Raw genomic sequence first — 288,358 nt, 5'->3', positions numbered from 1 at the left:
TACAAACTTATGAACTTTTGTGTTTGCATTTTGTTTACATCCCTCCACCAGTGCCCATTCTCCTCCACCAATGTTCCCAGTATACCTCCCACCCCATCCCCCCACCCCACACCACCTCTGTGGCAGGGCATACTCTTTTCTTCTCTCTCTCCTTTTGGGTGTTGTGGCTTGAAATAGAGGCAATGAGTGGTTGTGTTTGGTCTATAATCTATTTTCAGCATGCATCTCCTCTACATACCATATTTTTTCTAAAAGAAGTCACTGTGTACAGCCTTTATTTCAGAGACAGGAATTTATGACCTTCCTCCTTAGAGGTAAGGCATTAGTATAAGTTTAAAGGGCTGCCCATATATTAAAAAAAGTGTATTAAATTCATGTATATACAGATTTATTGTGTCACTCATATCAATATGGACTGATGAGCAGTAGTACAGATTTTTAAATAAAATCTAATGTTGCTTATATTTCTCAAGTTTTTTCATCTTTGACCAGACTTCTTTCAGTTGACTAATGTTCCTTTGATAACATATTATGACATGCAAAGAAGCATAGAGACAAGCAAACAAGATTCCTGTTCAAGGGAGAACACAGCCTTGAAGAGCAAGTCTAAATTCCTCCTTTGCAGAGAGGTTGAAACTGTAATTAAGTTAGTCATTAAGCTGGTGTGGAATGGAGCAATAGCACAGCGGGAAGGGCATTTGCCTTGCACACAGCCAACCCAGGTTCGATTCCTCCATCTCTCTCGAAGAGCCTGGCAAGCTACCGAGAGTATCTCACCCGCATGCATGGCAGAGCCTGGCAAGCTACCCATGTCATATTTGATATGCCAAAAACAGTAACAACAAGTCTCACAATGGAGATGTTACTGGTGCCTGCTCGAGCAAATCGATGAGCAACAGGATGACAGTGACAGTGATTAAGATGGTGGGTCTAGCATAAATAACTCTATCTTGGAACTTCTTGTTTTTTAAAAACTATACGTAACCATTTATATCTATATAGCCATCAATATCTACATTAATTTAAGAATGAAGTTACTCACTATACCACAAATTATTCCAGTCTCTCTTCTTATTTACAGTAACATCCACTGCAATAATGAGAGCACTATCTATCACCCACTTATTGAAAAGCTTAACATCTGTACATATGCATTGCATTGTCAAAATTGTTCATGCATAACTCCTGGGAAACACCTTTATCAACTGAAAACAGTGCTTATGTGCAGTTTCTTTTGCATGATCATAGATTACATTTATTTCTGAAGTTACTATATCAGTACCTGCTTTACTCTGAATCTGGCTTTATTTTGAGAGTGAAAGAACACAGGAAACAATATTATTCTTTATTTTAAAACAAAAATTAGGTAGATTCAGGAGCAAACACTTCCTGGTTCTTCAAAGAGAAATTTATAACATAGAGGTTTAAGGTACTTGTTTTATTGACATTTAACTACCTAGCCCATTGTCACTGAAACATAGTCAAGAGCAAAGAATAAGGCAACTTATAAGCATGCTCATGATAGAAATACTTCAAAAGACTCTTTCAAACTCATTTCAGAATAGAGTAAAACTGCAGTCTCATATTGAAATAGATTCCTTTCGTTATTAGTAAGTAGTAGGACTGGGAAATAATATATTTTAGCCCCTTAGACTACCAGATTTTAAGGATGCATTTTCTTCATATATTCAACCTTTAGAAAAACTCAAACATTTGAGTAATGTTGATTAAAAGTTGTTTTTTTTTTGGGGGGGGCGGTGGGGGTGGAGCACCAGCACAGCGGGTAGGGCGTTTGCTTGCACGTGGCTGACCTGGGTTCGATTCCCAGCATCCCATATGGTCCCCTGAGCACCGCCAGGAGTGATTCCTGAGTGCAGAGCCAGGAGCAACCCCTGTGCATTGCCAGGTGTGACTCAAAAAGAAAAAAAAAGTTTCTTATTTTTGAGAAACGAAAACAGACAGAACTGGACTATTTAGTTCTCTTCAATTACTGGCACTTGGTTAACTCTGTCTCCTAATTAATTGCCTCTCTTTCTTCATTGTAGTATATCAAATAAGCTGAGAGCCAATTTTTGAATACAGATAAGTGCATTAGTCATTTTAGAAGCTGAAAATATTTTACTAATTATGAAGGCATAATTATATTTAACAAATATTATTTAATATAATGTATATATTGCCCTAGCTCTAGATAAACTGACCAAACACAACTATAAAATTTTAAATGCTAAGAGGTCATATTTTCCCTGTTGAAGTTTATGCAAGAAATATAAAATATTCTAACCATTTTGGCCTAAAAAATTGTTGAACCTTAAAAAAATGTCTAAGCTATTTTATTCATTTGGATTTCATTTTCAGTATACGCTAAAATTGAGAATAAAAATCTCTTGCCTTTTCTTTACATCTATATCATCAGTTTTATATTTATATACAGAAGGAACAATAAGAATTAATTATTGTATACTTAAATATTTTTCTCTAATTTACTGATTTCTGTTGAAATAATACTCTTTTTAAGGAATATTACAACAATTGACTGAGAAGTAATCAATTCAGTTCTTTTTAACCATAACTTTGATAGATAATGAGTAAGTGTGTGAATATGGATTGTATCCTGAGCTCTAGCGTATGGACAGATGCTATTTGACTCCTGAGTTGTGAAGGATTCTGAAAATACACCATGATCACAGAAGGAAGCTCAGAGGGATAAGCAATGCCAATCATTAGTGAGCAAATGAAAACTATGTTAATTTTTACAGTTCCCTTCCCACTTATAATAGTATTTGTAGTGTGGTAGCTCATATCTTAGAACCCAAATAAGATCATTACTGTTACTTTAGCTAATAAAAATTTTACTACTTTCCCCTTAATACCAAAAAAATATCATTTTTGTACTTTCTTTGGTTGTATCAATTTTTGCTCTACCATGAAACAAAGACAATTAAATATGCTACATAAAATAATACAAGATGCAATGTTCTAAAACACTTCTTAAATCCACATTACTGTATTATCATCTCTTAGTTATTGTCATAATTCAAAATATAAAGTAAGAGTTGCATAAACTTGGTTGCCATGCCATTTATAAGAAAAATCCCTTATAAGGTCTGTCATTATCTCTTTGTTCCTATGTGATCCGGCCTCCTTCATTGACTTTCTCCCTTGGTATCATTTAAATTTGATCCCTCTGCAGGGTGTTTTAGAGATTAAGTCTGTTTACCCTAAAGTTATGAACTTATTGATTCTGTAGGTCATAAAAGTGGTCCCTTGGGTAGAGAAACCCTCTCCAGCCCAAAGAGGTCATAGATAGCTAGAAATGCAAAGACCACAAGCTCTACTATCTCGGTTGAATTGCTAACTCAAGGCAGAACTGAAATATAAAATGAAACTAAAGGTCCCAGTGTCTCTTATCAGACTCATATTAGTGCCAAACCAGAGAACCTGTAACTGAACTGATAGCCCCAATTGTTCCTCTTTTTTATAAAACTGTTAACCCTCAGCAAACTGTTAGCTTCCAATTCACTTATCCTAAGCAGAATCATTCAACCCACAATATAAGTGGTACCCTGCAGTAAAAATTAAAACCCCAACTCCCCAACTCCCCAAATCTTTAGGTTGGAACTCTGATCATCTGTGCAGCCCTCAACATTCCCACTACAGTTTTATAAAAGTGTGGTGAGGACGTGGTGACCCAATTCCAGTTAAAAGGGTTGAGCTTTCCAGAAAAAAAAACTTCCACCAACATATCTCTTGCCTTAGTTTGTCATTCATGACCTTCATGACCAAAGGAGGTTAATACAACACCCAATGTCCTCTTGGGACAAAATACTTTCCACCTGCCTCAATTAAGTTTCACGGAGATACTTTCTTTCTTCTGTGAAATTACTCACTCTTAGAATAACTAATGCCCAAAGGCAATAGAAGCAAAGAGGATCACAGTCCTAAGGAGGAAGCTTGTCATGGGGAGGAGGGTGATTAGATGGGGGATGGGATCACAATGGCAATGATAGAGGGAAGTGGTCACTCTGCACAAGGAGAGGGTGTTGATAGGAGATAAAGTAATGTGGATTGTACCTTATCAGCAGCAGTATTGTTGGGGTTGGAGTCATAGTACAGCAGGTAGGGAGCTTGCCTTGCATGCACCCGATGCAGGTTCATCTATATGGTCCCCAAGCCTGTCAGGAGTCATTCCTGAGCACAAAGCCAGAAGTAAATCCTGAGCACTACCTGGTATGGTCCCAAAATCTAAACAAAAACAAAAAACAAAGAAAAGAAAACAGTATCAGTATTATAAACCACAGTAGAAGGAAAGGAAGGAAGGAAGGAAGGAAGGAAGGAAGGAAGGAAGGAAGGAAGGAAGGAAGGAAGGAAGGAAGGAAGGAAGGAAGGAAGGAAGGAAGGAAGGAAGGAAGGAAGGAAGGAAGGAAGGAAGGAAGGAAGGAAGGAAAAGGAAGGAAGGAGTGCCTCTTAGAGGTGCAGGCTAGGGAATGGAAGGAAACTGGGTGATGGAAGGAAATCAGGATCATTGGTGGAGGGAAGTGGACAATGGTGAAGGAATTGGGGCTGTACACCTGAAACTCATTCATGAATAACTTTGTTACACATGGTAATTCAATTAAGTTTTTAAAAAATTATTTTTAGAGATCCCTGACATGTTGAAAACTGCATTTCATATCAAGAAACTTTTCCTGTCCCCAAAATAGTTCTGACTCTAACTTCCTATTCCAAGTCTTCATCAGAGCCTATTTCTCTTTCACTTTCTATCGTGAGATCTGATGGAATGTCATCTCTTAGGAGGAAGATGTTGAAACAGTGACCCCTATTTCTCTGCTTTCTACTGTGTTTTCCTCCAGCACATAACATTCTTTCATATCATGTTATCTAAAGTCAAGAGCTGCTTAATAACATTTATGTCAAGGGCAACCCATATAGACCACCATTGTCCCAATAGATGATATTGTCTAGTTAAAATCTGCTGTAAGCTATACCATTTAGGTTTGTGTAATGACTCTATGATTCCACTAACAGTGAAAGCACCAGAAACACATTTCTCAGAGCATATCCCCATTGATACATGCCTCTATTCATGTTTATTTTATTTACATCCCATTGAAAAATAAACTACCATCAATGTTTCATTCACTGACAAGAGTTCCAGAACCTACAACACTATATAACTCAAGATAGGTGCTTAATATATGGATTAATACATGATCGAATGCTACTATAGAACTTCTTCTCCTAGAGCTCAAACATCAAAACAGAATCTTCATCTAGACACCACAAAACTTACTAACAGAAAAAAACCTACCATTGGGAACCTATATTAAAATAGATTTAATTTCAGTTATATTTTCACAATGCAACTATCCTTACACACACTCTCTCTCTAATCCTAAATACATATAAAACATTTTTTTTAGGTTGCATTGATCCCATCGAGGGTGGAGGACCTAAAATAATAATTTTTCTCCCTAAAGATAGCCCACTAAGGAACTTCCCCAAGACTTACCGGCTCTTGAAATCTCCACTGTCCTCTTCAGTGGCTTCTTGCTACGCCTGGTCTCTGCACATCCTGTTCTTGGATGTGTGAACAACCTGCTATTCACACCAGCAACTCAGGCAGTATATAATCTCTGGTTCTCAAGCCATGAATCACAGAGCAGATGACTTGGAGGACATAGCTAGATTTTACAGGGACATTTTATACTCTGCTAATCTCAAGAGCAGCACAGTTAAAAGTGCCCTATCTCAAGCGAGTATTAAAGAGAATACATATATTTTAATAAGAATATAATTATTTTTTCCCAAAACTATGCATATCCTAGACCTATTTGCAATTGAAATAGGAATTCTTTAATTGTATCTCGAGTTCTTAATATTTATTAAGTCACGTAGACTTCTAAAAATATTATCATTCTGCTTGCTATTTGCACAGCTTAAAATAAACTGATAATCATTTCTACCTTTTGAGAATGCACCTAATAGGGAAACTGCAAAGTCCAACTGTGTTTAATTGAGAGCTATGAAAATATTGAAAAAGTAATAATAAATGTCCAGTAGTAGAAAATTTACAGGATTAAATGGGCTATAATTATAACGGTTTCAGAAGTTTAAACTTGTATCAGATAGATTTATGATGTGTGTGGGATGGAAAATGTAATCAATAATGAGAAGAAAGTAATAACTTTGCTTATTTTAACATTTATAACTGATATTACTTTATGTGCTTAAGAACTTGATTCAGCCAATTTTAAAATAATGCTTTGTTTTGATCTCCTATTTTATTATGGAAACAATAAAGGTAAAGAAATTAACAGCTTTGTTGCACACTTCTCCAAAATTTTCTCAGTTTGCAACTTCAATTTATGACATAGAAACTGGGAACTTTTAACTTAATTGTTTATGTTCTGTCCTTCACCAATACAGAAAGAAGCTTTAAAATCTCCCATAGGTACAGTCACCTAATAAGAGACTATTGCAAATCTGCTACAGTCTCAGGTGAACAATTCTATTCTATCTCTTATCTTTCTTGGCTATATGTAGTTTTCACTCAAGAGATTTTCTGTTCCTTTAACTGGCAGCTGAGGTGGAGCTGGGCAGATTCCACAAAAACAGAGTCCAATTTAGATATAGGTCATATACTTAACAAGCTAATAAATTAAGGGAACAACTTGGACCTGCAAAATATTTCTCTACAGAACAAGCATTACATATGGTAGGAAGGTTTTAAGGCAAGACAATCGAATCTACATCAAGACAAAATGAATGGCACAGTTTCAGATAGTGAAAGTTATTTTCAACATTTTATCTATAAAAACATGCACTCGCTGATCCAAATAGATTTCTCGGGAAGGACTGGACCGATAGCACAGCGAGTAGGGCGTTTGCCTTGCATGAGGCCGACCTGGGTTTGATTCCTCTGCCCCTCTCGGAGAGCCCGGCAAGCTAGCAAGAGTATCCCGTCCTCACGGCAGAGCCTGGTAAGCTACCCGTGGCATACTTGATATGCCAAAAACAGTAACAATAAGTCTCACAATGAAGATGTTACTGGTGCCTGCTGGAGCAAATCGATGAACAATGGGATAACAGTGCTATGACAGTGCACAACAATTCATTTTCTGAAGAGGTAACATTGGGAACACAATCTTCATGTTGGATATAAGACAAATCCTATAGTCATTAGTAATGTTCAGATTTCTTTGCCACTTTCTAAGGAAAGGCAGCTAAGTCAATCAGACGCCAAATGTTCAAACTCCAATAACAAGGGCAGTTAATACTGGTGCGCAGACTGATCTATGTCAGGACTCACCTCCAAACTTTTGTGTTTTGACGTCTTGGTGCATCAGGCGATTATATGTGTGCAAATTGAATTGTTCATTCATGAAGCCAGCCTTACTCATAGTCTTTGCAGGTAATTTTTAAAGCAAAGTGTGCTGTAAGGGTCTCTGATGAGCTAGATTCCCAAAAGTATTTTTCCTGAACTAGCTTGTTGACTTCTCTTGCATAACACTTTTCTCCCGAGAACCACTGAGAGACTGACAATTTGTGTAGCACCAAGTATGAAGTGACATCCATGAAACCATACATTGAAAATAATACTATGAGACTGTTATGCCTTGTTCCCACTTAAAACAACAAATAGCAATAAAGAGAGGAGAAACAAAGTAGTGAATGTCACCACTGGGGGGATAAGGGAACTGCTGTAGAAAATTCCCACAGGTTTCTCTGGCAATAAGGAGCCACGAGGCAGGCACCATCTCTTCACTCTGCTTGCGGTAGCCAGTCCCACTGTTGCCATCCTTGATAAGACAGGGAGACAGAAATGCTAAAACCCTTTCTAGAAGAAAGCCAGCATTGTACTGGTCTCCACAAGATATTACACTTCACAGAAGCTAGCCAGCAATAGCTAGCTTTTGCATCAAAGGCAGTGATACTGGACTCGATGCAGGAAAATAAGACCCAGAAATTAAATAGTTCATCATAGAAAATATTGGTCAAATGCAAATGCAAGAAATTCTGCAAAATAATGGATCTCTATTATTTAAAAGTTCCTGGGCTAAGATACACTGATACATAAAGTGGGTAACTGTGAAGAAGAAAAAGAAAAAAAAAATTGAGACTCTGGGTATAAGCTAAGAACAAAAAAAAACCATATTTATACATACACATATATAAATATACATATTCTGGATCAGGAGTATAGCACTGGACGTATTGTTACTTTGTTCTTACTCCAGATTCTGTGTGGTGTGATCCCAAGAGAATAGAACTTTTCAACTCAGTTTTCTGCTTGCAGGAGAGGGTGTATACTCTTCCCTGCTAAATTGAAATTTTAGTTGTTGCTTTATTGGTACTGTTGAAGTATGCGTTGGACAGAGCATAGCATTCCTGGCTGTCTTCAACACACCGGGTAATCACACCATTGCTCAGTAGGCTAAATTAGTTTAAACCTTTCAAAAAAATAGCTTCTCTCCTTTCTGCAGATTTTCCTAGGAACAATAAAAAAAAAAAACAACATTTTTTTAATTATATACTTGAATGATATTTAAATGCAGCTATTAAAATGTGGGAGCAGTAGTCAAACAGGAGACAAAATGGAAACATAGCAATAAGACTGTGCATTAAAGTAAGAAATAACTTACTGATAATACTAAAAAGAGATCCAAAGAAGAGTTTCTAAATAATTATAAGTATTATAAGGAGTACAGTAAAAATATCACTGTATCACTGTCATCCTGTTGTTCATCGATTGGCTCAAGTAGGCGCCAGTAATGTCTCCATTGTCCCTGTCACGTGGTGGTTGGCTGACAGCTCCCCACAGTGGATGAGCCACTGCACACACTGCTGCCAGGGTTCTATATCCGATAGCGCTGTGACTCGGACTGGCCGGGACAGGCGGCGATGCTGCGGCCACCACTGTGGTTTCTCTGTGCCCCTCCGATGCCATTCTGTCTGAATCTTGCAAAACAGCTGGTGATGTCCACCAGGGATCACGTGTAGAGTTCCAGCAGGGATCACGTGTAGAGTTCCATGCCTAGCGTGCTGAGCTGCGTGTTGTCTAAGCCAAAATGATGAGCTGGGTTCGGGAGAGCGCGAGGGATTTGGGCGGCAGCAGTGCCATCTTGCCTCCAATCAAATGTGGTGTGGTAATTATGGAAAATGAGTAGGGAGTGTCTTATGAAGTGTCGCTTCTCACGGCTTAGGAATATGTTCACTCATACGTGAAGCTTGGCTCGAGTGTGTGGAGAGCAGCCTGGAGCATGGCGGTGGTTGAGTTGTATTTTTTTTATTATAAATGAAAATAGGAAAAATTAAAATATAAGAAGGAATTTAAATAAGATAGTTGCACTCATTTACAGCACCTTTTTACTACAGTTAAAGATTAAACAAAAAAAGGTTTATCAGTTGGAGGTTGGTTACATCAAATATATGATAAGCATCACTATCACTGTCACTGTTATCCTGTTGCACATCAATTTGCTTGAGAGACCAGTAATGTCTCCATTGTGAGATTTGTTGTTACTGTTTTTGGCATATCAAATATGCCACAGGTAGCTTGCCAAGCTCTGCCATGCGGGCGGGATACTCTCGGTATTTCGCCGGGCTCTCCGAGAGGGGCGGAGGAGTCGAACCCGGGGTTGGCCGCATGCAGGGTGAACTCCCTAACCGCTGTGCTATTGCTCCAGCCCATGATAAACATATCTATTAAAATAATAGGAAGAAGCACTCTCTCTATATATACATATATATTCATAAGCTCCAGGAAGAACAAAAAGTTTAGTGTAGTTTATGTAGCAATAAAAATAATTTAAATCCTCTATGTATGCATGTGCTGCCATTTTATGTACTTGTATCTTAGAAACTCAAGAAAATATAATACTGATATTCCTCTAGAGAATGAAATGAATTATAGGACATGAATGTAAAGATTTTCATTTCATTTTAAATAATTTTTGTGCCTTAAATTTTTGCATTATGTTAAAAGATAACTTATTTAAGAGCAGTAGGTAGATGGCTAGATAAAGAGAGTAGCAAAACTAATCACTAAGAAAATGATTAGAATGAAATACAAGGAAATGTTTATTGCCAGTGTTTAAATATTACCTACAATGATTAAGTATTTTAAGTTAGGTCTGTGTCTATAGCACAACCAACTAAATTTAGATGATCATTAATCAGTAAAACCTATAAGTTTATATCTAAGAAACAAGCTCCCGCGGGGAGATATATGTCCTAACACAGTTGTGCCTGGCTTTAATTTCAGCACTAAAAAAAGATAAAATTGAAAATAATTATTCAGGCTAGGATGAAAGTACCAGATGGAAGAGAATAAAAAGTAAAAGGAATCCCAAATGTTGGAATGAGCCAAGGACAAGGAGATCTGAAGGAAGGTAAGGAGAATAAGCAGAGCTGTGAGAACCGCTACTCCATCAAGCCAAGGGGAAGAAGGAAAGATGCAGGTTCATCAGAGAAAGAGCTTCTTCTCCTGCACGGAAGGTTACCAGTGCAGGGAAAAGTTCTGAGCACAAATACAATGGCTTCTCTTTCCTCGTTGAAACAAAAAGCAGTTCATCTTTTAAAATTGAGGGATACAGAAGTAATGTTAGAAAATAAACTTTTCAAAAGTAGGTAAGTTATCCTTATAGTTTCTTTGTAAGAAATAAGAAACTTTCAATTTTGCAGGGTAAGAGAAAAAGAAAAGGGGAGGGGGGGCGGGGCTTGCCACTCTGGAGAAGCCGCTTTCTCTGTCTCTACCCTTCCCTCCCCCACCATCTCTAAATTTCTGTCAATAAAAACTCATTTGCCTTGCTAAAAAAAAAAAAGAAAGAAAAGATAAAAAGATTGGTGGAAGTTGGAACGCATGGAGGCAGAAATTAGCTATTCATATAAAGTTTGTTATTGTTTTTACCTTTTTTTTCAGCTTCACTTAGCAGATCAGAGGCAGATAAAAATAAAAATAAAAAGGGAGAGTTTTATCCGTTTGACCCAGAGTGGAAAGGGATGTAGGCAAAGGAGTTGGATAGCATGAGAAAATGATTGAAATAACAGATAACTGGCTGAACACCAGACAGAAAAGAAACAGAAAATAGAAGGAAGCTGGTAACTGGGAGCAAAAGGTCCAAAAATTTTGGAAGCCACTGTCAGGCAGAGAGATGGGTAGAGAATAAGAAAAAAGGTTGGTTGGTTGGTGGCTGAAGAAAAGTTGTGATTTTAAAATTAAAAATTAGTAAAACTAGAATGCTGCCAAAGCATATTTTGAAATACAAGTCAAAACATTTTCACCTTTAATAACAGTGAAAAAATATAATGAACTACACATTGTGGTGTGTAGATAGGGGGAAATCACCCTCCTACATTGTTAGCTGGAACACGAATGAACAAAAATAGTCAAAAATAATAATTTGGTCATATCTACCAAATGACAAGTGACTCTCCTTCCTGATGGGGCAGTTCTCTACAAAAAATTTAGGACAAACTTAGCTGAGTTTTTCAAAATGCATGTAAGGTACTTCTCTCTGCTTTATACATTTATTTAAACATTCAACAATTATTTAGTGGGTACTTGTAAGTTCAAGATAATGACTGCCAAAATGTTATTCTCAAATATAAAACATGACTTACATACATACAGACTAAGCATATGTCATATATTGCATTTAATTTATTATTCATTGAGGGGAGCAATAATATAATAATGCCCAATCAAAAGAACCAGTGAATTTTCAAAGGAAAGACTTATGTACTCCTTTAAAAAGAGAAATCAGAATAAAAATATTAGTGTGTATGCAAACTAGCACATTTAAACATGGAAATTAATGATAAACATTGGAGTTATCTATTTTACTGCACAGAAATGTTTGTGTCTTGACAGGACATAAATCAACCAGCTAACTGGTATTTTCAGGTTCTTAAACAAGAGTAAACAAAGGTTCGTGTTCTTGGAAATTGGTTTCCAGGTGAACTATTAAAAGATTTGCCAATATGACATTGAAAGAATATGATACACAATATTTAACATTAATTTACCAAATGGACTGGAGTGGGTAGGGCATTTGCCTTGCATGCGGCGGACCCGGGTTTGAATCCTCCGTCCCTCTGGAGAGCCTGGCAAGCTACTGAGAGTATTCCACCCACATGGCAGAGCCTGGCAAGCTACCTGTGGCATATTCAATATGCCAAAAACAGTAACAATCTCACAATGGAGATATTATTGGTGCCTGCTCAAGCAAATCGATGAACACAAAGATGACATTGCTACAGTGCTACATAGAATTTTCCAAATGTCCATCATTCTGTTTGCATGACTATATCAGAAGTACAAAAATGAACAAAGCAATTTAGTTCCCTGCCTTTCTTGACCTAACAATGCAGGGGATCACACAATGTACAGAATGGTTGCATAAAATACTATATGTGCTTTCAATCAAATTAATGTGAATTTTTGTTACCTCTTAAAATTAGTTGATTCATCACTGTTTATAGCCAGAAGCAAGGAAGAAAGATCTTTGTTCTTTTTGTTGTTGTTGTTTTGTTTTTTTACGTAAGAACAGAGGATCTTTGGGCCAGAAAGATCATACAGAAGGTTCTTGCCTTGCATGTGACTAACACAGGTTCCATCTCAATCATTCGTATGGTCCCCTGAGCACTAACTGGAGTTATTACTGAGTGCATAACCAGAAGTTATCCCTGAGCACTGCCAGATGTGGTCCCCAAACAAAAATGGAATGGAGGAATTTGGACTAGAGCAATAGTACAATGAGCAGGGCTCTTGTTTTGCAGGCTACCGACCTGGGTTTGATCTTTGACGTCCCATCTGGCCCCCTGAGCACCTCCAGGAGTAATTCCTGAGCGTGGAGCCAGGAATAACTCTTGAACATTTCCATGTGCGGCCCAAAACAAAACAAACAAATAAACAAACAAGTGGAGGACTTTGTGTATAGAACTGAAAGCAATACTCAGACATTGACATTGACATGGTGGGAAAGATCAAGAATAATAGTGCTGGATGAAATGATTTGACTCTACTTCTCAAAATAATTAGTCAGCTCCTAGTTTCAGCTTCAACCTGCTCAGAACCTGGAAGCTCTCAAAAGCAACCGTCTTTCTTCATAACAAAGAAAAAGCTGGACAATTGTAAACTAGTGACATCTCAAAAGCCTATCAGAGAATTGAAATTTGGGGCAGACATTCTGGAATTCTGAGAGTCAGAACAGTCTAGGGTGGTAAAGAAACCAAGGATTACCTACTAGAAGTAGAAGACATACATTTGCAAGGGAGAGCTCAGCAGTAATGTTGAGGGGATGCTGGGGCCTAACTCAGAATGAAAAACTCCTAGAGGAACATTCTTGGAGAACCTCTCTTTATTTCATGGGTTTTCCCTCCAAATATCTCTTCAGCTACTCAGAGATCCCCAATCCCCAATGATTCCTCTGTGACTGGCAAAGGGTGGGAAAGAAGTATGACCAGAACTATTCACCAGATGAATTTATTTGCAGACCTCAATTCCGAAACCTTAAATTAGCTATTAGAGGATAATCCCTCATACCATCTGAGCACTCTTCTCTCTCTTTATCTCTCTCTGTGTCTCTCTGTCTTTGTCTGTCTGTCTATCTGTCTGTGTCTGTTTGTCTGTCTGTCTCTCTCGCTCTCTCTCTCTCACACACACACACTCTCTCTCTCTCTCTCTCACACACACACACTGTTTAGGTTTAATAGGAAGCCAGGAGAGGTGACAGATACCACTGGTAGATAAAAGATAAGTATCACTACATAAGCACCTAAAAAGTTCAAGAAAAAGTGAACCTTGTCTCGAAGTCTTGGAAAGAGAGAAGGCTTAACAAAAAGGCAGTCATTGTGACTTGATGGCAATTGACAAACCTAAATTTTGTAGATGCCAGTAAAGGGTTTGTAAAATGACCTATTGCATATTTTTCCTCTATTTCCAAGAATTTTTGCATGGTACTAACCAAATGTGGCCCAGCAATGGCTTTTACTGAACCAAGTACAATTCAACTAGCAGAGGATGTGACTTCATTTTTCACCACTCCCTGCCTACACTTAATGTTTCCAGACTTTTTAATATACAGCATCTCCCTAGCATGAGATATTGCCACACTATCTTTTTGATTTGCATTTCTCTATAAATCAGTGATGATTACTGCTTTCTTTATATGTCTGTTGGCCTCTTTGTGTCATCTTTGAGAATGATCTCACTTACTTGGTGAGTACAAAGGAACAAAGCAAAGGATTAAAACCATCGTCAGCGGAAACATCCCTGAAATAAGGTTACCAGAATTGAGAATTTTTGTCTGAGAGTATGGGTGTGTGAAGAAATAACTGTGGGATAATTGGAGAGGAATCTTGGTACTTTGATGTGGTAGCAGCACTTGTAAAAATGAAGTAGCAATATTGTACAGTTGTTTTTCATTTAAAAAGTGTGTAAAACAAAAGTTATGCAGCATTTGTTTCTGGAATGATAGAACATTGGGTAGTGTGCTTGAACCCTAGTCAACCTGGGTTCAATCCTTGATTTCTTATGGTCCCTTAAGAACAACCAGGTGTAATCACTGAGTGCAGGGTCAGGAGTAATCCCTGAGTAGTGCCAAGTTTTGCCCACTGCCACCCACAAAAAATAAATAAATACACTAACAAAACACAAAAAAAGAAGCATTCTTTAAAATGACTAGCAAATCACATGTAACCCCTCTCCCACAGAAAATTAAAGAAAGAAAATAAAATGACTGGTGAATAACTTCAACCTCATTGTAATCTAGGATCTTCTGAGTTTTCACCATTTTCCAACACATAAAGATGTGTTTCTTAGCATGGTTGAAACCAGACATGGTTGCAGAAACAGTTTCCATCACACTGACAAGCTGGATCTCATCAATCAGCAGTCTGCCTTCCTTACAGGTAGATTCCTAACCTTCATATAAATACTATTCAGATACAAAGATTGGAGATGTGATACCTTGAATCACAAGTTTCACTGTTTCCATTATGTATCAAAAGGAATACATTTAATTTTATTTAACTAAGCTAAGTCGTGTCTATTGGATTGTCACTCACCAAGAGACAAAACCCCAAATTCAGGTAATAATCACAGACCAGAGACAGTCATTCAAAAATGCTGATTTATCAGAAGATTATAGGATGCTCTCTTGCTCCTGGCAACTTATCATCACACTAAACAAGGCTCTACTATAATAACAGAGGATTATAGTTGAAATCAGTCAAATACAGACTTTCTAAAGAAGAGGACTTAGGTAAGTTCAAAATAATAACATAAATAAAGAGAGTAAAGGGACATACTGACTCTGCACCCGATTAGCTACAATAGGAGAGTAACATAGTCAAATATCTAATAAGCTTAATATTTCCCCACAGTGTTCTTCAATTTTATAAATATTTTAACACCTTCTAATAAGAAACACACACACAGACACACACACACACACACACACACACACACACACACCTAGTTTGAAGTCATACGCAATCATACAGACCTGATGAAACAGATATGAGGATGCTCAGATGAGCAACTTAAAATTGCAGTTTAATATATTAAAAACACTAATTGAAAAACACTAGATAACCTGCAAAAACAAATTACTAATATAATGAAATGCAAGAAGGGTGAGAAAGACTGCAGGAAAAATTATAAAGCCAGGAGACTAAAAATCCCAAAATAGAGAAAAAAAGATGCCTTAATAAGTTAATCAACAGTCTGGATACAACCTAAGAAAAAATTAGTGATATTCAAATTAGGCCCATTAGAAGTTCTTCAATACAAAATGGAGATCTATTTTTTAATGATCTAAAAATAAAAGAGAATCTAAGTAATATGAGCAATTTCCAGAGGTATAACATATGCATAGTTGGAAACCTAGTGAAGAACAAAAAGGAAATAAAACAATTATTTAAAGTTACCATGGTTGAGAATTTTTCTAAATTAATGATAGATTTAAAATCACAGATACAGTTCCCCCCACAAACAAATGATTAACAATGAAAGTTTTGATGATATTTGTCATTAGAACAAGATGTTGATAAATGTGAATTTATCTTTAAGAATATCCCCATCAAATTTTAAAATGTTAATACCTAAAAGATAATTTTTAATTTAATGTTATTATATATAGAATTTAGTTTTAGCCCCAAACTCAGAATGTCAATCTAATTATAATCACTTGAATACTCTCTGGACTGTTTCCATGGAGAATTACATGCTTCTAATCTAGCCTTTCTAACTTTTCTCAAACCTTTTCCAAAGTACCAAGCACTAACATTATGGCAACCCAGAGTAAAGGCCCTGAATTTTGGTGGGATGGAGCAGGAAGTAATCTCATCCTTGCCTATTACTTGAAGCAGGTGTCCAAAGAACACTAAGACATGAGGTCACAACTATTCCACTTTCTTAATGCAGAGATTCTAGTCTTGAAATTCCCCTTTGAGCCTGTATTCTGTGGGGAAAACTGCATTTAGATACAATTAATTTCCTTTGTAATTAAACAAATGTTATGTCATTTTTTAAAAGGTCTTCCTGAGAAGTCCTTGTCATGAAAAGCCTATTAACTGCTGAAAGCTTCAGTACCACAGGATTTTATTTCAGGAATATAGGAATCCCCCTGAAATAAAACACAAATTTTACGACCTATGTGTTTTCTGAGAACAAAGGCTTTGGTAGTAACAAAAGATACGTAGGACACCAAAATTCTAAGATGATCCTTTTTCTTTTACAACTTTTTAAGTGACTATAGTATAACTCTGAACAATTTCCAAATCAAATACTTTTTCTCTTTAATGTCTAGCATTTTAATAAAAAGAGTGATTGATAAGTGATCCACTCACTGTGTCTTTTATCAACTACTAGGCTCAAGCTATGGCATAAATTCCCAACTCAGTGCTTTAAGCTGCCCATTCTGTCACCTACTTGCCCTGGGGATAGAACTAATCACTTTTCTGGGAAATTTTACTATTTATGAATCTTTCCACAAATGCTATGCTATTTTAGTTTTACAGTTTACCTATAAGTACCTAGATCAAGAGTTTTAATTTTTTTCAACTCATTACCCTACTTTCCCTAGAACATGCTAGAAGAGTGGGTGCTGTTAGGAACAACTCAGACTCATTACGTAATTTTGAATTAAATTTTCATCACTGTGCATTCAGAAACCTATTACTATTGCTAATTTTTTTTTGCAATCCCACTTTAAGTTATGTGATTTGGAGGTCATTATCTATAGGTTAAGAAGTTTAAGGCATAGATTAGAAAATAAATATCACCAGCCATAGTATGATTTCTAGCAAAGTCTTAAGCTTAGTCTGATTCAGCAGGAGAGATTTCAAGGGCAGACCTTTTTTTTATATATGTATCTGTTGATTGCTGTGATCTTTTATCTTTATTGATTTAGGTAGTTATTGATAAATTTATGCGTACATAATTCTAACACCATAGCCACCAGCAGAGTACCTGCCACCCTCCTGCAAGGAACTCTACTATCTCTCCCTTTCATTGACCAACCCTCAACTCAGTTCTGTGGATCAAGTCTTTCATTTTTTTGTCTTTGACTTTTTGTTGCTATCTCACTGTGAATCTTATTTCCAAGTATAATAGATATTTTATATACCTTTCATCCTGACTTCACTCAGCATGATATCCTTTAGTTCTATCCCTAATGCATGACTTTTCCTTTATTAGAGCTGCATGGTATTCTATTATGTGCATATATCACAATTCCTGATTCATCCATCCAACAGTTGGGCATTTGTGCTATTTACATAGTGTGGCTACTGTACTAAGTGCTGTGATGGGCACAGGTCAGACTATATAATTTCAAATTAACCTTTTTGTGTTTGGGGACACATGCCAAAAAATGGTATCACTCTGTCTTTTCCTATTTATATTAAATATATCCATATTCTTTTCCTTAGAGTTTGAAGCAGACAACACTCTTAGGAGAGTTCTATTTTTCTAACATCCCTGTCCATAGAGGCTCTTGCCAAACTCTCTGATATATACCATTCTCACCAAAATGAGATGGTATCTCATTGTTTTTATTAGAATTTCTATAACCATAAGTGATGATGAGCATTTTTTCACAAGCTTATTGGCCATCTATATATTTTCTTTAGGAAAGTGCCTGTTCATCTCCTCTTCCTATTTTTGGATAGATTTATAGCATTTTTGTTGAGTTCTGTGAGTGTTTTATAAATCTGAGATATTTATTACATAAATATCTGATGAATTATTTATCTTATTGGAGATACTTCTGAAGTCTATTTCTTGGAAAGTTCTACTTATGTTTCTTAAATGCAGTTTGTGGATTTTTGGTCTACTCTCTAGGTATTTAATTCACTTTGGGTTTATTATTGTGAAGAGTGTGATATGTTTTCATTTTATCTTCTTTACATGTGGCTATTCAGTTTTCCCATTACCATTTGTTGAACAGACTCTCCACTTCAAGAACTCAGCTCCTTTATCATGGGTTAACTGCTCAAGAGACAGATTTTTATAACTTCCTCTCTTTCATCTCCAGCACCCAGTGTCCCCATCATTAGTCCCTGGCAATGGAGGGATGGAGACAGAATGCTCCCACATACCTTCTGTTCTCTGACATGGTGAAAATTGGGTCTGGAGCCTGAGAACAGTTCACCAAAAAAATCCAGGGTCCCAACCATTTGAAGTTGGTTCAAAGCACTCAAAAGCTAGGATTTGAGAGCAAAGATCTGGTGCAAGGGAACACAGGGTAATAGAGTAGAACAGTGAGTGTCTGCTACAAAGAGACTGGCTTTCACTAGTAAATCTAGTAAATCACTGTCAACCCATTGCTCATCGATTTGCTCAAGCAGGCACCAGTAACATCTCTGTTGTGTGACTTGCTGTTACTGTTTTTGGCATATGCCGCAGGTAGCTTGCCAGGCTCAGCCGTGCAGGCAGGATACTCTCAGCAGCTTGCCGGGCTCCTTGAGAGGAACAAAGGAATCAAACCCGGGTTGGCCGCGTGCAAGGCAAACGCCCTACCCGCTGTGCTATTTAGATATTCAAACTTAAAATATCACCATTGCATTGAATATTTCATTGTTCAGAGACCACACTTTTCTGGAACTATTATCTCTATTCAACTATATGCCTGAAATCTACAAATTCACTCATTCTGCGAAGACTCTATTACAAAGATAAGCTAGACTACTTACTAAGTTCAAAAAGTTAAAAAAAAGCATGTCTTCCTAAATTGATTGTTAATATAAATTAAAAATAAATGCTTTGTCAAGTCCTGATAATGACTGTGACTTCCCTCACCACAACACAGGCTGAGGCAGCAGCATAAAGGACCCAAGACTGCTAGAGAACGGCTTGCACAGGCTATCTGAAGTAAGATGAATTCACAGGAAATGAGGCTTCATTAGCTCAGATGCCTCCATATGGAACTACTTGTTGGGTCAAGAGCTTTCCAGAAAACCATATGAAACCCTGGGAAATGTCTGTTTTGGATGCAAGAAAACACAAGGGATTTTATGGATTCAGATCTCTGTTATGGAAAATGGATCTGAGCTTATCCTGGGAAGTTTGCTTTCTGGGAGACAGGCCAAAGGCAAGTTGACGTGATTTGCAATAACCTAGTTAATCAACCATAAAAATCAAGGTTTTATCATTTTTTAAAGAGATAATCACACGCTGCAATTTTGAATAGTAAAACTCATTGTGAGAAAGTCATGTGCTTTAGCTAGAGTATATATTTGCTTAAGATACTTCTAAATGTAAAAATGTCAGGCAAAAGTTTGCCTTCTGCATAAACATACAATAAAATGTCTTCAGATATCATTGTCCTTATTTTTAAAACACAGTGACTTTACAGATCTTTCTTGACTTGCTTAAATAATGTTTTGCAATTATCAAAAAAGATTTAGTTATTAGAAAAATATTTTTAAATTAACTTCCATTGACAAAAGAGAAAAATTTGCTCATCACTTTTTGTACTGTAAGACTGAATTTTATTTTATTTATTTTTATTTATTTATTTTTTGTTTTTCAGGTCACACCCAGCAATGCACAGGGTTTACTCCTGGCTCTACATTCAGGAACTACTCCAGGTGGTACTGGGGGACCATATGAGAATCAAACCTGGGACAGCTGCATGCAAGGCAAATGCCCTACCCGATGTGCTATCACTCCAGCCCCAGACTGAATTTTAATTAGATAAATTCGAATTTGAAAATTAGATAACAGGTAAATTCTTACTAGCTTCACTCCATTTGAGACCATTATTTCTGTTAACTAATCAGAATTTTTATATACTTTTAATAGTTCGTTATATAAAAAATTTTGGTTATATGCTCTTACATAATTAGAATTTTCTTTTGAATAGTTAATGTTTTAAAGTACATCAGAACCCTATAATGGAGTCAAAGAAGAGCAATAGAATACTCAATATAATTTTTAATTATTTCTAAGACTAAAAGTAAAAAAATTGGGGGATCTGAAATTAAGCAGATTAAAGATCTTGCAAGGGTTGATATTGGTGGGAATGAGAAAGAATAATTGTACTTAGTGATATGATCTGACTCCACTTCTCAGAAAAATATCATCAACTTCCAATTTCAGCTTCAAAATACCAGCATCCAGAAAATTGTCGATTGTAGGATTACATAGCTTCAGGTAGTTTAGGTTTATTGGGTTACTCTTGTCACAGTGCTCCCATTCCTCTGTGTTTATTTGTAGCTTCTTTGTGTTCTGTTGACTTGTAAATAATGTCTTTCTCTTCTCCTTGAGTCCTTTGCATAGCTTATTCAGAGCAAGTTCTTTTTGTATGGACAAAGAAAGACATTTATTAATATGCCTTTGCAATTGGGATTTAATTGGCTTTGAATATTATTAATTCCCGGGCATCTGCTTTCTTGACTGTAGTCTTGGTTGCCCTCAGTTCCTAGCCCTCTAAAAGGCAGGGTCGCAACAGGGGACGAGATGGACCCAGGGCAAGCGGTAAGTTATGTGCTACCCTGGCATTGAGATGGGCCTGGCCAAAGTGCCTCATTCTTAACTATAAGTTAAGAGTCTGACCATGGACAAGTGCTGTCATGATCTTAAAAGTAATGACGAGATTAGGACCCTGCCAGGGATAGGAAAGACTAATCTGGCCTGAGCACTGTAGTCTGAGATTGAGATGATCCCAGGAGAGCAATTCTAAAAGTTTAGTGCATCTCTTGCTATGCCCATACAAAATGATTAATATTATGAATGCTCATATGTTTGTTGGACAAGGAGAGGAGAAACACAACCATGGGATTTCATCATTGATGGGTCCTGCTGAAAGAGCATCTGTCCTAGAGGATAGGTGTTCTGCTATTGTTATTGAACCTTTTGTGCCTAGCATTTTATTTTCGTAAACACCTGTTTCTTGTTAATTGCACCGTGCTTCGGAAAACAACGGAAAACAACTCCTAATAAGGAAACAGGATGTCCTGTCACACCCACAAGGTATAACTAGCCTATCAGCTGTAGACACTTGGGCATAAACAAGCAGCCAGAGGGATAAAAGGAGGGAAGTCACCTAGCTAGAGGCCCCTCCTCATTTGTCCCTAGGTCCTCCTCCTTGTTTCTCCTCTTTCCACATTTCCCCTCCTTCCCAATGCATGAGAAGGTCTCAGAATAAATTGCTGTAAGAAGAATGTCCAGTGGTCAAGGAAAAACGAAGGAAGAACGAGGACCCAGCTGGTTGCTGGCTTATTACTGTTTACTCAATCTTTAAACTTCCATCTCCTGCACTCCCAGCTCCAGCCTTTCTCTAGATCTACTCAGTTCCTTCCCTAGTCTCCCCCATGTCTCTCTCTCGGAACCCCTTTTTGCTCATGGTGCAATACATTGACAGTCACCAAAGGCACCAAAAGATCTTACAGGAAGAACATTGAGGCAACATTATTCTCTTGTATCTGCAGGCCAGTAATCTAGGCCTCCGGAAAGAAGATATAAAACCAAAACCAAAGTGTTCCTTGGGCTGAAAAGCACTCAGATTTACATACCAAAGACTGGGCTGGGCTGCCACATGAAATATACATTGTCAATTACAAACCAGGCAGCACCTGAAATCTACATGCCAAAGACTAGGCTGGGCCAGAGCCTGGAATCTACAATGTAACAACTCAAGCTTAAAAGGTTCAATAACAATAGCAGAATGCCTATTCTCTCTTTCAGCAGGACCCATCAATGATGAAATCCCATGGTTGTGTTTCTCTTCTCCTTGTCCAACAAACATATGAGTTTTGCATGGGCATAGCAAGAGGCGCATTAAACTTTTAGAATTGCTCTCCTGGGGTCATCTCAATCTCAGACTACAGTGCCCGGGCCAGATTAGTCTTTCCTATCCCTAGCAGGGTCCTAGTCTCGTCATTACTTTAAGATCATGACAGCACTTGTCCATGATCAGACTCTTAATTTATAGTTAAGAATGAGGCACTTTGGCCAGACCCATCTCGATGCCAGGGTAGCACATAACTTACCGCTTGCCCTGGGTCCATCTCGTCCCCCGTTGGGACCCTGCCTTTTAGAGGGCTAGGAACTGAGGGCAACCAAGGCTACAGTGAAGAAAGCAGATGCCTGGGAATTAATAATATTCAAACCCAATGAAATCCCAATTGCAAAGTCATATTAATAAATGTCTTTCTTTGTCCATACAAAAAGGACTTGCTCTGAATAAGCTATGCAAAGGACTTAAGGAGAAGAGAAAGACATTATTTACAAGTGAACAGAACACTAAGAAAGAAGCTACAAATAAACACAGAGGAATGGGAGCACTGTGACAGGAGTAACCCAATAAACCTAAACTACCTGAAGCTATGTAATCCTACAATAAGAAAATTTACATTAGCATATTTATTAAAAGCTCTAAAGTAGTTTAAAATATTTTGAATAAATGATTGATAGCTACTTCAACTGTTTAGAAAAAGTTCTCAATAAGTAGAGTACTTGCTCTGCATGCAACCATCCCATGTTTATCCCCGGTACTTCATATGATTCTCTACGCCCACCCAAGTGATCCCTGAGTATAGATCCAGGAGTAAGTCCTGAGCACTGCTGGGTGTGACCCCAAATGAAAACAAGGCAAACAAACTTGTCAACTAGTAGTTTTCAGGTGCTATTTCATGAACTGGTACGAGTTCACTGTTTTAAAAATAAATAAATAAATAAAACCACTGTTGTGATTATATCTAAACCATAGAATCAACAACACTGAAAACATAAGGTTAAATACAACAAAAAAACTCTAAAATGTGCCTGTCAAGTGGAAGGCTTGGCAGCAATAGTGAAAAAACCTGGGAACACAGGTGGAAGGAAGTCGACATTGGTTGTTAGGATTGGTGCTAGAATACTGTCTGTTTGCACTGTCATCCCATTGTTCATCAATTTGCTCTAGTGGGCACCAGTAACGTCTCCATTGTGAGATTTGTTGTTACTGTTTTTAGCATATCGAATACACCATGAGTAGCTTGCCATGCGGGCAGGATATTCTTGGTAGCTTGCTGGGCTCTCCGAAAGGGATGGAGGAATGGAACCCGGGTTGGCTGCATGCAAGTCAAATGCCTTACCCACTGTGCTATCACCACTACCAATAACTTTGTAAATCTCAGTTAAAATTTTTGAAAGAAAATTTGCACAACTTAAAATTTTGAAAAATAAAACCACTGTCTAAACAATTCAACAATCAAAGAAAAATTCACATTATAAAATATTTATAAATGAGCAGTCACTAAAATGCTATCTAATAAAATTTGTGAATATGGCAAAAACATTACTTAGTGACATATTTATAGTCTTGTGAAAAAAATTTTCATTGAAAGATAAAACCATGACTCACATATAAAACTCTCACATATAAAACTTAACATGTGTTAAAAATTTTATTTCACCTAAAACCATAAAAGATTCTACCCTATTTATTCATCAAAAGGGAATCAAGCAGATGTTACAACCATTCAAAAGAGAACCTAAAGAACAGATGCACTTACATATCAGCAATATTAAAAATAATGTTCAAGTGTAGAAAAAAATCAACATTTCCACAGGGTAGAAAAGAAGTCAGATGAAACTCTACCAGGAGGCATTGAATCTGCAAGTCTATAAAATACTCACTTTGCACACCATCAGTTATCTGCAAGTTGAAGTGTTATAAAATAGCTCCAAGATAGTAACAACAGTAGAATCAGATAACCCAGAAGAGTGTGTTGTAGATAATGTATACTTTCCCAAGGAAGCTTGAGCAGCCTTCTTATCATCAAATATATTTTTAAAGAAGATTACTCATAATCACAAAAGCATAGTTGATCTCATTAGCTTTGACTTATTTATAGAAGCAGAGCAAGTTGCTATTTACCATACATAGCTCTGTGTGTTGCATTGAACCAAGCGTACAACTTATTAAATATAACAGGAGGGTGTGACACCAACAAAATAAGGCCAAAGAATAAAGAACAAAGTTTATAAAAACAAGAGCAAAAAAGATCCTAGCTGAAAAGCAGATGGTTCCTTTTATCTCTCCCTGAGCACAGATAACTGGACAAACCCAGTAACAAAATTAGTCATAGTTCAAATTTATGAGAGGTTTTGAAGAATGTTGGAGAACCAAAGTCACAGAGCAACCACTGGTTCACAATTTAAGGAAAGCTGCCACATGCAGAGTGAGAGAGAGAGAGAGTAGATGCAACATTTAGCAGAGATACTAAATGGGTCAGATATAACCAGACATTATTGAAAAGTCCTAAACCAGAATAGCTCAAAAGTTGGTGATGGCCATGTGTGAACTGGTTCTCCATATTTGGTAGTGTAAGTCCTCAGAGTCTGCAAAATAGAACCTGTAGCCACTCACAGAATTTTTTTTTTTTACTACTAGTTCATTGATTTCTCACTTGAAGGTCAGAAAGAATTTAAAAGAACATCAGCACCTCCTGCATAAGTGAATTCAGGAACAAAAGTGCAAGAGAGATTAACTACATGGCCCTCAGGGCACCTCTGGCCATCAGACAGAAGGAAGGAGTCAGTAAGGAGTGCTGTGGGAAGCTGAATTATGCTCCTACCTCAACTACAGCTGGCTGCAGAGGTGAGGGAGTGGTCACACCTCAAGAATCTGACAAATCATGTCTACCTACAAGGAAAGACAAACCAAAGCAACAAAGACCAATGCCTCAACTTAAAACTAATAAGTTTCTAAACTGAGGAAAGAGCAGAACAGAAAAGCAAAGAACAAAGATCCAACAAGAGTATTCAAAGTCCCGAGAACAGATGATTGGTTAAAGAAACTGGTATATCTACACAATGAAATACTATGCAGCTGTTAGAAGAGATGAAATCATGAAATTCACTTATAACTGGATGGACATGGAAAGTATCATGCTAAGTGAAATTAGTCAGAGAGAGGAACAGACATAGAATAACTGCACTCATGTGTGGAATATAAAGTAGCATAATATGAGACTAACACCTAACAACAGTAGAGATAAGAGCCAGGAGGATCGTGCCATGGTTTGGAAGCCATCCCCACATGCTGGGGGAAAAGGCAATTGGGATGGACAAGGAACCACTATGTGAATAATGATTGGAGGGATTGCCCAGGATGGGAGATGTGTGTTCAAAGTAGACCAAGGACCAAACACGATAACCTCTTAGTACCTGTATTGCAAATCATAGTGCCTAAAATTAAAGAGAGTAAGAAGGATTGTGCCTGTCATAGAGACAGGGAGTAGGGTGGGGCAGGATAGCGGGTGGGACACTGGGAACAATGGTGGTGGAAAATGTGTACTTGGTGGAGGGATGGGTGCTCAAGCATCGTGTGACTGAAATGTAATCATGCAAGCTTGCATCTTTCACAGTGATCCAATAAAACTTATTTAAAAAAGCTTATTAAAAGAGTACTCAAAATCATCTCTTTTTGGGAAACAAAGCAAAAACCTTAAGCTCGAACAGAAAAGACAGAGTTCCAAAGGACAGATATCTATAGATCATTTTCAAACTGTGGCATACCATATCAACAACAAATAGTGTTACCACATAACAACAAATCTCAAACACTGACTACAACACCAGTCTTGATGTCAAGAATGCTAATTGCCACCTAAACAGAGAAAGGTTTCACTTTACACCTTCAGTAAACTTCATGTAATTACAATGTAATTTTATAGGGTTGTGGCTCATATGACAATATAAGTGTACAATTCAATTAGCAGTAAAGAGTAGAGGGAAGTGTATGAGCCGCTTAAGATAACAACAGGCTGGCTGTGGGACAACAGTGGTGGTCCAGCAGCTGTCCGCTCCCAGGGAGAGAGACGCTCATTTCCTAAGTGAAGTTTCCCAGTGGTCCTCACTGGACAAGTTTCAAGATAATGAGGAAATCCAGAAGTTGCTTCAAATCTGGCCAAATTCAGTGCCCAAGTTTACACCATACTTCAGAGCTGTAGTATGAAGACGGCTTTAATCTTGTTGGAACCTCTCCCACAGAGAGATGTTTATTCATTCTGTCTTTCACATGTCTCTATTTATGAATAAAGTCATTCTTTCTACTGATGCATCTGTGTAGTAGTGGAGTGTCCTATATCAACAGCCTTCACATTTTCATCAGCTTGTGTGCTGATCTATCTTAATGGTCCCTCTCTGTTCAACTGCTAAGTCATTACAAAGTCACAACACATAAAAATTTGATCTGCCAGATTTATTGTAATATCAGCATATAGTACTTTGGTGATCTTATACTCTTATACTCATTTAAAAAAATTAACCACAGGCCAGAGATACACTTTAATGGGTACACTTGCCTGCATGTACTTGGTTATCCTGGGTTCAATCTTTGGTGTCTTATAGAATCTCCCACATGCTTCCAGGAGTGATCTCTGTGTTCAGCTGGGTATGGCCCTATCACTCAACCCCTGAAATTAATCACAACTTTTTGAAAAATAGAAGAATGTAATTTTTCAAGGGCAAAGTTGAAGACTTCTCAATGAAACAGGAACTATTGCAGAGAGTTCTGATTATCCAATTCCTCCCTCCTACTCAAAGAACAATTTTCATTTATAAACACATTGAGCAGTTGGACTATTTTAATAGTAGGAAAAATTATTTAAATTACTCAAACTGACATTTTTTGATGGACAAGTGATAATTCTTATTTAAAGTGATGTCTTTAACATACTGGCAAAACAAGAAAATGCATATTTTAAATTCAATACATTGATATCTATTGGTAGACATATTGATTTTATCAAAGGACTAAGATTCATGCTAAGCAAGAGAGAGCACTGAGTTCAATCAGCAGCACCAACTTCCCTTCGTCACCAAGTCCCCTAGCATTATAATTTGACTCAAAACAAGAATAATCAGTATCTTGGGGACAGAAAACATTCTAAGTGTAGGAAATGCAAATGAAGAGCATATTTTTATATGAATCTTTGTCCATGATGTTTACAGCTATTGTGAATAACTTCTATAGTAGCTATAGTAGCAAATGACTCATATGGGACACATATGAGCAGGGAGACACAGTATTCTTCATAGCTAAAATAGTAAAGAATTAATTTTAATTTCCATGTCTGTGTTAAACTGCAAATTCACACTTGGCCCCCAGTTGCAAACTTTCGATGACAAACCAAAGTAAAAAAATATTTAAAAATAGAATTCAAACAAATTAGTGGCTCTCAAAACAATAGCAGAAAAAATTAAAAGCAGTAACAGAATACCTAGGTATATCAAAATGATTAGATATTAAAATGATTAGATAATAAGAGTTCATTCTAAATAATCCATAGGCAAAAAAGGAAATCTTAAGAAAATTAAGAAATATTTTGAACTAAATTCAAATGGAATTAAAACATGAACAAAATCTATAGTATGCAGACAAGGCAGTGCTTAGAGAAAAATGTACAGCATTAAATGTTTAGAGGGGCTTAAGCCATTGTACAGTGGGTAGGACATTTGCCTCATATATGGCAGACCTAGATTTCATTCCCAGCACCGCATATGGTCCTCTGAGTTGGCCAGGAATGATCCCTGAGCACAGAACCAGGAGTAAGCCCTGAGGATCACAGGGTGTGGCTCAAATACAAAAAAAAAATGAAGGGAGAGAGAGAGAGAGAGTTTAGGAAAGAAAAACATCACAAATGAATAATCTTTACCTTAGAAATTAAAAGAATAAACTAAATTCAAAGATAAGAATAAGGTATAAAACATACAAACTTGTTAGATAAAGCTAAAAGTCACTAGAGAAAAAATAAAAAGCAACCAATAGTATTGATTAAAACTTTAAACCCATTTGGAATGCTAAGAAATATTAGGAAAATTCAGGGGCGGGAGAGAAACCTCACCATGTTAACCATGATAAAAAAAAATGATATTTGGATTCAGGTCTGATGTTGAGGTCTTTGATCCATTTTAATTTGACTTTTGTGCTGACTGTTAGATCTGAGGTCTGAATTTATTTAGTTATTTTTTTTACATGTCACTACCCAGGTTTTCCAGCACCTCTTGTTGATGAAACTTTTCTTGCTCCACTTCATATGTCTTGCTACATTATCAACGATTAAATGATCATATATTTGAGTGTCTGTGTCGGGGTAGTCTAATGATGTGCAGGTCAAATATATGAGACTAATATCTAAAGCCAGGTAAAACAGGGACCAGGAGGATTGGTCAATGTTTGAAAGCTTGCCACAAGTGTGTATCGGGAACAGAGGGCAGTTAGGATAGAGGGGGAGACAAAACGGTAATAATAGTTAACAATAACCATTCTGGACAAGAACTGAGTGTTGAAAGTAGGTAAAGAGATATACATGATGACCTTCCAGTACTTGTATTGAAAACCATAATGTTCAATGGAACAAGAAGAAGAGGAAGGAGAAGAAAGAGGAGGAGGAGGAGAAGGAAGAGGAAGGAAGGATGTAGAAGGAGGAAGAAGGAGGAAGAAGGGGGAAGAAGAAAAGAAAGTTCAAACAAAAATGAAAAATGTATTTTTTCAAGGAGTTTATTTTATTCCAACAACAAGATAGCATCATATAAAAAAAAGGTACTGGGCAGGGGAGAGAAACTGGGAATATTGGTAGAGGGAAATGAACTTGGTGAAAGAATGGTGCTGAAACATTACATAACTGGCACCATACCATGAACAGCCTTGTAATTGTGTATCTCACTGTGATTCGATATTTTTAAAAAGTAACTACAATAGGACTGGAGCGATAGCACAGCTGGTAGGGTTTGCCTCTTGCATGCATCTGACCCGGATTTGATTTCTCTGTCCCTCTCAGAGAGCCCGGCAAGCTACCGAGAGTATCCCGCCCACACAGCAGAGACTGGCAAACTCCCCATGGCATGTTTGATATCCAAAACCAGTAACAACGAGTCTCACAACGGAGATGTTACTGGTGCCCGTTCGAGCAAATCGATGAGCAACAGGATGGTAGTGATACAGTGAACTACAATAACAAAAACACAAAGAAGTAAGCAGAGAGCTCTTTATAGTGGAAATAATAGAAGCAAGTTCTGAAAAACTGAGCCAAGAGAAAATGAACATCTCTACTCATGTGTCATTTGTGAGTTTATGGACAGAAATACAATGATACCAATAACACAGAGACAGTATTTTAGAGCTATTAATTAATATTTTTAATTTATAGGTGACCTCCCAGCACCTCCAAAGTACTCAGAGCATACCTGGAGATACTTAACCTGCTCTGAGGGCCTAATAGTTGAGAGCTCAGGCCCACTGGGTGCTACTGCTCAGCCTGCATTTTGCTGAGGATGCCAGGTGGTACTAACAACGGAACTCAGGACCCCTTGCATGCAAGGCATGAGTGCCAGCCTTTTGAGCTCTCTCCCCTACTGCCCATGAGACCACTTGAGATGTGGGAAAAGGAGTAAATCCTGAGCCTTGTTTTATTTTTTATATAAATTTTATTGAATCACCATGTGGAGGGTTACATAGTTCTCAGGATTATGTCAGTTATACAATATTCAAACACCCTTCCCTTCACCCGTGCCCATATTCCATCACCAACCATCCCATTATACCTCCCGCCCCCTCCCGCCTCCCCAATCCCCACCCTTGAAAGTGATAAATTTCACTTCATTTACGCTTTATCTTGGTTACAGTCCATGTTTCAACACATAACTCACTATTGTTGCTAGGGTTTCCCCCCAAAAAAGAAAAGACAGTCCTACTGTCAAGGAAGCATTTGATAGCTCTCCATTGCTGAGAATGTAGAGATATTAAGTCCCGCTGTTTGTTACATAACTTTTCTACTTCCCACCCCCCTCGTCCCGCACCACTGAGTTCACGCCTGTTTAGTAATCACCATGCTGCCTGACAAAGGGAAAAAAAAATGAAAAAGATGGTTATTTCCCGTCATCAGCCGGCGTGGGGCTCTGGCTTAGTTGATAGTCTGGTAGAATGTCTGCCAGCAGTTTCTGGAACCAAAAGTAATACGCTGGTATCGGCCCCAGCTTGAGATTCCACCCGCGTCCCGCTGTTCCAAGTACATAATAATTTATTCCCTTGTATCCCATTCCCACGCCACCAGGTCCGTGTCAGCTTAATGGACATCATACTATGGTTAACGCCATGCCACGTTTCTTCCCGAGAAAGAAGGATATTTCTTCTCAGCCGGCATGGGGATATGGCTTAGTTCAGTCTATAGAGATGGCTACCACTTTGGTAGCCTTCAATATTTCAGCAAAAGACTTACTATTCTTGTTAGGATTTCCCACCAAAGTCCGACCAGTTAAAAAGGAACCATTTCATATTGGTGATGATTAAATGACATTAGGTCGCGCGGCCATGGCAGCGGCCTCGCGGCTTTGAATTTCTGTATAAAGTCCAGGGAAAGTACAGCCAGAAATTACATGTCACTACAAACTTTAACCCTATTATGGTCCCCCCAAAGTCCAACCCGTTACAAAGGAACCATTTCATGTTGTGGATGCTTAGGTGACATTAGGCTGCCGCGGCCGCGCGGTTTTGGGTTTCTATATAAAGTCCAGGGAAAATTCAGCCTAAAATTCTATCGCTACAATCTTTTACCCTTCAACCAAAACTCAGTACTATTGTTTGGAGTTTCCCCCTACGGTTAGCCCTACTAAAAAGGAACATTTACACGTTGCTGACAATCAAGAGATATTATCTTGATTGTCATTATCTTGATCGCAGCCTTGCAGTTTTGGATTTCTATATGAAGTCCAGGGAAAATTCTTTTGGTAATTGCATCACTCGCTGGCGGCGCCTGGGCCAGTAGCTTCGAGCACACAGTTTGGAGGCATTTTGGGGGCGCCTCTCGTGTCCAAAGTGGTTCAGTTGCCTCCAGGGTCGATTTCACGTGGTGGCACCTGAACCTTGTTTTTGACAAAGTTTGGTTAATATTTAAAAAAATGATAAACATTACCAGTATCCAGAAGAAAAGTGCAATCTTAGAGATCAATATCAGCACAACCTTAGTATTGTTGCACCTTAGAGATGTCTGAAAAGAACTATGGGAGAGGACAGAGACAGTAGAGGAGGTAAGCCTTGGCCTTGCACTCTGTCAATCTGTGTTTGATCCCCAGCATCTCATGTGATTCCTCGAGGCCTCCAGAAGCCAGGAGTAAGCTCTGAGCATTGCTGGGCCTAGAAAAAAAAAAGAAAATAGAAAAAAATATATGGGAATATAACAAAACTCTTAATTTCAAAAAATATTTTCAATATTAATATATATATGTATTACAAAATATTATGTAGCCACAGCCACGCTCAAGGCCCCTCTCCATATGTTCGGATGATAAACATAGTTATGTCTTAAAAACTTCCAAGAAGAAATAAGGTCTAGAGAGATTATATATTGGTCAGGTACTTGCCTTGCATGCGACTGACCTCAGTTTGATTCCTGGGACCCCAGAGGGCTTTCTGTGCACCACCAAGAGTAGTAATCCTTGACTATACAGCCAGGAGCAAGCTCTGCACACAGCTGAGTGTAGCCCAAACTGGTCTTTCCCCAAAAAGAAAACTATATTTCCAGACAATTTTATTACTGAATTACCGCAAGTACTTAAAGTTGAAAATTACCAATACTGTATAGCCTCTCCACCAGGAAATAGAAGGACAATATCCCAACTCATCTTATAATACTTTAATGAGCAAAATAGTGAAAGATGTAAGAAAAACACACGTAATTTAAAAATAAGAACTTTGTAAGGACTAGCAGTCTAAAGAAGAAGACAGAGGGCAAATTCACTCACAGGCGTGGGTCTCGGCTATTTCCCGTGGGAAAACAGGCAAGGAAGATGGTGAGTGGGATAGAAATCCAGACAAGTTACCAAAGGAAGAACCTATGCCTTCTCTTTTAAGAAACCTCACTTCAGTATTAAGGTCTTCCAATGTGTTGAATTAGATTAACCCAGATCGTGCATGATAATATTTAAAATGCTTATGTCTAGTAGTTAGTTGAGCTGGAGCAATAGTGTAGCGGGCCTTCACCTTGCACGTGGCCGACCAGGGTTCGATTCCTCTGCCCTCCTTGGAGAGCCATACAAGCTACTGAGAGTATTTCACCAGCACGGCAGAGCCTGGCAAGCTCCCAGTGGCGTATTCAATATGCCAAAAACAGTAACAACAAGTCTCACAATGGAGATGGTACTGGTGCCTGCTCAAGCAAATCGAAGAGCAACGGGATGACAGTGACAGTGATAGTAGTCAAAAATGAAATACACCCGCTATCATTCAGTTGGTTACTGTAGCACTGTCGTCCTGTTGTTCATCGATTTGCTTGAGCAGGCACCAGTAACGTTTCCATTGTGAGACTTGTTGTTACTGATTTGGGCATATTGAATACACCACAGGTAGTTGGCCAGGCTCTGCCGTGAGGGTAGGATACTCTCGGTAGCTTGCTGGGCTCTCTGAGAGGGATAGAGGACTCAAATCTGGGTTGGCCATGTGGAAGGCTAACACCCTACCTGCTGTGCTGTTGCTCCAGTCCAGACATAAAAGAGAATGCTATGCAGCAGTAGCAGATATGTATAAAACTGTGGGAGAATCTGAAACGTTTTTTTGCTAAGTAAAAGAACTCAGACTTGAACTGCTACATATGTTATTCCATTTATCACATATATCAGATATGCTTCAAAACAGCAACACATGTAGGGAGAAAAGCAAGTGAAATATGTAGGAACTAGTTGATGGGAAGATTACCCGCAAAGAAACCCCATAGGGAAAAGAGATGATTGCCTTGTTCTGTAGTAGCACACAATGACTATTTACCTAAGTCAATCACACATAAATACACACCACAAAAATGTGCAATTATCGTTACATGTTAATAGAAAATTAATCAAGCAATATGGAAAGCAGATTTTGACAAATAATTCTCACTTTACTGTGAATAAATCACTCACCCATTCTAAAGATGATAAAGAAGAAAGAAGCTAACCTAAATAACTTTAGGAACTGAAGAGATAGTACAGCAAGTATGGTGTTTGTCTTGCATGCATGTGGCCAACCTGGGTTTGATGTGTGGTATGCTATATGGTCCCCTGAGCACAACCAGGAGTGAAAGCTGAGCACAAATCCAGAAGTAGTTTTTGAGCACAGCCAGGTGTGACCTCCCCCCACCCCCCAACAAAGTCAAAAAGTGGGGAGGGAAGAGTATTTTGTCTCAATACTGTAGACAAACACAGCAGTCTAATTGGTAAAATGTATTTCACAAATGTTGGTTAGGAAATATAACACCTTTTTTTGTGTGTCTTAAGGTAGGACAGATAAATACATCGAAGGTAAGGAAATCTAGATTTCCCATTGCTAGGAAAGAAGTCACAAAGAAGAAAAAGTCTAGGAACAACACTGTGACACCATATTGGAGTTAGGCAAATGATGAGGAATCAGTTTACTATCTTTACACAGTTCAACAACGTATTCAAAAATAAAGGTAGCTGTGTATTTGTGTGTATTCATATTCACATATTTACTTCTTAGCTCTGTTCACTGATAAGGGGATGAAACAAGGACAACCCAGCTTCAATGAGGACATTTGTTCAGATCTTGGTTTCTAATGAAATAAACCAAAGATTATTAAACAACTGGGGATTCCCAAGATAAGAATTGGAAAATATAATTTGAGCCTGAGAATTTTATGGTTCTAGAAAGTAAGAAGAGGTTAAATAGAGAGAAATAGAAAAAGGAAAAGAAGGAAGGAAGGAAGGAAGGAAGGAAGGAAGGAAGGAAGGAAGGAAGGAAGGAAGGAAGGAAGGAAGGAAGGAAAACACATAAAGTTCAATCTGAAAAAAATCCCACTGATCAACATTAGAACAACTGCAGCAATAAATAAATAATGTATTAATAATAAAAGACTAAAATAAATATTCAAGAATTTATATTGATTTTTAACTCAGTGCTCTATAATTTAAAATTATCAACATTTATTTTTTGCTGAACTGTTAGTTACATTTTTAACACTTCTAAAGGTCTGCACTTAGCTCAAAATTAAAAACAGAAACCAAGATACAACTTATAAAAAAGATTCAGGGAGCACCATGGACAGGAATATTTTCCCTTAGCAAATATATGTGTAAATCCCACAGTTGAAGAATAAAGACCCCTCCTCGAAAACATATGCCTAAACATATAAATGATGAATACAACATTCAGTGAGCACCAGAGCCAAATATATGAGTCCAATAATTGTGTTTATGTGTATATGCATATGTGTGTCCAGGGCTTTATAATATGAAATTCTACTTTGCTTTTAATAATTCTACTATAATCATATATTAGTTAATAAGATGTTTCATCTTACAGTTTACAGTCAGGTAGGTAAAGTGATTTTTCCTCATTTTACTTGCTCTAAAGCTGACTTCCCATTCTTTATTTATCATGACATGACAAGTCTTTTATCATTAAAACTAAAGAATGAATTCTATAGAATTCATATAGAATTCCTCCTATAGAACTCTCTCTCCACAAAAGGAATCTTGTAAATCCTCTCCTGATTAAGTCATCCGAAAGCAGTTCAGAGTAGAAAGAGAGGCTTTCCACATAACTGACCCACCCAACACTGTTTGGCTTGAATCTTGGCAGCAATTCTTTCTTTTCAAAGTATCAATGTACCTTGAATTCATTTCGCAATGCAAGGTTTTCTACCCTAAGCTTGACTGATGAATTATGTCCCCAATGGGGTTTTTTCCTAAATAATGTTGAATTAGATTTAATCTGAGAACTTCTCAAACCAGCTTATTTTCTTACATCTAGTATTGAGCTAAATCTTTCTCCCAACTCCCTTCATTTTCTCAGATGAGAATAGCCCATCTAATCAGTTCTCCATCATTTTGCATTTGAACAGCGCCCTTATAACCTGTGTGACTTAGCGTATAATAAGTACTTCAATTGCTGAAAGAAACTAAGGAAGAAAGAGCTGCCAGTGTTTAAAGCAAGATGGGAGGAATAGATAGATACTCCTTGTGATTAATTGCAAACTAATTTTCTCTGACAGGAAAGGAGAATTCTTCCTAATTCAAAATTGCCTCTGGATCTTAACAAAAGGCTGTGTAACATTTGTTGATAGTGTTGCTGTTGTCTTGATCTATATTCATAGGAAACTGATATAGGAAAGTATTATTCCAGATTTAATGTGATAGCAACTGAACCCAGGGCCACGTACACGCACTCTAGCAGCATGCACTCTATCATTGAGCTACATCCGGGCCCCAGAGTCACTTTCTCTTTGCATCATTATTCATCACCCCAAACTCACCATATCTTTACATTCTAAATCAAAACCTGCCAGCTTCCTTCTTTTCCCTTTTCCTTCAAGGTATTTTCTACCTTGCCTTACTTCTCCAAGGGAATGCACCCACCCCCTCTATACCTCCAAAGCCTCGCCCCGCCCCCGGCTTCATTCCCATTCCCATATTGGACATTAAATCATCCAAATAATTTATGGCCTTTAACAGAAAAATAAATATTTCTAATGTAATGGGCTTCAATATTCACCCTGACTCCACTTTTTATGTGCCATCGATTAAGTTATTTTAACCAATTTCAGCCTCCGTTTAATCATTTTTAATTCAGGAATCATAAATTGACCTTGCTGCATTATAAAGAGGATTAAATGAACTATGGTGCACAGAACATCTGTTTCAGGGCCTGGTAGTTTATTAAGAGTTCAAAGTATTTAAGATATTGTTAAAAACAAGTGGGAGCGCCACATCACATGGTCTTCATAATCAGCAATGAAAACCCAAATTATCTAATGATGCCTTTTCAGCAGGTCTGGTGGTTGGGAAAAAATTCCAAATAATAATGGTAGGTCTTTTGTCGAAATATTAAACGTTGTCAAAGTAGAGAGAGTAAAGTGGAAATCATCTGCCACACAGGCAGGGAGAAGGTTGGGAGGTTGGGACACTGGGTTTCTTTGTGGTAGAAAATGTGCACTGGTGAAGGGATGAGGTTTGATCATGGTATGACTGAGACTTAAACCCGGAAGCTTTGTAACTGTTCTCACACTGATTCAGTAGATTAAAAAAAATAAATTAAATTAAAAAATAAAAACAAGGGGAAAAAGGTAGGGCCAGACGAAACCCTCCACGATATTGAAGATAAAGGTATCTTCAAAGGTGGCACGGAACTAAGCAATCTAGTAAAAACAGAGATCAACAAATGGGACTACACTAAACTAAAAAGCTTCTGCACCGCAAGAAATACATTGACCAGAATCCAAAGACTATCCACAGAATGGGAAAGGATATTTACACAATACCCATCAGATAAGGGGTTGATATCAATGGTATATAAAGCACTGGTTGAACTCTACAAGAAGAAAACATCCAACCCCATCAAAAAATGGGGCGAAGAAATGAACAGAAACTTTACCAAGGAAGAAATACGAATGGCCAAAAGGCACATGAAAAAGTGCTCTGCATCACTAATCATCAGAGAGATGCAGATCAAAACAACCATGAGATACCACCTCACACCACAGAGACTAGCACACATCCAAAAGAACAAAAGCAACCGCTGTTGGAGAGGATGTGGGGAGAAAGGGACCCTTCTTCACTGCTGGTGGGAATGCCGACTGGTTCAGCCCTTCTGGAAAACAATTTGGACGATTCTCAAAAAATTAGATATTGAATTCCCATTTGACCCAGCAATACCACTGCTGGGAATATATCCCAGAGAGGCAAAAAAGTACAATCGAAACAACATCTGCACATGTATGTTCATCGCAGCACTGTTTACAATAGCCAGAATCTGGAAAAAACCCGAATGCCCCAGAACGGATGACTGGTTGAGGAAACTTTGGTACATCTATACAATGGAATACTATGCAGCTGTTAGAAAAAAGGAGGTCAAGAATTTTGTAGTTAAGTGGATGGGCATGAAAAGTTTCATGCTGAGTGAAATGAGTCAGAAAGAGAGAGACAGACATAGAAAGATTGCACTCATCTATGGTATATAGAATAACAGAGTGGGAGACTATCACCCAAGAACTGTAGAAATAAGTACCAGGAGGTTGACTCCATGGCTTCGAGGCTGGCCTCACGTTCCGGGGAAAGGTCAACTCAGAGAAGCGATCACCAACTACATTGTAGTCGAAGGCCATGTGGGGGAAGGGAGTTGCGGGCTGAATGAGGGCTAGAGACTGAGCACAGCGGCCACTCAACACCTTTATTGCAAACCACAACAGCTAATTAGAGAGAGAGAACAGAAGGGAATGCCTTGCCACAGTGGCAGGGTGGGGTGGGGGGGAGATGGGATTGGGGAGGGTGGGAGGGACGCTGGGTTTACGGGTGGTGGAGAATGGGCACTGGTGAAGGGATGGGTTCCCGAACTTTGTATGAGGGAAGTATAAGCACAAAAGTGTATAAATCTGTAACTGTACCCTCACGGTGATTCTCTAATTAAAAATAAATAAAATTTAAAAAAAAAAAGAGTAAGTTATGAGAAAAATATATCCATCCCATGCCTGAACTTAATGTTTTTCATTTATACGAGTGACTGTGAACTTTTAGTATGTGTTTGTTTGCATCTGTGGTAGGTCCAATAGGAGTCTGTTTTGAAAACAAACTCAGAGAGAGTTGAACAAAAAGTATATAGTCAGGTTTTCTTTTCTGAATAAAAGCAAAAAATTATTTTCTAAGAAAAAAAAAAAAAAGGTAGGGCCAGAGATATAGTACAGTGGGCAGCGCACTTGCCTGGCACACAGCCAATCCAGCTTCCATCCTTGGCATTCCATATGTCCCCCAAGTAAGCCAGAAGTGGTTCCTGAGTGCAGAGTCAGGAGTAAACCCTGAGCCCTGGGAGGTGTGGCCCCAAGACTAAAACAAAGTAATAAATAAGTAAGTAAATAAATAAATACAGAGGGATAAAAGGAGCTACAGAATAAATGTATCTGATTTTAGATCAAGGTGTGGAACCAGTAAATCAATGTGAAATTGCACAAATAATCTGCCACAGAATAATGCAACATACCACAGAATTTCAAAGAAAGGATCTCATGAAAATACTTGAAATCTCAGGGATGCACAATCTTCACTGATAGCCCCAGTAGTTTTAATTTCATATTCAGCTAATGATTATAGTTTATTAGTAAGCTACCATATGGGGTTTGAAAGAGTACTATTTTATATTTGTAAATTGAGCATATTGATCTAATAGTGATTGTACTTGAATATTTTACAAAAAAAAAACACAACCCGCCATTTGCACATGATAAACTTTTGGTGCCACACAAGCCTGCTGTGTCACATGGGTCTCCAGCCCTGTGTGCTATCTCACCAGACCAAGAAACTTACCTTGAACTGGGGGAATGATTTATATATCTTGCTTCAAGTAAGGGATATTTCTTTTAAGTAATATCTCTCTCATAGCAAGGACTAATAAGCAGTAATTATTCCTGTCAGAAATGATAGCACAGCAGATAGGGCATTTGCCTTGCACACCTCGGACTGGGTTTGATTTCTCCGCCCCTCTCGGAGAGCCCTGCAAGCTACCGAGTGTACTCACCCGCACAGCAGAGCCTGGCAAGCTACCCGTGGGGTATTCGATATGGCAAAAACTGTAACAACAAGTCTCACAATGGAGACGTTACTGGTGCCCGCTCGAGCAAATCAATGAGCAATGCGATAACAGTGACAGTGATTTGATTCCACCTAATCATTCTGAGGCTATTGTGGCAAAGGTTTTCTGTCAAGGCCAATTGTCCTATAGGTCTGACTATTGTCCGTTGTTATATTTGATCTCTCACATTTAACTCTAAAGCACCTCTTATCATAATTTAAATTTTGCAGGTATTTGAAAGGCTGCTTTTATTTGTCATTATAAAGAAATCCTTTCTGGCTTATTTTCAAAGAATGAACTTTTGTAACCTAATGGTCTTAGTAGAAAATGCAATTTTCTATAGAGGATCCTCATTTTTTAAATTATGCTTTTCCACAAAAAAAGTATGAAGAAGCATTTAATCAAATGATGATACTAATTTCGGGTTTTCCCTACATATTTAAGTACTAATAAAGAACACTATTTTGGAAACCATAAATTACAAACATACACATCAAAGTGGTTTCTGAGATGCTCTCCCATAACCATATTTGCACTATCTTCAGTCCAAAGGGAACCCAAACACACTTTGTATTCAAGATCTGATGTTGTCAAGGATTACAGTCCTCAACACCCGCAAAGCACCAAGATCACAGTCCAAGTAGTGGGTAGAAAGAAAAAGATATCAAATGCTAGAAGAAAAAATCAGATACTTGAGTGTCATGGGGGTATGGGGAGGTGGTTTCTTGAACTGGCAGAAACATTTGTGCCAATAATAATAGTGTATTTTAAATAAATTCTATAGATCATAGAGGGGCATGCAATTCACCCAAACATTTTATCCTGACTTTATATTCCAAGTTGTAAAGTTTTTCACTATCAATCTATAAGTTTAATTCAGTCTCTAAATGAGCTATTAGAACTTTGCAGAATTCATCAACCAAACTGCCAATTAGAAGACTGTGCTTTCAAAAAAAAATAAAAACAGCCCTTTATATCCTGCTGCTATAAAAGATTTAAAAAATAAGAAGTTCTTGCATGCCTGGTGTGAGAAAAGCTAAAAATAAATTAAGCAACTTTACACATATATTCTTTCATACCCATCTTAGCTCATGGAAAGATATTTGCTTCTTAACTCATTTCATTCGATTACCCATCGAGATTAGATATATCTTAAAATTGTATCTCAGTCTACTTTTTCTAGTTATTATTATCTTCTAACTCAGACACTTAAGGTCAGCTGTTGGGAAGAAGGAAAAAAGCTATATGTCCCCCAGGTGTCTCTTTCTGGCGAAGGAGAAATGCTTTCTGGTCTTAATCCCATTGCTATCATCTGTTTACTTCTCTGACTTTCCCAGGCTAGACTGTAAACTTCCCCAGAGCAGGGCCAGAATTTCTCACTGGGACCTGAGATCTCTGCAGGGACTATCAGCCTACCTGTATTACTTTCTTATCCTTGGCAAGATCAAATCTTCTGCTATAAAGCATTTGGAGTTTGGGTTTCATGGAAGTTGTAAGGGAAATGCTTACATTTGGCGATTGCTGCACCTGTTTCACTTCTGGAAGTAACATAGAAGCTCCAACCGTCTCCTTGTGGTTTGGGGCTATGTTTACTAAGCATGGTGTAGTTAGTATGTGCTTCTCAAATCCACACTGAATCTCACATTTCCAGTTTACAAGCATTTGGGGAATAAGATAAGGACTTCTGACAGTTGCATTTAAACTGAATGTTGAGGATAAAATAGACCCCAATGAAATTGCCTTTAGGGTAGGGCTGTGTTTATGGTTGATTCAACCATCTGTTTAAGATTGATTCTAAATAACTGATAATGAATGGCCAGACTGAAGTCAGGCTCTGATAACAAGACTGTTTGTAATAGCAAACACAACTTTAAAAAAAAATAGTGATAAATGGTATCTCCTTGAATGCCTGGTCTGGAAGTTAAGAGCTAGTTTATGTTTTTCCAATTAAAGTGATTCATTATTAGTTGTATTAAAGACAAGGGGAGGAACGGAATGTTTGGGAATGAAAAGCAAATCATTAGTTGTAATGATATCTTAAGTCTAAACAAATGATTTTAGGAGCAATTGTAAATGTTTAATCCTTTCTCTTAAACTTTAATATCAAAATACTGGTGATCATAAAATATAGTCACAGAATGAATGAAAAGGTAGGATGGAAGTAAAATTTGAAAGAAGGACAGATGAAGGGAGGAAAGATAAAAGAAAGATTTTGCACTCATTCATGCTTACCTGACAGTTTTGTTCTTTCCATAGCTATGGCTGTATTAGGATTAAAGAATAAAACCCTATCTGAATTAAGACATACTCCTTATTCCCAGAGCAGCCCAGAATACGGGAGAATGAGTAATAAAGATTAAATCTAACATGGAAATCAAAAGAGGGTTAGAAATCTGAAATTTTCCAGTACTAGCTGATAGTTTTGCCAACCTTATAAACTTGAAAGAAAAATAGTCCAAAATAAACTAAATCATTCCTTAAGATAAATGTTTAATATCTTTTTTATTGATGTGGCAGTAGTTAAATCTGTATTTCAAAGACACAAAGGAACTTCTAGCACACAATTTTTAAAACAGTGGTGCTGCCTCCCAGTATCCCTAAAATCTGTGATTTTGAACCTAGTTCCACATTGTTAATTCACCTTTTCACATTTTAATCAAGGAAAAATGGAAATCTTGCCTCTAAACTCCATCCTAGTATTTTCTAGCAGTGTGCTTGATTCTGTGTTTTCTTCATTTGTCTTCACTTTTAGAAATCTCTTAAAAGCTTTGAAGAGGGCGGAAGGATAGTACAGTGGAGATAGGACACTTGCCTTACATATGGCTTAGAGGAGTTCGGTCCCTGGCATTCCATATGGCTCCCTGACTCCTGCCGGAGCACAGAGCCAGGAGTAACCCCTGAGTATTGCTGGGTGTGGCCCAAAAAACAAAAGAGAAAAAAAAGACTTTGAAGTAGGATTATCAATGCAATATATGATAGCATTCTTCACTTAATCATAAAAAGTAAATTTTTTGACCCAGAATTACCAATAGACAAGGGTATTCAAATATTTCTTGACTATAGGACCCAACTTAAGGACATTTGTGTTTAATAGATATCCCCAGATATATTCTGTTAGAAATATTAATATCTATTTCACTATTATAATTTGACATATTTATCACTAATTTTATATGAATACTAAAGACTAAAAATTCAACTATTACTCACTGTGAGACATTGTCAGCAGATTCTAGGTTAAAATGAAATATGATTTTAGGCTTTTAAGAGAGCATGTATAATGAAAAATAAATCAGTCATTAAGGCATTTAAGATTTATGGGTGAGAAAAAAATGCTTCAGCCAATAATCCTGATAAAATAGGAAATAAATAATGATACAATCTGTGGCACAGTGAAGCAGAGAATTACATCAATGTCCTACCACCCAGAGCTATCACACTGAGTAGGAATAACTGCGAGAGGAAATAATGCATTTAGGTCATTCATAGCAGCTTTCCTACATATATTTTCAAATTTTTTCCTCTAGCACAGAAGAGTATACCAAAATTTTTGTTTGCTTCTCAAAATTATATGCATCATTAAATTTTTCTTCAGAAATGGGAAAATGTACTAAAAGCTAAAAGTAAACTTGCCTATTGAACAGGTGCAAATGATTCCCTGACTAATAAAATTGGTGAGCTGTAAAATAATGTCTGAGAGCATTAAATGATCTCTTAAAGTTCTAACATTGTCATCACAAGTCAAAATTAGGATTGCTGAACTGATGTAACTGACTGGGAAAGCCTGCTTTTTGGTTAATTGATTGCTTCAAAGTTAGAAAACTGAGTATTTGTGAGGTTTTGTCCAGATTCTAGAGGACCAAAAGGTCTGTGATGGCCCTTCTCATTTAGACACTCCAGTTTCTGTGAGAGAATCTTACCTAGATGAAACAGCAGCTAAAATGCCATTTCCTGGGCTGAAGAGATAGTGCAGGAGTTAAGGCACTTACCTTGGACACTGCTAATCTGAATCCAATTTCCTGCGTGGCATATGGCCCTCTGAGCCGTGCCAGAAGTGATCCCCAAGCACAGAGCCTGGAGTAACCAGGTATGGGCCCCGAACCAAAATGAAATGAAATGAAATGAAAAAAAAAAAAAAGATTCTAAGATTCTACTTCCCCCAGAAAACTTTGCTGTGGCATAATGTTGGTTTTCCCTTCCTTCCTGACTGCTGGGAGCTTCTGTTTGTTGATTGCCTCCCAACCTGTCAATTACCTTTGTCTCCTGATCAGACTCAGACTTGTAAATATTATCTTTCTCTTCTCCTTAAATGTCCTTTGCATGATTAGTTATTTCAAAGCAATTGCTTTTTGTATGGATACGGGAAGACAGTTAAAAAGACAAGCCTGTCTTGGAGTTGATTGACTCCAGATAATATAACCTTCTGGACATATGCTCTCTCGACTTAAGCCTCAGTTGCCCTTACCTCCTAGATCCCCAAAAGCAGGGTCCCGACGAGAGACTGGATGGACCCACGGAAAGCTGTGAGCTATGAGCTACCCTGGCATCGCAAAGGGCCTGGTCATAGTGCCCTAATGCTTAACTATAAGCTAAGAGCTTGGTCATGGACAAATTCTCTCATGATCCAAAAAGTAATAACTAGATTTGGACCCTGCTGGGCTTAGGGATGATTGATCTGGTCTGAGCATTGTAGTCTGAGTCTGTAGTGAGATGTCCCCAAGAGAGTCACCCCATAAACCTAAAAATGCCTACTACTGTGTCCATACAGAATGGTAAATATTAGGATGTAGAATTAAAGATGTTAATTAAGTTGTTGGGCTAAGGAGAGGAGAAACACAGTTTAAGGACCGTTTTGCCCTTGTGTGTTGCAGGTGGTCGGGAAGACTGGAAAAACATTTTTGATCACCCTTCCTGTAGGGAGGCATGGTGGGGGAGACATGGTCAAAACCTGAAAAAGAGCGGCTGCAGGGAGAAAGGGATTGATTGATCAAAAAAGGGGGGATTGAAGGAGAAGGAAAGAAGAGAAGGAGAGACTGCAGAGAGAGATAGAGGAGACTGATACAGCAGGAAGAAAGAATTGCGTGGTTAGAGACAGATACAGACACAGAGACAGAGAAAGGGTTGGAGAGAGCTAGGAGAGACAAGAGATTGAATAAACGACAAATAATCAGCAACCAGCTTGGCTCTTGTTCTTCCTTCCTCTGTCCAAGGCAACAGCTGTCCTGGGTGTGGAAGGGTCTGGAGAGCACCGAACACGTGCGGAGAGAGAGTTCCCTGGAGAGCCCGAGAACATCCTACAAGCACGCGTGAGGGGCTTCACACTTTCCCTGGGCTTTCTCCACTCTGAAAATTCACCTTTCCTCTCTGTATTTTGAAGTACACATTCCTGGTTGCCTAACTCCAGAGCAAAGTCAGACTCTTCCTTAAGCTTGAACTCCCCTATAAGCTTCAGTAAGTTAAAAATCAAAGTAGCTGGGGCTGGAGCTTTAGCACACTGGGTAGGGCGTTTGCCTTGCACGCGGCCAACCCAAGTTCAATTCCCAGCATCCCATACGGTCTCCCATATGGTGAACTGAGCACCGACAGGAGTAATTCTTGAGTGCAGAGCCAGGAGTAACCCCTGTGCATTGTGTGACCCCCAAAAAATAAAAACCAAAGCAACTAATGAATACATAAAGCTTACCTTGTTCCAAGCATTGTTCAAGGCATGGTACATCTATCAGTTCACTTCTTTCTCATAACCTATCTTCTAGTTATTTTTATTTCCATTTTTCATGTTAGTAATGTGATGTACATTTGGGTTAATTAAACTGTTCCAGGACATGGCATCCTTGCTTGGTAAGCTATGTCTTCTCCAACTCAAAGTAGACAATCAAGTCCATAAATGGTCAACCAACCAAAATTAACTATAAAATACTTAATGAACAGAACATTTTCATGTTGTATAACTATGTAGATATGCAAACAGAAAAAAAATCTCTTACTTTCTTAACTGTGTTTAAAATTTTTCTTTCAGTAACTGGTTCTTTTACTTACATGATAGCAACGTAGTTATATTTTGTAGTTAACATGCCAGAACAAATCCCCACAAACTGAGTAAGAGTTTGATATTAGACAGTGTGTGACTCAGAAGTTTGAGTGGACTTCAGGCTTCAGAAAGCAAACTCCCAGTTTCAGAGGAGGAGGCCCCAAACAAGAGTAGCCGGTAGGGCACTTGCCTTGCACACAGATGACCAGTATTCAATCCTAGTTTCTGAGCTCAGAGCCAGAAATGGTCCCAAAACAAAACCAGCAAACAAATGAACAAAACCCAGTAAAACATCAGAGGGAATATATTAATTTTTGAAGGTTCCAGGGATAAATCGGTGTCCAGGTTATACAGTATTTGATCAATTTCCGTTTCTTGCAGCTACAGTACTTAAGTTCCTGTTTTCTTGATGGCTATTGGTCCTTGGTGTTTCTTCACTTCTAGAAAGTCTGACTCAGCTTCCAAAAGTACTTCATAGTTTATGGCTACCTCCACCCATCTTAATTGGGGGTTAGGTCCTTCTCATCTTTAAATCTCTTTGCCCTCTCCTTTTACAGGGTCACGCTGACACTTATTCTTTCCTTTTAAAAACTCTTTTATACTCCCTGAGGATTACACAAAGCACATCTTGTTAATTCAGGGAAATCACCCTATGTTATAGTTAGCTGATCAGTAACTTTAATTGTATCTGAAAAGTCCCTTCCCTGAAGAAACCAGTTTGGCATTCAATTGAATTACCAAAAGGCAAGAATTTTTAGAATTCTATGGACCACACATGTCAAATCTAAATTATTTTTTAAACCAAAAGTTAAGAACTTGTGAGTGTTTGAGTTTATAACTCCACGTTCTATATTTTGACACTTTATTGACAACAAATACTTTAAAGTTATAATATAGTTATAATTATAATAAAAGGCTACCCTAAACAGTGAATGGGTTGTTTTATGTAATATCCCATTAAGCTTGCAAATGCACTCATTGGATAAAGAGCATTTTTTTCTATATAATCTGTCTCATTCTAGTAGATTATGATAATATTTCCAGGGCCTGGAGTCTATGGGAAGTGGAACAATAGTTTATATCAATTTTTTAGGATATGAGCCTTGAGGCTTAAAAAATGAAAGTTGATACATTGATCTCATATTGAAATACAGATGAGTTGAATGGAAACTCGTCTGTAGCTCAGTTGAGAAAGACTAGTGTCAATCTTTCAAAATTTTTACATTAAAATCTGCAGCAATTATTCTACTGCGTCAAACTCTCAGTATCATGTTTCCTCTCCTCTGACATTTCCATAGCTACAACCAAAGGCCATTTCCTTTTAGTCTGTCAACAGAGGAAATTAGAAACAGCTGCTCAGCAAGCCTTCGGATAAAAGATGCCCTGTACATCTTATGCTATCAGACCTTTAAGTCTACCTTCAAATACCTGAAGAGGTCATGGAGGAGAAGAATTTTGAAGTTGAAAGGGGCCTCAGTAATCCAGCTTCCACCCAACACATGAGTACTGTCTATAACCTCACCCTTGCTCCATCCTTTGGTCTCTGCATACATTTGACAGATCAGAAGACTGGTGACCCCAAAGCAGCACAGTTCTGGTTTGAATCACCTTAATTGCTACAAACATAACCTTCTACTTAACTAAAACTTGACTATAGTTTCTAAAAAACTTAGACTTACCCTGTTTTTCTAGAACCAGAGAGAATGGCTTCATAAATTTTCCTTATAGGAATAAATCACCTATATAAAGAGAAGCCCCTATTTCTCAAATCGTTTGTTCTGGTTTAAATTTTATCATTTCTTCATATGTAATTATTTATATTTACCTTAATATGTTTTGGGTAGTTTCTGTATGATTTGTCTTTTGTGAATACCACTCTATAAATATTTAAACATAATATTTGACAGTTCAATAGAATAATTAAATGATTTGAAATCATAGATAAAAACATGGCTACAATGCACAAACAAAATATTTGTTAAAGTAAGAAGAAGCAAAAGGATAAAATCTTAATCGTTTGGCATTGCATTATATAGGTAATATTAGTATTTAAAAAAATTAACAGTTATCGGGGCCAGAGTGATAGCACAGCGGGTAGGGTGTTTGCCTCTCACGCGGCTGACCTGGGTTCGATCCCCGGGATCCCATATGGTCCCCCAAGCACTGCCAGGAGTAATTCCTGAGTGCAAAGCCAGGAGTAACCCCTGAGCATCGCTGTGTGTGACCCAAAAAGCAAAAAAAAAAAAATTGACAGTTATCATGAGGCCATCATGCTTACCTTTTCTGAAAGAATATAGATGTGATGAGGGACAGGCACGGTTTGGTTTTCAGAATTGTTTTGGTTTAGGTTAGGTTTGAGAGTATCCCAATGTGATGATATTTGCACAGTGCTGATTTTGTTGAATTGCTGCTCAGTCTCATTAACTGTGTGGCATTTGCCTTTCTCATTGACAGTATATTTCATACTTGTGTCCACCCAACATTGTGCTCTCAAATGCACTTACACCTCTGCCTAAACAATTCATGTTCAAAATTGACCCAAGCAACATTTAAATACTTATATAATTTGTTTCAATATATGCTTAATGCAATAATGTCTAAAGCAAAGTACCAAATCAGAAGCAAAACTAAGTTATTCATGGAATATGCAAATATATTCATTGCAATGGGCTGCATATTTGATGATAAAATAAGATAGAAATATGTATCTCTACATTATTTTTTTCAGAAAAAAATAAAATAATATTTTTCAAGAAATATTAAAAGACAGTGAGATTTAACAGGAAATGTTTTTTTTAAATATATTTAAAGACAGTGAGATATTAAGTCTTTCCCAGAGGTTTATTATAATTTATTTTTATTTTCTTCCTTTCATATATATGCTTTTAGATCTCTCTATAATTGTATGTGCATATTATTTTGTAATGGAAGTGTAATCAAAATAGAAATGAAAAATAATGTGCCTAGTGGGCAGAGAACTAAAAGTGTCAGGGAATTGTGACTGATTGCCTCCTACACAGAGCCTTTACTTTAGTGAAGTATAAGTTCTGCACATCCATTGTAGAAGAAATCACAGGATATATGAAGAAAAAGAAAATTACAAATATCAAGTTGAATAGAAAATCAGCTTAATCTAATTCAATTTTTAATTCAGTATTTTTAAATCCAAAGTTTTTCAAATAGCAAAATCACCAGTACTTTATCAGTACTTTATACTTGCTAGAAATAACTGTTTTATGTTCCTCCCTTCTCTCTTTGTGCCTCCCAAAGGCAACAATTTTAGTTCTTTCATCATTTTTCAAGTACATGCCTCCTGTTCTAAACAATATTTTTTATTGTTTTAATTGGTAATTTTAACCAGTCACTTGACTTCAATAATAAAAGCTGAAGATGTATATATCTCTTTCACTAATACTTTCCTGTACACAGGACATTTTTGTCCTCACAGACCAAAATAATTTAAAAAATAAATTAAAAAATTGTAAAAATTTAGGGCATGCAACTTATAAGAAGTGGAATAACAACAGCTGATCAGCTGATTCTGTTTGTATGCACAGTTCCTATAAATCCTTTTGGGTTTTTTTCCCCCTGAAATTAACAATTGCTTTTGCTCGACTTCCAATGCTCTTATTTTTAAAATCTATATAAAACCACAAATACCTCCCCAGTTATACAAGCCTCTTTTGAATTAATCCAATACTTTCAGAATTTATCATTTATAAAATTTTCAAGTAAATCTTCCCTGGAAATTCTGATTGTCTTTAGTCAGGTCTGGGTCCTTCAAAAAGGATTTATTCCTAAATCATCCTAGATACTCTTTTCATCTCCTCTTCTGTTTTTTTAATTTTTCTATCCCATGGATCCATGATATCCTCCTTCTTGCTTTATTCTGTATTTTAGTGGAACAGACTCCTTTTCCCCAGGAGAATATATATTTGAGATAATTTTTAATCTTTGCTGAGAGTGAAGAAGTTACTGTCACAGGTCAACTTGGGAAAGATGACTGGAGGTGGTGATAAGAAACCTCAATACTTAACTGCACACTACCATATAATCTCCCTGTGCTCAATAGAGAATACCAACTTTTGCTCCAGCAGAAAATCTCCATAAGCTGAAAATCTACTATTTTTCTCTCAGCCCAGATAAAAGAATCTAGTCTTCTACCATAACAAGAAAGGAATTGGGCCTGGAGCGATAGCACAGCGGGTAGGGCGTTTGCCTTGCATGCGGCTGACCCAGGTTTGATTCCCAGCATCCCATATGGTCCCCTGAGCACCACCAGGAGTGATTCCTGAGTGCAGAGCCAGGAGTAATCCCTGTGCCTTGCGAGGTGTGACCCAAAAAGAAAAAAAAAGGCAATCTTGGAGATACCAATCTCAAAAATGTTTTCATAAAGTCTTCCAAGTTCTAGTTCCACTTACAGACGTTTTGCAGAGGATCCTGGCACTGCCAATTTTTGACTTTGATTTGATTGTTGATTGTAAATTAGTGAAGTATTTTTTCAGTATAAAGTTTGTGTATTTATTTAGTGAAAGTGTGTTCGTGATGTTTTTGTTCAGTGTTTGTTCACTTAACTGCTTACTGACTGCTATATAAGATTCACTTTTCTTATTTGTTCTAAGTCAGAAATCATGAGTTTATCTGCTTAATGGATTTCCAGTAATCTCCTATTCATTTTCCCTTGCAGAGATTAATAATACAAGTTATTGGGGATTTGGCAAGGATACATAGGTGAACAAGTGAACCTAATTGTTCTCTTCATTGGAAACTATATATATATTTTGTTACATGAAATTTTATTTTATTTTATTTTATTATTATTTTTTTTTTTTTGCTTTTTGGGTCACACCCGGCGATGCACAGGGGTTACTCCTGGTTCTACACTCAGGAATTACTCCTGGCGGTGCTCAGGGGACCATATGGGATGCTGGGATTCGAACCCGGGTCGGCCGCGTGCAAGGCAAACGCCCTACCCACTGTGCTATCGCTCCAGCCCCATATGAAATTTTATCATGATAAAGCTTTTTATGTCTTAAAATTCCAATCTGCTTCAGGGGGTGAAATTAACCACATATAATTTTTAATTACAGCTTTCATTTTGCCCACTTTTTACACTCTTAATTTACAATGTCCATCATGTGGTAGATATTCAATAATAATAAAGGGGAATACTACTTCCGGTCTATCTTCACTACACTAGATCAAAGTAATATGTCTCCTAGTTTGTATTAAAGTCACGGGTGAGTAAACTACAGCTCAGGGGCCAAACCTAATATGCTGCCTATTTCTGTAAATAGTCTCCTTGGAGTGTAGCCATACCCATTTGTCTCTATATTGTCCATGGCTGCTTTTACAGAGATGAGTAGTTATAACAGGCACCATACGATCTGCAAAGACTAAAATATTTATGCTTTGACCCTTTACAGACAAAGTTTGTCAACCTGTGTTTTAAGTTCTAGATAAAACAAATTAATTATAGCCAGGCTAGAAGTAATCCCTCCAGGGAAACACTAATCTTCCTTAAGGTTGACATTGATTCATTAACCAGTACAATCAGACAGCCAGCGATAAATCTACTAAATTACTTGATATTTTAACAATTATATATATCAAGCCACATAAGGTAATATATATAATATAGATTTATATACATATCTTTGTGTATATATTAAAAGATATATATTTACATATAATATAATATATATTTTGATATACATATCAAAATCCATGCTGACTTTAAATGAATGATTGTATGAGATGAGAAATCTCTGGTCACTTGGTACTTAAACAATGATAATATTCAACATGAAAGAGTCGCCATAGAAGATATTTGTGTGTAAGATTACTGAGTCCCTACATTTGATTCTAAGAATCAGGGATTTCTAAGGGATTTCATGAATTCCCAAAATCAAATCTCAGGGAAAGAAGGATAAAAGCTACAGTTGTGAAATGTTGTTTACTAGGTTCTCTCTCTTGGAAATGTACAATATGTTAGCACTTGGAAGATTATTAAAATTCCAGCAGAAGCAAAATCTGGATATCACTACTGTAAATGATATCACTGGTAACTATCCCTTTCAATTCTCACTTTGTGATTCCTTCTTATCTATCTTTATATCATAGGAAACTTTACTAATATCACTGTCACTAAATGATCACCATTTTTTGTGGTTTTCCAAAATTCTGTCAACTTTTTTGGTTCTCAATTATAGTGCTGTTTTACCTGGAAATTTCTCCAAAAGAAGCTGACAGTTAACCAAATCACAGGAGAGGCTCAAAGTTCAGCAGTTAATCATTCATTGCTTTTACTCCCTTATTCTAAGCCAAAATTCTGCTCTGTGAGAGAAGGTCACAACCCCTAGAGAGTCATAGTCACACCAAGTACGAAGACAACCTCCACAACTTTCCAGCAACTTGTCTCCTTCGCCATGTTGTGCCTGCAAACACGCTTCCTAGGAAGCCTCATCCGAGGCAGTGTGAGGTTCTGACGTGTCTTTCATCTATTCCCTTCTTCGACTTGGAATGTTTTTTTGTCTCTTTTGATTTGTTTCTGCATTGCTTTTTTTCATTCTGTTTTGTTTTGTTTTACTCCTTGGGTACGTTCTTTTAGAATTTGGAAACTGGCATGATATAGAAATGACTGCTCTCATTTCCTTCTTCTCTGGCTGAGAGAATGAGAGTTTAGCATTTGCACCAGGGTCTCTAAGTGACTCCTCAAAAAAAAAAATAATAAAGCAAGTATCTACTTCTCCCTGTACTGCACAGGAGGTTACTCCAGGCCTGGGAGACAAGCCTGATAAATTGTATCTGAAGCAATAGGACAAATCCGGGACACACCAGGAAGAAGAGATGCAGGAAGCAAGGAGACAGAAAAGGGTGTGTGCCTTAGCATATAACTTCATCATGACTTCCCCAGTCTTAGACTTTTTGAAAAATTCTTTTTAACTTTGGAATTCCATATGAGACTCTGCAGGGGCTACTCCAATCTCAGTGCTGGGAGTTGCTTCTGGTAGTGCTGGGAAGCATGAGGTACTAGGCACTAAATCTGAACCTCCTCTATGCAAAGCATATGCTTAACCAATTACGCTCTTGCTTTGGCCCCTTTATTTTTTAAATTGAGGTAACATACTCATATCATATGAAGTTCAGGTGAGCAGCACTGTAATGTGACATCTGTATAAACATACACATGCAGACATACACAGACACACAGAAATAGACACAGACACACACACACAGACACACACACACACAGACACACTGCAATGCCATTACTGCATTGGACTCCTTTCTGCCCAACACAGTACAATTGATCCCCTTTACCCTTTCACTCTCCACACTCCTTCCCTTCAAGGTAAGAATCTTTATAATGGTTTTGGTTTTGACTTGTTATGTTGTTTTCATATTGCACGTGAGTGAATTATCTGGTATTTGTCTTTTTAATTTATTTCACTTAGCCTAATACCCTCATGTACAATTAAGCACTGCTCAGTTATTTAAAACACTGTCACTGTCACTGTCATCCCATTGCTCATCGATTTGCTCGAGCGGGCACCAGTAACATCTTCATTGTGAGACTTGTTACTGTTTTTGGCATATCAAATACACAATGGGTAGCTTGCCAGGCTCTGCCATGCGGGCGAGATACTCCTGGTAGCTTGCCAGGCTGTCCGAGAGAAGTGGAGGAATTGAACCAGGGCAAACACCCTACTGCTGTGTTATCGCTCCAGCCCAATAAAAATCAACAAATATTTCCATTTGTTATAGCATGAATAAAACTTGAGACATCATAGAGTTTTTACCTTCATGTCAACAAATTCCCTCAAAATTATAGGTTGATAGTTACAGTTTCAGAGAATATAGTGAGGAGACTGCTTGCAGGGCAGCCACACTGTCCTGGGATGAGGTTAGCAGCACTTCAGAGAGCAAAGGCTGGCTGACACAGGCTGCTGGTGTCGTAAGCCTTTTGAAAAGGTCACAACTCCACTACAAACAACTCCAAAGTTTCTCAGACATGAATTCCCCTGCAGGGTAAGATTATATTGGTTTTGCATAGTCTCCTTTAGTAAACACTAACTCCTTGACCTGAAGTATGTGCTTGTGTATAAATGGTAGACACAAAAATAAGGTCATCCTTAAAGAATTTATATTGATGCCTATATAAAATCTGATAAGCAATTTTAATCAACTTAACTTTTTACCTGAAAGAATAAGACTGAATTTGAATTCTAAATGGAAAAATCTGTATTTAAAATACTGGAGTCCTTCCATGGCCGCTTTTATATTCATATTTGAGAAGAGCGTCTGTAACAGCGACATGATGGGTTCAGTCCTGCACTGGCGACTTTCCAGGGACGAGTGAACAATGGAAGATAAATGAGAGCATAATCAGCCATATTGTTCAAATCTGAATGCAAAGGCTTGGAGAGTAAAAGATTATCTTTTTTTCCCCTTCCCTTATTACATTGAAAGGAAAGGGCTTTTTGTTTGTTTTGGATTTGGATTTTTAGGGTTGGGACCCACTGTGCTCAGGACTTACTCTTGTCTCAGGGCTCAGGAATCCCTCCTGGTGGTCCTTAGAGGACTACTTGTGCTGCTAAGGTACGAATCTGTGTCTGGTGCATGCAAGGTAAGCACTTTACTTACCCCCTGTACTGTCTCTCCAATCCTGTAGAAAGACTATTTAAAAAAAAAAAATCCTAACGGAAATACAACACAGAGGAGAATTTACAGTAAATGTTTGAGTATACTTAGAGACTTGATTGTGTAAGTTCTTTCCTCTTCAGTTCAAATCTCTTTAGTAGCACGAGAGAAAACCAAAGGAATGCTATTAAGTATGATCAATGAGATAACCTGTAGTAAGTTCCTACTGGGGTAAAAGACTAAAGAATATATTAATTCATATAAAAACTGCTATTTTGTCTCAATATAGTACATTAATACTTCATGCGCAAGGGTCATCTCCACATGTTTGGACAAGCCTCACACATGAAAGAACCGGCAGAGGAACCCAGGTTTGTGGGACCTGGGGCTGAGATCTTCAAGCCTGCTCAGATCAGGACTGAGCCTGCTCCACCCAGACCCTCCCCATTATCCAGTAGCTAGGCAGCCACACCCACAAACTACCCTCCCTACCCCCCAAATCCGTGTAATCCCATCAGTGGCCAAGATCCAGAGACTATAAAACAACAGTCCCGGAAGCGCGCTCGGCCAAAAATAGCCTAGTTCTCCCTCTCAGAGAACTTGGCAACCTCCAAGAGCATCCTGCCCGAAAAGCAGAGCCTGGCAAGCTCTCCATGACATATTCGATATGACAAATACAGTAACAATGATGGGTCTCATTCTCCTTACCCTGAAAGAGCCTCCAATGTGGCACCAGTAAGAAGAACGAGTAAAGAGAGGCTGCTAACATCTCAGGGCTAGGACAAACGGAGATGTTACTGGCACCCAATCAAGCACATCGATGATGAATGGGATGACAGTAATACAGTGATAACACTTTTATATTGAATGAAATATTTTGGCAGTATGACCTTCTATTACAAGGAAACAGGACATTCAACAGGAGGGACGTACAGAACAAAATATATTTTTAGATTCATAAATGTAAATGAACTTATTTTTACAGTATGGTTTTCTTTGCACTTTAGATCAGGATCATTAGTAGAGTTTAGTCTAAAGATTTATTTAAATAACATTTTATTAACATAAAATCAATATACATATATATGTATCTTATCAACTTTCTATTTCAGTGTGAACCTACTTATTTACAAGGCTAAACATAAATGTGGCTATCATTTATATTCCTAAGAAATAAAAATAAAGCCTTTTAAATATTATAATTCATGTATTTAAAATTACCAAAGAATATTTGAATTTGTTTATTAAACTAATGAGAGAAATAGCTTTGATATGTTGACAACTTAAATGTGTCATTTTCATCAAAGTTATGAGTCCTCGTTCTGACTGCATAATAAGAATCTATTCTGGGATTGATTGGCACTTATTATTGGGAAGAATCAGGATATGGCTAAAGTTTAGTGTTATATGACAATATGGTATCTATGCCCAGAGAAATGTCTCATTCAGGACTCTGAACCCTGTAACTGTATTTTGTTCAGAAACTACCTAGAAAACCTGTCCTGTTTCAAAACCCTATGATCTTACAATTCAATTAGGTTTAATAGTAATAGAACTGAACAGTTAGCTTGAACTGTATTATTTTCTCTTCTGCCTTCTATTATGTTTAAGATGGTATAATAATAAGTACCATTAGGATCTTGAAATTCTAAACAATTGATATAATCTTTCTTGGAGATTTCCCTGCATCTCAACCTGAGCCGAGCACTCACAGCTTTTCTTATTTATTTATTTCTTTGCCTTGGAAGGCCTTTTGTCTCTTGAATATGGCACTTTTTCTCTTTCTTCTCTCTTACTTTGTCTCTTTTTCTCCCCTGTTTTTACTTCACTAAACACATATAGCGAATCTGAAAATAAGATAATTAGATAAAACATATCAAGAACTGGATATAATTGGAGAATATAGATAGTATCTTCAAATAAATGGAATTCTGGGGGGACTGCGTCTGACTTAGTTCTCAGGAGCCACTCTCAGTGGTGGTAGTTTGAGCTCTCTCTAACCCCAGTGGAAACTAAATCTAAAATCTCATTAAAGTAATTAACAGCTTGGGATAAGAATGTGTCCTTCCTCATCTCTTCTTTGTCTCACAAGTTGACTGTTCAAGAGGTAGCTGAAGCAAATGTGTATGCCTTATAGGCAACAAATCCCCTTTGAAAATAATTATGTGAACTTGATCAACTTCTTCTTTTCAAATCCCCATATAGTTTACTCTGCCTCCCTATGCCTCCCTAGGGATAGGCTTATTAAGAGACAGAGAAAAAATGATTCTCCTTATAGATTTATAAAGAGGTATTAAAAGTCTAATTATAGTTATTCAGAAAAAAATTGCTTAGGGTATCCTACATCAATATTCTCTAATATTTTATTATATAATCCAAAGAAGGCAATCAGATTTCATTCTTCACAATAAATCCATTTGAGGAGTTTTTTGGGGGGGGGCACATTTAGATATTTTCAGGGTCTGCTCTTAGCCTTCTGCTCAGGGACCACTTCTGGCAGTGCCAAGCATCTGAATGAAGCATACTTCATACAAGGCAATTGCCGAACCTGCTATACCATTTCTCTGAACCTAAATTAAAAAAAAATTTACAGTCCTTTTTTTTTTTTTTTGCTTTTTGGGTCACATCTGGCTATTCACAGGGGTTACTCCTGGCTCTACACTCAGGAATTACTCCTGGCGGTGCTCGGGGGACCATATGGGATGCTGGGAATCGAACTCGGGTCAGCCGCGTGCAAGGCAAACACCCTACCCGCTGTGCTATTGCTCCAGCCCCTACAGTCTTCTTAAGGATCATAAATATATATCTTTAAAAAAAGGATATATGTGTCCTCCATGATAAAGACTATCACAGTGATTTAGCAATATGTATATAATATAGATAGGAATTGAAACTTTAAATGATTAAATACATGACACCAATTTCTACCATAACTCATAGAGTCTACAAATGGGATTCTGTGGAATCAGGAACCTTCTAAGGAGATTGGGAAAAGTGAAATAATCTGTACTCCAAACTACTCTTGTGATTGATCCCCATAAATGATTTCTTATTGACTCTACATTTAACAGCAAATGTGCAAAGGCATTTCTATTACCTCTAAGATCCACTTCTGCACGGACTACTATGCCAGCCTTTGTTCCCATGTTTCTCTCACAAATATTTAATGTCAATCAACATAGGCTCTATTCCATATTTTTCCAAATGGATTTATTAAGCTTAAATTTTAGAACTTGCTATATCTGGCAAAAAAATTAAGTAATCTATGTGTTATAGGTCTGAAGATTTGTTGGCCACCCCCTTGCAACCAGAATAAGTTGAAATTTAAACTCCCCCTTTGATGGTAATTAGGTAGAATAATGGAATCTTCATTAATATGATCATTGTTTTAGGGGCATTTTATTTTCTTGTCAGAGGGCAGGCAGGACTTGGACCACATCCATCAGTCATCAGTCTTACTCCAGGTACTGTGGTCAGGGATCAATCCTGGTTGTGATCAGGAGACCAAATATGCCACAGACTGAACCATGATTGGCCACAAACAAAATAAGCACCTTAACTTCTGTACTTATTTCTCCAGCTAAGGATTATTGATTTTATATATGAGATCCATGAAGCATTCCTGAAAACCTCTACCACTTGAGGACTCAAGGAAGAAGGCATCAGCAATGGAAGAGGAAGAGAAACTGCTTTTACCAGAACTAAAACCTACTATATTTTGATCTTGAACTTTTAGCCTCAAGAATCATAACAAATAAATTTCTGCCCCTATAAGCCATCTAGTCTATTGTATTCTGGTTAAAATTGCTGAGATGGATTAAGCCATTGTGAATTATCTAAATTGAATGCAAGTACACCTTTCATCAAAGGAACCTCATGACTTGTATTAGATTTCACAAAGGATCAGGGTTCCTAAAGGTAAATACTCCTCATCATAGTCCTCACACAGAAAACTGATTGCTTAAAGTTCCAGAACTACATGACTTTCCAAAATACCCTTCTGTTAATAAATTTCTTCCCAGGACCATTTTTTTCACCCAAGACGATGTCAAAAACATCATGTCACAGGAGGAAGTAGGTAATAGTCTGCCAATTCTGGTAACAAGAAATGCCTTTGCTCACCTCGCATCACATGACATTTTCTTGCATCACATGACATTTTCTATCATGGCTATGACAAGACCAAACCTGCTAAGATTTCTACAGACACCACCAATATCAATGCCGAACTTTTACAAATATCCAGAAGCCTTCTCACAAATAATTTATTAATCTTATTTGGTACTAACCTAGTTGAAATACGTTTCCCAGTAGTTTTTCTGTGTAAATTATACAGTGCAGAATTTTCTCTATAGCCATATGTGCTGAACCCGAAATAGACATACATGGAAACCCTGGCTGATAGGGTTCTACTTCCAGTTTATAATTCCTTATAATAGATTAGAAATGCATTTTTTGGTTACTATCTGCCTCTGATCATGAGTGCAGACTTTAACACAAGAAAGAAGTAAATCACCGTTCTTCAGGTCATCCCCTTATTTTGAAACTATGGAAAATACTAGTCCTTTTACTGGACTATCCTCCAAACCTCTTCTCAAAGTATGATTTCTAAAAGCAGTAACTAAATTATCAAGGACAACTTAAACTTGCCACCCCTAACCCCAACATATAACTTCCTATTTTCCGCTGAGATAGAAGATTACTGGAAAAACTCTTATGTAACATTTTCACTTCTTTGTATAATTCAAGCTCAAAAAATTAAAGAGAGTTGTTTGTGGAATCTTAAAACCAAGAGAAAAACAAGTAGAAGAATGGCTTCCTTAGAACCTCAGTTGCTAAAGTCCAGAACTTAGCAACACTTTTTTGATATAGCATTTTAAAAGTACTTAATACTAAAAGAAATAATTGGGGTGGAAATGTTCCATTTCAGTTGACTCTAAGAAAAATGTTGGTTTATATTTTTGTTTATTTTTGTTTGGGGGCACAAGCACCATGGATTTACTCCAGGTTCTGTGCTCAGGGATCAGTCCAGCTGGGGCTTGGGGGAACATATGAAGTGCAGGAAATCAAAGGCAGGTTGGCTGTGAGCAACGTAATTCTCTTTGGTCACTGAAAGTGAGAAATCTTATTTCAGATTTTGTGATTCAGTCCCTTTTCTCTTCATTTTTACTCGAGAGAGTTTGTGTTTGAGAGTGAAAAATTAGTTTTTAAAAGTCAGGTGCAAAAGCAGTCATTCATGGTTTTCTTCTCCATTTTTCTTTGCTCTACCCTTTTCATCTTCTTGCCCTGCAGTTTTCCCATTGAACACTTGTTCCACTCCTGTCTCAATTATTCACTCCTGTTATATTTCCTTTAGTGCCCAGGAGTCAATTTCATACTAGTGCTCTGCAGATATTCACCAAGTCGAGTCAGGTCTTGACCAAGAGAGAAAGACATTGGGTTTCTTATTCTTCCTCTCCTAGTCACCTCATAAACTCTGAGACAATTGCTCTCATTCAGTCTTCAGTAAAACAAAAGTCTGCTTATTAGGTTCATTCTGATAAAAAGTACAGGAAACTTGTTTAAGTGAATTTGATACAAGCACACTTAGTCAACAATCTGAACAGGTATCTTCTGCAGAAGCTCTCTGCATCCGTAATCATCTACATATACATCCCCCAAATACATACATCCATAATCCTTTCCAAACTCCCAGCCCCACTTGAACTTATAATTTAAGATTTAAAAGGTTCTAAGGGAGTATCATCTACCCTACACCCTCAGGAATGCATCTAGTAATAGCTTCCTCATAGTGGAACTTGGAAAGCTTTCAAATCAGAAATTTCTTACTTTTATCTGAGGTCTTGAAAAATCATACTGAATCAAATTCATGAATTCTTCACTAATAAAAATGACCTATCATGTCAAATTATGCAAACAAAACATGAAGTTTGCAATTAATTATAATTCATAATAATGTGTTGGCTTAGAAAGTTTAGATCAGTTTATATAATTAAGCTCAAAATTGTCACTCACTAGCAATATCAGTTGTTTCAACGTGAAAAAATGCTGCTTATGTTTTTATTTCAGTGGTTTAGTAGAAAAGAAACATCAGTTGAGAGAGCTAGAGTTACAAACAGTAACAAAAAGCTATTTTAAGGGATATTTTAGTGCAATGGTTAAACTGGCTTTTAGCTGAGAGGAATCCACTTAAAATATTTTTAGTGGTATATGAAATATTTTTCATTTAAATAGTATAATCTTGGGTGATATTATAATATACTTTTGCAATTATTATTAGTACTGAACTAATGTATAAAACAATATTTAAACATAAAGAAAAAAGGTTTCCATGTTTAAAACATGCTTAGTTCATAATGTTTATTTTCACATTTTAAAGTCATTATGAATTTACTTAAAGTAGATAACAGAGTAAATCATGAGACTTTCTCCTTCAAACTGTTAAGCTATAATGTTATATGAGGTTAAATTTTTAAATTCCCCTCCAGATATACTTTGTACAAATCTTGAATTTAATGCATTTAAAGATTACATAATTTTTAAATGTCAACAATAAAGTGTGAATAATATTTAGTCAAATAATATTTTCAACCTAGAAAGTTATTTATAGAACCTGGTAAAAATTTGAAATTAAATTACAGTTTATATTCTATGTCAAATCATATATGAAGTATATTGTAAACTTTGCAGATGACAATTGCATTTAAAAACTTGTAAAAGGGCAGGAGAGATAGTATAGCAGGTAAGGCTTTTAAAAGTCTTGCACACAGCTGACCTGGGTCCAATTCCTGTCACCTCACATGGCCCTCCAAGAATGAAACCTGAGCACAAAGCCAGGAGTAAGTCCTGAGCACAGCCAAGTGTGCCTTCAAGCAAACAAACAAAAAGAAAAGAAAATTTTGGTTGCCTCAGTATAATTCTGGATCTTCTGTTGCTCCCTGGTATATGGTCCATGTGTAGCTCAGGAATAGCCCTTTATGAGCTTTATTACATGGGTGAAGGCCCTTGCTTTGGATGCTGCCGACCCAGGTTTGATTCTTTTCACCTCATAAGCCCCCTTGAGCAGAATCAGGAGCAAGTCCCCAATCCCCTCCTCAAAAACAGAACAAAACAAAACAAAAACAAAAGCCAGTTCCACTTCAACTATAGTTCACATGGACGCATTAGTGGAGGGTTATAGAACTTTTGTGATGGTGAAGTGCCATGCTTTATACACCAGTATCATAAACTTTTACGTTCTTGGAGTCATGCTACTTAAACTACAATGACTTGAGTGTGTGTGTGTGTATGTGTGTATCTTTTCAGAACTGTCTTCATAAAATAGGGTCATGAGGAGCAACATCTATGAATTTAACTATAAATTTTTCTAAATTGATTATTCTGTCTTCAACACCATACAGCCTCAATATTTCTAGGTTATATGAAATAATAATAACAGTAAATACAAGCATATAATAATAAATGCACATATATGTTTATCTGTTCTCATTGAAAAATTTTAAAATTCCTAGTTAATTTTATTGGTCATTACCTCCTGACTAAATATATTTTGGTGATATTTATTTTAATTCCATGCTCAGTGGTTCCATAGTATTTTGATAAAGCTACTTCACTTAGAGGTAAGAATGTTCAAGCACTTGTGTAAATCTATCCTGCTTCTCTGACCAAAGCTCCATAAGGATAAGCATTAGAACTTGTCCTGTTCAGTCTTATCAACAAGGACATGGCACTGAATGGGCTTATTCTTTGAAACCATAGGTCTTGGGAACTTTGTGTTTAAAACTGTATCAGGGACAAGGAAAGTAGTTAAACAAACGGCATACTGTGATAGGTGAAATTGCTGAGTTTGGTCACTAAGTTCTTTTTAGTCCGAGAGCAAGGGAATTCTAGTAGAGTCTGTCATAATCTCAATTCCTATGAGCTGTACACAAAACAATATTAACTCTCCTTGCCTGTTCTACATAAGTTCTGCTCAGACTGTTGAGTCTATGTTTGTATATTCAGGTTTTTTTTTTTTGTGCAGAAAATGTGACAAAGTCAGTTTTGCTTTTTAGTTGTTTTTTTTTTTTATTGCTAATAACATTTGTTCTCTAAAATATGCTTGTCTGACTGGACACGAATGTACTTGTATCCACATGACTTTCATGAAGACATCTCAATGATGCTATTTTATATCATTTTTGGGGTTTTTTGTGTGTTTACAGTTTTTAGTACTTCAGAATAATTTTCCAATGTGATATTCATGATTCGTTTGTTGTAACTACAGTTACAACATGAGAGATTTAGAAATATGTTATAAACTAAAAATTCGTATGGATGTTAGTTAATATTCTTACATCATATACATACATTTATGGTATTTTTCTTCATCATCATCATCATCATCATCCTGTTGATCATTGAATTTCTCAAGTGGTCTCAGAAACGTCTCCATTCATCCTAGTCCTGAGATTTTATAAGTTTGTCTTTACTTGTGTTTCCCAATGATGTCACATTGGAGGCTCTTTCAGGGTCAGGGGAATGAGACCCAGCATTGTTACTGGTTTTGGCATATGAATACACTATGGGGAGTTTGTGATGCTCTCCCACATGGTCAGGAAACTCTCGGTAGCTTGCCAGTTTCTCCCAGAGGGAGAAGTAGGCTATAAGATGTTGCTCATCTGAGAATCAGCCCCGCACTTCCGGGAGCTTGGATGTTGGCCCTTGGTGGGATTACACGGCATCGGGGGCAGTCCCTGGGCGTGACTGCCTAGCTACTGGAAAATGGGAAATTTGGGCAGAAGAGGCCCAGTCCCAATCAAGCAGGCTTGGAGGTGTCAGCCCTGGGTCCCACACACCTGAGTTCCTCTGCTGGTACCTTCATGCGTGAGGCTCATCCGAATGTGTGATGCTTTGAGCATGGCTGTGGCTAGGTTCTGGAGGTCTTCGGCCGAGAGAGCTCTGCTCAGGTCAGGGAGGGAAGGTATTTTTCTTAGATTCTACAATAGAAAAAAACAATATTTGAGTTATAGACATATAAAAGAACTTAAATATCTGATAGTGCTTATATTTTACATTTGAATTATTTTTAGTGATCCTGAAATTCATTGCTGGCAAAAATGATGTAGGGAACAGAGAGATAGTACAAATGGAGGTTTGTCTTCATACAGGGAACATACCCGGAAATGATCCCAGGTACCACAGAAGGTTCCCTGAGCATGCCTAGGAGTGATCTCTTAGTGCAGAGCCAAGATAAATGCTGAGTGCTGCCTGATATAGCACAATAAAGAAGGGGGTGGAGGATGAGGACAGGGAAGGGGAGGGGAGGGGAAAGGAGGGGAGGAGAAGAGAGGGGAGAAAGATTATTCTGTTTAAGGCTTGGATAAGATAAGCACATTGTAGAAAGTATCCTTAAACAGAATTGGATAAAGGAAAATAAAAAAAAGATAAACTACCCTATAGTATTTAAAGTTATTGAAGCAGTATGATCAGACTTCAATTTTTCCACATGTCAAGGAAAATCTCCATATATCAAGATCTTTGATGCAACCACAACTGTGAAGTTTCTTTTCCCCTTTTTGTATCTGAAGGTTCCTGAGAGTAGAACTGAGGGTCTTTGAGCAGCTCACTAAAGAGAGCGACTCAATAATCAGAAGAGCAGCTGGACATCTTGACCAGAAGCACACTCTGTGCCCTATCACAGCTGAAGTGGCTTGTCCTAGAGAGCTTTCTCTAACTGATACAAACATTAGGTTCTTTCTTTGCAGACCAAACAATTGTGCCTATGACTGCTATCATGGATATGCTCACCTAACTTCAGATGTGCAATTACTGCTGGGATGTTATAAAACGTTTTGCTTAATTCAGTAGTACATTGGTATGTCCAAAATTAAGAGACACATGCCCCCTGAACGGTACAGAACCTGATAAATGATTGAGATTTATTAAATAAGTGCCTCGCTCAATCAAAAAATTCATAAAGATATTTGACAAAGAAAATTAAATTTGAAATTAAAATGTTTCAACTTTATTGTAATAAAAAATATAAATGTAATTTATACATGACTGTGTTTCAGTAGTGGGGCTTGGTTACAAAAAAAAATTCAAGAAAAGAGATTCTGATGCACTATTTTAAGAAAGCAATCCCTGTTTACCAGTGAGATCTAAAGAAATTCATCTCCATCTTTCTCTCAGACCCACTCGTCTGCCTCTACTCCTATGTCATACTGTGCTTTTCTCCAAAGACTCCCACTTCTTAACTTCTGTTTGAATGGAGCACATGATAGATGCTTCATTCAAATGCACTCTAAATTGCTATTTGCAGTTTGTTTCTAAGTGGCTAACTTAAAAAGACAAAAATTGTAATTGTTCTCATTTATCGTTTTCAATCAGAGCTATAGTCAGAGGTTTTAGAATGGCTAACTTTGGGGGACTGGACAATTTCAATTCAAAGGAATAGACAGTAGGATTAAGACTGGGTCTGCAGTAACACATAAACAAAACATATCAGAACTTAACTCCTGGGGTCACATGCATTGTGTATAGAACCCAGCAGCATACATGAATGACCAGGTGACCAAACCCTTAACAACTACAGTCTTCTTTTGAAAATCTGAGTCATTAAAATTCAAATGACTCTAAAGAAAACAGTAAAAATTTAAAGGTTAAAAATCTTAAAAAGCAAAATTTACCATCTGCTTGTTATATTATAAGCAGTCACTGAGGAATGGATTTTTTAAGCATAATTATGCTCAAAATTTAATGTCACATTCACAGTATATCACTGCTCTCTCTCTCTCTCTTTTTTTTTTTTTGCAAACATGAAATGTGTTTACTAAAATGCACCTTTACATTTATACTTATCTGCCAACTTCTCTTTCTCTATCCCCTTTTCTACCTATTTGCTTTGACCTCTGGGGCTTAAAAGAAAGATAAGTTTTATGGGCTTTGAGTCCAAAGAAGGGTCACATTCCTTACCCCCTATACAGTTTAAAATGCTTTTCAGTTTTACAAAAAGACCAGATGCTTCCCTGTCTGCCTCATTGGAAGCATTCTTATAGTACAGAACAAGTGCAAAAGAAGATAAACTACCATGACATTAAAAAAATAAAAGAGAGCAGTGCCAGAGAATTTTAGAGCTAGTTCCTGAAAAATATAACTATAATTGTAGTGAAGATGTACTTTGTTTTCATTCTTTATGAAATGAGAATGACACTGAATTGGAATTATCCCTAGTCTTGAATTACTTTCTCTATCAACTGAAACAGACATGAAGAAAATTATTGCAATATAATACCAAAGCATAAAAAAGGGGTTTGTATAAAGGGCAGTGGCCATTTGAAAGATCTAGAAGCTATAATCTTGGGTATTTGGAAAATTAGATATGAGGTATGGATTATGTGGGAGACTGAGCAATCATTCAAAGATAACTTTGTAAAAATGTGCTCTTTTATATAGAAACATTGACTTGTTTATGAAGAACTGACAGGAAATTTTGTTTATTTATATATAAAGTAATTATATATGATATAATTAAATATATAATATATAATATATTAATATATAGGATAAATATAAACATAATATATAAATATATAATATATAAATTAATTTATATTTATTTAATAATATATTTAAATATATTTTAATTATATCATATAAAGTAATTTTATATGATAAATAATCTTAGTAAAGCATGAATAAATTTTTGCACACGTATATGTGCTTTCTTTAATTTTATTTTTATTTTTCTTGTATGTGCTATTCTTTTAGATATTATATATAATTTTACTTCTAATTCTGAGAACAAAAGTATTAATGTTTTCCTTCTTTGTGTAATTTTTGTGATTTTTATTTTACAAAAAGCATAACATATGTACTTAATATTGTGAAATGCATAAAGAAGAGATTGAGAAAACTCAATACACAAGCAATTTCCAAACACTATTAATTTTATCTTCTCATTTTTTTTTGCAGGAATACATAAATCTTCATAGAATTCTGCTGCCTTTAAGTAAATAAATAAATAAGTAAGTAATTGGAAAATCTTGGCCTCCATGCTATTTTTAAAAATAAAAATCACTATAAGAAAACGCACAGAATAGATGAGTGGATAAAGAACTGGCATATGTACAAATGGAATACTACTCAGCTCTAAAAATGATATCTTATGGTTAAAATTAGAAGGTATTATGTTGAGTGAAGTGAGTCAAGACAGGGATATAATCAAAATGATTTCTGCCATCTGAGGACTATAAAGAAACATAGCAGAGAAATAACAAATGGCCAAAGGCAACAGAACTTGGGAATTAGCCTACAGAACTGAGTTTTCTAAGGGCTGGGGTGGTATGGAGGGATCTTGAGGCATTAGTGAATGAACATTGATGCTCTGGTGGTGAATGTTCTTTTGGAACACGGTCTGCCTGAAACTTTATCATTAACAGTATTATAAATCATGGTGCCTAGATGAAAATTGGAAGGGAACAAAAGGTAAGCACATCTATGCACAAACATTTTAATAATAACTTCTATTTCTGGGTTTAAGGAATATCTATTTCACTTTGGGACAAATAATCTTAGGAAAATGGATTGGCTAAGTCCCAAGAAGATAAAATACAGTGCAAAGTATATATTGAATTATTAGAAATGTGTTTTTATTACCAACGGTAAGATTTATGACTCAGTCGTAAGTTTTAAAAGTTCTGTTTTCTTTTTCATTTTTTCTAGTGAATATATTATAGTAATAACTATAAAATATCAGGAAAGTTAAGTATAACTAAGTTATAATAAATAGTAATGAGAAACATTACAAAATCAATTAAATTTATATTTCATAATTCCCTGTTAATTTTACCAACAATTATTTTAAAGGTCTATAAAGATTTACATCTTGAAGAAACATTTCACTCACCTGAATTTAATTACTGTTAAATATGTTTATATGCTCATTTTATAAAGTCTTACATAGATTATTGATCATCGCATTATATTCTCCTACCCCTGTCAAAAGGTTTATGAAAATGAGAAGAACAAAAGTTGAGCATTTTTTATGCTAACTTTGGTATTGATTTTAGCAGAGTGTGTCTGTTGCTCATTTAGAAAGCCATTCTTCAATGATAATTTCTCTGAGCATAAATAAAAGATATTCATAGTAGTATAGAGACAAAGCTAGCTATCCAGCAGGAGGCTAATTAACTAAGAGTCCATTATGGAAAGCAGATTTTATGGCAGAATAAAAATGGAGGAAATATTTCAGGATTTATAACAAGCATTCTGACGTCAAATTTTTATGTTGGCATTACCTTCTTGATGAGCTTTGAGAATATGGGTGGAATTCTAGTGTCATTCTTGGAACCCAGCTATACTGCTGCCAGCAAGCAACATTTACAGAGCCGAGTTTTCTCCAGCATTCTTCCCAGCTGAGCTCTGGAAACACCATCTGTAGGCTCCTTTACTTCTAAATCAGTCCATTTGCTCCTTTTGGAGAGTGTATAATATAAGACATTTACAGAAATAAAGGGCAACTCTTAGGGTCCCTCCAATGGTTCAAATTCAGACAATGAAGTTTAAATTAAAAAGCCAAGATTGTCTGGGGAAAGTTGTGTTTGACCCCAAATATCCCAGGAGTAAGTACCCCTTCCCAGACTCTCCTCCCCACCTTTCAGCCTCTGCACTGCTATCACTGGCCTCCGTGATCAGCATATTTCAGGGATGTTGCTAACTAGGAAAGAGCATTTGAGAAACAAATGTTGTTGTTGTTTGTTGTTGTTGTTGTTGTTGCTGTTGTTGGGGAGGGTTGTTTGGGGTTGGTTTTCCTCAGGAGACCAACTTGGGGTTACTCCTGACCCTGTGCTCAGGAATCAGTCTTGGTGATGCTAGGGAGCTAGAAATTGAACCCCAGTCAGCCAGGCAATAGCCCTGCTCGCTGTCTTCTCTCCAACTCCTGAGAAACACATGGAAGGAACTTTTGACACTAGTTTGGGGGGATGTCCTCAGACCTTCTGTTGCCCATATGTGTGCTTCTCACTCTAGAGACTCCATCAGATGTTACTTTTCCTCTACAGCCTGACCTTTTAGAAGATGGGCCAACTTTGTAGGGTTAGGAAACTGAGTATACACTCCGTGTTTACTACTGAATATCCACCCCTTGGAATATTGGTCTGATTCTGTAACAAGATCCTTAAGGTTACTGACATCAGATAAAAATCTACAACAGAAATACCACTGGCAGGCTATAAATATTTTCAGACATATATCTGATTCACATCGGGACATATATATTAAAAAGATGAGACCTTACAAGTTACTAGGATTTCTATTTTGCAGCGTAGAGTTCAGTGATCCTCTTGGTTCACTTTTTCTCAATTTCCATTAATATCTTGAAACAATACAGCAGTGTATTCATAGTAGAGCTTTAGTTTATTTGTAACTGAGAGATGACAGAAAATGACATGTTAAGAATCTAGAAAAAATATTCCTTTCTGCTTTATAAATAGGGATTAGTTGAGAGAAGAAGAAACATAGGTTACCATTATCCACACTTAAGCTATGGATTGGAAGAAATAATTAGAAAAACTCTTTTATTTGTACTCCCTCACTCATTTTTGGTTGAGCAGAGGTTTCCCCAAGTTATACTCAGGAATACAGGGGTACTTCCCTGTAAACTGGCTGGAGGTTCAGGCTGTTCAGACCTTGTGGCATAGAGGACCTCCAGGACCATACTTGGAGGCACCAAGGAGGCCATGTGATGCCAGGGAATGAACATGCTTTCAGGTTTGGCAAGTGTCTTACTTGCTGTACTCTCACAGTCTCCTGCCTCATTCACTTTATTTATTTATTTTTTACTTTTTGGGCCACACCCAGTGATGCACAAGGGTTACTCCTGGCTCTGTAATCAGGAATTATTCCTGGCGGTGCTCAGGGGACCATATGGGATGCTGGGAATAGAACCTGGATTGGCTGTGTGCAAGGCAAACACCCTACTCCAGCCCCTCACTTTTAAAGTTTATCCGAATCACCCACTAAAGACTAAAATTGCCAGTAAAAAATATATATCTGACATTTTAGGATTCAAAGAAATGTTTAACAAATAAATGCAAGTGAAGAGAATATTCCAAGAAAACTAAGGGATTTTGTCTTTCATGTATGTAACCTGTACCAAGAAAAACTGCTTTCTAAGCAATGAGGAGACAGCAGCAAAAGAGAACACAAATCTCACTCTCACCTAAGTCTAAGTGCCATTAAAAATATTACCTATGTCAAAAGTCTTTTGGAAATAACAAAACTTAAGTTATCTAAAGAAGGATGTTTAGGATCAGGTATAGAAAGGTCAGAGTGCAACTATTCATGTAGCTCTCCCTTCTCCTCCCCTCCATTTCTCCTCCCATTCTCCCTTGTTACCTCCTTCACTATTTTTATTTCCTCTTTCCCTCTTACTTTCTTTCTCCTTTTATCTCAAACTTCTTCCCCATCCCTTCCTTTTTCTTTCCTTTCTGTAGTCAACTTAATTCTCTGAATACAGACAGACATTCTCCAATAGTAGAATAGGATTGCCGATGCCCAGAACTCATATCTTAATGGCCCTCACAGAAGAAAGAAAGAGATCTCTTCTTTGTAACTCCAGTTTAATCTTGAAGGACATGGAGAGCCTTGTCTTGGATTACAGGGTCATCTCAGTGGCAAGAGACAGAGAGAAAGTAACATGAGCAGCAAGACCTGGATCACATAGCCATGTCACCATCATTGGAGTTGAGGGAAAGAAATAACTCAAGGAAGAGAGAAATGCAGTAGAAGAAACACTGTAAAATTATACCTGTGTTTAGACTTGCTGCCTGCTTGATATCTAATGCTTGCTGGATCAGAATTAACTTCATTCCAGGTATAGATTTAACAACAATTGTATTGTGAATGCAGAGAGTCTCTTGCCCGCATGCCTAGCTGTCTTCCCCAGGGGCCCCTTGGAGGGGATGGGCTCCAGCTTCCCTCCCTGCCCCGAGCAGAGCTCCCGGCGGCCGAAGACCACTGGAATCTAGCTACAGCCATGCTCGAGGCCCATCTCCACAGGTTTGGACAGGCTTCACGCATGAAGGTACCGGCAGAAGAACTCAGGTGTGTGTAATCCCATCAATGGCCAACATCCAGATACATAAAAGCAAGCGCCCAGAAGCGCGCAGCCACTAACCTACTTTTCCCTCTGGGAGAAACTCGCAAGCTACGGAGAGCTTCCTGCCCACATGAGACAGCATCCCAAGCTTCCCATGGTGTATCTATATGCCAAAGCCAGTAACCAGCTGAATCTCATTCTCCTGACCCTGAAGTCTTTAGAGGTTTCTAAAATCTCAGAGATAGGACGAATGTAGAGGTTACTGAGACCACTCGAGCCACTCAACGATCAACGGGATTTCGTGATTGTGATCGTGATGTATTGTGATATTGTTAAGAACACATTCAATGTCACATAATAAAATGTGCAATGTTTTAAATAGATGTCCTTCCCATATATAAACACACTCTCTTTAGGGTCAGGCAGTGTGGCTTCATAAATCTGGTCTGATGCTGGGCCTGATACTGATGCAGTGCTTAGCCTGGTGGTGCTCGGGAAGCTGGTGGTGAAATGGGAGGCAGGTATGACACATCAGAGATTGAACTCAGGTCTGTCATATGCTACAAATGTGCTCTACCAGCTGAACTGTCTCTGGCTCAATATCATTCATTTTGACATGTATGTGCCTTCAAAATAATTACCATCATAAAAATAATGAACACTTCAATCCCAAGCTTCGGTGATGTTTCTATGGACATTTGTATGACAAGTTTTGTCATGCTTCTTTGCAGATCATTCTTCACTAGACCTCTTGCCTAGCTAACTACTGATCCATATCTTATAAACACAAGTCAGTGGCATGTTGTGGACTTTTGTGAGAAATTAGGGTTCTTCTTTAGCCTCTTACTCAGAAGAATGTGTTTAAGAACCATCAATGTTACTGTATATATCAATGCAGTTTCTTCCTTTGGTCACTGATATGCATTCTGTTGTATCTATGTGTTTATTCCTTCAATTGTCAATAGGCACTTGGATTGTGTTCAATTAGAGGTTATTTAAAAAAATGCAAGCATCCTGTTCATTGTACTATCACTCCAGTCCCTATATCCAGATATTTTAAACAGGATGCTATTATTCTTATTTGTGAGAGTTCTTTCACGGTCTGACTATAAGTGTTTTGTCTAATATATATATATATATATATATATATGGTATATATACATAGTACATATATAAAGATAGATATGTTGGAATTTTTCTGAAGTTCAGTCAGTTGCATATTGTGTATAATAAAAGATAAAATTTGATGTCTGTAGCTTGTTTCTAGTAGAGAAAATGTAAAATCCTTGTAATTTTCTGAATGATAGAAATGTCGTTTGTTGTTCATGACAAGGCACTCAATAACCACTAAATTTATACTAAGGAGAAGACTTTGGACAAAACCTCTATGAACCTTCAGGATGGGGTTGTTCACCAGATGGGAACCAAGTGGCTCCAGGATTGAAACTTTCAGTTGCATCTGGACACTGAGCCCTTTAAAACTTCTTGAACAAGGGTCATCGAAATAGCTGAGTGCATTCACAAGCTGGGAGAGTGGCAGACCCCCAAATTGCATAGAGACAGCTGCTCCTTCTGAAGAATCCTTATGGACCTGTCTTAGGTCCCTCTTTAAGGGATTGTTCATTTGTTTATGTATTTAAAATAAATACATAAACAAGGTTCAGAGAGATAACTCAAATTTAGAGAATATGCTTAGCATAGTCAAAACTCTGATTTTATTTCTAGCATCACAGGTCTCTCTGTAAACCACTGAGCTGAACATCACAGGAGCTGACCTAGCTCCATGACAACTAATGGTGATACATATTAAAAGTATCAACAAAATAATATATGAGTGCATAAACAAATTAATAAATAGATAAACATAAGCAAAATGTTTTCCTCATGTTCTGCAAGCTGTTCTAGCAAAGTATCAAACTGTCGAAGTAGTACTGTAGCACTGTCCCGTTGTTCATCGGTTTGCTCGAGCAGGCACCAGTAACATCTCTATTATGAAACTTGTTGTTACTGTTTTGGGCATATTGAATACGCCACAGGTAGCTTGCTAGGCTCTGCTGTGTGGGTGGGATACTCTCAGTAGCTTGCCAGACTCTCCAAGAGGGGCGGAGGAACTGAACCCGGGTCAGCCTCATGCAAGGCAAACACCGTACCCGCTGTGCTATCAGGTGTCAAGTCAGAAGTTTAGGAGTCTGAACCTTGTAGCTTATATATGAAGCAAGAGCATTCTTGTGGGACTAAGATCTTTAACTGTCAGCTATGCCTAATTGTAGGATAACATGGGGTTTGTCCTTCTAGCCTTGCTTCTTTACCTTAAAGAAATGTCCTTTCTATATGGACACAGGAAGACAGTTAATGTTATGCTTTGTAACTTGGGAGCTGATTGACTCCAATAATATTTACTCCTGGGTATCTGCTTTCTCCACTCAGTTGCCCTTAGTTCCTAGCACCCCAAAAGCAGGATCCCAACGAGGGACGGAATGGACTCACGGCAAGCTGTAAGCAACCCTGGCATCGAAATGGGCCAGACCAAAGCGCCACAATATTCAACTATAAGTTGAGAGCATGGTCATAGAAAAATGCTGTCATGATCCAAAAGTAATGATGAGACCTTGCTGGGGTTAGGAATATTAACCTGGCCTGAGGACTGTGATCTGGAATATATAGTGAATGTCCTCGAGAAGAACCAAACTTTTAGTTTGATATATCTCTTACTATGCTCATACAGAATGACATTGCTAGAAATATTAGAAGTAAATTTACAGTAACTATTTAAGTGGATTACTAGCTGAGGAAGGAAAAAAGGGACACACCCTGACACACCCTTGTTTGTACCCCACCCTTGAACGGATCTTCTAGTAATCTCCTTAGATGAGATTTTGTTAATATCCTTGAGAAATCATCTTACCCTTCTTTGTTGATTTGTTAATGTTCAACCCACCCTTGTGTCACCACCCTATGCAATTTGCTGTATAAACTAAGACTGTGGGGGAAGATGAGGGAGACAGAAGAAGAAGACAGAAGAAGGAGACAAGAGAGACAGAAGAAGACAAGGGAGACAGAAGAAGACAGAAGAGACAGAGAAGGAGGCACACGAGAGGACAAGAGAGATGACACAAGAGAAGACACAGAAGACACATGGGAAGACACAGAAGCGAAGGAGACAACACAGGCAGAAGAAAACAAAACACAGAAGCAGAGACAGAGAGAGGTCGGAAGAGACCAGAGGAGAGGCTACAGAGACAGAGACAGAGAGGGACAGAAGAGAGCACAGCGGCACACACAGAAGCAGAGCACAAGGGGGAGCCGTCCAGATCTGGTCCATACACAGCGGCTCGAGAGCACCGAACTCGAGAGGCGCGTGGGATAGAGAGAGCTGCCCCGAGTGCCCTCGGACAACAGAACAACAGGACACATCATTGCGTCTCCCCCTCCTGGGCTCATCGCCTTTGTAATTTTTTACACCTAATGTTGTGTATTTAGTGTCAGAATTGAATTAAATGACTTGACACCCATTGATATTGAAAACCACCCCAAATTTGCCTTTCGGTTTTCTTTATAAACTCCTTCAGAGATATGGTTTATACATTTTGTGTTTGATGCTGGAGTTCCATGAAGGCACAGGACAGGTGATCCTGAAGGAAAGATAGAAGTAAAGTTGAAAAAAAAAAAGGGAGCAAAGACAAAAATGTAACCCAAGTGCACAAGCTAAAGCTTATGAGTATCAGTTTCCTAAAAAAAAATCACAAAAATATTTTCATTACCATCACAATGACAAGTATGTGTTGTGTAGTTGAAGCTGACACCATGAATCATGAGAATAAAAACACACCTGATTTTATAATAGGAGATGAAGGAGGATTCAAGAAAAAGTGCATTAGTCTTAGATATGGGCAGTCTTTGCTCCCAGCAAAGTGAGACAGCAAATGAGCAATAGCATAAATTATAAAAGTGGTACCCACATCTTTCCTGAAAATATAATTCCAAATTCCAAATCTTGCATGAATGTGTATCTCTGTGGCCCACTCAAATGACTACTTTAATTAATTATCCTAATTGACTATCACAAAACTGGAACAATTTACTTTAGGCAATTTACCACCCATGTATATTTCTTAAACCGTAATTAATTTCTACAGAAATAGTAACTAAATCCTATTTACCCCCCTAACATGAAAGATACAACAAAACCAGGTAGTCATTTCCCCAAAAAATATATGCAAATTCCTTCTTCATCTTAGCAACACTTGATGTTAATTCTTTCAGAGGATTTACACTCCTCATTTGATAACTTATAATTTAAATATTTAAATACCATGACATAAAGTAAGCAGCTATTAACAACAGTTAGGTGATGAGAATATCTGGAACAGAGAATAAAACAAAATATTAGTTGAGATTTCATTCATGTAAATATGAAGAGTAAAATTTACTATAAAATCACTCAATTCTCCAAAAGGTCACATGGTCATTGTTGGTATTTATAACTAAATTCTTCCACTAACTAGTCAAAATTCCTTCTGCCTACAGGAAGTACCTTAGCTGGTGACGACTGGACATTTTGGGGTGACCCAAATCTTCATTCCTAAATGGTCTGGTCACTAGCAGTTCAGCCTGAATTGGATTTTTGTAGTTTCTTTGACTAATCACAGAACATGAAAGTACTAAAAAGCGCCCGAGGGAATTTCTTGCATTCCACACATACTGCTCCCTACCCCCACTGTGAAGTAACTGCCCAATTGCTCCTTAATGGTCATAATCAATCATCCCAGCCAATATTGTAACTACCTTCTTGGTTTCTTGGTTCACTGGCTTGAAGATTCCAAAGTGGCTAAATGTCTGTCTCAACTTCCAGTTTACTGCAATTATTGTTCAAATAATTATCTACAGGAATTTTTGCTCTTGATGGGAACTATCCTCCCTGTAGAATTGAGATCTCCAGATAAGTAGAGTCTTAAAATGCAAAAAAGGAAGCACACGTTTTTCTCATGGGTCACCAGGAGTCAAAAGAAGCTATTTTCAACCCCTGAGATTCCTAGATGCTTGAACCCTGGGTAGGGAGAAGTACACACACACACACACACACACACACACACACACACACACACTTAATTTATAACACATAATTCATCCTGGAGTGAATTTTTCAACTTTCCAAGGATTTGCCACATAATGTATCAAGTGAGTCTTCAAAGGACCTCTCTACTAGTTTTAGGATGCTAGGGAACATGGTGTGACAGGTGTAATCCATGAGGAAGGACCAACTGACATGGAGGCTTCCAATATAACATCAAAGTATTAATTTCAAGTTGAGATAAATGTAATGATTAAAATCTTGTTTTGAAAGTATCTGGCACTAACATGGATCAGAGTGAATAATGGTGATAGGTGGTTGATTATAGTTAATGATGGTTAGAGGTTACATAGCCATCAGAGTGTTAGATAGACCAGGGTAGAACTATCTGGGGAAACAGCAGCCCTTAAGCAAAAAAGCAATTTCTTTTTCTGGGAAATTCTAGCACATGCTATTATATATATATATAACATATATATTATACATATACATACATATATGATATATATTCTATTTCCTAATGTAGTCTTCAAGAAATTAATTAATTTAAACTTTCTCAGATTTAGATTCTTCTTATGCACAATGCTTTGAAGTTTACTTACTTAGAAGATTATGTAAAATTCAGTTTCCTTCGTTCATATGTTAGATACTCATAGAGGTAGATATTATTTTTGTAAAAATTATTAATAATGACAAATTGAGTACCTATTTATGTAGCACTATAGCACTGTCATCTCATTGTTCATCAATTTGTTTGAGCAGGCACCTGTAACGTCTCCACTGTGAGACTTGTTGTTACTGTTTTTGGCATATCAAATACGCCCCGGGTAGCTTGCCAGGCTCTGCCATGCAGGCGGGATACTCTCGGTAACTTGCCGGACTCTCTGAAAGGGATGGAGGAATCTAGTTATATATGGGTATATATGTGTGTGTATATATATATATGTACATATATATATACATACAGAGAGAGAAATCTAGAATTCCACCTCCAAACTAACAAATAGTGGATGTTACTTGAAATAAGATCTTGAATTGATTGGGGTTCTCCTTGATTTGCTTCTATATAATATATTAACAAAGATAAAATGAGTCATAGAATATAGGATTAATAACTTTAAATGGTGACCAAGCTTGGAAAATAAGTTTATCTGATAGCAAATTAGAATTCAAAAGGAAAGCAAAATTATAGCAACTTAAATCATTAGGAACAATGAGAAGGGTATTTGTTTAATAAACGTACATTAACCTTTCTCTTTCTCAAACACTCTTCCTTTGTTAACTTTACATTACCCTTTATATTCTCTTGCCAGAATGTTTTATTTTTAACTGGTTCCATTGTGCCATTCAAATCTCAGTCTGAGATTTTCTGTGACTTCCTTGAGCACCCAATTTTATTTTCTTTTTTCTTTTCTTTTTATTGAATCACCATGAGATAGAGCATGCCAAAGCTGTTTATGGTTGCATTTCAGTCAGACAATGTTCCAACATCCATCACTCCACCAGTGTAATTTCCCAGCACTGGTGTCCCCAGCATCTTTCCAATCAAGCCACCCCCATCTCGCCTGCCTCTATGGCAGTCACCTCTCCTCTCTCTCCCTTGAGCACCCAATTTTAAAAAGAGCACCCATTCCCTACCCACTGATGAGTTATCCTGTTACTTTATATTAGCCCTCATTGCGTTCACCAAAGTCTAAGTTTCCATTTTGAGTCCCAACAAAATATAGGTCTATGCCTATTTCTCTAATAAGATTCTTTAACAGCACTGATAAATCCAAGGCTCAACATATACTATAACCTTCACTCTATACATCTAGACTCTGCCTAAACCCCACTGGTCCTATATTAAACTTCCTCCTTTTTGCATTTCAGGAACTTTCAGTATCCGTACAAAAAGAAAAAGTATTGGTGAAAGTGGGAGGTACAAATGACCAAATGAAGAGAGTGGAGGAAGGGCTTGTCTGATCTCTAAATTGGATAGTCCCTTGTTTTCTCCTTTGACTGGCAGGAAGTGAGAGAGAAATTGCTGGATCCGAACTTTAATTCTTGCCAGGAGCTTCAGTTCCTTTCATCTGTCCAAATAGCTTTAGGCTAGCAATGTTAATACTTTATGGAAAATTGCCCCAGAAGATGGCCTAATTTTTGCAATAGGTTGACTAATGGTTTTGGTCTTTTCATTCTTCTTTCAAGATCTTTATTGGTAATTGAAATAATTGTTAATAGGAGTCACTGAATAGTACTAAATAACATTTTAGCCACTTCACCCTCTCCACTCATTCCTCTTGAATTTTTCTTGTGTGTACAGTTTACTACATAATGATAGGTTATTTTCTTTTTAAACACATAAGATGACTTTATGCTTGTATCTATTAAACTTTACCTTGTAGATTTGGTTGATTCTCCCAATCTGTAGGAATTTCTTTAAAATCTCTGTCATACACAACTTTGTATTAATTGAGATATTATAGGTTATATTTGTGGTTAGAAATATTTTACAGTGTTAAATTTTAAGTCATGTTTTGTAAATTTAAGTATAATGATTTTAATTAAAATATAACATGCAATGATAGTTATATTTTAATTAAATATGACAATATAGTTGACATACCTATACATAATGTACAAATGTTGATTAAAAATTTGCTGAATTATCAGAGTGAATCTCCATGCAGTCACCACCCATTAAAGAAACATCAAATTTTTAGTATTCCTAAATAGTCCCTTGACTTGCTCCCAATTATTTATAAATATCTTTCCTCAAAATAACAACTATCCTGACTTCTGAAAGCATAGATCAGTAGATTAGTTTTTCTAATATTAATCATTTAAAAAGTAGAATTAGATGGTACACGTATTTTAACATCTTATTCTTCTATTCAGTTAGGAATTTCTAAGTTTCACCTTTGATTTTGCATGTGTTAATAGTCAATTAATTTTCATGAGATATGGTACTTTATAGCACAGAGCTGGAGTAATAGCACAGACATAGTGCATTTGCCTTGCATGCAGCTGACTCAGGTTCAATTCCTCCATCCCTCTCAGAGAGCCTGGCAAGCTACCAAGAGTATCCTGTCCGCAGAGCAGAGCCTGGCAAGCTCCCCATGGCGTATTTGATATGCCAAAACCAGTAACAAGTCTCACAATGAAGACATTACTGGTGCCCGCTCGAGCAAATCAATGAGCAATTGGATGACAGTGGCTGTGACAGAGACCTGGTGTTGCTCAGGGCTTACTCCTGTTTCTGCACTCAGGAATAACTTCTGGCAGTGCTCAGGGGACCACATGGGATGCCGGGGATCAAATCCAGGTCGGTGTGTACAAGGCAGACACCCTACCTGCTGTACGATTGCTTTGTCCCACTTTGCAGAATTTTTTTTGTTGTTGTTGTTGTTGTTTTTAATTTTAATTTTAATAGTATCTTATTATATGAATGTTATGACAGTTTATTTACTGATTATACCATTTTTTCCCTAGCGTTTGCCTCGTGTACGACTACTGCTATGAATATTCTTGCTCTTATCTTGCTCTTATCTAAATATATATACATACGCATATATATTTCTCTGTTTCTTTCATATGTGCTGCACCTGATGGTGCTTGGAGTACAGTGGCTCCAGAAGTGCTCACTCTGGTTAGGTAAGTGTTCTACCACATGAATGCTTTCCTAGACCCCTGAACCTGTATCCTTGGGGTATCTATCTATTCCTGGGTCTTAGAATGGGGATATTCTTAACGTTAGCTTTGGGAGGCATTTACAAACTTACCCCTGGCAACTATGTCTCTGAGCTTTATTCTAGTTCCTATCACTGTTTTTGTTTGCATGCTTTTAATTATATCCATTCTGGCAGTTACATAGTGGTAACTTATTAAGTTTTTAATTTGTATACTTTTAATTATTAATGAGGCCACACAAATGTTTTATATGCTTAAATCGCCACTTATGTGTCCGTGTCCTAGTTTGTGAATACTCTTCAAGTCTCTTGGCCATTTTTCTTTACTGTGTGTGCATTACATATACTGCATATGATCCTCTCTTAGTTTTTCTGTACTATATAAATATCTTCTCTCATATAACTGTCTTCCCACTTTTTGTGGTTTACCTTTTAATCTTTTAGTTAATGACACTTCTTGATTTTAAAATGGCTCATTTTATTTATGTTATATTTATGTATTTATTTTCATTGTTGGTATTTTGACATGCCAGGGATGAACCCAAGTCCTCACATATGCAAGGCATGTGCTCTATCTCTTGGCCCCAATCTTATATTTTGCTATAATTACTACACCTCTCTAATAAGTGCTGGATAATAAAATTCCTCCAGTTTTGTTCTTTTTCAAAATATTCTTAATTGCAATTGTTGAAAAGTTATTTGTTTCCTTTGTAAAATTTTAAATCCATTGGCTATAAGTTAGTAGAAGGTAAGATCATGTTTTATTTATTGAGAAAATTTATGATCAAATCATGAAAGTTTTTCCTTTGTGTGATAAAATTTACCTACCTTTCTTCTAGTAACTAGTCTAAACATTTTATTGATTCCAAAATGGATTCAGTAAAATTTTTGTTACACTTTGTCATGTACTCAATCAGATCAGGCAACTAGGAACATTTTAATTCACTTAGTAGACATATAATCCTGTCTTAACATTAAAGAATTATATGGCCCATTGCTTTTAATAGATGATCTTAATTACCCAGAACTAATTGTTTTGACTTAGCCTTACAGAGACACAATACCCAAAAGAATTTTGAGTATTTTGTTCTTTGATCTGAAAAATTCTTCTTAGTAAAAGGATATTTTCTTTTATAAATTTATTTCATTTTCCCATAGCTACTCCTTTACAGAAATACAGAACAATTGATTATTTACCCCATTACCCAATTCTTGTCTGCCGTCCTATGACCCTTTTACAATTCTTTTTAAATATCTTAGCTCTCATCAAAATGTAAGGAGAAAATTTGACAAAATAAAGTATGTGAAAGGCTATTCTCATATTTTTAAATGACCAACCCCTCCTTCCCATATACCTTTTCAGCCTATTGATTTTTGTAAACAAAAGATCTCCAAATTTTTCTCATATTCAACTTATTTTCAGTCTCATGTGGTGGGGCACAACTAATAAAATTTGTATTTCCAATGGTGCTGTCATCTCAGGTATGTTGAAGCGAAAATCACCTGCCTCCATTCAAGACGCTATTAGCATTCCACTGTGATACTGGACTAAATATTCCCTAAGATATCCGACAACAGTTATTCCATCCCAAGACTTCCTTCTAGAACTTTCTTAGCTTGCATCATTTTCTTTTCTTGGTCAGTGTTTGTAAGTAAGGGTTATCATTTTTCTTTATTCTGCATTAACTTCTTTTATTATATAATCCATCTTCAAATTCAATATGCTCTGTTCAAAAAACACAATCCAAATTCATTAAATGTTCCTCCAGATTTATTATCAATGCTAACTAGATCACTGCAAAATTTCCAACCTGTTTTCCCAGATTCATCCTCACTTCTTCCTGCTGGCTACATCTCAGCTTGAAGGTTCTTGCTGTAACATAAAGTTGATTTTGCAGCATACTCCGTTTCTCAGCACATGCAAAAGGAAATATAAATTCTTTCTCAAATCTTTGCCTCCTCTCCAGCTTCACCAACTACCTTTCTGGCTCACAAACTTGTTACACTTACCTTCCTTAGTTCAAAATGTACCCAGCCTATTTCATTTAGGGCATTTGCAGTAGCTTTCCTGCTGCTGTTACACACTTTCCCTTCATGTTTCCATGGTTGATTCTTTCTGCATTTTCAGTTTTGGGCTCAAATGCCATATTCCCAATGAGATGGTCTGTTATACTTTAGCTTTATAATTCCACACTTTCTTGCTTTTTGTAGCATCATACTATTTGACACAAATTCATTAACATCTGAAATTTTCTTATACACTTGATATTATTTAGTTGCTTAAGGTCTCCCATCATAAGATCTGTGCAGTTCCTGGAGCATAGGAACTTTTCTTACTTGCTGCTATTACTCTCCACAGACAAATGTTAACAGGATCAATGACTGAATTAATGAATAAATGAGGAAGTACACTCTTTCTATGATAAATCCACTTTTCTGTATATCTGTGTATTGTTTTCCTAATTCTGACCTGTTATCATAAAACCATGATGGGAGTTTCGTATTTGTTTGAACAGTTTATTAAGTATATCACTGCTAAGATTTCATCTTGTTTTCTGAATCTATTAGTCTATATGCAATGATACAAACATTATCTTCAGCATGTGTATGACTTAAGTCTTTAAACATTGGTCACATTGTTGCAAATAAATAGAAAATTTTTATCTTAAATTGGTGAAAATCCAACCATAGCTCACACTATTCCTATCAACCATCTTTATAAATACATAAAATTTATCTTATATAAATATTTAGATTCTCTTAAGAGTTTTGAAATGCTTCTTATTGCAAAAGAAAGGAATTCTAGAAAATTATAAGGAAAAGAAACTGGAAATATTTAGGCATATTTGTGGCTAGAGTTATTCCACTAGTTTTATATTATGTGGTTTACCTCAAGGTGTGTGTGTGTGGAAAATTATAGTAAGTCCTTCAATGGTATAGTTACAGCATTGTGAAACTTAGATGATTTATTTCTTGCAAATAATTTATGATAACATATAGCACTGTCCTTTTGTTTTTCATCGATTTGCTCAAGTGGGCACCAATAATGTCTCCATTGTGAGACTTGTTACTGTTTTTGGCATATCAAATACACCACAGATAGCTTGCCAGGCTCTGCTGTGTGGGCGGGATACTCTCAGTAGCTTGCCAGACTCTCCGAGAGGGATGGAGGTATAGAACCCAGGTCGGCCGTGTGCAAGACAAATGCTCTACCCACTTTGCTATTGGTCCACCCGATAACATATAGTGTACCAAAATACTTTTTAATTCAAATCCATTTGCTAAATTTTTTCAATCTGTACAAACTCATTTTAAAATGTATGCTTCTGCTTGCTTTTTACATTAACTAAGAAGTTCTTACCTTTCAGATATGAAAAAAATGTTTCTAAGTTTATCAAAGTCATGTATTTATGGGGGGTTGGAGCGATAGCACAGCGGTTGGGCGTTCGCCATTCACGCAGCCAACCCATGTTCGATTTCTCTGCACCCCTCGGAGAGCCCGGCAACTACCGAGAGTATGGAGCCCACATGGCAGAGCCTGGCCAGCTACCCGTGGGTATTGGATATGCCAAAAACAGTAACAATAAGTCTCTCAATGAGAGATGTTACTGGTGCCCACTCAAACAAATTGATGAGCAAATGGGATGTATTTATGGGAGTATGGAATAAGTCAAACCTGGCCATCACAAAAAAAAAATAAAGACTTGAATATTACTATACCAGATTTGCTTACAACAAGAAATAGACTACTTATGTACTTTAATCATATAATTTTCCTATTACTATTGAGCAGGATTATTTAATTAATTTACACTGTATTTCTAAAGCAGTACCCCACATATCACATTCTTCTAAGAAAAATATTTTTATTCGCAGAAATCACCAACATATTAAATTTAGATTATGATAGTTTGAATGGGCTTATTAATTTCACTAATAAATAAACGATATACTTCCTTTTGTAGTCTTGAACATTAAGAGTCTGCTAAATATAGCTTTACTTTTCTCTGAAATATTGTGAATTTATAGGAACTAAATATTTGTGTGCTATTACCTGTGAAACTTATTTAAACCTACAAATATGAATATAATTAAGATTATTTCAAAATAATTTTACTCAAGTATCAGTCTTATGTATAATTTAAAACATCTCTCTCATGACAAGATTATTAAACATATAAATCACATAACTAATTCATATTACTGCCTACTTTAATTAATTCTGTCTTTATTTTTAAATTAAAATGTCTTATTTACCATTTTATCAAGTGTTCAATTGAGGTCAAATACTAAACAATACTATTAAATGTTAGAATGATTAATTTTATTGGGAATTGGGGGTCAACAGTGCTCGGGTAAGGGCGTTTGGGGGAAATATTCAGTGCCAGAGAATAACCTTGGTAGGTGATATGCAAGGTAAGTGCCCTAACCTTTGTATTATGTCCTGACTCAAGAGATTATTTTATAATCTATAATATCTTTAAAACAATATTAAGATGCAATCACACAACTTGCTTGTATGTTATTTGTCAATTCACTGATGATTCTTGTTTTGTTTTATTTACTTATTTTTTTGTGGTACCAGGGATTAAAGTCCGGTCTCTGGCATGCAAAGCATGTACTTTACCTCCAAACACAACCCTGGTCATCATTGATGATTTGTATATTTGAAGTTTCTAAACTTATTTTTCCTTTCTATCTCTAACAGGGACTTTTTAGAACGGCAACCTGTAATTTTTTCTCACTTATGCCTTATTTTCTTTACAATTATAATCTCTATCATAAAAAAAATCAATGTTTCTATTTATAATCTTGCCATTACATAAGATCCCATTAAAACTTTATTTCCTCTAGGAAACTTTCATAATCACCATCTGACTTCAATATTTAACATCTGTTTGGCACTTCTTTAAAATTGATCTTGCATTATATTTATTTGACTTTGTTCATCTGTTCAGGTTTTTTAATAGATTTTTTTTTAATTTAAAGGAATAGAAAACTGCTTATGTATAGAAATCACATCTTATGATTTACTTATGACCACTTCTAATCCTTTCTCATCATATCCACAACGGATATTCTACAATGTAGTGTGTGTATCATTGAAAAATTCCCCATTATGGCAGAATGCAATTATAAATGGGGTGTATTCCTACAAATTATACAATCACTTTATTCTGGTGTGACAGGGCAGAAAATTACAACCTACATGTACCAATCTATTCCTCAAGCAATAGTTTATTAAAGTGTCCTTTCAAAATATAAAAAGATGTATTTAAACATATTTTTTCTTGTTTTAAAAATTCACATGTTAAGATAGAAAATGTCTTCCTGCTGAAATTATTAATATTATTAATATATGTCCATTACAGATAGGCTGGTAAAAATGCTAAAATACAATTATCTTATGACAAGATGGTTATTTACTAGTGCTACTGTAAGTCATGAAGCATTTTGTAGAGTGAATCAAATGTACTTACAGTTACAACATTGAGTCTACTATACCGGAGAGGAAATTGGAATCTCTGTGATAAAGGAAGGAAAATTCACAAAATCAAGCTTTCTAGTTCCAGAGTGTTTATGCACATTCCAGCAGGGGTGCCACCCATGGTATAGGCTCTGGATTTGGGATTGCCAACCTTCAGTATCATGTGTTAGCACTGTAGCACTGTCATCCCGTTGCTCATCGATTTGCTTGAGCTGGAAGCAGTAACATCTCCATTGTGAGACTTGTTGTTACTGTTTTTGGCATATCGAATATGCCACAGGGAGCTTGCCAGGCTCTGCCATGCAGGCTGGTTACTACTTTCGGCAGCTTGCTGGGCTCTCTGAGAGGGACAGAGGAATTGAACCTGGCTCGCCGTGCTATCGCTCCAGTCTATCATGTGGTAGCCCTACAGATATCAGCCTAATGACAGATGCTATAGAAATGTGATCTTCATGGTGAGAGAGTTACTATAGGGGGTAAGGTGCACCTTATATCAGTTCCAAGGCGCTGGAAGTCAAAGAATATCAAGTGACATAACAATTATGCCACTTTTTATCATACCACTATCAGAGCATGTATTGATCCAAATATCTGATGCAATTTTATTTTTTGTTTTTTGTTTTTCCTTTGGTTGATTTTGGATCATACCCAGCCATGCTTAGGACTTACTCCTGACTGTGAACTCAGGAATTACTCCTGGAATTTCTTGGGGGATTATCTGGGATGCTGAGGTAGGACCTGGGTGGGCTACATGCAAAGCAAGTGCCCTACCCACTGTCCTGTTTCTCTGCCTTACCCACTGTACTTTCTCTAACATTTCCCCTACCAGCTCCAGTGCAATTTTGTCAGCTTCTATGACTTAACTTAAGTAGTGTGAGAAATTTCATAGTAAGTATCACCTACCCGATCCTTATATAAAACTTATGGAATGGTGAGGTGAATGAGAGATCATCCAAATGCCACTCACTGTGAAGGATAATTAGTGCACAGTGTGTTTGAGATCTGAGAACTTTGTGCTATAAGAAACTGTAGCTTAGGAAGACTTTCTAAGAACATTTTTAAAAAATGTTCTTACTAAGAGTTTAGGAACCCAGCCAACCCAAAATTCTTAAAGAGACAATTACTTTATGATTATGAGAAAAGTGTTATTAAATTTTATACTTAACTGCATTGCCTAAACTCTTAACAACTGAGTAAGAAATAGACAGTGCCAGAAAAAGTAGAACGTTCATTGTAGCACTGTCATCCTGTTGTTCATTGATTTGCTCGAGGGAGCACCAGTAATGTTTCTATTGTGAGACTTGTTACTGTTTTTAGCATATTGAATATGCCACGGGTAGCTTGCCAGGCTCTCCAGTCCATCAGAAAAAGTATATTTTGATAATCTTCATACTGACATTTTTGTCGCTATAGTGTGTATTCATAACTCTATCAGAGATAATCAAACATTCTGGCTTCTCACCCCCCCAAAAAAATTTAGCATAGTTAGATTTAGTTTTTCTGTACTTTAGCAGAGTTCATACTAAATTTTATGGGTAGAATGCTAAGCTGAGGAGTAGCCATTCTTGCTCTTTTCCTTAACTTCTTATCTATATTCTACTATCTTCCTTCTCCAGAAAATGGTACAAGAGGAATTTGTAAATTGTGGGGTTTGTTAGAATTTGAGAATGTGAACATTCAAAGAATATATCTGGCTTGAAGTTTTAGCTATTAGTAGTCAAAAAATCTCAGAAAAGTAAGGATATGTGTTAATTCATGAGAAAATAAGCTGAGAGTACTGAGATTTGACTTAGAAGATTAATATTTAAGAGTGGGGGATAGAATAATACTCACAGAAGAGCAATAAAAATGTTTGGCAATGAATTGTTAGAGCTACATCATTTACTAAGATAAGGCACGATGTGAATGATTAGAAGCATAAGTGAAACAAAATTGAGAGATTTTGTGACAGCATGAGGGAGGACTGAGTGGGTGAATGAGATAAAAGTCCCAATAATATAAAAAAGTTATGAAATTTCACTGAAATTTCCCGATAATTTGTGGATAGTTTCTACAAATGATAGAAATATCTGCATCCTTTAGATTAATATACCAGTTGATGAAAAAAATTGACTTGAACCCTAAGACTCAAAACTCTTCTTACTTTGTGTTTTAAATAGAAAAAAATAATACTCTGTGTAAATTTCATCTGTGAGTGAGATATATTATTCACTACTTGTCTTAGTATTCCCCTAGCATCTTGCTGTTTCTTACCTATTTTGCTCTTTAGTATTAGCTCTAATATATTACAGTAGAAAGGAGAAAAGTTCAAATTAATTTTTTATAGATACTGATGAACTAGTTTAAGCTTTGATTAGGAAGAACTCATGCAATTATAAATTTCAGTAACTTAATGCTACCTTAGGTTTTTTTAATTTCAGGAAAAATGAGAAATAGATTTTATTTCTATTAAGTAAATGGCTTAATATTCAAATCATCCTGTTACAAATAATGCTTAAAGGCTTTATATTTTGGTGCATTACTCCATGCTTTCAATGTGTATACAGATAGCTTTTGTTTGGGGAGCACCTGGCAGTGCTCCTGGCTCTGTGCTTGGGGATTGCTTCCTGAGATGTTCAGGGTGCCCTGCAGTGTGGGGATCAACCCTGAGCCTCACAAATGTGCTCATCCTGTTTGCTTACCTATCTGACTCCACATGGAACATTGTAAGTTCTATGTAAGCAAGTTCTGACAGCTTGATTCATTTGTAATAGTACTTCACACTCCTGAAAATTCTTAGTTGAATAAAATGAAGACCCCCAGCATATATTTTGCAGAAGTGTGTAAATTTTGAAGCAAAGGTCTAGCTCTGGGGGAAACCGCTTGGGGCACTGTGCTTTGGGTTGCTCCTGACGGTTCTTGGACTGGGGTTGGGGGTGGGAGGTCCATGATCACACATGAAGGGGATTGAACTGGTGTTGTTGAAAGTGAGGCACATGTTCCAGCATAGCAAATCATCTCCTTGCCCATTGTGACACACTGATTTTGCTTATTTTCAGTTGTTGGGGACCATTTCTGATGCCTGGGCCCATGGGTGTTCCAGTGGGCTACGGGGCAAATGCAATGCTTGTGCACACCACTTAGCTACATTTGAGTACCAGTCCACAAAGACTTGATTTATAGTGAAAAGGCTCGGAGCATTCTCAGGCCCCTCTGCATAATTTACTTGGTCTAGACAATATTTGGCAATCTAGAGTTCCTCAGAAAAATTCTCATTGTACTTTGTGCCAATAATAGAACAGAGAAATCAATTCAGTTTCGTTCAGCTCTGCTCTAGGGCAAGATGAGTTTATGGAGTGGAAGTTGTTGTTTAGAAACTTGAAATTTGACATTTCTGTAACCTTCTTTCAATGTATAGTGTGTATGTAAATAATAAACTGCAATGGACTGAAATTAATAGCATCTGAGTACCCATCATGGTCTCATCTTATTATTGATCTGTTTCCTGACACACCCTCAGTGGCTATCTAGTTGCTAAAATCTAAATTGACATACTTTCCCTTGTTTGGTCTCCCTGCTCCTCAGTACATTGTTTTTTAAAAATACTTTTATTGCATTGCTGTCAACTACAAAGTTACAAAGTTACTCAAGATTGGGCTTCAGGCATACAATGTTCCAGCACCAATCTCTTCACTGGTATCCACTTCTCTCCTCCAGTGTCCCTGGTTCTGCCCCTCCCCCCCACTCTGCCTCTATTTTCTTTTTCTTTCCTCCACCATTTTAGACACTGTGGTTTTAAATACTGTTACTGATAGTGTGTCTTGCATGTCACTTTACCTAATCTCAGCACCTAATCCTAGTTCAGAGTGACCATTTTTCTCTCTCATTGCTGCTCCTCTGTATTTTTGTAACTGTTGTGAATATTCTGCTTAGTTCATTAACTTGACTCTGACCATTGCATGGAGATATGTAATAGTTTCAGTTATTTAGTTAGCAACTCAAGAAAGAGCCAGGTGGAGCCTAAGCACAGCATTAATTATGTTTTTAATATCCACTCCATTGCAGGCTGTTACTTACATAAATTCTATACTACCCAACATCACAGATTTGATCTCATAATCACTGCACTGTTTTCCCAGTAATTTGGCACAATTAATTTTTTCACATTATGATCACACCCCACCTTTTCTGCAAAACGAGTTGGCATAAAATCTATGATAATCATGCCCCGAAATATCATACTGCCATAGCAATAACAAATTGATCTAAAACATTCTAAACAAAGTTTTTTTTACCTTCTAAATTCATCTTATCCTAGGGCAGTAACCAATAATTCACAGAGTACTGCTGGTCCACTGACAGCATATTGAAAAAAAAAGCAGTCTACTAGGTAGCTATAAAGAAAAAAACAAAACCAAAACCCAGAAATAGTCTCCAAAGATCACAAAATGAGCTGGGAATTATTAGAAATAAATCAAAAGTTTGGACTCACTGGTAGTTGGAGATGTGGAACTGGGGCAAGTCCATAGGAAGAATGCATGATGTAATAAAACAGGTGGACAGCACAGCACAAGAAAGTACCGTGATGTGTCTAATATCAAGTAGATTATCTACATAAAACAAAAAAAAATGAAAGTGGAAAAATAAAGACACTAAGAGACAGAGAAGCTTAGGCTTCAAAGCCTCCATCTGGAACCACTGATTTTGGCACCTTGTCCTATAGGCCTGAAAGAGACATTGAGTTCTTGTGTTCTCTGATGAGTTAAGTCTGGTTACAATTGACAATGGAATGCTTGTGTCCCTGAAGTTTATACAGTGAAATCTTAACCCCCTGAAATGAGACCATTGCAGGTGGTTCACCTTCTCATGAGGGTGAAGTTCATGTAAATGGGATTAGTGCTCTTTAAAAATGAGATTAGATGGGACCAGAGGTAATGCAATAGGAAAGGGACTTGGCTTGCACACAGCTGATCTGGGTTCAAGCCCTGGCACCCTATTTTGTCTGTTGGTCCCCACCAGTAATGGTACTTGAGCACTGAGTAGGAGTAAGCTTGAACAACCTGTCCACTTCCATTTTCCATCATGTAAGAGAACACAGTGAGGTATCGCTGAACTAGAAAGGGGCCTCTCACCAGATACTGAATCTGAGGTACTTACCCTTGGTCTTCCCACCATCCAAAACTTTGACAAAATAAATTGCTGTTTTTGATAAGCCACATATCAAAAAGTATCACAGTATTCTTGTGATTGCAGCCCCAGACAGTCTAACAGTGAATAAAATTAGTCTTTAGAAAGAATTCCATCAAAACAGATTCCATGAAAGGAACCAAGTTATTAATTTGGCAAATTCTGTCACAGATAACACATTGATTATATAATTGATTATATAAGCAAATATGTATAACCTCAGTGCTATCTAACAGAACTTTCTGTGATGACGGTAAAAAGAAAAAGTGTTTTATCTGTACCACCTAATAGATTAGTTACATGTGCCTGTGGAGCATTTAAAAAGTGGTTACCATGACTAAGAAATTGAAACCTTAAACCAATTTAATCTTTAGTTCATTTAAATTGAATAGCTATTTATGGCAGGGATGGTCTTTTTAGATGGACATTTCCTATAACTCATAGGTTAAATGTGGGTCACCTGTATCAGCTTTTAATTTCTCTAACTCTGACACCTTGGATATGTCACTTTCCCTGAGAATAAGCTTCCAGTTCATAAACAATGGTTGCATTATGTCAGTTATACAACAAAATATGTAACATGAATAATGCATGATGCATGGCGTGCATATTTAAGGCAATGTTATAACTAAAGGTGAGATATTTAATAACTCAGTACAGTTCTGTAAATGAAAACCATGACTGGTATTTGCTATTGGAAAATATTCACAAATATAATTTATGAATAATATAAAACAATTCTGTTATTTAGGATACTTGAACCATCAGCATGAACATGCCATAAATAGTGAAATACACAGTGAGAGATAAACCCCTAAGAGGTAAAGCCTTGGAGAAGTAGCCTTTTTTAAAAAAATTAATTATTTTCTTTTTATTAGTGAATCACCATGAGGTACAGTTACAGACTTACAATTTTTCGTGCTGTGTTTCAGTCATACATACAATGCTCAAGTACCCATCCCTCCACCAGTGTTCATTCTCCGCCACCGATGATCCCAGTATCCCTTCCACCTCCCCATCCCATCCCCCCACCCCACCTCTGTGGCAGGGCATTTCCTTTTGTTCTCTCTCTCCTTTTGGGTGTTGTGGTTTGCAATAGATGTATTGAGTGGCCATCATGTTTGATCTATAGTCTACTTTCAGTGCATATCTCCCATCCTCAGCAGGTCCTTGATCCACACTTCACCTGGTGTTCCCTTCTCTATCTGAGCTGCCTTTTTCTACAGCATGTGAGGCCAGTTTCCAAGCTGAGGAGCCAACCTCCTGGTACTTATATCTACTATTCATGGGTGCTATTCTCCCATTCTGCTATTTTATATTCCACAGATGAGTGTGATCTTTCTATGTCTGTCCCTCTCTTTTTGACTCATTTCACCTAGCGTGATACTTTACAAGTTGATCCACTTATATGCAAAGGTCATGACTTCATCTTATCTAACAGCTGCATAGTATTCCATTGTGTAGATGTACCAGAGTTTCTTTAACCAGTCATCTGTCCTCAGGCACTCAGGTTTTTTCCAGATTCTGGGTATTGTAAACAGTGTTGCAATGAACATTCAAGTGCAGATGTCATTTTGACTATACTTTTTTTGCCTCTCCGGGATATATTCCCAGGAATGGTTTGCTGGCACAAAAGTCAGATAAAAATGGATTAAAGACCTCAACATCAGACCAGAATCCATAAGATACATTGAAGACAAGGTCGACAAAATCCTCCACAATATTAAAGCTAACAATATCTCCAAAGATGACATACCACTGACTAACCAAGTGGAAACAGAAATAAACAAATGGGTCTATATTAAACTAAGAAGCTTCTACACCTCAAAAGATACTGTGACCAAAATACAAAGACAATCTATGGAATGGGAAAGAATATTCACCCACTACCCATCTGATAAGGGGTTGATATCAAGGATATACAAGGCACTGGTTGGAATCTGCAAGAAGAAAACATCCAACTCCATCAAAAAATGGGGCGATGAAATGAACAGAAACTTTCTCAAGGAAGAAATACGAATGTCAAAAAGGTACATGAAAAAATGCTCTTTATCACTAATCATCAGAGAGATGCAGGTCAAAAGGACTATGAGAAGTAGCCTTTTCTTGCAGCAACCGACATTGCTTTTCTAGCTGCAGATTTTCTTATCTTGGCCTTGCTGTTAGCTGTCCTTTCTTAGTGTGATTGCTTCCAGCAAATCTCCCTGCTCCTCCTACAAATATTCCACACCAATTGTTCTGTAACCTCTGAAGAATTGAATGCAGTTCAGGAGAAAAGGCAAACAAAGCATGCTCAATCAATAACTTTAATTTTGCATACAATTCGAAATCAATGTTGTGAGATTGCAGGTTTATCAAGCCATCTTCTATGGAATTAAGAGCACAGACAGAGTCAGAAACATTTACTGCTGGCTGATCACCAAACCCTTGGGGGGAAACAATAAAAAATGACACATGCCTTTCCTACCTCTCTGCATCCATTAATTCTGCTTCATGGTTTGAAAACCACTGCGGCACATTATGTTTCCAGGGTAAGTTTTGGAAACAAGGACTTGTCTGAGCCCAAATTAACTGAGAGATTTCTGTGTGCTCCCTCAATTGAGGGTTTGAGATCATAAAATCAGAGCAGGAATTCAATTCATTGACATGGGAAAATTCGGATATTTGACAACAATTTTTCCTGAAGAATCACAATCATTTGGACAAATATCACTCACACAGAACTCAGTTGCTATTGCAGTACTAATTTTTTCTTATTTGACATTCTGTGCTAGACTGTCATGTTTCTGGAAATGATCTCCTCCCTATTTTGTTCTTTTGTGGTTTCAAAACTATTTATGGTAATTATTATTTTGCTTTTATTTTCTTACAAGAAATTTTACCTGTGGCTGACAAGGTGAGATATGTAAACCCCTGAAGAAAGATGAATGAAAATCTCTGAACTAGTACATTTTCCTAGTAGAAACAGTAAAATCAGAGGCCCAGAGCAAAAGTTTTCTTGTTTTTTTTGGGGGGGTGAGAGGGGCAGGTGGAGTCCTCCATCCCCGACTCCCTACCAGCTCTCCTGTTATTTACAGTGACCAGTAACTAATGCTTAAATAACAGACTAGTATATGTATGCTTGTTAGAGTACTAGTCAATATTATTGCATAGGCTAGTTAGTATTAATATTGACTAGTCAATATTATTGCATACTTTCAGAGAGAAAAATCTGTGAAGGAAAAGATTTTCAAGGTCAGTGGTTCACTTGTCCTGAATAATGCTCAATACAATAAAGAAATGAAAAAAAAATTTAAAAAGAATCTAGCACAACAGACCAATATCAAAAAACATTAAAAAACCTAGCATCACAGACCAATATAGAAGTTTCCTGTAAGTCTGTAGAAAGCCTACCAGTTTAAAATTTTTTAATAGAGAAAATGCTTCTGTCAGCAAACACTGAAGATTCTAAAGGCACATCTCATTGGAATTATTGCAAAGACAATACATTCTCTGGGATATTATGGTTTAAATGTTTTCTCCCTGGTCCTCTAACCACAGCTTTCATTAGTTTTTGGTCTTAGTGAGGGCAATGTAAAACTATTAAGTTCACATCAGAGAACAGTAATTCCCTAAATGAGATCCTTGACTTCCTAGCCATACACTATTATTGAAAAATAGTTTAAAGGTTTAAACTTTGATTTTCAGAAAACAGATCATAGAAGGATTTTTTTCTAGTTTTATAAGTCTTTTGAAAGAAAACTAACTGAAAATAGCATCAGCGAGAAAGGCAAGTTATTGAGAGCATTTCCTACAAGTCCAAGAGATTTGATTGTTTCCAGAAACAGTTGCCTGGAGGGGCACATTAATTAATGTTGTTAGGACTCTGTCTTCAGGCTCCTGGTTTGACTTCCCTCCTAGGATGGCTACTCCACTGCTGCAGACTTACCTCGCAGTCTGGGAAGCTGCCAATCCCTCTGGGGAAAGGATCCCTATTTCCACTGATTAGATAATTTTCCACTAACTTCCCACTTTGTGCCCAGGGCATGAGATGAGCTCTACCTGGCAGGCCTTGCCATATGCCACTGCAATGGTGTGTCCTAGTCACATCTAGTAGGAAGGAGCAATTCACTAAGGGAAAAAATTGGAGAGAAGTTATTATCGGGGCTAGAGCGATAGCACAGCGGGGTAAGGTGTTTGCCTTGCACACAGCCGACAGGGTTTGATTCCCAGCATCTCATGTGGTCCCCCAAACACCGCTATGAGTAACCCCAAGTAACACCATGAGCATCACCCAGTGTGACCAAAAGAAAAAAAAAAGAAAAAAAAAAGAAGTTATTGTCTTTATTCTTATTTTAACAGGTTGTCCAGCTTGAGAGGGGTAGCTTCCTTTAACGACAGGGATGCTAAAAAATAATTTGGTTCTGCTGTTATAGGAAGTTTGGAGTTAATGGAGACCACAGGATCAACTGTGATCACATGGAATGCATTTGTATGCCAAGGAAAGTTTCATTGAAAATCCAGTATCATGTCACGTTCTTAGAATGATTTTCTTGTAAATGGCTGAAACTTTTTCCTACAGACAGAAATCTAAGTCTTAGTTATTTGAGAATGTCTGGACAAGAATTGTTTAAGAAAATGGGATGAATACAATTGTATTTCAAAAGTGCTGGGGACTTTCAAAAGAAATCTTGACAAAAAAAATTTGAAAAATAACTATGTGGTCAGCTTGTATGTCACTCATTTCCATAAACATAATTTTTTTTAAGAGTTCCCACTAACAACAAAAATCGAATGTGTTTAGTCTTCCTAAAAGAAACAGATCCTAACAAAAACATCAATGTATGAGATGAGATGAATAAAAATGCACCCCCAAATATCTACTTAACGTTGAAACATCAACAGAAACAGTTTATCCTGCTTGAGATTCTCCTTATATTTTTTGGTGCTTTCTCTGAACTTTTTTTTTTCCTTTTTAATTAAAAATGCCCCCCGGGCGCTGGAAACAAAGTACCGGGTGAAAGGCTTGCCTTGCACAAGGCAGACTGGTCCCATCCCCCGGCACTGCTCATGCTGCCCTAAGTACCGCCTGGAGTGACCCTAAGCCTAGAGGTTGAGGGGGGACCTGAACACCGATGCATGTGGTCCCCAAATCCGCAGCCCTCCAAGACTCCAGAAATTCACTATGAATGTCCAAGTCAATACTAAGATGGCCCAGCTGAGTCTAGGGACGTTGTCGAAGAGAAAGTTGTCAGGCTCTCCGCTGCTCTGGACAGGTAGGGCTCCAGAAAGGGGCTCTTGAAGGGTGGTGGTCTGGGCTTTCCCGGTCCCTGAGACGCACCCGATTCTTGCCAGGGGGCTCGGAGCAGGGGTGGCGGTGTGGCGGCCTTTAAGGTGGGCAGGGGAGTGGGAGTACAGCGAGCACCACCGCGGGGTGGCGGCGCGGGGAGGCGCGGCGGGGCCCGGGAGGGGGTGTGCGGGGGCGGGGGTGGGGACGGGAAGAGGGGAGGCACTGGGGGGCGGGATGCGAGCGGGGCGGGGCGCTCAGGGGCGTGCACACTGCTCGGGGCCACGCGTTCCCGGCCGCGGCAACTCGCTCCAAGTTCCTCCCTCGGTCTCCGGGGAAGCGGGCTGAGCCCTCCCACTCGGTGCCGAGCGAAGCTCCGCGGCGGCCGCCAGCCAGCCGGGCCCCGTCACGGCCGCGCGTCCTGGGCCCGCGCGCCGCAGCCGCTGCCCCCGCGATCGGCGATCCCCGGGAGGCACCCGTGCCCGGTGGGTGGGCCCCGACCCTCCCTCCCTCCCTCCTCGCCTCGCCCCGGAGCAGCATCGGTCCCCGGCTCCCGGGCTGGGAGCGCGGCCGCGGTAAGGCTGGGCCGGGGGGGCGGGGACGCGGTAGCGGGGTTGGGGTTCGGGGTGGCCTCCCCGCGCCCCGATTGCGGACAATGCCGAGACGGCGAGCACCGGCGTTGCAGCGAGAGCCGGTGGGTGTCTAGCTCCGGCGTCCGGCGCGGTGCCCGCGTCCCGCACGGCCTGGGGGAACCGCGCGGGCTGCGAGCGCCCTGGCCGGCCGGCGGGAGACGCGCGGCGGAATCGTCCCGGGCCGGAGGGGAGGCCGGGGCCGGGGCCGGGGCCGGGGCCGGGGCCGGGGCCGGGGCGAGCCGGCCGCGCCGCACCCGGGTGGGCTCCGAACAGCGCGCCTGCCGCTTGCAGCGGGCAGGAGTGGGCTCGCCGAGGTTCGTGGACCCCACTTAGCCCGGGCTTTGGGCATGGTCTGGAATCTCAGATGGTCAGTATCTGGGCAGCATCTCCTCTTAACCCAGGCGGGGAGTTCTTGCAGAAAAAAAAAAAATGCAGATTCAGAGGTTCTGAAAGTTTGGGGACCTGCCCTCCAGTTCCACCCGGCGTCTCCATTGTCTTTACTTTCTTTGGAAGCAGAGAGATTTGACAGAGGATTAAATGGTCCCAGACTCGTTCGTGCCCCCATCACCCGGTGGAACTCATAGCCACGGGCAGGAGGGCTGCGGGGAAGCAGCTGGCGCCTGCTGCCCAGCCCAGTGCCCTCCGATCATTGTTAGAACAGGAGCTGGGAGTGTGAATGGCACTGACAGTTCGAGCTCCTTGCAGGCTAACTTTGCTGTGTGCTTCAATTACTCTGCGAAGTGAAAAGAAAACACCTGGCGTCTGACTTTTTAACCCTTACAAGATCCTTGCACAGATTTTTCTGAGCCATAAAAATAAAAACGAGCAGGCTGGCTTTCTTGCCTAAGACAGGAACACTATTTTATTTTTCTCACCACCGTGCTCTGGGCAAAAATCTGGCACACATCTGTGAGAACGCTGCGTGGCTGGCTGTGGTTGAGGACAACAAACTGGTCTATTTTTGTACAGACACATTTGATAGTAGCATCAGCGTTTTTGCAAGATGAATAGCAGGACTTCCATTTTCTTCATTTTCCCGGTTGGCGTTAAAAGATAGTTGTTGAGTACAGTAAACACAGCAAGTAGGATAAGGTGGGAAGAGATACTAAACATGGACAATAACTATATTCACTTGTACTTATTTTGTAATGTCTCAAACTCAGATGTGCTGTTTAGTCAGCCTAGTTATTTTAATGTAAAGGCAAGATAATGATAAGCAGAAAAAAAAAGTGGTAGCATTCTATTGATTTACCCAATGATATTTAATCTATAATATTATGAGGCTGTACATCAATAAAGTCACTGATTGAATAGGGAGCAATATTTCATCGACTTGATACTCCGTAAAGCACTTACTTGCATTATCACCTGGGAACACAATGCCAGGTAAGTGTCAGGTGGCTTAATTTGGAATTGTTATACAGCTTGTGTGTATATTTCTCTCAGAAAATGACTTCATAGAAAGAAATTTCAGATTGTGGTCTGAAGGTTAATTTTAGATCAGAATTGGGGTAGAATTATTTTGCTTATGACTGACAGAGTGTTTTGTTGACCTTATGCTTGCTGAAAATTGATTCAGTAGACCTTAGGGAATGGATCTCTAAGACTATAGCTCTGAGTCTAGTTGGCTCCAGGTTTGAATCCTAGCTAGGAAAACTCAGTGTCCTTTCAGGCCCAGTGGTGTGAGAGGCCTGGCCATTCTAGTTACCTGGACTCACAACTCTATCCTCAAACCATATGACAATAAGAAGGTAAATCATATGTCCTATATATCAACCAGAGTTTGTAATTATTACACATGCTTTTAAATCTTTGGAGTAGGGTGTACAGAGTTCAAGCATTAAGGACCTATAGAGGGAAAGAAACCTATTGACTCATCCTTGCGTTAGTAACCAACATATTTTATGTTTGCTACTAAGATATTTTCAAAGATTGTCAGGAGATAACGTTCATGTTGAGGTTTCTCCTTCCCTACATTCCCTTTGAAGTGACATCTTTTTCATTCCTAAGCAATTTACTTGGCTAAGCAAAGGCATGGCATTAACTCTTGGAGTCCTGCAGACAGAGCCTGCTGTAGGCACTGCATGGCAGTAGATGGTGCTGTGGGAAACTCCATACAGCAGGCGAGTGGGCGCCTGACTAGAGCCGAGAGCCGAGGGAGTAGCATTACCCGCTACCCAAAGGACACTTTCCTTGCACAGACACTTCACCATCTTTGTAGGCATAAACTTTGAAAAAAACATTTGTCTTTTATCTTGTTCACATATTTAGACTACTCATTAGGCTAGATTTTTCCTTCTAAAAATCAAACAAAAACCAAAAACTGCAGTTAAATCATTTTTCTCGTATGTGGACTATAAAGACGCATAGTAGGGGAGTGGCAAAAGACCAAAAGCAACAGAATTTATGAACTGGTCTACAGAACTGAGTTTCCCATGTCAGTGAGGTTGCAGGGAAGATGTGGGGAGGGTGAGTTGAGGGGTGAGGCAGGAGGGTGTTCACTGAGATAATGTTGGTGGAGGGATATGGATACTGGTGGGAGATGTGGTATTGGAAAGCTGTACTCATAAAACCCTATGACAATACTTGAAAATTATACATCAGGTGACTAAAATTTAGAAAACTGGAAAATGTTCAACTGTACCCTTTACTCTTATTTTCTCCTAAAGGAAGATGGATGCATCTGAACCTAGAGGATCTCAGACAGACCTTATTTTATTTTTTTTCCTCCCAAACTTAAGATTTTGGAGAGAGAAGTGTGATGAGGAACCTATTGCATCCAGACTTTATTTAAAGAGAGCAACATTCTCTGGTTAATTCTAATTTTTCTGAATTTTTGCCCTTTTCTTGCTTGTGGTGTGATGCAGTGAGACTATTTAGAATAAAGTCATGGCATAGCCTCGGGGTGGGGAGTGAGGCAAGCACTCAGAACTAGGGTTTGCTGAAGACCTCTGTAGGCCAGCACTGGGCCTGGCCCCGTTCTGTGCAGTGGACAGTCCATTCTCTTTCCTCCCCCAGGACAGCTGCTAGTCCACATTTCACCCTTTCTGCAGGTACATGAAGTGGGCTGCCTGGGTTACCTAGCTTAGTAAGTTGCCAAGCTGTGATTTGATTTTAAAAAGTTATTCCTTTACCCCCAAAGCAGTGGTCAGGGGCCCTGGGGACCACACCTGGCAGTACTGAGCCACTGGACAGTGTGGCTCAATTGCTCGGCAGCAGAGCAGAGCTGCTCGGCCTAGTGGTGCTGGTGCCACCCAATGATTTAGAGTCTTTAGCACTTGAGAGACCCCGTGGTGCCAGATTCAAACTCAGGTCCCAGAGCATGGCTGCTGGGCGTTCTTGCCAGTCACCAAAATTGTGATTATTTGTTTTGTTTTGTTTTTGGGCCACACTTGGCAGTTCTGGGGGCTTATTCCTGCCTCTGTGTCAGGATCACTCTGACAGGCTCAGGGCACCGTGTGGGGATCGAACATGGGTCAGCCATGTGCAAGGCAGTTGCTCGACCCGCTGTACTATCTGCTACTCCAGGCCCTGATGCAGTGATTTTAACTCAATGGACCTGTGCATCAGGGTCCCTGTGCAGTCTCCACGATGCTTTGCAGAACTCTGTTTGTTTAGAACATTCTTTTGGGATTTGATACCAGTAAATCAGATTTCAACTTAGTAAAGTGTGTTTTCGTAGCCTGCACAACCTTTGGTCATTAAGGAGTCTAGAATAAGAGAATTAATGATGCCTTTTATTTTCAGCAGAACCTTCTAGGATTTCTTAATCACTTATTAAAAGTTGCTTGCTTTTGGAAGGTTGAAGAGGTAGTTTCTCTAAGTTAGTGCAAGTGGCTTAGTTTATGAGGCAATAAAGAATGTTGATTCTGTTTTTTGTTTTGTTTGCTATTTTATTTTGTTTGTATACTTCAGGAAAATTTGTATTTTCTTAAACCCAAATTACTTTTTTACCATTGATAACAGAGATTTTTTTGTTTTAATCAATTAAATACATCACAAGGATTATGATGATTGTTCAAACATTGGATGAAGTTTTCATTCTATATATTCATCTGAAAAAATTTACTGAGAGCCCCGTAAACTTTTTCGTGTGTGTGTATGCGTATGTGTGTGTGTATGTGTGTATGTGTGTACTCAAGACTTTATGGAAATAAAAGAGTGATACTTAAGAAATGTTCAGAAATGGGGTCAGGAGATAGTACAGTGGAAAGGGTGCTTGCCTTTCACATAGCTGATGCATCCCTAGTACCACATATGGACCTAGAGCTCAACCAGGATGGATAGTTGAGTGCAGAGCCAGAAGTAAGCCCTGAGAACTACCAGTTGTGCCCCTGCCTCACCCTCCCCCAAAGCAAACAACAAAAATGTTCAGGAAAGAACACAAAGTGACTAGGGTGTTTATCAAAAAAGCTACATGTATAGTTTATTCTAAACTGTGAAAACATAAATTGTGAGCTGATTTGCCTGTAAAATTTTGGAGATGAGCAGTAGAAAAAAATAGTTTATCATTGTCTGTGGATGACATCATTCAATAGTTAACTAAAGATCACAAAGAAATGAGTCAGGGCTTTTCCTTGTTGCTGAATACATTTTTATTCTACTTTAAAACATGGCATCAGAATACACACATGCGTGATATCAGTTCATTAAGTTTTGCCTCTCAGAAGATCAGTCAGAAAGAACCCAACATTCAAATTTACAAACTTTATTTTGTTTTAAGGAAACCCTAGAAGATGGAACAAGTCAGTTTCTTCTTCCATTACACTTGGTGACACCAGTGGCCCTTTGAATGAGTAAATAGAAACTGGTGCTAAGAAGAGATTTGACAATTGTAAACACTTGGTAACACATTCAAAAATGAATACAAGCCAATGGAATATGAAATTTGGAAGGTAGGTTTTTAGAAGAGGGGTAAAAATTCTAGGGCGAGTGACATGCGTGGAATGGATGGAGCATACACTTTACTTGCTGGATCCTTGGGTTACACCCCGCACTGGCATGGTCCCCCAAGTCTTTCTGGGAATGATCACAAGCACCAATCTGGGTATAACCCCATATTTCATGTATCAGAGCAAGATGAGTGGTTTTGAATTATCCAGTTCCACACTTTAAAGAATACAATTCCAAGGTTGATGACTAATTTTTGAGTGGTTATGTTAAAATGCAAAGCAAATCCTCCTGTAATGAAAATGAGAACTTTAGTTTTTTTTCCATAAGAAATCACAGATACACCTCAAATGAAGTTGGTGTTGCCAGCTATTTTTTGTCCCACTGACTACAGCTTCATGAAATGAGGCCAAATACTGTAATACTGGGTCTTTTTTTAATTATGATTATTACATTGAATGGATATGTGTAGAGGACCAACTGGATGCCAGCCACTAGAGATAAGCACTGGCCAGGAAAAACGGCTTATTGGAGGCTTTATAATGAAAACTAGAGGAAAATAAATAATAAAATGAAATACACAATCCTATGTATGAACAATGTTTTAGTAATTCAAAAACCATATATAGGAACTTCATACATAACAATAGTTCTGATAGGTTTTACCATATAATGGAGGTGTATAGTAAGCTGATCTATCTAGTACATAATTATACTTCATACGTTTGCATAGAGATGAAATTGTGTAATACTACATTTTGCATAATGTGTCAATATAGTACAGCAGATAAAGAACTTGCCTTGCATGTGTCCAACCCAGGTTTGATCCCAGATACTCATGGTCCCCCATATCACATCAGTAGTGATCCCTGAGCTCAGCTCATAAGTAAGCTCCGATTACTGTGAGATGTGGTCCCTAAACAAACAAAACAAGTAATAATGCCTAACTATACATGAAAACCACATTTGGAGCAGCATCAAGAGTTGCCAAGAATATGGATGACATTTTCATCAGCTTGGTGGCCTGTGAACCCTCACAGAAGGTAATTTGAAGAGAGACATAAATTAATAAACAAAAAAATAGAAGGCTACCACTAGAAGGCCTGTGAGCAAAGAGGATGGCCTGTGCCAAGGCCCTGTGGCAGATGGAACTTGCCTTTTTGAAGAACTGGAGTCTTACCATGGAAGATCCATGTCTGCAGGACCTTGCTGATTCTAGGGAATTTTCTTAAAGATGGTGGGAACTGCTGAAGCATGTGACACATGGTGGTTCAGGCTCTAATTTTCCCATATTCACCCTGTCTATATTTCTGATGATAGACAACTGAGAAAGAGTGCAGACAGTTGTCCAGTTAAGAGACTATTGTGGTGAGCCGGACCAGTTGATCTGGAGGGAAAACTGAGATGCAGAGAGCCTGCTGTTTGCAGAATTCTCAACTTCCTGGCACCTAAGACACTGTTGGTTAAATGAAGGATCCTTATTTTTAAGACTTTAAGAAAGAAAATAAGCTTCACACACATTCCTATTGTGATATGGGTCTGGATGTCAGGTAGCAGAATGGCAAAAAAAAAACAAACAAACCCAGATGTGTCTTAGAATTGGTGAAATTTAATATGTTCTGAAGACCAAACTAAGGAGATTTGCCTGTTTGTATTTTATTTCTCTTCATATTTAAATATCAGTCAAATCTTGTGTTTTAGAATGACCTGAGGTTTTTCCTTAGTGAGGGATTCATCCACCAGTATGGTGAGTAGGACCAATACTTAGAGAAGGCATGTAAAACTATGTTGCTACCAAAGGCATAATATGCTATAGGAATATAGGGTAGCATCACATGAGGCTGACACCCAAGGACAGTAGATACAAGAGCCAGGGGGATTGCCCCATAGCTGGAAGACTGCTTCATGAATGGAGGGGAGAAGGCAGATGGAATAGAGAAAGGCACATGCCTAGCATGACCGCAACCCAGGCTCAATTCCCAGCATCATTTGCACAGCCTGGATATCCCCAGCACCAAAGCCTGGGAAACATGACATCCTCAGACCCTTAAGCTGAGCCGCTGGTTAAGTGTAGGTGGAGAATCACCAATGGACACCTGCACCCCTGTCCATCCTACTGAGCACCACTTGGGAATATCCCTTCCTCTTGCCTCACCAAAAGGCAAGAGATTGAAAAGAACTCAGCCATGTAAGGTGTTAGACCCACTCATAATCTCCAAACAGTGTAAGTCCACACTGCAGGGATTAATAGGTATTTATGGAACGAAGAGTACGGGGACACTGGCATGTGCTCTAACCATTTGAACCACTTCCCTGGCCTTGTGACTTTGTGTTTCATGCTGCGAATGGCTGATTTTCCAGCTGAGATGTATATGCCTGAGATCTGGCAGGGACTTGCAAGTTGTCTTTGATAGAACGTTTTGAGGAAACTTCAACAGAGGAGTCACTGTCATCCCATTGCTCATCGATTTGTTTGAGCGGGCACCAGTAACGTCTCTCATTGAGAGACTTATTGTTACTGTTTTTGGCATATCCAATACGCACGGGTAGCTTGCTAGGCTCTGCCGCGTGGGCTCGATACTCTCGGTAGCTTGCCGGGCTCTCCGAGAGGGGCGGAGGAATCGAACTGAGGTCGGCCCGGTGAAAGGTGAACGCCCAACTGCTGTGCAGAGGAGAGGGAATTATTATTTGAAAACATATTTGGGAACATGGTGTTCTGGAGGGAGTAGGACTTACTTACGTGTTTGTCCTGGTATTTTGCAGGGAATCTTTTGCTTTCTGTTCTAGTTGAGTCTCAAGGACCATCACATGTTCTAGATGTCAGTTTTCAGGTACTTAGCATCTGTAAAAGTCACAAGAATCAACATGATGGGTAAATGCACTGGGCAGGAAAGTAACCGATCTGTTTTCAACTGAGCTCTGGGCACTCCAACACTGAACATGTATTCTGACTTTAAGTTATTCCCCCACCATTTCTGATTTACTTTGCTACTTGTGACAGTGCACTCCTGTAACAACTTTGGTCGGTGTATTGATTTTGATGCTATTTGTGTTTTTTTTTTTCCAAAGAAAATCATACACAGAAAAATAAGACTTTTTATATATGATCAAAGCTTCAAACCTGTCACAATCCTTGGTCATGAAATAAAATTTTGGGGTTAAAATTTAGTGAAATAAAAGTAAATATATTGGGGCTGGAGTGATAGCACACCCTGTCGGGCGTTTGCTTTGCACGCGGCCAACCCGGGTTCGATTCCCAGCATCCCATATGATCCCGGAGCACCACCAGGAGCAACCCCTGAGTGCAGAGCCAGGAGTAACCCCTGTGTGTTGCTGGGTGTGACCCAAAAAGAAAAAAAAAGTAAATACAGTTTCAAGTTTTTGTGCAGACATTCCATCTTCATCGGTATGTGTATAGATTTATTCACACATCCGCGTGCAAATGAAGAATTAGTCTTTTTTTCCCCTGCCTTGGTACAACCATGTGTCATCAAAAATAGTTGCAAAACATAATTGGTAATTGTGAACTCAGAATGTTAGAAAATACTAGTAGTCTCCAGTAGCACTGATTAGTTTTGTCTTTAGTTAGAGCAGGTGATTTGGGAAGTGCCTGTACATTTAACTGTGAGTTAGGGGTTTCTGAAACCCTTAGTCTGCCTTTATTCAGCCTGTGCTCATTCAAATGCTTATTTGAATATTGTGATTTTCAGGAATTGGACTTTTTTTTTTCAGTAAGTATTCTTCTTTTTAGAAAGGGAGATGTTATTATGTTAGTTTTTTTTTTTTTATGAATAGCTATAGGTATACTTCATAGCTTTTTTAGGATTTGATCTAACCTGCAGCATGAATCAGGAGAATAGCCATAATAAAACTTAGAATGTATTTACCAAAATTGAGAATATACTAGCTAGAATGGTATTTTATTATTTAAAAAAGAAAGAGATTTGTTAGTACATCTTATTGTTTGTTTAAAAATTGGCTTTAAGTTAATATTTCTTAGAAATGATCGATAACACAAATTATAATGTGTGCACATGTGTGCGTGCACTTGTGTGTATGTGCATGTGTGTATATGTGTGTGTGAGCATGTGTGTGTGCATGCGTGCAATTATGTGATTATCTAGTGTTCAATATAAGCTGTTTGGAGGGCCATATTTCCCTTATTAGAGCAGTTTGTCCCTATGTGACATGTTCCAGCTTATGTGGCCTGATTTGTTAATCTGATTTTTCTTACAGGTATTTTCTCCTCAGAATCTACTAGCACAGGACTGAACTACTTTAGTTGTTAATCCCCCACTGCTATTTCCACATGCCATTTCCAAAGTAATTTCAGTGTAAAGCATTCAACTGTTGAAAGATTCATTCTATTCTCTGGTCCTCTCCCAAAAAGTGTTCTGGTACTGTGAGTTAGTGATAAAAAGAACACATTGTAAGACCTTTAGAGTCAGCATACCAAGATGTTCTTGTATATCCTTATACATGTGTGTCTTAAATACTAAAATGTCTTTATTTTGATTTATTTTTATCAGGTCATATTTCTTATTTGCATTATTTTTTATTAGAATTCTGCAGAGAAACAGAACTAGTGGTATATTTTTCTTTCTCTATCTAAAGGAGATTCATTCTTTAAAACTATCTCATCTAGTGATAGAGACTGAGAATTTCTACGATCTACTCTCTGCAAACTGGAGATCCAGGAGAATTTACAGTATAAGTTCCAGGTTGAAGGCAAGAGATGATGATCGATGATTCATCTCAACAGCTCTAGCAGAGATGGAATTCTCAGTTTTTTTTCTTTTGTTGTATTTAATCCTTCAATGGATTAGATAATTCCCACCCAAGCTAGGAGGAAAATCAGGTTTCTGCATTCCTCCAAACAAATGTTATTTCATCCAGAAACATATGAATACACAGAATAATGTTTTACCATTTATGGTGATGCATATACAATTAATAACATATGCTTAATAATGTGATCAAAACATTTTGGGTAATTAGGTAGACAGCTTTAAAAAACATTTTGTAAAAGTATTGTATCCAAATTTTGTTTTTTTTAAAGTGTAAAGAGAAGAGACACTGCTTTGTGACCACTACTCAATGAATAGTCCATGTTACATTTTTACCTTCTTTAACCAATACTTCCTTCTTCCATTTATCTGGTTGCCATTTTTTATCATGTATTTTATGGTATCTAGTTTCGGTGCTATTATTTAAGTGAGAAAAGTGAGGCAACAACCATACCACTGTTCTTGTAAAAGAACTACTCATCCTGTCAAGAATTACAGACACTTTCCAAAACCCTGACGGATTCATTTTGCATCTTGCACTGAGTGGTCTGTCATTCACCAATTTAAGCCTATGAAATTAACAACTATATAATTATAATGTAAATCCCATCAATGGCCAACATCCAGAGACTATAAAACCAAGCTCATATCTTATAGCCTAGTTCTCTCTCTGGGAGAACCTGGAAAGCTACAGAGAGTTTCCTGTCCGCATAGGAGTGCCTGGCAAGCTCCCTGTGGTGTATTAATATGCCAAAACCAGTAACAATGATGGGTCTCATTCCCCTGACCCTGAAAGAGCTTCCAATGCAGCACCGTTGGAAAGGACAAGTACAGAGAGGCTGCTAAAATCTCACAGCTAGGACAAATGGAGATGTTACTGAGACCACTCGAGAAAATCGATGATTAGTGGGATGATGATGATGATAATGATGATGATGATGATGACGACGACAATAATTATAATGTAATCAAAGTTTCTCAGATATTGGGTAGACTTTTGGAACTTATTTTTGTTTTTTGAGGGGCTACATCAGTAGGTAGTCAGGAACAACTCCCAGCTTAGTGCTTGAGAGTTTCTCCTAGTGGTACTCAGGGGACCATGTGGTACTAAGGATCTAACCCTATCAAGTATAAAGCATGTGTTCAGCCCATTGTGCTATCTTTTTGATCCTGTATTGAGGAAGTTTTGAAATAGTTATCTTTCCCAAGACCAGTATGTGGAGGTGGTATTCATGAACATGAGCATGAGAAGCTAAGTCTTCCCTTTATACATTGTCACTTATTATCCATATTAAATTTTAATATCATGTTTATACTGCATAGTTCTGTCTAATTTCCAGCTTTCAGTCTTATTTGCTCTTTGACTTTATCAGGTAGGAAAATGTTTTGAAAAAGGAAAACATGTTTTTCTGTTTCAATAGTAGAGTTATTAGTTTTCTGCTTGATATTTATTGTTTAATATACTGAACACAGGATGGAACTGAATACTGTATCATTTTTAAAATGTTTAGATTATTGACTGCTCTATTTTTCTTCCTTTAGCAATGCAGTCACTATAATACGATGGTAATAATATTATTATTGAGTCAGATCCTTATAAAGTAATTACTAAGTTTCTGCACTATTTTAAGCACTTCACTAATATTGATTAAATTTTCCCAATATACCTGCCACCTTCTGGTTGAAATAGTTGATGCATTTCTGCTTATATGCAATTTTAATATGTTTTCTTTGACATTTGTTTTCAGAAGGTAAAGAATTACTTATTTGCCTGTAAGCAAAACATTAATTCTGAGAGAGTTCACTTTCAGATTTCAGTTGCATTATGTCCACTTATATAAGTAGACTTTTTCAACCAACCGTGGAGATTGGTCTATTTAATTCATGGCTGTGGAACCATCAGATAGAGAGAACCAATTAGGAGGGATTTAAAGAATTCTTAGATTTTGGTGTCCTGAGATACAAAATCCTGTCCATGGCTACCAGGTTGGGGTATTTTGGCATGGAGGAGGTTTTATTGCCACACTCAGTGATGTTTGGGGGCTACTGTTGGCTCGGTGCTCAAGTCACTGATAATGCCACTCACAGGAACTGTATGTGGTGCTGGGGTTTGAACCTAAGTTAGCAACATGCAAGTGCCTTATTCTCTGGACCCAACTGTAGGTAGATTTTGGGGCCCAATTGTAATTAGTTATTGAGTGAAAAATTTCATTGATTATTTTTCCTACATGGGATTCAGTGACTCTAATCCCCAAGTCAAGAGTAAAATCTAGTCTAATAGAATACTCTGGAATTTTCTCAGGCTCTTCATCTATGGACTGGAGTGATAGCACAGCTTGTAGGGTATTTGCCTTGCACGTGGCTGACCCGGGTTTGATTCCTCCGTCCCTCTCGGAGGGATTGGCAAGCTACCGAGAGTATCCTGCCCACACAGTAGAGCCTGGCAAACTCCTCATGGCATATTTGATATGCCAAAAACAGTAACAAGTCTCACAATGGAGATGTTACTGGTGCCTACTCGAGCAAATCGATGAACAACAGGACGACAGTGCTACAATGCTTCATCTATTTTTGGGGGTTGAGTTGCTTTAGAGAATAGAATCAACTTCAAAATTTTCAACAGACTGAAAATTGTGTATACTTTTATATGTATGTCTTTGCTGAGTCCAGAAGTCTGGTTGGTTGATATTTATTAAATGATAAGACAGAGGATTTTTATTAATTTTTAAAAATAAGATAGTCTTATTTTATAAGGTTGTATGTTTTTAATTAGACTGTTAGCACCTCTGCAAATGTTTGCTGTACTCAGCTCAGCACCAAAGTACCAAAACCCCTCCACCATAGTCCATTGGACTCCCTCAATCCTTTATTCCCTCCTCACTACACCCTACCCTCCTTTGGTACCTTCGGTTCTGCAGTCAGAATCCAAGTGTCTGTTTTCTTTTGGGTTTTTTTTCTTTGTTTCTTTATATTCCACACATGAGAGAAGTCATCTGGTAATTTTCTCTCTTTTTGACTTATTTCACTTAGCCTATTCTGTTCCAGCTCTGTTTTGTTTCAAATAATAATATTACATCATTTTTATAGCTAAATAATATTTCCTCTGTGTGTGTGTGTAAAACACATCTTATTCTCTTCCAGATATTCAGGTTGTTTCTATATTTTGGCTGCTATAAATGGTGCACAGTAGAGCCAATTTTGCGTAGTGAACATACCTTTTCAGAGTAGTACTTTTCCCAACTTCCCAGCTGATAAGAGAATATGGATATATGCCCTCTGTGATCCTTGGAAGGATCCTTGTACAATGTTGTCAATGTGCCACTTGAAAGGGTACATGTGTCTCACAGTAGTACATCCTCGACATGCATACGTGGAATCTGGCAGTGGAGTACAAACATGTCTGTTTTTTTTTACAGAAGAAAAAGAAGGTTTCAAAGCCCTTCCTTATTCTGGGAAGTTTGATTACATATGTGGGACACATATTTGATCACTGAAACACTACCTGGACAAGCTTATTTTTCTTTCTTTTTTTTTTTGTGTGTGTGTGTGTATTTTGGACTACATATGATGGCACTCAGGGCTTACCGCTGGCTCTGTGCTCAGGGATCACTCCAGGCAGGCTTGGGATGGGTATTGAACTTTAGCAACTGATGCAAGGCAAGTTCCCGAGACCCATTATACTCTACCTCCATGGCCCCTATTTCTTTTTTTCTTTTTTACTACCTCTTTTAGGGAGTTCCATTTCTTTATAGAAGGAAAAATAGGACAATGGATATATGATGTCAGAAGATTATTTTTTACTCTTCATTTGATGTGTTACATGCAAACTTTCATACAAACGTTGCTTCTTGTAATAAAATGGTGATTTTCTCTAGTCTAAAGTAGCAAATGCCATGGAAGGCAACTGTTTTACCTGTTTGTAGATTACTAGTAGGTTCGTTGATTCTCTGTGGTTTAATGAAATGGTAGTTTAGAAATCATTAAAAGCAGACAAACAAACAAAACAACCTTCATTTTAACAGGGGCAAAATTTCCTCCCTCCATCTGAGCTAAAGCTAAAGCTAGGAGGGCTCTGGGAGCTGAAGACACCTGCATATTGATGAAAGAAGGAGGCCTGTGTTCACTACTTTTTCTGCTCCCAAGTGATGTTTACCATAATCCTGATGCTCCAATTTGGGTGCTAGATCTCTTTGACATATCTTCTTCCTATGTTCCCTACCTTTGTTCTAAAATGATCCTCCTACCTCTCCACAATGTTGATACCCTTCCATCTTAGCTTGAGCCTCAATGATCTTTTCCTTCCTTCCTGAGCTTCCTGCCTCAGCTTTCTTCCCTTCCTTTTCTTGCCTCTAGCGTCTTGTTCCACAATTTGCTGAAATATTTATTTGTCTGTCACATTGCTCAGCTGTTCGAAGTCCTAAGCAGATGTCCAAAGACAAAGTCTTGCTAATGTGCCATTCCAGATCCTTCTGGATTGGTCTCTCTGCCCTATGTGGCCCTTCCCTAAGCATTTTCCTCTCTTGACACCTGTTTATTTCTCTGCCTGAAGTGTGCATTTGAAAGTTTCTGCTTTACTCCGAGCAGTTCTCCTACGAAGATGCTTCTATTGTGCCTCCTCTATAGGAGGTCACTTTCCTTGACTTCTATTATTCAAAAGAACAAAAGAAACAGTCACATTTTTTGTGATGCTCCAGTGAGTTGAATATATTAAAAAAGTATGTCTCTTCTAATAATAAGAACCCAAAACTTATTGTAAGGTAAAGGCATGCAAATATTTTAATAGAAAATCCTCAGAAATGGAATTCTTCAAAAATGGCATATGTATGTCCAGCAATAAGGTATATAAAAAATACTCATCACTGTTGATCATCAGGGAAATGCAAAGTGAGACCACATGGATATATCACCGTACACCTGTCTGTGAGAATGGCTTATGTCAAAGCAGCAATAGCGTGTGTTGGAGAGGGTTGGAGAAAAGGAAAGTAATCACTGTGGTGGGAATGTTAATTGGTGCAACCATTTTGGAAAATGCTATTGAAGATCCTTGAGAAGCTAAAGATAAAGCTATCATGTGATTTAGCAATGGCACTTGTGGGTATCTGTCAAAAGAATATGAAACCATAAACATGGGACTTTATATGCACTCCAGTGTTAACTGCAGCATTACTTACAATAATTAAAATAGGGAAGAAATGGGAGTGTCTGTCAATGAATTGTTGGATACTGAAGATATGTATTTATACAATGAGATGCTAGTCACTAAAAAAAATTAAAAGGATGAAATTTTACTATTCGCAACAAAATGAAATTAGAAACTTGATGAAGCTATGTAAAGCAAAATAAGTCAGAAGAGAAAAGACAACTATAGTTGGAGTTTTTCTTCACCTGTGTGAAATATAAGGATTTAAATTTTAATAGACAACGCTAAATAAAAAGATAGGGCAGTGGTTACTAGTAGTAAAATTAAGGTTATCCAAGGATACGAGGGTATGAGGAGAGAAATAAAATGTGTGTGAAATTATTTTGGGCAAAAATAGTTCATGGTTAACATCAGTTTGACTAGCTTGAATTTGTTGGGGCATATGTACCAATATTGTGAGACTTTATAGAGGGATGTAAGTTGTATTCAATCCAGGAGCTCCTTGTGAATACCTGTGAATACATATAGTACTGACAGTAGATTGCTCCTTGAATTTCAGTCATCTTTCAGATGCTCCAGGATCTTGCATATGGAATCAAGATATCACTATTAACAGTACCCCAAAGGAACATGGAGATGACAGGATGTGCCAAATTCAAGAGAAATGCGTTGAATTTTTAGAAAACACCTATTGATTCTAGACCTGTGATACACATCAGTTTGAGATATTCAGTTTGAGAAGAAAATATGAGATAACTCATAATTCTTTTTGCACGTTCTAGTGATAATATTTGGGTATATCAAATAAAATAGGTTATCCAAAGTACTTTTACCTACTTATTTTAAAATCTTACTAGTGCAACATTTAAAATGAAATCCATGGTTCACATTTGTAGGTTGTGTTATTTTTCAAATGGAGGCTGCTGTTCCAGTCTACAATTGATTGATTTTTTTTTACTCCAGATCTTTGGCAATACTCTAAAACATAGTGTTAAGCAGATGGTTGTGTGCTGGAATAAAAGGAAGTGGTAATAAAAGCAAGAATAGCTGTACGAGGAACAAATCCTGCCAAGCTAACCTCATTTTTTAATAAGGTTTCTAGACTGGAAGATCAGAACAATTCTGTAAGTTTATATTTGGATTTCTGTAGTACACTTGGAGTGTGTTCTCTGATATGCTTGAGAACAACTCTGAGAACATCGAGTTGTGGCTAGTAGTACGGCAGTATCTGTAGCTGATTGAATTTAGTTCCCAGAATATCTAGTACTGATTATTGTATCAGACAATGATTGCAGTCATGGGACCCGAATCTTGGAACCAAGCAGCTCGCTGCAGAGATTTCCCCAGACCCTAACTATCTAAGATTTTAGAAATCTAGGAGCGTGACCACACGACATATTGCTTGTTATGCTATTAATAATGAGCAATACAAAATAAATTATCTAGCATCTGCCTGTTCAGCAGGTTTGAGTGTCGGCAGGAAAATTCAAAAATAATGGTGGTGGGAAGGTGTAATGGTGGTGGACCGGTGTTGGTGTTGAAATATTGAATGTAATCAATCCATTATAGTGAACAACTTTATGAAAATAAGTTTTAAAAAAAAAGAAATGATTGCTTGATGCTTTGGCTTCCCAACTTGTTTTATTCCAGTGATACGAGAAACTTAAGTCATAAATGTTATAGGTTGTTTGGGAAGAGGTCTAGTTGTATATATTTTAGTGATCTAGAAGGAGGTTAGCCATACTAGCCATACCATTGGAATTATTTGGAGTCCACTCATTGAAAATATTTATTGAGTGCTCGTATGCTTAGGCACTGCAGTGAGAGTGAGTGCCTGGAATAAAGGTTAATACCGTATTGTCATGAATCTCAAATTTTGTATAGATAGAAGGAAAAATAACAAGGAAATTCGTAAGTCTTAGAGGTACTTATGAGTGGGGGCTAAGTAATGTAGAGAATATCACCGGACACCTCCTAATTTGTTGGGAATAGCCTTTGATCCCAATTTCTAACCTTTTTTTAAGCACATGCAGTGGTGTCCAGGGGTTCCTTCTGGCAGGATTGGGAGGACTCTGAGGTGCTGGAGGATAGAACCCGGGCCCAGACGTGCTAAGCATGTGCCATCTGAGCCCTCTCAGCCATCTTGCCAGCCTCTGAGTTCTAATTTTTGTCTCTAATAACAGTATGAATTGGTCTGTAACTGTAATAAAATAATTATCTCTAGTGTTTTATTTGTAACAATAATATGTAGAAAATTAATTCAGTATTTTTATCCTAATTGGTTTTGTTATTTTCCAGCTTTCCCAGAACTTAACCATCTTATAACAGGAAGTGTGTACACTTGAAGTAGCACCTGGAAACCACCATTCTGCTCTTTCTGTGAGTTTGACTTTTAAAATTTTATATTGAAGTAACTGAGATTTTTTTCATCTTTGAAGGAAATATAGTAAGTAGTGTCTGATTGAAATACTTCTAAACCTCAAGTGTCTTGATAATTTACTTTTTGGGATTTACTGAATTTATTTTTAATAATGAAAATATTAAATAAAGTAAATAAAATAAAATTTATTTATTTATTTACATTAAATAAAGTAAAAAAAAGAAGAAAGAAGTGAGTGCCTTCAAACTCTTATTTCTCGAAGAACATTCTAGCTTTACCCATGTAATATCTGTTAAGCTAAATACAAAAACAAATAATTCTGCATTCTAATTATTTTTTAAATGTTAGTTGAAAATTAAAACCTCCTGGACTGAAATAAAATGTAAGACTATGACCTTTCTTAATGTCACTTGTGATTAGTAAGTTGGTGGTTTAAACTCTTAATTCAGGAAAAAATAGAAATTACTACTTAGCATTATTGAAGTTTACATTTTTAATATAAAATTTGAAAGTGAGCACCCTTAAGATAATGTGTTCCTGTAAATGAGGAGAAGTATTTAAAGGTTGAATTTTATTTCTAGTAAAAATGATTAGTTATGGGGCTAGAGCGATAGCACAGCAGGTAAGGCGTTTGCCTTGCATGCGGCCATCCCGGGTTCGATTCTCTGCATCCTATATGGTCCACCAAACACCGCCAGGACTAATTCCTGAGTACAAAGCCAGGAGTAACCCCTGAGCATCGCAGGGTGTGACCCAACAAGCCAAAAAATAAAATAAAATAATAAAAAAAGATTAGTTCTAAGTTGTCCTATGGAAAAACTAAATTTCTTTAACTGAATCATCTTTTGAATAGAATATCTAAGGTTGGGGTTTGGTGATGTTTCTTCACCATGAACTGGGTAGATTTGGGTAGTAGTATTGCACATAGAAAAGATAGGCCGGGGCTGGAGCAATAGCACACCAGGTAGGGTGTTTACCTTGCACTTGGCCGACCCAGGTTCGATTCCCAGCATCCCATATAGTCCCCTGAGCACTGCCAGGAGTAATTTCTGAGTGCAGAGCCAGGAGTAACTGCTGTGCATTGCCAAAAAGAAAAAAGAAGAAAAAAAAGAAAAGACAGGCCTTTGGTCTTGTGAAATTGGTCTGGGATGTTGGTGCAGGATCAATCTCTTGGAGTGAATCCCAAAAGAATTTACAAATGCTCCAGTCATCATCAAACAGAATACGTTGAATGAAAGAATAAGAAGAATGTGGTCCATTGGAACAGGTGTGGTAGCAGGAGAACAGCCTCCCCAGAGGCTTGGGGTATTAGTTTTATTCCCTTCTGTACCAAGAAGTAGGTTATTTGATTCTAGGGGTGGTTTGTAGGTTGTCATTCTTTGGAAAGATCAGCACTTTCCCTGTGATTAGACCTCTGCTCTTTTCCTTCTCATTTATTTCTAATGTGGAACCACCACAGCATTTTTTAGCATAAAGGTTAGGGGAGCCTCTAAACTGAAAGCGGCCAGAGCTAGGGTTCTTGGTTTCATGTGGGTTACAGTTAAATACAATAAATGTGTTTAAGGAAGTTGCTGTTCTCATTGTGCAAGACAGGAGAACTTCGGGTCTTTCCACCACTCATCTGTCTAAGGGGTTCTTTTTATTTATTAATTTTTTTTGCTGGAGATAGGGGAGAGGATGGGAATTCTTCATGTAAAGATGCTTGCTTCCTTTTAAAATATTTGTTCTAGCAGGACAAAGTTTCTGTAGGTAGTTTTCTGTCCTCGGTAGGACTGCTGGGGATCCCCTGAGGTTATGCCACTTTTCACCAGAGCAACTAGCAGGGCTGGTGTTACTAGATTCCTGTTACAAAGGGGGGCATCGGTGCCAAGAGATGAAATGGAATCGTCAAGCCTTTGGAAAATTGAAGAGCTGGTATTTCACAGACACTCTTGAGCCTGGACGGCAGCCCGGGCTCAGGGCAGAAAGGGAGGCGCCCGCTGACCTCCCCAGCCCATTCTTCCCCTTCCTGGGCTCTGTGTCTTATTTCTCCTGCGTTGGCCTGATGCAGTGAAATTACCACTTTGCCGTGGTCCCTGGCTAGTGCCTTTGTACCCGAGGCTGCTCCTAGAGTAGCCCGAGTTCCACTCTACCTAGACAAGCCCTTTCTATCTCTCTTGCCTCCAAGGGATGTGATGCCCCTGGGGTGGGTTTTCTTTAGCAACTTCCTTTCAGAGACCAAATTGAGAATTCATGCACTGTCTCTAGCACTAAGGGTGACTGAAATTATCAGTGAGTAGTCTACTCTGGAGGAAAAGGCAAAAGCCTCCTATTAGAGAATATATATCCCAGAGAGAATTGAAATTGGAATACAACAATGTGAAATGCCACAACTGGTCAGAGTATGAAATGTGCACTGTGGCTGTCCTTCAAGAAGGAAGGGTTGGGTGTTGCGTGAGACAGCTCGCCAACATTGTACAGATCAGACTTAGAAAATAAGAACTGGGGCTGGAGCGATAGCACAGCGGGTAGGGCATTTGCCTCGCACACGGCCGACCCGGGATCAATTCCCAGCATCCCATATGGTCCCCCAAGCACTGCCAGGAGTAATTCCTGAGTGCATGAGCCAGGAGTAACCCCTGTGCATCGCTGGGTGTGACCCAAAAAGGAAAAAAATAAAGAAAATAAGAACTAAGCAGACTGAAACAGTTCTTATGGGTGGAGAGATGGCTGAGTGGTGTGTTCTGAATATCATGAATCAAAATTCATGAAGAAAAAAAGATAGAAAGCCAGATTTTCAGCTAATGCATGGTTTGAGGGGACTCAGGCTAGAATAGGCTGCCATATAAATTAGACTTTTTGTTGTTGGGACAGGGAGGGGGCCACGAGAAGGGACATGACAGTCCTCTAAGGTCACACTGTGTCACACTATCACACCATCATCCTTTTATTCATTGATTTGTTCGAGCGGGTACCAGTAATGTCTCCATTATGAGGCTTGTTGTTACTACTTTTGGTATATCGAATATGCCACGGGTAGCTTGCCAGGCTCTGCCGTGTGGGCAGGATACCCTCAGTAGCTTGCCAGGCTCTCTGAGAGGGACGGAAGAATCAAACCCAGGCAGCCGCATGTAAGGCAAACGCCCTACCCACTGTGCTGTCGCTCCAGTCCATCATCTGAGGTCAGATTTATTTAATCCTGACACATGTCAACTTCACCCATAACTTCCCATTGCTGTGGCCATTTCTAGGAACGTCTTTGTAGCTTCTCATTTTGGATTTCTTTTTTCCAGCCTTAGAAGCTTTGTGTTGACACCACGGTAGATTAACAGTCTCTTCAGGGTCCCCTCTCAGGGGCAGAGAGTTGGGAAATAAGGTCACATCTGTATTTAACACCAAAACAAACTGATAAATGCTGGTAGGGCAGGAGGAGAGGAGGAGCTGGCCTTTGGTTTGGGAGTGTCTGTCACTGTGCTGTCCATGTGAGTGGAGCAGGCGCCTCCTGGGAGCAGGGCTTCTGCGTGCAGCATGAGATCCTGGCCAGCTTCGGCTTTTGCCTTCCATTCTCTAGGCTTTGGCATGGGCCCAGGCAAAATGGAACAAGTCAGCACATAATGGATAGCAGTTCTTTCTTCAAAAGGTCCTTGGAGATTACCTACCTCCATGGTCCATACAGGGTACCCCGATGAACACCAGAGATGCTGCAGCAGTCTGTCTCTCACTGAGTGAGAGTTGGGGAGTAGCTAGAGCTCCCAGAGGTGACAGTGAGGCAAAGGTTACTTTCAGAGTTCATGACTCCTAGGCTGCAATAAACATACCAGCGTTACAAGGAAGGCCGCTAAAGCAAAAATTACTGGCTTTTCCCCAGAGTTTCTAGTTTTCTAGTCCTGTGAATTAGCATTTTTTAACGTGTTCCCTGGTGACCAGAATCTGCATGAAGTTTTCGATTTAGAGTTAAGTGGTGCTAAATTTCATCGTCCCCAGGCATAGTAAATTGCAGGATTCCAGGCTGGTGATTGAAGGTTGATGTCTTAGGGGAAATGCTGTGAAGAACCAAAAGATTATAAAAGTCCTCCTAGCGGAGCCTTGTGGTGGCAGAATATTTAATTTTCAGTGAGAATCTGAAATGAGCTGGGCAGAGAGATAGCTCAGGGGTTAAGAGACTTGCAACACACTGACCCATTTCCATTCCTTGGTGCCATATAAGCTCCCCACAAGACCACCAGAGATCACTCTTGAACACAGAGCCAGGAATAACTTCTGAGTACCAATGGGTGTGGTCCCAAGATCTCCCTCCTAAGAAAAAGAGAATCTGAAATGGTCCTGGAGGAAATGCTCAAAGTTCTGAAGCTCACGCCTTGCATGCAAAAGGGCCCAAGTTTGATCGACACTGCATGGCTCCCCTCCTCCACATTAGAAGGCTGGTGGCCCCCATTATTTGGTCTTTGTAGTATTGCACTGTAGACCCTACTAATGAGGGGTCTGGATGGTCGAGTTCCACCAGGAGTGACTCCGGGGTCTTCTGAGCACTGCTTGGGAGGCCCTTGAAAATAACTTGAAATGAATTCTACACATTTTAGCATAATCCCAATACTTAAAAAATCATGATATATTTTCCCTAGCACAGCAGATAGGGCATTTGCCTTGCACGCTGCCGACCCAGGTTCAATTCCTCAGCCCCTCTTGGAGAGCCCAGCAAGCTACCGAGAGTATTTTGCCTGCACGGCAGAGCCTGGCAAGCTACCCATGGCGTGTTCAATATGCCAAAAACAGTAACAAGTCTCATAATGAAGATATTACTGGTGCCCGCTCAAGCAAATCAATGAGCAACGGGATGACAGTGATACAATGATATTTTCCCTAATATTTTTTTCATTTTTCTTTAGTCTGCGAAAGAAAAAAACCATTTTAGGTTTTATATTTCAAATATCAGTTACGGTTCTAATTTGCTTGGGGGATGTACAATTTATTAAACATTTTTTAGATACTGGAGAGCAAATCTATGATCTTCATAATTTATTTAAAAATAATCTTAATGAAAATCTGTTCTTGGAGCATATTCAACTTTTAATAAAATATTTTAAAACAATGATTACAGAGAGCTTTCTTTCTGTCATGAAAAGATACTCGTTTCCTTATTTTTAAATTGTTTTAATAAAATAATCACCTTTACTTAGGAAGTTGAACTTTTTAATGATAAGTTAATATTTATCTTTATTTTCAGATGCATGGCTGATATTAATTTTAGAGTGTATAAAATTTACATATTGGGAAACTATTAAAAACATGTATATGCTATTCTATTCAACACATTATGGTGAAGGTAATTTTCACATTTAGATTTATTTCCTTACATAAAAATATTGCCAATTATTTTGATGTTGAAGCATATTTTTTAAAAAATAACAAGGATGTAGGGGGCAAGAGTGTGGCTAAAGTGGTGTCTTGCATGTAAGAGGCTCTGACTTCACACCTGGACATCACATGGCCCCCAGTATTTCTGGAAGTGGCCCTTACAGCAATTATTTGGTTACAAAGATGTGAGTTAAATCTAGTAAGATGGGTATTTTATAACTTAAGTACATTCTATTAAGAAACTTGCTCATGATATTAAGTTCATAGGCTATTGAAATATTTTTATTACATAAGTTAACCTATTATCTTTATGGTTAATTATATAGTGGACCCAATAATCTCTACTCCTCATAGAAGAAACTAGGGTATTTTTTAACCACTTTTAGAACCTGAGGTAACTGGGATCTCTTTGTGATTATGGCCTGAGGGAGCAAGAACATATCCTTTACTGTCCTTTGATGAGGTTTTTTTTTTCATGTATAAAATAAGATCCTTTTAGATAAATGCTTATTCTGAATGGAAAGCTCAGAATGGAAATAAAGTCTGAATCAGCCATTGTTGCATAACAAGTGATCCTGAAACTAAGGAACTAAAAGTGATTTAGATTTCCTGTCTTCTTATTGATAGGGGATTCAGATGTCTCAGGAAGATGCTAGGAAAGTGTGGGTAGGGCTCACTCTCCTGAAGGCCCAATGGCTCCCAGAGTGGCTGCACCCATTGTGGGTCAGCCAGGTGGCAGGTGAGTTGGCGCTGACTGTTGGTAGATGAGATGGCCTCTCTGGTTCTGACCGCAGTGTTTTGGCTCTAGTTGAAATAACTGGATCTTTCATCATGCCTGGGAAGGACTCACTAACCATCTTCTTATACTTAGCTAGCTTTTCCTTGAAATTGCTCGGTGCAGGGCAGCTCTCTACACAGATACCCCATGTTCTTACCCGTCAGGAGCCTCTCCTCCACCAGAGCAAAGGTGCAGCCCAGGAGCCTAAGAGGAGAGTATAGACTGTGCTCAGCCCAAAAGGTGGGGCCAGGAATGTTCCAGGGTGACTTTTCTGAAAGGGGGAAGATCTGAGCTGAATGAGACGTCCCTGCTTTAAGGAAAGGTGTTAGCTTAGAAACGGATGAGTTGGGAATCACTCAGAGTATTGGACAGGTCAAGGCAAAAGTCAGAGACATAAAGCTGCATTACAAATTTTGGGGATGCTATAGAGTTTGGTATTACAATAAAAACGTGGAATGTTTGGAATATTTCAGTTAGGTAGAATGTTGAGGGTTGGAGACACTAGGATGGAGCATAGTGGAATTTTAGATTTCATCCAGTAAACTTCTGCTCTTGAACCACTTAGCTTTGAATTAGGATGACTTTGCCTGTCTTGAGTATTTTCTCATGTATTCCCTAAGCAAAGATTTGAACACTTAAATTAAGATTAAAATTTAAATTAAAATAAATTAAATTAAATTTAAACTTAAATTTAAATTAAGATTAAAAATGAAAAACATACCACTTCACTTATCTGAGTAAGATGGCTTCTACTACTTCACTTATTCGAGTTAGGGATAGCTTCACTTTTTCTGTTGTTTCTGGGCCACACCTGATGAGACTTAGGTTCACTCCAAGCTCTGTGGTCACCCCTAGAAATGCTCAGCTGGCCATGCATAGCTTGGGATCAACTTAGGTCTCCTTCCAGCAAAGCATGTGCTTTATTTTTATTTATTTATTTATTTATTTATTTATTTATTTATTTATTTATTTTTATTGAATCACCGTGAGCTATAGTTATAAAACTTCCATGTTCGAGTTTTAGTCATACAATGATCTAACACCCATCCCTCTACCAGTGTACATTTTCCACCAACAATCTCCCCATTATCCACCACTCCAACCTCTGCCTCTATGGCAGACAATTGTCCTCTTTCTCTCTCTACTTATGGGTATTATTGTTTGCCATACATATTACAGAAAATGAGAGGCCATCATGTTTAATATTTTATCTACGTTCAGCACACATCTCCCATCCTGAGCAATCCTTCCAGCCATATTTGACTTAGTCATCCCTTCTCTATCCCAGATGTCTTCTCCCCCAGCTCATAAGGTAGGCTTCCAACCATGGAGCAATTTTGTCTCTACTGCACTTGAGTGTTAGTCTCATATTATGGTATTTTATGTTCCACAATGAGTACAGTCATTCTATATCTGTCCCTCTCTTTCTGACTCATTTCACTTAGCATGGTACTTTCTATGTCCATCCACTTATAAGCAAATTTCATGACTTCATCTCTCCTAACAGCTGCATAGTATTCCATTGTGTAGATGTACCAAAGTTTATTTAGCCAGTCATCTGTTTATGAGCACTTGGGTTGTTTCCAGATTCTGACTATTGTGAATAATGATGCAATGAACATGCAGGTACAGATGCCATTTCTACTGTACTTTTTCACACCCCCGGGATATATTCCCAGAAAGGGTATTGCTGGGTCAAATGAGAGCTCAATTTCTAGTTTTTTGAGAAACATCCATATTGTTTTCTAAAAAGGCTGGACTAGTCGGCGTTCCCACCGACAATGAGGGAGAGTCCCTTTCTCCCCACATCCATGCCAGCACTGGTTGCTTCTGTTCTTTTGGATGTGGGACATTCTCTGTGGTGTGAGATGATATCTCATTGTTGTTTTGATCTGCATCTCCCTAATTATTAGTGATAAAGAGCATTTATTCATGTGCCTTTTGACCTTTTGAATTTCTTCTTTGAGAATGTTTCTATTTATTTCCTCACCTCACTTTCTGATGGGATTGGATGTTTTCTTCTAGTAGGGTTCAACCAGTGCCTTGTTTATTCTTGATATTAACTCCATATCAGAAGGGTATTGGGTGAATAACCTTTCTCATTCCATAAGCTGTCTTTGTATCCTGGTCGCTGTTTCTTTTGAGGTGCAAGAAAGCATGCATATTAAACCCATGTAGTTATACCCCCTGGTTCCTGGGATATCTTCATATTATAGATGAGACAATTCAGGGATATCTTCATTTTATATATGAGACAGTTTCTTCATTTTATTGAGAGAAATTGACTTATGTTTACATGACTAATGATTGCAGGCTCTGCATCTTTGTGTAAACCTAATACACAGTTGAGATGGAAACTGACTTTACATGAGAAAAATCTAAGGCACATATTTAAAGATTTCATAGCTCTACCTTAAACTTGAAACTTAAAGGAAGTGTTTTAGGAGATGCTAACTGTTAGTGAAGTTGAGATCTTAGTTTGATCTTTGCATCAATGTAAGTGGTCCAGCAGGGTAAGAGGTGATGCATTCTCTTCAGTGCATGGGATCAGAAACATGGAAACCAAAGGAAAATCTTTGAATGACGTTGAGCAATATTTTCTCTAAGGTTTCCAAAGTCTCTAAAATAAAAGTTGTTAATTAAAGAAGATACATTAGTTGCAAAAGAGTAGTCCCATGAACTTTATTGTTTTGGAATCCTGCACAGCGTTTCTGATTTGACATTTGATTTGATTTGTTATTTAATTTGAGTGGGTGGCTGCATTCTCTTGTTTTTAATAAATTATTTCTGTTAGGATAAAGGTGAGAAATAACTGAATACGAGAGTCAAGACCTCCTGGGGTATCCCAAAATTGTAGCAAGCCAAAGAGTGGAATTCCTCAGAATTACTTTGAAAGAGTACTTTGTTGTTCAAGATTGCTCTGTATTTCAAAATGCACTTTGTAAGCATTTCATATGTATTGTATCATTGTGTTCTCAAGAACCCAAAAACTAAAAATAGTTTCTATCTCAGAGGAATGTGAAGTTTGTTTATAATGTGAAAAATTTATTAGAAGGGAACATTAGCTAACAGTGTTTGAAATGGTAAGATGACTTTCCAAAGTTTCTATATACTTTCCAATTTTTGGTTTACCTCTTCTAGTAGAATTAAGTGCATAGTCTCCAACTGTTAATGTGAATTTGTATATGTCTTACTCTGAAATTCTATATTTAGATGCACACATGTTTATGTTTCATTGTTTTTATGCTAAACTGACTCTTCTAAGATGTAATTCTCCCTCACTTTTAGCGATACATCTTATCTTGAGGTGTACTTTACCTGATGTCTATGTAGCCTCCCTACTTTTCCATGGTTAATATGTTATTATATAAATGCGCACATATATAGTCAACTGTCACTGTCATCCCATTGCTCATCGATTTGTTCGAGCGGGCACCAGTAACATCTCTCATTGAGAGACTTATTGTTACTGTTTTTGGCATATCCAATACGCACGGGTAGCTTGCCAGGCTCTGCCATGCGGGCTCCATACTCTCGGTAGCTTGCCAGGCTCGCCGAGAGGGGCGGAGGAATCGAACACGGGTTGGCCGTGTGAAAGGCGAAAGCCCAACAGCTGTGCTATCGCTCCAGCCCACATATATAGTATATGCATATTAAATTTTATTGCTTATTTTATTTATTTTGGAGTGGGTTGAGAACACATCTAATTGTGTTTGGAGCTTGCTGCTAATATTGTGCTCAAAAGTCACGTCAATCCTGGATGAACTTGGAGGTGATCTGACTGAGGCACCACATGCAAGACAAATGCATTCATTTTTGTACTGTCTCTCTGTTCCCTATTTATTTAATTTTTAACCTACCTAGTCTTCACAAATATAGTATGTTTATTTAGTTAGGGATGGCTTTATTTCCTATACAGTATAAAATAAGCTCTATTTTGTTTTGTTTTGGGGCCACAACTGACCACCCTTAGGGATTTCTCCTGAATGTATGCTTAGGAGTCACTTTTGGCAGTGTTCAGGGGACCATGTGCAGTAAGTACGATGAATCAAATCTGTCTCTCCTGCTCCATAGCTCCACTTTTATATAGTATAAAGGCTCTTATATTTTAAGTCTGCTTTCCTACATTTGTCAATTTCATTTTTCCTTTTGTCATTTAAATTAAGAAAATATTTTAGTATTTTGATTACCCTATTTTGCTTATTATTAGCTAAGTTGGGCTGGATCAATAGCCTTGCATGCAGCCCACCTGGCTTTGATTCCTCCGTCCCTCTTGGAGAGCCTGGCAAGCAACCAACAGTATCCTGCCCTCGAGACAGAACCTGGCAAGCTACCTTTGGCGATTTTGATATGCCAAAAACAGAAACAACAAGTCTCACAATGGAGACATTAGTGGTGCCTGCTCGAGCAAATCAATGAGCAAGGGGATGATAGTGATACAGTGATACAGTGTTTAGCCAAGTTTTTATTTTATAATTCCTGAATGCTCTAGGGAGAGAAATAGAAGAGTAGATGGGTGAGACAATAGATGGAATGATGGATAGTTTAGCGATAGATGGTCATCTTTATTGAATTAAGATTCTTATTATATTTAAACTAGGGTCTTTCAGAAGTACCTTTTAATTTGTTCTTCCATCTTTTGTACTATTTCTACATATTATAAACTATATAGTATATTAATATTTAGAGCCAATTATGTATTTTTAAATTAATATGGGCACTTTGATATGTACTCTAGAATTTGCTATTTCTTCATTCTTGCCTACATATGTTTATCCACTTGATAGTAATTCCCTTAAATATGAAAAAAATTCTGTATTATTTATTATTTATTATTATGTGGCTCTGTAAGTGACCTGTTTTTTTTTTCAGCTTTTATTTGTCCGAGTTTCTTTAATTTGCCTTTTCTTCTTCTTTTCTTTTTTTTTTCTTTTTGGGTCACACCCAGTAATGCTCAGGGGTTACTCCTGGCTGTGCACTGAGTATTATTCCTGGCCATGCTCTGGGGGACCATAAAGGAATGATGGGGCTAGAACCTGGGTGGGCCGTGTGCAAGACAAACACCCTACCTGCTATACTATCACTCCAGCCCCAAATTGCCTTCAGTTTTTAGAAGAGGCTTTCTGTGTCAGATTCTCAGTTTATAGCTTCTTTTCTCCTTTTAGTATTTAACATTTCTGAACTCCTTATTCCTAATAAGTTGACTATCATTAGCTTTGTTCTTTAAAATGTAATATTTTTCTTCCACCTTGATGAAATGTTGCAGTGACTTTTTTCCCCACATCAGTTTAATTGCTATATGCCAAGGTAATGTTTTCTTTGTATTTATCTATTTGTGATTCTTTTAATTTCCTGGGTTGGTGAATTGATACTTTTCAAGCTTGGTACATTTTATTTGTACTTCTTGATATAGTTTTGTTCCTACTATCTTTCCTCTCCTTTTCATTAATTTATTATAATTTTGTTAGTTTTATATTATGTCCCAGGTCACTAATACTTAGTTAATGTTTTATATTTAATAAGATTTCTGACTTTTTCTTTTGTAGTATGCAGTTAGCAAATCCATTCAATAATTTGTGTCTCAAAATTGTAATATAACTTTATGTTTTATTTAGTTCAATTTTAAGTTTTAATTTTTTCATAAAATATTTATCTTTATTTATTGTTATGGTAATTTTATATGTGATTTTTAAATCTTTACTATAATTAGTTTCAGGAAATCAACAATTTTATTTATTGAGAATTTGTAATACTCTTCATACCAAATATATTAGTTTCTAATTATGGAATTTTAGATTTTCCTACTTCTTTATATATTTCCTACACAAAATTATTATCTGGGTATTATGAATGGTGGAGAGAATCGACACTGGTGCTGGGACTCATTTGCCTATAACTCAGCTATGAATAACTTTATAAATCATGGTGTCTTACTATAAACAAATTGAAAACAAGCTACCGAGAGTGTCGAGCCCAAGAGGCAGAGCCTGGCAAGCTACCCATGCGTATTGGATATGCCAAAAACAGTAACAATAAGTCTCTCAATGAGAGACGTTACTGGTGCCCGCTCAAAAATTAAATTAAAGTTCTTTTCTTCACAATAGAATTTGAATGAAGAGCCAAACAATCAGAGCCAAAAAAATTTAGCAAACTTTTGAAGTATACTTTTAATTTGATTGAATTCATATAATCTGCACACTTAAAAAGATCTGTGTCAGTATGTCAGCTGGAAGATGGCAAGAGTTGAGTTTTAGAGATTCTTTTTAGTTCCCTTTGGAATTCAGAGATTGAAGCATCTTGTGAATGAATGGGTAATGAAATTTCTCTTTCTAAACTCACTACTGTCGTTTTCTTGTCTAATTTTTGGGGAAGTTGGTAGAGAAGGGATATTTGGAAGAATTTTTAAGGAAGGTATTGTATATTCTTCAGCCTTGCCTGACTAGTTCATACTTGTATGAATACATGTTCATCTCTCTCAGATACTCTAGGATCTCTGGGCTTCTTTTGATTTAAGCTCGGTAGGCTTAGTCTTTAGGTATAGAACCTGCTATGGCTGTAAGTTCTTGTTTGGGGAGTACTTGTTGAAATCAGGACCATTAAGGTATAGTTGTCTTCACTATATTTTTCAAAACACTATTTCTATTTTGTTTACTAGAAATATCTTGTTACCAAATTTTTGTTATCAAAGGCCAATCGAGTATGTGCCCTGAGTGAAAAAGTATTAGTCAGAAAGGCCTTTTCAAAGCCAGTGCCAGAACATTTGAAATGCATCTGTGAGTTCTCTTGTCCTCTGTGTTGTGTTTTGATTTGGCAATATAATCAGTGCTTAACATATGTATTGAGTGATACTCTGAGTTTTTCATAATTTTTATACTTTTGGGTGGGGTAGGAAGGGACACGTGGGCCATACCTGTAATGTGGTGGACCAGGTGGTGCTAAATATAAAAATCAGGTCAACTGCATGGTTGAGGCAGGTTCCTTAGCTCATGTAGTATCTCTCCAGCTCATATTATACTATAAAATTATTTCTAATAAGTCAACTGTTGTTACTGATCCTAGTAACAAAATAGGTAATTCTGAAAGGGAATGAAAACAAAACATATGCTATTCTCTAGGGCTTGCCTTGAGACAAATGCCTTTTGCAAACCATAATACCCATAAGTAGAGAGAGAGTAAGAGGGAAATTGTCTGCCAGAGAGGCAGGGGGAGGGGAGAGGTGGCAGGGAGGAATACTGGGAACATTGGTGGTGGAAAATGTGCACTAGTGGAGGGACGGGTGTTTGATCATTGTATGACTGAAACACAAACATGAAAGTTTTGTAACTAGCTCATGGTGATTCAATTAAAAAAATAATAATAAGAAGAAAAAAATGTCAAAACCAAATAAATGCAAGTCAAAAAAAAGTGAGGGGGACTTTAAGATTCATATATAAAATGAAATCATGACTATCAGAATGGGCTGCTAGAAAAAAAACTATAGCAAACTGGGTAGCTTAAGCACAGTTATTTCTTGAACTTCTGGAGGTACAGAGTTCAAGAGCACAAGGGAGAGGTAGATTCTGCGCCTGCTGCAGGCCTGCTTTCTGCTTCACAGACGAGGGTCTTGTCCTACTGTGTTCTCAGGTGGGGAGACAGAAAAGCTTTCTGGGTGCTACTCTCACTCTTGAGGACACCACCCAAATGATCTATTCACCTCCCACAAGCCCACCTCTACATACCATGACATTAGGGATTGGGATGTCTATGAATTTGAGGGTGAGCACAATGTTTAGTCTGCTGCAAAATATAACTAATGGTTGAAATGTAATTCATTATCAACTTTGTTTCAGGTTCCATGTCAATACTGTTAAGTGTATTGCTGTTTAATATTCACAACCCCGAGTATAGCTGAGATTCATTTTAGGGGTCGTTTGAGAGCACAACAGTTACCATTAACAACGGAGCTATTGATACTACCTTGTTTTAATCACCTTCATTATGATTAATCAGTTGAGTTCTTCATTTATTAGTTTGTCCTATCAACCTCGTTTTAAACAAGGAGCAGTTTTTGCTCAATATCCACTTATTGTGGGCATCGATTTAACAGTGAAACATGATAAATGAAAAGATTTCAAAAACTGCATTTGTGAAACCTATTGTGTAGTTGGCAAAGAAAGGCTTACCTAGGATAGTCAACCATAAAGATACTACCTTAGGTCATATAACAAATGTCATATTTTATGGAACAGTTTTATATGTAATCATAAAAAATAGATATCGTCATTAAGATAGAAAAGTTGCCTTAAAGGTAATGGAGTCGTTAATTTGATATTTACTTACAGTATCCATGTTTCCTGGACAGTCATTGATGTTGACATTAATTTTCCTGTAGTCTTGACAGTAGTCTATTTCAAGATATGAAATATGAATTCTTCAATCCTCTGGGCTGAATTTTATAAGCATGTTGAGGCGGGGGTGGACTTCCACACTCCACTGGCCATGCTGCACTTTTCAAGGTGCCCTGCAAGAAGGGAGCTGGCAGCAGCATTCTCTGCTGCTTTGTGAATATCCTGTTTGTGCTGTCAGACTCTTTGATTTTATAAACATGGTTTATATTTAACCAGGTTGTTCACACTGGCTTCCCTGGGGAGAAGCACCTGGATCTCCATTTCTGTTCTTAAGTCTTTTCAGTGATACAAGAAATGAGACCTTCCTTGTAAGCCTGCTACAATATGGCTGTAACTAGATGGTGTTATATAGGTGAAATAAGCAAGTCAGTAAATGGTAAATACCATGTCAAAGACTTTATATGAGGCACTTTCATATTTCAAATTTATCGATACAAAAAGTAGAATGGTAATTGATAGAGACGATGTTGAGTTAATGTTTAATAGGCACAGAATTTCAGTTCTGCAAGATGAAAAGTTCTAAAGATTGATGGGTGGGCAACAGTGTGAGTTTTTTAAACCACTGAATTCCACATTAAAATGTTGTTAATGGTAAGCTTTATATTATGTGCATTCGGGTACCAAAATATAATAATAGAAATAGAATATCTCAATAAATCATTTTTTAAAATTTTTTAAAATTTATTTTTATTTTTATTTTTTTGCTTTTTGGGTCACACACAGCGATGCTCAGGGGTTACTCCTGGCTTTGCACTCAGGAATTACTCCTGGCGGTGCTTGGGGGACCATATGGGATGCCAGGGATCGAACCTGGGCCGGCCGCGTGCAAGGCAAACGCCCTACCCGCTGTGCTATCGCTCTGGCCCCTCAATAAATCATTTTTAAATGTTGAGACAAAAGTGTTTTATATATGGATTAAATATTTTTTATTTTATGTTCAGTTTCTATAGGAAGGAAGAAAATAATGTTTTTATGGGGTGTGGTGCACAGGTTTAATCAGGGGACCCAGGGGCCATTCCTTGGAACACACTGACAACCTGACCAAAGGTTCAAAGCTAGAGCCTGAGAATATGATGCTTCTTGGGCCCTTCAGTGCCAGGGACCACCAGGGCCATATGGGTGGAGCTTGGGAGCCTTTGTGACTACACCCATTGCTGCTCTGTTGACCTTGTGATGCTGAGGAGCTAATTCAGGTCTTGTTATATTAGACATGTTCCCTAACTTGCTGTACTAACTTCTGGTCCTTAGATGAAAGAACACCTCTTTCCCATTTGAGTTGAGATACTACCATGACTTACTTAATCATCATCATCATCGTCCTGTTGATTGTTGAATTTCTCGAGCGATCTCAGTAATGTCTGCATTCGTCCTAGCCCTGAGATTTTAGAAGCCTCTCTTTACTCGTCCTTTCCAATGTTGCCCCATTGGAGGCACTTTCAGGATCAGGGGAATGAGACCCATCATTGTTACTGGTTTTGGGATATGAATATACCATGGGGAGCTTGCCAGGCTCTCCCATGTAGGCAGGAAACTCTCGGTAGCTTGCCAGGTTCTTCCAGAGGGAGAATTAGGCTAAAAGATTCTTCCAGGACCTTGGTTTTATAATCTCTGGATGTTGGCCGTTGTTGGAATTACATGGCGCCGGGGGCAGTCCCTGGGTGTGACCGCCTAGCTACTGGAAAATGAGGAATTTTGGCGGAAGAAGCTCAGTCCAGTCCCGATCCAAGCAGGCTTGGAGGTCTCAGCCCCTATTAATAGTTTTTTTTTTAATCCCCTATAAGTGCTCTTAGAGTTTGGAGATGCCTGGACAAACAGAAAATTGTGTTTATAATTATAGCAGAAAGTGAAACTATTGGCATCATGTCTTGGTATGATATTCTAGAGATATTTAAGTAATATTGCACCATTCTTTTTATTTAAAATCGATATAATAATTAATTTAAAGACATTTCTCAATAAGATGTAGGATTTTCCTATGATATATCATTTTACTTCTGGCTATAGGCCCCAAAGAATTGAAAGGAAGATCTAGAAGATATATTTCTATATCTAGGTTCATGGCAGCGTTATTCACAGTAGCTAAAATGTGAAAGCACTTTAGATATTTATCCAGGATAAATGAATTTGCAAATGTGGTACATGCACTTAGACAATACTTTTTCAGCTTACAAAGGGAGAAAATTCCAATAGATATACTGGAAAATGGATGGACCTTGAGGACATTATTTTCAATGAAATAGGCTAGTCAGAAAAAAAAGACAAGTACTGTTTAATTCCACTTATATGAGGTATGAAGAGTAGTCAAATTCTTAAGAGGCAGAAAGTGAAATGGCTGCCAGAGGCTAGGAGAAGGCAGAATGGGGAATTGTTTCATGAGATTTTCAGTTCTATGGAAGGGGCAGTTCTGATGGTGCGTTGGTGATGATGGTAGTGGTGGTTGGACATCATTCTTCCCCTTCTTTCCTTCCCTTTTTATTGTTGTTTGGATTTTGGGTGGTGTGTGTGTGTGATTAGGGGTGTCACACACTAAGTTATGATGTTCATACACTTCCTTGTGGTGTTCATGGTCGTTGTGTGCAGGAGGTAGTTCTTTGGTATTGAGGATCACAAAGGCAGTTCTGTTGATTGCATTTGACAGGGATAGTGGGGATCGAACTTGTCGTCTCATGCTTGTAAGCTAGGTGTTCCTCCACTGAGCCATAACCTGATGCTTTCTTTATATATTTAATACTATTATACTATGTAGCACTGTAGTATTGTCGTCCCGTTGTTCATTGAATTGTTCGATCGGGCACCAGTACTGTCTCTATTGTGAGACTTGTTACTTTTTTTTTTTTTTGGCATATCGAATATGCCATTTGTAGCTTGCCAGGCTCTGCCGTGCAGGAGGGATACTCTCAATAGCTTGCCAGGCTCTCCGAGAGGGATGAAGGAATTGAACCTGGGTCGGCCACATGCAAGGCAAACACCCTACTTGGAAATAATAGTATGACTAATTATATGTTAGATGTATCTTACCACAATAAAATAAATTAAAAAAAATATTTAAGAGCAACTTCCACATACTTTTTTTTTACATTAGGTTGTAATGAGTTCTGTGTTCTTAACATTTTTTTTGAAGCAAACATTTTTCATAATGTAAGTTAATAAGGGATATCACGTGTAAATATTTAAATAGCATTAAGAGAACATGTTTCTTGCAACCATTACTGCTGGGACCCAAAAAGACTTTTACTCTGGAAAAACTGCTCATCAAAAGGAAATAGCACTGTAGCACTCTCATCCCCTTGTTCATGGATTTGCTCGAGTGGGCACCAATAACATCTCCATTGTGAGACTTGTTTTTACTGTTTTTGGCTTATCGATTATGCCACGGGTAGCTTGCCAGGCTCTGCCGCTCAGGTGGGATACTCTTGATAGCTTGCCGGGCTCTTCGAGAGGGACAGAGGAATCGAACCCGGGTCGGCTGTGTGCAAGGCAAATGCCCTACCACCTGTGCTATGGCTCTAGTCCAACCAAAAGGAAATATTTCCAGATATTTTGGATTTACAAATCTTTTTCATCCTATAAGTTAAAAATGTTTAAAGAAGAAGAGTCTTCTACTCTTTCCCCACAGTAACTGATTAGTTACAAATAATAAATCAAATCACTTTTGTATGCATTGATGTTCCTCCAAAATAGTAGTTCCACTCAGCTGTTGCAAGCATTTAGGCAAAGTTTTTATTAAAAACTCTTGTTTGCTTTGTAATTTTATTAATCTTTTCTAGTGCATTATCATTCCCATCTACTGATTCACAATTAAAGCCCTAGAAAAATGACATTAGTAATTGAATCAAAGTCAATTAATACTGTACTGATTTTAAAAACATACTTATTTAAGCCACATGTCGGAATTTGAGGGTGCCCCTACCTCGTTATTTTTTGTCTGTGTACATTTCAGTGTCACATCTGATAGTGCTCACATCTTTCTCTGGGCTCTGTGCTCAAAGATCACTTTTGATGGTGCTCAGGACGCCATATGTGGTGGAGGTTGAACTCAGGTCAACTGCATGCAAGGCAACTTACCTTATGTCCTATCTCTCCAGCCCTACCACAACTGGCTTGTCAGAGAGTAAGGCACTCGGTGGCAGGGTTTGTGTGTGTTGTACCACTTGAATCATATCCTGGCCCCAAGTTATACTATCTGTAAATGTTTTAAAAATGAGCATGAGATGTGCAGTGCTTTTACAGGTATTATTTACACTCAGATGCATTTCCTTAATTTGCAACCAAGAACATTTATCCATAAAAAATGTGTGATACTATATTGTAACAATTTACAGATTTTACTATTATGGCATTTTTTAGATATTTCTGTTGGATACTACTTTTATTTGACTATCATTGTTTTTGCAGGGCGTTGTGTATGGAGAATCAATGAACAAAAGTGATGAAGTATATTTGAAAAAGTTCAATAAAAAAATGTCAATATACTGTTTTTTTTCCTAGAGAAAAACAGTGTACTTTTCAATCTGGTTCAAATAAATAAATCATTGAAACATAAAAAGCAATCTTTAAGTTGGCCTTCCTGCCTGGGAGAAGCATTTCCATGGGATGATTCTCATCCTTTTAGCTTGAAACTGGAGATGTCCCTGGGTTATATAATCTTACCTTTTGGAGTGAAACTTTAGTTAGACAAATCAACAATCTATTAACGAAAGACATGAACAATCCATTATTAAAAAGAAGAAACCATTATTAAGTCACCCCTGCAGTGCTGACATTTTTAGATATTTTTGGCTAAACATGTTACTCCAAAGTTAATACATTTTGAATGAGTTACTATTGTTGACATTTAGATCTTTACATTGATTTATGGGATAGAGACTATGTTATTACCTCCACTTTCAATACAGGAGGCACATTTTGAGGTCATATAGTGAAGGCATGAAAGTAGGATTTGACGCCAAGTTACATAGAACACCCAAGAGGGTCCAGTTAATAATAATTTTTCTTATTTCTTTACTATATCAAAAATAAGGTTTCCCGGATTCTGTAGAGTGTCTCATCTTTCTTTTTTCAAATTTTTTAAATTTTATTGAATCACTGTGAGATAGTTATAAGCTTTCATGTTTGGGTTACAATCTCACAAAGATCAAACACCCATCCCTCTACCAGTGCACATTCACTACCACCAATATCCCGGGTATATCCCCCCTTCTCACCCTCCCCCTGCCTCCATGGCAGACAATATTCCCCATACTCTGTCTCTACTTTTGGGCATTATGGCTTGCAACACAGACACTGAGAAGTCATCATGTTTGGTCCGTTATCTACTTTCGGCATGCATCTCCCATCCCAAATGGCTCATCTTTTATCTTCTGTAGTCTCGAGATGAGTACATTTACCTTAATGTACTCAGTACCTCCACACCACTCCACACCACAAACTGATAGATTAATGAGTGGTGGTATAGGACATGCAGAACTTTGCAGAATTCCTCCCTCCTAATAATATGTGTGTGTATTTACATAATGTTGTAACTTTGCCTGAGTTCTGGAGATCTATATAACTAACCAGGGGTTTAGAGTTAATTAGGGAGATAGCACCGTAACTAATCTTTTTTATCTGGAATGCATGTTTCCACAAAGATGGGTGTGTTGAGGAGAAAATATAAGACTTAAGTCGAGGTGATACTTTTAAAAGGAAGAATTTATGAAGCTATGCTAAGGATACATGGCTGATGTTTCCAGACACACCTCAGGAGATATTAGGCATGTTTCAGACAGTGAATGTTTTGTGAAGGTGGAAAACTTGAGCCCATAAGAAGGCACTGCAGTGATTCAGAATTGTTGAACACAGCATAAGAGGAAAAGTGTCAGATGAGACAAAAATAAAGAGGAGATTCAATGTGTTACCCTGTCTTCCTGATGGTCTTGACCCTGGAGGTAATAGAAAATCATGGAAAGATTATTGCAAAACTTGTAAGCATGTACAATAGACTGAAGAAGAAAGCAGGAGAAGATATGACTTTGGTTATAGCTGAATGGAAGACAGATTGGCTAATGAAAAATAGGTATTTTTGTTGCCATATGGAAAATTGAGAATCTGGATATTGAGAGACTATGGAGTTATGGTAATGATTCAGGTACATATTACAGTGAAATACTAGGAAACAATTATGAATCAATTCTTTTCTTTCTTTTCTTTTTTTTTGCTCTTTGAGTCACACCCAACGATTTAGAGGTTACTCCTGGCTCTGCACTCAGGAATTGCTCGGGGGACCATATGGGGTGCTGGGAATCAAACCTGGGTCAGCCATGTGCAAGGCAAACACCCTAACCTCTGTGCTATCATTCCAGCCCATGAATCAATTCTTGTTCCTGTTGCCAATTCTACCTTATGAGGCAGTTTATTCAAATTTCAGATGGTACAGTTGCTGAAATGCCACTGTTTTTAGTGACACTTAGCCTCTCTAACTTAATTAACTCAGAATGGTATCCCTTTCTTAAGATAAGATGCTTCCCTTTATCCTCACCTAGATATTATTACATTGATTATATTTTAGGTCCCCTACCTGTTTGCATACATACCTACATTTATTAAGATCTTGTAGTTCTTGGAACTTTTATTATCTTGGCTCATGCATCATTTTAGGAACTTGGTAATGTATATTTGGGAGAATTATAGAATATTGTGTCCCAAAGCTGGACTTTAGAAGAGGGCTTTAAAGAGGACTTGTAGTGAATATATCCAGAACATAGTTGAACATTAATTAGATCAACCATATATTAGCTAATTTAGACGAGTACAGTATGTCCTTACAGGAATTCTGTTTTTATTAAAGCTTTTAATGTCATTGCTACTTATTACATTGATAACAGTTGAGTGATAAGCTCAGATGTATAGGTCTTTTTTACTATAGCACTGTAGCACTGTTATAGCACTGTTGTCCATTGATTTGTAGCACTGTTGTCCATCCACTGTTGTTCATCTATTTACTCAAACTGGCAGCAGGATCGTCTCCATTTTTTACCATGCAGTACAATTCTTACCTTTTTGAATGGTAGACTGTAAAAAATATAAAAGCACACAGAAGGGTTATGTGTGTGTTCGTGGGCTCTTGGGGTGGCTATCTCTCTCTCTCGCTGCCCACGTTTGGTGTTCTCGAGCCAACCAGATCGGGATGGCTCCGTCTTTTTGCTCTGCTTCTGTGTGTGCTGCTGTGCTCTCTTCTATCTGTCTATCTATCTCTGACTCTGTCTCTGGAGTCTCTCCTCTGGTTTCTTCTGATCTTTGTCTATGTCTTCTCTCCTCTGGTCTCTTTAGATCTCTCTACTGATCTCTTTCCAGAGCCCTCTGCTTCTCTTTCTGAGGCCCTTCTCATTCTCTCTCTGGAGCCCTTTTCACTCTCACTTCTGACTCTGATTCTTACGTCTGACTCTAACTCTTACTTCTGACTCTCCCTTACTTCTGACTCTCACCTTTACTTCTGACTCTCACCTTTACTTCTGACTCTCACCCTTACTTCTAGACTCTGACTTCTGACTCTGACTCTGACTTCTGACTCTGACCCCCTCTCTCGTACAGTCTTGGTTTATATAGTAATCACATAGGGTGGTGACACAAAGGTGGATTGAACATTAACAAATCAACAAAGAGGGTTAAGACCACTCCTCCAGGAGATTAGTTCAAGGACAAAATCTCATCTAAGGGGATTACTCCAGATTACTAGGACATCTGTTTAAGGGTGGGATTCCATCCAGGGTATGTTGCTTTCTTCTTTCCTCAGCTAGTAATCCACTTAATTAGTTGTAGTAAATCTACTTCTAAAATTTCTAGCAATGTCATTCTGTATGAGCACAGTAAGAGATATATCAAACTTAAAGTTTGGTTCTTCCTGAGGACATTCACTATATATTCCAGACCACAGTCCTCAGACCAAGTTAGTCTTTCTAACCCCAGCAGGGTCCTAGTCTCGTAATTACTTTTGGATCATGATAGCATTTGTCTATGACCATGCTCTCAACTTAAGTTGAGTATTGTGGCTCTTTGGCCTGGCCAAAATATCAATGCCAGGGTTGCTCAGAGCTTGCCCTGGGTCCATTCCGTCCCTCATCAGGACCCTGCTTTTAGGGTGCTAGGAACTAAGGGCAGTTGAGTCTGAGTCGAGAAAGCAGATGCCCAAGAGTAAATATTATTGGAGTCCATCAACTCCCAAGTTACAAATCATAATATTAGCTGTCTTCCTGTGTCCATACAGAAAGGACATTTCTTTAAGGTAAACTGAGTTTCCTGTGGCAAGGCTGAAAGGACAAACCCAATGTTATCGTACAGTAGACTTTGTAAGGGAAAAAGCCCTTTCTCACTGAACCCTGGTGTCTTTTTCATCTAGTGAAGTAACCAACATATGGTAGTGACTTAGATGTTTGTTTAGTGAATACAATTGGTTGACATTAGTATTACTTGACATTAACACTACTAGTTGTTTGTATGCAAATATGTATTGCATTATATTTCTATTTTGTTATGTTTAAGTCTTGATTCAGCTATGATATTATATATAATTTCATCATATTTCTTGATTTACTTTAGAGATAAATATGTCTATGAACTGAATCAAACCCCTATTGATACATTAGAGGTGTTTTTTCATTTATTATATCAAAGGCTTTTAACAAACAGTATTAAAATTGATTTATGTTCTAGCTCATATTTCTCCAGGTTCCCATATCTCTTATTTTTTTCTGACACATTTTTTGGTTTGACAGTTCTATCTCATATATAACTCTCCCTAAGTCATTAGTACTTTTAGGAAAAACATATATATCCACTAGATTTTTCTCAGATAAAATCACGCTATGTTTCAGGGTTAGAACAATAGTACAGCCAGTAAGGTGTTTGCCTTGTACCGCAGCCAACCCAAGTCCAATCCCCGGCATTCCATATGTTCGCCTGAGGCTGTGCAAAGTAGTCACTGAGTGCAGAGTGAGTTATAAGCCCTGGGCACTGCCGGATGTGGGCCCAAAAACAAAACAACAAAATAGGCTACATTTGGAAATTTTTATAAATCTAAAACATATAATAAAGTATGGAAATAGAATAATTTAGTTTCCCTGTAAGCAGTATGATGATGATTGCATCTCCTTCCTCCTCCTCCTTCTCCTCCTCTTCCTCCTCCCTCTCCTCCTCTTTCTCTCTCTCTCTTTCTGGTGGTGGACTCTTCATTGGTTGCTATATTCCTTATTAAAGATTTGAATATACTGAGTCTCAAATGTCTGAAATGCTGAAGGAGAAAAGTCTATAATTCCTAAGACTTTTTTTTTGTTTTTAGGTTAAATGGTGACACCAAGATAAAAACTGATACAAAATTCAATGAATTCTCACAAACACACACAATCAGATACTCACCACTGCAGTTATAATACAAAACATTTCCATCCCAAACATGTTCTGTCATGCCTCTTTACCCTCAGTCTTGCCCCTTTACTTCTTGACTTTTGATAGTAATTGATAATGCGAACTATAGCTATAGCTTTATCTTCTCTAATATATCACACAAATGGAATCATAGGTTTAGTATTTTGTTTGGCGTACTTCCTATATTGTAATTTTTTTCAAGTTTATGTACATTGTTTTATATATCTGTAATTCTTTTTATTTTATAATTTGATAGTATTCCATTACTTGGTATACTACAGTTGCTTTATCCATTCTCAAATTGATAGGTATTCTAAGTTCTTTCAAGACTTTCACCATTGTGATTAAAGCTACTCTGATGTTTCTGTATTTATTATTGTGTGAAATGTCTTTAAATTTCTCTGGCGAAAATAATAGTGAATCACTGAGTTATAGGATAAATGTGCATTTAACTTTATAAAAAAACTGCCATATTATTTTTCAAATCATCTATAATATTTAGAATTATATGGGAACTGTATAGAAATTTCTGTGGGTTTTTTTGTGATCACTTGATATGTCTTTCTTTTTAGACTTAACCATTCTACTGAGTATTCAGTGACAGTTCTAGATTTTATTTTCCTACATTGAAGATCTTTTCCTGTATTTGGCATTTATTTCATTTGTTCAAAGTATTTGTGTGCATCATGTCTTTTTGTTAATTTTGTTTTGGGGGTTATACTTGGATTTCCTCAGAGTTCACTCTTGGCATGGTGCTCAGGGATAACTTTGGGCAGTACTCTGGAGACATTTATTTCTTGTGCTAGGGATTGAACCAGGGTCAGCTATGTGCAAGGCAAGCTGTTAGCCCTGTACTATCTTTCCAGCTCTTAAATCATGTCTTTCATTAAATAATAATAATAATAATAATAATAATAATAATAATAATAATAATAATAAGGCACATACTAAACATAGCTCAGGCAAGCATAGGTCAGCAGGCTGTGCCTTAGCCAGTGGTTCTCAGAGGTCATCACCAGGGCCATAAATAATAGTGTTTGGGGCCTATACAGTACCTGAATTAGCTCAGAGCCCTGCACAGGTACTCTATCCCATGAATTATCTCTCTGTTCCCTTGTCTTTTTTTTTTTTTTTGGTTTGTTTTTGGTTTGTTTTGTTTGATCTTGTTTGTCTCCTGCAAAATTCCAATATCATTTGGGTGTTCCAGTGAAGAAATGTATGAAAGGAATTTTATTGAAAAGACATTTTTAAGAAAGGAGTCCCTTTCAATGGATTTCTTTTGTTTTGATTTTGGGGAACTCACACCCGTTGGTGCTCAGGGCTTACTCCTGGCTCTGTGCTCAGGGATCACTTCTGGTGGGATTACATCATATTATGGGGTTCCAGAAATCACTCTTGGGGGTCACGTGCAGACACCTTACCTGCTGTACTTTCTCCAGCCCTGGATCTATTTTTTTTTTTTTTTGGAGGGGAAGGGGATTAGGCTTGTGTAGAGGAATTCTTATGTTGTCTGTTGGCTTGTTTTAATTGATATTCCCTGCTTGCCTACATATACTGTGTACTGAGTCTGTCTTCTCATATTCTCTGGGGAAAACCGCGCATGGTTTTACTAAGCACTCCGCACCCCAAACTCACTCACACATTTAAGAGATGAAAACTTTGGCACAGTTGGGTGAGTGCCTTTGTTGATTACCTCAATCGTGGTCTCCAGTAGGCAAAGACCCCATCTCAGGCATCTTGCTCCCTTTGCAACCAGCACTATTCAAAGGGGTTAACAGAGAAGACTGTTGATAAGCTGCTGAATTGGGTAAATGAGAAGCTCTTGAAAGATTTCAGAGTTTTAAAAAGTAAGAATTCTGTCTGAACTAATGGCTCTAATACTAAATGATCTTGAAATCTTTACTTCAAGAACTGCTTATGTGGGGCTGGAGTAATAGCACAGCGGGTAGGGCGTTTGCCTTGCACGCGGCCGACCCGGGTTCGATTCCCAGCATCCCATATGGTCCCCTGAGCACCGCCAGGGGTTAATTCCTGAGTGCAGAGCCAGGAGTAACCCCTGTGCATCGCTGGGTGTGACCCAAAAAGCAAAAAAAAAAAAAAAAAAAAGAACTGCTTATGTAAGCTTTGATAGTAGAATGCCTACATTTTGTTTGATACCTATCAACTTTTTTTTTTTTTTTTGCAAAGCTGGGATTATGATTTGACAGTGACTAGAGATAGCAAATTTTATTTTTAGCATTTTAAACAGTAGGTTGCAACACCATATGGGGGAACTGGAAAATTATCTTAAAATTTTCTCTTAAAATAGATTTCTTTATGATTTATCACTGGTAACTGTTAGAGTTTTTATACCGATTTTTATATATCTAGATACCCAGAATCACATGGGAATTTTTTAGTTGAGAAGGTTTATGGGAAAAGTTTCAGATAAAATTATTAAAAGTAGGATAAACTTACTACACCCAAAATTTTGTTATATTTTGTGCATTTTGTGTAATATCTATCAGTGACTCAAAAAAGTAGAATATGTTCTCATTTTAAGTAGTGTTTCATATTAATCTACTATTGAGTTGACTCATCAAATGTGATTATAATACAGAGTAATGGATCTGTATAAAAGTAGGTGACTGTAATGCCGCAAGAAATTATGTATGAAAATTGAAGACTGCTTATGATATAATAGGGTACTGAATTGATATCTAGGAAAACTATGATCTGGAACCAGTTTTAACAGAGTCATGTAGAGAGGTCATGACCCACTGGACTTGTATTTTCTCAATTGTGAAACAACCATACAATCTGTTAGTTTCGAGAATATGAACTATACATTATTTATATTTGAGTCATTTTGATTTCAACAGGGAACACTGAAGATAAATCCAAACCTAAAATTCTTCAAATGTGTAAATTTTATTGTTTTAATGGTCAGAGTAAGAATTCATTCATCTCTATTGCTTTCTCTGTTCAGAAGTGTGAAAAGGCAAAAGTAAGAACAATGACAATGATCTCTGTAAGATCACAAGCAAGAAGGGAGAAAAATACAGGAACTTTTGTATTAAGCTGACACTGGGCTTGGTAAAGCTATAATAGAGTGACAGCAATATTTAAAAGAAATTGCAGTTACAAATTTTGTGCAAACAAAAAAATTACTGATTGCAAATAGTAAAATATCAAACCTTTTTTTAAAAAAAATTGTTAAATCACCATGAGAGAGTTACAAGCTTTCATGTTTGAGTTACAATCTCACAATGATCAAACACCTTCCCCATCACCAATATCCCAGGTATATCTCCCCTTTCCCACCCTCCCCCTGCCTCCATGGCAGACAATATTCCCCATACTCTACTTTTGGACATTATGGCTTGCAACACAGACACTGAGAGGTCATCATTTTTGGTCCATTATCTATTTTAAATCCTTTTTATTATGGGTGCAATAAATTTAAATTGGGTGCAATGGTATTTTGGATTATGATTTCTAACATATTGAATAAGTATCATTTTGTCTAGCATAATTTCTGTAATTCCATATACTTCATCAAGCAAATGAAATTTTAATAGTAAGTAGCAAGTAATCAAAAAAGAGCCACAGAACTTGGAATTTATATTTCTGTTGTAAGGTAGTACTAATTCTTTACGTTTTTGTTGAATATTGTTAGAGACAGGGAATAGTAGGTTCTTTTAGAAAGGTTGACTGTGAAAGTAGAAGCTATCTGTCATAGTATCATTACTTAAATAGACATTTTCAGGTTTTCTTTTTATTTTTGAAGCTAAACAAAATGTAGGTCAAGATTTTCAGCCTTTCTCATAAACTTCATTGTATGTCACTCCAGAGAGGGAATAATGATGACTGAGAAACTGCCTCAGTGTTAATGGAGTAATTCTTATCAATCATCTCTTGAAGTCAGAAGTTCCTTCCTAAAATATTTTACAATTGATTAGTCTTGCAACCTTGCAAAATATGTCTCAATTAGAAAAGAATAGCTTAACTAGTCAGCACGTTTTCTTTGCTGTCTGTCTGCTCCCATTTTAAAGTCAACAAAGATGCAGCTATTTGCCCTGATGGCATATGATGAGACCAGATGCAGTAGGAAATAATGGTGAAATGTCCCACCATGGTATTTTCCTTTAGGATGCCAGATGTTCAGATGACAATCACGTTTATGATTCATCCAAGTATCTTAAATATAGCAAAAATAGTTATGTGTCAGACAGATCCATGGGTACTACTTTTCTCAAAGTCTGTTTCATTCTCCCTTTGTTAAATGGACTTGTGTTCTAGATCAGAGCCCATACCCAGACTATGTAAAATGTTTTTGTGCTAAAAGTGAAATATTGCATACTTAAAACATGCAGGAGGAGTGTGACTCCAATAACTGTCCCCAGGAGAAAGAAGCTGCAGGACAACTAGGAAATAGGCATGTTTCTGTACTAGTTGTCTTAGGCAGCTCATATCTGATCTCGAGTGGCCAGACAAGCTGAGGTGTCCCCTTTATAATATTACTAGTAGAGTTTCTGAATTTAAGGTATCTGTTGCCCTCTCCAGCTGTCCTGTTCTGGTGAGGATCTAATCTCGTTTCCTGGGTGACTTTGTGAACTAGCCGAAAAGCAGATCCTGTTGGACATGTTGATTTTAGAGTATGCAAAATCATGCCTGGTGTTTGGGCTAATAGACACTGAACACTCTCTTTTGGTTTGTTTCCCATTGAATGGACAAAGATGACCCTTATTTGACTGTAGAGTTTGCTGGAATGATGATGTTAGAAAGGGAATTGCCATCTATTTTGTCCATCAAATATATTCTGAAATATATTGTTTCTGTTATTCAGTGAAAATCAATTGCTTTATCGTAACATATGAATACTTTTCTGAAGAGTGTTCCCAACAGTGTTGGAAGCCACTTGCATTCTGACTAGCAAAGTCACAGACACCACATAGTTCTGGGTATTGAATCCAAATCTCTGTGCATTACAAGAAGGCGCTGCAACCCTTTGGGCATCTCTCTGGACCACTGATGATACTTTAAATGTTTATCATTTTTATTTTACAGAATAAGTTTTAATCTTTTTTTTTTTAAACTTTAGGAATTCCTAGTTGGACATCCAGAGTACAGATCCTGACCTTTTAAGTATTTGAATTGGAAGTAAACAAGATTCCAGAAGGCCTTAAAGGGAAATATAAGGTAAATTACACATTTCAAAATATAATATTAAAGTCATATTGGCAATTTGATTATCATAATGTAAATCCAACTCTTAATTTGTTGAGCAGAATTTTGGGTATTTGTCTCCCCTCCAGATCTATTGGTCCCATAAATCTTGCCTCTTTCTGCTCTTCTGCCTCACTTCTATTGCCACCTTCTCCCTTTGTTTTTTTCCTTTTCTCTCTCTTTCTCTCCCTCTCTATCCCTCTCTCACTCCCTCTCTTTCTATCTCTCTATGTCTCTGTCTCTGTTTCTGTCTGTCTCTCTGTCTCTGTCTCTGTCTCTGTCTCTGTCTCTCTCTCTCTCTCTCCTTTCTTCTCCTCTCCTCTCCCTCCTGCCTTCCCTTTCATTCATTCTGGACACGTTATCTCTATTGCTCATAATTGCCAACTTATCTGGTCAAGAGGCTACTCTCAACACCCCTCCACAAACCCCCACCCCACTGCCCCCATTTTTATTGATCTCCAAATGCTTGCTTTTCCCCTAACCCTTTCTGAACTCACCTGGGTGTATGTTTATAGTGAGCTTTTTTTTTCTAAGTGAGAAATCTTTTTCTAAGAATTCTGTTGATATTTAATCTCCTCACTTCAAATTATTAAAGCCACAGTCACTCAGAGGGGTAAATAAATCAATGACAGAGTACCAGTTTCCAGAGAATTTTTGTAAACATTCTCATTTTATGACAAATCTTTTGTTTTCATATACTGGTATCTTTTTCCTTTTCATATATTGAAAAATATGAAGTGCCCCAAATACAAAACATAGCAAATGATTCTCTGCTCCCAAACATTCCCTAGATGACTTCCAAGCAAAAGAATGGGAAAAGGAAGACATATTCAATAATGGAACAAAATAACTAAACCTGTTTACTATCATCAAAGACATGTACAGGCTAACACATACCAGTGTTATTCAGTATCTCATATTTATTCTTTAATTTTCAGTTCTCATAAAAATAAGGGTTGGAGTGATAGAACAGTGCGTAGGGCAAACGTGTGGCCAACCTGGGTTTGATTCTTCTGACCCTCTTGGAGAGCCTGACAAGCTACCGAGAGTATCTCGCCTGCATGGCAGAGCCTAGCAAGCTTCCCGTGGCATATTAGATATGCCAAAAACAGTAACAACAAGTCTCACAATGGAGACATTACTGGTGCCCGCTTGAAGCTCGAGCAAATCGATGAGCAACAGGATGACAGTACTACAGTGCTACATAAAAATAAAGCACTAACTGTCCTTTAGAGTTAGAGAGTGGACACCAATAAGAATAGAGAAACTTTGGAAGTCTAAAACTCTTAGCTATTCACTGTATTAGTTAAGTGTAACCTTATGCTTTGGGTATGACCAAAATATAGACATAAATGATGATAAATTAATGATAAAAATAAATGATACATAAATTAGACAAATTAATGATGAGATTTTAAATAATGTCAGTTATTAGTATGTACCTACTGTCTAACAAACTGAACACTCCTACCAGTACTTTTACATAGTAGCCAGAGTCCAGGTTGATCTGTTGAACACATTGTTAACACAGACTCTGATAATGTTATTATATCACCACTGTGCTCTACCACTTGTTTTAACCAAACTATATGCCTGGAAAAATCTCTGTTTTTCTGGGGGAGCACCCCCTCATACATTAACAAAGGGCTACCATCCAAGATACGCTGGATACTCCCAAACCTCAACAACAATAGCACAAACAGACAAACAAACAACAAATGGGGAGAATAGCTGAAGAGACTCTTTTCTGAAGAAAACATACTGATATATGTCAGGCACATAAACAGATGATCATTATCACTAATGATCAAGTAAGTACAAATCAAAATAATATGAGATAAAACCTCGCGCCGATTAGAATGACCTCTATCAAAAAGGTCCAGAAACATTTTTATGCTGGTGGTGATATGGAGAAAAAGGAACTCTCATTCATTCACTATTGGTGGCAACTGGAACTGGTTCAGTGTCTCTGGGAAAAGCATGGGGACATCTAAAAAGCAAGCAAAATAATATAGGACACGGTAATTCAACTCTTACGTGTCTATCTTACAACACAAGGCCTTACTTTGAAAATACATATTCATATGTTCATCATGGTACTAATTAAACAACCTGAGTGCTCAACAACATGTAGTGGATTTAAAAAGTAGAAGAGTACATATATACAGTAGAATATATACGTGTATATATTTATAGCTGAGAATTATTTTATATACATATAGGTATATGTATATATACATATATAGCTGTATGTATAGCTATATATACATATATATATCAAAGATGAAATCTTTTCTTTTGCTACACAGGGATGGAACTGGAGGATATCATGCTAAGTAAAATAATTCGGAAGGAAAATGACAGGCTAGCTCACTCATATGTGGTACATGAACAACGCAGGAGAATAGACCAAGTCCAATTAAAAGAAAGAAACACAAAACCCTCACACTCTGCCAACAGAATTGAGTTTACCACGGGAAAGGGGGAAGGCGGGGAGAGCGCAAGGAATGCGTGTAAACAGCGATGGAGAGACATGATACTTTCGTGATGATGTGGCATGGTAATATAATTCCCCTAAATCATGTAAATATATATACTCTTGTAAACATGGGTTGCATTATTTATTTATTTATTTATTTATTTATTTTTTAAAGAAAGTGAATGCATGCAACCCTTTGGTGGTAGAGACCTGTCTCCTACCTCTGCCTGAGTCTGGGAACTAGAGACTGACTCACTGATGATTAGATCCGAGTTGAAAGGCAGCAAGAGAATTGGAGAACTATAAACACTTTTGTCAGAATGTTAGGAATGTGAGGCTGGAGAGATAGTACATGGATAGGGTGTTTGCCTTGCATGCAGCTGACCCAGGTTCATTCCTTGGCATTCCACATGGTCCCCCCCAGCACTACTAGGATTAATTCCTGAGTGCAGAGTCAGAAGTATCCCCTGAGCTTCACTGGGTATGACCAAAAAAAAAAAAAGAATATTAGGAATGTGAATGTGATGAGTCTTCCATTTGTCTTTAGTATTACTGTAACATAGATTGAACCAGAGATAAAGACATTCAGTGGTGGAGAAATTGCATATGTATTTGAACGCAGTAACTTGGTTGTTGTTTAAGATGCTAAGGAGCTGGAATCTCATAACAGTACCTTGCCCTGAGCTGTAATGTCACCTTCTAAGCCCTTTCTGCTGCTGTGACCTCAGCCAGAAAGTTCAGGAACTTGCACTTGCCACACCCACACTCTCCAGAGCCTTGGCAGTGCTTGTCTGATGCTGAGGAATTCAGACCTCAGGGTGTTGTTGCCCTGGGCTACATTTTCTCTCAACTAATTTGGAAATTAAGAATTGTACTTGGATGATCCTGCAATAGCACAGCAGATAGGGCATTTGACTTGCATGCGGCTGACCTGGGTTCTATTTCTCTGTCCCTCTCAGAGAGCCCAGCAAATACCGAGAGTATCCCGCCCACACGGCAGAGCCTGGCAAACTACCCGTGGTGTATTCGATATGCCAAAAACAGTCACAACAAGTCTCACATGGAGATGCTACTGGTGCCCGCTCAAGCAAATCAATGAACTATGGGCAACAGTGCTACAGTGCTACTTGGGTTGATCCTCATGATTTTCAGGCAAAGGGATAGTTTCATGATTTCACAGGAAAAATTAGGCTCAACTAGTATTATATTCCGCACGAAGCCATTTCTCATTCTTTTTTCTGCACTTATTCCTCATGGCAGATATCTGACACTGTGACTCCTGAAAGTGCCCACTGCTCCTCTGATAATGTCTCTCTTTCCATTATAATTTAAAAAGAAACAATTCCCAGCAGAAAAAATAATGGTTTATGGTTGTATGTAGATTTTGCTTTTTCTAACATTACAATTATCATCTAAAATAATACAGCTACTTGTCAAAGTTTGTAGCATTGCCAAGTGAAAGTTCCTAAAAACTAAGAAGCAGTTGAGTTTTGACCTTGAGTCAACTCAGTGCGATAATTGAGGATCCCCACTCCCTTACTCCCTGCCTTCTGGGTAACCTTTGGTTTACATGCTCATTGTTTGCCTTCTTACTTGCTCTTAGTACCCATCTCCTGTGAGTACCATCAGAATGCAAAATTGGAGCCAGAATGATAGTACAGAGGGTAGGGTGCTTGCCTTGCACATCGTAGACACAGCTTCAGAAATCCCTGGCACCCACATGGTTCCCGAGCCTGCCAGGAATGATCCCTGAGCACAGAGCCAGGAATAAGCCATGAGCACCACCAGGTGTACCACCCCCCTGGTCCAAAAAGAGTGCAAATTCTGTGTGTGTGCGTGTCCTATACAAATTCTCCCAAACCTATGTCTTTTTTAAATGAATATTTGTCATATAAACTTAGATTTTTCTAGACTGAACTCCTATGATTGATGTTCAGTCATGCTTTCATTTACTGACTTTTTCTCTGTTTAACTTTTTAATCAAAGGAGAAAAACTATCTGATGATGTGTGTTGATTTTTTTAATGTTAGCAACTTTAAGGTGGGTTTGACTTTTTCCTTCGTAACCTTCTACAGAGGCTTATATCTCAGGCAAATGAATTCTTTTTGTAATTGAGGATTCTTGGAAAAAAAGACAATAGCAATTACACTTAACCCATTTTCAGGTTTTTATATAGAAATATGTAATTTGGCCCTCCTTCTTGAAAGTGTTTTATTGTATTGACTTAAAATGGTTCCAAGTTGTATACAGAGTCTTAGGATAAAGTTTGTTCTTAACGAATTGTTTTCTTCAAAATCTTAAGAAAAACTATTTTTCAGTGCATTGCTCCAGTGAATTGTGATCTAGGCTACATTTTCTAACTTGCTTCCTAAGCTAAAGAGAATTGGAATGCACCTTATCTTTCTCAATGTTGTGGGGGCTGCTTGATCTTGATTTTCCTCCCTCCCCACCCACATCAGGTAGCATTTCATCTCTGAGGCTGCCCTCTTTCTTTGTGCTCTGTCAACAGGACAGATAGGCATCACCAAAGCCTAACACAAGCTCTGTCTGTCTGGGTCTGAAATGCAGGGTGTGTGGGAGCCAGTGAATTGTAAATTTTTGTGACCTGGTAGCACACCCAACCTTTGTTTCTTACTCTTCAAAAGGTACTACTAGAAGGATAATTGTGCTGATTGAATTGCATTGTCCTCTCTCTGAGTGAGCAGATGACACATAAGTGCAATGTAGCCTCTCTGCTTAAATTTTAACCCTCAGATCAGTGGCAGAGCTGTTCTCCCCTTCGTATGCACTCTGAGAGCTCTATTGAACATTCTTTTCTCTGCTCAGAACTGGGTTATCTTTCACCATGAAGTGTTTAAGATAGAGATGAGATGCTACAGAATTAACTTTGCTTGGTTTGTTTGTTTGTTTGTTTTTGCAGTGGAGGAGAAAGGTATTAAGGCAATTTTATAGTTTTCTTCATGTGTTATTTTAATAAGGGTGTACCAAAGAAATGTTTTCTATTCTTCTTTTTAAAAAAATCATTAATCCTTTTTTTTATGAGGCACCATGATTTACAAAGTTATTCATAATTGAGTTTCAAGCATGCTATTTTCCAACGGCAATCCCATCACCAGTGTCATTCTCCCTCCTTCAGTGTTCTTGGTCACTTGGTAATGAAACTTGGTAATGAAACCATGTATGAACTATGACTAGTGCACTAAAGCACTGTCCTAGCACTGTCATCCCGTTGTTCACTGATTTGCTCAAGCGGGCACTAGTAACGTCTCCATTGTGAGATTTCTTGTTACTGTTTTTGGCATATCAAATAGGCCACGAGTAGCTTACCAGGCTCTGCTGTGCAGGCGGGATACTCTCGGTAGCTTGCTGGGCTCTCCGAAAGGGATGGAGGAATCGAACCGAGGTCGGCTTCATGCAAGGCAAATGCCCTATCTGCTGTGCTATCACTCCAGTCCACTCGGAACTATACTGAATGTGGAATTCTGAAGTGCATTAAAGCATTTGGAAAATATCAACCTCCAGAACCCACCAGTGAGAGACAGCTCGGCTTCATCCTCACCTCTCTAGGGGCAGAGCTTGGCCTTGGAGTTTCCTAAACAGCCATGTGTTTGCATTTGTTGTTCAGTAGTTCACTGAACAGCCGAGTCATGTGTATCTGGGTATCTGGAGTCTAGTGAAAGAGAGGGCTCCTGCCTGAGAGAAGCAGTTACTCAGGGCCAGCGTTGTTGTCTGACCGCAAAGCTATAATTCTAGCATTTGACTGGGCCACAAAGCCTTTTTGACAGAGTCCCTGAAGTTGCAGAGGAAAGTGTATCAGGGCTGCATTCATATGCAGTGGCATTTCACCCCACATCCTTCAGTTCTGTGAGGTGCTGCCTGCAGTGCCTGAGATCAGGTTACAGTTAACCTGGTTGGTTGGCAATTCTAGGACCGGCTCCAGGGGGTGAACTTGTCTTCCTCTCACTGAGTATAATGTGTCCAATAGTTGTCTGTGTCTTTGCAGGTTTGAAGAGGGATCTTAACACCAGGGTGTAGCCTTTCACTGAGCTGGAAGGAGATCTTTTGTCACCACTTCTGTTTTCTTTCCGGTCTCTTTTGAACTCACCATCCTTGGAGAAGAAGAATTCTGCTCTCTAGGGGAGCACCTTGTATTGTACATGGTCTGGAAATTTTATTCCCTAATACGCTCATCACTCAAATTTTAAAATGGCAACTTAATTCAGTAATTTCTGTTTAATAGACTACGCTGGTGGAAAGCTGTTGGACAGAGGGGCTCAGGCAGGAATTTTAGGGTTGAATTCCTTCTAATAGTGGTTGAGTCACCTAGAGGGGCGTTCTTGCTCAACGCTCCATAGCTGCCCCATTCTCCTTGTCTGAGTCCCTTCCTTTTGTTTTCTGCAAACCCTTTGCTTTTCCTACTTTTGATGTGAGCAAAACTTAGTGCATCCCCCCAATTTGGAATTTAGTAATTCTGCATTCTGTGTTAGTCTACTTAATGAACATAAGACAAGTACACATTATAGTTTGCCCTTATCTGAAGTGATGCTTGCAAAGAGAAACATTGCTGCATGTACACGGAGAACCAGATGCTTCTGTACAGTTTCTCCTTAGATCAGATCCCACAGTCTTTTGTTTCTTCTTTTCTTAACAGTCTTTTGTTTCTTCTTTTCTTAACTTGATTTTTAATGACATTTATGTCAGTTTAAAATATTTTTCTTTCCTCTGCTATTATAATTTCAACTTTGTTGGCATATTGATGAAATCCATTTTAGTGACAAATTAGGTGACCATTAAAGAAGAACACAATAATTTAGACATGGAAAAATCTTAATTATGAGAGCACAGCATAGTCACATGGCCATGCGAATAAACATTAAGTGGAAATGTATGTTTCAGCAAGCAGAATGAACCTTTTAATCTAAAGCATTATTCCCTTTTCCTATTATTTTCCTACCAAAACCCAAAATTACCTATCTTAATTATTTTTGGTTCCCTGCTTCTGTAAGACACAGTTTTGAAATGTTACATGTTCTTAGAGTCAGCATATTCTTTTTTTAATGCAATATACTCTGTACTTGATCCAGAATATCATATCATTGCAATTATGATAAAGACATTTCAAAATCAAAGATTTTAATTGATTAAGACACATGTTTTTTGAGGCTGACACCCAAGGACAGTAGATACAAGGGCGAGGAGAATTGACCCATAGCTGGAAGCCTGCTTCATGAGTGGAGGGGAGAGGGCAGATGGAATAGAGAAGGGATCACTAAGAAAATGATGGTTAGAAGAATCAGTCGGGATGGGAGATGCATGCCGAAAGTAGATAATGGGCCAAACATGATGACCTCTCAGTGTCTGTGTTGCAAGCCATAATGCCCAAAAGTAGAGAGAGAGTATGGGGAATATTGTCTGCCATAGAGGCAGGGGGAGGTGGGTAAAGGGGAGTATACCAGGTATATTGGTGGTGGGGAATGTGCACTGGTGAAGAGATGAGTATTTGATCATTGTGTGATTGTAACCCAAACATGAAAGCTTGTAACTATCTCACAGTAATTCAATACAATTTTTTTAAAGAGGCATATTTTTTTTGGGGGGCCGGAGTGATAGCACAGCGGGTAGGGCGTTTGCCTTGCACGCGGCCGACCCGGGTTCGATTTACGGCATCCCATATGGTCCCCCAAGCACCGCCAGGAGTAATTCCTGAGTGCAAAGCCAGGAGTAACCCCTGAGCATCGCTGGGTGTGACCCAAAAAGCAAAAAAAAAATAAAAAATAAAGAGGCATATTTTTATTACACTTTTGAGAAGCAGGGCTAAATACAACAGTAATGAGGATGGGGTGAAATGTCAATGTTTTACAGAGATGTAAAACATTCACCCTTCTTTCCTTCCTTCCTTCCTTCCTTCCTTCCTTCCTTCCTTCCTTCCTTCCTTCCTTCCTTCCTTCCTTCTTTCCTTCCTTCCTTCCTTCCTTCTTTCCTTCCTTCCTCACTATTCTCTCTCTCTGGTCCAAATTAATGGATTTTTGACTACCTTCATGCAGATAACTTTTCTACAGTCTTCCTATTTCTAGTTATTCAAATTTCTAGTTTTCTTGGTGTTTTTGCTATGAATTTTTCAGTTTGTTAGTGAGATTTCCTTTTAACATTTATTTCCTTCATTCCCCCAGCCCTCGCCCACTGCCATTTGTTTTTGTGATAACCAAAGGACACCACACACTTTGGTTCTGATGCTTCCCAGGGTCATATACTTGATCGTGGTACCATCTGAAGTGGTACTCAAGAGAGCTTGCTCTCATATAGGTGGTGTGTTGTATGAAGTGATATCTCAGTCATTTGGAGGCACAGAGACAAGACACGTGAGAGGAATGTAGAGAGCATGGAGGGCCAAGGCTCAGTTAGACTCGAGGCAAAGAGTGACTGCCAGAGACCACCTTTAATTCTATTTTTTTATGTTACATCCTAATGACTTCATCACAGAGAAAGAATAACTAATGAGAGTACAAACAGTTAAATGATAAGCATTTGTCAAAAGAACATCGGGGTATATGTTGTCTTGTCAAAGCTATGTTGTCAAAGCCATGTTGTAATGATTAAAACGTCAGAGGAAGATATGGAGCTGAACACGTAGGCTCTACAGATTACGTCTCCCACATTCTTGTGGTCAATTGCACAAAAAAACAAAGAGAAGGCTCATACAGATACTCGAAGGTCAAACCAGATTAAGGAAGTGTAAGAGAGGGGAAAACTGCTGCTTTGTACTGCCAAGATAATGTATGAGCAGGCGGGCATATGAGAGCTTGCTGTTCTTTCCAGAACATCCAGACTCACAAGCTTGGCTTGCCCACTTAACTCAAAGTGGGGCCTCGTTTCTGCTTCCTGCTTGCAGGGCAGCGTCCAGAGGCTCGTCCTAATGTCCGAGCTTAGCACCAACCGTGGTGCTTGTGCAAGATACGGTTGTAGTGCTCAGGGAAGCTCCTAGTCCTGACTGTGATGTCACTGTTTGATATTTGTGGTGCTCAGTAAAGATCTCACACCTTTGTTGCAATATGTGCCGGGGATCCCAGACAGCAGAGCTGAGGACTGTGCTGGATGCCTGTGGAGAGCACTGGGAGTTGAACTCATAAGTTCAGGCTTGCTCGGCAGGGGCTTTCTGCTACTGAGCTATATCTGAGGTCTGAATTGCATTTCTTCAGAGGGGGGCTGTAGTTTGGTCATGCTCACACAACTCTGAAAGGTCTCAGAGGGACTCTGACTATTCCTGTCCTCCTAGATAGCGTGTGCACCATCTCTGTGCACACATTTTCTGGACTGCCCTTTTCTAGCTGAGGGAGATGAAGCTTGAGTGAAAAAAAATTGTGAGCTGGGTGTACAGTTTTGGTTCCCATGTATAAAAGCTATGCTTGCCATCAAACACATTTATCAAATCTCCTTGGATCCTGGGAGAAGAACTGCAATAGATGAAAAGCATGCTGTCATTAATATGCTAGAGTGTTTCCTGACTTCTAGCCGTTCCTGGTTTCCACACTGGAAATGGGCCTGGCTCCTTTTAGCCTGGGAGACTTTGCATGACACTTTCATCTTCATAACACATACTCCGTCCTCTTATCACCAAGAGTGGATGCTGCTTGTTCTGAAATGAAGGAGATGATTTTTCAAGGTGTGAGTGGAATATATCAGGGATAGGCGGATATTTTAAAAAATAAAGTGAAAACAGTAGATATCTCACAGGGAAAGATTGCAGGAGCTTTGTGACAGTTATTTCCTCCAAGGATTCGAAGTTTTATTGATGGCTGATTACGTAAACTGAAATTGTTTGTCCATTGAGTGAAACATCTGCTTCAAGGAGAGGCAGCTAGGAAATGTCAGCCTGAAATGAGCAGCATAGGTGTTCAGATCACCTTGTGTATTAGCCTCGGTGGGGTGTCAAAGCCCTTGGACATGTGAGATTTTTCTTTTCTGTTGTATAACTCAAGTCTTGGGTATTACCTTTGTTAGAAATTGAGCAGATAAAACTGCAGTCTCTCTACCTTCATTTAAATTCTGAAAAATAAATCACAGACTAATTAAAAAACCTATGACAGTCAACGATCACTGTATGAGTGAAATGCAAACACAAAAGTTCATAAGTTTGTAATTGTACATCCCAGCGATTCTCTGATAAAAAATTTTTAAAAAATTAAAAAAATACAAAACCCATGACAAAAATTTTAATAACATTAAAATTTCTTTACATCTCATAGTACTAATACCAAATATAAACTCTTATTGTTTACTACGGTCAAGCACTCTTCTATTTAAAATGCATTGCCTCATTTGATCCTCATAATAGTCATAGATTAAATTCTCTTTGACTATCTCTCTTATATAGATAAGAAAGTTAGGCATAAGTGAAGTGGAAAGGCTTGTCCAAAGTTTCGCAGCTCATGAGAAGTGAAGTGAGATTTGCACTCAGTGAAACTCTAAATAGTAAGCTCTCCAGTCTGGAAAATATGCATGTTCCCTTTTTTTTTTTTTTTTTTTTGCTTTTTGGGTCACACCCAGCGATGCACAGGGGTTACTCCTGGTTCTACACTCAGGAATTACTCCTGGCGGTGCTCAGGGGACCATATGGGATGCTGGGATTCGAACCCGGGTCGGCCGCGTGCAAGGCAAACGCCCTACCCTCTGTGCTATTGCTCCAGCCCTGGCATGTTCCCTTTTATGAAGGTTATTAGGACCAAAAAAATATCACTACTATTTATTTGCACTTACACATGTATTTGGGAGACTTGTATAAAATACTTGGTGCCATTTGGGAATTACTTTTTGTAACAAAACAATATCCTACTCAAAAAAATGAGTGCTTAGAAGACAAAATACATTTATGTAGTGAATTGTGTAATTCCTGGGGCTATCTACACAACACATTAACCACCATGCTATGATATCCCCAACATGTATACAACATGTATAGCAGTATGTGTAGCCCATTATAAGCTGACTGCAACTCATTTAAAACAAAGTTTCATTTTTCCACTTGAATTCCTATTTTTCTTAAGAAATGTTTATATAACCCTAGCCATATGTAACACTGTAGCACTGTCATCCAGTTGTTCATCAATTTGCTCAAGCGGGCACCAGTAACGTCTCCATTGTGAGACTTGTTACAGTTTTTGGCATATCAAATATGCCATGGGTAGCTTGCCAGGCTCTGCTGTGTGGGCGAGATACTCTTGGTAGCTTGCCAGGCTCTCTGAGAGGGGTGGAGGAATCAAACCTGGGTCAGCTGAGTGCAAGCCAATGCCCTACCCTCTGTGCTATCGCTCCAACCCTAGCCATGTAGGTGCATAAAACAAGTGTATAAATAAAACATTTCTTATAAATTTATTTTGAAACAGATTCATTTTTTCTTTTTCTTTTTTTCAATTTTTGGTTTTTGAGCCACACCTAATGGTACTCAGGACTTACTCCTGTAGCTGTGCTCAAGCATCACTACTGGTGGGTCTTGGAGGACCCTCTGCGGTAGCAGGAGTCCAATTCAGGTCTGCTGCGTGCAAGACAAGTACTTTTCTCACTGTACTATCTCTCTGCCTGCCATTTTGAAACACATTTTTAAAAGCTTTTTCATGATCCCCACATTCCCATACATGACATCATCTGGGATCCGGTGTCACAGTTTAAAAAGTTTTATAACCATATACAAAATTAGAACATTTCACTCATGATAATAGGTCATGCTTTATAAGCTTGTCTTAGTGGATGAGGCCTCTGTATACTAAAATATCAGTAAGAAAGATAACAGTAAGGTAAATGGTATATTCAGGCTAACAAATGAATTAAAACAAGTTTCCCAGGCATATTTCCATTGCAGATGGGCAGTAGCTGGCCAGAGCATGGCTATTGAATTTATAAATAGAGAGCCATACAGTTAATACAGGGGTTAGGGCACTTACCTTGTTTGACCTCTGGCACCACATGTGGTGCCCTGAGGAGCATAAGAGTAAATGCTGAGCACAGTCACAAGTGAAACTTGACCATAGCCAGATGTAACCCCTAAACCCAAATTAATAAAATAAATTACAAAATAATCAGTTTCATAATTTTGCAATTATTATTATGACTCAGTAGAACCACAAAATAAAAAGCCAATTTGAAATATCCTGTCATTGAACTTCAAATCAGTGACACATTAAGTGCTTTGGATTTTAGGGATTAATGGGCAGTTTGTAGACAAGTAACAGCTGCGGCTAAAATTGGGTGTCTTCTCATGAATGTCATATGAGAGATGGGAAAGTTTTCTGTGGGTAAATTGAAACGAAGACTGCAAACTATTTTATAAATCACAACTTTTCAATATTAAATATGTTTTATAAATGTATGCTTTATTATTTTTAAAAAGTGTTTTCATTCTTTCTCCTGTATGTTTTTTTAAAAATAAAATTAGTTAACTGTATGAAATAAAAAATAACTCTGTTAATCAATTTTAATTAGTTACAAATCAATGTTTCATAGCCTGTTAACAGAGATTTTAGAAATTGGTGAAGTGAAATAAATTGTAATCTGATAAGCAGTGGGTTTTGCGTATGACTGTGTAATTATAGTGGCTTTCACCATGTTTGTAACAACGAGATGGCACCAGTCTATCATGTGTGACAGGATTTCTCTGTTTCTTTCTTTTTTTTTTTTTGAATGTGGGGCATCACTCAACAATTGATTAGGGGCACCTGAGGGCCACTACCAAGGATGCTCAACTTAGCCATCACACACTGTCAGTGCTATGGTCACACTCAGAGCCACTGACATGTTAGGCGTGTGCTCTACCACTTGAAGGACCCTGTAGCCCTCGAATTTCATCCTCTTAACCTCTCAGTGCTGGACATGTCCACAGTAATCATGAATGCAGGATTATGCCTTCCTGGTTCTGGAAGCATAATCACAAGTTTCTTTATTTATCCTTCATTTTTTTGTTAGAAAGTTGACTACCAGGAGATTCATGAGGGCAGTTTTGTCTGAATTTGGACTGCCATATACCCTAGACCCAAAATACCCAGGAGTTCTTCATAAATGGTCACAAGTAAAATTAATGGAACTGTTAATTGTCACTGTCACTGTCATCCCGTTGCTCATCGATTTGTTCAAGCGGGCACCAGTAACTTCTCTCATTGAGAGACTTATTGTTATTGGACATGGAACTGTTAATTAATTTTATTAATTCAAAATTTACCTAAATTTGTTCCCCAACACTGCTAAGGACTCTTGAGCATCACCAGATGTGATCCCTAAATGCAGAGCCAGAAATAAGCCAAGTCCCATTGGCCGTAGTTCCGAAACACAAACCAAACCAAATAAAAATGAAATTTCATTTATTTATCTATTCATATTTTGGGTCTAACTGAGCAAACTATTCCAGTATTATATTGGCCACAAGCCATATAGTATTTTTATCTTGTGAAAAAAAGTGAATTATATTAAGATTATAATACCCAAAGATGAACATTCCTCTAAAGAGAACATTTTCTTTCAGCTAAGAATATTTTATTAACTAAGTAAAAATAAAAGTTTAATAATTCAACCTCTTTAAGACTTCTAGATTCTCAGAAGTTCTATGTACATTTTGTATATTCTGAAGAGCCCCATTTCATGAGGAAACTGGAGCCAATAGAAGTTGTAGAGCTGCAGGCATTAACTATCAGTTATAAACTGGACTCTCTTAAAGTCATGTTTGGTTTTTTTTTTGTTACTGTATATATACCATGAATCCTCTTCAAGAATATAATTACTTATTAGCAAATGTGATAACAACCAGAATAATCAGAATGTTACTTCCATTTACATAATTTTTTCTTGGTGGTTCAACTTTAGGAGTTCCTTCAAATCAAAGATATGAGCAAGGAAGTCCATTTATACATCTCCCCCTGAAGGAGTGTGTAGACAGTTGTTGAAGCTATTAATCTTCAACTTGTATCATTGCTCACTTTCACTTCTCTAAGAATAACCATCAGTGCTGAGTTAGACAACCATTGCTTATATTGTTTTCAATACATCTCTGATCTTAATCAAGGTTGTACCATTGTGCTAAATGATGGCTGGGGTCAAAATTTACAGTACTTATCAGAATTTAATAGGACTATATTGTCAGTAAAGTCCAGTACTTGGTTCTTTTACAGATGCTAGAGATTTCATAGTAAAGTTCTTTCTTATGACTTAAACAGAGGAGCCTCTAACATCTATGACAGATTTCTAAGACTGATGTAGTTGATAGCCAAAATATTAACATACTTTCAAAGTGAGAGAAAGTCGGGTGGAAGACTTGTAAAGAGAAAACACTGGTGGCAGTAGGAAGTGTTTTCAAGCAATATTGAAAAGGTATTCCAGGAGTGAAACTAAATAGGTGGAGTATGAAAATGCAGCAGATTTCATTCTTATGAAAACATACTGTGTACAAAAACACAAGACAGTGTAATTTTTTTTGAAGTGGTGACACAGCTCTGTGACAAGATTTCAAGCAGTGAAATGATTCTTATTCTTTAATCTAGTAGTCCCAACCCATCTGTAGGAAAAGACCTGAGTATTAAGTATCGGAATGTTGTCGTTGTGGTCTGTATTTGGATGAGATGTTTGTGGTAAGTTTTGAGGAAGACAGAGTTTAGTCCTAAGACAACTCTGCATGGGAGGTCTTTTGAAAGGGACACTTTTGTTTCCTCTGGAATTCCCACTGCATGGGAGCCAAGTTGGCGTCTTTTGCTCCCTGACCGTTGTCTCAGTGTTGTCCTCAGAAACCATCTGATCTAGGTGATGCTTTTGGACGTTGAGGCATAAAAGTTGACTGGAGACACCAAAAACTCCTGGAGATTGTAAGTTATCATTAAGTTTTCCTCCTTTCTCTTTTTTTTTTTTTTATCTTCATTTGAATCTAATACTGATTAAGAAAGATGCTAAGTAAATATTTAAGGGTACAGTTCCTATTCAGCTGTTACAGAGGAATACTATCGTTGTATAGTTTATACTTGTTTTGGTCACTGACTGCTCTCCTATAAAACTTAAGAGTTTCTTTTCAGAGCTGTCTGGTGTGCATAATGAATACTGAGATTTTCGAGTTTTTAAAAATAGCTCCTTTATGTAGGAGGTTGGTGTGCTTGGCGACCAATTTGAGAATTTTGAAAAATTTTAATGTCAAAGTAGGACCTAATTTAAATGTTAGTTTCTTTCAACTTCTCCAGAACAGTTATTAGCATAAAAGCTTAATGGATTCATATTCCCTAGGTTATGTATGTGCTGTTGAAATTCAGTGCTGACAAAAAAAGAAAGAACTTCAGTGTTGATTCTAAATACTTGCTTCACAGACCTTAAATCAAGCCTGAAACTCTAGACTGCTTTAAGCATAGTTCATTATTACAAAAAGTCAGTCAGCCATCAATCATTTAGAAAATGGCACTTTTATAATGTGATTTTTTTTCCTATTTAGAAGCACCTGCAAGTTCTTTTCACGAAAACATATGTGTTTGTATCTTGGGGATAAAAATAGAAGCATTTTTGAATGCTTCTTTAGTGCCACTTTGGTTTGGAGACATTTTTAATATTTTTTTAATTTAAAAAATAATATTAACATGGGCACTGGAGCCTAGTGCAGTTAGCAGGGTGCTTGCTTTGCACATGGTGGATTCAATGTTTGATCGCTGGCACCCTATTTGGTCTCCAGAGCCCTACCAGGGGTAATACCTGAGCACAGAGCCAGGACTAAGCCCTGAGAGCTTCTTTCTGGTGGGGCCCTAAAACCATATAATTCTAATGATAGTATTATTAATATTAATATTAATGAGCTGGGTTCAATTCCTCCGCCCCTCTCGGAGAGCCCGGCAAGCTACCAAGAGTATCCCACCCACACAGCAGAGCCTGGGAAGCTACCCGTGGCGTATTCTATATGCCAAAAACAGTAACAAGTCTCACAATGGAGACTTTACTGGTGCCCAGTTGAGCAAATCGATGATCAATGGGACAACAGTGCTACAGTGCTATTAATATTAATAATATTAACATGGTTCTCATCATTGTTTGTCTATAAGTTCTGTTACCTTCACCTCCACTGTGGGGTTCTCCCGGGGCAACCCCCTCCTCATGTATCTGTGTTCTGCCTACAGGCCTGGAGCTATCCTTACCCTTCCTTCTCTTTTGTCTATCTTCAACCCTGCCCTCTTCTTTTTTGTTTTTTCTTGGTTGTTGCTGTTATATTACTTGATATTTCCATACTGATGTATAAATCACACTTTTAATATCTTTTATTCCTGACCATTAGATCTGAGTATCTCACCTCCCCCGCCCATCCCTTTTGTCTATCCACTTTCAGTTACATAGATGTGGGCATCAGGTTCAGCCATCTGGTTATCCTTCACCCCAGAATACCACCACACCACATCCGTGGCGACTTTTCTCTCACTGATATCAATATCTATACCACCTTTTCAATCCATCTTACTGGTACTGCACTCCCAACTCAAATTTGAGATACCAAGAGGGGTCTCCCAGTCTTTCATTTCTTTTTTTTTTATTAGTTTATTTTTAATTAGAGAGTCATCGTGAGGGTACAGTTACAGATCCATACATCTTTGTGCTCATGTTTCCCCCATACAAAGTTCGATAACCCATCCCTTCACCAGTGCCCATTCTCCACCACCAGTAAACCCAACATCCCTGCCCCCCACCCCAGTCCCGTCTCCCCCCACCCCACCCTGCCATTTCTATCATTATCTTTTCCTGGCACTCAAGAGCCATCTTTAGGTAATCTTCATGAGTTACCTGAATTCCTGGACAGTCATGAATTAATTGTGTTTTATCATTGTTGCCTGCATATTTAGTTATTTCCTGTATGTTACGATGACATCTGTCATTACTTGGTACTAATTGCTAAGACCGCCTGCAGTTGGTTACCCTGTGCCTTGGATGCTCACTCTGCCATGCAATTGATTACAGGTAGATCTTCATTCAATACTAGCTCCACTTCACTTGAGAAAAAAAAAAAAAAAACCTCATTGACTAGATTGTGGGGGATAATATATGTGACTAATTGTGCACACTGCACCTTTTCTGTTTAAAGAGTTTTAATTTCCTTTCCAGCCATTACAGTTTCCTTCTAAAGTCCCTCTCCTTAACAATCTTGATCTCTTTGCCTTATTAAATGCTGTTTCACAAACTCTCTTCATTTCTTTTGTCCCCATGCTTACCTAAAATCCTCAGCACTCCTTTTCCTTAAGCCAGGTGATCATGACACATGCCATTTGTTAGTCAGGTATTGTGCCTAGCAGTATGCTCATAAACAATATATTTATCTTATTCCTCACAATGGCTCTAGAATGCTAGTACCATTCTGTTTTCACTCTGATTCTGTTGTTCTCTTCATACCGACTTTTATAAGGTTCCAGTGAGAATTACATGAGAAAGTTCCAAATGAGCTAACAAGCTCTTGTCAGAGTGCTAGACCTGTAGTGTGCTCAGACATTCTTTCACTGTCACTTATGCTATTCCCCATTGGCTGAGGAGGACACTGAGCTGGCTGCTGGCTGCCTCAGCTGTGGGGGGACGAGCTGGCATAGGCTCTCCTCAGTGCTGTGTGAGGGATTCTCGGAACTTGGCTCAGATGGCTTCTTCGATTCTTCCTGACAGCCAAGCTGAAAGTCTTCAGACTCTGACTTTTTCTTAGGCATAATTGGTCACTCATTAGTAGTTAATGGCATGAAGCTAACTGACATAGAGTATGTATAAATGCAAAAAGCCCTGTTACTAAAAAAGTGAGCCCTCCACTCAGCTGGACCCATCTTCCCCCCAAAAAAAGCACATGAATCTGGTTTTTATATAGCTTCTGAGTGCCCTGTGCAGCAGGGCAGCTACAGGAGCCAGTTAGCATGGGGAGAACTGCCCTTGGGATCCAGCTGCTAGCAACGGATCAGCTGTCCTGAGCATTGCTCTTGTGCTTCTCTTGTGTTACATCTTAGTTTTGCAGGACGGTCATCACTGCACAGGGTTGGTTCCTGTTGGGTTTGCTCCTCATCTCTCCCTACTGGCAAGGGGGTCACTGGGACATCCATTAAATCCCGTTAAAGAGAGGATTTAAATGGATCTTAGAAAATCTCGAGCACCATACTCCCATGCCATCTCATGCTTCCTTTTGGAGACAAAACTCCTATGTAATTATAGTATCTACTTTTTTAATATCTCAGTTTTGAATTACAAATTTTATCATTTTATTTTATATTTGGCTTTATGGGTATTTTTGCTTTTGTTTATGTTTTGTTTGCAAACCACACCTGGCTATGCTCAGGCTTCTTACTCCTGGTTCTGGGTTCGGGATCACTTCCTGGCAGTGCTGAGGGGGCCTAGTTCTGGAGATCAACCCCACTTAGTTATGCAAGGCAAGTACCCTACTCGCTACACTATCTCTCTGCCCCCTAGTATTTAATTTTTAAGTAAATGAAAATCACATAGACTTTTTGTTTTCATTTGGTGGTGAGAAACACATTGTAAATTTTGCGTCCTTAACACTGTTGGCATATCTAATTCTCCCTGATCTTTGTTATTGCGTTACATTATTTTAATTTTTCATGTTGGTTTATTATTGATATCTTTACATGTGATGTGTAAATGAATAAGGGCTTGGGTCAGAAATTGTCCCTGTCTGAACCTTCATTAACTACCTGTCCTTCCTAAGCATGCTGTTTTGCATAACTGACTTTGTCTAGCACACAGAAAATGTTAAAGTGATGGTTCAGTTAAAAAATTTCTTTCAGGAATAAATCTTAGTGGTGAAATTTGAAAACGGCTTGTGTGAACAGTCACAGTTCATTCTTGAAAAAAAAAAAAAGAAATGCCAAGTAAGAGAAACGTTATCTTGGGGAATTTCTCACTTAAGAAAAATGAGTGTTTGGCTCTGAGGGTGGGCTAGAGTATGTCTTTGCAGGCAAAAACCCTGGTTCTATCCCTAGCACCACGGGTACTCCTGAATATTGTTAGGAGCCCAGATGGCCACGTAGCTGGAAGTAACCCCTGAGTACCACTAGGTGTGACCTAGAACCAAAATAAAACGAGTCACCTGAATGAGTGTTAAAACTTTTTATTTCCTCCCCTAGGATTGGTTTGATAAATACTGTGTGCTATTTTTAACTATAATGTTCAGTATTTTCTTTTGCAAGCATAGAAATGACACAGTATTTTCTTGTGTCACCCTGAGAATAAAATGTTGACATTTTTCATTGCTGAGAAGTGAAAACCTATATATATTTTACTTAATTGCCCAATTCTCCTATACATCACATTGTTGCTAGAGAAAAAGTTTGGTCTTAATAAATATCTTTTTGTTGGGAAAATTTTGAAGTTAGTGAACAAAAGATGGGCAAAACTTCATGGTACTCAGACTATTGTGTTAGAGATGTGCAGACATATTTGTGACAGATTTAGAGCTGTCAATGGCTTTTCATATTTAAAAAGGATGGGATTATTTCATGAAAAGTTCCTTTCTTAAATAAAAAGAAGTCGTTACAGTTGTTTAACACTGGAGTGTCAGAGCTGCACTTAATTAGGTCAGATGTTTCTTTTTAACTCTGGGTGGATGGATGGATAAACTAGTGAGTATACACTTTCTTGGATGAAATGCATTGTCATCATGCCAGGTATTATATACTTTCCAGACTATGTTGCATCTGTATATTATGTTTACCACAGTATAGTGCTGAGTGAAAATGTTTATTTCACTTCCTCGTTGACTCTCTGGGCTGGAACGATAGCACAGCGGGTAGGGCTTCGCCTTGCATGTGGCCAACCCGGGTTTGATTCCTCCATCCTTCTCTGAGAGCCCAGCAAGCTACCGAGAGTATCTCGTCCACATGGCAGAGCCTGGCAAGTTACCTGTGGCATACTGAATATGCCAAAAACAGTAACAAATGAAGTCTCACAAATGAAGACATTAGTGGTGCCTGCTTGAGCAAATTGATGAACAATGGGACAACTTGCAGTGCTTTGACTTCTTTATCTCCGCCTCTGCCTCCCCCACTCTCTTTCCTTTCTTATTCATGCAAGCCATGTGGTTTATCACCAAGCACATCTTTGACCTTTGTTTTTCCTTCTTAAAGGACCTTGGGTGATTTCAAAGGCAGTAGAGCATTTCCCCAGCCTGGGTAAGGCTCTCTGAATCCTAACTGCATACCTGGTCCCAACCCTGAGGCCTCAAGCCCACTCCACCAGGCTGAGCATTGCTGGAGAGGCCCTGATCGAACCGCCACACCCCGGACCCAAACTCTGCAGTGTGGTCTCTATTAAAGAACAAAAGAAAATAAATGAAGACTTCTTTGATGTTTACTTTTTCTTTCTAAGTATGTAGACTACATGTTTTTCTTAGCATTCCCTAGAATCACTCAATAAGCACTTACAAAGGATGCTATATATATAGTAAGTAATCAGTTATTATCTTGATGAATAAAAGATGAACACTTTTCCAAATAGACCTCCCAGAAACCTAAATAAATAATTATGATGATGTTGCTGATATTGACGTTAACATTTGTAGAATATGGTGGGAGGGCTGACTTCTGTTTTATCATTTCTGACAAACATTGTTTCTGCATTATCTTTACAATAGTCACGCTGTTTAGAAATGTGTATGTTCTGCTTATTTGCCAGAGTTCATGACTTTTTAGGCAAACTAGAAATTTCTTTGGAACTTCTTCATTTATGCTGGTGTTGTTTCTTCTTCATTTGTCTGCTGTACATTCATTCCCTTGAGAACAACTGTGTTGTGAGGTGCTTCTAGGGTAGTGTTATCTTTATGTGAAGCGACATCCTTGGGTGAGAGGGAAGGATATTGTTTTAATTTGTTGGTGAAACAAATTTCTATGAACAACAGCTGTTTCTCCGCTCACCATCCTGCAGGTCTCAAGCCCATTAATGCTCAGCCTTATTCCCTTTAGAGAGTCTCAATTCAAGGCATTTCTTGCCCTGCCTCTTAGTTAACGCTTTGCGGAACTTTGCCCTTCCAACTGCAGGCTGTACTGAAATTCCTGTTTCTTTTTATTTAAAAAAAAAATTATTGAATCACCATGAGATAGTTACAGCTTTCATGTTACAATGATCACAATGATCAAACACCCATCCCTCCACCAGTGCACATTCCCCACCACCAATATCCCGGGTATACCCCCCTTTCCCACCCTCCCCCTGCCTCGATGGCAGACAGTGTTCCTGTTTCTTTTGGCCAAGAGTTTATGTCAGCTCTTAGAAGTCTCTAGAAACCATTCACAATTTCTTTTCCAAGTCTCTTCAAGCCCCTTCTCACTTTTTTTTTCTTTTTGGGACACACCCGGTGACCCGAGCACCACTAGGAGTAATTCCTGAGTGCATGAGCCAGGAGTGACCCTTGTGCATCGCTGGGTGTGAGACCCAAAAAGCAAAATTCTTTATAAATCGCAACAGGATCAACCCCTGTCAGGCATCTAATCTCTGACTTCTGTGTTTAGTCAGAGAAAACATCTGCTCATAAAGGATTCAGGAGATAAGGTTAGGCCCATCCAGATAAGCTCTCTATTTTAAGGCTAATGCGTCTTATAATTCATCTAATTGGGGAAGTAAAATCCATTTTATTTTCTATGCTGGAATTTTTCACAGCGTCCACTGTGGGATCAGGGACCCCATTAAAATTCTCCCGCCTCAGTTTAGTTAGGATGTTTAGGAAAGGCCAAATTGACCTCTTTGCTTATCATACTTTGAGACTTTGAAGGCCGTGTCCTGAGGGTTTTTCTAACTTTATTGTATTTCAAGTGAATGAGAAGTAATCAATCCTTTATATGAAGACATGCTTTTAGAGTCAGTAGGGTTGGTATGTAATAGAGATTCATTGATTTGGAGTTGTCATGCTAGCACTATCTTTAATAGAGGAGCAGTGGCAGTGGCCTTGATGGTTGTAGTGTGAAAGGTCGAACCCAGGGCCCTACAAATGCAGCACAAATTCTTTGCTGCTAAGCCACATCCCTGCCCTTGATCTGTTTCTAGTACCCAGATACCTGAGGGCCAGTGGCTGCCACATTAAAAGGACTGGCATCTGCCATGCCTTTTTTTTTTTTGTTAGCACAGAAGCTAGCCCAGCCCTGGTTAAGAATTTGACGTTCTGGGGCAAGGGCTCTGAATTTCACAAATTAAGACATTGAGAGCCCTCTGAATTTATGTGCTAAGGAACTGTTTGCCAGAATCGCTTTTTTTTGTCAGATTGACCTGGAAACTGGGTGGATGACACCAGAGGAGAAGCCAGAAACAGAAACCAACAGGAATGTAGAAGTGATTGTGCCTTTCAGAAGCAAGGGTGGTTTAGAAATTAACTGTGTTCCTTGAGTTATATTAATGGTGGTAGTCCTGGTAAAATAAACCAGAGTGGGGAAGTTTAAATAAGATAAAAATCTGGCGGCCTTTTATGACTTTCACTCTCCTGAGTTACACCTGAGTCACTTCGGTTTCTTTTAGCAGAGATCTCCCATGTGTCATTGTTTTTCGGGCTGCATGTCAGCTAAATCATCAGTTTCATAGGGAACTTGCAATTGTGGTTGGGTTTTTGAGTGTTGTTTTAAGTACATACACTTTTTTTTTTTTAATCTGAAAAACACAGCTAATCAAAGACACATGGGAGAAAAGGGATACCGCAAGTGAATTTCACATGGAGTTATATTTCACATTTATGGCGTTTGGCTCTGCCTGTTCCCTTGCTTCTTGCAAAAAGCAATACTCCTTTAAATGAGATGGATAATGGGCCTGTAACTTTTATTATCCCACTTATAGGATGTCCGTTGCTTCTGGATACCATATTTCTCTCTGTTTAAATCACAGGCCTGGTCACATACTTGGGGTTTTTTTTTGGAGTCAGTATTCAAAGGGAGTTTGGTGTTTGCTTCCATTTCTTCCACTGTTCAACTCAACATTTTTTAATAAATTAGACAGGAGTCTTTTGTGAGCCTGGGAACTGAACAATGAACATTTCTCTTTCCATCCAAGTCCATAGTGCTTGATTTGCAATTTTTTACTGTAGAGTTCTCACTACATAGAAAGGAAAATACAAAATATAAATAATTAATATAGGAATAAACACAAACTCTATAGCATATTACTATGTAGAAGTATTTAGACTAACATTTAGTTTCAATTCTCATAACTGAATGGTATAAAATACAATGTAGTGAGGCCGGAGAGATAATGAAGCAGGTAAGGCATTTGCCTTGGATGTGGCCTATCTGGCATGTAGCCAACATGGATTTAATCCCAGTGGTACTTCATATATCCCCAGAGCCCCACCAGGCATGATCCCTGAGTGCACAGCCAGGAGCAAGCCCTGAACACTTCCAGGTGTGGCACAAAAGGGGGAAAAAAAAAACAAACATAATTTAATGTGGCTCCAACACAAAGAGCTCATAGAACCCTGCATCTTCTTGCTGGAGTTGAAGACATAAATATCCTGATGTATTCAAACCAAATTTATGTAGTAAATTATTTATTCATTCAACGTGTTTTGGCTTGTCGCCTGTAGAATAGCCAACGGGATATTAGCAGTCAACAAGGTCAGACAGTTCTATCATGATGTGATTTATATTTCAATGACATGGAGCATGAATGCAAAAGGTACCCAGAATACTCAGTGTTGCGGATGGTAAAATACTTGGTGTTTCAGATAGTAAAGATGAAGTACTATAAAGACAGGCCCTAGGGTTATTTTCAGAGGTGGCCCTGTTGGAGAGAGGAGATTAGGTCATCACCTTTGATCAAGTCCTCTAAGATTCCTTCTCCGCTAACCGGGAGAAAGCGTTCCTGCTGGAACTGAGTGTGGGATAACAGAAGGCCACTGTGTAGGGCCCTGAGACTAGCCTGTGGGAGAGAGAGTGGCTCCTTCTGAGAGCCAGCAGAATACATAGCTTAAGTCCTCCAGGCTCAAGGGACAGAAATCTGCAAACAATTACTGGCACTTGAAGGAAAGAGATGTTTCTGGGTCGCCAAATCTTACCTGACAGCAACCTCGGAAGACCATGAATTGAGGATCTGCTTAATCTGTGCCCGGACTTTGATCCACAGAAAGTGTGAGATTGCAGCTGGGTACGCATTGAGGTTGCAGGGTTTGGAGTTCATTTATTACAATTCAGTGGAACACTAATCCAAATCAGGTGCGGGATGGCAGTGAGGCATTGCTAGAACAGAAAACTTGAGTCAAGACTGGGAGGTGTGAGCTAGGCAGATGTCCCCAGGAAAGACCTTGGCCAAGGGAGCAGCCCTGAGGATGAGGAGGCTTGACAGTGCGTTTGAGCAGGGAGAGCCATGTTTGGGGCCATGTTCCAAATTGGGATCACAGAGTTAGCTTGGAGCCAGAGTGGATAGGACTGCTGTTAGATTTTGGCTTTTGCCATGTAGGGGAAATCCTTAGAACCTGATGAACAGAGTGCCACGGTTTGATTTTTGTTTCATCAGGATCTGTGTGCCCATATGTGCGTTTTTTGTTTTTTGAAGAGGGGGATTTGAGTGTAATAGAACACTCCTGGACACAAAATCCCCATTAGCACTTCCTGATAGGAAGGATTGAGCAGCCTCAGAACAGCCAGCCTCTGTGGAGCCGGCTCCTCTCCTCCAGGGAATTTTGAGTCTCTTTTTGTCCCAGATAAATAAGAGTATCCCAGCCATTAGTCCCATCACCAAAGAGTTGTGCAATCAACCGGACTCTTCAGAATGGGATTTTCAGAAGACCCATTGCTGGCTGGGTACAGTTTGCTACATTTCTTCATTGAGACAAATTACAAAGACAGATATATGGGATCAGAGGACTCACTCTGGGAATTGGTAGATAGGGAGAATGAAATGGAAAGTGTAAAGAAGAGTGGTGGGAGGGCAAGTGAGGCCTCTCGGTGGCAGCCCTTTATCTGATTCTGTCCAGTGTTTTACACCAAAGGTTTTGTCTTATTTTTTTTTTTAATTTGGGATTGTGTTCCTTTTTGGCATTTAAATGGTTACTATTTCTGTTTTAAAGATTCACCATGAGACACAGTTACAGACTTAAAAACTTTCATAATTTCATTTCAGTCGTGCAATGGTCGAGCACCCATCCCTCCACCAGTGCCTATTCTCCACCACCAATGTTCCCGCCACCCCCCACCCCTTCCCACCCCCTGCCTCTGTGGCAGGCACATTTCCTCTTCCTCTCTCTCTCTCTCTCTCTCTCTCTCTCTCTCTCTCTCTCTCTCCTTTTGGTTGTTATGGTTTGCAACACATGTACTAAGAGGCCATCATGTATGGTCCATAGTCTACTTTCAACACACATCTCCCATCCCAAGCGAGCCCTTCAAACATCTACTTAGTGGTCCTCTCTCTGTCCCAGATGCCTTTCCCCACAGCATGTGAGGCCGGCATCTAAGCCTTAGTGTAAACCTCTACTGTCCTTAGGTGTTAGTCTCCTATTATTTTACTTTCATTCCACAAATGAATGCATTCATTCTATGTCTGTCCCTCTCTTTCTGATCAATTTCACTTAGCATGATACTCTGCATGTCCATCTACTTATATACAAATTTCATAATTTCATCTTTTCTAACAGCTGCATAGTATTCCATTGTGTAGATATACCACAGTTTCTTTAACCAATCATCTGTTCTTGGGCACTTGGGGTTTTTCCAGATTCTGGCTATTGTAAACAGTGCTACAGTAAACATACAAGTGGAGATGTCATATCTATTGTATTTTTTTTTTTCATCTCCAGGATATATTCCCAAGTGGTATTGTGGGGTCATATAGAAGCTCAATTTCTAGTTTTTGGAGGAATGTCCATATTGTTCTCCAAAAAGGCTGGTCCACTCAGCATTCCACCAGCAGTGAAGGAGAGTCCCCTTCCTGCCCCCCTCCCCCCATCCCAATCCTGCATCTGCGCCAGCACTGGATGTTCTTGTACTTTTTGATGTGTGCCAGTTTCTGTGATGTAAGATATCTCATTGTTTTGAAACTATTATATTTTAATAAATTTACTCAACCTGTGGACACACATTCATTGGTATCATTTGAGGAGACATGTGCTTTTCTTTACTCTCATTAGAGTTTTATGTGTTTTTTTTTAAAGTCAGGTATTTTCACAGCCCTTTTGAAGTTGAGTGAATCAATTGTGTTGTTATGTGACAGAAGAATTTCTATTTTTCGAGGAGCCCTGGGCCTGCTAAGGTCCTATCCCTTATAAATAAAGCCTTTCCTTTTATGTAGAGACTTTTCTTTAGCCATCTAAGTCAGTGAAGACATGTTTTTTCCAGTTGCTTCATCACTAACATCAACAGGCCTTCTTAAATAGAGACTAAACATGCTTAAATCTTAATGTTTCGTAATATAATGAGCAACTTTCAAAAACTAGACACCTTGTCACAGATAACAACATACAGTTACATTGAAGGGTTGTGCATATGTAGGTTATTGTTGCTATGACGTACCAATTTCTATCATATATTATCTACCATGTGACAGACTCCAATCTTAAGTAAACATGTTTTGTTTTTTTTTTTAATTTTATTGAATCACCATGTGGAGGGTTACATAGTTCTCAGGATTATGTCGGTTATACAATTCTCAAACACCCTTCCCTTCACCAGTGCCCATCTTCCATCACCAACCCCCCCAGTATGCCTGCCGCCCCCTCCCACCTCCCCAGTCCCCACCCTTGTACTTGATAAGTTTCACTTCGTTTATCCCTTATCTCGATTACATTCCATGTTTCAACACACAACTCACTACTGTTGTTGGGGTTTCCCCCCAAAAAGAAAAGCAGTCCTATTGCCAAGGAGGCATTTGATAGTTCTCCACTACTAAGAATATAGAGATATTAAGTCCTGCTGTTTGTTACATACCTTTTCTTTTTCCCCCTTGCCCCGAGCCACCGAGTTCATGCCTGTTTAGTAATCGCCACGCTGCCTGACAAGGGAAAAAAAAAACAAAAACAAAAAACGAAAAGGATGGTTATTTCCCGTCATCAGCAGACGTGGGGCTCTGGCTTAGTTGATAGACTAGTAGAGTGTCTGCAAGCAGTTTCTGGAACCGAAGGTCTTGCGCTGGTATCGGCTCCGGCTCTAGATTCCACCAGCGTCCCACTGTTCCATATACATAATTTTTCCCCTTATATCCCATTCCCACGCCACCAGGTCTGTTTGCTTAATGGACACCACACTGTAGTTGACGACACGCCGCGTTTCTTCCCGAGAAAGAAGAAAATTTCTTCTCAGCTGGCGTGGGGATATAGCTTAGTTTAGTCTAGAGAGATGACTACCGTTTTGATTGCCTTCAATATTTCAGCAACAGACTTACTATTCTTGTTAGGATCTCCCACAAAAGTCTGACCCATTAAAAGCGAACCATTACATATTGCTGATGCTAAGATGGCATTAGGTCGTGCGGCCGCGGCAGCGGCCGTGCGGTTTTGGGTTTCTGTATAAAGTCCAGGGAAAGTACAACCAGAAATAACATCACTACAAACTTTTACCCTTTTATGGTGCTCATAAGATAGAGAAGTCCTGCGCTGTGTTCAGGAGGGAGGAGTTGAGAGAGAGAGACAGGTTAAAAGAATTGGGGGATGCCCGGGTCCCACTGTTTCAGCGCACCGTGGGGTCTCTGGTCCCATGCCGGAATTAGTTCAGTGGGCTGCCTGGAGTCCAAGGGCGCTCCCTTGGGCTCTTCCATCATGCTCGCTCCGCAGCCGGATCCAAAGGGAAGCACACGTGGGGGAGGTGGGTTTAAATATCTATCTGCGGTGGGCGGGGGTCGCCGCCCCCGCCCCCTGGGGTCTCCTGCAAGCGCGCGAAAGCGTCCTGTTTCAGCTGGATCGCCGGCTCCATTTTGCGCTCAGGAAAACCTTGGATCCTGCGCTGTGCTCAGGAGGGAGGAGTTGAGAGAGAGAGACAGGTTAAAAGAATTGGGGGATGCCCGGTTCCCACTGTTTCAGCGCACCGTGGGGTCTCTGGTCCCATGCCGGAATTAGTTCAGTGGGCTGCCTGGAGTCCAAGGGCGCTCCCTTGGGCTCTTCCATCATGCTCGCTCCGCAGCCGGATCCAAAGGGCTAAACATGTTTGTAAACTACAAAACTCTGTCAACTTCTGCTCTGCAATAGATAACTTTTTCACTGTTTTTTGATTTGGGGGTTATGCCTAGTGATGTTCAGGGCTTATGCCTGGCTCTATGCTCAGGAATTACTCCTCACGGTGCATTTGGGGACCATATGGAATGCTAGGGATTGAATCCATGTCAGCCAGTGCAAGGCAAGCACCCAACCAGCTGTACTATCACTCTTGTCTGGAAAACATTTTTTTTTTTTTTTTGGTTTTTGGGTCACACCCAGCGATGCACAAGGGTTACTCATGGCTCATGCACTCAGGAATCACTCCTGGCGGTGCTCGGGGGACCATATGGGATGCTGGGAATCGAACCCGGGTTGGGCCACGTGCAAGGCAAACGCCCTACCCGCTGTGCTATTATTGCTCCAGCCCCTGGAAAACATTTTTTAAAACAAAAAAATATTTTAATTGTATTATGGGATCATTGCGATCTTTAGCTCTTACAAGTCAGAATGAGTTTATTACCAAAATAAGCAAATGGGGCCAGAGAGATGTTATAGGGAGTAAAGCACTTACCTTGTATGCAGATGACCCTAGTGGAACCACACAGGTCGCCAAGCACCACCCAGAGAGATCCTTGAGCACAGGGTCAGGAGTAAGGCCTGAGCCTTGCCAGGTGTGACCCCAAAACATACAAAAGGAAAATAGACAATGGTTTAAAACTAAAGGTGTTTAACTTTTAATTTCTGTGATGATCGAGATTCATTTAACAAGAAATGCAGTGTGCCTAAATGTAAAGCAAAACACAAAATCACACCCAAAGAGAACACTGGTGTTTCTGTGTGAATCTAAGTATTAGGTTGCATTTTCATAGGACTTGGTTACACTTAAGCTTAAATTTTCAGGAAGGCACAATTCAATATTTCAGAGGTCTCCCTTATAAATTTCCCAAGATGACATGTTTGTAGCTTAAAGCCAAGGCTGAATCTGCTTTGACTAAGATGAAGTGCAAGCAGAATTTGCATAGGGGCCAGCCTCTGTGCATCCATTTGATTATGAATATTTTAGGGTTTTTTTGTTTCCTGAAAGGTTAATTAATTTTTTTGTACCAAAGATAGTTTATTTGAACCATTCCTTCCTTTTTTATGAGCGTTGGATTCTTAGTGCACAATCTAAAATGAGAGGCCAGATCCCATCTCCTCTCCCCCAGCGTTCTTTTCCTTCCTAACCCCAGGACAATTTCAGAATTTGAGTGAACAACTTGGACTCTAAGGAATAATCTCTTCTTGGCTATCTTTTGTTCTCCACACGAACACAAAACCCATGGCTGACCGTGAAGGTCTTGATTTCAGTGGGAATGGTCTGCCTTTACCTCCCACCCAGAACTGATAAATGAGGGTCACCGAGGGGTGTGTTAAATGCTGCAAAATCTAATTATCACTGATTTATAGCCACATCTACACCTCTACACGGTGACCGAGGGACAAGTTCATTGCCATGAAAACACTCAGTGGATTGTAGAGCTGCATCAAGGGCTCTGTTCCCCTCTCCGGACCCTCTGCAGTAAATGGTTGCTTTCCTTGGCAGAAGTAACTGGTCCATGCAGAGGTTCAGGATTCTTGGTGACAGAATGCTGACTGGCATGGGTGAAAAAATAGTGGACTTACTAATGGAGTCCTGAGAAGACCTGAAGTGTACAGCACACGCGCGTGCGCAAACATACACACACACGCGCACGCACACACACAAACACACACATACACAGTATTCATACTCAGCCATAATTACACAGCAGAACTGAATGGTTTTGCCAAGGCTACTCCATGACAGTGGGAAATTTAATTTTTATTTTATTTTCCTTGGGAATAGAGCTGGAGGAATTGTTTACTGCATGCAGTGAGAATCGTGGCTGAGGATTTAAATTCTCTTAAATTAAAAAAAAATGTTTGAAAAAAGAGAAAAAAATGTTTGAAATTTAGAAGTCTTCTTTTCTGCCCTTTCCACATTCTTTTCAATAACCTTGTAACGGCTTCTGGGAAGACTTGGCAGCTAAGACTCCACAGTGTGGCGTTCTGGTCAAAGGCCAGTGCAGGGGGAAATGCCAGCACCTGGATTCTACCTTTCTGGTTCATAGCCTTAGAGAAGGTGACTGACCGCCCGCCTCTTCCACTGTCTAATGGTGAAGACAGTGTCTGCTTCACAGTATCCTTACAAAGATGAAACTTTTGCTGTGTTTCAGTGTGGGGCCAGTCACACAGAAAGTATTTACTCGTTTGTTTGTTCTTAGTTTGTCACTAACATTCACCTCATTCTTCTCCTGCTCTCTCCCTCCATGCCCTCTGAGATGGTCCCAAAATATATAGCTTTAAATTATCACATAGAATGTTACTAGGAATGGTTTGTCTGTGGCGACGGGTCTTTAAATATTGACAAGGTTTTGAATTGTCTTGTGGCCTTATTTTTTGTTCATTAAATTCTCAGTTGACAGTACATACCATTAGTTCCTACCTCACCTCCCCTTTCAAATTTGTATTATGCAGTTGGATGACTCCAATTTTTTCAGATGTTGAAAATTGGGTGGAATCTATATTATTTCACTTCAATTTAGGTCAGAATATAATGCTGGAAAATGCATATGAAGGCATGGCTGAACATACCACAGAGTAGCCCCAAACTAGTAAATGAAGCAGAGACATAAGTCAACTGAATCCCATTTAATTTCATACAACTGAGACCCAACCAACTAATGAATAAGATAACTGATATTTAGTATTATCTATTCTGTATAGTACATGCGCTCAAAGATACATAGCATATAGTATATTTGGGGAAAGCAGAAATCAGTATTTTAAAAATACCTGGGAGAAATTCTGCAGAAATTCCATTGCTGAAAATTCATTTTAAAGAAAAGTAGCGATTAAAACTCAAAAATAGATTTTCCCTTCTCTGCCCTTCCTCCTTTGGCCAGTTCCAGGTTGGGGTTTCGGGGCAGGAGGTCTCTGCTCATCTCCTTCACCTGGAATATCTCAATGTGTTGATTCTTATCAACCCAGTTATCCATCATTACAGATAGGAAGAAAGGTTTAAAAGATTTTCTACTTAGGTCACCCAAAGAATTCAGGATCCCTGAGGTACAGTTGTAACCAGAGTAAAAAGAAATAACCATTCTCTTTAGGATAACCGAAACAAGTCAACATATCATCTTTATAAAAACCTGACACTGACTCCACCTTATTTTCAAGTTGTTTTTGTCTTAAGCAGCAATAAATGCTTACTCTTTGGGAGACGATTATAGCCATTGGGGCTTTTTAAGTTTATAAATGGCACAAATTGCCATCGAAATGTCAGGTGAATTGCTTTTGTCTTTGCCCTCTGAACTCCCTGGTTCTTCTGCTCTAACCTATTAGGTCATTTATGCCACTTATTTCCATTACATAACATTTCTTCGATAGTAACTTAAAAGCCTTCTGAATAATTCCGTATGCAAACTCACCTGTGTGGACTTGACTCAGACTTCATGTTAAAAACTTTCATTGTGCATAGTTTCATGTCAGAGAAATGTCAACGATCCTCTTCATTAGAAGACCTGCTTGCTGTGGAATTGAAATAGTTTCTCTCTGAATGGGGACATTGACTTGGCAAAGACCATGCGTAGTAGTTTAAAAGGAAGGTAACCAAATACTTGGAATTTGAATTAGCTTGTAATCTGATTTTGAATTAAAATTAAAAAGAAACCTAGGAAAAATTTTCTTTAGGTGAATTAATGCCCTTCAAATAACTTTCAGTTTTAAAGATATTAATACACATACTACAAAATTAACTTGCAAAGAAGTTTCTCATTCCATGCACTTATTCCCTTGGAGCCATTGGTGTTGTGCTTAGGAAAGTTGCCATACATAGAGAATTTGCACTTTTGTAAAAATGACTTTTCAGTATCACCCGAAATTTGCAAACTATTCCAGTAATGCTTGGAAGAATTACTTTCTTTCCTTTTTGTGTTCATAAAGTATAAATTATTTTCCCCAAGAGAACTCTAAATACATGACACGATTTTTTTCCCTTTGGAAACTATTCAGTTTTTCTAACTATTCCATTTTTCTTTTTGGATCACACCCAACAATGCTCAGGGGTTACTCCTGGCTTTGCACTTGGGAATTATTCCTGGTGGTGCTAGGGGAACCATATGGGATGCCAGGGATCGAACCCAGGTCAGTCATGTGCAAAGCAAATGCCCTACCCACACTACCATCACTCCAGACCCAAGATGTTCATATTTTTAAAGGATTCTTTCTTTTCACATATCTTCTTCTCATTAATGAGGAACACAATTTTTTTTCCTGGAAAAATCTGTGAATATTAAAAATTCTTAGAAAATGACCTTTGATAAATGGAAAGGTTTCCATAATTAATATTATTGTAGGATCACATATTGTAAAACTTCTCCTTCAGGGTAAAAGATAGCATGGAAACAATATCTGTATTTGAAAATAGAAAAACAAACATATAGGGATTCCAGACACAGGGGGAAAAATGGTTGTTGTTTATGAAAACAACACTCAAAAATTTAAAGGGACTGAAAAAAATATAGAACAGGGCTGGGGAGAGAGATCAGAAGATGCTGGGCTCAAAAGACACATGAAAAAATGCTCCACATCCCTAATCATCAAGGAGACACAAATCAGAACAACAATGGGATATCATCTCACACCACAGAGACTGGCATACATTCAAAAGAACAAAAACAACCAGTGCTGGCGTGGATGTGGGGAAAAAAGGGACGCTCTTTCACTGTTAGTGGAAATGCCGACTGGTCCAGCCTTTCTGGAAAACAATATGGACAGTCCTTCAAACACTAAAAATTGAGCTTCCATATGGCCCCACAATACCACTTCTTGGAATATATCTCGAGTGTGCAAAAAAGCACAGTAAAAATGACATCTGTACCTATATGTGCATTGCACCACTGTTCACAATGCTGATAGAAGCATTCAGCCAAAATCTGGAAACAACTCAAGTGCTCAAGAACAGATGACTGGTAAAAGAAACTTTGGTACATCTACACAATGGAATACTATGTAGCTATTAGGAGAGATGAAGTCATGAAATTTGCTTATAAGTGGATAGACATGGAAAGTATCATGCTAGTGAAATGAGTCAGAAAGAGAGGGACAGATATAGAAAGACTGCACTCATTTGTGGAGTATAAAATAAAGTAACATGAGACTGACACCTATGGACAGTAGACACAAGGGCCAGGAAGATTGCTCCATAGTTGGATGCCTGCCTCATGAGCAGAGGGGAGAAGGCAGATGGAATAGAGAAGGGATCACTAAGAAAATGAATGTTGGAGGGATTGGACTGGATAGGAGATATGTGCTGAAAGTAGATAAAGGACCGAACATGATAACCTCTCAGTATCTGTATTGCAATTCATAATGCCCAAAAGTACAGAGAGTATGGGGGAAATTGTCAACCATGGAGGCAGGGGGCAGGTGGGTAAGTGGGGGTATACTGGGGAGATTGGTGGTGGGGGATATGCATTGGTGGGGGGATGGGTGTTTGCTCATTGTATAATAGTAGTTCAAACATGAAAGCTTGTAACTGTATCTCATGGTGATTCAATAAATAAATAAATGAATAAATGAATAAATAAATAAATAAATAAATAAATAAATAAATAAATGAGATGGGGCTCAATGCCTAGACTCTGTGAGGCCCTAAGTCCCCTTACTAGCAGCACATGGTGCCTCCAGCACTGCCAGGGGTGCCATCTACTAAAAAATAGGGGAGAGGGGTGACTTTCAGTTGTGAAAAAGAACCCCAGCTTTACCTATAATAACATGCCTAATGGCAAAGGTAGAATAGAGTTTAATTTGCTGCAAGGCAAATACCTGTTTAACAAATCCCATTTGCACATTAATTTCATTGTGGAATTTTAAAAAATTGGTCCCTAGATATGATAATAATTATCTTTAAAATATACACCTATAACTAGAAATATCTTCCTGATAGAAGCATTCAGCCATTATCTATTGATGTTAATCCATAAGATTTTTAAACTGTGGAAGTAAATATAGTAAGTACAGGCAGACATTCTGGAAGATTTTGCTTTGTTTCACCTTGTTTTAAACTTGAGTCCAGCCATAGTAGTAGCAATCCAGAAAAGTTCAGAAACTTGCCAAGGTTCCAATCAATCTTGAGTTATGCTGATGCTTCTAACTTTATATCCAAAGAAATTTACTTTCCATTTCCTCATCACTTAAACTTACTGGCTTTCTTTCAGACATTTGAAGCTGGGCATATCTTCCAAATGTCTAAGAATGCCTTTAGATAAAAAGAGGAAAATATCCAAATAACTAAGGTAAGGACTATCTGAGCCATACTTAGCACTGAGCACTTGTACCCATGCCAGCAGACATTTTCCATAATGTATTATAATAATCAGCAAATTGGCTGACAATCTAGGCTGAGTTTTTGGTTCCTATTCTAATGGGTTGACTTATGCCCAGGAACTATTAGCACATCAGAATCCTGTTTGCTGAGGCTGCCACTTACTAGCTAGTTAGCTAAGCCAGGCTGTACCTTATCAACTGGCTTCCAGCCAGACCCTCAGATCAGGGTGTGAGGCAACGAGACTCTCCATGCTTGAGACTGCAGAGGGACTTTTTCAATATGCGCCACCCACGGTTTCTTTCTTTTCCCTGGATCAGAGGGGGGAAATACTATTTTAACACACAAGTATGTTCAATGTTTGTAATAGCACAGTCAAAAATAATCACGTTAGACAAGTTAATCATGCAGAGGTAAATACTATTTACATTTTCCTCATGCTTTTTTTTATGTATATGTTCACAGATACATGTGTAAATATATAGAGATGATAGAAATTTTAACAAAATGGAACCATAGTACACACTGACATGTGACTTGCTTAACAATATTTAGGTATGTTTTAGCGTAACATTCTATAACGGAGCAGTAACACAGCGGGTAGGGCATTTGCCTTGTTCACAGCCAACCTGGGTTTGATTCCTCTGTTCCTCTTGGAGAGCCCTGCAAGCTACCGAGAGTATCCCGCCCACAGGGCAGAGCCTGGCAAGCTACCTGTAGTGTACTCAGTATGCCAAAAACAGTAACAATGACGGTCCTCATTCCCCTGATCCTGAAAGAGCCCCCAGTATGCCATCGGGCTACAGTGGCACGTGACAAGGACGAATGGAGACGTTACTGGTGCCCTGCTCAAGCAAATTGATGAACAAGGGGATGGCAGTGACACAGTGATACAGTGATGACCAGATAGGATTTAGTGATAAGAGGAGTTAAAGTAGTAGTGATTTGAGTCTGGAGTTCCTATGTATTATATCTACCTGAATCAGTTCCCTCATCTCTATAATGAGAATAAGAATAATAAAACTTTGCTAAAAGTATTTAGACAATTCTCAAAGCAAACCTGAATGTGAAATTTTCATGTCAATTAAAAAACTCCATTGCCCATTGCCGTATAACCATGGACATTGTCAATGGTCAGTCATCAAGTTTATCAAAACTCTTGGTACTGTCTGAGAATGACTCAGAGCAACAGTCTTCTTGATGTTTACTGAAATGAAAAAAAGCATTGAAAGAGCAAGTCACTCAGCATCAGGAAATATTAATAAAGAAAATTAAAGAACTCACTGAAATAGCACCAAAGGAACTAATGAACACAGCAACAAGCCAGCAGCAGAACGGAAGAAGTGAAGAACCAAACAAACAATTTCAAAAATAAAGTTAAACTATCATCAGTAAGAAGAGAAGATAGAAAAAATATTTTTAATGAAGAAAATACAAAGCATTTAGTGGACCAAAACAGCAGAACAATTTCTGACTCATAGAGATTACTGAATGATTGGAAAGAGAGAAAGTGAAATAATAGATAGTAGAAGAAATAATAGTTCATAACTTCTATTGTCTGAGGAGTGAGAACTGTGCATAGATCCAGGAGACCCAATGAATGCAAGATAAAATAAATCCAAATAGGCCAACTCAAAGACAGTTGAAATCAAAATGGCAAGAATCAAAGAGAGAGAGAGACTACATAAATGCAGTAAGAGAAGAGCAAAACCTCTAATTACAGGGGAAATTAAATAAAATTTACATTAGATCTCCCAAATGAAACTATAAACAAGAATGGGGTGGAATGATATGTTCAAAATATTGAAGGAAAAGAATACTCAACCAAAAGTCTTCTACTGTGCAAGAATGTCACTCAGATTTGTGGGAGAGACTAAGAACATTCTCAGGCAAAAATACAGATGAAGACATTTGTTGTGTACAAACCAACTTTGCAGTGAATAATCTCCTAGAAAACCAAGCAAACATCAAATGGTAGCACTGTCATTCCGTTGGTCATCTATTTGCTCAAGCAGGCACCAGTAACGTCTCCATTGTAAGACTTGTTGTTACTGTTTTTGGCATATCGAATACTCCACTATCAGGTAGCTTGCCAGGTTCTGCCGTGGGATGCTCTTGGTAGCTTGCTGGGCTATCATGTCAAATGGTAAAACCAACAAAGATGAAAATACATGTAAAAGCTCAAGCTGGAGGAGAATAGGGTTTAGTCCTCATGCTCTGCATCCTAGTACTCTCCAAATTCTGCCTCAATCTCTGGCACCACATGGCCTCCCCAGCATCACTGGGTAAGTAGTCTCAGAGCCACCTCTGGGTATGACTCTGGAGAACTAGTTCCACTGTAGGACCCAAGGAGCACCACAGTATGGTCATAGCACTGAACTGCAGGTTAGATAGGCTGATTTTTGCTGGGATTAACCTCTGCCAACCCTCAGAGCATTATTTGGGAGTCCCCTTTCCCCTGGATAGATAACTGATATATAGGTTTTGGGCTGGAGAGATAGCACAGTGGGTAGGAGCATTTGCCTTGTATGCAGCTGACCCGGGTTCAATTCCCAGCATCCCATACGGTCCCCTGTGCACCGCCAGGAGTAATTCCTGAGGGCAGAGCCAGGAGTAACCCCTGCGCATTGCCGGGTGTGACCCAAATAAAGCAAAAAAAAAAAAAAATAGATGTATAGGTTCACCTGCAGAGTGGCACTAAGAGTACAAACTAACTGATGCCCAATGTCAAAATAAACTTTAACCATGTCAAAAGTTAAGACCTAAGGAAAGATAATCACCTCCTTCTCTCATAGCATCTGTTTTGTGTCTTATACAAGACTGACATGAGGCAAATTTATCAAATAGCTTTTTTTAAAAAAAATTTTAACTTTGAATTAACAGCCTGCTAAATGAAAAGGAAGACATGATTTCATTAAACTATTCCATGTTTCCTAGATAAATGCATAAAAGCACGTCAGCCTATATTTTGGCAACCTCCAGAGAGCTGTGCCTTAGGCCAAATCACTGAAGCCAATTCCTCTTGGAGTTGCAGCTTCTGATACTGTTGACTGCCCTTTGATAACTCACATGGACTACGTTTGCAGTTATCACATGCAGCAGCCATTTTCTTCAGCAAACTTGTCTCCCTCAAATTTTCCCATCGTGGGGCTGGAGTGATAGCATAGCGGGTAGGGCATTTGCCTTGCACGCGGCCGACCCGGGTTCAAATCCCAGCATCCCATATGGTCCCCTGAGCACCGCCAGGAGTAATTCCTGAGTGCAGAGCCAGGAGTAACCCCTGTGCATCGCCAGGTGTGACCCAAAAAAACCAAAAAAAAAAAAAAATTTTCCCAGCGTTTGTGCCTGTGTCTACATTTCCCAGTTTCTTGCTCTTGAACAGACCGTGGATTTCTTTGCTCTGTCTTGAAATTTATGGGCTATGCCATGCCTTTCACTAATTTATCTCCCCGTTTATGGTGTATAAATATTGAAGAAGACAGTTGAGGGCTACAGCACTGGCCTTGCATGCTGCTAATCTCCTTCAGTCCCCAGCACACATGATCCCCTGAGCACACTCACAAGCCCAGAATAGGGAACCCCGGCACTCTCACAGGTGTAGACCAAGCCCCCAACACCCAGTAATATTCCTTTTCCATGACTACTAATGACCCCCTAGGAATATTTGGTTCCTTAGAGAAAAATAATCATATCTGTTATATATGTCATTTTTTATAAATGTTTTCTAATAAAAATCAAGGCAAAATAAACTGACAGAATTTAGAAGTTTGCATATTGTCAACTGACTAGAACCTCAATGATAGAACATAACTGAATTCTGCAAATTACAAGGAAGAAATTTTACTAATTGCCGTATTTAACTAATGTTATCCCAAGACTCTGTTTTTAAAAGAGAGAAATAACTTTAAGGGAAAACAAATAAATTGGCTGCAGAGATGACTGGTGTTTCAATTTTCATATGCATTAGTTATTTTAAAAGTAATTAGACTTCTTACTATAAATTCTTCCTGTTTATACTCCTGGGACAGCATATTTCAGATGTATATTATTTATTCTGTATTGATATTCATTAATGAAGTACAATTATAAGCTCATAATTTCCTGAAAATTCCTTTTGTAATGGGTTCATACATAATAATAAGATATTAATGGTCACTACATATCAAAAAGAAGTAGGTGAAATCATTTGTGTTACCATAGTGAATAATAATAATGGTTCTCTGAGATTTATCATGTCTTCCATCAGCTTGTCACTATCAGTTATTTCCAAATGGTTTTTTTGGCAGAACTGTATAATAAACAACTTTCAGATCATTGTTTCAGTAGTATGATCCTAAAAAAGAATCAGTCACAGTAGAAAATATGGTAAAAAAAAAAAGCAAGGATCACTACTACTGATAATAACTTAGAACTCAGAACTGACTGCACCAGACCCTATGCTATTTATAGATAATTAAAATACCCCCCTAGAAAATTCCAAATAATAATAGTGAGTTCTCTATTACATTCAATTTGAATATTGAATGTATTCAAAGTATAGAGAGAATAAAGTGAAGATCATTAGCCACTCAGATGGGGGTGGGTGGGAGGGGGGTATATTGGGGTTCTTGTTGGTGGAACATGTGCACTGGTGAAGGGATGGGGTTTTAATCATTATATGACTGAGACTTAAACCTGAAAGCTTTGTATTTTTTTCACGGTGATTCAATAAAATAAAAAATATATATATAAAATAAAATAACCCCCCTAAATGATTCTTATTGCCGCTGAAACATAGACAAATCCATTCATTTGCACAGTTAGGGAAGGAGAAGCCGTAGAAAAAAGATGCAAATGTAGTCTGCACCTCGTAGGCTTGCTGTTATAATGCACACTTTTTTTGGTTTGCTTATTTCAGTTTTTATTTTGGAGTTGTACCTGGTAGTGACCAGAGATTAATCCTGACTTTATGCTCAGAGATCACTCCTGATAGAATGGTTCGGGGAATCAAACCCTGGTTGGCCACATGCAAGGCATACAGCTTACTTGCTGGTCTCACTCTGGTCTCTGGAATGTACGCTTTTCACCTGTGTGTATAAATACAGAATTTCTCTTCCTGGGAAAAATCTAACTTAATTTACCATTAAATCATTCAACAGCCAACATCTTAATAATTTCCACTTTTGTGACGATTTCTGAGATCGCTTTTCTCTCTCTCCAACTCTGAACTATTATTCATCACTGTAGACAACAATAGCACTTTTGACACCTTGGTTTGTGCTTTTCCCACTGTGGATAGGAATTCACATGGTATTCTGGACCATATTGAGAGACAAATAATAGCAGATTGCTAACAGGGTAAATAAAGTGAGAGTCAGATTTTATAGTACTATCATTAATATGTGTGTGGTATTGATTTTATTATGTATTCCTTAGTACTAGAATCTCTTAGGTTTAAGTAAGCTGGTTGTACTGTACATCTGGTTAACCATTCTGTTTTTCTAGTTTGGAGGAATTACAAGAACACACTTTAAAAATCACTTGCAGTTTATAAGGTGATGCATTAATCCTCCAAATGACAGGAAATCAAGATTTTTGTCTATGGGGTTTAAGTTATTAAAATTTAATTTGCCCGTGTGCTTTGCTCCGATAGCTCTGTGCTAGCAAACTCTAGCTATAATTAGATTAGTAGCCTGCTAAATGCTGGTGACAGCCTGCGCCTCAGAGAGCATGTGCTGGATTCTGCATGCGTCTCTCCTCATTGGTTGCTAGCATTGCTGCTCGCCGGTTTGATAGGTTTCCACAGTACTCTTTATGCTGCATTGGAGACATAGATACAGAGATACTCTCCAGTGTTCTCGCAACGATGGAGGTGCTTAGCTGGTAATGTTGAGAAGGAAGAAAGCACAGAAGCAGGCGTCCGTCTTTGTTGTAGAGCACGGCAGTCATCCACTGCTAGCTGCAAGAGGAGATCAGGGAAGAAGTTTCAGTTCATGGTAATTACTTTGAGTCTTTATCTCGCAGGAAAGGCACAGCCATGCATGAAATGAAGCTTGTTTCATCAGGTCATCTGTTTAATTTGATCTTGCTTTAGTTAATAGCATGCTCACTCTCCAGCATTCTGGACTGAAATATATTCTCCCGGAGAAGGCTTAGCTGGTAAACAACAACCCTGATTTATGCAGGAGTGTTATTTTTACCTGGATTCCAGAGTGCATGTGCTGGCGAGTGATTCTTATTGGTTCTCTTCTGTTTTGGAAAGCCCGAGGTTGTGTCAATTTAGGTGTCTTTCGAGGTGCTATTCAGTGCCCAGTTGACTTTGTTTGCATTGAGCCCAGACTCCTGAATAATGAGCAATTGAGGAGAGTTTGGTGAAACCCACTTTAACTAGGACAGTGCACAGAGGCGTCTGTCGACGCAGTCTTAGCAGAAGTAATATGCTATTGTTTCTTCAAAGACGTGTGCAGCCTTCATTTTGAATGGCTTTCTTTGTCTCACCTTTTGTAGTTTTCACTGAGCCTTTTGAATATAGGGGATGTTGGCGTAGCTCATTCTGCCCAAAATATGTATAGGTGTGTATTCAGCCATGCCAAAGAAAGCATTTTTGCCTCCTGTGCTTTGTTTATCAAGGACGGAGCTGGTGGAGTTGGAAGGAGATCTCGGAAAGGTGGGGTTCTTCCCACTTGGACTAGTGTTTGACAGCATTTAAACATGTCTTTTATTGATTGCCTGAAGGAGCCTTCAAATCAAACAATAAACAGTCTAAAATTTGGGACAATGGGTTATTAAAAAGAAAGAATATTTAAGTGATCAAAATGGAGTTTTACAAAAAAAATAAAATAAAATAAAATAAAATAAAATGGGACTTTTTGCTTCTGAATGGACCTTCTCCAGACAGAAAAGCCCCCTGTGACCAGAAAGTCTTCAAACTTAAAGATTGAAGCTTTTACCGTATCACACCACGGACACCGCAGAAACTTGTATACTGAGTCACCAGTCACAGGGCTGGCTGACTGCCACCATGCGTCTGGGATCAGTGGAGAGTCCTGGTGGTGCTATCTGGAAGCTGTCAGGGATTAATCCCCTGCTTCTGGAATGCTAGATGTAGCTTCTCAAGTATTTTGCTAAAAAAGAACTCTTTAAAGTTAAGCCTGAATATTTGTTAAAGGAACTCACACAGTCTAGTCTTCGGGAGTGGGTAACTTCAGAATACTGGGCTACACCCCCTCTCCCAAACATCTCCCCTTTTCCATCCCGATGCATAATGAAGTGCCCAAATGATATTCACTGAAGTCACAGCTTTAAAGGAAAAAAAATAATATCGGGAAAATTTGTCATTTGCTGTATTCAATAATACACTGTGGTCTCCAATAAGAAACTTCCATAGCTTGCCTCAGATTACAATGTTTCTGAGACTTCTAGAAGCCTGCAGTGTTTCAGTTGGAAGGTGCCACCTGTGGTTAAATGAATCAAAGACAGGGACTCTGCTTACAGCCCGTCCTTCCTGTCTGGGCTCTTGATTTGAACCAAGCCTCATTCAAGGCAGAGAGTTGCTTGGCATTGTGGGCAGCGAGTTGAGTGAGCGCAGAGTTTTGCTCTTCTTCACATTCCCACCTTGCACCTCTGTTTCATGCCTTCATCTCTTGTCTGGGACACAGAGAATAAGCTTTTGAACAAATAAGTGAGTTAAGGAGCCCTGCAAAGAAGAGATCGAGACAATTCCATAATTGTCTCTCCCTCTCCTTCCCTTAATCTCTGGAAATGCTTTCTAAATTATCTAAGTCTTAGGCAGTTTCTAAGAAGTAGGGCTGTCTTCAAAGTAAACTATTGTCAAACACAATTTGCTCACGTTAGACTCTGAGTTATAGTGAACTGTAGTTCTAGCAGATGGTTGTTCTCAAAGGTTCAGTCTTAAAACACTGTGTGTTTAGAAAGGACTTCTTTTAAAATGTAAACATAAATGGATGTGTCTTCTGTATAAAGAACAATGGCAGAAAGCTCCTTTGACATATACAAAAGGGACATTTTCTCAGTAGTTCTATATAAAATGGAAGTTTTTATAAGGTGAAAAAATCTGCATTTTTATCTTCGGATGAATATTTAAGGTTATTTTATTATGCTGCTAAGAATTTTGTATACCAACTTAGAAAAACAAAGATACATTTCCTGAACACTTTAAAATATTGTACCCTGTACCCTTTATAATTTCATAACTCTTTACTGATGGGAGTATAACATTTCTGACCAATCAATAAAAGGTATTAGCATGAACTCTACACTCAGACAACACTTTAAATTTACCTTATTTCAAAATTAAGTCATTATCTGATACAAGTGATACTCTACTTTTCCTTCTAGTGACTTTCATATCTTAGCAAGAAAAGTAATTATTGGTTTTGAAATGAGAAGTCAACCCATGTGAAAATGTGACATGCCATAAAGCAATCATGACAACAATAGCTCCAAGAGAAGGAGAAATGAGAAATATTTGGTTCGAGTTTAGGATAATAAACTGTAGTTAGCTTTGTGGCCATTCACTTGGTATCTGTGATATCAAGAGAACTAAAGGAGATCTGTCATTAATAATTGATAAATATTTCAGGTTTGACCCATCAAAATTTGCCTGGACTGAGAAATTTTCTGAAGAAGCATTTGGCAGTTTACTTGTATACTTGTGTACTTGTTTTCCTTCATGATTTCATTCTTTATCAGTGCCATCTGTCATGCAGTAGGCTCTGTGCTGAGTTTTGAGAAAGAAGACACAAATCTTTTGAAGGGACTGAGGTGAATAGGGAAGACTTCTAATGAGATAGAGTAATATTAATCCAGAATCATCTTACACATATCTTGCACCACATTCACTACTTGTATTGTCAGGTGGGGATTGGTGTGGCTTACTGATATGTTCCATAATTTATATTATCATCTTATTTGTGATCACAAATAAGTTTAAACTATTCTTCCTTCCATTCACTCTTCTCACAATACAACACTGTTATTGCCTTAAGCTATTTTAATTTTAAGGAGTTTTTCATTAAATGGCATTTGAAAAATAATGCATCTAGTTATTTAAAAATATACCTTTAGGGTATCTCTTTACACTTACATTACCATTGGATTCATAAGTAATTTAGTGATTACTTTAGAAACTATTTACATTACCAAAAATTCTCTTTTACTTTTTAGTGACTGCTGACTCTTGAGAATCGTGTACTTTGTACATGATTTATTAAGGCAAACTTGCCGAATTAAGTCTTGCATTATTTTATTGGTGTTGTTGATTATATTTTTATGTTTATTATTTTTATTTTTACCACTTTACTTAAATAACAGGTTTACAAAGTTGTTCTTGATTTGTTCAGGCATTCAATATTCTTACACCAATCCTCCCATCACTGTCACCTTCCCTCCCATCACCGTCTCCATTTTCCCAACCACCCCTCAAGCCTGTCCTCATAGCAGATCCCGTTGCTCATCGATTTTTGTTTGAGCGGGCACCAGTAACGTCTCTCATTGAGAGACTTATTGTTACTGTTTTTGGCATATCCAATATGCATGGGTAGCTTGCCAGGCTCTGCCACTCGGGCTCAATACTCTCGGTAGCTTGCCGGACTCTCCGAGAGGGGCAGAGGAATCGAACTCGGGTCAGCCGTGTGAAAGGCAAATGTCCAACCACTGTGCTATCGCTCCAGCCCATAGCAGATCCACAATATTTTATTTTATATTGCTTGTTATCAGTAAATGGCTAACAGAATGATCAAAAATGATTTCTATAGAAGAAAATTTGTGAAAATTCTTGTAACATGGGGACATTAATCCCTTGTCTGAGGTTATTATACTAAGCTATTGTTAGGGCTTGCATTATTTTTAACCTTGTAGTTAACCTTACTGGGGTTAGAGAATTATGATTAAATATGGATATATTTTGAATCTCGCCAAGTTTGAAGGAAACTTGTAGAATTACGTTTTTGCTTTAGATCTTGCCACCAGTCAAGTATCCCGCTGGAGCACAGATACTGCAGACGCTCCAACTCCTGCCATGTTTACTTTGGGCTTCTACCCTTACTTTTCCCCAAGCTTGTTCTCACCCCATTCATTCTGCCTTGATGAATTGAGTGTTTCTCTTACAAGTGGATTGCTAAAGCCAGCAACTCGGAGCCTCCAGGAAGTAGCTTCCTTTCTGTTTCCTCCTGTCTCTGATTATTCTTCCTCAGTTTCCTAGTTTTCTTGCCTATTTTTCAAAAGCAGATATATTCTGCGTTTTGCCTTCCTTTGGCTCGCTGTTGGTTGGCTAGTTCATCACTGTGGACTCCTGCCCCTTCTGTGCTCTCCGGATCTTCCTGCTTCAGTAGCCCTGCACGCTCGTCCTGCCCCGTGTCCTTGGCACGTGTGCTGGACTCGCTCCCTCTCTGTGTGCAGGCTTTTGCTCAGTTATTGCCGCTTTCTCAGTGGAGCCTTCTGAAAGACTGTGGCTATTGTATTCTTCACTTTCTTTTTTTGCAGTCACCCCTCTCTGGATTCTAAACTCTAAGGTCAGAACTCTCTGCCTTGGTCCCCACTGCCTAGAACAGAATTTGGTTCAGAGCAAGTGTTTGGCCAATGCTGGAATGAATGAAAGAAAGAAGGAATGATTGACTGCTGGCACGGGAGTGTCAAAATGCAGTGGAAGGGAGCTTGAGGGGCAGGCAGGAGCTCAGCCCCAGCCAGCCTAGGTCTCTGTGCCCAGCCCCCTACCCTGAGTGGGCCTCTGTTTCCTGTTTTGAAGTGGGGATTAAGCTCCAGATGGGAACAGAGGCCCTTTGCCGCCTGCCCCACCTTGGGCAGACCCAAACTCAGCTGTGCTGAGCTGTTGTTCTAGAAAGGAGAGGAAGTAGAGACCTTTATTTATGTGCCTCTCATAATCTGATGTTTATATTCTTCTTTCTGTTTAAACTGTGATCAGTGGTTCAATGTCTTCTCCAAAAAAACAGTCAAAATGAGTCAACACTTAGCTTTTCAATGAAGTATGTAAAAACTGATATATTTTGGCTTGACACTTTTATCTGTTTTTGAAAAATTATCAGCAAATTTAAAATAGTTTCTGTTACTATTCATAGCTTGCCTATTTTTGTCAAATAAGAAAAGCCAGAACAATGTTTTTTTTTCTCTATTTTTAGATACTTCATGATACAGAATGTACTCTCTGAAAAAGAATTCCCTGTGACTTCAGTCTACTGTCCATAAAATACTCTTTCCTCTTTCAGTAAGTATATTACTCTGCTTTGATCCATTCTGAGAAGGTATTGATTCTCTTTGAAAACCCGTGTCATGGTTACATTAAGACAAAGAGGCTGAGGTTTCAGATATTTTGCTGTCTGACTAAAAGGTTGGGGGAGAGTCTCTGACTTTGAAGTCACAAGCAGCAATGCCAGTAACCCCAAGTACAGGGATTTGCTTCTCCAAGAATTTCCACGATATGCTTTGTACAAATGTCTCATTAAATAGTTTCATATTTATGAATAGTTCCATATTTGTGATATCTTATAGCCTACTTCTCCTCTGGAAGAACCTGGCAAACTACTGGGAGTTTCCTGCCCACATGGGAGAGCCTCACAAGGTCCCCATGGTGTATTAATATGCCAAAACCAGTAACAAGCTGGGTCTCATTCTCTTGACCCCGAAAGAGCCTCCAATGCAGAATCGTTGTGAAGGACGAGTAAAGAGAGGCTTCTAAAATCTCAGGGCTAGGGCAAATGGAGACGTTACTGAGACTGCGCGAGAAAAACAACGATAAAGGGGATGATGATGATGATGATGATGATGATATTTATTAGTAATCTGTCAACTATTTAGAGGTGCAAAATTTGAGCACAGTATTTTAAAAAAAGTCTTATCTTCCAGTTAGAAGATAACTTTAAGTGGTTGGGGGAATGTGATGGTAGTATTTTTGTTTGCTCATTTTTTTATTGAATCACCATGAGATGCAGTTACAAAGTTTTCATGTTTGAGTTTCAATCATACAATGATCAAACACCCATCCCTCCACTGGTGCACATTTTCTACCACCAATATGGTGTTTTTAAGGAGTCCCATGGTTGTAGAGTCAGCAGTAAGAGCCTTAGAGGAGAGATGGTGGGGTTGGGGTGAGGGTACTTTCGGGAGAGATCTTTGCCAAATGGCTTTCTAAGGAAAGCTGCACTGACAGCACAGAGCCTGTCTGTCCAGGCACAAGCTCTTACCTCTTTAACCATGAAAGAGGTCTCTGCCGGGGCTGGAGCAATAGCACAGCGGGTAGGGCATTTGCCTTGCACGCGGCCAACCTGTGTTCGATTTCCAGCATCCCATACGGTTCCCTGAGCACCGCCAGGAGTAATTCTTGAGTGCAGAGCCAGGAGTAACTCCTGTGCATCAACAGGTGTGGCCTAAAAAGGAAAAAATATAAAGAGGTCTGTCTTTCATGGACAGTCCTGTGGGGGACTTTGCCACTTCACAGGCAGGGCTTTGGACTGCTTTCTGGCAGCCACACAATGAAGTTGAGCCTGGAAATTTCAGAGAGATCAACCCATCATCCTAAGATGGAGCTGAGAGAATACCTGGGTTAAAATATGAATAGTTCCAGTGCCCTGCGGATGCTGAGCTGAGCGCCTCAGACATGGCTGCCCGGATGCATCTGTGACAACAGGGCACACAGTAAGTGGCTATTTCTACGCTCAGTGTCCAGACCCATGGGCACTAAGAATGGTTTGTAGCCTCACATTGACTCAGAAAAAGGTATAGACAGTTCCTCTGTTTTATAGAGGATTGAGAACCTTTGAACACCTGATGAGGAGGTGAGGAATGATTTGGAAAATAAGAAACGACTCTACATTTAAGTCATGTCCAAAACCACTGGAACAGTTTATAGCAACCTTCATGAGAAGTCTCAACCTGATGGCCCATATTTGGGAGGGATGTTGTACTTTGATTTGATCGACAGCCTTTCTTGAGCTTCCTTTTCAGCATCCACTGTGGAATGTACCATTGCCTGTGTAATATAGGCCAGGCCTTGTCATTTGTTATTGTAATAATGCCTATTGCCTTGAACATTATTAGACAGATGTTTTTGTTTCCCGGGAACCTGAGAATCTGACTTAGCTGACAAGTGAGAACCAGCCTGTGCCAGGTGGTTCTCTGCAATCTGTGGAATACCGGAGCAATTACAGTAAAAGCCAGCAAGCACCCCTTGGTGTGATATTCCGAAATCCATCACTCTTATCACCACACTACCTTATCTTTCTTATTTCATTTATAACAAGTTCTGATCCCGTTGGCTGGGAGGGATTCACTGACTCACACACCCAAGCCTTTTAGAGCCCAGATTCTGAATGCTTCTGAACACAGAATTGGCTGGGAAATACCTTCCAACTGGGTGTACATTTTCCACTCTGCCTGACTGAACACTGCAAGGGGGTTCCTGGGACACAGAACTCTCACAGTTAAAAACAGGGATAATTTCCCAGCAAATTATGGTCACCATCATTCCCAACACCCCATTCTCCCCCTTGCACACAGCTGTGTGATGTTAATGCTCACCTAATTGGCTGCTGATTGCAGTTGAATTTGAAACCTTTGTTAAAAAAAGAACTGGGTGCATTGGGGGGAGTTGTTTAGACTTCAGCTCCAGTGCTTATCAACCCTGAGAATGGACATTGCTTCTCTCAGCTTCCCATTATGACAAGTAAGAATAATAACAAGCCATGGGGCTAGTAAAGGTTACATGACATAGCTCTGATATAACTTTGACATTAGTAAAAATGGGGACCCTCCTTTCTTCTCCAGACAAACCCTCTAGAAAGGACAGCTATGCTCACAGACACAAAGAACTTGGCCTTGGCTAGTATTGTCATTTAGCTGGATCTTTCATTGGATAGATCAAAGAAGAATTGATTTTGACACTAACTACAACAACAGTTGATTATGAGTAAATATTGTCACTTACATCAAATTCTCAAGTTATGTTGGATATTGTGCACAAGTTACAAGTGCTGTTTGTAAAATTTTACTCTTCCCATAAGAAAGAGGCATTTAGAAAATCCTCTGAGGAATGTTGTGGAAGACATAATAGCTTTTGTCTTATCATACAAATATTTTCCACTGTTGCATTTAAGTTTATTATAATTTGTTCTTTCTATGAAGACCTACGTGCTGTTATTGCCAATAACATTTCACACTACTCCTCCATACAGGCGTTTACTCCATATTGCTTTTAGAGTACAAGGTGGGACCTTTTTACAAGCAAACTCTTGGGTTTTAATTTTTTTAAAGTGATTGTGGATTACAAAGTTATTCACGATTGAGTTTCAGGCACCGCACAGTGTTCTACCTCCAATCCTTTCCCCAGTGTCCTTTCCCTCCAACAGCACTCTTGATTTCTTGATTTCCTTCCCACCCACCACATTGCCAATATGACAGGCACTTCTTATAACTTTTGGCACTGTGGGTCACAGTACCGTTACTGATAGGGTTTCATGTGTGACATTTAACCACCTTTCAGTAACATCCCTCAGTCCCGCCACCCCTCCTCTTGACCAAAAGTGTTTTCTTGTTAGAAGAAACTTTACAAGAAAATTAAGACATAAAAAGAAGTACTGCGTTTGGGTCTAACTTTGGAGTTTTTGCAGCCTACTGTCTAAGACCTTCTCCAAGTGTCTGGGCAAAACATCTCTAAAGGAATCTACATGGGAGAGAATTTTGAGAAATTATGTACAATGTTTCCTTTGTTTTTAGTTTCTTGTCATTTTAATCAGACTGAGGTAACTGGCAGTTTCTCTTAGAAAGTTGCTTTTTAGAAATCTTCTCAGTTCCAAGAGTTAGTATAGTACTTGCCTTGCAGCCGACCCAGGTTGGATCCTGGACCCCAGAGAATGCCAGGAGTGATCGCTGAGTACAGAGACAGGAATAGAACCTGAACACAGCCTGGTGTGCCCCCACACAAACAAAATAAAACAAAACAAAAAAAATAACCACCCTACCCAAAAACCTCTGTTCCTTAACATTGTGAATGCTGGATACTTGAGAAGTTGGAACAAAAATACCCATGATACTTTTTGGGGTGTCTGTTAAATGATCTTGAGCAAAATATGTGCTTGTATTCCGCAAACACATTTTCTGCCCCACTTTGATGTTTTCTAAATCTGGTCCCCCATCGCAGGCGATTTGTGCCTTGTCCAGGAATCAGAGCTCTGTCTTTCCCACCAATATCTCTGACTTTTCCCAGACCAGCTCCTTGCCAGTGAATGACTCAGTGTGTGGGTTCCGCCAGTGTCAGTTGTGGTTCTTCTGAAACCATCTCAGCTGACATTGAGCAAGGTCTCCACATCCAGGGAGAGCAGGCCAGGAAAATAAGCTTCACCTTGCCGCCTAACTAACTCCTGCTTTAAAAAAGAAAAAGGTGAAGGAGAAAAGGCCGGAGAAATAGCTCAACGGGTTGAGTGCCGGAGAAATAGCTCAACGGGTTGAGTGCTTGCCCGGATCCTGCATATGTTTTCCCAGGCACCACTAGAAAGAATTCCCAAGCACAGAGTTAGAAGTAGGCTTTAAACTCTGCTGAGTGTGATGCAAAGGTAGACTAACAAGCTGACTTCCCCGATGTCCCGCAAAACCTTAAAAAAGGGGAGAGCCACCATTCTCTGAGAAAAAATGTAATTAGATTTTGTTTTATCCTCTTTATTCACAAAAATATTTTAGATTAATTGATAGTTGCCTCTCTGAAATAAAATGTTTCCCATACTTAGGATAATTCTATTATCTGGGTTTTCATACACTTAGTGTGACACTTGAAGAGGCCACTGTTGATTTCAGTCTTAATTGTTAAATTCCCAATTAAGTTACGGGCATAGTTAAAATGCTTGTTTTTAATCAATGAAAGGAAAGTCTATAAGATACTGCGTGCACATAGTTTTCTGATGTTAATTATTGACAGCTATGAATTTATATGTAGTGTAGCCATTGCTTTCTGATTAAGATCTGAAGAAAAGTTAAGGCCTTCTTCTGTGGGATGCCTACTAGAGCGACTTCTTCAGTCTTTATTTTTCCTACAGAGAAGGAAGAACTGGCCTTTATTGTACAGATGGGTGTAAATTATACCAAACAGCAACTATATGACAGAATACATACCAGGCAGGAAACCCTGTTTCAGCCCAAGCCCTCCCATCTGTGCCCTTTTCAGACCTAAAACACCACACCACTTGATTTCTTAACACAGAATGCAAAGATTTAAGAATGAAATTGGAAATGTGGCTCAGGAATAGTGGATAGAATTGCTGAAGATGGGAAAACAGATGTGCAGTGGGTTATTAGAATAAGTCCCTACCTATCTAACTGGAAAGATTGCCTTTTGTGTTGTCTAGAAAGCTGCCTTCCTTTGGAATAGAAGTGCAGAGGAATGCGTTGCCCATCAGAACCAAATTCTTAGTATGCTATGGAATATCTTTCCCACCATGATCTGGCTACTCGTAATAGCCTCATACTCTGCTCTGAATGCGTGTGCCCCTCCCCAAGAGGAAAGACTAATACCTAATGTGATGATCTTAGGGGTTGGGGCCTTTGGGAGGTGTCTGAGGTGAGTGTCCTTATGGAAGAAGCTCCAGAGAGCCTTTTTTTTTTAAAAAAAACTCGTTCTATCAAGTGAAGACTCCGGGAGAAATTGACTGGCAGTCTGTGGCTCAGAAAAATAGCTCTTACCAGGAGACAACTATGTTGGCACTCTGATCTCAGATACTGGAGTTGTAAGAAATAAAGATGTGCTTATTAGCCACCCAGTCCATCACATTGTGATAAAGAAACCCATATTCTTAAGATGAAAGTACGTTAAATGTGCAGTTCTGTTACTTTTGTGTGTCTAAGTTTCAAGCTGTAACAGGAAGCTGGCCCTACTTCTCATATACATTTTATCTTCTAAAGGAAGTTTCCTCTATTCAGCAGGAAAGGTGACACCTCTGTCTCTGTGTGTTTGGGTAGAGTTTAGACATATCTGCTTCCTCCATTTTGTATGGCACTGGTTGATGTCCTGATATTTCTCTCTTGCTTTCACTTGAGTGCCATAGATCTAATTCACTGTATAACCGGTCTGAAACAGACGACTGTCACCATCCCTGTCATCCCGTTATTCATCTATTTGCTCGAGCGGGCACTAATAACATCTCCATTGTGAGACTTGTTACTGTTTTTGGCATATCGAACACCCCATGGATAGCTTGTCAGGCTCTGCCATGTGCGCGAGATACTCTCAGTAGCTTGCGGGGCTTTCTGAGAGAGGGGAGGAATTGAACCCAGGTCAGCCACGTGCAAGACAAACGCCCTACAGCTGTGCTATCGCTCCAGGCGGAAACAGAATGCATCATCCTCAAAGAGAGTTTTCACCAGAAGAGGCGATGGTAGGTTCTTTCCCTGCTCTTCAAGAAAGCCCCATTGGGTGACTTCTGGCTCTTTATCATGGGTCCCGTTCAGAAATCCAAATCTTCTGACTTTTCTTCCTTCATCATGGACTAGGCGGCCACCTCTTTATTATCCAACTATTATTTAAATAATATATAAAGTCATATATATGTTATATATATAATACATCACACTATTATTTAATAGTGTGTGTAGTCACACACTGTCATAGCGTCATTCTAGTCAGCATGCTCACAGACCAGAGGGTAAGCAGAAAGTGCATTGTAAAAGCACTGGTTCATCTTGCTACTTCTTGCTTTAAAACTTACTTTTCTCCCAGCTTTCTGTAAATCAGATTTAAGTTCTAGAGCCTAGTAATCAAAACCAATTTTTAACGAGCTTTCTGTACGCATTCACATTAGGCATTCATTGCACTGTTCATATTTTCTACACACCTGGCTCATAAGTGCCACTGTGCTGCTTCATGCCTTTTCATCTTTTTTCTCTGAAAGTCCGCAATTCTGTCAAGATCCATATCATAATTATACATATATATATATATATATATATATATATATATATATATATATATATTCCCCCTCTTAAAAAAACTTTTTTGAGAAAAATCCAGAATCTTTGGCTGGTCATTACTCAAATGAATGTATGGCAAAAATCTTTTTGCAACTCAGCATATAATGTGCACACATTGAGTAGTATTGAATTCTTTGCTTTACTTAAACATTTTATGCTTCTACAATTGCATGGTAAAGTCATTGAAAGAGATCTCTTAATGCAAGGAACATGAACTTACAGTCATTGTAAATGCTGAATGAATGAATGAGTAAATCAGTCAACCATTCTAAATCACAGCATCCTGGACAATGCAGAGAGTTGTGAGAACATTAGCTGGATGGAGATTTTAGATCATTTTACAGCATTAGACTCATACATCTATGGACTGATTAGCTTCCTAAAGAGATACAGAGTTATTTACCAATCCAGTAAGCCCTTCATGCAAATAGCAATTTTATTCAACAACACAAGATTGGAAAGCTGTTTTCAGTTCTTAAATGTCCATAATAGAGTGACAACTAAATAGACATGTAAGAAACACAATCAAAGGAAAATAACAGTATCTCCTCTGGAGGTAAAGCAGACCCACTAATAGAAACAGGAGTAGAAACTTAATCAGAATCCCACTCAATTTCTTTTTTTCTGGGAGAACTTTTTCTTAAACCTTCATATTTTCTGAATTCTGTGTGTTATAGTTTCTATCACTCTGTGTGTATAGTCATATACTTGTCTTCCTTCCTTCCTTCCTTCCTTCCTTCCTTCCTTCCTTCCTTCCTTCCTTCCTTCCTTCCTTCCTTCCTTTCTTTCTTTCTTTCTTTCTTTCTTTCTTTCTTTCTTTCTTTCTTTCTTTCTTACTTTTTTCTTTCTTTCTTTCTCTTTTTTCTTTTCCTCCCTCCCTCCCTCCGTCCCTCCCTCCTTCTCTTCCTTCCTTCCTTCCTTCCTTCCTTCCTTCCTTCCTTCCTTCCTTCCTTCCTTCCTTCCTTCCTTCCTTCCTTCCTTCCTTCCTTCCTTCCTTCCTTCCTCCCTCCCTCCTTCCTTCCTTCTTTCCTTCTTTCCTTCTTCCCTCCTTCCCTCCCTCCCTTCCTCTCTCTCCCTCCCAACCCCGCTCTCTTGTGCATACCTATGTGTGTGTGTGAGGGGGTGGGGAGTTAAGCTTTGGGACACATTCGGGAATGCTTAGGGCTTACTTCTGGCTCTGTGCTCAGTAATCACACCTGGCCATATGTGATGCTAAGGATCCAACCAGGGTCAACGACATGATAGATAAGCACCTTGACCCTTGTACTATCCCTCTCACCCCATATACTCATTTTTTTTGGTCACACCCAGCGATGCTCAGGGGTTACTCCTGGCTTTGCACTCAGGAATTACTCCTGGCGGTGCTTGGGGGACCATATGGGATGCCGGGGATAGAACCCGGGTCAGCCACGTGCAAGGCAAACGCCCTACCCGCTGTGCTATCGCTCCGGCCCCCATGTACTCATTTTTTATCTCTGAGAACAGAGAACTTTTATTATGATTTAAGTTACAGTAAATCGCTTTTGTCTCCTTGTAGTAGATTATAAGCAATTTGGGAGTAAGAGTTTTGTCTTAGCACATTATATTTGGAAGTCCAGTATACAATATTTTGCAAACTTTAGAGTATAATGAATGTTTCTGTAACTCAATAAGACTAAACAACATTTTCTTAGTATAGAGTAAATTCACTGTTAGTTTCTATCTGCCTTTTCCACAAGCCCTGAGGACTGCATCTTAAAATATTACATGGAAACTTGGAGGTCCCATAACAGGTAATATTCATAGGGTGAACAACATCATTGGAGAGAGAGAGTGAGAGAAAGAAAGACAGAGACAGAGAGACAGAGAGATAGAGAAAGAGTTTGAATCTACTCATGGAGGGAGAAAGGAGGAAACAAAGCAGATACAAAAGAAGAAAAAGAGCTAAATTTAGTTTATAGTTCATCATAATTGAACATTATGCTTAAAAATCATAAGAATTTGGGCTTAAAATTGACATAGTCCAAGTAGAGCAATCAGGATGTAATCAACTTTAGCAAAAGGGTCTTTAAATTTGAACTCCTCAACTGCATTTAAAATATGGTTTTGTTTACAGACCTCAGTCTAGATACAATTTTTTAAAGCTCAAATTGAGTGTCTCCTAGAGATTCCTTGATTCACCATTCAGAAACTCAATTATTTGTGATTATCCCAACTTCAGTAATTGCCTTAATTCTGCTATTTAGGAGATTCGCTGTCTCAGAAGACCACACATTGGGCCAGTGGAGAATAGAAAATGAGTTACTGCCAGCCCCACTGCCGACACTCACCCTGGTTTCCCAGTGTGCCTGTGAAAGGAGGAGGGTGGTGGAAGAAACCTTCCTGCCCTTCACACACTGATTCAGTCCCTTCTTAAAAATTCTCGCTCATTTTTGTGAATGGACAAGGTCCTTATGTTTAAGAAATCATTGTGAGGGGCTGGAGTGATAGCCCAGTGGGTAGGGTGTTTGCCTTGCATGCGGTTGACCTGGGTTCAATCCCCGGCATCCCATGTGGTCCCCCAAGCACCGCCAGGAATAATTCCTGAGTTCAGAGCCAGTAGTAACCCATGAGCAACGCTGGGTGTGACCCTCCAAAAAAATAATAAAAGAAATCGTTCTGAGAAAGTGTTGCTGCTCTGCTCATCCTGGGATTATGTGAAGAGGACAGCCCCAAACAATGAACTGAACCCCTGGGGACATGAAAAACTATTGCTAATCCTATTGGCAAGTTAGAGCGAGGTTCCAGATTTATTCAGCTGACTGTCCCATTTTGAGAAAATTAAAAGTTATGCAGTCTCCCCTGAATATCTACTTTAAAAAAAATTATTAGTTAATCACCAGAGGTACAGTTACAGACTTACAAATTTTTGTGCTTGTGTTTCAGTCATACAATGCTCCAGTACCCATCTCTCCATCAGTGCCCATTCTCCACCACTAATGAACCCAGTATCCCTCCCACCACCCCCACCCCAACCCCCCATTCCACCCCGCCTCTGCAGCAGGGCATTCCCTTTTGTTCTCTCTCCTTTTGGGTGTTGTATCTTGCATAGAGATATTGAGTGGCCATCATGTTCGGTCTATAGTCTACTTTCAGCCTGCATCTCCCATCCCAAGCGGGTCCTCCAAATACCCTTTACTTGGTGTTCTTTTCTCTATCTGAGCTGCCTTTTCCCCCAGCATGTGAGGCCGGCTTCCAAGCCTGGAGCAAACCTCCTGGTAGTTATCTTGGGTGTTAGTCTCCCATTCTGTTACTTTATATTCCACAAATCTTTCTATGTCTGTCTCTTTCTGACTCATTTCACTTAGCATGATACTTTCCATGTTTATCCACTTATATGCAAAGTTCAGGACTTCATCTTTTCTAACAGCTGGCTGTGTAGTATTCCATTGTGTAGACATACCAAAGTTTCTTTAACCAGTCATCTGTTCTTGGGCACTCAGTTTTTTTTCCAGATTCTGGCTATTGTAAGCACACCTGCCTTATTTAAGCAAACAAACAGTGCCTCCCACATGTACCTGAGGCAACCAACTGTTCCACCCTATTCATTCTGGTGCCCACCTCTCTCTAGCCCCAGGGACAGTATTGCTCACTTTGGAAAAAACTTGGTGAGACTAGAATATAAGAAATATTCTACACCTGAATGTTGTACTCTCATATTTGATCTGTTATATTAGGCCATAGAGTGCTCTATGAATGCCAGTGTCTGTGTATTCTCAGCAGTCTACCAGGCATTTTTTTGAAGGATCAGGACTTTCCTGGATGTGTGCTTATGACCAAGACCTCCCTGACATGTTAATTTCATAATAGAAGGAAAAAAAAGGATATGGGGGAATATATTTATGGTTTCCCCTCTCATTTAAGAAACACTTTTGCAAACTCTGCTTCAAAAACTTGGTTTTTACTGTCAAGGTGGTTTTTGTAAGTGTCTGGTCCAGTTAGATTCAGTCCAGTTCCCTTCTGTCAAGTTTCAAGTGGTCTAAAATCTTAGGTTTGGACACATGACTTTCCACTAGATGACTGAACTCTGCATCACCAATTAGTTTTCACCTCTTGGGGGAAGAAGGGATTGTGCCACTTGCCCTGTTCTCTGGATGATTTCCCATGAAGTTGCTCTCAGGTGCCGGTCAGGTGCTATGGTGTCATTGCTGGTGTGTCCTCCACTCCGTAGCATTAGATTCAAATCACAGCCAAAACGCGGCTCTGGGGCACTATCTATAGGGTGTCTCAGCACGGTCACAGGAATCAAAGGCAGGAATCATGCACAGCTTTCCTGCCCAGCACACTGCAGCCAGCCTTCTCTGCACTGTGCATTTTTACTTTCTACTGACTGACAGCAACACTTGAGAAAAAAGGCAGGATTTTATTTCTTTCATTCCCCTAGCTTTATTTGCATTTTGCTTGCATTTTATTTGCAGTGGTATTGCCTTCCTTGGAATAATTTGTCAGGGAACTTCGTCCTTCTGGAGGTCATGCCCATTCATTTAACGCGCTGAAAAGTCTCAGGAAGCAGACACTCTTAGAGATATAATTTAAGATTTTGCCCATTGGCTTTTTTGTGAACCAGGAAAAAAATATGTATTTATTGAACTTGGGCCTTGAAAAAGTTTCACGCTAGAAGTTTTAGTGCCCTGAAAGTGTAATGAATTCTCCTGGAAGACTCTTCACTTTCTCCCTCACCAGGTATTTATTTTCTTTGCTTTGACCCTTTCACCAAGCTCGTGCCTGGGAGGCACCCGTCTGCAATCTGCTTTTGTGTATATGTTTCACCTCTTCTGCATTCCTTGAGTGTTGCCCAGTTGCACATAGTAACAAACACCACTGTGGTGTTCAGTACCAGCTCTGCACAGTACCCTAGTCATGTCCATCCCCAGTGATCTCAAAGAGTTCGAGGCCTCATTTGAAACCCACAGAGCATCTCCTCTCTCTCTCTCTTTTTTTTTTTTTTTTTTTTTTGCTTTTTGGGTCACACCTGGCGATGCACAGGGGTACTCCTGGCTTTGCACTCAGGAATTACCCCTGGCCGTGCTCAGGGGACCATATGGGATGCTGGGATTTGAACCCGGGTCGGCCGCGTGCAAGGCAAACGCCCTACCCGCTGTGCTATCTCTCCAGCCCCTCTTTTTTCTTTTTTTCTTTCAATTAAATCACCTTGAGATACAGTTACAAGCTTTCATGTTTGAATTTCAATCATATAATGATCAAATACCCATCCCTCTACCAGTGCACTTTGTCTACTGCCCATGTCCCCAGCACACACACCCTTTCCCACCCTCCCCCGGCCTCTATGGCAGACAATTTCCCCCATACTCTCTCTCTACTTTTGGGCATTATGGTTTGCAATACAGATACGGAGAGGTCATCATGTTTGGTCCTTTATCAGCTTTCAGCACACATCTTCCATCTCGAATGATTGCTCTAACCATCATTGTCTTAGTGATCCCTTCTCTATTCCAGCTGCCTTCTCCCCCAGATCATGAGACAGGGTTCAAGGCTCTCTCTTGTTTCTTTGGAGAGTGGTTGGAAGGGATATTGGTACATCATCCCTCCTACACTCAGGGGTACTCCTGGCTCAGTTCTTGGAGATGACTGTGCCAGTGTTTAGGGGCAAGTTATGGTTCTGGGGATCAACACCAGTTTCCCACATGCAGAGCCATATATTCAGCTCATTGAGCTATCACTCTTTTACTTTTAACATCCTTTAGTTATTAAGCATGTCATTGAAAAATACAAAGAAAAATTAATCTTATAGCTGTGATCTTATATCTTCCATCAAAATACAGGAAATTCAAGTCTCAGTTGAAAATATTCTGTACCAAAGCTACAGCAGCATTTTAGTTTTTCTCATTGTGTCTTATTAATGATACTTGACATTATATGTGTTTGCAGGGTATCTTATTAATCTCAGATACAACTGCTATATTTCAGAGCACTTTATGATTATTAGACACTTGCAACCAATCGATCTCTTATTTTTAAGATGATTGAAACCCAGTTTTGAAGTGCTGTCTGAAGTGTTCTTATATTTTAAATGAATGAGTAGCCACTTTATTGGCACTTAGCCTAGTACTTAAGTAGGACCATCAGGTGCAGCCTAAGAAATTTAGTAGAGACTGCTACTTCTGCTTTTGTCAGTTTTATTTTGTCAGTTGGGCCACACCTGGAAGTGCTATTCCTCCCGGAACCCAGGGGAGCTTGTGATGCGGAGATTGAACTTAAGGGCTCAGGCATGAAAGCATGTACTGTATGGCTAAACCTGGCCCTAGCTACTCTTGTTTTAAGTGTATCCATCATTGCTCTGATGTGTGCAATGCTTTCCAAACTGCTCCTTGGAGTCATCTGCCTCCTCCTCACTGATCCGTCATGGATGGCGATGATCTAAACGTGTATTTCAATGCTGTTGTTTATCCCCAAGGAAAATAGTATCATGCTCATAGGTGAGTCACTCTATGATAAAGGAGAAGATTGTGGGGCTGGATGTTCTGATTTTCATCTTGGAGTGGGGGCAGGTTCTCCAAGGGCCAGCGCTATAAGTCATTGATGCCCATTATCTCCCTTAATTCCTGCAACAAGCAGGTGTTGGGACATGGCAGGTGACAGGAAGGTGAGATTTGAGCTCATGTTTGGCTGCGGATCAGTCCTCCTTACATGCCTTGCCCAAGTGTGTTGTGTGATGGGTTTTGTGTGCCAGGTGTTTCTCTGTCTCTTGAGACAAATATGTTCTGATTTAGAAACCATATGCTTTCAGCAGATTAGATTTACTAACGTCTCTCAGAACAAACTACTTGCAGCAGGTGCCAGCCAAGTGCTTCACTTTGGTAGTGGTCCAAAGAGACCAATTCCTTCTATCACCTCTGTCCTCATCTGGGGGCCCTTGGCTGGATCTCCAAGCAGTCTGGCTCTTCAGTGATTATGCTTCCCTCCTGGTTCACTGATTCGATAAAACAATAGCAATTCACCTACTTTTTTTTTTTTTAATCAACAAGCCTTTACATTTTTCAAAGCACTTTCATTTCAAAACCCTTCCAGGATGAGGCAGACCATCAACTCAGCTATATAGCTGATGTAACACACACAAAAGGGGAAAGTGTCCTTTCAGAGTTGCCTGGTTCATAACTGGAAAAGTCAGGATTCAAGCCCATCCATCGTCTTCTGCATCACAACTCCAAAATGAGATCTCTGCCTGCTAGCAGCATCCCCTTTGCTCATCAGTAGGATGAGTGGATTAAAATTGAAAATAGACACCAAAGACCCTGGAGAACTAGGAGTTATGGGGATCATGGGGTATTGAGATTTGAGGCTTCCACCAGAGCCTTCTTGCATTTTTCTGGTTTACATATTAATGTTCCATGTACTCCTTACTTTAGGGAAAGCTTCTGCCGCTAAAAAAAATGTTTTGAAGACTACTGAATGTCAAGTTATTACATTCTAGGCTCTGGCCTTTAGGGACCAGCACCAATTTAAAATATCAGTGAAGTGAATATAAGCATGAGAAAAACGTCCACAGGAAATAAGACTTGGATTACAAAGGTAATTTGCAGCTTATCAAGAGTATCTATTGAATGAGACCAGGAGACATCCCCAGAAGTAATATTCCCTAAAACCTACCCAATCCCAGACACCTACTTCAAGCCCTGCCTTCTGGAGTCTCCCTGCTCTCCTTCCGCTCAGAAAAAAAGGGTACAGTGATTTTTTAAAAAAAGTTTGTTCCCAGGGACTGGAGCGACAGCATAGCTGGTAGGGCATTTGCCTTGCAGGTGGCCAGCCCAGATTTGATTCCCAGCATCCCATATGGTGCCCTGAGTAATTCCTGAGTGCATGAGCCAGGAGTAACCTCTCTGCATCGCCAGGTGTGACCCAAAACGAAAAAAAAAAGTTTTCTCCCAGCTCCTTCCCTTTCACTGGGGACCATCATGTACTCACTTGGGAAAATGATTTCCTGGCACTGTCTGTCCATCTCTCCCGCCCTATATTTCACTGAGTTGCCCCCTAGGGCCTGGAACCCCTCTGAGTACATCAGGCTTCCTATGCTTTGAGCTTGCTTCTTTCTGTGCCACTGCCTCAGGAGTCTGCCCGGGGGCGGGGGTGAGGGATGTCTTCCAGAGTGTGTTGACTCTGAGACAGCCCCACACACTGCTCCCGGGCGCTTTCCTTGAACTCCTGCTCTGTCACCTCTACACTGCAGTAGACCCTCTCCGGTTCACTGTTTGCGTTTTCCTCTCCAGCCCAATGATGCTGATATTCTCACTGCTTGAATAGCACCTAGTTTGTCGGAGGGACCCAGTAAATCATTAGAATAAAATTAAGTGAAAAGATAAACTTTACCATGGCACATATTTTAAGCAATGCATCGCTACCAAAACTGTGTGTTTCTATACCTTCCAATAATTTCACAAATAACCCTAAAGGATAATTGTGACTTTTAGGGATTTTTCTAAATTAAATAACATTTTGATACTGATATTCAATGAATTTGTGTAAAATAATGAATGTCCCTACTGCCTTCCTCACTTCATAACTATCATCATGAAGTTATGAATAAAAAAATAATTTTATTGGCTTGCCGAAAATTTGATTCCATTAGGTCCAAAGTAATATTTTAAAGTTATATATCTCGTTTAGAACAATTACAGTAAAATGCCATTTGCAGTCAGAGTTCTCCATCTTTCATAGTTATACCTTTGATGCAATGAAACATTCCCTCTTCCTTTCCCTCATATTTCGTGGGTTCCCCTACCCTTGGAAGGGAAGATAAGAATATAAGGGTTATATATACTTCTTTTTGTGGGATGCCTGGGAGCATTTCTTTTAATACACCCAATTACATTTCTATTATTTTTTCAAACTCAGAAGGTGGATCAATCTCAATTGACCTTATGCACTAGCGTTTGTGTACAAGTTCCAAGAACCTTGGACATAGTTTCAGAATACTAATGTCCTCAATGATGGTACAGCCCCCTCCTCCAGGGAGACAGGAAGGGGGTGAGTTCTAGCCATGTTCCAAGGGGAAATGAAAGTTTGCCCCAAGCCCATCAAGAACAGATTTTCTGCTTTTCGTTCTAACTTCCTGATCAGAGGTCTTACAAGTTGAAACCCATGCACATCATCTTGTGGCCTTGTAAATTTGATCCCTTGTAAATCTGTGACATTTTTTCTTGTTACATCGTTTTTTATTCTCATGTACATAAATACTGCCTCTGACAGGATCAGAGCCTAGTGCCATGAAAATTCCTTTAGCGGTCATGAAACCACTGCAATAAAGCTTTGAAGTTTTAGGATGACAGTCAAATGGCCCCACAAAGGGCAGGGAGAAGCTGAAATAAAAGCCTTTACAGATGAGTGGTTTTATTTCCTATCAACTGTGGTTTGCCTTTTTGCATCATCCACATGACTCGGTGCACTTCAGTGTGTAAGGACCCTAAATTATTTCATCACTTGAAGGTCAGCTGTGGCTGGGCTTTCATGTCTAGAGTTCTGAGAAATGGAGAGATCTCTAGCCACTTTATCGTTTGCTTTGGGGATCAGTTTTGATATTGAGTGCTTGTATTTGACTGCTGGTTGAAATGCTTGAAATTTGCAGTCCTTGAAATAAGGAGCCTGAGATTCACAGTTATTCAGTTTTGTGGTTCAATTTATTTGTGAGTGCCTTAGTTTTATGACTTGCCTTCCTATCATTCATATATATATATATATATATATATATTATGTGTGTGTGTGAGTGTATATATACATATGAGCTCAATGTCATAAGTACTATCTAATGCACACTGCTTTTTCTGATCTCTCTCTCTCTCTCTCTCTCTCTCTCTCTCTCTCTCTCACTCTCTCTCTCACTGTGTCTGCAGTGTTTTACTCCTGGCTTCACATATAGTTCCTCGAGGGAGTCTTGAGCATAGTCCCAAAAGTAAGCCCTGAGAACCACCAGGTGTGTGGTCCACAACACACCCCCTGACCCCCAAAGCTCATACAGCCCTTAATTTTTAGACCAGGGGAACATATTGTAAAGCATTCCATAGAAGCAAAAATGCCACTGAAACTAAAATTTTTCCTTCCTTCAAAAGACATTTTTGCTACTGTGGTGTCTTTTAGGAAATTTCATTCTTTTTATATCTGAAGAACAATTTCTTCCTTTCTCTCCTAAGTGTGCTACTTCAATTCAATAGCAGATTCCAGTTAAGAAGTTATCATCAAAATAAAGCCTATTCTACCTACACACACTGGAGGGGTTTCCTTGAGTTTCTTACTGCGTATTATCTCTTCGCTTAGGCTAGAGGTTGTCTTCATGAGGTCTAGCAGAGGCCACAGACTAATTTTTAATACTCACAATATAATATGGTAAACTAGAATGATTAGAGCAGTTGCCATATACTGAATGACTGCTTTGGTCTTTCTCCTTTTAAGCATTTAACTGGATTTCCTCACTTTCTCCTCACAATATGGTTCAAATCCTTGGGACATACAAGGACATGTACACATATGTACACATGCTCTGCAACCATCCCTGAAGGCTGCCTTCTGCCTGCAAGGAGCCACTTTGTAGATTTGGCCAAGCCTTCATCTTCCTATGCAAAGGTCCTGCTGTTCAGTTATTCCCTTCCTCACCATACACAGTCTCTCTAATGGGTCAGAAGATAATGTCCTTCTAGAAGGTGAATGCAGGAAGACCACAGAAAAGAACTATTTTATGCCCATCACTCTAAGCAGGATTGTATTTGAAACTAGACAGAATGAAAAGTTTATCTTATTGAAAAACTTAATCTCCAATAAAGTTGTCTCCAGAAATTTGTTAGCACACAGTGTCGGGTTACAGAGCGTCAGCCATACATACTTCCAGCTGGAATAGAAGCTTTTTTCTAGTCCAGAGCACATGGCATCTGTCATAATTCACTTTTCCGGTTGGGGGTCAGGAAGCATCTGCTGAGCAGTAGCCACTTTTTGCTCTTTGTCATCTTGAAGGATCTTGCCATTTTCTGACTTCCTGGATTATCCCCTTTTGTGTTTCTGATTCTGTGTATGAGTTTTTTAATCAGGCATGCATGAATTAATAGGTGAATGCTGGTATGTGCCACCAATGGCTCTTGCTTGGATGTGGCTCTATTTATACAAATTGCAGCACCAACATAAGTGGGTTTGAAAGTGAAATCTGTGTATGACTTTATCACCATTCTCAGTCCATCAAAGGTCATTGACAGACTAAAGGGAAGAGAGAAATATAAGCTTAGGTAAAGTAACATCTCAACATTAATGCCATCTGCATTCTCCTAAAGATAAAAATCTAACCAAAAAATGATAGATGGGGATTATGAAAACTCTAAGTGCAGATCTCCCCCCCTCCCCTATGTGGCCTTGAAACTATTTGACAAGATCCCTACTAGTAACAAGTAGTCTGTTACCATGGCAATACACTTACTAGTTTCTAAACCTTTCCAGCTAGTTCTAGACTAGTATTAAATAAATTTATAGTAAATAGAAGATTAACTAGATTCGAGTAAGTCAATTATTGAAATAAAAATTTTGTGTCTAATAGATGTAGGCATCTCAGCTGCAAAGCATTTCTTTTAATGTTATTAGAAGACTTCAAACCGGAGCGATAGCACAGAGGGTAGGGCATTTGCGTTGCATGCGGCCAACCGGGTATGATTCCTCCATCCCTCTCAGAGACCCTGGCAAACTACCAAGAGTACCCTGCCCACACGCAGAGCCTGGCAAGCTACCCATGACATATTCGATGTGCCAAAAACAGTAACAACAAGTCTCACAATGGAGACATTACTGGTGCCTGCTCGAGCAAATCAATGAGCAATGGGATGACAATGCTATAGTGCTAGTAAGACTTCATATAAGCACAATCTCTTGCCATTAATTGAACTATATTATAGTTGGAGGGGAGCTTGACACTGGATATTTTCTGGGATGACATAATTGTATTTCATCATACTTTGTTTAGATACTCATTTTGTTTTACAAATCGCAGAATACTTGTGGAGATATGCCATATTTATCAAGTCTACTGCTCTTGTGCATATCAAATGTCCACTTTGTCCTCTGTGTTCTTTTGACAGTAGATTGTGTATGTCATCTCTGTATTCCAGCTCATTTTTTAGTCTAAAACCTAAGTTAGTATATCAAGGAGTTATATAAAGATATGCAAGGTTATCAAATACTTTTGATGAACTTTATTTTATTTGTAATTTAAAAATCCATCAACTAAAAAAAATAGGCACTTAGTTTTTAGTATTTAAAGATACACTTAAAACTTGGAAGAAAGTGGTTTGTCAATTGTTTTTTGGGTTCTTGCTTCATATATAACTTAGTCATGATCCTATCTCATATTCTTCTGCCAAATTTAGAACTCTTATGTACTATATCAAAATACTGATATTTCTTATTATTGAATATGTATGTTGTTCACCTTCTTAGATGTGATAGATGTGAAGACCGTGTATGTGCTCATGTGCACACACTATATTGTCTCCCTTTCAAAGTAGATCTCATCTATATTCTTCAGGAATTTTCTTAAAAGGTTTAAATGTGTTTTCTTTTCTATCATGTAGCATATGCTTTTACACAGAAGTGGGCCTAATGACTGTTGTTTGGGGGAGACTCATTTGCATTTTACATTCTTTTATTGATTTTCCTCAGTCTCTTTTTCTCTTTAATATTGTGAGATGCTTAAGCATTGAGAAGCATCACCTTTGGACTTAGTGACTGTCACTTTTGGGGAATTTGGCCTAGCTTTTCTCTTGTTTTCTGGAGCTCTCTGTCTTGCTATACTTGTCTCTGCCCCAGATTCTGTCTCCCTCTCTTTTACTTACACTCTGATTTAGACTATAAGAAAATCTTTCGGACGTCAGGGACTGTAAAGTCTGTTTTCCTAACACTGTGTAGTTTCTGTCTCTTACACATTCACAAACTACTGATACTGAAGTGGCACTTCTTTCACTGAGTCTAGTGCTTTCTCCTATACTTGAAAATGAGCGATCATCCATTCTGTATTGACTTCTACTCCTGTAAGTGAATTCTGAAGGGTGGTGGCCTCCTTCACAAGAACAATTTCCAGGTTGTTATATTTTGTTCCTCTTCTCCATTGGCCTCCTGTTACTTATTACATCAAGTTCTTACAAGTCCTTAACAAAATGCCCCCAACTGAGTGACTTTAAACAACAGATACTTATTGTTTTACAGTTCTGAAGCCGAGAAGTCAAATTCAAGGTGTCCAGAGTTCATTCCTTGCTTTGGTCCTCTCCCTTATCTTCTGATGCTCTGCTGGAGAACATTAGTGTGCCTTGATTTGAGCAAAATCATCCCTGCTTGCCTCTGCTTTCATCTTCACATGTTATTCTGTGTGTGTGTGTGTGTGTGTGTGTGTGTGTGTGTGTGTGTGTCCAAATCCCCAGCCTTCTTCATGAATGCACCAAACAGATAATAAGCCACCCTTCTTCATCATGACTTCATTTTAGGTAATTATGTCTGCTACACCTCTGTTTCCAAATAAGGTTACATTCTGAGGTACTGGAGATTAGGACATCATCGTGCAAAATGTAGAGGGACACACTTTAACCCATAGCACGTATCACTGCAATGAAACTTTCTATAGATGATAGATATTTTATATCATAAGTCTATCAGGTAAATTTATAGATAGTTCATGTGTTTGTATCAAACCACAAATCAAGCACTGGTAGCGTGGGTGCATTTAATAAGTGATGTCTTGAGCCTATTTATTCCTTGGCTAGCTCTCCCCTCAGCATTCTGATTATGTATGGACTTGGAGGGTCCATTTATTCCTAATCATGCTAACTTAGCCTCATTTAAAGAATAAATTAATTGCATCTAAGCTTGTGCCAGAAATTGTTACTCCAGAACAACTCTAAGCATTTTTCTAACCTTTTCGTCGCAATGTTAATTTTATTTTGATCCAAAGATAGCCATGACTGTAATGAGCATTTACTTGAAGAAACCACAGCATAACATAGTGTCTTGTTAATTAGCGGTATATTGATTTTCAATCTAGATAAACTGACTTCTTCTGGAATATGTTTTTTTCCATGTTTCAAACTTAATTTCTCTATGGTCCTTTTATTACATTGTTATGTGACCGTGATGACATTAAGTCAGTAGCCAGTATGATTGCCATGGTTCTAAATGGCAAATGGCATCTAGTGGTTCACCTTTGCCCTTGAGGTACAAGCAATCTTAGTTGGGTACTGAGGGAATGAGCTTTATTTGTTCCCTCAGTGAGACTCAAAGGTAGTAAGATGGAGCTATCATATGTATCCGTAAAAATAAAACTCACATTGATTCTGCATGGTTGGTGTTCAGGTTGCTTCATCCAAAACTTGAGAGAAAATCCCCAGTGTCCATACTTTGGGATATTTTTTTAGACCATCTTACCTTTCGGTTTGATCAACAGTGCCATCTTGTTTTATTTACCAACAATTTTCAAGAATTTTTTTACTGTAAAGCAAAACAAGATTAAGAGAAACTACACTACAAATAATGTTGTTGCTGTTGTGGTGGTGGTGGTGGTGGAATTGAATTAATCGCCCTGCCTCAGATGCAGAAATGGAGCTTAGATTGACAGAACTTGGAAGAGGTTCCACAAAGCAGCTAATGAATATTTCCAAAAATCCATTTAATTCTGTGTTAATGTGAAAAATTGGTAAATTATCCACAGCATGCCAATGTCTTATAATTGTAACGGTAGAAATTTACCGTTGTTCATGTAATTTGATCTTCAGTAAAATTTCATTGTCCTCATGAATGACTTTTCCTTCAGATTTTATTTGTGTTGGCCAATTTAATAACATGTTTTTAAATGTAGCAAAATACATGGCTCAAATAGGCTGTTTCTTGGAAGGGTAATAGTTAGGTTAGAAAGGAACACTATTCTTTCTCTTCTCCAAAAATTTCAAATGAAGTTCCTTTGACCAAGATACCAGGGAAGGAAAAGACTGGAAAAATTAATGATACTAGATTAAGAGATTTAGATCTCTTTAATAATGTATAAAATTAGATTGTAATTGTAAAGTTCAACCTATGATAACTTTCTTGGAACTTTCTATGTTGTGAACTATGTTTAATTGATTTTGAAATAATTTAGTCAAAGTTTTCCTATTAATAATCTTTATTTTTATATTAGAATTATATATTTTAAGAAATTCATCCCTTTGATGGGCTGGAGCGATAGCACAGTGGGTAGGGTGTTTGCCTTGCACGCTGTTGACCCGGGTTCAATTCCTCCTTCCCTCTGGGTGAGCCTGACAAGCTACGGAGAGTATCCTGCCCACACAGCACAGCCTGGCAAGCTACCCCTGGCGTATTTGATATGGCAAAAACAGTAACAACAAGTATCACAATGGAGACATTACTGGTACCCGCTAGAGCAAATCGATAAACAACAGGACAACAGTGCTACAGTGCTACCATCCCTTTGATTGGCTTCCTACTAAGCTTTAAATATTTACAATTGTGTTTTATATGCACATGCAATTAAGCAGAACAAAATTACATTATATAAAATAATATTTTAAAAATAATTCTCAGATGGTATGACTAAGTATTTGCTAAAAGGATGGGAAAATATTTCATTCATGGAGAAAACTAAAGTTTATCTTCTACTGGGAATCTGGGTTGCTTTTTAATTGAGGGACTTGCATCAGCCATATTATATTACTGACGTATACTAGGCAGTGGATTTTAATACTAGCATCTTTTCAGGAAAAGATGTGAGAAGTTTTATCGATTGGTTCTCATTAACTTCACAGCCTGAGAGCAGTAACCAGCAGCAGGAATGCTGTGGAATGACCCTATCGTTGAGCAAGAGAGAGAGAGTAAATTCAGAAACTTGTCATTTTACTGTAACTGCTTCTGGATTCATGCAACTTGAGGTAGAAGAACAAGTTCTGGAGGCAGACACACCTGCATTCTATCATACCTCCACTATCTAAGGGGAGGTGATCTCAGTGAGTTCGTCAGCTTTTGTTAATCCCAGTTCCCTCAGGGTTGTTTGAATTAAGTGAGACAATAAATAGAAAGCATTTATTATATCATGCCATTTTGTTGCTTTTTGGAACCAATTTTAAGTGAATTAGGATAAGCATGCTTAATGTCTTTTAGAATGTTTTCTTTTTTCTAGGTTCAGTTATCTTTTCAGCCTGAACAGTATACAAAGCTTAGAAATTTGATTGCTGCCCCAGCATAAGTAAATATAGAATATTGTAGCCCGTGAAGTTAGAGCAAAGGTGTCTAATGGATTTAAAATTTTCCCAGTCATTTCTACTTGCTCACAGGAAGCATGGCATTTCACTTAGATGTTTTAGTTAAATAAAGCCATTTGCCCAGCAGTTCAAATTTCAGTTATTACTACGCTATATTAGCTGTAATTGAACAACAAGCCATCCCCATAACTAGTTCTCAGCCCACATTGCTGCGTCAAGAGTGGGTGCTCATCATGCTTCTCAGAGAGTCTCTCTCTTCCATCATCTGTCTCAGTACATCTGTTGCTCAGTTCACCCCCAGACAGGGAAGTGTGTAGTTATGTTGCCTCTTTGTCTCCAATGGTAATCATTTGTAAAATTGGATATTTTAAAGTGAAAAGTGGTCAACCAAGGGCAATGTTCACAGATAGGGAGAGATTCTGAAAGTAAATCAAATCAGAGGCATATAAGAAAGTGAGCTGATCATAGTAATGTTGACATTGCCATTATTCGAGAGGTTTGGTATGCAGACATGAGGTGAGAAGGGACAGCATAGTGCTTGGTGACATAAAGAAAGTAGCTGTGACAGAGAGGAAGACAATGTCCCAGACACTTCACTGTCATCAAATACTTTGTAGTAATGGCATTCAGAATTAAATACTCGATGATAATTCAAACTTAGTATAACAATTCCCAAAATTGTGGGAGCAATGCTCATTGCATATTATTTACTATTGGGTGAGCTAAAGAAAACAAACATTGATCATTGAGCTATTCTTGATGTTTTTATGTACAAAGAAAAAAATTCTCATTTTTGCATTTGTCAGTTATATTGGTCTAAATTATAGTTGTTTGTTTTCTTGTACATTTTATAGCCAACAATATTTAAGTTATCAAAATAATTTAAAGGTCATAGGACATCATAATCATTACCATTAAATATTAGACACATATTCCACGGTTTCAGCTTACTTGGTTCTTTGTAGAGTCATAACCCTTCAGGGCTGGCACCATCTGTAATGAAAAATAAACAGAACCTGCTGCCATTTGTATTTTCCATTCCTAGAATATCAGATCACATATCCGATTTAATAGTATCAGATTTCATAGCCTATTAAAGGTAATTCTTGTAGTAGTAGATGCCTTATTGATTGTAGAACTTCTCCTTGAAATGTGTTATTTTTAAGTTTCAAAATGTCTAACTAAGCTAAATATTTTTTGGTGTTTTCATTGAAATACCTTCACTTTATGAAAGGTCTGTGTTTTGTTTTTAATTGTGTAGGGTCTTTGTCTTTATTGTACAAGAGGGTCCTGCTGGCAGACTCCAGAAGCCAACAGCCAGCCCACTTGCCCCATTACACAGCAGGTTTTAGTGGCATGGCCGCAGAGATTTCCAGATTTCTCATTCATATCAGCAGTCTCAGAGGGGTGAGAAATGGAGTCTTGTTTGCAAATTGAAGTCAGCAAACTATGGGGCTTCACGATGCCCTGGATAGTAAGCATGCAGCCTGTTTTGATCTTAAAGAATCTAAAATAATTAAACTTGTCTTGTATCATTCAGCCTTATAATAAGAACCTATAATTTAAAGCCTCCAAATTGGGTGTTTTTGAAAGATATTAGTAGAATGAATAATAGTCAGAGCCTCTGGATTGTTTTAATGCATCCTCTGGTGCTATGGTCTGTGTAAGAGAAAAGAGCCTTGATTAGAATTTCCGAGGATGTCCCCAGTGTCCCACATTATCTTATTGCTCTCTGCAGGGCCTCCCGCTGACAGCATGCCTGGTCACAACCAGGAACGAATAGCCTTGTGAAGGGAATGTTTGTACTTTGAAAGGTTGGTTTACTCATGCTTCCAGGGAGAAGCTGGTTTCAACATAGAGTGGAGTAAATCTCAGTGTGGGCAGATTGACGTTTTGTGCTGCCTTTTATCATTTTTTACTCAAGTGACCTTTTGAGGAGGCACATCGCAAGCAAACAAGTTAGCTGGTTCTTTGGGGTATATGCCCTCTGTATCCATGAATTTCTGTGTTATTTATAATGGCAATGGTACTTATCATAATTCATCTGTTTTACAAAGAAAAAAAATTTTTTGCCTTTGAAACATGTTTGCCCCAACCTGAGGTTGCTTGTTTCAAGGATCAGAAAGATGCAAAGCTGATGAAAAATTGGGTCAGAAATGGTGATTTTGATTTTGACTCATATCTGGCAGTGTTTAGGACTTACTCCTGGCTCTGCACTCAGGAATCACTCCTGGTGGGGTTCCGGGGACCATACAGAGTGCCAATAATTCCACCCCAGAAGGGCTTGTGCAAAGCCTTGCCCACTATATTATTTCTCCAACCACAGAAGTGGTGATTTTGAAGATGTTTTATAAATTCTAGAATCCCAGTTAATTACTTATTTTTCCATCTACCTCCATAAGGAAGGGGAGTTTCAGGAACAGAAAAATGAGGAATATATGGATCTGAACCAGCACCGGTACAGTGTGGTGACATCCACCCACCCTTGTAGGCAGCACCGATGCCACTTCCTTGTTTCAGAAATGCACGAAGCATCCCCCTTTTTAACTTTTGGGTTTTAACTTGTGTGTGGCGCTTTCTGGCACCTTCAGGGCTGTGAGTGACTTGACAATCACTTGCTGTAAATGACCTGTTTGACCCCCTGGCCAGGGATGTCCCCGTTCAGCTTACATAGAGTAAGCTCATGACCAGTCATCTGAAGGTATGGTGTTCCAGGACCAAAAATCAAAACACAAACCTTTCATAACGTGAAACTATTTCAACAAAAATACCAGAAAATATTTTTAACTTCAGTTAGACTTTTTGAAAGTTAAAAATATTCCACGCCAGACATAAAGCTCCACTCCGGGTCTTCCTCCCTCCTTAAACAGTGAGTTCCTACCCTGCCTAGATGAATCATGGCTTCCAAACATTCCTCTTACCAGGAGTGCTTGCTCTTTCTGAGTCACTTCACCCCCTTTCCCACCTTTTCCAGGAACTTGGTTACTTTTCCATCTGGGTTCCTCAACTTCTTTGTTAACCACAACTCTGCCCATACTTCAGTGCCTGTTAGACCCAACAACAACCGCATGCTGCCTTGTAACAAACAGACTCTAGCCAAGAAGGAAACGAAAATTACCTTCTTGTTTAGCATTTCATTCCCAAAGAGCAGAATTTGTTTTGGCCTGGTTTGGGGGCTAGACCTGGCACTGCTCAGGGCTTACTCCTAGCTCTGTGCTCAGGGGTCCTTCTGAGGAAGCACAGTACTCAACATACTATCTCTTCAGCCCTCCCAAAGGGTAGCAGTATAGCACTGTCGTCTCGTTGTTCATCGATTTGCTCGAACGGGCACCAGTAACGTCTCCGTTGTGAGACTGGTTACTGTTTTTGGCATATCGAATACGCCACGGATGGCTTGCCAGGCTTTGCCGTGTGATAGCATACTCTCGGTAGCTTGCCGGGCTCTCCGAGAGGGATGGAGGAATCGAACCGGGGTCAGCCACGTGTAAGGCAAAAGCCCTACCCACTATGCTATCACCCAAAGGGTAGGATTTAGAATGAAGCAGTTTCCCTCTTATCTCCTGTAGAGCATATCCTGTATTGTATCTGTCTCCCCCTAACCATGGCTGTACTCCTCTTTTATCTCTTTTATCTGTTTATCTCTTTCACCTCCTCCCTGGACATTCAACCCTGTGCTTTGCCAACACTCTTGTTCCATAAATAAAGTTTATCAGCAGACCAGATGAGTGAGTGAATGGAAGGTTGAATCAGTTCCCAGATAGCTGCAGAGTAAGAACGGAATCAGCAAGAAAGCTGAAAATCCAATTTTACATAATTAACATAATATCCGCAGGAGTAATATTCTGTTGTACAGATTGGGCCGTGGTGAGAGTGTATGTTAATGGAACTCTTAAAGACCCTAGGGCTTAATTACTTACTACTGCTCTCCAAAAAGAGGCCCCAGCAACTCTTTTTTTAATGAAAGGCCCTGAAACTGGTGCTTTCATTCTCTACTAAATACTCTTTTGGTTACCGGAGAGGGGATGGGTCTGTGACCACATCGTGGACCGGAGAGCTAGTTGGTATCGGAGGGAGGCGGGGGTGTATACTCTGCTCAAATTGAGAACCTCAGTGCTGCAGCTGAAGGACACACAGGGAAATGAGTCAACAATCCTGGACAGTGGCAAGATGCCCAGGTCCAGAATGGGGAATTCGTAAGGCCAGCAGGCATCCCCACTGACATCAGAATAGCAGAAGGCTGTGGAATTTCCAGAGTGGGTCTTGGAGCCAGCACAATCCAGCCTGCTGTGATTGTTGACCTTCGTCTAATAACACCCCACTGCCCTTGAGTCATTAATCTGCCCTTCATACAACTAATTTATTTTGGGAGTGAGTCAGGCAGGCCTGGAGAAATCCCTTGAAAAACCGCACAGCTCTAAAGTGATCATCCAAAAGCAGTGTACTATAACTTGGGAGCAGAAATTAAACTTGTTGTCTACTTCAGTATGATACCCTTATTTGACATTTAGACTCCTTATAATTGTTTGTTCGAGAAACTCTTCAAAGCAGATGATTACATTATCATACTCATTTGTTTGGATTAAAAAAAAACATTAGTCTTATTTGCCCCAAATCAGAAAGTATGACTTTAGGCAATAGTTAGAAAAACAAATCAGTCTATTTACAAAATTTATGACATTATGGTATAGTTTAATTAGTGAGGAGTAATAGGAAATAATTAAAAGAAAAAAATTTTTCATTTCTTTTTGAAAAACCCATATCTCAAATAGCTCAGAAGGTGATTATAATTGGATCTGTCATGCTAATTTATATGAAGAAAATATAATTTAATTTTGAGCAAAAGTAACTATATTTCAAGTATGCCTTACCTGATATCATGTTGTGGGATTGGTGATTTTTTTTTTCTACCATCCTTTCCTGTACTATAAATCTGAACTCCTGACCAAAAATTCCTTACATTCTAGTAAAACTATTTCAAAACTTGATATGGAATCTGGAGAGAGTACAGTGGGTAAGGCACTTGCCTTGCATGTGGCCTACCTAAGTTCGCACCCCAAACCCCACCAGGGATGATCTCTGAGCACAGCCAGGAATAAGCTCTGACTACCACCTCGTGTGCCCCCCCACCCCAACAAATAAAAAAAGAAACATTGATTTAGACTACATTAGTGGTCTTTTTCTTTCAAATGAAGAAAAGTAGGGCATAAATCATTAAAAAATTTAGAAAGTTATTTTTAAAAGTTTTGAAAAAAATATTTACATAGTCATTTATATATTTGGCATGTGAGTATTGTAAAATTATGCCACTTTAAGAAATGACACAGGAAGGGAAATATTATGGTGATTATTCCATAAATGGAAAGTAAGTCTTTAAATAGTTATGAGATGCTCTAGGAAAATAGATTCCAAATTGTAATAGAACGGATATAAAAATCTCATTATTATTTTGAAACTTTACTTTTCTGAAGTTAACATTAATTTCAAATTCTATGAAACTGACTTGATTGTATATTTTTACTTGTGATAGTGATTCATAAATTTTGTTAGAAAATTATTGTACTTTTGAATAATATGAATGATTTGATCTTTATAGAAATAACTTTGCTATGTATTTCAGTGACTGAAGTGATAGGACAGCAGGTAGGGCATTTGCCTTGCATGAGACCAACCCAGGTTGGATTCCTCAGTCCCTCTTGGAGAGCCCAGCAAGCTACCAAGAATATCCCGCCTGAGCCACAAAGCCTGGCAAGCTCCCCGTGGCTTATTGGATATGCCAAAAACAGTAACAACAAGTCTCACAATGGAGACATTACTGGTGCCCGCTCGAGCAAATCAATGAGCAACGGGATGACAGTGCTACAGTGATGTATTTCAGTAAAACTCTCTATATCTCTCTTTTGCAAAGGTTGACATCACTTTTAATACAAACATTCATTTTGTACCAAACTTCATCATCAGCTTCCTGTAAGTTTAAAAATTAATCCTCTATGTGGAAAGTGGATTCTGAGTTTAATAATATGAACTGTACACTTCTAAACTATACATTCAGTGTCATTCACCTATAATTAACTTGAATTTGAAAAATAATTTTTTTTTAACTTCAGTAGAATTGAAGTAGGAATTGTGAGAGGTGTGGAAACTTCCAGGCACGTGAATAGTGACAGGACAGTCGGTAACAGCTTAATTCCATGGGACACTCCACAAATCCAAAATTGAACATCTTCAGACAGCCAGACAGTATTTGCATATATTGAATATAGCAAAGTAATAGTCATGCTGTATTCATAAACATAAATATGAAAATATATAAACTGCTTTTAAAATATCCTGTTACACATGTTTATTTAACCAATTTTCATTCTTAGAAAGAAAATGTAACACAGTGAAAGCTTCTGGTCTCTATTTTCTTCCAAGAGTTCACAGGCCACACTCATTCCCAGACAATTGGAATTAAATAAGGGATGAATGAGATATTCTCTCAGCTTTTCATTGAGCTTCACTCTGTGACTGGTATTATGCTGATCACTTTCAGTGTCTTATTTAACTAAGATGAGTTGAACCAAACTCACCCATGGATATTTAATTGTAAACATATATATTAAAATATGTGGAAATATATATGATATATGTAAAATACATATGATTATGTAAATTATAAAATATATATGTATAAAATTTACCAATGAGTTTCTTTCTTATCAAAAGAAATTAATTAACCAGTCTAATTTAAATGTATATAGTATTAAATTTGGCATGTTAATATCAACAGCTTATGAATTCTTTACTTTTCAATCTCCCAAGTGATGGTCAGTAGGCGGAGATTGGGGGATAGGTGTGTATGTTGGGGGGGCTGGGGGAGGTGGGGTGTTGCACTAGTAGTTCCCTGCCAATGTAGCCAACATTTATTTTATTTTACTTTTTATTTTATTGAATCACCATGAGATGTAGTTACAGACTTTCATGTTTGAGTTATAATCACACAATGATCAAATACCCATCCCTCCTCCAGTGCACATTCCCCACCACCAGTCTCCCCAGTAGCACCCTAGCACTGTCGTTCCATTGTTCATCGATTTGCTCAAGCGGGTACCAGTAACGTCTCCATTGTGAGATTTGTTACTGTTTTTGGCATATTGAATACACCACAGGGAGCTTGCCGGGCTCTGCCGTGCGGGTAGGATACTCTCGGTAGTTTGCCGGGCTCTCCAAGAGGGGTGGAGGAATCGAACCCAGGTTGGCCATGTGCTAGACAAATGCCCTACCCAGCCCGACCCGCTGTGTTATCGCTCCAGTCTTGTCACTCCAATATACCCCCTTTCCCACCTTCCCACCACCTCCATGGCAGACAATTTCCCCCATACTCTTTCTCTACTTTGGGACATTCTGGTTTGCAATTCAGATACTGAGAGGTTATCATGTTTGGTCCTTTATTCCAGCACTTCAATGCCCTGGTCTGAGGATACAATGTTTCTTAGGCCCCACCATGCTGTGTCACACCCAGATATGCCTGAGGACCTCCAAGGCTGCATCTGGCCCCGCTCAGGGAACCATGTGATTCTGAAAGTTGAGCCTGGGACAGATGCAGCCCAGGCATGTGTGCTAACCACTGTACTAGCTCCCAGCCCCCAGTGATGTCCTAATTTTGCAAAGTCTAATAAGTTTTGCTTTAAAATCATGAATGCTTTATTAAGTAGTAATAAGCTCTGTGCATCTGAACCAAAATCTTACCAGGCAGGTGATTTCTCTTCTAGTGCATTTGCTGCTGAGGGCACACTAGACCTCCTCTCTCAGCTCTTCTCATTTTTTTTTTTTGTGGTTTCCTCTTGTAGTTACATAGCCCTAGCCTGATCAACCTATTTCCAGATGAGTACTGACTCCCATTAAGTCTGAGAATAATTCCTAGCAATGTATTTTTCAAGATAATTTCTGTATGGAAATACCATGACTTGATGTTTTTAAGCAGTGTTTTAAAGTTTCCTGCAAAGGAGACAAAGCTCTGATCAGTGGTGGTCTATTAATAAATATGTGTCTTCTGGTAGATCTTGAATGTGTGTGTGTGTGTGTGTGTGTGTGTGTGTGTATCCATAGGAGAGTATACTACCTATAATGATGTTTCTCTAGCATTGTGAAATATATTTTATGTGAACCTGAGTAGGCTAGATGAAGGAAACGGGCTGGAGCAATAGCACAGTGGGTAGGGCATTTGTCTTGCATGAGGCCGACCCAGGTTCGATTCCCAGCATCCTATATGGTCTCCGAGCACCACCAGGAGTAATTCCTGAGTGCAGAGCCTGAAGTAATCCCTGTACATCACCAGGTGTGACACAAAAAAGATAAATAAAATAAATAAATTAATTAATAAAGTAAACAAAGTTTTCCTGGGATTTGTACTACAGTATTTTCAGTTTTGCTGTTCTCTTTTGTCCATATCATTCCTTTTAAAGTTTTTTTAAAAAAACTTTAGGTTCCATGATTTATAATACTGTTACTGATAGGGTTTCATGGGTAAAGATCTCTAATGGCATTTTATACATCTTTACATTCACTATTACTTAGCATTCATGTTTTTGGCAAAGACTTAGGAAGCAAAGAAGATAAATGTCGGAGAAAAAGTGTGATTTCTTAGTGTTACATCATTTTTTTTTAAAAAGCATATGCTTCTCTGTAGCCTCTTTTCCCTCTATTCTATGCTTTGAAGTAACTCACTCCCATGCTGCCCTGCCATTAATGTCATCTGTAAACGTAATAAATTTGCTCCAGCCTGCCCTTTGGGTCTTTAATGAGTATGCCCAGTCTCTTAAGAAGAGAAAGATTCAGCAATAATGCAAAGACTGATATTTGTTCAGAGAGACAGTATTTTCCCAGGTTATTGTCACAGTGTGAGAAGAATTAAAATCCAATCAGTCTAATGACCTGTCCCCTCTCTAGAATAAGGGGTTGTTAATCTGCCAAAAATTCGTCTAGAAGTCATAGTTGCTGATCCTATGAATGAATGAAGTTATACTCAATATTTATGGTATTATGAGACAAAAATACATCACACATTGCATAAATTCTCAGAACTTCCTTTGAAAGGGGTAATTCTGTGCAGTGCTTAGAAAGAGAGACCGCGCTCACTGGCCGGTGCTCTCCATCTTCCTGGGCTGCCTCATTGCTGCTTCGGTGACTATGTTCTTGCCGTGTATGAGTTCACGTGCATCTGTTTTTAGCCCCATGGCCAGGACAAGACTCTTCCTCCCGTTCTCAAGCACCCAAAGGGGCTTTTCCTTCTTAGTTGCTTGAATGAGTTAGGGCGGCTTTGCTGGCACTTTGCAGGTGAGAGAACAGTCCTTCGGGTAAAATAGCTAATATTCAGTAAGGGTTAATTTTATCTAGGCTTAGCACTCCCAGGAGTCAGGTGTTAATTTATCTCATTTTATAGAGGCAGATATTGTGAGACAGAGAACTGAGGTATCTTGAAGAAGGCCATTCTCTAGTTAGGAAGAAATGATATTTGTAAATCCAGCAGGTTCCCTTCCAGACGTCATGTCCTTCTGTCTTCTGATTAATGTCACACAAGAGCCTGTTTTCTTTGGCATCAGCTATTTGGAGTCTCTGGCTAATGTTTTCCTCTCCAATTGTAATTTTGTTATTATCTTTTTTTAAAAAATGTATATTTGGGTTACTGTACATTTTGGGAAAACGTACCTTCCTCAAGGTCTGTGACTCACCTTGATGAAAGTTTTCTGAAATATTCATTGTGCTCATCCTTTTGTCCCCCACCCCATCCAGTTTCTACAAGTTTCCTGATTTATTTTCTATTTTCTTTAGAAATTCAACAACGAGTTACCTTTGCAAGTACTTTGTGTGGTGATGCAACATTCACAATACAGTCTTTAAGAGAAGATAACTTGTGTATACACACATTCACCAGCTGCTGATCTGTTTTCATGTTGGAATATTTTGAAACTGGTGTTGATCTTTTTCTGTCTCTGCTGACCCTTAGCTGCCCAAGTGCAGTACTCATCACAGTTATTAGTACAGTGTGGGAGCAGAGCACAGCTGGTGGGGCGTTTGCCTTGTGTGCGGCCAACCGTGTTTCAATCTCTGCTGTCCCATATGGTCCTCAAGCACCACTGGAGTAATTCCTCAGCACAAATCCAGGTGTGGCTGAGCTTTGCCAGGTATGGCCCGAAATCTTTTAAAATGATAGAGAAGGGAACACCAAGTAAAGTGGGGTTGGAGGACCTGCTCTGATTGGGAGAGGCATGCTGAAAGCAGACTATAGATTAAAGACGATGACCACCCAATACCTCCATTGCAAACCACAACACCTAAAAGGAGAGAGAGATCAAAAGGGAATGCCCTGCCACAGAGGCGGGGTGGGGTGGGGGGTATGAGCTGGGGGGATGGGAGGGATGCTGGGGTCATCGGTGTAGGAGAACGGGCACTGGTGGAGGGATGAGTACTCGAGCATTTTATTGACTGAAACACAAGAACGAAAATATGTAAATCTGTATCTGTACCCTCACGGTGATTCATTAATATTTTTTTTTAAAAAGCAAACAAAAAACATGAAGCCTTGGACACATATTGACATAGACATTATGTTTATTTAGTAACACTGAGAATGGCAGGGGATGAATGGGATGGCAAGAATAACTATTCCTCTGAAAAAAAAAAATTAATGTTAGCAGAGTAGCATCAGGACATGGAGGCAAGAAAGGCCTGAACTGCAATCCTCACTCAAGTGCTTGGTGACATTTTGGCAAGTTCATTGACATATTCAATGAATAGTTGTAGGGTAATGCCAAGTTTTCTCTGATGCTTGGTAACACTCTGGCAAGTTCATTGACATATTCAATGAATAGTTGTAGAGTAATGCCAAGTTTTCTCTGATGAAACTTAATTACTAGTATGGGAGATGAGTAGGTTTTAATAAATACATGATAATCCTGGCACCATCCAGTTCTCTCCACCCCACTAGTGTCACTGAGGTCTTATACCCTATGGTCATTGCCAGCACCTGCCAACTGGCCCTTTTCTAGCTAATTTAGCCTGTGCCAGCAGATCACCCCAGGAGCCCTTTTCTACTTATGAGTCCAAGTTCTCACTGACAAGTTCAAAACACTGAAGTGTAGCCCTTATTCTGTGGTGGCAGTCGAGTCTTTCAGTGGCCCGCACTCTCAGAGTGATTATACCTAATAACTCACCCACCACTCACTTCTCTTGCCAGCCACATGGGTGCCTCCTAGCCTCCAATATCTTTGCAATGACTCTCACGGCCTTCCAGATTGTCTTAGAATTTCCTTTTCAGTGAGCCTATCTCTGACATAGGACAGTCACCACCCATGTGGGCAGAGGTAGCGTATCAGTTGAATATGCACATTCTCTAATCCTAAAATTTAAACTATGTAGCTCTCTTAAAGCTTTTAGAAGGGATGAACTTAATCATTTTGTAGGCTTGAAAGTCCTCTTCTTCCTTAATGCTGGGATCAGATATATCGTGGCAGTAAACCGAGAGATTATGAAAGAGTGACTACTAGCCTCTTAGGAAGAGATAAAGAAAAGATAACAAGATGACTTTATTCATTCTCGTTCAGAATTTATTCTCTTTTAGACTGGTAATCCTGGAGGTTGAGAGATTTAACAGACTGTCGTACACCAGGGATGGCTTATTAACCCCAAACCATTACAAGCTTCTCCTTAATGTGATGACTACAGTACTTAGGGGTTTCTCAGCACTCTCGGCCAACGAACTACCTCAGGACCTTAAAGAAGAATAATAATAAAGGCAGGTGATAAGAGCAGAAAGTGCACGTCTCTGGATATGTGGGAACTCTTGTAGCAAAGAACCTTTTGAATGAGAGGTTTATTTTATAGTATTTTGTGCAGTTCTGTCCAGAATCCCTTTATCAGGAGAAAACACATCAATAGTAGGTAAAACCTATTAGAACCTAAGTAAAACTATTCTCTGAGTCTAGCAAGCTGACTTGAGAGGAAGAGTTGATAGGATTCTGCGTGGTCGTTTCTCGTAGGCGACTGGATACAGATATGAGAACAATGAGTCATCTGTTCAAGTCAACTCCCCATCAAGACAGTTCATGAGCCAAGCCAGGGTTAACTTAGAAATTGTACAGAAGTCTGAGCACAGATCCATAGAACTATTTCCAAAGGTAGCGTTCATAGAACTTGGGGTGCTTCAACCCTCTCAATGCCTCACTTTCTTTGTTGGCTAAATGGTGACCAGGAGGGCCATTCAGCGTGGAGCTAGATCACCTTCAAAGGCAGTGCCACCTCCTTTTACCTAAACTGGAGCATAGTTTTCTTTAGAAAATTTTAAGCATTTTGTTAACATCCTAAGGCATCAATATTTTCATTTGTAAATAAAGAAGAGAGTAATGGTCCCCAATTCATAGAGTTGTGTGAGCTGCCCTGTGAATATTTGTGAAGCAGCTTCCTGTGTTAGGAAGAACCGTTCTGGCATATAGTATGCAGAAATACCTGGGAGGTATTTTTATAATCATTATTATTTTGTAGTACTTGTCTAATGAATATGTATATTAGCAAACATAGTCTGTCTCTGTAACCAGAAGGCACTTTTGCAAATTTCTTTTTTTAACCTGCATTAAAATAAAGACTTAGTTTCTTAGATCCCTTAGAAAATAGAAAGAGATTAAATGCAGAACAGCATTTTAAATCAAAATGTATCCATTTTTATAAATAGATAAGGAGTACTGTGTAAGCTTTTGGCTTCCTATACATATCAGGAATACTCTAGAGTAAGATCTTTAGATGCAATATGTGTACATATTTAGATGTGGTACATCTGTATATATACACATACACATATGTGTATATATACATATATATACGTACACATATGTGTGTATATATGTATATATAGTACATTAATGTCACTAACATTAAGTTTTAAGACTCTCCAATTATCAATTTCTTTTGATAGTACTACTGTAGTGACAAGGAATTTAATACATTCCCTTCTCTTTCCTAAATTTTTGACCTTTTTCCATATATTTGATGAATGAGTGAATTGTCTCCTGAAAATACAAGTCCCCACTAATCTGAGTAGTGCAATTAATAGAGTCCAGGAATAAAAGCAACAAGCAGTGACCAGTAAACTGCGGGACTTACTAGAAATACACAGAGAAAGTACCAACACATGCCAGGGCATGTGGACCCAATCCCATCCTGAGTTGGCATCACCTCAGCGGTGTAGGGAATGGAATGTGAGGAAAAATGCTGACCTGACCAGATGATTGGTAGGCAGGTTCCCTTGGCAGCTAGCATAGGTGGAATGCTCTGGCTCGATGGCTTCTAAGCAGGGAGCCTCACAGTGGGACAGGGACCAGAGCTAGGGGGGCTGGGGGTGGGAGAACAGAAAACAGATTCTGTACTGCCTTTCAGTACAAACATCTTGCAGGCCACTTAGATTTAAATTCCAAGAAGTTTCTCTTTAGACATAAAAACATGATTTCATAGTACTTTTATTTTACGTATAATAATGCAGACATTAGTTTGATGCAACCTAGGGACGGCTACTCTAAAACAAGTAACGATAATATTAATGATGAATGCTTGAAAAACATTCAACGATATGGGTGCTTCCAGCCTCACTATCTCATTTTTACATTCTCATTTGAACATTGCCTACAGACATTATTCTTCTATATTGCCTTAAGCATTTAAAATTAATATTATTCATGATTTTTCTGAACAAGTAAGATAATACAAAAATAAAAGAAAGCCATGCTGTGATAAGTGCTCATCTACAAACCAGATGTCTCTGTCTGGCTGCCCTAAAATCCAATCTGTAGCATCACGAAAGGCTTTTCGGCTTCTTCATTTACTTTCTCCTCATTGAAGTATAAGGACAATGATGTTCTGTGAATTTTCTTTTTTTTATTGAGACAGTCCATCTAAACTAGAGCTGATTCTCATAATGGCAAGACAACAGCTTGCATAGAACCCCAGGACTGGTGACAAGAGAGTCCTCCTACTTCAGGACTACTGACAAGACAAGGAGTGTGAGGGGTGATTCAGCCTGAGAGGAGGGAGCCCTGTCACGCAGGCCCCTTGGGGGAAGTAGCAGTCACAGGCCTCCCATTGACTGGGTGCCTTTGGAAGTCAGAGAGCCAAGAAGACCGAGAATGTCATTTCTGCTGACTTACCCCAAGGCCAGAAAGGGGATGCAGAAGTAAATGGAAGATCTTTGGCACCCAGCATCTCATAGCCTATAAGGAAGGATGAGTAGCTGTTGCTCCTGGCTTCTGTGATAGGAAGGAAGACAGAGACAGAAAGACATGAGTATCTGTCACCATGTTTGGGCTTGTGATCGTATCCAAAGGTAGCACTTGGCCCATAATCCTCTGAATTTCCATTCTGTTCATTACAGGATGGTATCAGCCATCAGAACCATGGGTTGAGATGCCCACCAAACAACCACCCTTTTTCCCCCATAATGTTGAAAACCGCCTCTTTGCTTCTGAAAAGGAAAAAAATAATAATTTTTCCTTCCTTTTGAAAAGAAACCTTTCTCAGGGCTGGAGCGATAGCACAGCAAGCAGGGCATTTGCTTTACATGTAGCTGACCCGGGATCCATTCCCAGCATCTCATATGGTCCCCCTGAGCACCGCCAGGGTTAATTCCTGAATGCAAAGCCAGGAATAACCCCTGTACATCACCGGGTGTGAGGAGAGGAGGGGAGGGGAAGGGAGGGGAGGAGAGGAGAGGAGAGGAGAGGAGAGGAGAGGAGAGGAGAGGAGAGGAGAGGAGAGGAGAGGAGAGGAGAGGAGAGGAGAGGAGAGGAGAGGAGAGGAGAGGAGAGGAGAGGAGAGGAGAGGAGAGGAGAGGAGAGGAGAGGAGAGGAGAGGAGAGGAGAGGAGAGGAGAGGAGAGGAGAGGAGAGGAGAGGAGAGGAGAGGAGAGGAGAGGAGAGGAGAGGAGAGGAGAGGAGAGGAGAGGAGAGGAGAGGAGAGGAGAGGAGAGGAGAGGAGAGGAGAGGAGATAAATTGCATGTGGTTGGAGCGATAGCACAGCAGGTAGGGCGTTTGCCTTGCATGCAGCTGACCCAGATTCGATTCCCAGCATCCCATATGGTCCCCTGAGCACCACCAGGAGTGATTCCTGAGTGCAGAGCCAGGAGTAACCCCTGAGCATCGCTGGGTGTAACTTAAAAAGAAAAAATAAGTAAATCACATATGTTTATTAAGATATTTCCAGAAATTTGTTGGAGCAGTGCTTTTAAACTGCCAGTCCAGACTGGTGCTGTTTAACACAAATTTTCTTCCAGCTCCCCCCCTAACCCCCATCCTCCCAAATTTATTGTCATTTAACTTACTGTGGTTTTTCAACCCTGGAACTGGGCACTAGTACAGGTTTAAAAAAAAAAAAAGGTTAAAAATCAGTCCGTTAAAATACATTCTATACTTTTTTTAGTTTTTTGGTCTTCTTTTTTTTTTTAAAAAAGAAATATTTTATTGAACCACAGTGAAAACAAGAAAAAAAATACAAAGCTTTCAGGTTTAACTCACAAATACTGATTAAACCACCATCCCTTCACCAGTGCACCCGTTCCACCACCAAGAACCCCAATACACCCCCCTCCCACCCCACCCCCCATCTAAGTAGCTGATGATATTCCCATTGTTCTCTCTATATATTGAGTACATTTCCTATTTCCATACAGAACTCACTATTGTTGATTGGAAATTTTCCCCAACAATCAGGCCTGCTGAATAAGCATCATCTAATAATTTATCTTCCTTGGTAAAAGTGAAGACTTTGAGTCCGGCCGCGCGGTTTTGGGTTTCTAATATTTTAGCTCAGTTCACAGTCAAAATGGATGGCTGCAAGAATCTGCTCTGGTGCCAAAATGGGTTAGGAGACCTCAGGATCACAGTCAGTAGGCGGGAGGCTCTGCTTCTCATGCCGCGGCTCTTGGTTCATCTCTGGGCGGAAGGCGCGCCGGGAACACCTCCCCTCCCAGGATCACCTACAGGCTACGTCACTAAAGAAAGTCCTACCTCCTGGTGTAGGGGTCCTAGAGGGTGGCTCTCACCGCGTGGCTGCTGCCGCTGCCGCCATTTTCGCTCAGAAAAATGGGGTGGAGAGGGAAAAAAATCCCTCCCCGGGCTGCACGAGGTTGTAGTTCAGTTCACAGTCAAAATGCATGGCTGCAAGAATCTGCTCTGGTGCCAAAATGGGTTAGGAGACCTCATTGGTCTTCTTTTTAAGGTAGAGAGAGGTTATATTTTGTTTTGGTGTTATTTCTTAAAGCCACACCTTGCAATGTCGGATGGGGTTAGTGACTATGTTGCTGGGGTGTGAACCCAGGCTGCCTGCATGAGAAGCAGAGCTCCAGCTCTTAACACCAACCACCCAGCTTCATATAGATTATTTACTCTTTCCCTCCCTCCCTGCTTTCCTCCCTCCCTGCTTTCCTCCCTTCTTTCCCTCCCCTCCATTCCTTTCCCTCCCCCTCTTCTCTCCCCTCCCCTCCCCTCCCTCCCTCCCCTTCTTCCTCCCTCCCTTCCTTTTTTCCTTCCTTCCTTCCTTCCTTCCTTCCTTCCTTCCTTCCTTCCTTCCTTCCTTCCTTCCTTCCTTCCTTCCTTCCTTCCTTCTTCCTATTCTTTCTTTCCTCCTTTCTTTCTTTCTTTTTTCTTTCTTCCTTCTTTTGCTTTCTCTCCCTCCATCCCTCCCTCCCTTCCTTCCTCGCCCCTCAATCTCTCCATTTTTCTCATCTCTCTCCTCCTGTTTCACTCCACAACATACACAATAAACACCTGGCAATGCTCAGGATTTTAATACACAGTGATTCCCTTCTGGCAGGGCACAGGGCATATATAATGCCAGAGACTGGATTCAGGTCAGCTGCATACAAAGAAACCACCTTAGTCCCTGGACTGTCTCTCCAAATTCTTTACTCTTTCTGTGGATCCTTGTAGTCATTTTGTTGTTGTTGCTTTATGGCAGCTGCAGTGGACTAGCTTTTCTGGCTTACTCCTTTTTTGTGATTTGTCAGTCAGGCTGACCTGTGGAAGGAGGGTTGGTGATACTCCCCCACCCCCGCCCGCAGACTGCTTTTTGTGCCTGTCATCATGTTCAGTGCTTAGCTCTTGCTCTCTCATTGAAGTCTGTAGTCATCTAATATGGTAGGCTACAATTGCCTTTCTTATACTGTCCAAAATGCTCAGGCTCATGAATGTGGGTAAATATTTCACTTCAGGGACACGGAGACCAGGAAAACGCTAAGTTTATTCCAACTTCCAACTTCATAGTCTGTCAACATTTAGATTCTCACTGAGAAATTGGACAGAACAGCGTGCCTCTTAGAATTCAGTTCCTGACTCGGCGACACCAAAGCGCAAGGTTTCTGAAGAAAGAGGACTGCAAGACACAAAGTCCGAGCACACTGTAAAGAAGAGAGGCAAACTACATAAGCCTATTAATATTTTATAGCTCTGTAAGCTACCCTGTACAGCACATGCTGAGTTCTCACTGTGATTGCTTTAGCAAGTCCTTATGTAACTTTTTTTCTCTGGGCCCATGCCTTTTGATCTTCTTCATCTAGCTCTCCTTGACTGGATTTTCCTGTAAACTGCTTAATAGTGAAGAATGGTTGAGGATGTCGGATTAATAGCGTTCTCACTGATTTTCATAATCTACTGGAAGCAATCCTAGGCAGTACACTTCAGAAAGTATTCAGACGTTTCAATACAGTGATTTTCTTTCTCGGGTTAATTTTTGTATCTGTGCTTGCGCACTCCTAGCCCTTTTTTGGTGGTTAAGAACATGTGACCTCAGACTTCAAAAGGAGGTAATACCGGACCAAATATTTGAGGGTTGTTTGTTTGTTTACTTAAGAATTTAATTACAAATAGTCGAATATGCTGGACACACACATTGGGATCTATGAAATTCCTCGGATGAGCAAACAAGGATGGAGGCAGTGAAACCACTCCGGGCCCAAAGACTGAATGACAGTCATTGAAAACACAGGAGTGGAGGCTGTAGTCACAGCTAAAGTTGTGCAGTGCAACATGGTGTAAGGAAAAGAGAATCAGTGGTTTGGATTTTATCCTCATGGGATATGGAAGTTGCCCTGGATGCATGTGATAAACATTTTTCCTCTCTAGTTACCCTTTGCTCCTTCAATCACTTAAACACTAATGAAGCACTCTGGGCTTAAAAGAGATGGTGTGATGCCCTCATGGAATTTGTGTTCTCATGCAGGAACACAAGGCTAAGATCTCAATTAGTGGCAGTTTGTGCATAAAAATAAATATTGTAGTAGACTGCTGGGCATACAGTTTTTAACTGGTTGCTGGTCTGAGAAAGGAACTTCTGAGATGCAGGTTCAGTGAGGTAAGAGCATTGGTCACCTTGGTCCATGCTAAACCACAGCACCGATAGCTCACATGGCCTCACTGACATAGCAGCCTAATCAAGTCTTTGATATATTCCAATCCGGGTCTGAAAATCTGATAGATATCACCTATTAATGAGAGGTTATTTGAATTTTAGTCACTATTGGGGTCTCAGATTCCCAAATAGTCATCTGAAAACATTCCATAAAATTTGAATTTAAGAAAAGTCATCTGTACTATATGCAGATATGCTATCGCACTATTTTCATGTTTCATGATTTTTTTCCCTCTTAAAATGGCCCAAGGATTATAACAGATAGCAGGACATATAGAGTATAACTGGCTTGGTTCTTACGTTTTTTATGAAAACATGTGTGATAGCCATACATTCCTTACAGTACATTATCACCACAACTCTTTCTCATAGAAGGAGCTCCTGCTTCATCATTACTTAAGGAATCATTTTGTCTTTTGCTTTATTGTATAGTATACCTAGTCAGGTTTTGCCCCCAATGTTCCAGGATTTCTGCCATATGCCTGTGAGTAATAATAACTCACTAATTCCCATCCATGGCACTTTGGAGCCCTTGTTCTTCAAAGTCCTCCGAGGGCCGGTTGCTCTCAGAGCTGCTTCACAGCTGTTGTGAGGTGACTTATTGTCCATATCAGGGTAGCACTGCCCTAGGCTGGTTACTCTGGGAGAAACTTCCTGCTTTTTTAATATTCTATTTCTTTTTTCCCGTTCCTAAGTATATTCTTCTATCTGGTGAAGCAAATCCTCTCGATGCTCCTAAGTGAAAAAAAAATGCCTGCAATGTCTAATTTTGAATCACTCTACATCTGCAGTGTCTTGATTCTGGTCTGCCTGTGCACAAAACTAGATTTTTAAAAAGGCAAGCATTTTCCCTCAATTTGGAAGACATTGCACCATTGTTTACTGGAGCCTAGTGTTGTTTTTAAGAATTTCAACACTTTCTCAAGAAGTTCAACACCGTTCTAGACTGGGTGTGTGAACGATTTTTTTCTCAAAGCTTTTACAGATCTTTTTTTGTGTCCTGTTCTGAAATGTAACCGTGAGAAAACTTGTTTTTGTATTATCTGGATTGTTGTTTATGCCTCTAGATTCTTGTATCTTTCCATCTGATCAACTTTTTGGTATTATTTATTAAATTATCTCTCTTCTTCCATTTTTTCCATATTCTCTATTTCCTCTGCCTAGAATATTTATTACTCAAATGCTGGACTCACCAGATGTATATTCTTCATTTCTTTACTTTTCCTACTATTTCCTAACATTTTGCCTCTGGTTTCATTTTGGGGTGGATTGTTTCTTTGTTGTTCCCCACGGTCAGTGATATGTCCTTGCTTGTCAATTCCTCTGGTGGGATCTCTATTTCAATTCAATATTTAATTCTCCTTGCTTCTTTCTTGCCTTTGTATTTCTATTTATATAGTACTTGGTTGTTCTCGAAGACTGTAATACCTTCTTTTACTTCCCCAGTAATTTTCTAGGCATTTTGAAGTATTCTACAAATGGGCCTGTCATCTTGTTTTCATTTGGGTTGTTTATTTATTTTTGTTTTTCTGTTTGATTAGTTGGGTTTCTGAGTTTCTTTAGTGGAAGTTCTGGAAAAACTGCACTTACTTTTCTTCAGGGTCTTTTGCCAGATATGTAGAGAATAACTTTTTTTTTTCTTTTTGGGTCACACCCAGCGATGCTCAGGGGTTACTCCTGGCTTTGCACTCAGGAACCACTCCTGGCGGTGCTTGGGGGACCATATGGGATGTCAGGGATCGAACCTGGGTCAAACGCCCTACCCACTGTGCTATGGCTCCGCTCCGTAGAGAATAACTTTATTGGTAGAGAGTAACTTTATTCATACTCCATCCACTGTGTTTCTCTTGATCTTTTTCATCCTCATTTTCAGTTATTGTTATTATTATGGACTGGAACAATAGCACAGTAGGTAGGTCATTTGCCTTGCACGTGGACAACCCGGGTTTGATTCCTCTGTTCCTCTCGAAGAGCCCAGCAAACTACCGAGAGTATCCCACCCGCACAGCAGAGCCTGGCAAGCTCCCCGTGGCATATTTAATATGCCAAAAGCAGTAACAACAAGTCTCACAGTGGAGCTGTTACTGGTGCCTGCTCGAACAAATCAATGAACAACGGGGGGACAGTGCTATGTGCTACAGTGCTGCAACTCCAACCACCACCAAAATGCCTAATACCCACCATCAGTGTCCTGAGGTCATTTCTAGTCCACCTTTTCATCACTGCCCACCACTCCACCCTTGTTTGATAAGCATAGTTTTGTGTTTCAGGGCCAAGGGTTTGTCATCATTTAGTACTGTTTATTCCCATGTTTTGTTTTTCTCTGTACCATAGAAAAGCAAGATCTTTTAAGTTAAAGATCTTTTTAGCTTTGCAAGATAAGCAAGGTACTCATCCTTGTCCCGCTGACATTTCTTTTTGCCCCTGTTTTGCCCTCTTTATTACTTTATTTTCCCCATTTTAACAAGGTTTTGAGGAATATAGGAAGCATAACAAGTCATATTACCATCAGGAAACAAAACAACTATCTGAAATTATTCCACTTTTTAAGTACATACTTCACTCAAAGGACAGCAGTAGATTTTGTTAATATTGTTCATGTGATATTTTGATCATTAGAAACTTTTTTTTTCAGAAAACACTAAATTCTGTAACACGGGAACATGGTAGAGTTAAGATCTTCTACATTGTTAGCTACGTGTTAATTGATTGACACAATTTTTACTTTACAAAGATTAATTAAGAAAAAATTATTTAGTTGTGCCAGACTTATTTTTGTAGCTGTCTTAATAAGAGATTCTGAGATATTTTTTCCTGTGTATACTTCCTTTGGAAGACAGAATAAAAGCAGATTTCTAACTGAATAGTGTTTGTGAGTGACAGGATTTAATTTTGTTCTATTTATATAGAAAGTGTGTTTTTCTAATTCTTTTCAGATGAGAATATGATATCCATGTTGAAAAAAAGGGTTTGTTTTTTTTTTTCAGGTTTTTATATATTTTACATCTCTTCTAATATGTCTTGTTTTGTGTTTCCCATGCAGTGCGGGGGAGAAGCAAGGTTTTTTCCATTTTTTTTTTTATCAGAGTACTAACCTAGGAAGAGTTTTTTTCATTTATCATAGGGTATATGAAAATGGATAGCACTAAATTAAGGAATTAGGCTCCCTTTGGCCGTCTCTATTTCATACATTAAAAAGTACTCGCAGGACCTTGAAGACCATATCAATTACAACACACGGTGATCTTACTTTGTAGTAAAATGAATTATAGGAGATGGGTCTTTTAATTCCCTTCTACCTGTAAAATCTGGCTGTCTAATCCCAAATTCCTTCAAAGCAAAGCATAGTGGCCAGTTGCAGAGTCACTAATGACTTTTTTGCCTCCCTTTTTGCTCGTAATTTTATTTATTTTTTTAAATTTTATTTTGGGCACCATGATTTACAATACTGTTAAATGATAGTCCTTGCATTGTCTGTCTTAAAGAACCCATCCTCAAAGCTGAAAGATCAAACAGGTCAATTATAGAGATTAGAATTCCATTTTACCTTGCATATGCAACTTTTTTTCATTAGCTCTCTTATTATCTCTGCTTTTTCCAATCTTTAAATCGTACAAATGTCATCATAACCTCTTTCCTGGTGACACATAAAAGGAGACTGAAAATAGGAAAAAGTTTCATGAAGTGGCCTGAGGCATTTTTGAGATAAGTTGTAGAAAATATTCCCCATTGCTGCTGCTGTTTTTGTTTTGCTCCATTAATTCTAATTTCCACTTTTAGTGGACCTTATATTTTCAAAGCATGCCTTTTTTGTAAGATGTTGCCAATCACTTTTTACACACATTTTCATGAGAATACAGAATTACTAAAGAAGACTTCAGAAATGTTAAATATAGTATAAATCTGGTTTCAGAGGAACTCTGTAGGATGATGATGGGAAAGGTGACAAAGAATAAATAAACAACCTGTTTTAAATTTGATTAGCCAATAAGCTGGCCCTGTCCAAAATCATCTTGATGCTGTTCTTTGTATTATTATTAAGCAACATGGTTTGTAATAGTGTTAATATTTTTTTTTGCTTTAGGCATACAATATTATAGCACCATACTCAATACCAAAATGTCAATAATCCTCCTCCAGTGTCCCTAAATTCCTTCTTACATGGCCTTTCCTTCTGTCTCACCTCTTTTGCATTCATTGGTAATCTCAGTTCTGCTATTAAACTAACTATTTGATTTTATTGGTTACTCTTGTGTTGCTTTCTTTCTTTTATATACCACCTATAAATGAGATTATGGTATTTACTTCTGATAAATTTTGCTTAGTATGAAACCCCATAATTCTGTCCATTTTGTGGCAAAGTGCAATATGCCATCCTGTTGTAAAGCTAAGTAATATTCTATTATGTTCTTATACCACAATGTCTTCATGGGTACATCTGTCATTGAGCATTTGAGTTATTTCCAGATCTTAAATAGCACTGCATTGAGCATAGATGGGCCTCCAGCATACAAAGGATTTGTATTTTAATGATCGCTCTCATCCCTCCTACGTATATTTGAATCCTGTATTAGCACCCTGATATATCTTAATTATAGTACAAAATCAAAGCCAGAAAGATGACTTAAATAAAATATACATATATATGTATACATACATATATACATATATAGGTGTCTGTGTATAATAGCTGTCATTGACACATGTAATTCCACATAGCCACCACTCAAATTAAGATCTATTATAGAATACAAAGGACAGTCCTTTTAATATATCTTTATACAAATATAGATACATTCTCACGGCGATCTCTTGGCAACCATTTACCTGTTATCCATCTTTATGATTTCAGAATGTTATATAAGTGGACATATATAGTATAACTCCTTAATAGTGATTTCTTTTCACACATCTCAATGCATATAAGATATATTCAGCTTTTTTCTACATCAAGAATTTTCATTAATTGCTGAGTAACATATCATAGTATGTTCTAGTTTTTTATTCTCATAAATAAAGCTGATATATACAAGAACATACAAGATTTTATGTGGGTATAGTTCTCACGTTTCTGGGATAAATGTCCAGGAATTAATTTTTAGTTGCTGCCATTATTTTATTACATTATTACATTATTTTATATTGGGGCACTGATGGCTACACCTCATACTTCACAAATGTAATGTGGATGTGTGCTTTGACACTTATCTACATCTTGGACCCTTGCTACTTTTCAAGAAACTAGCACCGTCTTTTGCAGAATGGCTTTACTGAATTATATTCCCATTGTCAATTCATACAGCAATCCATTTTTTTCTACATCCTTATCAACATTTATTTGGTGGCAATACTTTTTAAATCCTAATCACTTTAACAAGTATGCAGTGATAATCCATGTACACTTAGTGGCTAATGATATTGAACATCTTTTAATGTGTTTATCTCCTCTTTTCTAAAGTGTCTCCTCATATCACTTTTGAATTTGACTTTTTTTTAATTTAATATTGAGAATTTTTATGTATTCTGCAGATGAGTCTTACAAATATTTCTTCCAGTTTGTAACTTGTCTTTTCATCCTTATAATAAGGTTTCCAAGGAGCATTTTTAAAGATTTTGCTGACTCAATTTGTACATTTTTTTATAGATCATGTATTTAATATCACACCTGAAAAGTCCTACTTACCTATTAATGTCTAGTTTTTCCTGCACAATTATTTTTTAAAAAATTCTTCCTCCATTGAATTGGTTTTGTCCCTTTGTCTAAAAATAAATTATATGTGTGTGGATCTATATTTGGTTTCTCTGTCCTGATGATGAATCTGTGTTAATCACTCCACAATATAACAGTCTTAATTACTTTGGCTATATGGCAAGTCTTGAAATCACGAGGAATAATCACAGTATACTTTCTCAGAATTGTTTTGGCTATTCCTTTGCCATTCTTTACAAAGTATCTTGCATATGTTTGCATATAACTATGGGCAGCTTTTTCTTTTTTTTTTTACAATATTGCTTTTTTTAAAATTTATTTTTTATTAGTGAATCACTGTGAGGGTACAGTTACAGATTTATACATTTTTGTGCTCATGTTTCCCCCATACAAAGTTCGAGAACCCATCCCTCCACCAGTGCCCATTCTCCACCACCAGTAAACCCAGCATCCCTCCCACCATCCCCAGTCCCATCTCCCCCCACCCCACACTGCCACTATGGCAGGGTATTCCCTTTTGTTCTCTCTCTCTGAGTAGGTGTTGTGGTTTGCAATAAAGGTGTTGAGTGGCCATTGTGTTCAGTCTCTAGTCTACATTTGGCACGCATCACCCTTCTTCCGTATGACCTCCGACCACATTTTACTTGGTGTTCCCTTCTCTGAGTTTGGGCAGCTTTTTCTTGATACTCATCTTCCTCATTTTCTTTCATTTCTATGCAGTCCACATTGCTCACTCCTACTTTCGTGCTGCTTAGTTTGTCCAATGTGATAGTGTTTTTTGAATGTATCAAAAGACAAAATACAACAAAAGGCAACAAAATACAGAATGATAATGCGATTTAACAATGTAGCAATTTATGAGATCAACATACAATTGTCAATTTACGTATCATCTACTGACATAATATATTGAATACTGAATAGAATTACATATAATTATGTATACCTAGTGATGAACACATAGAAATCAAAGTTTAAAATCTGAAACAACTTACACAATTTTAAAAACTGAAGTAGATTCAGAGAGATAGTACAACAGGAAATGCTGCAGGTCTAATTCTTTTCTTGCATGCAGCCTACCCAGATTTGATCCCCAGCACCACGTATGCTCTCCCAAGCCATGCCAGGAGTAAGCCCAGAGCACAGCCAGGCAAGGGTCAAAAACCAAAAGCAAGCAGGAAAAGTATTAGAGATAACATCACATCAGGAGTTTATTATATATATATATATATATATATATATATATATATATATATAAAACTCTCCACACATTCGGACAAGCCTCACACACGAAGGTACCGGCAGAGGAACCCAGATGTGTATAATCCCATCAACGGCTAACATCCAGAGACTTAAAAGCAAGCTCCCAGAAGAGAGCGATGCAGAGTCTCTTGCCTGCATGCCTGGCTGTCTTCCCCAGGGCCCCTCGGAGGGGATGGGCTCCAGCTTGCCTCCCCACCCCGAGCAGAGCTCCCAGTGGCCGAAGACCATCAGAACCTTGCTACAGCCATGTCCAAGGCCCCTCTCCACACTTTCGGACAGGCCTCACACCTGAAGGTACTGGCAGAGGAACCCAGGTGTGTGTAATCCCATCAACAGCCACAATCCAGAGACTTAAAAGTAAGCTCCCAGAAGCGATATCTTATAGCCTGCTTCTCCCTCTGAGAGAACCTGGCAAGCTTCCGAGAGTTTCCTGCCCACATGGGACAGCCTTGCAAGCTTCCCATGGTGTGTTCATATGCTAAATCTAGTAACAAGCTGGATCTCATTCCCCTGACCCTGAAAGAGCCTCCAGTGAGACATCGTTGGGAGGGCCGAGTCAAGAGAGACTTCTAAGATCTTAGGGAAAGGACGAATGGTTACTGAGCCCTCTCGAGAAATCGATAATTAACGAGATTTCATGATTCATTTTATATATATATATGTATGTATATATGTAGTATATAATACTAAAATGCTAATAAAAAATAAAAGAAGATCTAAATAAATTGGACAGAGCTGGGAACTGACGGGCTCACCCAGGAAGAGTGAAGAGGCGAGGCAGTAAAGGAAGGGAAGCGGCGGGCTGGGGACCTCGGGAGGGCAGGTTCATCTACTGAGGGTTGAAAAATCAAGAATGAACAGAGCTCGGGGACAGAGCGATAGTACAGTGTGTAGGGCGCTTGCCTGGCATGCAGTCGTTCGGGTCAATCCTCAGCATCCCTTATGGTCCCCTGGGAACACCTCCAGGAGTAATTTCTGAGTATAGAGCCAGAGATAACCCCTAAGCTTTTCTGGGTGTGGCCCCTAAACCAAACTAAAAGTAAAAAGAATGAGCAAATGAACAGCTGACCAAAAGGATCATGTCTGAGAGGCTGGGGAGAGGGCGGAACGCTGAGAAAAGGCAATGTGGTCAGTAGGGTCCCTTCCGCAGAGGACCATGGCAATGGAGAACTTTGCCAGGAGGAAAACTGGAGGGGGGCGGTAGAAATCCTAGAGTAAGCACATTCCGCCCCCCAAGTTCAGAAAGAGCTACTTAGATTGCTGGGTCACCTCCACTTTAGTCACCTCCACTAGTCTGAGCTCTGCCACTGACCAGCATGTGATTCAGTGGGCACTTCCCCTTTGCTTCTGGACTTTCCCCAAGAAGGGTGAATGAGGACGCGGAGCCACAAACACAATAGCACTTTCTTGACAAAGAAGGGTGTCCGCTGCCTCCCAGCCCTCCCCACCTAGAGACGCCTGGTTCTCAAAGCTTCTAGCCTCTGACCTGGCAGTTCAGTTATCCCCAGTTTATCCCCAAGAGGGAGGCCCAGAGAGGAGAAATAACTCACTGCAAAGCTTTCTGTTTCCACCACACCTTCCCCAACTCTGCAGTGAGTCACTGGGGCTGTGAAGAGGTGCCCTGGTCACCAGCTGATTTGGAAGGAAATGTCTCTTCCTAGTCTACACTGGCCGGCACTGGTCTCAAAGGGGCATAGGTTCCCCCCACCACTTCCTCACGGACCCTCAGGAGTTCAGGTTTTCCCACCTCCACCCCACACTGGCCACTGTGCTCATCAATCTCAGGATATCTTTATGAGACTTACTTTTCCAGTTTATCAATATAGTATATTCCCAGCCCTGTGGCCCCATGTGCAGTAAGTGCTCAGCCACGTCCTAGATATGTAGTAAATATGTGAGGGATGGGCTGGAGCAATAGCACAGCGGGTAGAGCGTTTGCTTTGCACCCGGCTGACCCGAGTTCGATTCCTCAGTCCCTCTCGGAGAGCCCGGCAAGCTACCAAGAGTATCCCACCCACATGGCAGAGCCTGGCAAGCTCCCCCTGGCATAGTCGATATGCCAAAAATAGTAATGACAAGTCTCACAATGGAGACGTTACTGGTGCTGGCTCAAGCAACGATGAACAACGGGATGACAGTGATACAGTGAAAGATATCATTCCTCCCCAAATTACTGTCCAAGTTTAATGCAGTGCCTTCCAAAATTGCAGTGATATTTTTTTAAGTTTCTGCTTTAGCACATTAATTTTCTTTCACAACATCTAAAATTTCTGTTTTGAAAATAAAATAAATTGACCAGAGATTATTCTAATAATGTCATGTACTTTCAGTGCTTTCAATTGAAAATGACACTTTTATTGTAAATATTTAGTGCAAGCTTTCTTGTATTTGTGGTTTCAAGCTAAAATGTCTTCTATCTTTGTTATATTTTTATAAAGGTGAGTTCCTTTATACCTGCCCTATGAGGTAGTTACTGTTATTATCTCCATTTAATAGGCGGGAAAATAAAAACACTTGGAAGAACACTGTCCAAGGTCACAGTCACAGAGTTAAAGGATGTGGAAGCAGGATTAAAAGTAAATCTACTGGGTTTGGAGCGATAGCACAGCAGGTAGGGTGTTTGCCTTGCATGAGGCTGACCCGGGTTCAATTCCCAGCATCCCATATGGTCCCCTAAGCACCGCCAGGAGTAATTCCTGAGTGCAGAGCCAGGAGTGACCCCTGTGTGTCGCCAGGTGTGACCCAAAAAGAAAAAAAAAAAACAGTAAATCTACCTGCTTCTGAGGCTTTTGTGTTCCATACTCCCTATCCTTTTGATGCTTTTGCCAGAGAAAACTTTTTCAGAGAATCCTGCTGTTGGAAAATTGCTGTTCTTTTTACATCACTTTGCCACTTAGCTCCCAGCAAGAATATGTCTACCATAGCATTTCACTTCCACTAATGATCTGAATGCAAGTATTGCATTAAGCTATCTGGCACTGAGGGAATATGAGGTAGATTATTTTCAGGATAAATTTTTATTTATCTACTTTTAATTTAAGAATGTTTCCTATCAGAGAACAAAAGATACTGTCTTTTGCAAGCGAAAGAACTGGATTTGGGAACAGCATCACTTCTTAGGTGTCAAGAGAAGAAGGTCTCTTTTTAGTGTTTGTCATAAAGTTTGAAAAGCTGACATTGAAAAGTGGAAAGTTGAATATAGAATCAATCTGAGTCCAAAGACTTGAAGTGAGCTACTGGAATATTTTCTAAGATAGACACTATTTTTTCATACAGTTTTTCTTTTCTCAATAACTTTCTAAGAAAATTTAATTTTACTTTCAGAGCTGAGCCATAGTACAGTGGGTTGGGCCCTTGCCTTACAGGCAATTAAATCAGGTTTGATCCCTGTCACCACTTAAGGTCCCATGAGCCCTGCTAGGAGTGATCCCTGAGTGCAGAGTCAGGAGTAAGTCCTGAGTAATGCTGAATGTGACCCAAAAACAAACAAAAATTTTATTTTGAATTATAGTTTGATAAAATAATGAAATGGTTTAGTGGTTTAATGATACACAAAGACTGATGTATTTCTTTTTTCAAGTTGACACATGTGTGCTTCAATTATTAAATTTTTTTCAGATACATTCTTGAATACAGGAACTCTCTGACCTTTAATTCTAGAAATAAATAGGAGTTTATGATGCAACTTAGGAAGTAAAGAGATGAGTGTCTGTAAGGCTTTGTCTATCTTTGAAGCTTTTAAACTAAAGAGAAAATTCTAGTCTCCTCCTTTTAGAAATCAATTTTTAAAAGAATGTGCTAAAAGAGTAGGTTCCCTCTAAGCTAATGTAAAAAGAAAGTGCATAAAATAAGGCGTTCATTGGGGGGATATAGATTTCACACCCAAAATGGTTCCTACATCTATCATTGCAGAGCCAGTGGCTTCCTGTTACTGCTAGACCAGGTCCAAGCTATCGGATTTAATGATGATTATAAAACTATTATTTGTGACTGAACCTTTCATAAAGAATTTGGGATGACAAGATCTCAAAAGTAAGCTGACTTTTAATGCACATCTGTAAGCCTAATATTAGCACACTTATTGCAGGAACACTCAGCTCTTGATGATGACATCAGTGATTGTCTCTGTCCTCCAGGTGCCCACCACTTTCTCCATTGCCTCACAGATTAACCCCGTCAAACCCACAAATGGGCCCTACATGGTGATTTTCTTGGTCATCCCATAAACTCCTATATTCTATGTTAGAAGCCTTTTATATAAAGGAGGATGAAGACTTCAGGGCCATGAAAGAGATAAAATTAACTGTGGTGAAGACCTGGAACTACTAGGACAATGACGAAAGAAAGGTAGCTGGCTTGCTGAGATGTAATAAGGTATCTGTCCACCTGTGGGCTCCCAGGGGGACAGGTAATAACTGACCTTCAGCCGCTGCTCCACACCCATTATTTTAGAGTTGTTATGATCTCTTCCCCCTCTCAGCAAGCTACCGAGAGTATTTCACCTGCACCGCAGAGCCTGGCAAGCTCTCTGTGGCATATTTGATATGCCAAATACAGTAACAATAACGGATCTCATTCCCCTGACCCTGAAAGAGCCTCCAGTACTGCACTGTTTGGAAGAACGAGTAAGGAAATGCTGCTAAAATCTCAGGGCTGGGATGAATGGAGAGCTTACTGGCACCCACTAGAGCAAAACGATGAACAACGGGATGACAGTGATACAGTGATACAGTGATGATCTCTTCCAGTGTCACAAGCCAGTTTACAAAAAAGTCCCCTAAATCCTTATGACTCCTCCTGTTTGCTATTTGCCCTCTGGGTTAAAAGTTTTGGGTCCCATTTTTATTAGTCTGTCTGGAAACATCCGTGTGATGTCTGTCTCCTGCTAAGGTGTAGGAGGTTTCTCTTCCATTGCCATAGACATTTCCTGTCACTTCTACTTTCTTAAAGAAAAACTTCCTCTGACAGCACTGCTCCTCTCCCCGTCACCTCTTCTCAACACTGCCGGAGTTAGCCATCGTGCCTCTTGTCCCCTCCTTCCTTCCTCCCCTCTGGCCTGATCCTGTGCCCATCACATGATGACACTCTGCTTATTAACATCAAGAGGAACTTTTCCTCTTGCTAGATTCTTACTTTCCTTTTCTTTTACATGTCTCTTATTATGCCCATACATCTTTTATTGATTAATTGTGATATATGTGGCTCCATACAATGTTCACTTCCTGGCATGCAGTAAATGCTCAGTATTGTGAGTGAGCAACACTATTGGTGCTTCCTTCCTGCGCTCTCCTCTTTAGTCTTCCTTTATTGAATCACTTATATGTATCACGTTAGGGCTCTGTGTCTCTCTGGACAGACAGATGATAAGAAGTTTCTTTCTCATATTTAATAATTCTTCACGGACTGAGGATTCATGATCTTCTGTAGTCAAGTCCATAGGTGGGCTCAAGCTTTGTGATGATGAGGTCAAATTGCATGCAAGTAGGTGATGACCAGGCTGTTACACTTCTGTTAGACTTGCTAGAAGATAGTCTCATTTCCTAAGCAAGCTATTACAGTGATTATTTTCCACTGTGGACTTGGTAGTGAAATTTTGAGAGTCCCTTAGAGAATCTTACTAAATAGCTTTTATTGTCACTGCCACAAATTGGATTTATTGAGCCTATTCTTTTTATACGTTATGAATGCCTTCTCACACAGCTTTCAGAACATCCTCCTGCCTCTCACTCCCCCTCACTGTTTTATCCTTTGGCACAGCAAGTACTGTTAACTACAGTTTCTCCCTACAGTGGATACACAGATTTTGCCACGATAGCAGGAAGGAGGTTTTGTGATGAAAGCAGCCTGGGACTTGGCACGGATGGGTAAGGGGTGGAGTGGAGTTCACAGGCTCAAAATCTTTCTGTCCTTTCTTTCTGGTTGATGTTCCGGTCTAGCCCCTCTCCACTCTTCAGAGCACCATGTGTTTGTGACTGTTCAGGAAAGTCTGCAGCCACAGCTTAATGTACTGACAGATGACATTGACAACACGCCCCTTCTGCAGAGCAACTTCTGGGAAGTCACACAAAAACTGAGACTCAGTTTCCTCATCAGCCAAATGGCACTGCAGGGCAAACCAACTGTTCAAAGCTGACACATCAGATAAATAATAGGGGCCATCCTATCCAGTATAAAAGTCTGTAGAGAAAAAGTCACCAGTTCTCTTTTCCATTTTGGTTGAGGCATTTGTCTTTATTAAAAATGTATCAACTGACAACTCACCCAAATAGAGGGGCATGGTATCATTTTACAGTGTGAAGGAATGAAGTGGGAAAAGCACATTGTTTTTGGGGGGTTAGACAAGGAAAAATAGGCAAATCTAATGAAAGATTTGTATTGTGCAGCGAAATGTAACCTTTTTTAAAAAGTATCAGCATCTGTTGACTGTAGATTTAGATGGTCATAATCTTTTCAGACCCTCTAGTGCTCTGGCTTGTTTTTATCCCCAGCAGGAATAGGGAGTTGGGAAAGTGTGCAAAGCCTTGTGGATCACTTTCATTTGCGTTCCTTACTTTGATGCTGAGACACATTCCAGCTGAATGCATGTTGGCGGAGGGTTGCTCCTGTCGACCTGTATCAGGCCCATGTTGGGGAGCATGAGTGGCGGCAGCCTGCTCAGGTGGCCCTGGTTTGAACAGGAGGGTTATCTTTCACTGCCACTTGAAGAAGGACCCAGAGACAAATACCAAGAAGGAAAGAAGTATGGGACAGAGACGGAGAAGTCAGAAAAAGCTTTGCAGGGAAGTTGGGGCCCATCCTCTGACTTGAAAGATGCTGGGCAAGGCCTGGCAGAGAATGAAATTGAAAGGAGGTATCCAGAGAGAGCGACGCCGAGGCAGATACTAGTTACAGGCGCGGGTGGATAAACATGACAGGGGAGCTCAGAGCTAGCTCTCTCAGTCTATGCACCCTCCTAACACTGAGCCCGGTCCAGACACGACGAGTCCAAAGCGCCCAGCCAAGCCCAGGGCTGGCCCTCTGCCTGCTGCTGCCATTCCAGCAGACTCAGCAGCAGAGCTGGAATGAGCCTGGGAAAGGTGGGGGGGGAACTTTCTAGACATTTTGAGTTCCTTGTCTCTTAAACCCCAAAATATTTCCAACTGTGCAAACTGATGCAGCCTTACCTTTAAGCCTCCCAGCCTTGAAAATGATTTATGTAAGTTGTGTTAAGTGCTAAGAATGGAAAAAAAAAATGTTCCGCGTAAATAGGTGTTTATAGACTTGTTTCATTTTTAAAATTATCTGTTTCACAGTTCAGGCTGAGTCTTTAAAAATGAAAGGGGAAGAAAATAAAACAAAACACCCAACTTTTGTCTTTCTGAATACACTTGAGGCAAAGAACCACTTAGGTCTAAGAACTGCTGTTTTTCAAAAGATTTCAAATAATTCTTGACAAATGAGATCAACAGTATGTTATTCTTTTTAAGAGGAGCTATTGCTGCTTGAAAACACTACCCTGGATTGATTTTGCTTGGTGCTGTATTTGTGTGCACCATAAGCACAATTAGTGCTAATGAGTTCATTAATTTGTGAATAAACAGTGTCTGTGTGTTTGTGTGCTACTGAACCATACTCTCCAATCATAAAGAGGGACTTGGAGAGTTTCACATTTATATGGTGTGTTCCAAGTTTCACTCCTCGGGTTTTTGTATGTTTGTTTATTTGGCCATTCCAGGAACTAAACCCAGGGCATCACATATTTACAGCATGTGTTGTACCACTGAGCAACATTCCAGACCCCTCTATGTTTCAAGTTTTTAATCTCACATCTATATTAAAACTTTACGCGATAAAACAATGTACTACGTTTTCTACTGAGTGCTGAACATTTCAGTTCAACTCTGAGAATTTTAGTGAGTGATTGCTATGTGCATGGCTGCGGTTTGGGGGGAGGGTGTCAGTAAAAAGAGAAACACATTTGACTACTGATTTTATTTTATCCAAATATTCTGTGTAGCAAGATGGAGTTAATCTGGACTTACATTGCTTATTCTATGTTTAAAATGTAGATCTCATTATTTTCATCAATGTTGAGCTACCTCTAAAAGGTTTGCAGACAGCGATATAAAAAGAAAATTAAAAATTAATGGAATCCAGTTTATAAACATGTTATCTTCTCTAACCGTGCATTAAAGCTGAGTGCAAAGAGCATCGTTATTTGATTTAACAAAAAGTTAAAGAGATTTCATTTCCTTCTCAACCATCTGGGGACTGTCTGTACTAAGCAGTGAATGACTCAAAAAAGAAGATTTTAAAAACCAATATATAACTAATGTGGGTCCCTGAAGCATATGATTTATATATATATATATATGTATATATTTTATATATACTAAAATATATTTTAATGCAGTGTTTCTTAAGAGTTATAATAACAGGGGCTGGAGCGATAGCACAGCGGGTAGGGCATTTGCCTTGCACGCAGCCGACCTGGGTTCAATTCCCAGCATCCCATATGGTCCCCTGAGCACCGCCAGGAGTAATTCCTGAGTGCAGAGCCAGGAGTAACCCCTGTGCATTGCCGGGTGTGACCCAAAAAGAGAAAAAAAAAGAGTTATAATAACAGTGTAACATAGTGTTGTGGCCAGCGCATACCTGGATGGTCCTGATGTGAAACCTGCAACCACTGAGAAGTTTAATGGTTTAATCAACATCTCAGTGTTTCGGTACACTGTAAAGTGGAGAAAATAACACTTTAGAAGACTTGGAGAGTTTTGATAGTTCAAAGGGTAGGGTACACAGCTGACAGAGTTTCTATCCTGACCACAAGTGATCCAAGAGTAGAGAGCCAAGAGTAAACTCTGAGCAGATCCAGGCATGGCCTAGTACGCCCCACCAAATTACACTTGCTTTGGAGGCACTGGATGGACTGAATTTTTAAAAAATCTATAGAGAAGCATTGCTTTGTTCTAGGGACATGGCATCTGCTTAGTAAGAAATGGTCAATACAGGTAAATTTAAAAATACTTTTTGTTACGAAAGCATTGATTTTGACATTGTATAAGTTTTAGTTACAAACTATTACAAATGGACATAGCTTTACTTAGCTCAACAGGACACATCTGTTATAGAACACAATTTATGTAGCGATTTACTTCATACATTTCCAACAAACTTGGTCCCCCCCCTCCATAAATTCTGCTTTATCAGCCAGAGTGATTGTTCAGAGGACTTGAATGACTATTTTGCATGCAGGAGCCCCAGGTTATATCCCTGGCACCACATGATCCCCTGAGCACTGCTGAGGAGCGAATCTGGGCACTAGCCAGGGGCATCCCCTCAGCACAGCTGGAATTGGCTCAAAAACAAAACACTGCTTTACTTTTTCTCTCTTCCAGTGTAGCTGATTCCCAATTTTATTTTTATCCCATTGTAATATTTATATCAGAGTAAATATTCTTTGCCCCAAGGCTATTTACCAGAAATGAAAAATATTTTCCAAAATGTCACGTTTATAGTACCACCCAAATATTTCTATGATGCCTACACACCACAGTGTCCACACACTACATGTTTACAATGGAAGACAAAGTACAGATACTTAAAAATTGACGTTGCTGGAGAACTGGAAGCAAAGTCTCCACACACACGCTTCGCCTTGGGTCTCCCCACACACTGGCTGGGTCTTCCCGTGCATTGTTACCCTCTTCCTTAGAGAAGGGGGAATCAGATTTAAGCTCTGACAGGGGTGTCATTTCAAGGAGAGTTCACCTCCCGACATGACCCCAGGAACTCCATGAACTGTGAGAAGAGTTCAGAGTCATTGAATCAGTTGTTTCATTAGCTAAACTGAGGGACTCACTAACTTTAGCCGCACATTTACTAGGAAGTCTTTGAACATCTGTGATTTGAGAGAACTGGGCTATAAAAGAGGACAATGGTCCCTTAAACCTCCACATTCATTTAGAGTTTCACCAAGACCTCATCCATTCTCATGTCTAAATCTAAAATGAGGTAAGGCTCTTTCCAGGACAGGAAAAAATGGCCCAAAGTTGAATCATGTAATTGTTGTTTGGATAAGGCAGACTGTCTTAATGGATTTTCACTAGAGATTCCCTTAGCCATACTTTTTAATTACTTGTGGTTATTTTCACCCAGTACCAAGTCTGTAGATTTCCCAATGATATTTTTTTAGCACTAGCTAAGCACACCATTGCTTTCTGTAATCTCAAGAGAAAGGTGGGACTCTTCCTTTATGATACATAATGCCATCGTCTCTTACAGCATTGATTCTATGACTTGGGTCAAAGAAGAATGTTAAATCAGAGAAGAGGTCTTTTTTCCCTACTTATTTAACTGTCTCAAGGAGGAGGAAGACATGTTAAAGACCATTCCATAGTGATTTTATTTTCTAATAGATTTACTTACAAATAAAAATGATGTCTGTGAATGGGGTTTCTAAACAATGTTGCAGAATGGCATTAAAGAGTTCTTCAAGGAACTGAAATCAGTCCTGCCAATTTTCCCCTACCAACTTTAGGTTTGATTTCATTTTTAATAATGGCTTTATTATTTACTTCAGCCTATTTCACTCACATAATGTTTGCTTTGAAATTTGAAACCACATATTTTCTTTGTAACTCAAATAAAAATGGGGTCATGTGAGTGACCTTTAGACAGAAACTGCACAGTCAATCCACTTTGACAGAAATAGCACACATGCTATCACTTGAAAGTAATAGAATCATTTTAAGACAAAAGATCATTCAGTTACTCTAAAGCTTGAAATCTAATGACGGTGATTACCAATGCCAAGTTACAAACACTCAGCGGATGGAATTTAATAATAGTTTACATTTTCTCAACAAATATGGTGCCAACTTCCACACCGAGCACATTCAGTGTGTCACCTCATGGAATTCTCACTTCAACCCCATGAAATGCTAAGAATCATGTGTACCAGAGTCTTATAACTGAGGTAACTGAGGCATACTGAGTTTGACTATGTGTCTCAAAGTGACAGAACTCTGGGTGTGTCAGAGTTGTTAACCCTAGACTGGGCCTCAAATTGAGGTGGGGCACCCAGTTGACAGAGAGCCAATAGAAAACTTGAAGGGGCTGTTTCAGTGTATGGCCTGAATTCATTTGGAGATAAATAAGAAGTGGGTGTTCCCTTTAACCCTGTGCCCTAAGAATTCTCCATACTGTATTCTCTTTTTCTTTGGCCCTAAGATTTCCTGGTCTGGAAATCACAGAAAAGACCCAGAGTCTCTTCATCTTCGGTAATTGAAAGCCTTCAGATCAGCTTCAGGCCCTAGTCCAATACCTTGATCAAAACCTCAAACTTGCATCAGTTTAAATTAGCTTCTTCCTCTCCCATTTCTAACCTCTGATGACTTACCCCCACCCAGGCCTTTCTCACTTCACCTCTTTTTCTGCTGCCTAATAGGCACCATTTTTAACCTCATCTCTACATCCATGAGGACGTAGAAATTTGCAGTGTTCGGGGAAGTGACAAATTTCTTGGTGGTGCCACTTGTAATCTGGTACCATCTGGGCTTGGTAGGTTTCCGAGTTGCTTCTCATTCTGCTTCTTTGGAGATAGCACCTCCTCTCCTGCAAAAGGGCATTTGTAACCTTCCTCTCAGCGCCAGGATACCTGGTTTGGGTTCAGCACAGGTGGAGACACTGTGCTTAGTTCCTTTAGTACAATCTTTTAGTGTAACCTTTCCCCACGTAGACATGTAGACACACCCACCTTGATATTCACAGGATTACAGCGTCCTCCTGCTGTAATCCCTGTGGTTGGAGAGTCCAGGGTATTCTGCCGTTAGACTTCTCAGATGCATCCCAGATGAGCTGTCTCCTTGCTCCTGAGCTCCAAGCACATCTAGCAGCTCTGTTGATGGGCCTCATTAGCCATCCTGTTTGCAATGAGGGAGGCATAATTTTCCATTCTCATGTATTTTCACTCTAAACAAAGACTTCAGACTGTCCTGACATAATTCTCTTAAGGCAAAATATCTCTCTTGCCTTCCTTTGCACCCATCTGACATCAGGGAGAGACTGTTGGTAACAAGTAGTTCCCTTTTTCCTTCCCTCCAGGTGGCCTCAGTTCATAGCGCCACCTGGAGGATATCGCCATACCCGCACATAGTTGTGCAGCGGTACCAGACTAAAGGTGTTTCAGTGGGGTGCCACCTGTATTTGGGCACATTTATCCCAAGAGATTCCAGGTTAGACATAGTTTTTTTCAATCCCATCCATAAAGTTGTTTCCCATTCTCTGGTCATATGGAATGAATGTTCAAAAGATGTTAAAGGGTTTTCTGAGAAAACAGGTTTACCAAACAGACGACAACCTAAGGAAAGGAATTTTATTTTGATAAGTAGCACTTGGAAACTGACTCTAGTCAACAGAAGGAACATACCAGAAATGACTAGGATATTGGAGTCAATGGTTTAAGTTTACTGGAGAAAGTATGTGCTTTTCCAAGAATATACCAAGCGACAGTGTCACTGGGAAGATGTATTTCGTTTGCAGTTGATTGCCAATGGCAGCCTCAAGGTCAGAAAAGAGAAGATGTTATAGAAATAAGCAGAGTTATAGAAAGTGAGGGAATTGACCAACAGATAACAAAGAAGGAGGCTCAACCCACAGTAATTGAAAAGTGCAGGTCCTGAGAAGGTGTCAGTTTTGACTTTAATGCTTCTAGGTTTGACTTATGCTCTAGTTTCTTGGTTTCTTTTTCACTTATAGTGTGCCAACTGCCTTTTTTGATACGTTCTTTTGTTATGCCCCTATTTACTTTCTCAACTTTTGTTTGTCTCCTTCAATTTTGTGGTTTTTTTAACAAGTTATCCTCAAAGCATAAAGGGAGTTAATGAAAGTATTAAGAGAGGGATAAAAACAGAAGCTATTTGAAAACATGGCATCCTAATTCAATAGAACTAATGTTTTTCCAAATTAAATGGGACAGCTTTCTTTAACCAGCAGAATGAAGCATTGTTTTGAGATTTGTAAGTATATTTTGCTCTAAGTGTAGTTTTTGTGATATTCATCATATTGTTAGCTATGCACAAAGTTAAGAAAATGACAGGTTTCCTGAAACCTGATCAGTTAATTTTTTTTAGAGGGATGAGTAGATGTGCAACTGTGCACAGCTAGTTTGGAGGTGTTGCCATTGCTCTGTTTGACTCAAGACTGGAGACCAAGGGGAAAGCATAAAAGAATGGAGCAAATTGTATACTTTCCCAAAACTCAGTTCTCAGCAGTCAAATTGAAGTTCAGATGAGTCCTTGCCATATATTATCACATTTTCTTTCCAAATCCAACCATTACATCTCTAAAACATCCCCTTAATATCATCTTCCCTTCTCTCCAATCCCAAAGATACCCCTCCTAATAAGGGTAATGTGAGTAAGAAGTCTGTGTCTTCTTAATAAAATTTCTCTAATCATTACAGAATTGTCACTGTCACTGTCACTGTCATCCCAGGACAATATGGAGTTCTAGAGATTGATCTAAGGTCCAGCGCATACAAAGCAGATGCCATTTGTCTTATCTGCTCAGTTCCCATCAATAATCTTTTAAGTTTCTTGAATGTGCCGTGAGTTCACAGAGAGCAGTTCTGATGGTGAGTGCACGGTTCTCCACACATTTACTGCAGTCCTACCCCTCCTGGCCACTGGAAAGAGGCAAGTCCTTTATAATAGTTCTGCCACACTTAGCATAAGAATTATTGTTAATGTTTCTTACCTGTGTTCTCAAGCACTACTCTGGGGCTTGGGTGGTGCACAGATACATTGACAATCACTGTTGCACTGTTCTTTAACTCTTTTCTCCAAAACTGTCATGACCTCTCTAACTTCGAATCCTGCACATATGTAGACTATCCATTCATACGAAATGATTAATTGGGCACAACCCATAGTTTAATAAGCACTCTTAAATTTTGAGTATATTCGTTCTCATTGGAAAATATTCAAAGGTAATGTCAAGTGAAACTTCACAGTTGTACTTTAATGAAAAGACTGTTCCTCTGTTTTTAAAAGGGGGAGTCTACTATGAGGGTAACTCCAAGTCCATTGGAATTTTATACCCAAAAATACAAAGCAGTATTCCATGGGCTAGAGAATGTAAATGTTTGTCACCTGACCTGTTCGAAAACTAGATGAATCCTGTTTTCTAGAACTACTAACCTCAGAGGTAACTTGCTTCTTTTGCTGTTTGCCTCCAAGAAGGTCTGAACTGGAGACATTTTTAAGTTCACTAAGTCCAATACATTTATTTTTATAGATAAGATTTTAAAAATTAAGATATGAGGTGACTCAGAGTTAGACTCCTTTAAAATGTCACTGTTACGTTTTGTTCTGGTTTTCTTTCCTTCTTACTACAATACTATGAGAAATTGCTGGTTCTCACCAGATTTGTGAAGACTCCCTGAGTGAACCTGGAATTGTGTTTGGTCCAAAAAGCCTCACACTCTTTCCTACATAAAATATTAGGATAAAGTAGCATCAAGCATCACTTGTATCTTTTTCTTTCTGTTCACAAGAGCTGCTTGACACACAGTTTTATGATCGTGAATTTCAAGAGCCAGGGAGTCTAAGCAGAGAGTGTCAACAGCAAGCCGCCTTTTCCATGACAGTCCAGAGCTGAGGACAGGTTCCTGCTTAGAGGTCACAGTGACAGAGGCCTTCTGGGGGCATGATGGCCCAGATTGGAAAACCTCTGGCCTTTCACACAAAGTGTGTTGGTTGAGGATGTTCTTCTATTCTTAACTTCCTTTCAAATATTCTTATACCCAGCCTGCTGAGTCTCCCCCAGACTGCACGTTATATGCAGGCCCTTGTCTTTAACTAACTGGCCCTCTAAGCAGCTGCATATTTGAAGTTAGAATTTAGGCCACTTTGATTTTAAAACTTCCAGGTGCTTAGAGCCAGAGAGGTAGTACAGCGTGTAGGGCACTTCCCTTACATGCAGCCAACTGGTATTGGGATTTGATCCCCAGCATCCCATATAGTCACCTGAGCACTGCCAGGAATAACTCCCGAGGTAGATTCAGGAGTGACCTCTGAGCATTGCTGAGTATGCCCCCTTCCCCCAAATTAAAAAAAGACAGTAAAGAAAAACATTCAAGTGGGACTTTAATGGGCACTGCTATTCCCATACCTACAATGCTCCACACTGTTACTTAAGAAGCAAGGAAGCTTGACTCCTTACTTCAGTGCTCTTCTGTACTCAGCTGTGGCTAACTCGAAAAAAGTTGGCCCTTCCCCCTGACTGCCAAGGATCACACCCAGTTTCATGGCATCACCTGAGACCAGTGAACAGTGGGACATGTTAAATCTGGAGCCTCACCCCAAATCTGCTCTTTCAGGGGTGTCCCCAGGAAAGTTCAGGGACAGCTAAGTTTGAGAAACACTTGGAGAGTGAGTGGTACAGACCATTTCTCCTCTTTATCACTGTGCCCACAACCCACTGCTGCCCAGCTGGCATTGAGCCACCTGGACCTCCCCAGGGGACTCACATACACATATTCACCTGAGCCCGTGGCCGTCGGCAGGAACCAGCTGCACTCTTGTGACCTTCAAGCCCCATCGCAGACCGAGTTGCCATTGACATCATCAGGTCTCGCCTGACTCAGAGAGTACCTGATGCCTCAGCTCCAAAGTCTTTTTTTTTCCTCAAAGCCTTTGTATCTTTTTTTTTACATCGTTTTAGTGAATCACATGAGATATAGTTACAGACTTAGAAACTTTCATGATTAAGTTTCAGTCATACAATGTTCAAATACCCATCCTTCCCCCAGTGTCTTTGTATGCTTATTGCCTGTGTATCTTTTTTAAAGGAGAGAAAATGAGGGGGCTGGAGTGATAGCACAGCATGTAGGGCATTTGCCTTGCATGCGACCAACCCGGGCACTGATTCCCAGCATCCCATATGGTCCCCTGAGCACTGCCAGGAGTAATTCCTGCCTGCAGATCCAGGAGTAACCCCTGTGTATTGCTGGGTATGACCCAAGAAGGAAAAAAGGGAGAGAAAATGGGGTATAAAGTCCCCCAAAGGGTTGGTGAGTGGAAGTCACTGGCTTCTGTTCTCTCTCCTTAGCCCACAAGTCAGAAATCCAGCTGCTTTGGATAATAGCTTTCTTGTTTGAAGTCCCACATGACCCAAATCTGTTTGGAGGAGGGTGAAGCAAAGGTAGAAGGACCAGCCTAAACCCATCGGTGCTAGTCACACCTCGGAGGCCTCTCTGGGTGTCAGGGGCTTGTCGCTAAGCATTGTCTGCAGAAACTCACATGTAGGGTGATCACTTTTCTGACATTAGGATGTAGCTCTGGATTTCCAAGTGTGTCACCTACTATTTGATTATTTTCATCATATTTGAAAAAGGCTTTGTTTGTTGACTAAAATAGGCAGAAAACTCGTAAGGATACCTAATTATTATCCTGTAATACCCAGACTTTTTCTTTATGTATCTGGTAACACCAATCTACTCTTTGCGTTCGCTTTTGATCCTCCAATAAAATGGTCTCCCCACACCCCAAAAGAACAAATTCAAACATTAAATTCTGATTATGGTCATTTCTAAACAAGTGTTGACTGTTATTAAGGAAGTGGGAACTGCCAGTGGATAAAGGGAGGAGGGGTAGAAACAAAAAAAAAGAAAGTGTAAAATGGTTACAAATAATTATTGTTTTACTCACCAGGCTTTCTTTGTTTATATAATGTGTTCACTGGTTTTAAGTCAGAAATTCTTAATGTTGGGGAGGGAAGGGATATGGGTGTGCCTCAAGGAGTAGAAGTGAGTCTAAGTCTTTTTACCCGGATTCATATCTTTGCTTCTGTGAAGAAAAAGCAGTGTAAGAAACTGGGGCAATAGTACAGCGGCTAAGGCAATTGCCTTGCACGTGGCCAAGCCAGGTTTGATCCCCAGCAACTCATATGTTCCCCTGAGAAAGGACTAAGCCTTGAGCATCTCCTGGTGTGAGCCAAAAACTTGAAAAAGAAAAAAAAAACTATAAGGGAGACAGTGAACTTCCTTTCTGAAGGGTATTTCCTAGAAAACAGATGTATTAATTCATCTTGTGAGCTGACAGTTTCAGTTTTTATTTCGTGTTTTAAATGGTACTAGAGCCTGCTTTAACATACAGATGGACAGGATGGAAGGCTGAGTCAACAGTGGTGAACACTTGTGCTTCTCATTCGAATATAATGGAATCAGAAGAGATGGTGTCCCACAGGCCAGCAAGTAATGCTAGTGAATGTGATCTGATCGCCACAGGATCATATTCAAAGAATAGGAAGTGCAGGAACCACAGAAAAGTTCCATCATGTGCCACTATTCCCATGTGACTTTTACAACCGAAAACAACTCTACTTATTCTTTGTTCTGAAAACAACTCACTCATTCTTGGTTCAAATTGGAGTCACCTGATTTTAAAAGGTTGGAGGAAATCTTCTCCAAATACCTGTAAAGGAGATAAGGCCCCAGGAGAAAGAGCACAAGTGCTGTCTCCTGTTGCCAGCTGGACCAAATCCTGCTTGCAAGAGGTTTGCTGTGGTCCTCAGGCACAAAGTTAGTGACCAAAGAAGATCTCAGTTCTGTGCTTACCCCAAACCTTCTGTCACTGCCCTCTCTTGATACATGTCCAGTCCACAAGAAACACTGGGGATATTTCCTATACTCGGGAGTAACCCGACCTCTCTGGACAAATCCTTCTCTCCAGGTCCTTGGGAATAATCGGCCGGGCTGACATCTCCCTCTTGGAAGCCCATTCATCCTGCCAGTGATGGGAACCTGCGGTGGTGTGTGTGAGCAGATGCCCAGGCTCCACGGCAATCGTCACCGCCTTCTGGCATTTCACTCAAAATATGTTCAAGGAAACAATCTCACTTAATCTTCCTGAGAGGAGGTGGTTTTAATAGAACCGCACAATTAAAGGAAATGATTATGTAGGAATTGCCTTGGGGGCTTCTCAAGACTTGCATAGGAAACTATTTTTATTAGAACAAATCCATGTGCAGATTCTCAAAACTCCCTCTCACAAACCGTAGGATGGGTTGCATTTAGAGAGTACGAATTTTAGAAGATACAAAATATCTGCCCTCCCACCCCTAGTTTATGATGAAAGAGACAGCTCATTTTCTTACCGTGAGTTGATCTTAGAGTACTATCAATTATTTTTTGCTGTGTTCCTTGACTCACTACTCTCTGAATATTTCTAATTATAACCAAAGATACAGGATAAAGATCTTGAGCCAATTATTTTGCAATACTGATGTCTTGGTAATGTTCTCTGTAGACTGCCAAGCAGAGAGTTGTAGTGGGGAGGAAAATGTTTTCTTGTGTATTAAGCAGGAAGACTCCTTATAGATTTACTTTGGGTGCTTTGATGAATGTTTTATTATGGTGGATTGCGGGTGCTCAACCATTCATCGCACTTCTTTCTCATCTTCCTTCGTTTTAAGAGAGTTCAAAAGAAAATGCTCAAAGTACTTGTTGGTGGCGCGAGATTGAGAGATTGGGAGGAAAGAGAAGTTTTGCTTCATTGCCAAAGGGATACATTGTCACTCTCCTAGGTGGTAGCCTAACCGCAGAAGCGGGATTTCTGAGGCACCCAGCGGCGTGTAATATAGATGGGGAAGCCTCCATCCAGCCTTGCAGAACGCCTTTCTCTCTCGCTTCCCTAGTATTTCCTGGGGTTTGCGCTAAGGAATACTTCGGGGCGCTATCAGGGCCCCCTCCCCCCCCCCCCCCCCGCTCACCCACGGTTGGGGAGGCGGCTGGAAGAGTTTTCGGGCGGGAAACCTCAGCCCCGGGCTCTCTGGCAGACACGCGGACCTGGCGGCCGCGGTGGCGCCGGCTCGGACGCCAGGTGCGGGCGCCCGGGCGGGCATCGGGGGCGCCGGGCACCTCCCGGGGCGGGGGAGGGGGGAGCGGCGGGGGCGCCGGGCGGGGGGGGCGTGGCGGGGGCGCCGCGGGCTCTCTGGGTTGCTACCGCCGTGATGTCACTCGCCCATCCTCATCCGCGGTTGGTTGTTTTGTGTTTCAGCTCTGCCTCCGGTGCCACACAAAGACCTGGCGGAGACTCCCACCTCCTTCGGGGAGGAGAAGAAAGGCGGAGGCGGCGGCGTCGGAGCAAGAAGATTCAAAGGAGAACTTGTGGCTCGTGGCTTCACCCCCCGCCCCCCCTACTCCCCGCCCCCCTGGGAGGAAAGTGAATGAGAGCCACGAGCGGGGCGGTGCAGGGGCCGTGAGATGAGACGCTGCTGCGGCGGCCGCGGCTGCTGACGCTCGGCTCCCAGGCTCCCGTCCGCTGCCCCCCTTTTTGTGCTCCGTGTACATGTGTCTGTTCAGCGCATCGGGAGGCGCGCACCAGAGAATCCAACACGGCTGCCGGGGAGCGACCACCCACCATGCCCACGGAGACCCTACAGACAGGTAGCATGGTGAAGCCGGTCAGCCCCGCGGGCACCTTCACGTCGGCCGTGCCCCTGCGCATCCTCAACAAAGGGCCCGACTACTTTCGCCGGCAGGCCGAGCCCAACCCCAAGAGACTGAGCGCCGTGGAGCGGCTGGAGGCGGACAAGGCCAAGTATGTCAAGAGCCAGGAGGTCATCAACGCCAAGCAGGAGCCCGTGAAGCCGGCCGTGCTGGCCAAGCCCCCCGTGTGCCCCGCGGCCGCCAAGCGCGCCCTGGGCAGCCCCACGCTCAAGGTGTTCGGCAACCACGCCAAGACCGAGAGCGGCGTGCAGAGGGAGACCCTGAAGCTGGAGATCCTCAAGAACATCATCAACAGCTCCGAGGGCTCCAGCTCGGGCTTGGGCCACAAGCACAGCGCGCGCAACTGGCCGCCGCACCGGCCCGACGCCACCGACCTGCACCGGCACTCCTTCGCCGAGTCCCTGAAGGTGTACCCCACCCAGGGCCGCGGCAGCCCCCAGGAGAGCAGCTCCCACGTGGGCAGGAGGCTGCTGGAGCAGTCCGCCGCCGACTCCTTCCTGCACGTGTCGCACAGCTCCTCGGACATCCGCAAAGTGACCAGCGTGAAGCCCTTGAAGGCGATCCCCTGCAGTAGCTCGGCGCCTCCCCTGCCCCCCAAGCCCAAGGTGGCCGCCCTGGCCACCATCAAGTCCCCCGAGGCCGACCCCGTGGAACCCGCCTGTGGAGTCAGTCGAAGGCCCTCCCTCCAGCGGTCCAAGTCGGACTTGAGTGACCGCTATTTCCGCGTGGACGCAGACGTGGAGCGGTTCTTCAACTACTGCGGACTGGACCCCGAGGAACTGGAGAACCTGGGCATGGAGAACTTCGCAAGGGCTAATTCTGACATCATCTCCCTCAACTTCCGCAGCGCAAGCATGATCAGCTCAGACTGTGAACAGTCTCAGGACAGTAACAGCGACCTTAGAAATGATGACAGTGCCAATGACCGGGTGCCCTACGGCATCTCTGCCATCGAAAGGAATGCTAGGATCATCAAGTGGTTGTATAGTATCAAACAAGCTAGAGAGTCGCAGAAGGTCTCCCACGTGTAAGAGACGCTGCGTGCAGAGGAGGGAGGGGGGGTTCTCTGTGCATCCGCAGTCGTGAAGGTTGTGAGGTCTCCTTGAAGTGTTGTGAGCTTCTCCACGCTCTTTGTGTTGCTTGTTGTGCAATGTTTTCAAGTTGCATGCCTGTCAACATGGGGACTGACCTAGCTTCCACTCAACCATCTCTGCAGAGCCTGGCTGAACACTCATCTGCCAACCGTTTTCGGGCCAGAATCTAATTAGGGCTTTGATCTTAAGCAAAACTGTTTACACACACACACGGTATACAACTTCTTCAATATTTATGTGGTTCTTGTGTTTTTATATCCCACGCTATTGTGTCTTAATTAAAAAGTTTTATCAACTGGCTTTTAAGTTGAGAGCAGAATCTTTTGAAATAACAAGCCAATTTGCCTATATGTGAGACCAAAACGATTGGGGGGAATATATGGGCTCTGCTTACCTAACAACATGTTGATGATGGGACTGTCCTGACACAGAAGGGGGGGTGGTGAGGATTTCTAAGGAAGAAAGTGGTGAACTTGCTGTTCATCATTTGCATAATGAAATTCTTTGCCACTTGCTAAAATAATGGTTGGGTCAGCAATGCTTATGCTTTTTGTGGGCGTGTACATGTTGGTGTTTTGTGTAATACTGATCCTGAGGAAAGACAATCAGATACAGTGAAGTGATTCAATCTAGGAGGTTGGGTGCTTGGGGGTTCTGTTGCTGTTCTGATTTAGATTGATTCAGAAATTTCTACTAGCAATCTTTGGAAAGGAATGCCCACCTCAAAATTTATACTGAATGTCTCTTTTTTAGAAGTTGTTTGGGTTGGGTTGTTTTGGTTTTTTTTTGGGGGGGAGGTGAGGGGATAGCGGGTCAAGGTCCAGAATTTCATGTTGATTCTGATCCACCCCTCCCTTCCCTTTGTTGTGTTTTATTTGAAAGAGGGGTGTGGGGCTTGTGCAGGTTTGAGCTCTCTGAAGACATAAACACAAATGGAAATACCAGCCATATCAGTGTAGCGCCTCCATTCAAAGTGAATGCCTTTGGTAGCCCAACCCTGAGCAGTGCAATTGTGTTGTCTTGCCTATGTTATTATTCTCTCAGGCTGTGGACCTTTGTTACAGCTCTAGGAAACTGTAGAAACATGACCCGATGTAGCTTTTCTACCTATGGTCTAGTGCTGCATATCACTCTGTGTGTACCCCCTCCCCCCATAAACTGTCTTACAGGTGGTTTGTTAGCTGTGCAACAGCTGACGCTTGTGGTGTGGTAGCAGAGAGGTGAACGTGCCGTGGTCCATTGCCATTGCTCCTGTAGTCATGTTCTCAAGTCCTCAGCAGCACTACCTTAGACTTCATCAGCTAATAGGAAACTTTTTATGGTGTAAATGCTGTAAGACTTTGTACATACTTCAGTTGTTATGAAATCTTTAAGGAAAAAAAAAAAGAAAAGAAAAAAGTTACACTAATAAATAGCTCTGGTGCAGGCACTAATGGTGATGGTTTCTCTTTGTCCTTTCCTTTGCACCCTTCACAAAAATGTCACTTTGAACTGTGAGACAGAAGCAGAGTATTGGTGGTCTCAAAGAAACAGAGTAAGCTTCATGACATTATTTTTACCATAGCACAATGATTCTGAATCAGCAGCATTCTTAATGGTAGCCATAGCAATGTGCTTTTGCTAAGATGGTTTTATGAAGGATCCTAAAATAAGCTGCTGCTTCTTTACTTAATTCACACTTGGGCTATTTTTATCCATTCATTAACATCAGGATTTTTACCTTTTCCTCAAGACTCTTCAGCTGTAAATATTTATGAGATCTTAATAATGGACACATACCTTTGAAATCTCTAGTTCTGTTTCATATTTTTTTCAAGCCCCAAATTATTAAGACTGCCTGCGTTCCTATGTTTCTTCACTCATTCACGCATTCCTCTTCAATGGGTTGTTTTTTGAGTGAGCTCTTTTTCCAGGTCTTTCTGGAGATAGATGTCCCAAATTGGTAACACTGTCCTGCCTGCTTAAATGGCACATGTATTTTAAAAGAATGACCCCACTTGGTAGACATATCTTATTTATTATCCTAAAGACATTGAGTAGTCAATGATTATTTATTGAATCAATTCATTTGAAGATGACCATTTCTTCAAAAGTTCCATGTAACACATAAAGGTAAAAGAAAGGATTGCTTAAAAAATGTAAGTTTCAAAATCAGAAAAAAAAACATAATTACCAAGTATTACTGTCCATAGGTATTTTTCTTCTTGAAAATAAGATTTGTTGCTTGATTTTTGTTGCTGTTATTGTTGTTGTCTGATTCATTTTCACTTTAAATATGACTCTTATGTCCCAGAAGAAACATTTGGAAACTCAACAGTGATGACACAGTGTGTTCAAGATAATACAATGAAAATGTGTGTGCGTGTGCGTGTGCATGCATGTGTGCTTGCGTGCACGTGTGTGTGTATGTGTGTACATATAACATGGTCTCTTCCCTCTTCGTTTTGGTGGAAATTTCACCATTTAAAATATTTGTTACTTAATATTTGTATATTACTCTCTTTCAGGGAGTATTAAAATAAAATAGGTGTTATTTTCTAAGGTATCCTTTTTTTAAAGGTATCCAGTTTTTTGAGGAAGATGAACATTTCTTAAGTTGGAATTATCACTGGCTATGCTGTGTTAGTCATAGTTTGCTTGAATTTCCCAACTTTCAAAATCATATTCAATCTGTATTCAATAGACTTGTAAATCATCCCATGATAATTTAATCTAACATTACATAGCCCTATTTGTTCAGTGAACAAATGTGAAGCTTTGGGTTCATGTGGAAAGTAGAAACACATTATTTTCCTTTTGTTCTTGAAATCATGGTTTCTATTTGAAGAACCACTTCAAATACTTACAATTCAGTCCTATGAGGGAGATTTTCTAATTGTGAAATCCCCTTTGTAAAATTTCCATTCTATTATCACATGGAAGTATCTGTGTGTAATGAGAATGTTGATGTGAATACTAGGTTGTTACAGAATTCAACCTTTTTTCTCACAATGCAGAATGAAGACCATGTGCACTAGGTAACACTGGGAATTGTTTCTTTCAAAATAACATAATATTTTAAGAAATTCCACCAGATCTACCCCTCTGCAGTAATTTTAATTTACCCTCTCTTCTCTTTCCTTCTCTTACTATCCTTTAATTTTCTAACTGGGAGCCTCCCTCCCCTGAGAGCCAATCACCCTTCTTGTTTCATGCCAGAGATACCATCATCAACCCTGATCAAGTCACTCATAACTCTATAAAGGTATCACTTAGCTTGACTGTTTCTGATAGAATTATTTCTAATTTCTAAATAGACTGTTATGGTTCTCAGACTCTTTTATATCCTATGACCACTCAGCCTAGGCCTCTGTGCTCCAACCAGATGGAATTTTCCGCTGGGAACTTTTACACTCCTGCATTAGTAATCTTTTGCTGCAGAACGTACTTCCCCCAAAGCCTAGCAACTGAAAATGTTATGGATTTAGTACTGCAGTTTCTCTGAATCAGAAATCCTAGAGAGGCTAGTCAGAAAGTCTGATTCAAGATGTTTCATTAATCTTCAGACAAGAGGTCAGCTCGTGTTAATCAACTGAAGATTTGACTGAGAGAATTAAGACAGTTCACCTGTGTTGGTATCAGTCCTTTTCATTGGTAGCTGGGTTTTATCGGAGAGAGAGCAAAGAGAAAGTCACATGCCTTTTATGATCCAGCATCTTAAGTCGCATATTTCTACCAGTTAAACACATGTAACTAAATAGAATCAGCCCATACTCATGCCTGGAGGATGAGGGGTAAGTGTGTCCTAATTAAAAGGAGGAATATTAAAGAATTAATAGACTTGTTTTTTTAAAAAAAATTTATTGAATCACTGTGAGATAGTTACAAGCTTTCATGTTTGGGTTACAATCACACAATGATCAAACACCCATCTGTCCACCAGTGCACATTCCCCACCACCAATATCCCGGTACACCCCCCCCCCCGCCTTTCCCACCCTCACCCTGCCTCCATGGCAGACAATATTTCCCATACTCTCTCTCTACTTTTGGGCATTATGGTTTGCAACACATACACTGAGAGGTCATCATGTTTGGTCCATTATCTACTTTCAGCACACATCTCCCATCCCGACTGATTCCTCCAGCCATCATTTTCTTAGTGATTTCTTCTCTACTTAAACTGCCTTCTCCCCTTCACTCATGAAGCAGTCTTCCAGCTATGGGTCAATGCTCCTGGCCCTTGTATCTACTATCCTTGGCCAAAAGTCACATGAAAATGTGCTCCACATCACTAGTCACGACGGAGATGCAAATCAAAACAACAATGAGGTATCATCTCACACCACAGAGACTAGCACACATTCAAAAGAACAAAAGCAACCAGTGCTGGTATGCATGTGGGGAAAAAAGGACACTCTTTCAATGTTGGTGGGAATGACGACTGGTCCAGCCTTTCTGTAGAACAATATGGACAGTCCTTCAAAAACTAGAAATTGAGCTTCCATATGACCCCGCAATACAACTTCTGGGAATATATCCCAAGGATGCAAAAAAGCACAGTAGAAATGACATCTGTACCTATATATTCATTGCAGCACTGTTCAAAATAGCCAAAATATGGAAACAACCCGAGTGCCCTAAAACAGATGACTGGTTAAAGAAACTACACAATGGAAGACTATGCAACTGTTAGGAGAGATGAAGTCATGGTATTTGCTTATAAATGGATAGACATGGAGAGTATCATGCTAAGTGAAATGAGTCAGAAAGAGAGGGACAAACATAGAAGATCTGCACTCATATGTGGAGTATAAAATAACATCACATGAAGCTGACACCCAAGGACAACAGACTTGTTTTTAAATCACCACTATTGGGCCAGAATGATAGTACAGCTGATAAGGAGTTGGTCTTGCATGTGGCCCATCCAGATTTGATCCCTGGCACCCAATATGGTCCCTCAAGTCCACCAGGAATGATCCAGAAATCCTGAGCACTGCTGGGTATGAACCAACTCCTCAAACAAAACAAAATAAGCACTATTATTGAGGTCCAGTAACTCGTTCTATTGGAATTAATGCCTTATTTTCCTTCCTTAACCTCAGGATTCTCCATAGCTGTTAATTGGCAAGAGGGTTTTGTTTGTTTGTTTCTGTTTTGTCTTTTCCCATTACATGTTAATGTTTGTCATGTCCTTAGACCCAGTCTTTCCTTGCCTGGTTTGTGCCTCTATAAATACATAAATGAAATACCTTCCTCAAAACATCTTATTTTCTGCCACAAAAAGCCAATCCTAATAAATTCACAAGTTCTGGTAATTATGTCAAGTGAGCTCCAAAGCTAAGCAGAATAAAGCCCATCAGTCAGCCCAGAGTATAGCTTAGGTGCCTAAGAAATGCGGGCTATTTTCTCTATCATGTTTAAGTTCTACAGTAGTCATGCTATAATTATCACAATGAATCCATAGTGGTAGATATTATTTCATTTTAGAGTTGAAGAACCTCCTCAGTTTCATGGCAATTACCTCCTTAACCAAGTACCTAAGCAGAAGTAAGTGGAGGAAAGGATTTGAACACAGCTCTGTAATTCCAGTTTTTCTACCCTATAGTCAGCTCCTGAGAGCTTGTTTGGAGGTTCTAGCAGGAGAGCGCAGCTACTCTTAAACCCTCAACCGAAGAATGATCTGTCTCTATTCAGGGAAGGCCGTCCTCTTCGACTGAGTGCACAGCTTCAGGAGGGACTCACATGGAGTGGTGAGGGAGGAAGGGAACACCCACCTAGCCAGCCAGGTCAGCTGGACCAACCCTGGCCATCAATGGGGTGACAGATGTTGCAGGACTGGAGCGATAGCACAGCGAGTAGGGCGTTTGACTTGTATGCCACTGACCCAGGTTCAATTTCTCTGTCCCTCTCGGAGAGCCAAGCAAGCTACTGAGAGTATCTGGCCCACAAGCAGAGCATGGCAAGTTCCCGTGGCATATCTGATATGCCAAAAACAGTAGCAACAAGTCTCACAATGGAGACGTTACTGGTGCCTGCTAGAGCAAATCAATGAACAACTGGACAGCAGTGTGACAGTGCAGTGGATAGTCAACTCAAGACATAGAAAGGCAGCTTCAGTGTGTTGTCCTTAAAAATGAAAGTGGCTTTAACTTCATTTGGTTCATATTTTCTGTTGCCTCTGTATAGAATTTCAGCAATTTCACTCTTACCCAAATAGTAACCAATACAACTTTGAAAAAGACTTCAGCTGTCCCATTATGAGTAACACAACCACTGAGTTCAAAGAGACAAAGTTGTTAGAATTACATTTTTCAGCTTTGAATGTGTTGTTTTCAAACTACATCCTGTGTTTTGGCTCAAGGATTTTTAGAAGGCTAAATGATAAAGAAAAAAATGATCACAATTTAACAATCAGGAAACAGCTTTATAATTTGATGAAATCAGCAGTATTCTATTCTCTCATCCTTGAGGAATTATATGGTATGTTCTGATCAGGAGATGCATTGAAAAGGGGACAAAAAAAAACAACTTGAGGAAATTAATCAATTTCTTATCTCATTCAGAACAGACAATGGATCTTTCCTCTTCTTTGAAAATGTCAAGTTGCCATCTTCTCTGAGCCCCATTCAGTGACTGAGTTGTTTTAGCTTCCACATCCTTTCCAAGAGCTGTATTGTGGAGCACCAAAGGCTAGCATGTTAGCTCAAGCTGCCTTCAGGGAGCATTTCCCCAAGTATTTGGCTCACTTCTCCATTTGGGGGAAGTAACGCAGAAGGAAAAGCAAGAGAAACTCAGCAATTTCTTGGTATTCCATCCTTCTCCGCTAGATGTGCCTTCAGTTTTCCTCCATTCTTTCATATATTTTTTTTTTGCTTTTTGGGTCACACCCAGCGATGCTCAGGGGTTACTCCTGGCTTTATACTCAGGTATTACTCCTGGCGGTGCTTGGAGGACCATATGGGATGCCGGGGATCGAGCCCAGGTCGGCTGCGTGCAAGGCAAACGCCCTACCCGTTGTGCTATCACTCTGGCCCCAATTGTTTCATATTTAAATTAGAGGGAAACTATCTGATAAATGTGTCCCCTTGACCCCAGTAACTGATCTGAGCCCTCTTTGGAGGATCATTAGGATAAACGGCAAAGACATGAGAATTCAAGGACAAGATTGAATTCATCCTGGCAAACTGGACAGGGAGGTGGAGGCCAAACATCTTGCTGACTGTATCTTGTGCACCCAAGAAAGTATCAATTGGGATAAGCTGTAAAGTTTAGGGGGCAGAGTGTGTGTGTGTGTGTGTGTGTGTGTGTACATGTGTTAAGGGATTTAACTTACATACAACTGAGCCCGGTTTGATATCCATCACTGCATATGGTCCCCTGACCACCACCATGGCACAGAGCATATCCGTGAGCATAGCCCCAGGAGTAAGCCCTGAACACCCTGGATGTGACTCAGACATACACAACATGCAATCTATTAAAAATTCTCTGAATGGAAGGAATCTCCAAAACTATACACAAAATGAAATATATTGAAAATCCTCTCCATGGAAAGAATGTATAGAAACTTGGAGGTTGTTCAAAACTGAAAGAATTGAATGTGATCAGGTGAACACCTGTGTAAAACATTACAAGGATCAAAAATTAACGATAGTCATTCATTGGTTGGGTATTTCACTCATTCCATATTTGTGAGACAATGTTCAGGATGTTTTAAACACTATGCTAATAAGCCTCTTGTCACATTACCTCATTTTGTTCTCACAAGAACCTTGGAAGTAAATTAGAATCCATTTTACCAACGAGGGATTTTGGGATTAAGCAACTTCTCAGAGACTCATATTCAATAAATTGGAAAAGCAATTCAAAGTGAAGTTAATAAAGCATATCCTAAGTTTCATTCCATAATGGATTTTTAGCATCTAACATTACAGGAGCCATATTTTACTCTTTGCAATAAATTGCATTACAGAAATTTCTCAGGAGTTTAAAACAACACGCATACTGTTCTGTGATTGTTTCATACCATAAGGGGCTCAGAACTGTTAATAATATTTGAGTACCTCTAGGCTAAATTGGCGCTGAGAGATATTAATCATCAATAGCTCTTAGTTTCTAACAAAGAATACATATGCAGAGGTGACAGGATTCAGCTACGCTGTGCAGTGTGGCTTAACTGGCAGACAGGTTATTCCACCAATATCACTTATTCTGACAGTCAGGGAACAGTGGAAGATGCACTAACAATTCAACACAAGAATCAGAAGCTACTTGATTAACATATTCTCTTAGATGAGTGCAATGCCCTGTGTCTCCAATATCTCAGATTGTATAATACAATATTTCTGTGTCAGGTATTTAAAGAAGTTTCAAGTAGGATATTTTAAGATATGAGTTGATCCCATCCAGAAGTAAACCTTGATTTCAGAGCCAGCAGTATGCCCTCAGTACTTCTGGGTGTGGACAAAGTCAAACAAAAGCCCCAAAGATATATTAGCTTTTTTTTTCCCCAGTTAGCCCTAGAAGATAAAATGGTTCCAGTAAAGATTATGAAATTCCTTTTAGGAAGTTTTTGACCATTATAAAAATTATTACTACTATTTAAATCATTTACTAATTGCATAATCTGTAGCTGCCCATTGCTCTTCAAGAGTTTAGGGAATATTGTTCTCTGCCTGATTCTTCTGCCCCCTATCACCCCTGGGGCAAATAATCCCAATGCTCTTTTCCATCTCCTTTGAGCTCACAAGCGGATCGTGTTCTCATATCCAGTGTTAGCCAATGGGTTTGGTCAATGGACCATAAATAAATCAATACATAGATGGAAGGAGACCCCCGTCCACCTGAGATGGATCCCAGCTTCTGTCTTTCCTTCACTGGCTTCAAACATGGCAGCCAGTAAAATGCCAATGCAAAACCACCTGAATGGAAATTTTACACAAGTTCTCCAGCCCCCAACCCATATGAATATGAAAATCCCAGGGTATAAATTTTATTTTTATAAGTCACGTTGTAATTGGAGACCATTTTCTACAGCAACTCACCCTGCCTAGTGCCCAGGAAAAAAAGCAACCAAAAGAGATAAAGCAATGCAAACAGAAAGACTGTCATATCATTTCACAAGGAAGCAAGAGCAAATGGTCAGCTTTAGCACATGACTTCTCAAAATGTCGCCCCCTGATCCAGAGCACTACTATGTAATTTTGTTACATTAGGTTCTCAATACAATTCTAATTCATGGTGGTGGAGAGATAGTATAGCAGTCAGGCAATTGCTTTTGCTCATCTCACCCAGGCTCTATACCCCACACCACAGATGTTCCTGAAGTCCCTCCAGGAGGAATTCCTGAGCACCACTGGGTATGACCAAAAATACGCAAACAAACCAACCAATTCATTCATGAGCTCCCCTCCAGACCTTCTGAGTTTCAGTAGGGTGAGGCAGGGGTAACAGCCTTTAAGTGCCTCCCAAATTATTTACATTCTAGAAACAGTAGTCTAACAGCTTTCAGTGGGAAACAGGTGAAAATGCTACCATTGTCAGGCATTTGAAAATACTTTTGATGTATTTTAGATCCTGAGTGTAAGTGTAGCCTTTGAAAACTACATTCAAGATCATCTGCCAACTAAGACGAGCAGACCATTTAGAGTGACCCACTGTCCACTGTGCCATCATCAGCTCCAGCCATTGCAGTTGTGACAACTTAACCTCTGAGTGGATGCCTTGCTCTGCTTGTCTTTCTCTGTGGATTCCTATAAAACAATCCAAACAGATCTATCACTTGTCAGTTGTCATCTTGTTGATCTTCGATTTGCTCTAGCGGGCGCCAGTAAAGTCTCCATTTGTCCCTGTCTCGTACTAGTGCAGCCCAATGATATCTGCTTGCTCCAGGCACACTAAGAGCCTCAAATCATTCACTCAGGGATTTGACGAAGAAGTCTGACCACCTAGTTGGTGGGCGGTCACGAGGTCTTCTGACATCCCATGGAATCCAGTTGGTAACATCTCTAGTCCAGTGGTCATCTCTGAATCGAATTACATGACCAGCCCATCTGATTTTTGATGCCTTGGCAAATGAGACAGCGTCCCTGATTCTTGATCATCAACAGAAGTCAGAACTCCAGATTCCTTCTCTCACTTGAGTGAGACGTGATACTACTAGCATAGTTCTTTCGATTCCTCTTTGGGATACCCTAATAGCGTTCTCATCCTATTTGCGTAGGGCCCAGGTCTCTGAGGCATATGTTAGTGCAGGAAGAATGGTGGAATCGAAAAGATGTGCCCGGGAGTCGGAGGTTTTTCATTCTCTTAACCACTTCTTCAACGCTCTTGAATGCATTTCACGCTGCTCTCTTCCTCCTGCGCAGTTCTGGCACCAAGTCGTTTCTCATGTTGATTTCTTGTCCCAGATACACATAGCTGCTGCATTCGGAGATGTTTGTTCCATTGAGAGCAAATGGAGCTTCAGGGACCAGTTCATTTTTCGTGAACATTGTCTTGTTGAGATTCAGCTGCAACCCAACCTTTCCACACTCGTGGTCAAAGTCGGCCAGCATTTGTGTCACTTGGCTAATGTTTGGTGTTATGAGAAAGATGTCATCAGCAAAGCAGAGGTGGTGTAATTGCCAACTGTCTATCTTCACTCCCATTCCTTCCCATTACAGTCGTCACATGATGTTCTCGAGGGTGGCACTGAAGAGTTTTGGTGAAATGGTATCACCCTGCCGCACCCCTCTCTTTACATCAATGATCACTTCCTTGTAGAATGGTGAGATCCTGGTGGTGAATCCACAATACAGCTCTTGAAGGATTTTGATATACTGAGTTTGAATGCCCTGTTTGGCCAGATCTATGAAAAAAAAATATCACACAGTGTCATTTTGCTGCTTAAAACTTTTCAATGGCTTTCCATTTTAGTTATGACAAAATTAAGAATGCCATACCTCTGGTCCTTTTTGGCTTTAATTGAAATCTGAAATTCTCTCGAAGACCTGGCAAGCTACCAAGAGTTTCCTGCCCGCATAGGAGAGCCTGGCAAGCTCCCTGTGGTGTATTCATATGCCAAAACCAGTAACAATGATGGATCTCATTCCCCTGACCCTGAAAGAGCCTCCAATGCGGCACTGTTGGGAATGACTAGTAAGAGAGGCTTCTAAAATCTCAGGGCTGGGATGATTCGGAGATGTTACTGAGACTGCTCGAGAAAATCAATGATTAACGGGATGATGATGATGATGATGATGATGATGATGATGATGATGATTAATGTATTACCCCTTTTGGGCAATCTCTTGCCCCCTTGTCCAGACAGGCACAAGGTTGGTAAATACTTCGAATTTATGGATTGAATGAATGAATCTCACCCAAACTCTGTATGGAATCCCACCTCTTAGCTACCAAATCCCCCATCAACTTGTTTTTCTGCCCTTCCTAGTCTCTATTAGTGACCTCACTGACTCACACGTGGGGACTGGAATTGGCCTGATTGTTTCATTTCTACTATTTGTATGCAGGAGTTGGAAAATAAAATAGTTAGAGTAATGGTATCTACATATGATCCTCTGCGTAAAAGGAGTTAATAAACAACTACTCATTATATAATATCTTAAAAGGAGGTGACAGTTGTTCTGTTCATAGTTTCCTTGAGCTTAAAGCAGTGAGAAATTCAATGGAGTTTTGGTAATTGAGAGGATCCCACAATTCAAGACTGTGAACATGATTTTAGTCTAAATCAGTAGCCCCCCCATCAGATCTAATTTCTATGCCTTCCTGTCCTGGTTGACCCTTAATTTGGAGCTGTGTCCTCCCTCATTTACATGATTTTTATCTTGCACTCCTTGGAATATCCTGTAGCCCACCAGGGACATATGACAGCAGTTGAGAAATACTTATCTAGCTTGCCCCATATTTATCCCAAAGATCAACAGGTAGTCCGGTCCCCACCTTTTTCTGGCCAATATTTAAAATTTGGTCCACAATGTGAAAAATGTACCTGATACCAACTACAGAGTATTAATCATCAAAGTACTCTTCTGACCAACTGTCTCCAAGATGAATCTGGTTCCAAAACATCTCCTTTTTTTTTTCTTTTAAATATTTACCATTTTAATCTTTCATTGTGTGCACACTGACCTCCTAACCATAGGCTCACCTCCTACGTCTCTGAAAATTTTGAAATTAATTTATTTTTTAATGGAACAAGCTGTGCATGATTGCAACTACACCTTCAATTGGATAAAATTGTGGTGGCTTGAAATTGATAACATATGGAAGCTCAACCAAGAGAATGAAAGTGGGAAGGAGGACTCTCGTACACTGAAATAAAATGCTTGTTTAGCATGTTTTGTCATCCCAAGTGTAAGCAAGTTTGAAGCTTTCGAGGATTTCTGGCACACTTGATCTTTCCAGGCTGTTTCTTCTTTTCATAATAAATGGAGAACAGCAGCCAGGTGAGTTATTTCTGCATGTCACTGGCTCAGCTTCTGGCAAGCAGGCACTCCAAATGTTTCCATCATATTGCTTTCCTCTATTGACTTCTGGACCGTTTTTAGAACTTGAGCTACTGAACATTTTATTTCAGTGAAAAATGCTGAAGCAATCATTTAGTAGGTGTGGTTATTTCACTAACTGCTCTTCCTGTGTTCTCCCAATGACTTGACATCTGCATAGGGTTCAGGAATGTGGGCCTTATGTCTGTAGCCACAGGAAAATTATTCCGCTTGGTCTGGACAAAGGCTTAATGTGTTTTGTCCAGGTTTCAAATTTCTCAGAACATCTCAGTAAATAAGCATCTGATATAAAACTAAGCCACTCCACCAACATCCTGCCTTTCTCTTCACCCACACCCCAGTTGATTTGAGTTTATGGATTTGCTTCTGCCTGCTGAAAATTCTTTGGCTTAAATAGTCTAAGAATGGAGATCTGGACAACATTTCAAGTTCCCAGGTTTTGTTTTCAACATTTAATTCGCCACCTGATACCTTTTAAATCCAGTTTAATAGTTGAAATGGATTTTGTGCGCTCTGCAGTTAAATGATGATGTGTTCATATGCATTCACATGTGGATTTCTTAAAGAATTTATTTCAGACAAATGTGCAGAGGGTCATATTACACCATGGTTATTTTAAAAATCAAAATCCTTTCTTTAAGTCTATTCTGGGGGATTTGAAATGCTACACAGATCAACAGAGAGTAAGACTGATTTCAGGCAGAAAAGGAAATGCAAAGTATCTTTCTTTACTTTGGCATTTATTTACTCTTAACCCTCTATACCTGGTGATTGTGTTGTTGTTTTTTAAAACAAGTAGGTTTAAGGTTTTAAAATTGGGAAACACTTGCCTAGTAAAATGACAAAACCACAGCTAATGCGGTGGTGTTATTCTGCCGAAATTTCCTTTTCACTCCCCCAAACTCATGCTCAACGGAAGAATAATCTCCTTGAAGACAGGAATTCTCCCTCTTGGCCCCTCGCCTCAATTACCACTGGTTGACTGGGATGGATATGTGCTCCAGGCTGGTCACAGAACCCTGAGCCCGCCAGGCGGAATGCCCACCCACAGGGAGCTTTGAACTCGTTCAGAGATGCAGGATAAGTAAAATAAGTCAAACAGAATGTTAGAAAACCCAAGCTTAAGAGAAAAGAACAAAAGAGGGGTGAGGGACAGAAACTGGCCTTTCTAGGTGTCCTCGGAGTAAAGAGGGAAGGATAAAGGACTGAAAGGTAAGAGGAAACATTCTGATGATCTGGGGAACCCGCTCCACATTCAGTGAACTGCAGGGGGCAGTGGAGCTGAAGAGGAACAGAGCTCAGACCAGTTAGCTGTTCCATGGCAAGGCGGCAAGAGATGAAGGTTACCGAGAGGAAAATATAAGTAAATAACTAGAGCTGACTCTCTGGGATATTCCACTGAGTCAGAGTCAGATTGTTTGCAGAACGTATTTGAATCAGGAATCACTTTTAGAGAACTTTGCTCTCTAAAGATCACAGTTGTAAGCTGGGGAGCAGAGGGCAGTAGCCAAGTAAGCTACTGAATCACATCCCACCCTCATCCCCTGGATTCCACAGTCAGCCCGCTGACATGCAAATATCCCTGAAGGAGAGAAAGGAGCTCAAGGTCCCCTCTATGTGGGGAATAGAAGAACAAATACAAAAGATGATTTCTGCACACACACTATTTGCATACATCATCTTGCTCTTTATTACTAGCAGTTGCCTGTTGGCTACTCTTAGTTTATTTAGTTTTATAGCTACTACTTTACGAATTTAGTTTATTAGTTATTTAGTTTATCAAATATTGGATAAACTAAATAACTATGTATTCGATATGCCAAAAACAGTAACAACAAGGTTCACAATGGAGATCTTACTGGTGCCCACTTGAGCAAATCGATGAGCAATGTGATGACAGTGATACAGTGATACAGTTATTTAGTTTATGAATTAATAGAAAAGTAAACAATACAGGCTCATGTACTATTTTGAATAAACACCTATCATTCACTTCTCTAGAAAGCAACATCACATATGTGTAATTGTATATATGCATATGTATCTCTATATAATGAATACATAATATAGTTACATACAGAACATACATATTCCATGTATGTGTAATACATGTATTACAAAGGCAAACTTAATACATACATATATATAGCTCATTAGAAACATCTAATTTACCTAATAATATCAATAATACATAGTGAATATGACACATGCATATAATTTTATATGTTATATAAGTTGCAACAGTATTTTTTTTAATTTATTTATCTATCCATTGATCTGGAAAGCTGGTCACCTACTTGAGTTCAAGACTCAGTTTTCAGCATTGAATCTGAGCAAAGTTTTGCAACCAGTGTCAACAGAAGACCACAAACAGGAGAAAATAACAGTGGAAACAGCAAGGAGTTGAGTGCGTGGTAACTCAGTGGAAAACATTCAGAACGTCCATTAGTTGCAGCCAATGACGGAGGGAGGCTGAGGTGGTCCTCAGGGACAGAAGTTCCCTTACCTAAGGTGGAGCCAGTGTGGGTACCTTGGCCTTCCTGTCAGCCCCTGGGCACAAAAGACCCTACCTACTGCCCACTCCTACCAACACAGCAGACATGATCTTGTACTTGCTGGGAGTCTGTCTCGGGTATTTGAGGATTCCATCCCCAGCCCTTCTCTTCCAGAGGAAACCTTGGGCCCTATATTTAAAGAACTGAGTCTCAGTTACCTCATCTGTGAAATGGAGACTTTGTGACCTCCTGTTAGGCAGGGCGGGGGGCAGGAGGAGAAGAGTTTGGGGGAAGGGTTCAATTAGTGGAGGCATGTTGAGGGGTCTTTTCTCTACCCTCTTCATTCCAATATACCATTGTCATCATATACCTTTAAGAAATGAGTTCCCTTGGGGAATTATCCTTCACTCATTTAAATGATTACTACCTCAGGCCGGCAAGCTAAGGATTTCCTGAAACAGATCATTAGGGAACAGAGCACATTGGGGTCAGAGAATGGCTTGGAGCTTCTCACCCTGTCCCTGTTCCAGCACAGTTCCCGGGAAAGCCAAGCCAAACCACCTCTTTTCCAAGCCTTTCCATTCCCGTCACACCCCACAACCATCTTCGCAGCACGAAGCCTCTCTCCTGCAGACACTTATGACAATTATTCATTGTAGAGTGCATTTGGCAATAAGTCATATGTGGCCCAGTGGCATGCCTTCCATTGTTTTTGAAATGTTGCTAAAAATTGTTGTTTAAATCTGAGTCTATTTAACTTTTCCTGCTGAGAAAGCAGTGAGAGAACCCACCCATCTAAGTGTTCACACTGGCTTCATCTGGCAAAGCCCACTTTCCAAGCATGCTGCCCTGCTATTAACTCTTGTTTCAGTCCACTTTGTAAGATTTTTCTGGTTTGGGTTTATCTATAAAATCAACTGTAGTTCTCAAAAATCGTTCGGGTTCGAATGTGAACTTACAAACATGTGCAGTTAATTAAAGACCTAGATAGACCCTTGTTTTGAATTAAAAATTACTATTCCTTTCACTGGGACCGCCCGCAGTGGAATATTCTTTAAAGCAATTAGGTTTTCCATTGTGCTGGATTTTACAATAACGAGACTTAGAAAAGAGGTGAAGAGTGGTTGAAGAACTATGAAGAAAGAGAGGTTTCCCAGAGCATTATATACAGTTCTGAATTTGATGAAATAGGCTTTTTACTGAATTCATTACTTCTAACTTTCCATGGCTACACCCTGTAGCCAGTATCCAAGAGATAAGTACTTACATCTATTCATAGTAATTCAGGATTCTGTGTGCAGAACACTGAATCTGAAGCAAAAATAGGCAATTTTCTAAAAAACAGACTGAGAGTGGCCACGCAAAGAAACAACACATTTGTAGAGTATGTTTGAACCATTTACACATGAATCCCTCCTCCTCAGGCCCAGAAACTGAGAAAGAAGAAAAACATCAATCTGATAAATTGATATTCTAGATCATGGAGAGCGTTCAAAAGACTAGGGTGCATGCTTTGCTTACTGGAGCCTCTTGACGCTTCATGGACCCCTGAACACGGCTAGGTGTGTCCCCAACACAAATAAATAAACAAATAAGGAAGTAAATAAATGGTGTTCTAGATTAGAAAACAAGGATTTGTAAGAGTTTTGAATCTTGAAGCCAAAAAGATTTTCAGTATGAAGACTTTTACGTGCAACATATATGTGTGTGTGTGTGTGTGTGTGTGTGTGTGTGTGTGTTTGCAAAGATTTCCTCTGAAAATGAGAGTGAACAGAGGGGACTGAACTCTGCCATGTGGGCTGTGTTTGCCACTTCTCATTCCATCTGAGTCAATATTTTGAGTATGCTGATCTCATTTCTACCCTGAGACCTTGGAGAGAAAATGAATGTTCCTGCAGATAATATACAAGACTGGAATGCGAGCCACACAGCAGCCTGCGCAGCTGCAAAGACACCCTCTCCTGGGCTGTTCTCTGCACACCAGTCAGCCCCAGGCCAGCAGAAACAGCGGCTCTGTCTCCCCAAAGGGCACACTGTGGGCAGAACAGCTTTGTAAAATCCACCAGCACTGTCCTCTGGAGGAGGGGGGAGTTCTGTAAAATCGAAATAGTTTGTCCATTTGGTAGAAGAGAGTGGACTCCAGGGAACTAACAAGAGGATAACCATGTTTTCCACAGAACAAAGAGGAGTTTGTTCTAAGGGCAGTTCTGCACGAGGAGAGAACAGGAACATCCCCACGGGAAAGAGGAGGCAGGGGTGGGTGGGAGGCAGGCTCTGGCAGAACGAAGTCTAATGCAAGGAAGTCGTGCTCCTAGCCTACGTTTTGTTGTTGCTGTTATTTTCATTCATACGAGTTCAGAATATAGTGACCTTGATCAATTTGACCTTGATCTCTTTCTCTATTTCAAAGTTTATGTTTTTATTTATTTATTTTTAATTGAATCACAGAGACATACACAGTTATAAGATTGTTCATAATTGGGTTTCAGTCATATAATGTTCCAACATCCGTCCCTTCACCCCTTCACCTGTGTCCCTTCACATTTTCCACAACCAGGTCCCTAGTTTCCTCCTGCTAACCCCCTCACCTCTATGGCAAGCATTTTTCCTCTCTCCCTGTCTCCTCCCCCTCTCCTTCCCTCCCTCCCTCTCCCCCACACCCTGTCTCTTTGTTTAAGCATTATGGTTTGCAATACAGATGCTGAAAGCTTATCATATATAGCCCTTTATCTACTTGCAACACTAGTTCTAGTCTAGAGTGATTATTTCCAGCAATGATCATAATGGTCCCTTCTCTATCCTAACTGCTTTTTGCCCCTCACACACATTTGTGTCAAGCTTCCCACTGACAAGTCGTCCTGGCCCTGTTTTCCCTAACCTTGGATATTAGTCTCATACTATATTTTTATTTCCCATAAATGAATTCAGTCAACCGTGTTTATGTGAGGTCACATTCCATGATTCTCAGGGGTTACTCCTGGCTCTATACTCAGAAGCAGTGGCTATCCTGGCGGTGGTTAGGGGGCCATATGAAATGCCCAGGATCTATCCCAAGTTGACTGCATGCAAGGCAAACATCCTACCTGCTGTACTATCATTTCAGCCTCAGAACAACTATTTTCTCTTCCAGTATGAATATCTAAAGGTTTTTCCAAGCAGAGATGTCACTGAATAGGTCTGATTGTTTTAATCTGATGACAGAGTGTCTTCATCCCCAACAGTGTCTTCCATACACAGTGCAGAGACCCCCAGTCTCCTTAGCAATTAGGCCCAACACCTGGCCACATAGCCAAGAGGGGAAAAGCACATTCCCACAGGAGCCTGCAAACTGACGCCCTCTCATGAACACTTCTATTTCACATGTTGCTTCTATTGCGAACCATGTTCATTTCTAGAATCCCACTGTGCACTCCATTCCTCAGAGGTTATGCTGAGAATGTTGTCAATGTCTCAGCTATATGTGTGAGTGCCTTGACCCTCTAGAAACAGTGCTCTTCATCCCTTCCAGCGCTCAGTTGAAGACTTCTCAAGTTGAGGCCAACCTATGAGATCACTGCATAGCCCAGAATCCTTTTCATGACAAGTGGAGAAAGAGGCTCCATTAGAACCAGCAGGCAGGACTGAACCTAGAGTTCCAGGGGCAACTGTGTGGAATGAGGATCAGGAAAGATTGGGCTGACCCTCATGCCTCCAGACTCCTGGGTTTATAAGTCAAAAAGGAAAAAAATAATTCTTACCCTCCTCTTATTCACACAGGTCAGTGTGAGTTAAATTTTGTTACGTTCAGCAAAAAAGAGTTCTAACAATTGCCCTCTGCATGGTATCTTTCATAGAGTTTATTGAAGATTGTAATCATTGCAGAGATCTGGAGTCAGATTTTCAGACTTGTGCTCTTCTTGGGAAGTTTGGTGCAAATGGAGACAATGCAAAGGAAACTTGAGCCCTAGAGTAGAGCAAAGAGGAAAAAAAATGGATCTGCGGATCTTTAGGAATGGTCTGGACCAAAGGTACCAATCATGTCAAAGGGACTGCTGGTGAAATGATGTCACTTTTCATATAAAACATACTGGTTCTTACTATGTAAATAATGAATGCACAGGTGTTACAGAAAAAATTGGGAGAAAAACAGATAAGATCAAAAGAAAAAAGTATCAGTTCTTCATCATTCCACAATATATATGGATGCTTGCTAATTCTGTTGTGTGTCTCAGTTTTATTTTAATAGTAACAATAGGGCAGTATTTCATTCACTACTATAGCGGTAGGGAGTTTGCCTTGCATGCGGCTGACCCAGGTTGATTCCTCCGTCCCTCTCGGAGAGCCTGGCAAGTTACCAAGAGTTTCTTGCCCACACGGCAGAGCCTGGCAAGCTACTTGTGGCATATTCAATATGCCAAAAACAGTAACAAGTCTCACAATAAAGACATTACTGGTGCCCATTCGAGCAAATCGGAATGACAGTGACTATAATCCTTCTATTTAGCAGTATGATTGCCCAGTAATAAGCATAATAATAAATTAAAATATTTAGAATGAAAGAAAAAATGATGGAGCACATTGCTGTATTTTAAACCCATGGTCTTAGGACAAAACAAGGATCTCAGAGAGGCTCCTTATAACTAGAGACAAAAAGTTGAGAATCGATGGATTCCCATCTCCTGTTTCCCTAGGATGCACAAAAATGATTCTTCTTTCTACAGCTAGGATGGAGGTTCAATTGCACAGTGACTTCCCTTAGCTCTGTCTAAGGACAGGAAATGTCATTCTTGGTGTGTGAATTCAGGGTCCATAGACTTGAATTAGAATACATTCCATGCTGGATGGAACATACTTATATATTGAAGTTGGATCCATTTGGAAAAACAACAGAATAAGAAAGATAGCACTGATGAAATTTGATCTTTATTTTAGAATAAGAGATAATTATACAGACATTAATGCATTGAATCCTTTGTAGGATGTTTTCAAGATGAATCCTTGAAGAATTCCAAAAGCAAAGCTCCAAAATATTTTAAGAAATGACACCCCTGTGAGAAGATGCATATTAGTTCCTACATAACTATTTTGAATGGTAAATCTCATTTAGATATATGACTTTCGGTAAGATTATTGAAAAGCATATGTCCTTACCATTATATCAAACAACTGCAACCATTCCCTCAAAATGCTTATACCTCTTAATTTAAGGATCTGAAATGTACATTGTATCCAAATGAATTATGAAGATTTATTATCTAAGGGAGCATGAGTGATAGAGAGCAGATACATAAACAATTATGTCTTCCCCTAACTCCAACAGAGACTAAGGACCACGGTCAGCATTTAGTCAGTTCCTGATATTAAAGGAAATATAAAAAACAATAGTCAGGTGTCTATTTTTATAAATGTGTATATAATTAGCAATTTTGGGCAAATGTAATCTTTAATTTTTATATTATTCAATTTTATATTATTCAGAATGACTAAAAATCATGCTCTGGCTCTTAAAAGTATATTTGGGAAATAAAACAGAATTATTAAAAAACGATGACTTTTTTCATGTGAAATAAATTGTATTAAAACACTTTTTAGATGAATACTACATTGAAATACAGTATGGAACATGATGTTATGTAAATTAGTGATATTCAATATTGAACCAAACAATTTTATATGAATAGTTGATACGTCATGCCCTATTAGTCACAGTCACCAAAACATATCAGATTTTTAAGTGAGAAAATAACAAAATAGTCATTGGAAACAGCTTTTATCTACATGTATCATTAGTTAGGTGTGGGTGTAAAAATAAGAGTTTTTCAAACATAATCACATTTAATCTTCACAGTCACCAGGAAAGAGAAGAGTATGAGTCAACTTCTGTAGAACTGAATAATCTCAGGCTTAAGTCACCCAGGCAGGATTTGGTCTGTGTAATACCAATTTGCAAGGTTATCTTGGAGCTTAAGTTCCCTGAGTAACAAGCGTGTGACCACGTCCCAGGATAAAGCTAAGAGTTGATAATAAACATGTGTAGTAGCACTGTAGCACTGTCGTCCCATTGTTCATCAGTTTGCTCAAGCGGGCACCAGTAACATCTCCATTGTGAGACTTGTTGTTACTGTTTTTGGCATATTGAATAAGCCATGGATAGTTTGCCAGGCACTGCTGTGCGAGCAGGATACTCTGGGTAGCTTGCCAGGCTCTCTGAGAGAGACAAAGGAATAGAACCTGGGCAAGCCACATGCAAGGCAAACTCCCTACCCGATGTGCTATCGCTCCTATCGATAGCTCCAGTGTAATAGGAATGAATAAATTATGTTAATTCTTGAGGCAAAGTCTGTCAATTTAGTAGCAAAATTGAATGTGGGAGGAAATTTTTAGTTAGAATTTCACCATTTTCCCACCAACAGAGCAATTATTGACTTAGACAAGAATCATCTGCAGATAGATGCTAAATTTTATGGGTGCATGTTTGAAAAGATGCAATGATATTTACATACTCTCAAACCATCTCCCTAAAAATTACTGGTTAATTAGAAAGGAACAAACAGCAACCTATATTTGAGAAGTTTGGTGGGTCCTATGTTTACGAATGGATCAGAGTTAATAGATAAAAGTTAATGTCGCTCAGGTTGTGATACACTCTAACCAAAACTATATTTGCCAAGAACTCAAACACACAATGAAACTGAATGAAAGGAAGATATACTAACAGGGATTCTGTAGATTTGAGTTCCAGCTCTACCCATACCACCTAACATGACTAGCAGTGAGTATAGGGGAAGGAATCCTCTATACCCCTATAATCCTCTGTACCTCTAGTTTCTTTCTGTAAAAGACAATTCCTGCTCGTAGATGATTCTAGGAGCCAAATCTGCATTTATTTATTATTTTTTTATTGAATAACTGTGTGCTACAGAGTTACATAGTTGTTCATGATTGGGCTTCAGTCATATACAATGTTCCAACTTTTCACCAGTGTCCCAAGTTTCACCACCAATATCCAAAGTTTTCTTCCCACCCCCACAACCTCTTTCTCTCTCTTTATATATACATATATAATATAACTCCAAGAGAATTTTATATATGTATATAATTATATATAAATTATATATGTATATAATTATAAATATATAATATAAAATATATGTATATAATTATATATAAATTACATGTGCATATGATTATAAATATATAATATAAAATATATATGTATATAATTATATATATGTATATAACTATACATATATATACACATATATATAATTCTCTTGGAGTTATATCATTTTGTGTAGATTTCTGCTTGAAAAACTTAGCAGTCATTTATTTATAGTATGATTTTGAAGTTTGCTGTGAAAATTTTAAGAGAAACAATTTCCTTCATTCAGATATGTAGATGAAATAAATAATTGTACTATTTTAGTTTTGAAACAGAAATCACGAAATGAGAAACTATGCTCTATTAGGAAAACTTTTTCTAGAGTAATGAAAAATGAAATAAAAAATATAGTAACCCACCTCCAACAGGTCCAAACCATAATTTTTTCATTCCCTCATTCAATCATTCATTGAAGAATAATTTTCAAAGATACATCTATATAAAATATTATTATATAAAAAAAAACCTCTAGAATTTCCAAGCCTCAGTCTTGATTGGTTAACCAAAGAGGACACTATCCTACCCTGAACAGGAAATGATTTTGGTATGTTTGGCATGATGTAGATATTTACTAAACATATTGTTCCCCGCCCTGAGCAGAGCAGAAGACCTCCGCAACCCAGCCACAGCCATGCTCAAGACCCCTCTCCACACATTTGGATGAGCCTCACGCATGAAGGAACCAGCAGAGGAACCCAGGAATGCGGGACCCAGGACTGAGATCTCCAAGCCTGCTCAAATTGGGACTAGGCCTCCTCCTGCTCCACCCAGACCCTCCATTGTCCAGTAGCTTGTCAGCCACACCCAGAAACTGCCCCCGCCGTGTAATCCCATTAATGGCCAAGATCCAGAGACTATAAAACCAAGCTCCCGGAAACTTATAGCCTAGTTCACCCTCTGGGAGAACCTGGCAAGCTGCCCAGAGTTTCCTGCCCATGTAGGAGAGCCTGGCAAGCTCCTTGTGGTGTATTCATATGCCAAACCAGTACCAATAATGGGTTTCATTCCCCTGACCCTGAAAGAGCCTCCAATGTGGCACCGTTTGAAAGGACGAGTAAAGAGAGGCTTCTAAAATCTCAGGGCTAGGACAAATGGAGACGTTACTGAGACCACTCGAGAAAATTGATGATCAAGGGGATGATGATGATGATTTTCTCTGATACAAAGGTAGACTGAAGGTAGGGAACAAGAAGAAGAGATAAATACAAGGGTGAGAATATCACGATCGTGAAAGGATTTGAACTCTTCTGTAGACATTATAGATTCTTAAAGGCAGAAGATATTTCTAAGCAAAACTTCACTTTTAAGAGGTATTGATTTAAATTGTTTATTTTTTTTGTTTAAATTATGGTGTCCAAAGAATTTTTAAATGTCCCTTAACAAGGGTAATACAGGGAACCAGGAGCATGCTGGAGACTGGCACCAGAAACATAGATCATTGATCTGAAGATGCTTGACACATAGTGAGTATGAAAAATTTCAGTATACTTGCCCATCGGGTCTTACCTGCCTGTTCATGTATGGAGCTCCTCATTCCTTGGAAACCTTAGTTTATACTTCATGTCCAAACTAGTTAGACGAGCTGATACTAAAGTAACAACTGGAATGATCCACTAAGCTATGCAGTGGACTTCTTGCGAATCTAGCAGATAGGAGTGAAACAATCTACAAAATTGTCCGGGTTCTCAGTGAAGCCTACTGGCAGTCGTGGGAATTCAGATAAGTACTCACAGATTTCTGGAGGAGGCAATTTTCCAGATAGTGATGGTCCCTTGTTGGAAAGGTATCAGAGTTTAAAGAACTCCCAACGACCTCTAAGCTGCACACCAGAGAATTCTCTGGAGTTGGCTCAATTCTTGACTCTCATATGCCTGATCTACAGCAGCTTCTGTTGTATTTTTATAAGAAAACCAGACCTGAAGGAAATGTAAGACAAATGAGCGAATAGCAAATCATTGACAATATAACTAAGGGTTTTATCTCTACGTTTTAAGTATTTGGAACACTTTTAAAAGGGCATGGATTTAAGAATTCCTTGACTGCATTCTTTACTTGGCATGAATCTCTACATGTTGTTAGACTTCAAAAGGAAAATAGTGCTCAAACACACACACACACACACACACACACACACAAAACAGTACTACCAAAAAGAAAGGGAGTCTGAAAGCTAGTGTTGGTCTATTCCATGATGACAATCAAACATATTACTGGGGATATGTCTCACTAAATTAAGTAAAGAGTTTCAACACCTTGGTCTGCAACAAATAGAAATAGACATAAAAAATTTTTGGTGACAACAACAGCAAAATATAAAAGAGCCAAAACTGAGATCCTGAAACTAGTTTTTATAGCAGTGCTATGGAGAATACAGTGAGTAGCAAACTAGATTCCAATGGCTTGTCATCAACATGCATTGAGTGCCGTCTGCCAGCAGCCAGAAAAAAATAGGAAGGGATATTGTCAGGGAATAAGTATCATCAGTGAGCTTAGAGTTGAGTTAGAAAGACAGTCTGACAAACAGACTAATACAATTCAATCGGATAGATCTGGACACACTTGCTGTGAGCATCTCCACAGATAAACTACTCTCCTTAGCCAGCTAGACTGTCTGGTATTGATGATAATATTCTTTTATTGAGCAGGTACAACATGCCATATTATCACTTTTGCAATTTCTATATGTGTAGTTGGAGTCCAGGGAAGATATTAAAAATGTATCCAAGCTCACTTATTTAATAAATAGGAAAAACAAAATTTATAAGATTCAGAGCTTAAGTTGTTAACTTCTACTTAGTTGTCTTTAATTTATCTCACTGTAACTGTATGTATAATGGGAATAAAACCTGGCTCTGGACTTTTGGGAGATATGGTCTATTTAAATTCTGACAAATGATTGGCAATTAGGAGGATCTTACACTAGAACAGATGATTGTTAAGTAGATATTCTTATTTTCCCCCCCCCTAACCCTAATTTTGGGAGTACAAGGAAAGACCATTAATACCTACACTGACTGATGGTCAGTGTGGTCATATGCTCCACAGAACCACTTGAAGAGGTGGTTCATTTCTCTAGTGCTTCTGCCATTGAGAAGGTCCTTGGATATCCATCACCCTAATGAAGGTATAAAACAAATGGAGCAGAACCCAGTTCATAGCTCACTGTTGAGAAATAAGCCGACAAAACCAAACTTGATTAGCCAACATCTATCTAATAGAGTTATACGTGAATAGGAAATAAATGCTTGTAGCTATACGTCACCAAAGCCTTAGAGTGGTGATTGTTCATTTAACAGTGTCTGACTAGCAAATTATTTTAAAATCATTTTTAAAAGTATAAATCTGGTGCCATGTGGGCACAACATAAGTGAAAAAGAAATCAGTCTCCTCAAGTTACTCATACAGTTTATCCATAAATAGGGGCATCTCCAATGTATCAACTGGTACCCAGCAACAAGCAAGGGATTAACTAAACCAACTGAACAAAACAAAAAAGAAAATAATACAAAGTGTTACATATGAGTCCAAAAATAATTTTTTCAAGTCAGAGAGACAGCACTGTGGGTATGGTATATGCCTTTCATGCAGCTGACCCAGGTTCAATCCCAGTTACCCAAAATGTCCCCCCAAGCCCTCCAGGAGTGATTCCTGAGAACAGAGTTAGAAGTAAGCCCTCGGCACAGTCAGGTGTTACCCAAAATGCAGGGAAAATACCCTTTCTAGAGAATAAAAACTTTTAATTCTAAAATGTATGACTTAAAAATATTTGTTTCCCTCAAATTTTTTTTAACAATTCTGTTTCTGATCTGAAATGGGCAAGCCATTACTATTTCTTTATACCCCCACAGGTATAGCATTAAATCCAAAGAGCTAAATATTTAGTCCTTTCTGTCTCACTAAATATGTGGATGTTTACTCAACACCTACACTCTCCTTTGTTACGAGAGCTCAAAGCAGAAGTGAAGAAGTGCCTTAGAGAGACAATTTGTCTAGAATTGCCAATATGAAAGAAATCCAGAGGAAATGGCATACTTTTTAAAAAGAGATTGCTTTCAAAAGATTCTGGCCAGATTTTTGCAGATGTAAGAGGTTTAAATAAACATCCAACATATTTATCGAGACTAAAGCTCTGAACTTTTCACACTGAAAGATCCAAGCAAGAGAATAAGAGAGACAGAGAGCTCATGAATAAAAATTATATTTAACTGCAAATGCCCCTTGCTCCTAGTGGTTTCCCCCAGAAGGAAAATAGACAATATTTTGAACATATCAATCAAAGCCATCAACATATATAGATTACTTTAAGAACAGAATAAATAGCATATGATATACCCTTAACCAACAAATCTGACAACAAAATGCAGTGGATTTGCTTGCTGCAGCATATTTTGAAGTACAAATGATATTTTCTTTAAAAAAAAGTATTTCTATTTGATTTTCATGAATATTTGATGCCCACACATTCCTAGGTTTTCAATTTGTCTGCTTGCATAAGCAGATGGCTAATAGTATAAAAACTTGGAACTTATTAAAACGTCTGAATCCCGAGCCATTTGGTTTATTTTGAATACCAAATTGAGTATTTGAATGTTTCAAATTAAAGCGTATAATTCTTACCACTTTGATTAGATGTTTAAATTCTGTGCTCAGATTAACTAATGAAATCACAAATCATGGAAGAGTTAAGAAATAAGCCTAATATAACCTTTAAAAGTGATTTATTCACTGGATGGAGGAAACGAATTTTTTTTATGCCAGCCCATGCCATATTGATTTTGTAACACAATATAAAGGAATCTTACTTTCTTTGTTTTCACTCAATATGTTATTGTTTCCTTGTGTATGAAAACAAGTTTGGTACAGGTTACAAATACCTCTGCATGTATCCAAATTTCATTGGATTTACCTCTTTTTTTCTTTTTTTATGTTTTTGAGTCACCAGAGATATTCCAGGGTTACCTTGACTCTACTCTGAGGAATCACTCCTGACTTCTGACAGTGCTCAGGGGACCATATAAAATGCGCTGAGGATCACACCCAGGCAGACACATGAATGCAAGCACCGCACCCTCTGTACTATTGCTCTGGTCTCAAGGATTTACCTCCTTTTATCAAGGACAATCTCTTACCACCTCTCTTTGCATCCTGAACAAATCACTTCTTGTGCTGTCCCAAATTATTTGACAATTGTACCGGTAATTGAATAATAATTTTGCTATATTCAGTGACTCCTCAGGAAAGACAGGACACATCAGCCACATTTCTCTCTGACATTGCTGGATAGTGTCCCCACTGCCCAGTGACACAGCCCTGCAGGAATCAGGATTCTGCGCAGCTTCAGTTCCTCCCTTCTCTATGGTCATGCTTATCATTGATCAATCTTTGGTTGGAGGCCTTGAATGACACTCCTAAGTGCTACATACAAACACAAAACAAATGCGTGAACCAGTAAAATAAAAACGAATGTTTGGATGGAGAGAAAAAGGTAAGCAGAAAAAAATTTAGGCAAATTAGGCACAAAGGGCAGACAATATGACGCTGATAGATATTAGAAATCTGGTGCCAAACATAATTTTTGTATATGCAGATATTTTAAAGGGCAGTAAACCTAAAACATATGTAATGTTCTAAAACAGTACTGTCTTAGTTATGTGACCAAAGGGATAGTCCAGTGGTTAAAGCGTTTGATTTGCATGTGGCCAATTCTGGCTCAGCAGTTGTTCCTTAAGTACCACCAGGAATAACACTTGAGCACAGAGCCAGAAGTAGCCCCTGAACACTGCTGAATGTGGCCCAGAAACCTCAGACAAACAGAAAACACATTTTAAAATCCTTTTAAAAATGAAGATCCGGGGCTGGAGCAATAGTACAGTGGGTAGGGCGTTTGCCTTGCACGCAGCCGACCCAGGTTCGATTCCCAGCATCCCATATGGTCCCCCGAGCACCGCCAGGAGTAATTCCTGAGTGCATGAGCCAGGAGTGACCACTGTGCATTGCCGGGTGTGACCCAAAAAGCAAAAAACAAAAAATGAAGATCTGGGGCTGGAGCAATAGTACAGTGGGTAGGGCGTTCGCCTTGCATGCAGCCAACCTGGGTTTGATTCCCAGCATCCCATATGGTCCCCCAAGCACCTCCAGGAGTGATTCCTGAGTGCAGAGCCAGGAGTCAACCCTGAGCATCGCCAGGTGTGACCCAAAAAGTAAAAAAAAAATCCATATTATTCAACAATGTTAAATTTAAACATACATATGAAACAAATGAAAGCATTCTTTTATAAGGTTATTTAAACCTCTGTAGTCATAGTTGCACTATTCACAATAGTATGACATGCATTTAACCTAAATTTTTAGTGGATTGGATAAAAACCCTCTTATATGTATACTCAATGGAATACCACTTAGCCATTAAAAATGATAACAGGGTAACTAGGCAGCTAGAGAGATAATAAAGTGTTTGGGGTAAGTGCCTTGCACACGGCCAATCCAGGTTTGATCTCCTGCACAAAGCAGGATCCCTGAGTTCTGCCAGGAGTGATCCTTGAACGCAAAGCCAAGAGTAAGACATAAGTACCAATGGGTGTGGTCCACAACCAAATAAAAAAGAAAAAAAATACACATCCTTTGGTAAACTATAGTTGGAATTTGAGGCATTTTGGCTTAGTGAAATAAGAAAGTGAAAGCTAGGGGACAGAACAATAGTACAGCAGATAGGGTGTTTGCCTTGTACATGGCCAACCTGCATTTGATCCCTGGAACCATACATGATTCCTCAAGCATTACAAAGAGTAATCTTTGAGCACAGGACCAGGAGTAAAAGCCAATTACCAGTTGGTTTTACTGAAATGCAGAATATGAATGACTAAGGCCAATTAATTAGCACTATAGCACTGTTGTCCCATTGTTCATCAATTTGCTCGAGCAGGCACCAGTAACATCTTCATTGTAAGACTTGTTGTTACTGTTTTTGGCATATTGAATAGGCCACGGGTAGCTTGTCAGTCTCTGGTAGTGTGGGCCGGATACTCTCGGTAGCTTGCCGGGCTCTCCAAGAGTGAAGGAGGAATTGAACCCAGGTCAGCCGCGTGCAAGAAAACACCTTACCCACTGTGCTATCTCAATACTAACAAAATTTACCTGTAGACTGCTCCTAGACTTGGTGCAAAACTACTGATTACTCATAACCCAGTATGCTCTTTCCCTAGTGCTTCACTCCCACTAGCCTCTCTGCTCTTTGTTCCATAGCCAGCTCTCCTGCAGTGCCTCATGTTGCAAATTCACTACTCATGCAAATTCATTTTTAAGTCTCTCCTTATCTTCCTTTTCTTTCAATTCAGCTTTCTGCTGAAATGTTAACTTGACAAAGAACTTCCTTTAACCTTCATATCCACCTGGCTGAAATATACATATAATTATTTGTTTGTTTATAGTTTTTATTGCTATCTAAAACTGCATTATTTATTAGTTTGTTGGTTTATGGTTAGCCTCTGAACAGAATTTAAATTTTAATAGGACAGAGACCTTATAGGTCTCATTCATTATTTTGTCACCAATGCCTAGAACAATGTCTGATACATAAATATTTGTTGGACGAAGATCTGAAGATCTGTCTTTTTATTCAATAGCTCCTGTCTGAACTTTCTATTTGACTTTCAGCTAGTTACCTTTCTGATCTTAGAAATATTTCTTTGCTTAAGTAAGAAAGTTGGAGTGCTTATTTTCTAGGTTCTAAGCATATTTTTAGAAATTTTTAATGTTAGAAACTTGTTAGAAATTTTTAATGTTAACTGTCTTATGTTTAATAAGTAATGAAAATTTTCAAATAATAATTATCTATAAAATAAAAGCATGCTAGGAATTTTAAGACTAATTTAAATATGTAAATATAAAAGTAAGATGTTGAGGAACTGAGGGGTAGCTCATGGTTGAGGGGTATATGTCTTACCTGTGCAAGGACCTAAACTTGATTCTGGTCCTAGTAAGCCCCAGTATCCCTGGGTCTGGGTAGAGTAGCATCACTATGCCAAAGCCTTGGACCATCTGGCCTGGTTGAGGCACCAACAGTCCTCCAAACAGGAGCTAATCACTCTTAGAATTATTGTATGTTCCATCCAGTCTTTTTTCCCCTGCAGTTGTTTTCCTACATGTACTTAAAAATGAAATTAAATTTCACTCTGAAAAGCAGATTCCAGGGGCTGGAGCAATAGTACGTTGGTAAGGCGTTTACCTTGCACGAGGCCGACTCCGGTTCAATTCCCAGCAACCCATATGGTCCCCCGAGCACCACTAGGAGTAATTCCTGAGTTCAAAGCTAGGAGTAACCCCTGTGCATCGCCAGGTGTGACCCAAAAAAGCAAAATAAATAAATTAATGAACAGATTCCAAATTCACTGTGTTTTATAATTATTTTCATGTATTAGTTAAGGTTCTTATTTGGAAACAATAGAAATGGATTCCAACTGAAATTGTCCAGAACAGGAATCAGTTCAAAACATATCAACAGAATGCATAGAGAGCACTGCTGGCAGGAGGAGCAGCCTGGATGTCGTTGACTAAAACTATGGGTACCACAGCATTGGAAATGGTGGTGATGGCTATTATGTAATCCATTACCAGAATTATTTTTTGGCATTATAAACTTTTAATTCAATTAATTACTAGCAAAGGCCTATCTTGTGTGCATCCACCTTAACTGCAAGAAAACTTGGCAAACAGGCATTTTTAGCTTCTATTCTTCAGGTCAACTTGAGCCCCATCAGATGAGTCATTTCCCAAATATGATTCCTAATAAAATCGATGTGACTTGATTCACACATATACACACACACTAGCTTAGACATTGCTATCAGGATTAACCTTCTCACTGTTGGAAACCTGCTCACCACGATTAGAGTGATCAATCTAAGTTCCAATTAATTATTTCAGTCAGATGATCCAGAATGTCCAAATATTATCCATTTGTTCCCTAATAACTTGTTCCCTAATAACCTAGCTAATTTATTCTCAAACCTGTGCACTAAATATCAACAACCTAGATCATAAGTGTACATGGTATTAATATGCACATATGCAAGTATTTTATTATGTATATGCACAAATATTTTAGGGTTGACTATTTCAAATACTTCCTGGAAGAAAATAAGAAAGTTTTCTGAAATGGCTGTTAAGATTGTTCACAGAAAAAGAGAACAATGAGTAATGAGAGTCGACATTTCTATAGAAATTATTACAGGAATATTTTGATATTTTCATTTGAATTGGATTTCTGGGAGACAGGCACCATTTAGCTTTCCTTGCTTCCATTCCAGTTTCCTCTGAGCATTTTACCAGAGAGCAGCAGGATTTCAATTTGTGGAAACAGCCTTTGCCCTGAAGCGGATGAAAAAAATTCAATGACTATTGTAAACAGTGCTGCAATGAACATAGAAATGCAGATATAATTTCTACTATGCCTTTTTGCCTCTCCAGGATATATTCCCAGGAGTGGTATTGCTGGGTCAAATGGGAGCTCAATTTCTAATTTTTTGAGAATTGTCCATATTGTTTTCCAAAAGGACTGAACCAGTCGGCATTCTCACCAGCAGTGAAGGAGAGTCCCTTTGTCCCCATATCCACGCCAACAGCGGTTGCTTTTGTTCTTATGGATGTGGGCCAGTCTCTGTGTTGTGAAATGATATCTCATTGTTGTTTTAATCTGCGTTTCCCTGATGAGTAGTGATG

The 288,358-nt window shown here is 39.2% G+C and overlaps 1 protein-coding gene and 1 non-coding gene across 4 annotated transcripts; both read left to right on the top strand.

The window, feature by feature from the left end:
* Positions 1 to 94,724: 94,724 nt before the first annotated feature.
* Positions 94,725 to 257,949, top strand: FAM110B (family with sequence similarity 110 member B). Of its 3 annotated transcripts, XM_055128697.1 has the most exons (5): positions 94,725 to 95,039; positions 112,212 to 112,292; positions 141,275 to 141,372; positions 187,464 to 187,549; positions 254,967 to 257,949. In XM_055128697.1, exon 5 carries the CDS (start codon positions 255,331 to 255,333, stop codon positions 256,447 to 256,449), a length of 1,119 nt encoding a protein of 372 aa, XP_054984672.1. In that variant the 5' UTR covers positions 94,725 to 95,039; positions 112,212 to 112,292; positions 141,275 to 141,372; positions 187,464 to 187,549; positions 254,967 to 255,330; the 3' UTR covers positions 256,450 to 257,949. The 3 variants fall into 3 exon arrangements, with proteins under 3 accessions (XP_054984672.1, XP_054984673.1, XP_004602496.2); XM_055128698.1 differs by lacking the exon at positions 141,275 to 141,372; XM_004602439.3 differs by lacking the exons at positions 94,725 to 95,039; positions 112,212 to 112,292; positions 141,275 to 141,372 and adding an exon at positions 182,137 to 182,303.
* Positions 188,904 to 189,045, top strand: LOC129403042 (small nucleolar RNA SNORA43). The gene has a single exon (XR_008629032.1). It is a non-coding gene; the product is annotated as a small nucleolar RNA SNORA43 (small nucleolar RNA).
* Positions 257,950 to 288,358: the final 30,409 nt, after the last annotated feature.

The sequence above is a fragment of the Sorex araneus genome, chromosome 2 (genome assembly GCF_027595985.1).
Source record: "Sorex araneus isolate mSorAra2 chromosome 2, mSorAra2.pri, whole genome shotgun sequence".
Taxonomy (NCBI): domain Eukaryota; kingdom Metazoa; phylum Chordata; class Mammalia; order Eulipotyphla; family Soricidae; genus Sorex; species Sorex araneus.
Note: the sequence above shows the minus strand (reverse complement) of the source record. Positions and strands in the feature narration are given on the sequence as shown.

What these genes read in the sequence shown, in the direction of transcription:
- FAM110B (XM_055128698.1), top strand. Translation starts at nt 255,331, where the DNA reads ATGCCCACGGAGACCCTACAGACAGGTAGCATGGTGAAGCCGGTCAGC.